This window comes from Dromaius novaehollandiae, chromosome 10, assembly GCF_036370855.1.
Source record: "Dromaius novaehollandiae isolate bDroNov1 chromosome 10, bDroNov1.hap1, whole genome shotgun sequence".
NCBI lineage: Eukaryota > Metazoa > Chordata > Aves > Casuariiformes > Dromaiidae > Dromaius > Dromaius novaehollandiae.
The window spans coordinates 1574265-1815598 of NC_088107.1; the positions used below are offsets into that span (position 1 = coordinate 1574265).

The following is a 241334-nucleotide window of genomic DNA, read 5'->3' on the forward strand; positions in this document are numbered from 1 at the left end:
AGCAAACCAGAGCTGAGAATTCCCCATGCAATAATGCATTCAGACAGCCCAAGCTCGGGTAAATATTTACCTTGCTTTATTTTTCAGCTGCATTGCTTGAAGTGGCTGAGGAATTATACTTTCCAGCTCTGCTCCAATTTCAAGGCCACAGCCAAACGCCCTTCCTGCCCATGCTAATTGCAATATCTGTACGATTTTAACAATAATTCGCTAGTGTAACGACGTGCTCAGATGACCCTAGCCTAATTGGCTCGGGGGGGTCTGGCCCCGTCACCCCCAAGCCGTGGTGGCTGTGCGTGCTGCTGAGCTGTTGCGGTGCAGGGGACGAGGGCTTGTGTTTGTCACTCCCGAGGGGCAGCGGCAGGCCGTTTCTGCAGCGGTTGCACCAAAGCGTGCTTCACTGCACCTTTATCTCCCTTTTGCAGGGAGGCCACGACGTCGCAGACTCGGGCTCCTGAAGGAATCTGCCCAGAACTTGCCAATCGCCTGGGTAACGCTTCTGCGGCACACGGGAATGCTGCGTGCTAAAGCCGACCTGCCAGGCTCTAATCCAGAGCCAGAGCCACACAGCTACCTTCCCTTAAATCCAAAGACAAAAATACACTTCCTAGTAAAGAGGTTTTCTTCCTAAACCCTCTGTGCTCCTCAGATGCGGTTACTGAACTAAAGTCAGCAGCAGATGCAACAAGACACTGCCTTTAACACCCTCATCTCTCATTACGTGGCTGTCCAGGAATAACCTGCGGATTTCCACATTGTTGGTGATTTAAAAAAGACAAAAAAGCCAAGAAATCAAATACCAAAGAATCCCCCTGCCATCTGCTACATGGTACGTCAGACACTGGCTGGAGGGGTTAAGGCTGGCATAACTCACCAGGAGACGATATCCGACTGCGGAGCCAGCTCGGAGGCAGGAGCACGTTCCTCCTCCGGGGCTCCAGGGCGGCAGGGCTCCATCTCCATCTCCTCAGCCCCCGAATGTTTGTCCGGCAAGGATACCTCTCCAACAAGCCACTCCACAGCCGCGATGTAAGCACGGGCGAGCTCAGGGTTTCCTGCTCTTCTGCTAACGCTTCGGACTAGATCACCTCGAGGATACGATAATGCAAAAGCAGAGAAGCAAAGCCACAGTCATCACCGGCAGGTGCTTCCCCAAAACTCACCAGTATCTCAGCAGGCCAGAAACACTCACCCTGACAAAACCACTCATCCCCTGGCTTCCTCCCTTCTTCCTGGTTTATGGAGAGGGGAATTGCTACCTTGCAAGAGCAGGACTCAAATCCACAATCGCCCAGGAGCAATCCCTTGCTACGGAGTCAAAGGGCGGCTGTTTGGTGAAGCATCTGGATAGTAGATAAGCCATTAATTCATGGTTCCTCAGCAAGTGTCCTTATTTTCTTTTTAGCCACCTGGGTCGTTGCAGGAAAGCAGTGGTCTCTGCCCGAGAACTAGGCAGGAAGGCTGACAAGAGCTTGCAAAGCCCCCAGTGCATGCACACTTGCATGCAGGTGCTCCTCGGGACCCCTCCGACTAAGAAAAGCTTCCCAGAGACTCAGTGCTTTAACCTTCGTGGTGCTGAGGGCCCTCCACCTGCAATCCAGTATCCTGCTTTTTGCACTTGCAGCCTTTCACACACACACGGAGGCTGGGGTGGGTGGATGCCGCCGTATCCCAAGGGCTCTCGTGCCCACACCTTGCACAGGCAGACTCTGAACGTTGCCATGCCAGGTTTCTTGCCAAAGTGATTGCTGCCGATGTTTAAATCATCCCTTATCTCCTCACCTTTTCGCATTATTGCTTTTAGTCTTTACCTCTGCACTAAGATCCCTCCACCTCAAAGCTCCTACTCTGAACTTATTTGAACAAGACCCAGTGGGTAACAAGTAGGTAACAGTCATTTTAATATCTGATAAATGTTACCTGGCACAATACCTGCACAAAGCTTAACAACCCATTAGTGCACAACATCTGCACCTAATTAGGCATAGTCTAATCAGCACTGCTACTGTCATAACCAGAAGCCACCACCAGGAGCTTGAGCCAGGCTCGATGAAAGGTGCAACTGCGCTAGGGAGAAAGCACGGAAGGTTTCATCAGCATCGTCTCCATCAGCAGGACATGGAGAGAAACGCAGACTGGGATGCTTGTCTGGGGACCCCATCGCCTCGCTTCCCAGCTGGGCACCTGGGAGAAGTTTTCCCCTTTCTGTCTTTCCTTCCCCCCTCTCCCCAAGGTAATTTTGAGCGTGATAAAGCCTTGTGCGTACAAGCCTGCCTCAATATTTCTTTTGCTGACATGTGAATCCCACCAAGGTCTCAAGTCAAATCAGAGCACGAGCCCCCAGGCTAGTTATTTGGAGCCACTTTCCTCCTCTCCTTTATCTTTCTGCTCTCACTCTGTCATCCTTGAAGGTTTTTAACCACTAATCGAGGAAAAGGCAAGACAACTATCCAGTGCCCAAGTCATTTCCTCGCAGCTGTGTGCTGTCAGACCCCCCGAGCACAGTATCCCCCACCACGCACATCAAGACGTGCTTTACTTTGGGCACCTTTGGATGCTGCAGGCTTCTACAAAAGCGGGTTTTTATCTCCCCGGAGCAGCCAGGTAGCAGTGCCAAATGCAAACCTGAAGCCTGTGATATTTGTGCGTTTCCAGCAGCACGGAAGGGAGGCACAATCCCTCTCTCCCGCATCAGCGTCCTGGGGAATCCGCGTGTTCGGAGAGGACCGCCAGCAAGTTCAGCACAGCACGGGAGGTCTTCACTTGCTCAGGTTTGCGTGCTCATGCCAGGAGGGCAGAACGGCCCGTACCGCCACCCTTTCCCGGGCATCCCCCACCGCTGTCATTAACAGGGCCGGCGTTTTCCAAGCCATCCCCCACCGCTGTCATTAACGGGGCCGGCGTTTTCCAAGCCCTCCTCCGCGGGCGGCAGCGCTCGGAGCGCGGTAGCTCCCGGGACACCTCGGCGGGGCGGAGGGGTGGTCGCGCAGAGCCACGCAGCCGGGGAGCAGCAGCTGCCGGCACGGTCCGCGCTCGCTTTCGTCGGTCTGAGAGCACCATCTGCCGCCCCGCGGCTGCACGGTCCGGAGACGGCTGCGTGCGGGGCAGGGTCCAGCCGGCCCCGGGCTCCCCTAGGCGAGGGCCCGCGGCACCGGGGCGATGGAGGCAGCGACGCCGGCACCGGTGCTGCTGCGAGCCACCACGTCCACCCCACGGCCGCGCTGCTGCAAAGATCGCCGATGCAGGGCGGATCGACAGCTCGGAGGCCGTTTGTTCCTCCCAGGACGTCTCCAACCCAGGCAGGGGTGCTCCCAGGACACAACCCATGCCCATGAAGCTATTTCCCCATCAGCGGGCCTGGCGGATGGAGCGCAGGCGAGGGGCTCCCGCAGTGCTAGCAGGGTGCCCAAGCCCCACCGCACTCCTCCTCACCAGGCAGACGATGCACAAGGGGCTGCCGGGCTCAGATCAGCGCAAGCGAAAGAAATCCCAGCCCTAGGAGCTAACAAACAGCTCAGAAGCATCTCCAAAGGGAGCAGAAGAGCTAGTTCACCCTGAAACACAGCCGGATACAAGATTTACTAGGTAAACCTGAAGTTACTTACTGCAGACGTTCTCTGTAAAGGTTAAAGCTCTTGGAGCCAACAAGGGTTTCGGGACTTTGCCACGACCCGCTACTCCACACGCTCCTTTCATTTATTTCCCGGCTTTTCTCTGCAGAACACCTTCTACCCGTTCAACAGCAAAGAACCAAAAGCCCAGAGCTAATATTTATGCCTCAGATCTCCTTGATGATGCAATCTAGCAACAAATCACTGCTTAAATAATCCAGCCATTTAATCATCCAGAAGTGTGTAGAAATAAGAGGATTAGGCTTCTATCCTAGAGAATTGTATTTTATGGACTCTAGGTTTTTCCTAATAAAACAACGAGACCAGCTCGTGGTATTTTAGAAATAAATCCAAGTGTCTAAAGCTCCAGAATAATCAAACTATTGGAGCGGGGAGAAGGAGCTTCTTCACCGCGCTCCAAAACTCAGAGCCCTTCTTCAGTAATTAAAGAGGTCTCAGGCGAACTGCAGATTAAGTGATTTAACTGCTGCCCTTGCACACGAGCCTTGGGGAGGTGACGAGAGCCCTTCGCGGGGACCAATGCCACCAGGAACCAGCCTGCGGCCGTGGCTGGGGAGCTGGTTCACAGCAGCCCAGCTGTGACAGCCCTAGACCTGCTTCGTCTGCGGCAGGGCGGTGGTTCTGGCCAGTGCAAAGGAGGACAAACTTTTTCCTACAGAAAACTTTTTTCCAAGAGCGCCCTTTTACTCATCTTTTTATAGGCACTTCTTCCACAAAGCCGAATATAATCGGAGACAATATAATTTTAGCACGTGGGTGGATTATTTTTAACAGCATCTGAACTCGACATAAATCACGAGATGCTAGAGACGGACGCTATTTCTGGGAAGCGGGGAGCAGCTCGCTGGAGGAGACGGCTGCTGGCGTGCCGGCCGGCCTCGGAGCCGACCCTCGCAGCAGCCCGGGCTCTGTGCTCCCATCGCTACCCACGCTGCCAGCAAAAGGGAGATCCCACCAGGCTGTTTGCATGTAAACATCTGCCTGGTTTATAGGACGGGATAAAGCCCTGTCCTTCAGCCAAGCCCTTGCAGACACTAGCCATTTTTCAAAGGATCTGCCCTCCGCAGTGAGATAAATGCTTTGCCCAAACAATAAGGTCAAAGTGGGTTTTCATCACGTGCCCTTGGGTTGGGAGGGCAGCACGCCCCAAGGACTGTTCCCAGCGTTGTCCCCACTGCGGTGCAACACCACCCTGCTTTATTAACACGGATGTTGCCATTCACAAGTGGTTCATCTATTTCTGTGATTTCAAGAGGGCTGTTCATGCCCACCAGGATTATCGCCTGTAATTATGCCTCATTTGAGCAATCTAAAGCTCCTGCAAACTCTAGTACTAAAGTTCTTGACCTCATGCTCAGCCCCAAAATACCACTTGTGGACCTCTACCAGCAGCCTGAGCCTTTGCAAGGCTTGCACAGATCTCGCTGCAGAGAGACGAAAGCCACACAGCGAGTGGCCACCCAGGCCAACACGGACCCCCCAGCACAGGGTGGCAGCGGAGGCTGCACACACTGCAGGAATCCGAGTTGGACTTGAGATCACAAAAGGGAGTGGAAAACAAAGCAGTTCCCTGAGGGAACTGTGAGGAAGCACATTACATGTGGAAATCTCTAAGTCGTCACTGCATCCCAAACATCCAGCAGCGGCTGTTCTCCGACCCTGGCCTCCATTTTGGGGGATGAAGTGTTCAAAGCTGAATGAATACCTGCACCCCTGTTTTACACATGCAGAAGCCACCATGAACCACGGACAGCACATCAGCACCAAGCACCCCGCACTCCCTGCTGCCAGCACCGTGCACAGTCCTTCCCACGACATTTAGCAGACACCGACACGTAAGTGTTTTGCAATGACTTCCAAGCAGAAGCTGACTCCCACCTCAGACAACCCGCGTTAGCTCCTGAACAGTCAGTTTTGCTGGCCATACCTTTGATCCCATTTCTGCAAACAGCTTCCACCAAGCAGCACGGGAAGATCTGAAGACTGACAGTCTCTGGTGGGGAGCCCAGGCTGAGCACAGCTGTGGCCGTGCAGGTCAGGGCTGGAGCATGTCAGTACACAGGCAGGAAGCTCGCCCAGGAGCTGCCACTTCCAAAAGCAGAGAGGCTCCATGAGCTTTTTCGCCCCCTCCTCCCTGGCAGGCTGCCTAGCGCGTGCTGGCCGAGTTCAGCCAGAACACTCCTCGCCGGAGCAGAGGGCAGGCACCTTTTCTGCAAAGCGCTTGGAAGGAGGAGCAGGCAAGCTAGTAAGGTAGGCAGTAAAACCCTGCTAACTTCCCTGGGAAGAGTTCAGCTAAACCTATGGACTTCTAATACTTACATGCTTCACAGTGATTTGGTGACACAGAAGCAAAGGGGCAGAACTTGACCCAGAAGAGGACTGCCGTCTCGCACCATACCTTGACCCGTTTTGAGAGCCTGCATCATTCAGAACAGCCTCAGATCAAGAACAGCTCACAGTGAGCCGGAGGAGAGAAGCGTACGACTTCAGCATTCAGGCTGCATATTATTTTGTACTTTTCTTTGCTCAGCACAGGCAGCAACAAAACAGTGCCAAAAAAAATCCACACAACACAAACAACAGAACCCAGGGCCTTCACCTTTCACTGACGGGAAACTGCTGTTTCAGAACTGGTGGGAAGAACAGGCAGTATAACTGCAGACTTCAGCCTATTGTGGTAGCAATTTATTACCTCAAAAGGTGAATAAGGTAACACAGTTTGCTGAATTTGCAACATCATTTATCAGTGATGCTAAGGAACTTCACTATGAGCAAACTGAGATTTTTCTCTTGACGCTAGGCTGGGTCTCGGGAAGCACAGCGCATCCACCGCATGTTGGTTCTGTTCTGGTGGTAGAGACAGAGCGAACTCGAAGTGCTGAAGTTCTGCTGGCTTCTAGCTGCATGAGCCAGAAACCACAGACATGAGACTTGAAACAAAAGCAAAGATCTTTCAGCAGTAGGCTACAAGCCCTTGCAAAATAGAGTGAAGCGTCTCACTGGAATATGGCATCATCCTGCTGTTCAGTGAAAGGACTGGCAGAGATGAGGAGAAAGATCTGCAAAGAACTTGAGATTGCTCTAGGAGAAAGATGCTGGAGAGAACAGTTAGCAGATTTTCCTGTTTAAATTCAAAAATCTAATCACATAAATTATCATACATTTGCATTACGCTGGTCACTTGGCTTCCATGTATAATTGAGCTCTCCTCACAACAGGCTGAAATATCCTACTATGAGGCTGTCAGGGCAGCTGTCTCTTGCAACCACAGAAAAAGAGTCACCAGAGCCCTCCATCCTCCAAACAAACATGCTGCAGCTTCCAGTTACAGTAAGACTTAAAGATGTCCTTAGGTTCAGAGTCCCTGGCTGGGCAGTAAAAAGCTCAGGGCTAAAACCCCAAAGCTTGTGTGCTAGAAACTTGAACTTCAAGTTATCCCGTAAAGCTACTTCCTTACCTGTTTTTTGGAAAAGGTTAACTGCAATCAGTGCATAACCCAAGGCAAACAAAGGCAGGCATGTGTGCCCGGAGGGGGGAAGCAGTTTCCAAGGAGGAAATTTTTTCCAAAAAGCCTGCTCCCTGAACAAAGGGCACTTTTCCATCCTCATTGACAGCAGACTGGTAGAAGCCAGCTCTGGCCAACACCAAGCAGAAGGCCTCATTCAGCTGTTTCACAGGGGAGCATTGGTACAGGCAACCCTCCTACTGTGTGCTGCTGTTTGTTTTAATGCTTCCCACTGAATGTCAATGGAGACTAAAGAATGACAAGTACACAAAGATACCCACAATAAATGCCAGCCCTTGTTAGCTGAGCAAATTGTGTGCTTAGCAGAGTCTTAGAGGAATCTTTGCAGAGTAAACACTGCCAGGACTGTGTGCTAGAGTAAATATGTGAAGAAGACGCTGAGACACGAACGCCTTCAGTGGAATGCAATTGAGTGGCACTGAATGCAATTCCACTGACAAAAAAAGTGTTGTTAAAACTGGGCCAGGGAAACAGCTTGAGGCACACACTGAAGTCCTACTGTTATTGCTAGTGCAAGAATCCCTGCATCTTCTCCCTCCCTCAAAAATTCTCTTCTGTAGAGACTGGAGTCCCCATTTAAGTTCTGTTTCTTTCCAACCGTGAACCTGCGGCAGCTCACAGAGTTACACCTCTCCCTCATCACTAGGTTTGATCTTTAAAGTTATCTGCTACTTCCTCTCTTCCTATCACAGGTCATAACAGTATTTGGGTAATTAAAGGCTAAATAGTTAAGATAGGAGGGACATACAGTACAGCTGTTAGCTGCACAAAGGTGATACTAGTCAAGACTTCAAGCCAGGCAGTACAACACAGCCTTCACTATTACCCTTAAATCCTGCTCGGAGGCCTAGTACATCAGAGACAGACTTCAGCCTAGCTGCAGGGCAGTTTAGGCATACAAAGAACAAATCACAGGTCTGATATGACTTGCTACCCTGCTGCTACATTCCTCATAGCATTAAGGACACAGATATCCTCCTTAGCGAGGTCTTTTATTTGTTTTTGATTAACCTTTACATGGGGGCAAGGTGGCTGCAGCAGCTATTTTCTTTTATTTGTTTTTGATTAACCTTTACATGGGGGCAAGGTGGCTGCAGTAGCTATTTTCTCTGTGCTTAGCAGAATCCTCATTCTAAACAAGAAATCTTTTACTGAGCAAAGCTATTGCAAAATATTATTTCTCAGTCCTTGCAGAGTACTGTATCTTGACATATAAACACTTTGGCCACACATCCTTTGCAAAAAGTGATATAAAACCAGCATTTTGAGAGCTCTTAATTCAGAAAGTCTCATGCACATTGCTTTTTAAGCAACCCAAAGGAAGCTACATTCTACAGCTAAACATTCTCCTTTAAAAAGTTTTGATCAGTTTCTGATGTCTCCCTCTCCGATCTCCTCTGTGATACTTCCATTACAACTTCTGCTGATGACAGGATGACCAAAACCAAGTTAAGGAGATAATGTCTTAGACAGCTTGCTCATCATTAATAGTAGATTTTAATTATTTTAGTGCATTTGAAGGAGTTCACTTAAGTATCAGATACAGGAGCAGGGGCCTATTTCACTTCCTTTCATCGTTATTTCTACTGGCCGCCCTTCCTATCCTCCCCCAGACTAGCAGCAAACAGCGCAGGAAGACTGGGGGTAGCGGGGAACCCACAGCACAGGTTAGCAGTATCCTGAGGCTGAAGGGAGAAAGGGAACCGGCCTCACAAAGCAGAGCCCACCTCTGAAACCCCCCTTCCAAGATGCAGGCGAGGGAAGAACGCAGGATTTACAACACCAGCAGCTGCTGGTTGCTATTTCCTACCACCTAGTGGCATCAGCTCAACTTGCAGTCGCAGTAATGCTGCTTCCCCAGCTCTGGTACCGAGAAAACATGCAGGTTGCCTGTTCAGCTCAAGTTCACAGAAACTTCATTTACACAAACACGTTTGCCCCCCTTTTGGCCTTACCCTCAAGATCTACCCTTTTTATCAACTGAAAATCCTAGCAGCTCACAGAGAAATGCCAGAACGCACCTTTCTTCAGTCAGAAAGACGAGCAGGAAAACAGCAACCCAGCAGCGACTTCTGCCAGCAACATGCCAAAGTTTGCCATTCATGACTTATCTGCTATATTCCAATACACTGCATTTAATTAGTAGTGTATTAAACATAAGCAAAATTGTACTTCAACCAGCATCTTGCACATACATCTAACAAATGCACGCTAGCCACATGCAGCTATTTCTGCTTGTAACTTTTGGAACCAGGTTAGAATACATATCATCCACAGGTCTAGCCTGGTTCAAGTGAATGATAGACTTGGAGTTCGTCAGTATTAACTCCATGTAAGCCAGGCAGTGCCAGCCTCATGAAAAAGCTTCTCCGCAACACTGTATACAGGCACAGATTTGCACATCCTACTAGGATCTGCTTTTCTACAGTTCAAAATTAAAGAGGATACACAGCCAACTCTACCCCTCTCAATTTTGGGAGCTTACGACAGAAATAGTAGCACCACATCTTTTTCTTCCTGTAGTCACAAAGTTTAAATGCACTGCTTTAAAATTACTGCAAAGCATTTGAGACAGGCATCTACCATATGGGAAGAATAATTATGAACCTTTGGAAGGTGTTTCAGGTCTTAGGAAGCTGCTATGCTGGTTTAACTCTGAGGTTTGCCCCTACTCTGCAAGATGACACGGCAGAGATAACAGTCTGCTCTTTGTGAGGCCTGCAAGCAGTTCCTCAACGCGGACTTGTATGTTCCCTACCATTTAATTCTCCAGGGACTGAGGACAGAATCAGAGGAGAAAGCACCAGCAGGTCTAGATGCGGCAGGTTTCATTTCCAAGACCAAGCCTCTGAAAGCATTAAGCAGCACTGCCTGCTCCAGACACTGGGTAGTAGAATAAAGCTCTATCATGTGCTTCCTCAGAGAGATTATGATCATGCCTGGCCTCAGCCACCTGACTGTTAATATTACCATAGAGAGCAGCATTAGCTCTAACCACTGCTGCTGCTATACAGCTCTTCCACGCAGGAATCTTACGCCCACAGAGTAGGAGATATGTTTCCTTAGAATATGAGCCTTTTCATGGACCACTTGGAAAGAAATGAGCTTACACTAACTACAAACAGGTACTCATATTGATCACTGTTTTCCTTAAAAAGATCCCCTGGCTTAAAAAAAAAAAAAGTGCTTTTCTAACTACTTATAATAACAAAAGCTGTTTTTCTTATGCTGGAAAACTCAATGCTTCATATCTTTTAATGAGGCAGACAGACACTCAAAATGGAACTGACTGCCCTCAAAAGCAATTTGCAGCCTTGAAGATAAGCTTGCCAAAACATTATATCTGGGGATCCAAGCAGGTTCCTTCGCTGAAATTTCAGAAGTATCCCAAAAGCTGCATTTCAGAATCACAGATCTGTTCAAAGCTCTGCTATATAGCACAAAATGCTGAGATGCTTAAGTGTAGGCTAAGCTACAGAAGCTAAGTAACAAGTACATGCTTGGTAAGAGCCATTGAATAAAAGTATTTATTTTAACATGTTTGCAGAGCGACACTCATATAAAGTTCTCACCATATTTGTGAGCACATTACCCTCTTACCCCATATCTACAGATGTAAAACATTTATAACATTTATTTGCCCTACAAAATGAAGTAGGTATGATGTCAAGTCGCCATTGTTTATCATGTCTGTATTCTTGCTTTGTTACTATGAATGTATGAAAATTGAAATTGTTTTCACAAGCTGATTTGCATGTTAAATAACACTGTCAGTTCAACAGTCACGACAAGGTAATTCTTCCAAAAAGTAATTCATATTACTGAGCAGTTGCTAGTTGTAATAAAATTTGAAATGGCATAGAAACACTCCTAAAGTGCATTACTGCAACTAAATAAATAGCAGCATTTATGTCTTTTCAAAACAGAAGACCTGAAAAGGAAGGGATTGTGACCAGAAGTATTTTGCACTTTAAAAAGAAAAAGCTGAAAAATATGCAAGGCAGAGGCCTTGTGTTATTAGCCTATAAAGATACAGCTTAACAAGGGGTTCATACGTACAAGACAGAAGGTGCTCTTCAGAAGTCCAAAGCACACAGTGGCAGAACCTCCCCCAAGTCTATTGAAACTACACACGCACATGCTTCTTTGGGTTTGCAAGAAGTATCTCCCATTTAACCGCTGCCTAGTATAGGTCATTATAAAAATACAAGCCTGTAGTGATAAAGCAGTTATTTTATCAAGTTATTACTGGCAGCAGATTACATCCCTTTGATAAAAATCAACAGGATTCCAATGCAGTAATACATGAAGTTCATGGTTTTCTTCGCCTAAAAGAAAAAAAGCCACAAACAGCTATCAGTTTTTACACAGCAGCAGTTGTCCATAACACCGGTCAATAGCCTTTTTATCTATTCTGATGTATGCAAAGTTTCACATACTTCCTATGCTAGAAAAATGCTACAGTTAACACAAGCAAACTAGAGGTTATTCATCAAGAAATAGTTGGGTTTTGCTGTTATGTTTTTAAACAGCTGTGAACTAAAAACAAAGTTTTATTTCAGTTATTTAAGAAGCTTAAATAAATAGAAGTTCCACTTCAATACACAAAGTAAAGGATTTAGTACTGTATTACAAGGCTGTAGCAAAGCTGCAAGTAGCAGCAGCAGCCAAGAGCAGGTCCCAGATTCTAGTGAGAGATGTAATGAAGTATATGCTAAGTTGATGACAAGCACACATTTGTGACTTTGCGTGAAACGGGGATTACCCATTTCAGATACTCCTTGAAATACCTTTCCACTACAGCTCTAATTTTTATGTAGTAGAGATACAGACTACACAAAAGATCAAGGACAACAGCTGTGGTACAAAAATATAGTAGAAACTAAGAGTTTCACTATTTGGATTCCAAATGCAATCAATTTGGTTGATTTTGGCTTCATAGAAGTCTCTTTACCTCTCCAGCCCTTCCTCCTGCCTGTAAACACGTCTTGTAAAACTGCAAATTTTCTTCCCTGAGTTGAATAGGTCACTTCCAGAGCACTGCCAGCACCTATCTGCAAGAGGCCAAATCTGGATATTGAATTCTGTTCTCCAACACTTAAGTTAGGAAAGCTATCTTATCTGAAGCATTTTTTTTTTTTTGTCAGCAAAGTGTCCTGTCAGATACAGGGCTCAAATGTTAGGCACTGCTTTACAAACTGCAGGGCAGTTTGGATTTTTTTCTGGGAACTGGGACTTCTGATTTGGTATGCTTAAATCTATAGATGCAACCAACACTCATCCTATCAAGATAGAGAATGACCAGACAGACCTGAGAGTTCAGATTGTTAGTCCACATATTTAAACAAAAGGAGTTTTTTTTTCCCTCAAACATGACTAGAGCCAATGCTTCATTAACAGAGGCCTTTGGCAATCACACAGCTGATAACAGCTAGAATATTAGCTACATTCAAGTTTACCATTAGGCACTATCCACAGTTGCCTCAGTTTCCACCCCAATACTGAAAGAAATAAGGTATTCACAACCTTATTTAGTGTATCTAAAGGTATTAAAAAAAAAAAAAGAATATTTTCTACTGTGTCAGCATCTGATAAAGGCTAGGGGAGGGGAAAGGGGAGAGGAAAGGGGAGAAGAGCAATACAGTTCAGCAGTTTAGCATTTTTACCTACTATTTTTACCATCCCTAACTATTCCACTTTTAATCTGCCAGGTGCGCCATGGTTCCAGCCCAACTTTTTTACAGTCCAGTCCAGTCCGCATTGCTGACAAAGGATAAGATCAAGCTTGACATTCTGTTCACTACACTGCAGGCCAGAATTTAAGTAGAACTATTAACATGTCTTCTGGGCAAAAGTCTCCTACAAACCTATCACCAGCTCATTTCCAACACTAATACTGTAAGATGGACAGGCTTGTTTAAAGGGATGTTCACCCCAACCCTAAAGCTGTAAAGGCATTGTAGTCAAGTGGGAGAAAAAAAAAAGTCATCTCATTTCAGATGTCATCAGGCTTCATACTAATCCTGAATCTTAAGAGAGTAGAACAAGAACCCAATAGCCCAGTTACAGATGAGAGATGCACTTACTTGGGCTGAGCATGATGCTGATATCCAGGTCCAAGAGTAGATCCTGCCCTCATTTCCACTGCCACAGAACACTGAGAAAACACAGAGTCAGTCTCTATCACCCCAAACCCTCAGCTATCAGCATTACTCCAAATTCTCATCCAAATCAAGCATGAGGTGCCCCCCTCCCTCCTTTGTAGCTTACTCTGGTTTCTACATCAGTCCATTCAGAGTCTGCAGCATCTTCTGGTGGGTTAGGATTGGAAGGTGATGATCTTCGCTTTCGACTGAAAAAGGAGGAGGGAGAAAAACATTACGGGAATGCCATGTATTTTGACAGATTCTCAAATACAGGCAAATACATTTTATATTGTCTAAAGAAATACTTTAGAGAGCTTTGTTCCTAGCAGCAGACCAGCCTTACCAGCAGCTCCAGTATCTAGAAGAAGCTTTCCCCAAGTTACTTCTATACGATTTCAGTTCAGGTACAAAACCTTTCTGTTCAATCATTTGGATCAAAATCAGCTATGCATATACTATTGGAAAGATAGGAGTCAATGTCAGAACCTAGAATTAAGAACACAACTCACCCAGTTGGAGATTCTTGCTTTAGAGTCTCTATCTCTGTGAACTGGACAGCCTGTCCACCACCTCTGGTTTTGAAAACATCACCCTGGAAGCCAAAATCAGTTACCAAGTTTTTGTTTGTTTGTTTTTTTTAACCACATTTACCACTTTTTTTTAAACCACATTTGTTAGGTCAGTATGATAGCTACCAGTGCAAGTTTTCACATGAAAACTTAAGTGCTTACAGCTGTTATTTCCTTGCAGATTGGTAGCCAGCAAGCATATGTGCATGAATACATTTTCCCCCAGCCTCCTTGATTATCCACAGGGAAATAAAGACAGATCATCTACCCTGATAATCATGCAAAATACCCAGGGAGCAGTCACTACCTTGACAAAAATTTCCTGCATGACAGCAATGAACAAGTATATTACAGATACAAACAATGCCATTGGCTCAAACTTCCATTCCACAGTATGAACAGGTATGCTGTCATCTATCTAAGGCTCCACTTTTGGAAACATAGCTGAGACCTCTAAGGTTAGCTTAGAGTGAGGGTCATTTGCTTTTCTGAAGTTTGAAGAAAATACTGGAAGGCCCGTAACTACATGAAAGGTGAACTCAAGTTCCAGAAACCAAGAGCTCCTTACTGTGAATTACAAAGAGCTCCCAATTTGCCTTAAATAATTACAGTCAGTATTTTGAGACACAAACATCGCAAGTTTTCAAAGTCTAGGCTACTGCAACAATTTGCTTGTCAGTTTATTACCGGGAATTGTGTTCTGGAGCATTTGAGCATCCATCACTGCAGCAAGCCTATTCATGCTGCTAATGGAAGTCAAATAATATCACTCCAATACAACCAACTCCATAAAATTAGCTGCAATCACAAGCCTAAGACATTTCCACTGCAAATGGGTTATTGCATTTTACTGGGCAGTGGGGAGGGGGCCACTTAATTGCTTTCAAGGAAAACAAGCTTGGAGTAGTTTATATAAAGTAATGACAAAGTTCAAGAAAAGCATTTTCAGACTCCAAAGCTACCTCAAATCCAACTCTCAAAACTTTCAAGTCAAACCTCTTGGCGCACTGAGTCACATGTACCTTTTTGCAAGCTAGTAAGACTGTAGCACAAATACATTGTCAGAAATAGGAGTTGACAAGTTTATCACACATCTATCACGAGGGTGTTTTCTTTACCTTAATTAGTTTTGTTTCAATCTCCCCATCAGAGGCTAGCTCCTGGTGCGTCAGCATATACTTGTCACACTTAGCTAGTGCTTTTTCACTTGCAGCCGCTACTGTGATGGCATGAGGGACATGTGGCTGCATGACTGTTTCAGTGGGCAGATTAGAAGGTGGCTTATGATCTACCCATCTCTCCCCAGCTGAGCGCGACCGTCTGTGTCTGAGACGAACTGGAGGTGCATTCTGATCAGAGCAGAAGAGAATCAGAAGAAATCAGCACACAGTAGATTTCTCAGAGGATGTCATTAGCAGAAGTGAGCTTTTCAGGTCTGGTTAAAGCTTATCTGTATGAAGATCAAAGCCTTATTCCTAGAGTACTTTCAGAATCCATCCTGAAAGGCACCATTATTGTGTAGCTTGCATAAGATTATTAATGGATTTTTTTTCTGTGCCAATTTCTATTGTTTGTCAATTTTAGATAAGTGTTATTTAATCAGTTGCATTCCATACACAGTAAAGTTTTCTCAAGGAGGACACAAGTATCTTTTGTAGCGCTCCTCCCAAATTTCCAGATCAAAACTGATTGCTATAGACATATTAACCCACCTGAAAAGAGAAAATTTTAAAATATATTTTCATGGGTGCATTCCTGGATCAAATAAGCAATTTTTGTGGTAGCAAAGGAAGACGACTAAATATGGATTGCTAGTATCTCTAAAGGATGCAAGGCCTCATAGTACTTTTCATTAAATAGAGCAGAGCTAGAGGAAGTGTCTCTACTGCTTCTGAATTCAGCTGTTGAAAAACCATAGGAGTGACTGAAGTTCATGTATTTTTACTGTGTTCATGAACATTACTGTCAAATGCTTAGAAAAAAATAGAAGACTCGGATAACCAGCAATAACTTGCTTAAACTGTACCCCTTCAAGATATTTGAAAAGTACTGAAATACTGTTAGGCCAAGGATCAGCTCTACTCCCCTCTTTGGGAGTTGTGGCCTTTTTGCTCATAAACACACAAAACTAGTAAGACCATTGAAAGGTCCTTGAAGCATTATTGGGCTTTACAAAGATTATCTGCAGGCTCTTCCTGTTCCATTTACACACTGATTTTACATACCTCTCTGAATCATAGTGAATTTACATAACCCAAATTTGTAAGTCCAAATCCCATCCACTGTACTTTTAGGTGATGAGCATCAATTACAGTTTTTCGCAATAGACATACCTCTCAAATCTAAAGCAGCTCTTAAAAAGAGACATGCTGCTTTCAGCAAGAGTTTTTCATTAAAGAAAGAGTTCCTCAAGACTTTTTTTTCCTTTTAGTGAGCAAGTACTGGTTTCTGTTGATGCTTTTTGGAAATAGTTTTGCCAAGCTGCCTTAGAAGTTATGCCCTAAGGGCACCCTACTACTGGTTACATTTTACTGTAAAAGAGACCACATCCCTTACTCTGCTAAGAGTGGTTCATGTGTTAGTTAATTAGAATAGCATTAGCTTAAAAGCACATCCCTTACTTCAAAGGGCTCGCAAGTAATAGGAATTTTGGAAACATTACTGAAAATGAATCATACCATGAGAAACTTTCCTCCTCTTGAGATGCTCTCTCAAGAAGGCTGATTTAGTTTCTTTTGTACAATTCTTTTAGATTTTCCTGAGTCACTGCAACAGAGCTATAATGTGACACAGACAAGCATCGCTGACACAAACATTTGCACACATCAATTTAAAGGAGGAAGGGGGGGGAGGGAAAGTGTCCCAACTGTAAGTAAAGCCCCCAGCTTTAACACACACATGAAAATTTGGGAACAATACTCTAAGAGCAAACTCAACATTCATACAAGTGAGATGCTTGTCCAAGCACTATTTCCAATAGACGTTTGCACAAATGGCTCATAAGACCACCTTTCAAGCTGCCCAAACAGACTACGGTAAATTGCGGACCAAGACACAGATCTGAGGAGACAGACACAAACAGAAAAACAAGGACATTCATAGCCAGAAAAAAGGTCTAGCTAGTTCAGAATTCCTTACAAGAGCTATCTACATGCTAGCAAGAGATAGGCATACTTCTTTTAAGGAATTTTCAAATGTCAAATTAGGGAGTCAAATAGAATGAATAACGAGACTCAGCTTGGAAATAGCACTGTCCTATGAGAAATACATTATGGAAAGAGTTCCAATCTGTTTTAGGTGTGCTCTATATGAAAGAGCAGTTAAGATGAGCTTCTGAGCCAGACTAAGCAACACTACATTTAGTTTTTGACAGGAGCAGCACTAACCCTGCAGCATTGGTCCTCTTCTATTTCTAGCTCATCTCTATGTCTGGGAACCTCAACGACTCCAGTCCAGTACATCCCTCGCCTTCTGTCTGAGGCATTATAGTTTCTACTTTGTTCTGGTTCTTGTTGTCTGCTCCTTGCATTAGAAGTGCCACTGGTATGCTTGTTCGAAGGGATTTTCTGCTCCCATTCCGTAATACAGGATGCCACAGAAATGCTGCTACAAGAATTAGAACGTCTGTGCACCTGTGGGTTGCTCACGAGCCGCTGGCTGTTAGGGACCTGAGTAATGCAATTACTAGAAGGCTAGAGAGAATAGGAAAGAAGTTAGTGAACATACGGAACTGTCAACTTAAGCCAATAAAATGGTATCACACTGCACATGGTCTGTATTCAATTCAGCTGTTCAGCTTATGGTTTTGGACAGCTAATGTGTTTCAGTGACAGCATTAAGAATCAGGTATTCTTCCAATACTAGGAGCACTGGAAGGTAGCAGCACAAATAAACACTGATAAATACAACTGGAGAAGAAGAATTCAAATATTAGTCATGCAAATTCTGTGCTTGAGAACTTTTTCTAGCCACTAAGACAACGGGCCTGCATTTCAGTTCATTCTTATAAAAATGCTTGTCCCCATGTCAACCGTTTCATAGGCAACTTACAGGTACTGGTGAAGGAGACACTGATCTCTGAACAGGCTTCTCTCTGTCTCTCTCCCGTGAAGGCCTCTCAGGTTTTTCATTCTTTGGTTCAGTAACAATGGCCTTCAGCTGCTTCAGTTTTTCATCTTTGACCCATAGTTTGTTCTGCATTTCCAGCTGCTTTGCTGCTACACGACGTTCCTGGAAAGATAAGCGAGAAAAAGTGTGAAGTATGTTACACAATACAATTACTTGCTTGTGCCTTTGTAAGTCTAAAGGGAATCACATATTCCAGATAGAATTAAGTCTTTTTCCTGTTAAGATATAAGCTATTGGAAATAATGGCAAATCAAGTAAAAAAATGGACTTGCCAAATTCCAGAACAGTACCATATTTAATGCAACAATTTGCCTTTTGAATTAAGACAAATGGGAGTGTCTAACTATAGTTTTATCAATGGTCCTGAAGCATGAACTTGCGGTATTAATCCCTCAGATTTCCTTTCCTTATTGCATGTCAAACACACCTCTGAGCAAGAATGCATGCAATGAGGAGAAAGGAGAAAGTAGGTTCCTGATGACAACTGACAGGACACAAGAATCACTCCTGGCGTTAGAAATCCAGAAACCCAAGAAACAAGTTCTAGATATTGGAATGAAATGAGGAATTGCTTGAGTGTTGTTCTAGCTGCATCAAAAGACCTTGAGAAATATATCCGAACATATCATATCTGTAAAATTTTTAAGTTGAAAATTTTTAGTTTAAGTCCATATTTAAAGCTAAACATCTTCAGTCTTAATGCTACTTAAAAAATAAAGAAAAAACCCACAACCAAAACCACAACCCACCACACATATTGCTTAGCATTGCTCCCTTATGCATTTCTAACAGATATGGCAGTGTACTTACACACTCCTTTTCCCATTTCATGGTCGTTTCCACCACCATGCCTTGCAATCGTGCCTCCAGCCTACGCTTGTCAGAAGCTTGACGTTGCAATTTCTGGCTCTTGCTTTCTAGTTCTTGCTGGAGATTACGTTTGTCTTCTTCATAAATTGTAGCAGTTTTCTCTAAAATCTCAATCTGGAGGAAGAGAGGAAGGACTTGGCTATGCTTCTTACAAGCACAACCATCTAAGCCCAAGACTGCTAGTCACATTTGATTAAGTTAACAAGTACAAGAATACATTAGCAGTTGTGTATATATAAGCATACCCAGAAAAATACTAATTCCAAAAAGTTCTGGATATTTTACAACTTTCTTGTAAGTTGCACATCTCAATGTATTGAGAAAATCCTCACCTAATAGGAAAGCCAAAAAGCTAAAAACATTCAGTCGAAGTTCCCCAGAAAATACTTCTAATCTCATTTCTAATATCCTTCTTGGGCAACTTCTGATGTCAAGAAGTTTGCCAAATAGTAGGTAGAAAATTCCTTTTATGCTGAGGAACTGTGTAGCTTTAGCCAACGAGAAAACCGAAACAACAACAACAAAAAACCAAAACACCCAACCTTGTATTCCAGAGTTTTAGTTTTCTTCTCCAGGCGTTCTAGCTCCATTTTCTGTCCTGCTATTATTTTCTCTTTTTCAGACAGTTTTCCTTGAATATAGTTTTCCTTGGATACAATGCTGGAATCAAATTCTTGCAGCATAGTTTTAAATGCAAGCACTGCAAGAGAATCAATGTATTTTATCTTCTCACACTAACCCCAAAATATCAAATAGTTCTTCCACTCCCACGAGCTTACCACTACCAGCTACCCCAAACAAAGGCTTTCCAAACCATCAATTGAGACAAGGTATTTATGTTGTGTTGGTACAGAAGACATCCCTGAAGAGTATTAAGTGTATTAAGTGAGATAAAAGTCTAGTTCAACACTGATGTTCAAATTCTTACCATTCTTGCCAAATTCCTCTGACAACATTTGTCGTAGTTTATGGCGTTTTTCCAGGACTTCAATAAGCTTTGGAAGTGTCTGATCATCATTAACATCCAATAGTTCACACGAAGGCAGTGGAGGAAAGCTCTGCAAAAGCATTTCTGAAACAGATTGCTCTTCTGTTTCTGTAACATTTAAAGCGAAAAAAGTCTGTCAAGCCACAGAATGGAAAAATTTCGTTTGACAATGAATAGCTACAGATCACTCATTCCATAATATTATTAAGTAGACAGAATAGTTACTGAGAACTAGAAGTTTTCAGAAGAGATGACAGCATTGAGGAAAGATTGAATGTGACATTCTTGATTTGTTACTTTAGAATACCTCCAGGCAACTCCTGCTTTCTACAGTAGGCCCTGGGCATACAAAAACATCAAAGTATCATCCTCAGTATAACTATTTCCTTTCAGGAATGGCAGTAATGGTAATGACTTGAATTCATGGTCCCAATTACAAAGAATTACTCTGACGCTTGGAGTATAAGCCCACTTCCTGTAAAAGTAGTGCTGCTGTATAAAAAGAGCAACTCAAATACACATAACGCAGAACAAGCTCACGACTAACAGGTAAATGAAGTTTCTTTTGCACTTTTAAGGTCTAGATAATTTGTTTTTTAAAGAACATTCATCCCCAGCAAACAGAAAAGTCTGCGTTGTAATCACCCAGCATTTTAGTATTTACCTCCATTTATTGGGCCACCCCGAATCTCCAGTTTCCGTGAAAGTTCCTCTCTAAAGGCCTGATTCCTAAAGCGCCGCCCTGGTGTTAAGCCACAGAGTGGTTTATCAACAGGTCTTGCAACTTCGACTTCTTGAGTCATTTCTGCAAATCGCATCACTTGCTACAAAAGAACAAAAGCAAGCTTAGCAATGAAGCTAAACAGAACAAGTCAAAACTGAATTTGAAAATAATATTTTAGATCAATAAAAGCATTAGAGGAGACATTACCAAGCTATAATATCAAGTAGCTCCCAGCTATGTAGCTCGTAGAGCATCCAAAACCATTCCTAGTAACATCACCCCAACCTCCACCCACAAGGAACCACGAAACTGACTCTGCGAACACCTGCACTGAAGTTCTTGCAGGTACTTTCACAGTGGGAATTAAGCACTTAAACACTGCTGTGGGTTTGTAAATAGGATGACCTTTCCTATTTTATGTGCAAGTATAGTAGCAATTTTTAAAAGAAAAAAAAAAAAAAAAAAAAAAAAAAAAGAGACTTACAGGGCACATCTACCCAGTGGTAATATATTTGATTACATGAGGAGTCCAAGCAACAAAGACTACTATTCCTATATCCTGCTAAACAAGTACAGTAATTTGATGATAAACATGAAAGAAGAGAAAGAAGATCTGTAAGAAAGTTACCACGCTTTCCTCGTAGTCCTCAGCTTTAGGATTAACGCACACAATCATACGCACTTTTCCTTCACCATCAAAATAGTTCTTGAACAGATGAGTCAGCTTGGAATCTCTGTATGGAACCATCTTAGAACAAACACAAAGAGCTAGTAAGCTTTCATTAAAGCTTATCTTCATCAAAAGACTTTTAGATGATCTGTTGCGTACCTTATTCGTTCCGTACATCTGGTTTTCCCGTAGAACTTCAATACACGTTCTTAATGTCATTAGTGACTGATTAATATTACCTAAAAATAAAAAAGAGCTCCTTAAGCAGCCATGTAGATAGCGTTCCCAAATTACGTAGTGGTTTACTTAAGAATAAACTACCTGGACTCTTAAGTAAGATTTGTTACAGATAACTGCTCCAATTAGTCTGCAGTATTCACGAATTTAGTGCTACAAAGAAACTTCTGATTTCCAAACTTGAGGATTTAAGACCATCAGATCAGATAACTGAGCATCAAAACAGAGCACTTCAATTTTTCCTTCCCTCCCCACCTTTTTTTTTTTGCTAGGAGGCGGACCAATGTATTAGTATATACAATTAATGGGCTGTCTAAATCGGGTACATACCTGCTTCACGCAACCTGTTCCCTTCAGCTTTTGTTCTATTAGTTCTTTCACTTCCAGCTAGATCAACCAAGGACAGCTGACTTAAAGTGATCTGTTCTTTCTCCTATTAAAGGAAACAAAATTATGTTAGGCTAATGATTAGCACTGTGTTCCCTACGTTCTAAGGGTGGGAGGTAAAGGGGGGAACCCTCACAATTCAGAGGCAGCATGCAAACTTAAAAGACCCCATGTTGCAACTTCAGACAAAGTCTGAGGGAGTTTTTGTAATCCTTAATGCAAGAAAATGCCCACCACTACGTTTTTAGTACCTTAAGTTTTTCAAATCCTTCCTGTTTTGGGCCACATGATAGATGTAACAAGTGCACTCATTCAAAGCCTCTCAGTTTTATATTCTTAACAGTTTTAGCTTAAGAGAAACAGAGGCAGAGAACAAAGGAACAAGCAGTTTTACTCCCCATTTTAATGCTCTACTTTTATTATAGAGAAGAGATTAAGTCTATCAGAGATCTCAGAAATTTGAAAAGTTTGATTTGCTTCAAAATGAAATTGCTAACTAGCAGATGCATATGTTCAAGACAAGGTTTAGGTAGGTTCACTACTGCAAGGTTCACTACTTTTTCTAACCTACATGTACACACACACACACACACACACACACACACACACACACACACACAGAGTTCTTTAATAGTCTGCTCATGAATTCACCTGTAACACATTATCTCCATCTGCATCCAGGGGTGCCTGAGCCAACTTTATTATAAAAACACTATGAGAGCGACTAGATTCTCGATTCAGCTGAGTATTTGCAATACGCCTTTTCTTTTGACCTGTAAAAAGGAAAAAAAAAAAAAAAAAAAAAAAAAAAAGTACTGTGTTTTATTTAAGACTTGCCACTTCGCAAAGTGAATCCTCTTTTTACCATGAGAGTGAGAAAGATTACATGTTTGTACTGAATTTAAGTTATATTTTAACATTATTTACCTCTCCAAAATACTTCAAAAGCTTCTTCTGTAGATTTCACCTCTACTTCAGTGCATCCTGTGACATACATATTGTGATTCTGGTCCTCACGCAGTATTTTGGATTGTGGAGGTCTTAAGGGCGGGGAGAAAAAACAAGAAACCTAAAACTGAAGGGAGTTTTATATACAACCATACATTTTATGTCATGCAAATTTTCATTTGTTTAAATACAAAATTCAGACTGAACATGTCAATTATCCATACAGCAGATGGAAGAGGAAGTACAAATACATGGACACACACTCAGCCAGGATTAGTTACACTTCAGCTACTGTTTTAATTTAGAAGCTACGTTTAATTGCGATTCTTACTGGAAATCACAGGTTTGGATGGCAGCTATTGTTTTTTCTACATGCATATGCTCATACTGAAGCAAGATGGCTTCAAAAGCCTTCTATATTCGCTAGTAAAGCAAGAAAAGGTAGGGAGTCAGTAAGTTCATTTTATGCTTCTACTACAAAGAAATTTCACTTTTCAATATCGTGAATAATATGCTTATGCACATACATAAAGTCACCATTTCGCACAGGAGTGTTGCAATTGTTCCACCTACCAAAAAAACAGGGTTAAAGATATTAAATCATTCAGCTTTAACACACTGCAGTTTCCGTAAATGGAAAAACTTTAAGATCCTTCCTAGGCTGATTTGTGGGCGTGATAAGCAAGATACTAAACCAAATACTTTAATCCTTCCTTAAAAAGCATTCAGACGTTCAAACTCATTTCAAAGCACTACCTTAGAGCTAACTCTTGATGTTTTAGTGCAATTGCTTGTTTTGCTCTAGTTAATCTTTACAGATTAATTTTAGCTTACATGTATGCCAATAGATATGTATAGGGTTTTTTTTAATGGGTTTACAATCAAAAACAAGTATATTCAAAGTTTAACTTTCAGACTGTTTTTTTCCAAAGGTCCCATTATTCACCAGTTTTGGATACCGCCCACATGTCTTTCCACACAATAGCCAAAATTTCACTTAAGACACTATCCATCTCTGTTTCTACAGAAACGATCAGCATCAAGAGAAATAATATGCAAACTTGCATTAACTGTAAGTAACAGCCAAAAGTGGCTTTTGCCCCGTACACTCTGTTTCCAGGAGGAAATAGCAGCTATGGAATGGCTTACTCTAATAGCCATCATCTGCTAGGAATACTACTTGCAGAATAGCACAGACAGGCTTAGAATCTCAGTGGGATACAACAGGCTGCCTAACAAATTCGATATTTACTTATTGATCTGACATTATACTAAGGAAGAGAGCACTAAGTCTTAGAAGCAGCAACAAAAAGACCATCAGTACTTGGCACACTTAAATGCTATTGTCTGGACTCCTTGACCACCACCTTTCTCACATTACAGAGTTAAGCCAGACTTGCCAAGACTGCAGCCAAAGACATTATAGTTCCCATAAAAGCATAACTGAATCTGGCAATAAGGGTATTCATAAAACTTACTTTGGTTTTATGGGATCAAAGGGAGCTTCCTCCAAGAGGTCATATATGTAGTTGTTATAGATCTCAATATAGGAGACAAAGACACTATAGACATTATCTTCATCAACTTCTTCCACTTTGCAGTGATCTTGCACATTGATCATATCAGCAAATTCTGGATCTATTTGTCGCCTGCTAAAAACACAGAACAAGCAGTTGTAATGGAGTATCCACAGTCAGCTAACATCTTATAGACAGCAACTGTAGAATTAAAAAACTCTGAACACACTCTGAAAAGTTTAAAAATACACATTTTTAACCGTCACTGCTGTACTCTGTTGCAGTAAGAAATACCTTGCAGAATTCCTGGATTGTCTGCATTTCTATCGTCTTCCATTCAGCAATCTCACTTGTTTGGCAGAACACCCTCACATTTAACCTCACAGTATCACTGCTAAGTGAAATCATTGCATTTTACTCAAGGGAAAGTACATGTACAAAGATAGAATTGTTGCCCGATTCTAAATCTTCTAATCTAAATACTTAACTATGTAATTCCTCAAACCACAAGAAAGTTTTAAATAAAAGTTTTTATTATACTTTTTTCTCCTAAGTTAAAACCAGAATTTCAGAATAATACTTACATTAATTAATTCATTCTGCATGTTACAAGTTACTTACTTGCCAGATGGCGTTTTTGGAACAGGCATGACATCTCTTTTCTGTCGCTCTAATAGAGCATCTACTTCACACTGAACATCCACACCGTTCTTCTCATCAAGCTTAAAAACCTGAGCAGTGAATATACATTTAGACAATATAATGACAAACACGAGAGAACATAAGGTGTTGGCCAGCAAAACACAAGTTATGGGATCAAGCTGTCTGGCAACAAGTGAATACTGTACCCCTCACTAACACTCAATCTGCTGGCTAATTCCAAGTAGATTCAGAAGACAGATATTTCCAAGATAAATATTTCACAAGAGCTTCCAAGCTAGCATTCTACTAAAGAAAAGGCTTTCAGCATTATTTCCAATATTTTTAGACACCAGAAAATCCAGAGATGTTTGACAACAAAAAAAGTTTCAAATCATCTCCTACATCAGTAGACGTGGTATCAGATCAAGCCACAGGAAGCCAATGCTCAGAAAGCTTTTTTTCATTGTTTTTAAAAGAGAATTAAAGAATGAGAAACAATTACAAGGACAGCCAGACCAGACTGCTTATTTTTATGAAACGTCCCTCCTAGCTACTACATCTGCCTCCTTTGCCCTGCGCTTCCAATCCTACGTTTTTGTTGTTGTTTTTCCCCAGTGCTTAAGTGGTATGACTGGACACAAGTTAAACATTTCAAACAACAATTTTTCTAGTGTTTTAGGCTGCTATGGGCAACAGCGTAAAGAATTTAGTGCAAAACTACACACAAATCGCTTGGCCTGGAATGGTCCTATGCTGTTGAAGATCATATCCAAGCACCGAGGAAGAAGTCCTCCATCACCAGGAGATCCTGTCATGGTGTGTGTTTTTCCACTGCCTGTTACACCATATGTAAAAAGCAGGCCTAGGAGAGACAGAAAGATTATAAAATGGCACTGTCTTAAAAAAAATAAATAAATAAAGCTCAGTTATAATCTCGCTCACCATCTTTCCTGGGTCAAATGTATTTGGAAAAACCAATGACTCCTTTTGAACCGTTAACAGTAAATTATTCCAGCCCCTCATAAAGCCATTATTAGTCAGTCAATACCAGTATTTGCATTGATACACACTTCAACTACAACTAGTAAGGCTTATTACCCTGTTTTCAAAGGGTGAATTTAGAAGGCAAAGTGGAATGAAACCAACAAATTTCTCCAAAGTCCAAGTTGTAGAGGGCTGGTTTATATTGACTGTTACTGAGGAGTCTGACATTAGCCAGATACTTCAAGGACCAACACAGCAATATCAAACTGTACCCAAGACATCAAGTCCTAGAAAGACAAATTAATTTATTTCAGGAAGTCAGTCTTTAGGTGGAGAAGTCATCCCTTTCTGCAGAAAAAGTGTTTCTCCAGTTAATAATATACAAAAAGATCAGACTTTGACACAAGTAATATGCATGCCACAACACTGATGAATAAGTTTAGAAGTAAGGAAAGGCAGGAAGAGCTTCCAAGAATCCTGTATAGGGGAGAAGAACCAAATATATTTTCATTGAAAAGAAAAAAAAAAAAAAAGAAGTATTTATGATTTTTTCTTAGACAAGCTAGAAAACCTTAACACAAGTGAAGTCATAGCAGTAAAAAAAATTGCAGAACAGGCAATACAAAAAGTGGTAGAAAACAAGTCCTTGCTTACCATTTTTCCCACGAATGAGATCTTCCACAAGAGGTTTAGCCACCACATCAAAAAGCTCCTTCTGAACAACTAGGGTGCCAAATACTTCTTTAAATGAATACTGCGTCTGAAGAAAAGAAAATATACTGCCCTAATTTTCCAGAAGTCTGTTGTTTCAAAATGCTTCATACCTTAGAACTGTTTTTCACCAGCTTACCAGGAAGACTAGGATTCTACTTTATTATACCAGTGTTTGACTACATACAGTTGCTTCAATGCGAGTATACTGAGAATGAGCTCAGATCTGCATAATGAAGAACAGCAATTCTCATTTTCATAGAGCTCAAGTCCATAAATAACCAGAATGATCACAAAGCCTGGCCTCCTAGCAACCAGAGAATCTCACTGTTTGCAGCTTCAAGCCCAAAACTTCTGCTCAAACTCAGCTATCTATTCCAGTACTCAACAATGAAAGACCCACAATGGCCAAAGTCAAGTTGTTTCATCGTTTAACCAATCTTAAGTTTGTGTCTTTTTCTAAAATAGCCTCAATTTCCAGTCCTAGAATTTCAATATACTATTTTTTTGATGAATCTGGTCACTCTTCATTAAGACACTTGCTCATGTAAATATCTGCACTGTAAGTTTTCCAACAGAGGTTTGGTTACCAAACTTTTGATTAACCTTTGGCTCTTTTATCTAAGCCTTTAAAGGTTGTTTTATGTACTCTTCCTTTAAGAATTTCCTATATTGAAATCAGAAACAAGTACTCTACATTTCAACTGGTATTCACTATTTTTCTTTTTAGAAACAAACAACATCTTCTTTTGAGTTACACTGCTGCATTGGGAACTTGCTGCCAACTGTCTTACTACCAAATTATGTTCAGTGCCACAGTCCTCCAGCTCCCTCCCTTTCTAGGCAACACACCTGCTGGACTAAACACGCGTATTGGTCAAGACACAAGCTGCTTGCTGCGAGTGACCTGCTTTTCTTTGTTTCATGACATTTCATCACTTCCAATACATAAGCAACAGGTTTTTCTCCCCCAGATTATATAAAGAAGGAAACTTTGCCTTTTACCCAATGTGAAGTTTGAAATAAAGCAACTCTTAATTTATTTAAAATTGGTTTTGCTTAGAGTTGGCTTTTTTGAATTAGTCCTACATAGCAAAATCTTTAAGTCTAAGAATTAGCCAGGTCTAGATTTAGGTTTTTTTCCTCCTTTTACCCCTTTCCTGGCCCCCACAAATAAGCCTTTTAATACACAGAGGTAAAGGACTTAAACCCGCCAGCCCAGCCCAGGTGAGGCGGGAAGGCCGCCACCCCCGCTGTGGACCCTACCTCGCGGTACTCGCCGTTGCGGAACACGCGGTAGCCGTCGGGCGGGTGGATCTGCACCGTGGTCTCGTTGATCACCTCGATGCAGCACTCCTGGTCGGGGCGGCTGAGCGGCCGCACCCTGCAGTACACCTGCAGGGAGACAGGCCCCGTTATGGCGGCGGCCGGCCCCCCCGCTGCGGCCCAGGCCCCCCCGCCGCGGCCCCGCACTCACCCCCACGGGATCCTTCAGGCTGGGGTTGGACGGCTTCTTCGGCACCGGCCTCCGCGGCGTCTTGGCCCTACTGGGAGAAGGAGCGAGGCGTCAGGGCGGGGACCCCGGGCCGGGCCCCGGGGATCCCCCCGCGCCCCCGCGGGGGCCACTTACGCCGCCTTCATGGCGCGGACGGTGGCCGGGCGGCGGACGGTGGCCGGGCGGGGCCGCGCGCCGGGGGTCCCGTGCGAAGCAAGCGCTGGCGGCGAGACCGCCCGGGCTTTGAACTTCCCTCCGGCCGGCGGCCCGCGCGCCTGCTGTTATTCAAATCTGGCCAATCAGCGCGCGCGGCCGCGGGAGCGTCACCGCGCAGCGCGTTGTTACGTAGGGGGCGGCGACGCCGCCGGCGGGCGAGCGGGCGGGGCGGGGTTGCATCCCCCTCCCCTTCCCCGGCCGGGGCGCGGCCCCGAGCGCGTTGCCAGGGCGACGCCCGCGGGCGCGGCCCGGAGCGCGGGCGCCCCCCGCTGGGCCCGGCGGGACGTGGCGCCGCAGCCGCCGCGGCGAGGCGCGGCCCGGCCCGGCCCCGGGGACCGAGCGGGGGGGCCTCGGCGACCGGGGGGGCGGCCCCACCGCAGAGCCCGGAGCCCCGCGGGCCACACCGCGGCCTGCGCGACCCCCCCCCACCCCGGGCTGGGCCGCGGGCCCGGAGCCAGGCCCCGCGGAGCGGCCCGCGGCCTGCAGCCCCCCGGGAGGCCTCCGCTCCTCCTGCCGCCCCGGTGCCATTTCCCACCAGGCAACTGCCCGTTGAGCGAGGAGCGGAAACAACATGTCGCCGCAGGTGGGAGCCGGGCCGCGGCCGGCGGGGTGGGAGCTCCCCTGGCCCGCTGCCCGGCTGCTCCTTATCTCCTATTTGTCTCTTTATCTGCTTGGTTCAAACAGAGATTCGGGCTCGTGGAGACAGGCGTAGTCCGGCGAGCGTCGGCGTGCCAGCGCCTCCGCACGGTGCCCGCGGCCGAGCAGCTACCTGCCCAGCGGTAACTGGGTTAATTCCCAGCCCTGTAGGGAATGGTTAATGACCTAAAACGTGGAGCTGAGACACACGTAGAGAGACCAGCTGCACGAGCGTGTTGAAAAATCTGCATCCTGCAAAGGAAGTGCGCTTTTAAATCAAATGGACAAACTGGGGTCAAGGCAGTGGCGAGGGTAAAATAATTTGTTTTCTAACCGTGGCTAGCAGCTGAGAAAGCCTCCAGGGGGTTGAACTCAATCTCACTTAAACCCCAGACTCTTGCCAATTGTCAACTTCAATGCCAATTAACTAAATCAAGTTAGCCAGTCCCATTTAAAACACAACAAAGGAGAAAACAAAGAAACCCTACCAAGCTGTCAGTTTTTACTGTGACAGACCACCGTCAGAGTGACCTATTTAGTGCTCTGGGCAACCTTCACTTCTTAAGGAGTGTTTTAAAATATATTGAAACAGACACATTTCTTTGTGCCCCTGCTCATAACACCCAGCAGCAGTATAAGCAAAATTAAACCTACATAGAAGTAGAACCAGATCCCTACGTGCCTTTCTGCCATCACACTGTACCTCACAAGCCAAGATGGGTCTTGCACAGTGCCTTAAAAGCAGATAAGATGGGGTTGTCACCCTCAAAAGCAAACCAAATTGCAAATCCCTGGGAACTAATAAAGGCTCCTGAAGCTGCATTCCTCACTCATAGCAAAAACTTAGCTCACGCTGCTGCTGACTGCTGTTGCAGCGTCTCGCGGTACTGCTGCTTGTAGATCCCAGACTGTTTAGGACTTTGTAAGTTAAAACCGGTATATTTGCATCTGTCTGGGAAATGATACGCACAGCACGGATGAGAGCACAACTTAATATGCTCACAGGGAGAAAGGTTGCTTAACAAACAAGCTAACAGTTCGTGCACCCACTGCCATTTCCAATAGATTGAAGATACAGCCCCACTGCAATGTCGAATGCCAAGGTGATAAAGACTTGCAGGACGGTTAGAAGGTCTGTAACTGAGTATGTGTTTGTTTTCAGCTGGGCACAAGCTCCTATCTCTCTGTAGATGGAAAAAAGGCCAAAATAGCTCTGTACTAGTTACCTGATCTAATGGCAGGAGCCAGGATTCTAATCAGCTGTACAGATCATAAACCTCAGCAAGTAAAGGGAGCAGCATAACCTCAGTCACTAGGGAGGAAATGACTTCCATGCTGTCCCCACCACACACGGTCATCTCAGTCTCCTGTGAGCTGACTCTCAGGCAGCAAGCCCTCATCCATGCCTCCACCCTCACCAACGCTACAGGCTTCTTCACATGGAGAGGTATTCCAGATGATGTTCATAATTCCCTATGCAAACGCCCTTACATCCCAGCTGCAAATTATTTTAATCTGTTTTGTACATTGTACTGTTTTGGAAAAAGACGTGCATCTTTTGGATTAAGAGTTATTCAGAAATATTCAGATTCATGATTTACCTTAATCCAGAGGAACTTTTGTGTCATGATAGGACCTAAGAATCAGCCAACAACCCTACCGAACAGGAAAATCACAATCTCCGGTAACTTTTGCCTAAGATGTAAAAGTTATATCAGTGGCCTATGAGTATGATGCAGCCTATTTAGAATACTGTGGAATTACAGTGGTTGGTATAGAAGACTGTAGTTCAAGATAAATTGAGGCTAAATTCAAGAGATCATGTGGTGTTACATAGCAAACAGGCTCCAGGTCTAGAACGGGCAGTAGTGAGACCCAAACATGGATTCCAGCCAAAATTCAGTGCAAAGCTTTACCCTGGGAGAGTCGTACCTTGTCCTTTGCACACCTACCAAGTTTGACCCTTCTCACATTCCTGCAGTACCTGCCTAGTTCACCAGTGCAGTAAAATCCCACGGGCTGAAGCACAGAATAATGATGTGCTCCTAGATTTCATCATAAAGTTAATAGTTTTGTTTGTAACTTGCTTTGGTTTGGAATGAGGTGACCAGATTATAGTCTCCATGAGGGCCCTGTTAAACTGGGCCTTCCTGGGTTACAGAGGAAAGGGCACAGACACAATGAAACAACATGTTCAAACAAATAAATACCTTGTATTATTTACATGTAACAATTTGACACTGAGGTTTTATTTCTTTATCTGTGCATAAAAATTAGTACATAAAATAGCTTCTGGAAGGCATAGCTCCAACTGAACAAGAAATCTGGCTTACTTATGCTGCTTCAGGATCAAACAACATTCACTCATTTAGTGCGTAAAGTATCTAGTAGACAAAGACTCCATGCATAGTGTTGCAGGATCTGTAAGGATTGTAACAGTGTATAAAATAGTGCTATATTTTTAGTGTAGTTTTTCTATGAACAATGACATATTTAATACATGTTGCATATGAAGAAGACGAGGACTTCCCATATTCAAAAGTTAAACTACCAAGAAAAAGTTAAAATAAATTAATGTAAATTTTAGAGAATCTTAAATCACTTCTTTCACACAAAGCCAGATTCCTTTCCAGTTACATGTGTACAGAAGGTAAATAATTTGCAATTATTAGCAATTATCTTTGAAGTGGTTATTTTCACAGGCAGTATTTTTATGCACCATCCAAATCAGGTTAGCATATATCAGTGTCATAGTTATATTAGTTTTCCCTTTTAATGAAATAAAACTGTTGAATAAACAATTATGTTCCAGTGCTTATAAATATTAATATAAATCTTGGTCAGCTTTCAAAAGAAAGCTTGTTTTCAAAAGACTTGTTTGTCCCATAATATATTTAAAGAGCTGTTGTATTATCACTCAAAAGTGCATCTATTTTACCTTAATAGAGGTAATTATACAGAAAACAACTTACACACCCGTATGATTATCAAGAAGCTTGATAACATTCCGCAGCAGGAATTTTTGCATTACATGTTCATGTACCTACTACATGTTATTAGATAAGTCCAATGTGACAATCTCGTCACAGGCACCCTCAAAGCTGAGGCTGCACAAAAAAATTCAGTAAAATTTGAAACATAGGCAAGTTCTAGTCTCTCTCAACCACATATCTTTCAGGCACTTCGGTTTAATGTAAGGCTGTGGAAGACAGATATTTGAGTTTTTAATCTCCTAGATGATGCTGCTGGTGAAGGTAAAACAGTAGTTAGGGAGCCCCTAGGAGAGCTCTTTCTTGTAGTCTTTTGCGAAGGAGCCACATCCGCTGGCCTGGACAGCATTGCACTATTACACCCTGGCTAATGATCCAGCTCGCCGATGTCAAGTGATGCAAGGAATGGATCTGAAATTGCTCCGCACCACAGAAGTCTGCCCTTGCCTTAACAAGCTTGGGCTCATGCCCTCAATGAAAGCAAAATCTGTTGGAGGAAACCTGGAAAAGCATTGCCAGAGCCGACTGCAGAGCGGCCTCCTCAGAGCCCAGCCCTCGGGACTCTCCAGCCCTGTCTGCACTGAAGTCAGTAACGCAATTCACATTGATTTCTGTACAGCTGAGGTTTTGCTTCCAGTCTAAATTGATAACAAGGACATTCATGTCATCAGATGATCAGCATTATCTGCTTTCACTTGTCTCCCCAATTCTTCCCTAAGGCAGAACCGATGAACGCCTATTGCTTTGGAAAGTATTACTGTTTCCCTCCCTTTTACAGAAAGAATTAAGATTGTTATAAACATTTTTTGTGGTGAACTATCAGATTGATTCAAAGCATTTCATAATCTGTTTCCAGCTTTAAAGCTATATAAAGAACAGTGCAATATAAAATGTTTCACTCTTGAGAATTTTTAAATGAACATTTTCTCAAAGAGCGTGTGTGAATAAATCCATCTTCATTCATACCATACACACACTGTTTAGTTTCTCTCCCATGGAGCCGTGTAAATAGTATATAGAACTGAAGCCTAATGCCCGTGCAATTTTTCTCTCTGCGAAGGCTCAGGCAGGCAGCTGAGAGACATGGAGCAGAGCCTAATGATGGCCAGGGAAACGGCCATGCAGATGCCCATTGAACCGAGAGTGTGAAGGGCCGAGGGAAGCATCGCAGTGGCCAGGAGCCAGTCGTGGCGCTCGGTCATATCCATCCTGATGGCTTCCATCTGGAAGTGCGTGCCAATGATCCCGCATACGTGGAAAACCTGGTGGCTGTGCCCTGCAACAAAATCAAAAGCATTCAGCCTGAAACACCTTGGGTTTCATTAAATTTTCATTTATTCTTGTGCCACTAGACTACAGAGACCTTCCTTTCCAAAATGCACTGAACTCCAGCTAGCTACAACTGCAGGAGAGATACACAGCTCTCTGCTGCAATCTTGGCACATGCGACATGTGAGGTGGCACTGAACTTATGCACGGCTTTGATGAGGGACCAAGGAAAACCCTTGGTGCTGTCAGGAGGAGGACTCTAATCCAGTCTCTCCGTGGTGACTGCTCTTGCAGTGCCCTGATGTGGCACTCTGAAGTGTCACTGTGCTAACGGTGATGTCTTTTGCATGAGAAATGCGTGCTTTTTGGTTGCAAACCCCGCTATGAAACTTTTTTGGTACAGCAGGTCTCAGGAGCTGTTTCCACTTCACTTAGGCAGGACTGCTGTATCTTGTATATAAAACTGCACCTAGAATTTCCGACAGGGACTATATTATAACCGTTGAGAGTCACTCGGGTATTAGCGTTCTTCCTTCCTGAAAATAACGTGAAAACCGCAAACTCGCCCTTTTGGCACTTACCGATGTAGTCAAAGTGTCCTGGTGCAAGTCTCTCTGGCAGATGGCTAGCGAAGACGAAGCACGTGAGGAAGGCAAGCACCGTGTGTTTGTAGTGGACCACGATCACGGCCTCCGTGCAGCTCTCCGCCGCGCACACGTAGAACTGCAGAAGTAAAGAAACGGCCATGTGAGGGGACCATGCAACGGAAAGAGAGGGGACGACTAAAGACACCCTGCAGCCCCTGTGCCCCAAGGGTGGCCTCAGGGCCGATGGGGCATCCCCATCCCGGCCCTCCGCGGCCTGCGCTCCAGGGCGAGGATGGGGCTTGGCAGGCCCTGCTCCCGGCCGGTGTGTCGGGGCTTTCCCACTGCCGGTTTCTAAAGGAGGCAGCACCAATTTGCACTCTCCTGGGCCTCCATCACCTCTGACTGCTCCTCGGCTAGGAGCAGCGCACGTGGTAGGCTGCCAGCGGCTGTCGGGAGCTGGAGCTCTGCTTGCAGGACCTACGACTCACCAAGAGCAAGAGCCGTTGCCTCTGTTTTAATCGAATCCCAGGCCCCCACCTCCCGTCCTTAGATCTCACCGCAGGAAAATTCCCACCCAGCTCATGTTTAGGAACTAAGCACAGCTTTCAAAGACAGCAAATTTCCAGCACGGGCAAAGTTTGAACGCCCTGCTTTGAAGTGAGAACAATCTGTGTATCAATAGGTACAGGAAAAAATAACCAAATCTCTTTTCCTGCTGGAGTCAGTTTTCTATAAAAAAAAAAAGTTGATATATTTTCCAAAGTATTTTTCAGACTGAGATTAAGCAGCTGATATTTCCAACCCTGCAGCAAGCAAATGTCTTGCTGCTGTGAATATTGACTCTTCTAGGCATACCCTGTAGAAGAGAGGGATGCTATCGAATAGGTATGGGTACACAAAGGCCAGCGTGCGGAAAGCTTTGCTGAGCTGGGGCCGGTCCACCTCCAGAAACCTGAATCAAGAAAGAGAAAGTATTTCACATTACAGAGGCATGGCTGATGAGGCTAATGCAAGTGTTGGACTCTGTTTTTCATTAATTTTCTGGGGACTGTGCCTTGCAACGTATAGACTGGGCATACCCTTTCCCACGGAGGTCCGTGATCTTCAGCCAGTACAGTGCAGTTTTGTGTGCTGACAATATTAAAGCTGCAATCACTGTCAGTTCAGGTCCTTTACTGGCTGAATACTGAGATGAGGAGGAAGATGAGAGGGGCCCCCCTCTCTTTATTACATGCAGAAGAGCCTCACGCTGAGTCTGGGCAGAGCCTCTTCTCCACCAGCCGTGCAGGCTCGGGGATAGAGCTGCAACGAGGAGTCACCCAGGACTCAGCCAAAGCAAATTCAGCTACGAGCTGTGCTGAAAATGCCCTAATTTAATCTGACAGCGTGCTGCTCTGCTCTCCCTCTACCCCTTCTCCTCCTTCCTCTGCCTCACCTGCGCTGCCGGCTCTGCGGGCGGCCGGGTCTGACAGCTCCCTCCGGCCTTCGTCCCTGGCTCAGGGTGGACGTGCCGGGGCATCGAGGGCCCGCTAGCTATTTCCATGATTAGCAAGTCACACCTAATTTATGGCTCAGTCCATGATGCCCTTATCCTTATAAAAAAATCACAGGCCAGAAGGAAATCAGCCAAGTTCTTTCTCCAACAGGTACGCTTTCTAGACATGGTTTAGTATGCGCCAGGCTCTCGCAGAAACTGGAAGCAGCTCTGAAAATGTGGAGTCTTTTTTACTCCATCTTGGCATGGCTGATTTTGCTTCTTTCACCATTGCTCAATAACGATTACACATCAGCAGCTGGGAGCAGAGCTTGTTTTCAAACAGCTGCTGCCCCTGCAGTTGTTTTTGACTGAGTTTTTACTCCTATAGTTTTGAATTCAAGCTTTCTGAGCACAGCAATCCCAAGGAGAATACATCTGCATTAGTTTAGAAGGCTTTGTAGGTAATACAGCATGCAGACTGCAATTGTCAATGTTTGTTAATTAAACTGTATTGCAGCTTGTGTCCAAAATGCATAAAATGTCTCCACATACTTCTTTTTTACATCCTGCCAAGACTTTGCAATTGTCATTGTAGAGAATGCATGGAGACATATACTAAAATCAAAAAATAGATTAATTTAACAAGTCACCTTTTTATGACATCACCACTATAACAACAGCAAGCCTGTTGGTCATAATGATACCATATATGAGGAGGAAAGTGTATGTTTGGATGGGGAATAATCTGCATTCCCCCCTGGGAAATTACACTGTTGAGTTGTCCTACACCGTAGGACATACTTCGTAGCTCAGATCACAGAGTAACTGAAGCCCCAGATCCCCCCAAAACACAGAATAAAAACCGGAGGAATAGCAGCTGGGCCATAAGCTGTGTGCAGAGTCCGCAGGGTGCTCTGGACACACCAGGAACACGACTCGAATGAAATCTTGACGCCGAAAACCAGACAGAGCCGCAGAGCTGCACTGTATCATCCGCTGGGGCAGCCGCGAGTGAGCCCGGCAGCGTAGCCGACCACGACCCACCACGGCAGGACCCACTCGGACGACCGAGCTGCCGCAGAGGAGCCAGATGCCTCCTCCCATGCTCCGGCAAGGAGCACAACGTCCGTCTGGGCGGTCAGTCCAGCTGGGAGGACCCCCACACCCAGACTCACCACGCTGCACTCCAGAGGCAGGATGAACCAGAAAGCGAACAGAAAACCTCTCCCTCTGACGTTTCCCCTTCTGGATAATGCAGAAAAGGACCGAGCTTAATGGCTTTTTAGCCCAGTGAAGGAACAGGGAGGTTAACTTAACTCAAACAGAGTTACAACAGATCTGCTTGCAAAGCAGAAGGGCTGTATTGAGGAGATAACCCCAAATACACGTTGGAAACGCAACAAAGAGGAGTTGTGCTCGAGAGCTACATGAGGAGCTTCACCTCATTCCTGCTCAGTTTGGCCCTTTCCATCATGGCCTGCAGCTTTTTCAGGAGACCTTGGTGTGAAAGGTCACAGTGATGGTGAAGGTGCCTCCGACTGCATTTTCTTCTGTCTTTCTACAGTATTCTCACAGTATAAATTTGATATTTCTACTGCATGTTCCTACTGTGGAGTCACCTGCGAGGTGCTGCCCTCCACTTCTGCATGCAGATCTCTCAGTCATTGCTGTGAGGTGCTGCGCTAACCCTCGCCCTGCATCTTCCCACTCTTTTGGCCACGTACAAATCTAACCTGCACACTTCTGTTCCCAAAACTCTGCCACAACTGCAGCCTATGGCCAGGCACGCAGCAGCCCCTGGGACAGTGCCCTATTCACAGGGGACGGCGTGAGATATAATAGAGCTCAAGCGTACTTTGTCCTCCCTGTGAAAAGCTCATACAGGTTTTTCTACTTTCACGTAGAAGTCCGCAGGGAGATGCCAAATTCTCAAGCTTGAAAGAATGTCTTTGTTCAACTGCTCATCCCACGGGTGGGGAGCGCGGTCAGACCTTCTCTGCAACGGTGCTGCGGGGCTACCTAGCACCGCAGAAGAGATAAATGTGCTTATTTACATCTATCTGCATATGTTTCCCTGCCTGGCAATTCGATGTTCCTAGGGCAAAGGACGTAAAAGACAAAAAGCAAAATAAAAATTCTTCTGATGGTCTCATTAACCAGCTCTACAGGATTGGAAAATTTTCCTGAGAGGTTGAAAAAATTTGGTGCAATAGCCTTGGCAAACGCCTTCGCTCGTTCTTCAGGTGCCCCGCTGGAAGCCCCTGCCTTCATCAAGTCGCCGTTATCTTCAACCACGTTAGTTTGCAACCCCCTCGACCGCTGCCTGGCACATGCAAAGCGGCTGGGGTGGAGCAGGCTGCCTTCGCCGTTGCATTCAGCCACAAGAAGTGACCAAGAAGTGATCTCGGGGGGGTTCCCGAGCCTCCCCTCGCCTAGCGCTGACGGTCTGAGCGTGAACCGGTTTGAAACGGCCGGGTGTAGGGCTTGCCTCTGCCCTCGCAAGCCCCTGCGTCCCTGGTGAACACGCCGTCCGTCTGTCCGTCCCTCTCCCGGCTCCCCACGCCAGCCCCGTGCAGGGCACGGCGGAGAGGAGCCGCCGGGGCCGTGCTGCTGGGCTCCTGCTCGTTCCTGTCCGAGCCGGAGACGAGGCAGCGTGCCGGGACGGGTCCCCGCCACCGGCCCTTGCACGACCTGCTTGCAGACCTGCCCCTTCCAGCCCGCGGGACGTCTCGCCGGCGCGGCGGTGCCGGGCAGGCAGACGCAACGGGGGAGCGATGCCGGCGTGCACCCGGGGCACCGCACCGCGCGAGCCACTTACGGCAACCGGGCGAGCGCCGGGGCAGCGGCAGCGCTCCTCCTCCGCAGCCTGCGGGAAGAGAGAGAAAGGAGAGAGACAGGCGAAAGGCAGGGCGCGAAGGAGGAGGGGGTCTCGGGGGTCTCAGGCTCCGCTCGCACCGGGGTGTCGAGGGGCAGCGTTGCTGCCGGGGCCGACCGAACCACCCGGCTCGGAGCCGGAGCAGAGCAGGGCCCGGTACTGGGTGCTTCTGCTGACCCAGGAACCTTCCGCTGACTTCTATAAGGTGACATTTGGTGGGTTTACTACTTGCACAATTCACAACAAGAACTACCAAGACAACAGCATTGGTTATTCTATCACATAGTGATAGCTGCGCATTTTTCACGTAACCGTACTTACAGTTTTGTAGCAGAGATGCTGACATTTAAATTTGCAGATCAAGAATTTAGAAAATTCCCAACTAATCTTGAACTGATCGCAAGCCGCTGAAATGTCTTAAGTGTTATCTTCAAGCAGTGAGTACTAGGGTTAACACAGGGTCAGTGAGCTTCGCTTGCTAAGCCCATCTAGCGAGACAGCAGAGAGACGCAGAAGACAAAAATAAGAGGAAAAAAGAGAAAAAAAGAAGGGAAAAGAAATGAGGAGTATAAGGAAAAGATACCAAATCCTTGCTGGCATCATTCGCAAAGACGATCTAGGAGTGATCCTTGATTCTGCAATAGCATACAGTAACACTAAAGATAGGTCCAAATCTTCTACCCCAGGGGCTCTACTCCAGTGAGAAATCCTCAGTCCGAAAGACAAGTAAATCCCTTCATTTTCAACAGATACTAGACTAAGGCAACATTTCAGGATCCATCAAAACTATCAAGAGCTTCGTCCCCTCCCTCTCGGTAAAACCCTGATGCTCCGCTGCATCTCGCCCCGAGCAGCAGCTCTCCTGCAGCAAAACCGGCCGGGTTTCTTTATTTTGGGGGGCTGCTGCTGAGCCCATTTCTCGCCGCCGAGGCAGCAGCAGTCGAGAGGCGGCTGGGTGCTGGCGATGCCCCACGGCAGAGTCGGGCTGGGGCCGCGGAAGCGAAGAGGCCCCAGCACGGCACTGCGACGGCGAGCCACGGCAGCCAGCGCGACGGCAGCACGGTGCCGGGTAAACACTGCCAAAGAAGGGGGACGAATAACGCCAGAGCAGTCACCCCCCTTCAGAAAATAGAAATCCTGTTTTTGAAAAGCAAACTGCATGATATCGCAATGGCAGATACACATACGGCCTTGAAGAAAGTATCTACCGTGAACTAAATTAAAATAAATACTGCTAGAGTTCTGGCGGAGAATGTACAGCTAGGAATCAGCTAAGTACTTCAGACAGTTTAAAAGGAGTTACTCAAAACAAATTGTCTAATTCCATTCGGGAACACAATACCATACGCGTAATGCTCTTTATGCTTTTAAAATAATGCAATCAGCTGTGAGAATATTAGGGTTCCTCCTCTGCAAATCTGCAACATGCACGCACGCAGAGCTTAGGCTGGTAAGTACCTTTGGCAATTAAAATTGGGCACGTGCTCAAATGTTTGTGGCATAGGAGCCCGCAACCTTTTCAGGGTATTAGAAACACTACAGACAAAACAAGGCGCTTTAGGTGGTCGTCTTCCTCCTAGACGTATGATATAAAATTACCTTTTGAATTTTCAAGAATTAAAATGTCTCCAACTGCTTTGCAGTTTTGTTTGCCAGTCTATCCTAGCATCAGCTTGCAAAACATTTCTCAAATTAAAACATCCTCTTCCTCCCCTTCCTGACCATAAGGCACAAACTGCTGCAATACAGTCTGCAATTACAAAACTTTATTAATAACAGTAATTAATGTTTATGCTTTGGCAATCACAGCAGCTGAAGCAAAAGGTGACTATACCTGGAGTAGCAGGAGAGGCTGGTGCTAACGACAGTGTTGAACACAGCGATGGGAACATAGTAATAGTGGAAAGTGCCGTTGACCCATTCTTTTGGGAAGATATACGCTGAATACGCCAGGGCAGAACCTGGAAGTGGAGAAAGATCACGATGAGTCGCAAACACTGTTTGTATCCTCAGCAACCCCATGGATGCATCTGTGGACTTCCCGGTCTCAGACATTTTATTTTGTCTTGCTCAATCTACTGCGAAGAGCCCAGCCCAGAGCCTCTCCCCCAGGAGCAAAACACCGACCGGAGGACCCAGCCCAAGATTATTATGGTAATAACAATATTGAGCGGTGTCAGAGATGCTTCACACCCATCCGTGCCCTGTGATTACCGAAGCATTTCATTTGATTCAGACTCAGATTATTTCATTCTATTCATAATCCGAGCTGCTAAGTGCTAGAATTAACCGTGTCGCCGCAGTCGCCGTCGGCAGGAGACGACGCGTCCCGCTGAGCAAACCGCTCTGCAAGCCCCATAAACACGCGGCGAGGCCGTAACCCGCAGCAGGAGGGAGCTGAGCTGCGAGTGAGTCACCGGGGCCCCTGCAACCTCCGCAGACACGCAAGCGAAGAGCAGCGGAGGCGGAAAAGCGTCGGGGCTGGCGACATGCTGCACTCCCTGCCCGAAACCGGGCTGCGGCGGCGGGCTGGAGCCAAAACGGGACGTTTGCGCCCACGGTTTTGGCTTTGGAGCCGTCTCCCTGCACCCGGGTGACCTCAGCCCGGTTGCCCGTGTTTCCCAGCGCTCCGGTTCCTGCCCAGGAAAACCACGGCTGACGCGCCGGGGCTCTGCCGGGCTCCGTTAACGCTCGCGCAGCTCTGCCAGCGGCACGGGCTGTCCGAGCACAGCGCGTTCGTTATCACAGCTGCTGTTACACGAAACACGCCGCAATCCCCAAGCATTTCAGCCATCAGCTGCAGCTGAGGAAAGGAACGAGATAAAATTAAGCAATATTTTCAAGCAGCCCTGAACGAACGAGGAATGACAGGGCCCAGACGTGCATCCCGAGACCCCGACTCCTGTTAGCTTTAGGTCCATGGTGCCAAAGCTTTCCCAGGGGGTGACACACCGCAGCCGCTTGCACCCCGCCGACGTCCGTGCAGGCGTTTTCCCGCGACGCCGTCCGCACGCCCTTACCCAAGCTGTACACGCTGAGCGCGGCGTAGTCGAAGAAGTAGCAGAGGTGCCGGGCCCGGCTGGACATGGTGCTGAAGGTGTGGGCGCAGCTGGAGGCGAAGGGGTAGAGGCAGCAGGAGAGCAGGTAGGCGAGGAAGGGCCAGGCGCGGGTGCCCCGGCCGTCCCGCGGCGGCAGCGAGCCCAGCAGGTGCCACAAGAAGTACCTGCAAGGCAGCGGCACGCTCGCCAAACCTCCGCCGGGCTCCGTGCCGCCGGCAGCCCCGCGGGGAGCCACCGATCCTTTTACTTTATTTCTCAGTGGCTGCAAACAACGAGGGCTGGATTTCAGCCTCGTTAATCCTGGTAATTGTCTGAAGAGTTAACGCTTCAGCTCGTGCTGTGCGAATTCGCACTTATCTTTTGCTTGTGCCTCTTTGCTTTGGTGCTCCCGGAGTGATGCACCAGACACCAAACCCTTCTCCCCAGCCCATCGCCCCTCCTGCCCGTGCAAAGACCCTCGGCGAAAACCCAGCCACCTCCCCGGCAGCTCTGCAGCCGCTTAAATCACCGCTTTGGACCCAAAAGGCAGAACAGGTTACGCACCAGGTAGGCACAAAATGCGTCCAGATATTGAGGGTTTCGTTGGTCATCTGGAAGACGCTGAGCAGACAGTCCGTCGCAGAGCTCCGCGGGTGGCGGTACCCGAAGAGGATGCCCTGCTCCTGGTACTCCTGCGGAGACAGGAGGGGAAAGCGCTGCGCTGCCCAGCACCGCGTGCAGCGTGCCGGGCGCCGAGTCCTGCAAAAGCACCAGCTGCGAAGCTTCCCGGAGCAGGATGAGCAATTCGGAGCGCCCCAAGGAAAGGAGAAGGACACGTTTCAGGGTGCAGGAACCTGCTGCGAAGGAAGCAGCAGGTCCATCCGTGGGAGATGGTCCCAAGGGAGGGGAAAGCACTGCTAAATGCGGCAGGGTATTTCCCTGAGCCTGGCGGGGCTGAGAGCTGGCAGCACGTCCCGGATGCTGCTGCGGTGGAAACCCGGCTCTCCCCTGCCAGGACAGCCCGTCCCCGGGGAATTAGGGGCCTCTCGAGCGACGGGTGCCCTCACTGAGTCACTCCGGACGCAGCTTGCAGAAGTGCCAGGGGACCTGTCAGCCCAAACCCCCCCCCAGTACTTTAGGGCATCCTTAAAAAGAAGCTTTTTCCAAAAAAAGACTTTACTCTTTTTTGGGGGCCTCCAATGGGACATCGCCTGCGGTTTGCAGCACCGCCCCAAGCCTCCCCTTCCGCTGCCCCTCTGCGGTGTGCGAGCAGCGCCCGGGAGGGGCAGTTCGGCTCCCCAGGCGCAAAGGCACCGGTGACCCCCCAGGCACGCTGCTCCCATCGCCAGCACCCGAAACCCATTGAGTTTCCAGCAAAAAGAAATATATATAGATCTTTCTCCAAGGAAGAGGTGAGCACAAGAACTTGCCTTGCAAACTTTCCCCCATGACACGTCTGGGGCATTTGGTTAGCTAAATGAGAAACCTTTCTTGGTTACATTAAAAGACTCCTTTTAACCCTGCTTTTGACCCAAAGCAAACCACAAGGAAGTCCGAGGTATTTTCACTTCTCTTTTTAAACCTTAGCAAACTATAGGAAAAGCTGGACCGTCAAAATATTTTATCGTATTTCTCAGAATCTCTCTTCCTAACAGGAAGCCTTAGAGCTGTGTTACAGCATCTTCTCCGCGCGCCGGGCAGCTCCGCACTCACCTGGGGCACCTGGCTGCTGCTGAGCAGCCGGGGCAGCTTGAGGCTCAGCATCGCGCGGCGCTGCGGGATCTGGCTCGGGCTCCGGCTCCGGCTCCGCGGGGCGGTTTGCAGCTCCGCCGCCCGGCACTGCCGCTCACGCACCACCCGGCTGCATTTCCACCATGCAGCCCCCGGCTCTCGGCCCCCCGACGCCGGGCTCCGGGGCGCCGCGTTGCCTCTCTATCTGCAAAACGAAGGCGAAAGAAGTGAGTCTGCACCAGCACCGCGCGGGAGCCGGGCCCGGAGCGGAGCGGCCGCGAGGAAGCTCCCAGCACTGCTCGAGCGAAGCCGGCAGCCGAGCCCCCGCGCTGCCCCGTCCGCGCAGGGCGGCCCAGGAGGGAGCCGCGCGACGGGGAGGAGGCCTGAGCTGCTTCGTGCAAGATCAGCTATAAATAAATGATCGCACAGTTATTTCTCGTATAAATAAACTCACTAAAACAAGCATCCCACCATCCGCACGCCAGCGGAGCTAGACACAAAAACTTGCTGCTTGCTTTCTGGTTTTTCCAGGTCGCAGTCGCCGCTGCTGCAGAGACCTGGCACCGCTCCCGCGGGCTGTGGCTTCGGTGGACCGGGGCGCAGGGCACCCCGACGGGCACGTTTGCACCCCCCGGGCTGCTGAGAGGCGTTTGCAAACCTCTCAGCAGCGGGAAAGAGCCCTGCAGACCGCCTTGGAGCAGTCTCGAGCTGAGCTCAGTCCTGAGACCGGGCTCGAGCACGCCGCTGCTCCTGCACAGAGAGCTGCCAGCAGCGTCCCGGGTGACGCCCGCGCCGTCCTTCCCTCTCGCCCCGAACCCACCCGCTCCCGTGCGCGGGGGTCCCGCGGGCCGGCGCCCCTCGCCCCGCTCGTGCCTCCTACCTTGCAGCGCGGCCGCGCAGCTCCGGCGCATGGGCACCGGCTCCCGGCGAGGAGGAAGCGGCCGCGGGGCGGTTAACCTGGGGGAGAAAACCAGCGAGGCAGGAAAGCGATAACCCGGCGTAGAGCAGGATTGGAAATGCCTCTGGTTAAAGATTACACTTAAACCAGGATCTTTTTTGTGGCTGTTGCGCTGCAAATGCTGCCACGGTTGCGAGGAGCTGCAGCCAGCCGGGGTCCCTGGTGACTCCCCTGTTTTCCGCGGTGGAGAGAGGGGTTCGGTCCCGCGACGGACCCGCGCGAGCCTGCGGGAGGTCACGGAGCTGGGTCTCGCCTTGTCTGCTCGGCTCCCCGGGAGACGGGACGGCCCGGCCCGGAGCGGAGCCGGTCGCTATCAGCAGGGCATGCCTGCTGCAGGCACGCATGGGCGCGACGACAGCCCAGAATAAAAATACTTTCGCTTATCTCGGCGCACGCAGAGCGGTCACGCCGGCTCTTGGCTGAGGCTGGCGGGTGGTGCAGGAGTGCCGGCCCCCAAAAACAGGGTTAGTGCAAGGGCAAACCAGACGCCTGCTCCCGCGATGTCCTGCCCCACGTCCCCAGCCCGCGCCGCCGTTGCAGCCACATGGGACACGCGCTGCACGGGACCGGGCACCACGGAGAGCGTCTACCTGCAAACCCGCAGCTTCCCCGAGCGGCAGCAGGCATGCGGACACGGGCAAAGGGGCTGCAGAGCAACAGCACGCTGGTGCATTGCAGGAACGACCTGAAAAGCAAGGGCGGCAGCGGAGCTCCCCGCTCCACCAGGGCCACTTGAGCCGGGGGCACGGCCCAGCGCGACCCGTGCTGCTCCCACCGCCCCGCTTTTCCCCGCTGCTGCACCATGCACGTTGCCCCGACCGCGGTGGCCGCTGCGGTCGCCTCTCCTGCAGCCGTGTACCTCCGTGCGAAGGTGCAGCCGGGGCAACAGGTCCCACAGGGACACAGCTTCCCCCGCACCCTCTCCAGAGGCACATCTTCAGCACCAGCTGCACCGGCAGCGCGGCCGGAGCCGGAGTGCGGCGGTGCACAGCAGCGTATTCCGATGGAAGAAAAATATCTTAACTGTTAATTATTAACTTTTACGAGTTGCTCATGCTGGTAGAGGAGAGAGACTTGTTAACCTTCAAAACCGGCGGCCAGGCTCCTTGGAGGACTCGCCCGTGGCGGTGGCACCGCGGGACGTGCCGCATCGCTCCTGGCAGGACGGCGAGCAGGGTTATCGCAGCAGCTATCGTTTGCTCAAGCTCTGGTACAAGCGGGCAATTTCATGCATGTGCATGTTAAAGCTTTCCAAAATCGGCGCAGCTCAGGCACGTGCCGGAGCCCTTTGCGCTTTGAGCCGTCCTGCTCCGGAGGCGGCTGCGTTCCAGCCCTGCTTGCAGAGCACCCGGGAGCGCAGGCTGCCGTGAACGGCAAGGCTCTCGCAGACGCTAGTACGGCACGAGCATATGGAAAAACCCACCTTGCAGACGGTATCAAGGTGCTGTCCTCGCTGCACGCAGCTCCTTCTCGAGCTCAGCCTTTCTTGGCACGCGTGGAGAAGCTCGGAGCTCCCCGCGCGCTCCTTCGACACGCGTGCACGAGCCCGGGCTGCCCCGGGAGCACGGCGAGCAGCCGGGCAGCAGCGTGCTCGCAGCACTGCGCCCAGGAGCGGGCGGCAGGCTCGGCTCCCGCCGGCAGCGTTACTCATCCGTGTGCAAACAGGGAGCACGTGGGGCCGGCGGCCGGGCGCTGGCGGGGCGTGCACGGGCCCATGAGCCGCCCCGGAGGCTCGGCAGCAGCCCGGGGCCGGGGCGCAGCGGGGAGGGCAGGGAGCTCCGCCGCGGCCCTGCTGCAGCCCCGGGCCAGGGCGAGGACGCGCCGAGGCTGGGAGCAGGGGTCGTGTTTGAGTGCAACAGGAAAAACCGAACACGACAAAACCGGACACAACCGCGGCCAAAGCGCATGGGATTGCGCTCTGCGTGGGGCTCAGCGCGGCTTTGAGGAAGCAGAACGAGGGCAGGAAAAAATATTAACTCAGAGGCTGCCCCGTGCACCTCCAGCTCCCGGCTGAGCACCGGAAAAACCGCGGACTCGCTCGGCTGTCTCCAAGGAGACTGCAAAGTTAGAGCGTCACGTCCAGCGAGGGAGGTGCCGCGCGCTGGGGACGGTCCTGGCATCGCTGCTCCGGAGCGGTCCAGCCCCGATCCGGCCCAAACCGAAAGAAAATCACTCCCTTTTTAGCAATCGCAGCAGCTCCCGGCAGTCTCAGAGGAGGAACCCGGAGGAGAGAAAACTGTTGGAAACTGGGAAAACGAGCAGAGCGACCGCGTGCACGCAGCCCGCCCCGAGCAGCGGGACCCGCCGCGCTGCAGCCCCCGAACCCCAGCACGTCCCCCCTTCTCCCCTTCGGCAAAGCCCCTATTGCAGCTCCGGCAGCTATGAGCAGTGTGTTTCACAATATTTGAATATAGCATCAGATTAAGAACCTTAAATCGTTGGAGAGCGATACAAGGTCATTACTCTCGTATTACTAAGTACTTAGAGAACCCCGCTGCATCTAGGCACAATGCATTATTCACAGATCACGGGGAGAAGAAATAATGGTCATTTTAAATCAGGGATCATGAATATGCAACAGTAGCCCGGACCTTAATCACAAAGGAAAATATCTTGACATGAATTTGTAAGCGTAAGCATGTTAACCCTCCGTTGCCAGCTCTGCAGCACGGCTCTCCTGGGGATGACGAGCTCCCAGGGCTTGCGTTGCCGCTTTTTCACCCTTAAACCTCGGGTGGAGGGATAAGGAGCCTGCAACACCGCTGGGATTTCCCTTTTTGGTGCATTTCCATCACGGGGATGTGCGCGGCGGTTGTCCGGAGCTGCAGTTTTGAACTGCCCCGGCAGCACCGTGCTGGCTGCGAGAGCAGCGTGCAGCCCCACGCCGCAGCTCGCCGGATCCAGCGTCGCCGCGACCTGCTCGCTGCAAACCCGCGGCCCCGCCGGCAACGTGAACCCGGGGCCGATAAGCACCGATACTGAGTCACGGGGGAAAAATGCAGCCGCGCAGCCGGGGCGGGTCGGCAGGCGCCAGCACGGCCCGTCCTCACCCCGCGGCGGCTGCCGGGCCCTGCCGTGACGGCCGCCCCGCCGGTCTCGCTCCTCCGGTCGGGGAGGCTTCGCGGGGGACGCGGTGGGACCCCAGGGCATCCGGGCGCCGGCCGGGACCCCTCGGCAGCTCCCCCGGAGACGCCGCTGCTCTGCAGGCAGCAGGGACGAGCTGCGTAACTCGGGGCTGATCCCTGCGCCTTTTAAGTAGCTCTGAAGCAAAAGGGCAGAAATCACCCAGGGACCAAAAATAAAATCATGCATGGACCAAAAAACATCCCCCCCAGCCAAGGGGCAGCCGCGCAGCGCTGCACGGGGAAGCGCCGGCTGCCGAGCTCGGCCCCGCAGCAGAGAGGAGCCCGGCAGCGCCGGCACTTCCCAACCCGCGGAAGCGGCTGCTCCCGGCCGCGGTGAGTCAGGGGGACGCGGAGGCAGCCGCCGGCCAGCGGAAAGCCTTGCTCACCCTCGGGAGTGGGCTGACGCGAGGCTCCGCGTATAAACACCCGGTTTGTTTGGATTAACAAAATAAAGCCACCCACAAACAGCAAAGGGAACGGGGTTTCGTCCCAACGCTGCCAAGACGCGGGGCCGGACTGCAGGTATTCCGGCGTCCGTGATGCATTTAAGGCTCACGCCGCGTTTCCCCCCTTGCTGGTGAACTGGCCCCGTGCCTGGCCCCGTGCCAGGGCCATGCGCACATCTGTGCCCAGCTGTGGTCCAGGGGCCGGCTTTGCTCCGGGCTGCCCTGGTAAACAGTCACCAACTTCACAGGCTGGGAATTTGTCCAGGGCGCAGATCCCAGCCCCCCGGGGGCTCAGATCCCCTCCCCGGGGTGCAGACCCTGCAGCTCCCATCCACAGGGTGCAGATCCCACAGATCCCAGCCCTGGGGTGCAGATCTGGCAGATCCCATGCCCAGGGCACACATCCCACAGAGCCCATCCCTAGGGGGCAAATCCCACAGATCCATCCCTGGGACACAGAGCCCATCCCTACCAGGCAGTTCCCACAGATCCTGGCCCCAGGGTGAAGATCCCACAGGTCTGTCCCCGGGGCACGGATCTCAACCCCCCCAGGCGTACAGCAAACAGCAGGAAAATGCTGGTTTTCCGCCCACTGCTGACATTTTGCACAGGTTTTAAACCATTTCCCGTGCTTCCGTCTCCATCCAGCTCTTTCCACCTCCGAGCGGTTCCCGGATGATTTCCCGGCAGCCCCCCTGCCCCTCGCCCGCTCGGCTGGGGGGAGCCGCGACGGCAGGAGCCGCCCCGCCAGCGATCACCCTCCGGCAGTGGGTTTTCCCGCAGGCTCTGCCGGGTCGCACGTCTCCTCCCGCGGTGGCCGAGACGCAGATTTATTCCACTTACCCTCCTGCCTGCCCGGGTTTATGAGCCGCTGCCGCCCAAACGAGCCGGAAACCTGCTGCTGCGCCGTAATGAACCACCGAAAAACTTGCAGGTGACTCCGGTGATTTTTCCACAGCCGGTGACACAAACCCACCAAACCGTTCAGGCCGGTGCCCCGTTCATCAGCGCCGGCAGCGGTGCTTTGCCGTGCACCAACGGGAGCGACGCGATCGCTATCTTAGCGCTCACGCCGCACCGGGGCCTCGACGCCGCTCCCGGCTGCAGGACCTCATTCCTACCAAGCCCACATGTTTTGCCGGCAGCCGACTGGTCGCGGTGCTTCGTGTTTGGGGTGATGGGCTGCAAACCGGCGGGAGCCCCCGGCACCGCGGGGCTGAAGGCAGCGGCCGGTGAGCCGCGGGGCAGCTGCAAAGCAGCAGCGAGCACGAAGCAGCTGCGCGCTGCAGCCAGCGCTGCTCCCTGGGGCCGAGCCGCCGGCAAGCGGCCTTTCCTGCAGCTGTGCATGCGGCAGCTCTGGGAACGGCCGCGCCGAGCCCCTGGGGGCTGCATCGCGAAGCCATGGGGTCCGGGGGGTGCGACTTCCCCGGCAGCCTGCCGCAAGCCGAAGCGCGACAGCAAGCCCCGGCTGGCTCCAGCAGCAGGCCATGCTCCGGCTGCCACGGACATTCAAAGCCGCCCAGCTTCCCGCCTCGGCCGCGCTCTTCCCGAGGTCGGTGAAAAGCCGGAGAGGATGAAAAATGGAAAATCAGCACTGGAGCCTCGGCTGGGTGCTGCTCCCCTGGTCCCTCTTTGACGGAGTCACACAGGTGAGCCCGGTGCCGGGGTTTGGGGCAGCGACCCCCCCGGGACACCCCTGCGGATACGCAGCCCCAGCTCCCAGATGTGCATGCCTGCACCATGCAGATGTGCACAGCCGCTCCCGGATGTGCACGTAAACAAATCCCCGCAGATGTGCGCAGCCAGCCCCAGATGTGCACGTAAACAAATTCCGGCAGACGTGCACGTCCACCAACTGTCACCCGACGTGCGGACACCCCCCCCCCCCGTGCGGACGCAGCCATCCACCGCTCAATGTGCGCAAACAGCCCCCGCAAGTGCACACGTCCACTCCCAGATGTGCGCGTAAACAAACCCCTGCACACGTGCACAGCCACATCCAGATGTGCCCAGGCAAGCAGCCCCTGGAGGTGCCTCACCTCCCAGATGTGCAGAGCCGCACCCCTGCAGATGTGCGCCTGGCCGGGGGCCTGTCCTACCTGCCGCCACGCTGTGCTCGCATGCCAGCTCCGGGCACAGCAACGGCTCCCGCGGCTTCTCCTTTTGGAGCTTGCTCCTTCCCTCCGTCCCGCGGCTCATCCAGCCGGCGCTTGCCAGCGCAGCAGTCTGCTTTGATCCCTTTCTATATCTTGCTTTACTTCTGCCAGGACAGCAAGAGCACACAGGGATCCCCGGACAGGGAGCGTCTTTGCCGAGCTGTGGACAAACAGCTGTCGTCAAAAAATGACTCAGACGGGAGATGCCGGGGCTCAGCCTAACGCCAAATTTAGACTGGTCTACAAACTCCTGTCGGCTCGAGCTAAAGCCAGGCCGGGGTGCTTAAACGCCAGCACCCACAGCGAGCCCCAGGCCACGGCAATCGCAGGCTGCGGCAGCCGCGGAGCAGGTCACGGCTCCCGTGGGAGGGAGGCACTTCCCCGCGCCGGCAGCTCCCGCGGCCCTGCTTCGACTTTTGCACGTGTGAGTATTTGCCATGTGGAGACAGAGACTGAAAACGCAGCGAAATTTGGGGACAGAGCCTTGGGAGTGGGCATAGCGCCGCACAGCCCCTGCAATGGGTTTCTGGCTCCAGCCTGCCTTAATTAATATTTTTAATCACAAAATGAATGGGCGACAAGTTCTGCTTACGGGGCACGTCAGACCGAGGAATGCACCAGTGCAGGTACTGCTGTTGGATTTATGGAGGAGCTACAGGTGAGGGGACGCAGCCGCGATCACGAGCCGCTGCTGGCCGTGCGGCTTCTCCCCGCTTCCCGGGAGGAGGCTGCAGGCAGGGGGGGAATCGGCTCTGGAAAAGCCGTGGGACGGACGCGGGTGGCGGCGAGAAGCCGTCCCCAGGGCCGCTGCAGGAGTGGTGCCGGGGAAGACGCTGCCCGCAAGCCACGTCCACCCGCAGCAGATGCAAACGGGGCCCCGTGTGCCACTGTCCCGCGGGCACGACCCCGGCACCGCAGGGGAACGCACAGGCATTGCTGCAGGGACATGCACGACCCCGACGCTGCAAGGGAACGCATGCACAGTGCTGCAGGGGAATGCACAAGCCTGGCACTGGGGAGCTAGGCACCGCTTTCGCCTCCCGCTCCCTCTCCCCGCTCCTTCGGCAGCGCTTCGGCTGCTCTCTCGCCTGCCCACGCGTGCGATGCTCCCGCGAGGTGCCGAGGCCCAGCTGGCTCCCCATTTGCACTACATAAATAAGGTTTAATGCACTAAAGAGACCAATACAGAGCATTAATATTTAATTCGCTCTAAGCAGCTCATCTCTCGGTTAAGCACGCGGCAGCCGAGCCCGAGGTCCCCGAGCAGCGGAAAGCGGCAGTTTACCACCAGCTGCTGCTGCCGACCTTTGAGTGCTCAAACAAGGCCCAGGGAAAACGAAAAGATACTATGGAATAGCAGGGCGTTCGATAAGATCCAGCCAAGCCCCGCTAGTGCTTGGATAATGCAGGAATTTTGGAAGAAAGCCTCCTAAGGATCGAGTTAACGGGGGAGGCTGAGCCCCCCACTGCGGGAGGGGGCTTCGCAGCAGCAAAGCCTTTGAGATGCTCCCTGCGGGCGAAGGGCTGCGAAGGCCCCGCGGTGCCGCTGGCTGACGCGGCACGTTGCAGGGCACCGGGCAGACGTGGGTTCGAGCCCCGGCGCCGGAGGCAGCGGGGAGGCCGGGGAGCCCCGTGGTGCAGCTCAGGCACCGGGGGGGCTGCAGGGGCTTGGAAACCCTCCGCCCGCCCGGCTGCGGAGATGCTTGAAGGGATGCAACAGCCCCCGCTCCTGCAGTGCCTGCAAACTGGAGAGGGCTGGGGAGAATGGGAAACGCTGTGTTAATTCAGAGGAAAGAAAAGCACTTGCTTTCCTGCACCCTCCCCCTTGCACTAGCCCCCGGCTTGCGCCGTGGGAGCAGGGGGTCACAGCAGCCCCATCGTGCTGCAGTACCATGTGGCTTCTGCTTTGCAGGTCTCTCCAAACACGTCTGCATTTTGGGACACGTTTTTCTACCGGAGTGAGCAGCCAGCCCTCCCGAAAAGCCCCGCTGGGACCCGCAGCAGCCCCGATCTCACAGCCGCCCCACGGCACAGCGCGTGCTCCGCAGCCGCCCCACGGGGCTCCCGCTCCCCCGTGGGAGCTGCGGCTCCCCAGAGCTCCCCGCAAGGGCCACTTTTCTCCCGCTCCCGGATCTGGCCCTCCCAGTGCTGCGGACAGGCCCTCAACGCGTTTCCAGTTTCCTATTTGCAAAGATCTCCAGAGGTACGTCACCTTCCCATGCAGCCCGGCGTGTGCCGCGATACGCTGAGCATGCAACAGTGCTGTTAATTAAAATCCAAATTCCCAGCGACGTGGAGGGAGCCGCTGACTCCCGATGTCACTGCCCGGGGGCCAGGGGATGCGGGACGGCCGCGCAAGCACGGTGCTGCTGCCCGGGCACTGCTGGGGACAGTGAGGCCACCGCGCACCCGGGCACCGGTGCCCGAGGAAGCCCCGCGCGCACAACGAGCCCGTTTCCGAGCATCCTCAAAGCCTCTTTTCACACCCCAAATGCTTTTGCCGAGATTTACTTACAAACAGGCATCTGCTTTTGCGTTGGCAGCTCCGGCGGCCGCGGGACTTGGGTCGTGGGAGGAAGCGCCGTGGCCGTGCGCCAGCTCCCAGCCCCGGTGGGGCCCGAGCGCCCGGCGCGGGGCAGAGTCGGCCCGTTTGCACAGCGGTCCACGCGGTCCGCGGCCGGGGAACCTGCCCGCCTCCACTTTGTGCTTCCCGGGGGGATGCAGAAAGGAGGCAGCCAGTCACACCTCGACAGGGTGACAGAAAGCCACTAAAGCATGATGAATCCACGCAGAAGGGAGGGCCTTAGGGCAGTGCCAGCGTTTAAGCGCAGCAAGGCAGTCAGGCCAAGCTTACAGACAGGGAGAAGCCTCTAGGATGGCGTTTGCGCCGGCGGAGCAGGACCGGGAGCAGAGCGGCGGAGGGCACCGGAGGGAGCAACGTCTCCTCTCACCGCAGCCCTCCGGAGGCTGGACGAGGGCTATTCAGCAGGTTGCTTGGAGATACAAATTCAACAAGATGAGCTATTAAAATATTTACTGTCCTAAAGATTCAAGATTGTGAGCGCCAGGATGCTTTTCGCATTTGCACTTCACCATAGCAAAACTCAACCTTGTTTAAATACACTAAAATGCTGAGCACTTGGCATTTAAATAGCGCCTTCCATTTTTGGAAGAAGATTAGTAAATTATAGAAGCAGCTCTTTAGCATTCAGGAAGCGTAGGGCGTACATGGGAGTTATCAATCATCCTAGGCAGATGGTAAATGTATCTCCTTTCACCACAAACTGAGCAGCAAACATTCAAATTCATCACCAAGACAACATATTTAAATCCACTTCTATTTTCAATTCATACATTTTTAACAAACTGCTAAGTAATGAAAATCAATATTTTCATCCAAAGAGAAAGCCCTGGAAGCTCTGCCCAGCGGTGGGATGTCTCCTGCACACCTCAGCCGCACCAAGGGACTCGAGGCACCGCGCAGTGACATGCTCTGTGCGGGTCACGTCTACAGCTGAGGAGGCACCACCTTTCCACGGACCAGGAAAGGATCTCCAATTTAACTGCACTTACCTGCCAAGGTGGGAAGCATCACTCCAGCCCCGGAATGGGCACACCGAGGTGGCCTCCCCCCATTTTTGTTGAATTTGGATAGAGAGCAGGACCTGCGCGTTCTCAGCTGAAAACAGGAGTGAAGCGACTAACGCCCTTCCTGCAGAGATCCCTACGGTCTCAACCGACCATCTCCTGTGGCAGGATATTTGTCTAGTGACTAGCTAAGATCATTACAAAAACTGTATAGACCCAAAATTAGATAGATTTTGCAGAAATGACTCACATTGGCAACACACTGCATGAACTCTACTGGAGAAGACAGAGAATATACATCCATGAAAAGGCAGACATAAGATACCCCAAATCACCAAACTCATAACACTTATAGAAATACCATTTTTTCATCTTATTTTGCAGCAACAACCTTCTAGAATTCTCTAAAAGGAGGTATCTCAAAAACCATTAAGAGTCGTCCCAGCCAGCTTGTACTTATCTGCAGCCACATGTAGGCGAGATGCTATCAACCAGTGTAATGAAAACACCCCACACCGGTCTTAAGATAAAAAAAATTTATTTTACAATTTTATAAAGCAGCTTTACATTAAGCACAAATGTTGATCCATTTACTTTGTATATAAACATAGTAGAACCTTTCCCTCTGCAAAAAGTCATGTCTTGCTGTATATAAAACTAACGTGCACATTGTGCTTAAACTGCAAAGTCTGTACAGCTTTACAAAGGACTACCCTTCACAAGGGCATCCTGTAAACAATTTATTGCATATTTAACACATGGTGTATATCCCACATGTAAAAATGTAGAAAAAATAAAGTACAATTACACGGTGAATGAAAATAGCAGCTTTGAGTGAATGTCTTGCACAATGGCCAAGGAAAACAGCACTGCCACACTTCTACAGTTGTGCTTGTGTGTCACTGGTTTGCATATACCCATGCGCGCTACGGTTCCAATGAATGCTATATGTACAGTAAAAGCCTCATGGAAAGATTACACGGATCTTAGTCGCTAAGATCTTTGTCGATTTGAAGACTGAAAAGCAAAGGAATAAAAGATGAGTGAATTCAATGAAGTTATGGGCACCAATGTCCAAAATCCTCTTCCACGGCACAATTCTATTAAAAAAAACACAACAGGAGAAAACCCCCACACTAATTCATTTCCACAGCCTCTGATGGTGGGTTGGTTTAATTTATGCATGTGCAAAGGTCAACAAAAATGCAATCAGGATATTAAGGATAAGATGGTCCGACATGATGTTCTCCGCTGGCGTTGCCAACCTCTGCTTCTGAACCAAGCTACCCACCAGCTACTGGGCTGATCCTAATGAAAGGCTGGAAGAGCACCGTCACCTTTAAGCTGTCCTTAAAACAAGAGGAAACTGTGGCCTCATTAAGGCACTGATACTGTCTCTAGAGCAATACCGAAATGTTTGCTGAATCAAAAGTGGGCAAAAGATGGAGGAAACATGCAGGAGAAAGATGTTTGTTTGCAATAAGGACCAGTTATTTGTGAAGGAAGCATGTGTGTGCGCGTGTGTGTGTGTGCGTACGTGTGTGTGTGTGCGTGAAAAAATTCATCTCTGCTAACTTTGGTATTGAAATTTCTCCTGTGGCATTCACTTTTCATATGAATTGATACGATCATACCATGTGTTTGCAAAGATCAAGTAATTACAAAGCTGTTTCATATATCTGTGAGAAATAAAAAAAAATGCAGTTAAAAAAAAGAAAATCAAGATGTGCACTGTCCATGTGCCCAGCTTTTCTGTGGTTTGAACGGACTCTGTCCTCAGTATGAACATCTTAAGCTTAAGCCACACCTAGAACATACAACATGTACTAGGATCAGTGGGAAAAAAAAGAAAAAAAGAAAAAAAGCTCATACATGTCCTTCTCACGTTGGTAAACGTTTGCAGCTGTAGAGTCCAGGACTCGGAGAACAAACCTCGGCATGCATGAACAGAGCTGATCACCCAGTATTCCCTGCGCTACCAGATTAAGCAAGATTGGTCTAGCGACACAATTGATTGGTTTTATTTTTCTGGATCAACCAGGAACCTACACGTTGAAAAGGCAGACTAATGCTTGGTGGAAAGGACTTGGAGACATGAGGAAGAAACCCGGCGACTCCCTTCACGTCACACCCGCCCCGTGCAAGCGTCCGGGGCCGGAGGTGTTCGGTTATTGCACAGATACCCTCGCTCGCCCGCCAGAACCGCGGAGGCAAAACACGCCGAGGAGACCGGTGTCCTGGGGATAACAACCCTTAAGCGATGCGTTGGACTTCAGTCAGAGGCAAAACTTAATATTATGATATAAGTGGAGCTAGGAAGCCCTATGGGGTCATTTTAATTTTTAAAATGCTTGATATTCGTAAAGCGGGTTAAAAATGAAAACCGCCATAGGAAAACATTAATTAACTCAAATGACATTTTCTGCGCGCGACTCAGCCTCAGCTCCGTGTCACCTTCGGGATTTAATACGAGTCCCTCAGAGAACGACGTCGCCAATGCTTGCAGACACTCCTCCGATGGGGTGGAAAATACAGTACGGAACAGGGGCCCCACACCGGGGGACCGCAGCTACGGGGCGGGCGGTGACACTAGCAAACCTCACCCGTGACCGGGAATTTGGCTGCCCGGACGGGACGGGACGGGACGGGACAGGCGGCCCGTTTGCAGGCTCTGTGCAGCCGGCGAGCCTCGCGGCGTTGTGCTTACCTAACGTGACCGAGAAGCCTCCACGCTGACTATGTGGTTTCCGCTTACACAGCTTTAAAGAAAACATACAGTTTAAGTATCTCAATATATAGAATTAAAAAAATTGCGTATTTTTCACCTCGAGAAAAGAATCCATATAAAAAGAAACACCTTTAAAAAGATACACTGTCCACTATCCAGGCTACAAGTAAATACACATTTACTGCATTACACCACATGATTTGTTACGCTGTTCCCAACATATACACACGTAACTCCATTTTAAAAGAGGCCACATACTAACTTTTCAGGCAAGTGCCGGACTTGAAAGACCTATATGGCTTCTGAAAATATTTTCCTGCAAAAAGGAAAAATAAAAATTTCCCCAGACTCGGGAGCACAAATGGGTTTTGCTTCGTGCGGCTGATTTTGCCGTGGAACACACTAGGGGCAGGGGGAAAGGGGAAGATACCAGCTTGTGTTCGGTCCTTGGACGGGACCCTGCTCCAAATCCCACCCAGCAGACCCAAATATTTTCGCTCTGGAATGCAATTGTTTCAGGAGATCAGTTTTAAGGATCACTTCATTGAAACAGTCCATAAAAATTTAGTATGCAACCTTTTAAAATGTACCTTTGCTTAGCTCTAAGGAGCCCGATCCTTCCCGCAGACAGCAGAAACAAGGGTTTTGGTTGTAAGCTCTAGTTGTGCTTTGCCCTGCCGCCTCTTAGGTAGCTCTTCCACCTCTTGACGAACTCTTTGAAAACGGGGGACTCGTCTATGGTGCTGAGCAGCTGGAGCTGGTTTATGTGGGTGGTGTGATAGTCCCAGCGGGCCAGGTTGGGAGCGGTGCCGAGCATGAAGTGCCGCAGGTCGTAGATGGTTCCTGAGCCGGTGTCGTAGAGGGGGAGCATGGCCTTCAGCGACTCCATGCCCCGCTCGTAGAGGAGCCTTGCCTCCTTCCCCAGCTTCTCCCCCGCCGTCTCCTTCAGGTCGTAGAGCCCGATTAAAGAGTACATGAAGCCATTGAGAACGAAGGAGCTGGGAGAGGTGGGGTACTCCTCGTACCAGTCGTGCCTGCTCATGAACACCGCCTTGACCCCGTGCTGCTCCGACGGGAGCTTGTAAGGTGCCGTTGCCCGTAAAGCTGAGTTGAGGAACACGTGGTCCTTGGTCAGCAGGTAAGCCCTGACGAGCGTGGAGATGGCCTGCCCTTGTGCCATGGCAGAATACCAGCCCGGGTCCAGGGATTTAAAGCCTTCCCCCAGCTTCCGCGTCACCATGATGGGCCAGCCCCCCTTCTCGTCCTGGTTCCTCACCAGCCAACTGCTCGCAGCAAAAAAGGCTGCCATGTGAGCGGTGGCCGAGATAGTGACGTTGTCGATGAAGCCCTTCCCCTTCGCCACCAGCCTCACCACTTTCTTGGGCATTATTTTTGTCTGCTTTACAGCTTTTGTGTTGGAGAGACCAACACCCTTTCGCAGGTCAGTCACCAGGTCTCTCGTGACCGTACTCCAACTAGTCCTAGGCCCAATGCCATAGTAGACGTCTCTGTCCTTAAAAGCTATCAGCTGAGTGTTGGAGACATAGTGTACTGTGAAGAGCTGGTTTTTCTCTGTCGTCTCGAGAACCACAGAAATGCTCCCATTTGTTATGAATTTGAGATCAAAAGAAATAATAAAATCTCTACTGTTCCCAAGCTGCAGAGATACCCCTTCAGTATTTTCTGGAAAACAAACAAACAAAAACACCTTGTTAAGTGGTAAAGCACTCGGTTTTTTTTTTTAAATGTTCAAGATATGGAGTGTAACTTCCAGAGGTAACCGTGTCACCACACAAAATCCAATTACTTCTAGGTTAGCCAGTCAAAAATTCAAACATTCTCTTTTTTCCATATGCTATTATATATTATCTAACCATAAAACCAAATCAGCGAGTGAAAGTCAACTCTTGGGGCACCAGAAGAATCCTTTTCCGTCTTACACGGACATGTTGCCGCGCTTGCCTCGGGAGAGGAAACACCAGGCGTCTGATGAAGCACTTAGCAGAAACTTCTGCTAACACACAACAGAGCGCAACAGGCACCAGAGGAATTTGAGGGAAAGGAAAGCTGGCATGAGACAAAGGGACCAAGATGCAAAAGAGGGCAAATGGCTCATCACCATGAGCTTTGGACGTCTTTGGAAGCACTAAGCTAATCACAGCAAGAGGAACCAGACAGGCTGAGAGCACCGAGTGTGTCCAGCCCAGAGAAGACTAACGGCGGATCTCGCTGCTGTCCTCAGCTGTCCCCTCGGATGAGCGGGCAGAGCCAGGATCTCCTTGCAGGTGCACAGGGATGGGACGGGGCACAGCACATGAGCTGCAAGAATGAAAACCCCAGTCAGACACTGGGGGGGAAAAATTCGCAGTAAGGGTATCTCCAGCCTTGGAGATGCTCAAAACTCAGCTGAGCAAGGCCCCGAGCAGCCAGCGCCGAAGCTGGGCCTGCCCTGGGGGGAGGTGGCACTCACCCTCCAGAAGTCCCCTCCAGCCAAAGGATTCTACAGTTCAACGCCAGCTACCCCCCTTCAATACACTGTTTAGCTATAAAACTACCAAATGTCAAATAAAAATATCACATATCATTATTTTTGGTGATAAATAGGGCTAGCTTGGGTAGGCTATAATCTTGGGAAACACGGTCAGGAGAACATCTTCACATTTCACCTGAGCTTTCCATAGAAGGACAAGTGGGTGCAGAGAACAAACTCGGTGCTTTGACCACACTTATCACAGAATTGCTAGGCAACTCGAGCTGGAATTTCACCGAGCCCCCAGGCTGCTCCTTGTCTGGTGTTATTCTACCAGCTTCATTGCCCAACGAGCGGCAGCGCGCTATCGTAACGGTGCAAAGGCACAACGCGGGGTATTTTGCAGACCTAACTGGAGGCCTGCCCGGACCCACGTTACCGCTGGTGATGCGCGCGAGGGGAACCTGCGTGGTTTTCTTGTTCTGTAGTCCACAATAGAAAACCACCGTCACCCTTTTGTTCCAAACTGAAAATTTCACTTGACCGAAAACAACAACACAGTGCCACTTTAGCAGTCGCACTTCTAAATAAAGCTGCACTTGACGCAAAAGAGCTAGGAGTGCTAAGAAACAAGTATTTAGAAAACCCCTGGGACTAATATTTAAATCTAGTACTTTTTATTTCCCAGCCTGACAGTTCTGGAAAAACAGCTCACTGATTAGTTTAATGGCGGGGGCAAAGGGGGAAGAACACATAAAGACTAACATGTTGAAGTATTTATTAACTTCTCTGTGGGCAAAACTCAGTCTGTTTAATTAAAAATAAATAAATAAATAAAGCTCCTAGGCAATACCACATAATGAAATCCAGTGTTCTCTCTCAGGCTAGACTTTAAAATGTAAAATCAACTCCTCCCCAAAAAGCCCTATACTAGAAGATCAAAGGGCTAATTAGTTTGTAAGGCTGTGTGCAAATCCTGTAGCTTTGAAGGCACAGAGGGATGATAAACATTTAAAGATAGTCATTTTAAATTAACGGCTTTTCATAGCATAAAATTCTCCTGTGCAATTGTTTCCTTGCTGCTATTTCTTGATGTGTGAAAAATCCCATAAATATTTCTATGTGCAACAAATGAGTTATGGTCAGCTTTCCCCAAAAAGCAGAGGCTTTTCCCCAACTCCCATACTAATCTATTACATTCTGCATCAAGACCATTTCCACATTTTGCATTGTAAAAGTCTATTCTACTGCACCTATTATTTTGACTGAATATCACATCTTCGAATCTTTTAAAGGAAAAGCTTTGACTCCTTTGAGTTTTGGAGATGACTATCTGCTTCTGGAGAAGCAGCAGTGCTCTGCTGCACAACACTCACTTCTGTGAAAAGTCTAATTACGAAACCATGCTCAAAACTCCTGTCAAATAAGTTTTACACTTTCTTGTAAATAAATGCTTATATGATAACAAAGTGAATTATATTAGAGAAAAAGCTCTAAGAACCAGAAGAAAACTAAAGGCTGCCTGTTGCTTGCCCTGCCTTGAGCACCTATAAATCCATTACTTAAGGCCATCTAAGATGAGTGGATGCATGCTGCGGCCTTCAAGCTCCGAAGATTACTCTGCCATCAATAAAGGATGAGGAGAGAATACATAACAGGTCTTTTAGCCTTTCCTCTCCCTGTATTTATCTACTGCAAAGACACAAGCGTGTTCAACAATTTTTTCCCTAGATACCCAGGCCTAAGGTGCCAACTGAAAATTACTTCATTGTCTTTTTAAGTAATGGACTCATTAATTCTAATGGGTATTGATTGAGCAAAAATACATTATGTCCTTATTAATGAGCCTGTCCTAGCACAAAGGAAACTCTTGCATGAAATAATGAATTTCTCAAAATAAACCTCTGGTAAGTATGAAACAGAATATGGTAAATTCTGGAGACAGCAAGAAAGCGAAGCTAACATCTCCACAAGTGAAGGGATACGAGAGGTAGCTCTCGATCTGCAGTAGTACATTTGCAGTTGCTCCGTCTTTAAGCTGCTCCATGTTTAAGGCAACTTGGGTTAACCAAAACTGAGACCAACATGGTTTGAAAAAATAGCTTCCTCCCAATAAAGAGAGATTGGGGGTCCAACCTGACAGCCGTACATTTGCTCAAGGCTGAAAATGGCGCTTATATATCAGTTGTCGACACAGGCTTATACCACATCAGCGGTATTTCCCAGATTTCAGAACTGGTTAATTTTTTCTTGCTTCTGTTTTGAGATAGACTCTAAAAGGCTCAGGAAATGCTACTGTAGCTTCTCTGTTGAACTGCACTGTCCTCCACACATCTCTACATACATCTGCCTTTTCCATTCACATCTCTACATACATCTGCCTTTTCCATTCACATAGTAATGTTTTAAAAACACAGCAAGTGAGAGGAAACAGAAGAAAAGAAAAACTTCGGAAGGACAGCAACGAGGTGACATTCTCAGGTGAGATTTCAAGGATGAGAAGTCACGCAGGATAAACAAACACACATTAATCCCAGAAAGTTAAAGCTCCCCTGGTACCATGTGTACAAATTAACAAAAATGGCTTAGCAGCTATGTATTTACAATAACCCACCTGGAGCAACAAACTGTTTAACACTAGTGAACTTGGATTTATCATACACTGTTGCAACAGAACAGCCTTTTGGTACAGTCCAGTCCACGGACCTGCTGGTTTTGTCCTTGTCTTCAGCTGTTTCATACACCTCTATGTGAGGTGGTTTCTCTGTCAAGTTTTTACTGTAGTGACTTAACCCATACTGTGCAATCTGGATGGGGTAGAAATAGCCTTGAGGTCCCCACTGTGTGGATAACGGTACACCTACAAGAGAGGGAGGAGGAAAAAAAAAGAGCATTTTATCAGAACACTTTAAAAAATAAACATATATATATAGCATTTGCAGCCCTGCACTCTCCTCCTCCTCCATACCCCAATCTCTGCTTTACCTCTGACAAACTGCATTTATGTAGGCTTCACCATTAGTCAAACTCAAAGAAACTCCTGTTCAAAGTGAGAATTGCTCCCATTTACTCTAAGATCTCTGACTAGCCAAAACTGAGCAGATGTGAACGGCAGAGAAGTCCTTATCATGGTCTTCCATCCATACCCGTTCAATTGTTTGCTGAAGCATCATACTTATTTTCAAATACATTTTAAATGCCTTGATAGATTTTTCCCCCTTACCCTGGAGACCACTAAATCTCCAAGTGATGTTACAGCTAACGCAATCCCCTTAACGCCACATAAATCTTTGCAAATTAAGTGTATATGTTATTACTAGATTTTGGCTAGAGTTATTTGATGCTAAAGCAGCAATCTACCCAGCATCCGCAAATCTGCTCCGATTGCCCTGGCTCCCTAAGAGCAGGACAAGCGCACGCTGACACGATGCCCGCGCGGACGAGCCAGGCGCTGCCCCAACGCGGCACAACGCGCACCGACTCCTCCACCCACAGCTCACGGGTCCGCGGAGCTGCTGCTCGAGGCTGTGCGTCCCTGGGATTAACCCTCTGCAGATGAATCCCGGTCCCAGAAGCTACTAGCCCCCAAGGGAAGCACACCTTCCTACTCTGCTTTTAGGCTTAGGGGTATTTGAAGACTGCACGCACCAAAAGCAGCCTCTGGAGCTCCATTCTTGCACAGGATTCAAACTAGAAAGGTCACAGTGTTCTCTGTAGCCTGATGCATTTCACATGCAAAACCCGTAGTATGAGCTCAGATAATGTCACATAGCCACACTCAACATAAAGCTTCCAACTCTCACTCTGGTAAATAGGAAAGATGCACCCAAAGAAAATCTTCCCAAGTTCCAGCAGGCTCCTGCCCTCCTCTCAAGATCTCCCAGCAGGTACAACCTCAGTTTGTAATTAAAAACCTAGCAAAACACATATTGCATCAATGGCTGCGTGCGAAAGGAATACAAACAATACGGAAGAGAATTCTTCCTACGTATACCTCAGAAAATGAGCAAACACACAACACTTAAGATATGGATAAAAATAGGATTCTCTCCATGTCCTAGATTTTATTTGGAACAAATTCCCAACCTCTAAGTGTGAATCCAAAGTGAAAATATATCATCATGACCCTCTTGCAGGAAACCAAGGATATTTTGTACTGTAAACCTTTGCCTAAGGAAAGAAAAATGAACATGAAAATAAACAAGTTGGCGTTTGCACCATTTCCCTGGCAATATCAAGCTCAGAAACCAATTTTGCCTGAAACCTGGTGTAATGAAAAGATTAAACTAAATGTGAAAAGATAAGTTTTCATACATATTTCTGTGCTTCATGTTACTAATAAATATTACTGATGGAGATGTGATAGTTTTCTGAAGAGAAAACCATCATGTGAAATATTTAAGTATCATGTATTATCTGGGCTCCTGGAAGCCAGCTCTCTCATTAATGCTATGCATATGCAGTTAAACACTGGGACTGAAAAATGCAAAAAAGAAATTTGCTTTAAGAGCTTTACTCGAAACGTATACAAGATGACAAGATTAAGTTCTCCAGGTCGTAAGACATAACACAACACATTAACCTTGCAGAAAGAGAGGTGAAAATATAACATGAGGTTTTTCATCATGTTACAAAATGAGAATCTCTAGGACTGCAATGATGCAAGGTAGGAGTCAAACTTTCTGAGACAACCATCTCACTTCTCAGCCCCGTTTACGAGATGGCCAATAATTCTATTGCCTGTGCAATACCCAGGCTCTGGCATCACATTTTGCAATGACAGCTCCTAAATCAATTGTTGCAAAAGAGCCAGTTTACAGATAAGTAACGAAGTTATCAAGTGTTCAACTCACTTGTTTCTTGAGGCTTAAGTACACAGCAGTTAAATGCAGTACATACCAGGCAGCAGCTTACACATTTTGCAAGCCAAGAGACTGCAGAAAGTATTCTGATTCTGAATCATTTCATAATGAACGTGGGGCTTTTGCTCAAGAATGTCACAAGTATTGCAAAGAGTCCAGTTGCAAGGGACACTCCACATATCTTCCACATTTAATACAAAAACTGGTAGTGCTTCAAGACCTAGGTCCAAACCCCTCTCCCCCCCTGCAAAAAAAAAAAAAAAAACAAAAACAAAAAAAAAACAAAAAAACCCTAACTGATAACAACAGAACAGGCACCCATAGCTATTTCAGATATTCTCAAATCATATTTGATCAGCAATGACTCTGGCAATAACAAACAAACCACGTGCTCAGCTCCTCGCAGGAAACCAGTGGATCCAGCCCTGAGCAAGACAACACTCGCATTTGGTGGTCTGTGGTCAGGAAGAGGTATTTGCGCCTTTGGGAGAGCCACGAGTTTAAGGACTCCGGTTCCCTTCTCTGACAGACCTCACGTCACCAAGACAGACATCTTACAAGGAAGTTAATTCTGAAGCATTAATAAAAAGTGCTGGAAAACATACTGTGGTGGAGCTTTTGAAAAACAAGGGTAGGTAAGCCTCAGAGCTTGAAGTAAGCAGTCAGACATTTTAACACCCTAATTTAATCATCACAGCATATCACATCCACCACGATTACTAGTGAATGATCAGCTTCCTTTCTTCAAGGTGCATTTGAAATTCAAATGAAGAATCTTGAATGAGGAGCACTCATTTGGGCGAGGCCCACGTTAAAAAAAAACAAAAATGTGATGAGTAACGATAAAAAAAAGAAAAGGATTGACATACCTATGCATTTGTTTATGTGAATCCTTTACAGACAAACTAACTGCCTATTTTTTCAGCTCTCTGAAGCGACCATGTCGTGGAAGGAGTTCATACCAACATTGCAGAGCATCACCAATCACTGAGATGCATAAAGATCGATGTATTTTATTCCTTAAATGAAAGTTACTCTTTAATTTATAAGAGTCAGTGTCACATTCTATAATAGTTTTATAAAGGCATTAATTTTTTATTACGAAACCCAACAAGAATTTTCTGCTATTAAATCTCTGCTAAGAAGTGGAAAGACCTCATGTACTAATTACTGATTGCACCGTTTAGCAAAAGTGCAAATTAGAAAGGTTTTAACCATATTTTAATTTTATTCAGGGACTGATGAGAAGATGCTTTAATGGCTTAAGTGCTTTTGGACCCTTAGACAATTCTCTGAAGTCTCCTCGCGTTGTACCGAGTGGCACAACGTTGCACAGAACAACGCGAGGAAACAGCCTTCCCCTGTCTGCAGCGGCACAACGGCCCCGTTATTCTGCTTTGCCCACAACTTGCAGCGGGCCCAGCTGCCTTGGACGAAAGCTAAGCCCACGCTGTGGTATTCAGCAAAATATTCATCGCTTGCTCTAGAATAGGCCAAAGCGGAAGGCTGTGATAACTTGTGCACCTCCTGCAAAGCAAGGAAACGGTATGTTGTTCAGCGCGCTGGGGGCACCGGGGACAAAAACCCAAATATTAGATAGTGGCTGACCAAAGCGGCTATTTCGCAGCTGACAGCAGCACCTTTCGGCTCCCTGAACGCCAGCCCTAGGATTATAATCTGTGCCCACAGGGAAGCAAGAGCCTTTTTAGAAACCAGAGCCAGATCTTTTTTTAAGGAAGCATTTTGGCTCCCTTGCACACGTATGACAAAACATGACGCTGCAGAGCCGGAGGGGCCTCCCAGCACTGCAGCAGCCAGCGGGCAGGACAGCAAAGCACGCTACAAACCTGAGACTTGCTTCTGACTCCTCCGACTACCATGGCAAGATTAAAGTCATTTTGCATCTCAAGCAATGACAGCAAATCTTAAGCAGCATTTCAAGTATGAAAAAACATTTTGCACAAACCTTCGACACCGCTTATGCATTTCACTCTGTCTCGAACTTCGACGTTGTAGCCTTCGAAGGACATGAACACCCCGTCCGGGTGGTAAGGTGCTCGCTGTGTGTATACTTTGGAGTAGCTATGAGAGAATTCAAACCTGTCATAACCATCGTACTGAGCAATTTTCCCATAAACCTCAAAGTATTTCTCTACCCAGCTGAACGGCAGGAAGATCTCGTTGCCTTCCCTCCTCCCTTTAATCGTGTGTTCGTCATTGATCAGACAGTCAATCTCCTCGTATTTGAGTCCCAGGACTCTGTTGCCGTTGAAGCCCCCCACGACCGGCGGAGCTTTCTGCTGCTCCTGCGGCGAGGCCTCCTCGCTCTGCTGCCTCGCCGCGTCGTTGGCGTAGGGGTTGCTCTCGGAGGCGGCGGCCCGCTTCTCCAGGCCCTCGCCTCGGCCGAAGCCGCCGGGGCCCCGCGGGAAGTGCCCCGCTTTCTCGGTGGAGCATTTGTTCCACAGCAGCACCGTGACCAGCGTGAAGAGGGCGCAGATGATGATCAGCGTCTTGTAGTTGACCCGAGCTGCCAGGCAACGCATATTCACACCATACCTACAAAACAAAGAGGGAAGGCGTCTTTACGTCGGGCAGCTTTAAAGCAAGAACGGTCAGTTCGGTTCATTAAAAACACCGGTAGGCTCTGTCTCGATTTAAGGTATCGCAGGGGCACGCTATGGGTATGTTGTGGGAAGGGGTTGGGTTGGGTGGAGGCACCTCGAAGAGAATGCGCTTTTTTTGCCAACCCTCCCTCTCCGTTTTCTTCCCTCTCCAGCACTTGGCAGGATCAAACGTACCAATTAATGATTCATCTCCGAAGCACAAGGCTGCGACAACGCAGCCACGCGTCAAGACCGTGTCGGCAAACGGAAAGGACGGATCAGAAATAGCGGCGATCACAGGGCAACGTTCACCTAAATAAAAAGTTCTAAGCTGAAAAACTGCGCAGCAGCTACCAGGGAATCGGCAAACGAGCCCTCGCCGTCTTCGCCGGGCAGGCACGAGAGCAAGAGCCGGGAAGAAACCCACGGCCACGCGTCCGGCACAGCGGGAGAGCGCTCTTCCGCCTCGGGTTTAGAAATATTAATAATTCACACAGCCAAAATTACTTAGATACCCATATAAAAAGGGGTATGTGTACTTTAAAGCCCAGCTGCAAGCTCTAAGCTTCTTTGGATACGAAATCAGCACTCCAGCCCGGATCAATCTGTGACGTTCCAACGCCTCAAATGCATTTTTGAAAAATAACATTTACAAGCAGGAGCGAGCAGGATGGTAACCGAGGAACGCAGAGTGCTTTTAACTGCAGCTCCGTCCAAGCCCGACCTCGCGCCGGGCCGAATGCCAGCGAAGTCTCGTTAAAGCCTCCGTAAAAAAAACTAAGGACAGACTGGAAAAATATGAGCCTCTCCCAAGGGACGAGACTCCTCCTGAAGTGCTCCGGGGCTCAGATTTCTCGCTTCACAAGAAGGCAGAAACTATGCAAACCTTCTCCCAGGACCTTTTTTTGGGGGAGGGCAAGATAAAACACGTTTTGCAAGAAATGTACTCAAATAGCAGTGTTAACGCCACAGAGAGCACTAGGGCTGAGCAACACACGACTAAACCACCGACGTGCAGGCGATGAAAGCGCATTCACCCAAAAGACCCTACTTTTGCTTATGAATGAAGCCCTTCAAATGTGCCATACGCGTTTTTCAAATATGCGGGAATATTTAAGATATTCTTCACAAAATCCTTAGTAAAAGCAAGCTTAATTTTGTCTCCCCACTAAGCTCAAGCCCCGTCAGAGCCGCCGAGCAGCACGCTGAAGCCGTGGGTTCGCTTCCCCCGCGCGAGCTTGGGCAGCCCGGGAAGCCGCGCCGCGGGGAGCACGCGCTGCTGGGCGGGTTTCTTCTCCGCGCCCGTGTTCAATCTCCAGCTATCCATGGCTTCAGTGCAGCGCATCCACCTCGTCCTCGAAACCACTGCTCAGCTGACAGCAAAGTGAAGAATTAAGAAATATTTTACCGTTTTGTATTTTTTTAACTGCATTATTTTATCTCTTTGTACTCTCTAACTGCACTAGCTGCCAGGGAAAGCCAAACCCTAAGCTCTCACTTTGCTCCTTGCTCCAAGGGCCATCTCGCTACCGAGCGCTGCTCCTTGCCCGCAGCCTCCCGCGCGAGGCTGAAGACGCTCGCGAACGCTGCTGCAAGCGCTGCGGATGCTCCCAGCGTCCTCGGGCTGACGACAGAGCTCGACACAGACGCCAAAACCCACTGGGCGCAGACAGCAAGCTGGACCCGCTCAGCAAGGCGGAGAGAAGCCCAGCGCTGAGCTCGTGCAACTGCAGAGAAGAAACCTTGCAACCGGCTTAACAGCTCGTGTGCTGGAGGCACGGGAGCTCGCAGCCCACGGCCCGGCCGGCAGCCAGCTCCACGTCCACGTCCATCTCACCTGACCTACACTGGCTTTGACCAGGAGCTCCAGAAACGCCGTCGTTCCCGCGAGCCACGCCGCACAGCAATGAAAAGGAGTTTCGCTCCAAGTTTTCCCCTGCCCTCTCTTTTAAATGGAAATAACGAACGATCCCTCACTAGTTTTACGCTCCACACTGTAAGCACCATCTGGTCATTTAAAACCGGACTTTAAAAGTTAAGCGTGCTATTTTCTAAAAGCCCAGTTTACTACAAGCTTTTAGAGAACATAAATTTATATATAATTGTATTTTTATGGAAATGCTAGCATAAGAATAAATCCAATTTTCTGCATCAGCAGATAATTTTTAGTGATGATGCTTTCGGGATGACCTCAACAGATATGCTCTGCTCTCCTTATACAAAGGGATAATTGACTTTTAAATGGAGAATAACATTTCTGACACACTTCACCCCTACCTATGAAACTCACTTAAAATTAATTAAACCATCTGGATTATCGGGGGATGAGGAGAGAAAAGGAGGAAGGACATCGGCATGCTTTCACGGATCTATCACCCTGTGCCCGTTCCTCCGTGTTTTTAAAACAGATGTGTGCGTTACTAGGCAGCTGTGCAAAGGTCCGGGGTGCTCCACAATTGCACACAGCTTTCGTTTTATTTTGGTTTTCTGCTGCGTGGGGACGACGCTGCGCACGGCAGGACTCACCTGCTACGAGCTACAAGTGAACTGAAAGGGACTCCGGCAAGCGGAGTATTTTCCGAGAAGCATCACATTAAATCTCTCCAGTCACCAAAAAATCTGGAAATAGAAGCTTATCGCATGTTAAATGAATAGATGGATTTTTATTCAACTGCAGAAAAAAGAATTCAGACCTTCACCAGTAGAAAGAGGTAATTTAAACCTGTAAAGGCACTATGGTAAATTGGTTTATTCCCCTGCTACTGCTATAAAAAGGATTTCATCATACAATACTTAAAAGATTTAAGGAGTGCAAGATCGGAAAGTATTTTTAAGGTATGAAGTAACAGATCCACGATATCCACATTTCTTTTTTTCCCTTTCTTTTGCTGGAAGATAGAGAGAGTGTTTATAAGCCTGTGCACTGAGAGATCTCCAACCTAAATAAAAGTCGATCCTCATCCCTGAAGTAATACTGGAATCACAGCTTTTAAAGGGTAAAGACTTCTCAGAAGTCAGGAATTAAAGGGATTTTTGCCAATGTTAAATTACTATTTTGGGCTACAGAAATCACTAACAGAGCAATGCCCTGTTTTTGTTTGCAGCTGTGACCAGTCCCCCCTCACTGGCCTTTCACTAATTTGTTAAGCTGTTTAAATCTTATAATTCAGTAGCTCCCAAACCAGAGGTCACCAGCCCGAGAGCGCGAAAGCGAGTGCGGCTGCCCGCAGAAGACTGAGCCCCCAGGGACAGGTCACTTCTGCTGTGATATCACTTTATCATATTCCCATTAAAATGCAATAAAATAACACTTCTTACAAGTGAACAGCTAGTATCAAACGTATCCGGAAGAGGGATGCAATTAGAGAAACTTATTTTGCCAATTCCAGTGAGGTGTCGGTTTCTAAAACACTGGTTTTAATAAAAAGAGCAACTGGGTCAAGTAAAATATTCTTGCTACTGCTACGGGCATTAATTACGCCTGGAAACAAGGACGAGTCTTGGTACACCCTGCTATGAATTATGAATCAACCGTCACAACTGTGGGTCTGAGAACGCCAGAATTCGCGCCGGTGCTCACTTCTGAGATAAAACTAAATTATTTGCTGTGATACTTATTACACCCAAAAAAATCCCCCCAAACAAGACCTAAGTCCTTTATAAGACAGGCTTTTCGAGCTGCAAAAAGTTGTTGAATACATTAAAAGTAAAAATTTTTAAGTCCAGGCTATTGTCAGGTTTTTGTGCACTCTTGGGGGAAAAAAAGTACAGAAGCTACTAAAAGCTTTTACTGATTCCAGCAAGAGCCCATGTGAAACAGCCCTCCAAGACCAACCTCTTCTCCTCTTGGCTTTCTCTAACAAGCCGGGGAGGTGAACGGGCACTAAGAGGAGCCCTAAGCAAAGCAACTTGCTTGGTGGAAGCATCTGAGCATCCTCTGAAGCCCGTCTCAGCTCTTGGGGGGGTCACGCGAGCTGCAGGTTACCGCGTCTGGCTTGTCCTCCCTGGGCTGGCACGCTGAGAACTTCTGCTGTCACACCATAGTCCCGGATAACCCTTCGCAGAACAACGGCTTGGCCAGAAACGAATTAAACGTCTGGGTTACAGCTGAAAAGAGTCATCGTGAGAAGGCGACTGCTGTGCTCTGGCTGTCCCAGATGGGTGGAACAGGAGTATCATCAACATATATCATATATCACCACCACAGAGAAAACAGAAATAGCCAAACTACCAGGAAGCATGGATACTCCTTTTTAGGACATCTTCTTGACGGGGTGTCCATACAGCCCAAGGGAAAGCTCAGAACTACAAGCATTATGGACACCAGCCTCCAGATAAAGAGATCACCCAAAACTGGTTTGTGGAGCGCGTCTCCAAAGGACGTCCACTGCACAACTCACGCGGACAGTCGTGCGTCCAGCCGCTATTGGCAGAGGTGTGCCCATGGGGTCATCCGTCAACCAGACGAGACTTCTCATGGAGCCGAGATCAATAAGCTTGAAACAGAGCGTGGAAGGCTACGGGGCCGAGCTCCAAGGTACCCAACCGCCTCGTCCAGCAAACCCAGCTGCCCAAGAGGGAGTTTCTTGGTACGCGGCACCGGCACACAAGACACCCAGCAGGGATTTCGGGCATGGAGCAGCCTGGTCCGTTCTGTCCTCTAATAGCCCCAAATGAAGAAATGTTTGTGCAGGTCTCTAACTCTGTGAATACGAGCTCTGGTCAGCAGCATCTCTGAAAGAAGAGAAATCCAAGCCTGCCGTATCACAACGGTTTCCTTGTTAATCGTTCTAGTCTTATGCAAGCTCCCCTCTCCCTCTGCCCCCCCAAAAGAAAAAGATGCCCGTTTCACTTGCTTTTCATTAAACCTTGCTGGCTAACAATAACTTTTAGTACTCCCCCTTTGCTCACAGGGGCTACGAACCAAGCATTTCCTTTTGACCAAAACCAGCACCAACCTGACCAGTCCAGCTCTCCGGCTTATCGCTTCAGGTCATCCTCAACACTAGAACCAACTGGGCAACCGCCATCCTAGCTGGCACTTCTTGGCTCCTCCAAGAACCATTAAACTACAACTGTTCCAGTAAACTGAAATAGTTTAAGATATCGCTCTCAGTGGGAGTTATATAGGCGTCTTGATCTGTAAATGTTAAACTACAGCAAATGCTATATCACATCCTCCTCTGTTAGAGATAAATTTTCCATTGCAGCAAATTATGAGCTTGATGCCACTTCTCTACATATGAAGTGTCCAGTGACTGCCTGTAATACTATTTATATACACACACTACCTACTACCTATCAAAGATCTTAAGCCAAACCCAACTTTTTTCTTAAACTGACCATATAAGCCTTCTCTTGAATTCATTTGACCACTGACATTTCACAGACTTATCCTTCCTTGAGAATTTTATTTTTTAAAAACTCTAAATTAGCACCATTAAGTTATCCTTTATATAAAATGCAGTATTTGATAGTGCTGCTGTAACAGCTATTGTATTTTACTGTCAAAAAGAATAACAGGACTCTTTCCTTCTGCAAACTCTGAGGCTATAGCACAAATTTTTAAGCACAAGAATTAAGACGTCTTCTCAGCCTTCATTACGCTATATATAAAATACCAAACATTCGGTAAATACGACAATGCAGTCGTTTCATACCAGTCTGAACAGCCCTGGGGGGGCAGGGGGAGAAATCAAACAGAAGAATAAAAATCTAGAAATAGAGGAAGAAAATCTGGCACACACCACAGTTTAATTCTAACAGAATCTACAGTTTTATTAAAGGGATCATTTTGTTTAATCCCTCTTAAGAAATTTCAGTATCCAGTAAATTCAGCACACACAAATCCTGAAAAATGCTGACCAAAATCCTTAGTCTGTATTTCTGGCATACCCTCAACACAGAACCTAGTTATTACCTCATAAATTCAATGTGCCTTGATATATGCTACCAAGGGCAATTTTGGAGTTTGGTTCCTCCCGCGAGCTACTGTACTCGCTAGTTTGAAGCGTTAATATAATTCTGACAGCTTCCCCGTACAAGCTATTTCCAGTCATATTTGCCATTAAAGATGCAAGGTTACAAACCTATTTCTTTCTTTACTGAACTTGAAAAATTCATGACAAAGAGGTAGATGAAGAAGAGAGTAGAAAGGTTTCGCTAATGGATCCATAATAGCGTCAAACTCTTCTTCCAAGGTTGCAGCTATGACAGAGTCTGAACGGATGGTCTGATAAGAAATTCGCTATTAAACCCTACAGAAAGGCGTGTCAAAGGAGCTGTGATATCTTTTTTCTTTTTTGGAAAATAAACATCGCTTCCATTTCTAGGTAAATTCTTTCTTAGATTTTTATTAGGGAAGGCTTTTCTGAAAGATGAGCCATTCCTAATTTAAGGCCTGTTTTAGCAGGTCTTTCCTTGTGCTTTGCCCCCCGTCCCGAAGCGTCGCTGCTGCCGGCTCCCGCTTGCACCTTCCTGCAGCGCAGGCAGGAGCGGCTTGGCTCCGCCGGGCTCCTGTGCACCCGCGCCGCAGGCTCCCCGGCAGGTTTAAGGCAAATCATTCCGTTTTATACCACAGTCTCAAAACAGAGACAAAATAATGAATGCATAACTGTCTGTTAGCTAGTTTGCCTTTTCACTGCCCTTATGCATTAGCAAAATACAATTTATTTTCCTATGGAAAGTTCATGCAAAACAGCAACGAAAATACTGGGCATGCTTTGTCTCACCACTGAAGGAGAAAAGCGCAGAAGGCAGATGGAGAAGAGGAAAGGCGCTCGGGCACAAGTGTGCAGCACTGGAGCGAGGAAGACTTAACACTCAGATCGTCATCGTTAAGTTTCAAAGCCAGAACTCAGGATGAACAGGGGAAGTTTCCACCTCAGCTATAATTGTTGGTTTAGGCCATTTGTAGCTTCAGCAGGCAACCCTGCCATCATTTTGCACGCAGTTGTATTTTTGAAAGATCCTCCTCGGAACAAGAAGCCCTAGATGTTTTTTTAGGCTCTGGAACATGCGATTCCCCGGCCGCAGCAGGCAGGACCGCGCACCCGCCATCTGCACAGCGCTTGGAGGGGGATGAAAGGTAGGATGCACTCCAAAAGCATGTCTGCTTTCCAACTCTTCAACTATGTGACTTGGTGAATTAATTTTAAACCAAGCAGCATGGAAGTAGGTAGCTTTCAGCAGTCCTCCGACTAGACCACCCCGTTCTGCTTCAGAAACGGAGATCCAGTGCTCCCCGGAGCAGTCGGATCACAGCGCTGCTGCTCGTCTCCCAGCACCAGCGTTTCGTTTCCAGCACTCGATTGTCTTTGCAGCACCTTGGTATGATGCATTTCAAGCGTAACTCGTTTTTGGTGGAGAAATACAGCTAAGGTGGAGCAGAGGCTGCCGGACACATGCACCCACGTGCACCCAGCGCCGTCGCAGCCCCTGCGCAAGCACCGCATGGTCCCGGGAGCAGGGCAGCCTGCTCCAGCCACCGAAGCCACCAGCACCCTCCTCGGCTCCCCAGGGCCTCTCAGGGACCCTTCCAACAAAAACACCTACTCACTTAGTGTTTTCTAACATGAATGACGAGACTAAATGGTATTTTGTTATGTGTAACAAAGCGTTAGGAAGCAGGAAAGCATTTCCTGCTCGAGATGTGTGTGCAGCCTAGTATAATTCCTTGGTGAGGATATATATTAAAGTCTCAGCATAGCTCACCGGCATGCAGGGGTAAAAACTGGAAGACTGCATTAGACCAGCAGCACATGGTGACTCTGGCCACGATATTTTGCAGAAGGCTGATGCATTTTACCCATCATGGAGGCAAAAAATGGTTTTGAACTTTCTCGCTAGCTCCGAAGGTCTGGGGGGATCTCTCACCCGTGCGTGTCCCTGGTGCCACCGGCCCAGCTGGCCCCAGGAGGCATCAGGTGCAGAGCAGCACCTGGGCTACCCCGGCACCAGCAGAAGCCACCAGCACTGCATGTCTTGAGCTGCTCCAAAATAATAGATGTCTTTCTGGACAAATAACTAAGAAACGCACACACACACACAAAAACCACACGCACAAAGTACATTTCCCATGAACAAGCCAGTTGGCAAAGTGTTGAAGTATTCACGTTTAAATTGTGTGTGTTTAAACCATCAAAAATAAGTTGCCCACTGAGATTTTAGAGGTCTTGGAAGAGCCTAGTGCACCAGCACCATGTTTGCTCCGTAGGAAGACGGACGGTGTTTTAACTTAAGACCAGGGATTTCTGCCGAATAGCGATAAGCCACCTATTTACTTTGAAGCCTCTATGCCAAGCTAAGCTATTTAGTACAGAGGGAAAAATAGAACAGTGACTGCCAGTCTGAGATGCATTAAACTCCGTATTTAAGGGAAAGAAACGCTGCACAATCTAACAGCAAAATAGAGCGACAGGACTAGAACTTCAAAATATATCCTGTTCAAAAAGTTATACCGAGTTACACACAGGCAAACCTCACGCAGAAAATGTTCCCTACCTCCTATTCATTTCACATAGCAAAACACTAGTTAGTTTAGTTATTCATATTACACAACAGGGAAAACACCCCAAAGAACTCTGAAATTATTTTTTAAATAGCGTGGAAAATTACAAATTTTTTGATAATTGTAGTAAGAATGTCATCAAAACTTCTGATGCCTTGCCAATGCTTACTTATGCCTTAAAATGAGATATTTATGAGTTAAAGCTTCCTGACAGTTCTGCATTTCCCAGACATGTTTCACCTGCATCCTCAATCTGCCCATGTGGCTCCTCGAACACATTTCCTATAATCTGCCTCGTTATGCATTTGCTTCCCCCAAATGCATACAAACTACCACTGCTATTTTGCAAGACACTGGGCTTAGAGGTGTTACATATTGAGGAAAATGCGAAAAACACCCTGGTAATAAATACAGTTTACTAGAATGTTAACCTGTGAAAACTGCCTTGACTAGACAATCCTAATTTTACTGATAATTAATTTGTATAGAGCCTGAATTCAGTTAGTATTTTAATATATAGTGCATTGTCAAGATCACTTTAAAGTCACTAGTTTTCCTTTTGTGCTGGGAAATTATAATATTGTACGAGTAGAGATTAATATATCTGTGATAAGAGAATCTAGATTACCAGTCTCAACCACGGCTCTTTAAGACAGATTTACTATTTAGTTCTGGCAGCTTCCCGTGTTCCCTCTGTGCATTTTAGACAAGAAAGATCTAAAATATACAGTGAAGAAACAGGAATATATTAAGTGAAGGAACAGAGTCCAGTAGTTTATCCTACAGCTTTCCAAGGCAATTAGAGCCTAATACAGTTTTTTTTGTATCAACACATCTAGTGTCATCAGAAAAGTCTGTCACGATACAATTTAATTCAAAAAAGTTGAAGTACGTTTCTATGGAAACCTCTGTAATCATTTCCTATTAGAAACTGAGATTTGCATCTGATTTCAGTGTCAGACAGTCAGTATATCATCCACGCAACGACACAGTTTGCAAGAATTTCCAAACAGGTTGAGCTGCTGCACATTTCTCTGCACACAGGACAGTTAATACAAGCGAGAGCGAACTATTTCCCCAGATCAGAGCAGGATTTTATGACACACAGGCCGTTGACTCTCACACGATCAGGACTGTATTATGAACTAAAACTACCAAGAAGTCAACCTTGTCTCTAGGCAGTGCAATAAAGCCATTTTTTTCAAGTTTTGATTTTGCATCAGTGCCGATTCTTCACAAATAAAAGAAAACTATAATTTCAGGTTCCCCCTATATGTTGTTTGTGAGCAAACAGGTAACTGGTCCATGCAGCAAACCCCAAAGCATCAGTTTTTTAGGTGCAAAGCAGCACAAATATTGCTTCTAAGGAAACTGCATCTGGATGTAAGAAAAGAAAGTTCACGATGAGCACCATTAATGGTTGGATTGGGTTGTCCACATTGCTGGTGGAATCGTCCTCGCTGGAAATGGCCAAGACTTGGCTCAACAAGGCCCTGGAGGACTAAGGCCCTGCTTTCAACAGCAAGTTGGACCAAGTGATCTTCAGCGGTCTCTTCCAACCTGGACTTTTCTGTGAGTCTATAATAAGATGCACAACTGCAAGAAGGCACACTGACAAAGTTAATAGAAGACGCAAGATCTTTTTACCTTGGTCCTCCAAAGCAAGCATTGGTCTTCTTTCTCAACTCCTGCACACACTATATTTTAATAGGCATTCATCAGGCTGTATTAATTTGAAAAAAAAGAATCTAGCGTAGCTCAAAGCATTATTGTAATCTAAACAAGACAGAAATTAATTTTTAAAGATGCTAGGCAGACACTCCCTTGCATTGCACTGCAAATGATGAGTGAGCAGTGCTTCCCTGCACAATTACTCACTCTGCGTGCGTTCATGCTAACCGGGCAGTCCCACCCACTAAGAGGGCCTTCAGTCACCCAAAAGAGACTATCAAAGTGGCTTTGCTCCTCTACTAAATGTAGCACAGCATTTTCTCACAAAACTTTGAAGAAGATTAAGTTACTTGCATATCACACTTTTATGCCGTATCAGGAAAAACAGTTAGCAGGAACTGCTGCTGTAATTATGAGTCCATTTATTGTACAGTCTAATAAATCTACTTGCTTTCCAGATGGATTAAGCTATTAAACCCCTCACTAATGGTACAAACAATAACTCCAAAATCTAGCAGCTGCTTACGAATGCATTACAATGCCTCTTCCCAAGCTATCAAGTATTATATTGTTACTACACAGATTAACGAAGCAAAAGATGAAACAGTTTCATCAGTCTCCCTCACATTTAGGCTTTGCAGCTAATGCCGTAAATACCCTAACAAGTCTCAAGACAGTGGCATTAACGGCCGTAACAAGACTCTCAGGAGGAGCCTTGCAAGCACTGTTTCAGGAATTGGGTCCTTTCCTCGGACAGGAAAATAAAGCACATGGATATGGCTAGTTTTAAAGCATCTTCGCAGTAGGTATGTTATGTCATGAAAAAAGTGAAGCCCCTGATCTATATCTTTTTCCTTATAGTGCTGTTTGGTGAGAGGGGACGAGGGGACCTCAGGAGAATCCTCTGGATGACCATGTTAATCATTCCAAGCAAGCAGAAAAACCATCTAAATGAAACTGCCAAAGACGGGAGAGGGAGGCAGCTGCCGCGTACGTACACGGACAGCACCTCCGCCACCGCGCAGCGCGGCCCGCTGCGAAGGCGAGCAACGGGATCACTTCGTTCCTATGCATCATTAGCAGCTTCTCCTAACGAGCCATCTGAGTCACAGCCCCAAAAAGGCAGAGACTTCATTTCAAGAATACAACATATTTCCGCAGTCGTCCCCCGGCTCGCCAGTCCCTGGCAGGGATGCACTGGGACGAGAGTGCCCGGGGCAGCGGGCACCGCCGCGGAGGACAGAGCACCAAGCAAGCCCCAAGTCGGGAAGATCGCTGGTACCAGCGGCCTTACAAAAAAATTAATGACTAGTTTTGAATACACAAGCCTTGCCCACGTGCACACGTCTAAGGCAGTCAGGGGGCTGGAGCACAACATAGGGGGGAATCAGAGACAACCAAGTTTGCGTCTGGAGAAGAGAAGGCTGAAGGGAGAATCCAACTTAAGTCTTTGTGCTCCTAAAATTATTATAGACTAGAGAGAAAACGGAGACGGATTCTCCTCGGAGGCACACGGCAAAATAACAAGTGGCAACGATCACAAGTTGCTGCAAAGCAAACCTCAACTGGATATAAAGAAAGAAGAAGCGCCAGGATGAGAGCAGACGGGCTGCCCAGGGAGACGATGGACTTACCACCCTCGGAGGCTTCCTGAGCTCAGCCGGATGAGGCCCCGGGCAACCCCTTCGGACTTTGATGTCGGCTCTGCTCCGCGCTGGAAATAGCTGGAGACCCGCCGAGGTCCCCTCCGACGCCCGCTGCTCCATCTCTGCGATATCTCCCCCCACCAAAGGCCTCCCAAACAATTTCAATTCTCAGCTGCAATTAGCTTGAGTAATCCGAAAGGTTCACAAGAGTAATTTGACCGACTATTTACATTAATAAGCCGCATGTTTTAGTGTGATTGCAAAGTCTGCAGTGCTCGTTTGATTAACACACTCAATTTTTGTCCTTAAAAACAACGGTCTCCTTGGTATCAACGTTACAGCTTCTCCAGTCCTGCCATCGTTCTGCTCCTGCAGTCTCCGAGCAGGTCACCTTTAATCATGTATGCTGGCAACCATTACACTGTCCTGTCAGCTCCGATTTGTTACTGCCTTCCTAAAAGAGAGAAGCATTTTATAGCAAAGATAGAGACCAGTGAAATTCGGAATGAGTATAAATCCCAATCTCTGCTCTGCTCTTGCAGCAGTTCCCCTCGTATCTACGTTATGGAAGTGCTGGTGACCGCTCTAACTGAACCGTGGTCGGGTTTCCACCGCAACTATTTGCCTTTTCCAAAATATGAGCATTGGAGTTGAGTGATTTTTGCCAAAAATTGTTTTTTTAAACTGCTGATTGGAATTAGTGTCATACAGAATGCATAACAGCTACAAACACAGCTGCAACCCTCACGAGGCAACATATCCCCAGCCACCCCCACACGAGCTCTCTATTACACAGAATAAGTGTGAAAGGGTGTTAACATATACAACTATACATGTTTTTGGCAACACGATCTCTAACAGACTGATATGCTGATTTACATCTAAAGACAACTTTGCTGATGGAAAGCACGCGGTACTCGCTTGCCAATTAAATCATCATATCCCTTATCTTAAAGGTGGGAAGGTATTTTACGGTTAAGCCAAAGTCAAGGAATACCCAAACACAAAGAAGAGGAAGGGTAACACTTAAAAAATTATAACAGTATAGTGCACACTTTCTAGCTAATAGATGGATAATGTCCAGCCGTGTATTGCACTGAGTGCACGGATGTCGCAATGCATATGCAACGGGGGACAGAGCAGCTGGGGACACCCAGCCAAAGCCTCTGCCACCCAGTCGCACGTCGCTCTGATGGAACAGAAAGCTCATTACTTCGATCTGCACTTTCTGCTGAAGGCTAAAAGTCTTTTAACCTCATTTCCCAACAGCAAGTATATAAGGCCAAATTCCTTCAATGCAGAGCTGATCCAGTACACCAGCAGCAATTTAAATTTTGACCACCCCACTGGAGAAAGCATAAGCCACATAACTCATGGTCTATTTAGCCATAAGAAGTCAGAATATATCTATTTTTGAAATCCTTTTCTGAATAATCAGTTCTGCAGCTCAACATTATGCACATACATCTTTATGTCAGTAAGAAAAAAGAGTCTTCCCCTCCTGCTCCCCTGTCCATGGCATGACAAGCCGCTGTCAAGCCAACACACCTAGAGAAGAGCTTGGGGAGGAGGGAAGGGGAGGGATGGACAACGGTTAGAAAAGTAAGGATTGCTCAACATTAGCAGAATCAAGACTAGTATTTTTATAGCCCCCTGTCTTGTGGTCATCTGAAAATCATCAGGTCCCCTGAAAAATCATCCATCTGAAGATCATCTGAAATGTAACATTTTAAACTATCTGTAGCTAAGGTTAACCACTGAAAAGTTTCTTGAAAGTGCATTATGAAGAGGCAAAAAAAAGACTTACCACTGCTAAATTTGAAATTAATGCTCTTTATGAGAGAAGATGCTTTTCAAGCCACAAATACAGGATTTTTCAATATAATTATAGACCAGATTCAGGAAGCATATTAAAAAATTGGTATTTAAGGTGTGCAAACCACAAGAGCACCGGACAAAGTTTCCAGCCATAGACAACAAGGTTGCATTTCTCAGCATACCTACGGTTTATAGCAAGGCAACTTTAAAATCATACCATAACCCCTTTGCTCTAACAAAGCAAAAAGTCTCGTCTCCTTTTAGTCACGTCTAGTGCTATCATCTGTTCCAGGACAAGCTTTGCACTTCACCCACGGCTGCCACAGATTTGGCTGCTGGAGGCCATCTGGATCTCCTCTTCGCCTACCCCGTCCCTATTGAAAACATACCGCGCGTCAACTAAAGTACAAAGCCTGAAGCTTTGTTCTCCTCATTTCTGAAGAAAGAGGGCAACATCAGAATAAAAACCCTTATCTGACAGATCCAATGAGCTGTGGGGGAGAGGATCGTGTTTGCTGCTTTCCTGAGTGGGTACGTCTTCCCTGAAAATTAGTCTAAAGTGAGCACACGATTTAGGATCAAAATGATGTTTTTCACTATCACTTTACATTTTACTGGCTTGCCAGAGGCATTTAAAAATTGTCTCATGACTTGTACATTAGCAAGGACAGTCTGTGACAAATAGAGTTTCTTTCACCAAATGACACGGCAAAGCCGCCCACGTGCGAAACCGCGCTGGCAGGCAGTTGAGCTTGCTCCCTCCTCCTTTGCTTTCCTAATGAATTGGGAGAAGACAGCTGTAAGTATCCAGCAGCCAAAGAAGCACGAGTTGCCTTCATCCTGAAAAAATGTATTTATGTGCTTTGCTCTAAGCATATGGTTGGACTTTTACTTGAACAGAAAATCTTTCACGTCTACGGCAATTTGCACTGACCTGCATTACTTTTTACCATCAGAAAGCCCCAAGTTTGCTTGTGCTTTCACTCGCTCCCTCTCGGGTTCCCTCTAAGAACTTCCACTAAAATATCCCGCTGATTTAGACCACGATCGTTTCCTTCTGCCATTCGGCAGCCCGATATGCAACCTGCTCTTCCATGGGAAATCCGGACCTGTGCTTTCGTTACCGGCAGCGTGTCCCCAGCCGCAACGGGGCCGCGGTCCGGACGGGACGGGACGGGCGCTTCTGCTGCCAGCGTGGCCCGACGTCTAGGCAGCTTCGACACCATCATGCGCCAAATCAGGGCTTGGGACGCCTGGCAAGCACGGGGCACGCTACTCGCACGCAGCCTTCACGTGAGACCAGGAGAACCCTTTCAGCTCGCACAGTCAGCATCCGAAAAGGAGCGGGCACAAGACCGTGCACGCGAAGCTTGCAACAGAAGTCACACGCGGTTCATGCAAAACAGGTCAACTTTGAAGACTCGCTCCAACGCCTTACCACAAAACCTGCCGACTGTCATTAATCTCTAGCAACCTTGATGTGATTTCTTTAGTTAATCATGCTTATAGCAAGTGAAGGACACAAACACTGAACCGCAGCACCGCGAGAACCCATTTCAGAGCAGCAAACAAACCTGTGGCTTCCTCTTTCCCTACTGCAACATGCTCTGCCGAAAGCTCAAACGCCTGCGATGTGCAAAATCCCAGAGCTTCGTTCCGCTGATTTTACAGTTTACCATTATTGGCATAAACTATTTACCATCATATTCTTACATATTTTGAAGTTAGAGTTTCATCAGCATTTTCTTTCACAAGGCAAAAGCAGAGTTAAGGAAGTAACACCGCTACGGGGGAAGCAGGGGGAACCCACCACCCAAACCAGACCGTCCTGCGTCACAGGAGCTGCCTGAACATGCCTCGGTTTTGTGCCTTAGCTGGTTCTGCACCGCCGGTGCTGCATGGAGGAGTTCCTGGCAGTAGTCACCCAACAGCAGAATTAAAGGCTCCAGTGAAGTTTTGCTGCTCCACCGACAAAATAATCCTGAAGAGAATGAACTGCGCAGCAATAAGCAACGCCAATTAAAGTTTGTTAACGTGATTTTTCCAAGAAGCTTTTTAAGCTGTAATTACAGTTACTTCCACCGGTATTTTCTCATAGCTCTCACGTAGAAAAAAACAATTGAAAATATTTTTTCTCACGGTACATGTAAAATATTAGTACCTCAGTAATGTAAAACATTAGCAATGGCTGAACCTCAACATTGATAAATATGAGCTAAGCACTAACATGAAGTTTTCCATATGTGCTATTTTGAACAACAAATACAAAGGGTAGAAAAATCCGCCTGGGCAGCAAGCGCCAGCGTTGCTCTCCCGGCCCGCGGCACGCTGCCCCAAGGGTGAGGAAGGAAAGCCGGGATTAGTCACAGGCCAGTCGCATGGACCAACGTGGACCGACACCAGGAGCAGGGGACTGCTGCTGAAACGAAGCAGGCACGCGTGTGTCCCCATCTCTGAAGCATCGCTTCCCAAGGACTGGTATAGAAGAAAAAAAACCAAAAACCAAAAAACAAAGCCCAAACACGTACACACCATTTAGCAGCGTCCACGCCGTAGATAACGGGGCCGAGGCAGAAGGGCAAGCGCTCAGTGATGGGGTCTCCCATCCCGCAGTTCTCTGTATCTGGAACGAGGCACCACGTTTCTCTCCCCTAATCCTTCAAATCAAGCCCTGTCTGGCACTTCATTTTCCAAATAACAATCTGTCCCAGCAGAGTTTATGTTTAGACTCTGGCATTAACCCTGGCAAATGTGTTTGGAAACCTTCTGTTTCTGAATTTTCTCATATTTAGCAAGCCAGAGACGACTAGGAGGCAGCAGAGCTGGATAGCAAAGAGGTGAAGGTGATGCACCAAGCCCGCCCTTACCGAACACTCACCCAAAGGCAGGTCTAGCTTTCACAAAACGCATGACAGCAACTAATTCTGATGTTTTAGAATATAACCCGTGAATGCATATATGCATGCAATAAGGCATAAGATAGATGTATCCTTGTGTTTTACTTTTTTCTAATCCTTTGTATTTCAACTCTTCAGAAGAGCTGATTATAAAAAGGCAGAATACAACTAGAGGCTACACAAAAGCATGCTGATAGCAGACTGTTTTGGATACGAGTTATTTCCTATAGCTATGACAGTGAATGTTTTATATGGGAGGTGATTACTATTAAACACCCAACAGACCAAAAAAAAAAAAAATTAATAGTCGAAGGAAAGGTCAGCAGGGCTGCTGAGAAGAGAGACAGCATTTTCAGGGAAGGCAGCTCTCCCCAGCAAGAGCCATAGGTCAGCACAGAGAGGAGAACCGGTGTCTGGGGGGAGAGGCGACGATCTGCCCACTGTGTCCAGCGCTTCTGCTCTGCCAGACTCCTTCCCGTCCTCCACCTCCAGCAGAACGGCAACGCATACCTGCAGTAATTTTAGACTGGAACTTTGACTGTGGGCTGTAACACAAGATTCACAGGATTTATAACTTTCAGATTATATTTTATTTGCTATAATTTTTTACTTGATCAGTCAAGTTTTTCATTTTTTTTTTTTTTAAGCAGAGTTCCAGACTTCAGGCTGCTTGTTCAGGGGGACCAGAGCTGCACTGCAGGGTCCCAGACCCAACGCAGCAGCAGGATGTGGCTCAGTTACACCATGTGCCTGTCTGTACTCCACTAGCTCTATCTGGAAACAACACTGAAGTTTAGAGTTGTTAATTGGAGCAAACTATAATAGTCTTCACTCTCAAATGCAGCAGAAAACATCAGACAATAACATTCTACTGTAGCTTCAAATTTCTCATTTTTTGTGACTTTTGCATACCTATCTCAGCTACAAAAATAAATATCGCATTTTATGAGCATTAATCCTGACACTAAATGTATCAGGCTACCTCAGCTATTCTAATATTTATGGGCGCCAGTGTTTTATCCATGATTCCACATATCCTTTTTACCAAACACTAACAAGCTGAATAAGTCACTGCATCCCACCGCAAATAGATTTAGACTTTGTGTGTTGTTTAACCAGGAGCAGCAACGCCACGTTGCACCAACGCAGACTGACACGCAGCAAATCCGCGGGCAGGCCGAGGCGGGGGAGCGCTGAGCTGCGCAGGACTGGGGGGCTGCTGCCCCGGGAGCCGGGTCCCGCGAGAGCCGGGTCCCACGAAAGCACACGCGTGCCCAGCGAGCCACGGCCATGCCAGCGGGTACCGGCCCGTCACCGCCGAGAGCATCGCGGCGCAGGGATGTGCAATAGGGTCCGCGGGGCCTCTTGCTATTGCATGTTTTCCGCTAGCAACGATTGCCCTCTCCGCCATCCAGTAAAACCGCCAAGCTAAGCATTGCAGGAACAGTGCAAAACAGGACAGTTAACCAACAAAAAAAATTTCTGTTTTCTGAAAAACAGAAAAAAAAAAATCATTAAACACGAGTTACTCTGTTTAAACAGGTCTACCCAGCCTCGGAGTTGCAAAATGGCAATAGTCCTATTAAACAGGAGGGTATTTTAGAAGCAGCTAGAGGTTATACTGCATTGCAAATTAAACTTCCTCAGCCTATCATGACAAAAAAACTCATACTGAGGTGGGTACCTGCATGGAAATGGCTTACAAGACACCCGAAGCATCCCGAAGCATCCTGCTGCTCTGCGCGGCCTTGCCGAAGGTGTAGGCAGGGCACGGGCCGGTTTTGGGTACCGCTTCGAGAGAGATGCAGGTCAGTCCGGAGGCTCCGGAGGAGAGCGGCAGGGAGCACGGGATGGAGGGGCACAGCGGAGGTGGCTTGTCCCGAGGAGAGGCGGCGTTACGCAGGCATGTCCGTGCCTCCCCTACTGAAATGCCCTTTTTCACGGCATTCACTAGCGGAAAAGGGGCAATAATTGCACTGCAGTAAGAAAGAATATTATTTCTCTGTGCTTTATAACATTTAGCAACAGTTAATGGAGGCTGGGTTGAGGCACATGCGATAGAGCCATTTGCGTAGAGGCTTCAAGTGGAAGCTGGGAAAGTTGCTTTTTGCACTCAGGTGAAACACAGCCTGCACGCATGCTTGCAACTGCATCTTTTCCATTTGTATGCTAGAATTTAGGTTAATTTGCACCTTAACCTCCTCAAAAAGTCCTAAATAATTGATTTTAACTCTCAAACTAGTGGAAAAGCACGCAGAAAGAGGGCAGCTCTGCAGAGGGTAAGAGCACGTGGGGGACCCGACGCAGCTGCACGGCCAGAGGAGAAAGCCTAGCTGCGCCCTGGCTCTCTAGGACCGGCAGCACAGCAAGGAGTCATCCCGCAGCCTGCGTTATCCCCCAGGAAATTACAGCAGGAGACAGGCCCCATTTAGCAAACAGGGATACTCCCCTCCAGAAAGGAACCGGTTCAAACGTCAAGCCCAGTAAGAGTCCCAACGAGAAAGGCAGAAGGGCAGATTATGGAGACAATTCCTAAAGGTAAGTGTCATTGCGTTCTTAAAGCAAGTCCTTCTTGGCACCTTATAATCACCCTTTGGCACTGCAGTCACCTCCAGATCGCGAGGCTTCCCAGGAACGAGCGCTAGTTATGCAGGATCTCGAAGTGCCGCTGCTGCAGAGTTTACCTTAAATCGAGCGTATCTGCAAAGCAGCTATCTCCTCTAAATCAAGTTTCCCTTCTAGCTCAACCTCAACACAGAGTCAATTCAATGCTGAAAGAGATAAGGGGCCCAGCCTTTCCAGGAAAAAAAAAAAAGAAAAAGAAAAAAAAATTTGACTTCATCCAGATATCCTGGAACAAGAACAATCTCCTTTAAGCGAGCAAGCATCTCAAAGCATTTAGGAAGAAAAAGTGCCCAACAGCTTACACTTTCTAGCAGCCTGTTTGTGGCCATCAAGCCTCCTCTGACTTGTCCTACTAGCTTAGGGATGCCCCATGCCCATCTCTCACGTTTGTGGGAGCACATTAGGAGAACTCGGTACACACAGCATTCCCCAGCCCCTCCGGTTTCGCTCCCTCCTGCTGCCTTCTCCCAGGCTGGAAGCAGACACCTCCCCTTCCGCAGGCACAAGGCCGTCGGGATTTCGCTGAAATCCGAACCCACCACTTCTCCTTCCTGCTCCAGGCAAGCAGTGCCGATCCGCACCGGCGCAGGGACGGTCCTCCGGAGGAAATTCCCAGGGCAGGAAGCCGCGTGCCCTCCCACACGCTGGATTTCGATCCCGCGGAGGGAGCCGGACAGACAGCTGCACGAGTTACTTCTCACAGGCTAGAAAAAAGATGAAATCATTCCAAACTTCTTGGATGCACAACAGATTCACTGCGTGATTTCCGTTTAGATAGAAAAGGCTTTTGATTAAATTACTGCGTTTATAGCTAATAGCCCTTCCACCTCAATAATTAGGGACCGAAGACGACTGCAGTTTCCTATATTTAGGAGAGGAGGGAATTTATGCAGAGGCAATATTCTGCTCCAAATGAGGATTTGCAGGCAACCTTAATGCAGAAGGAATTGCTAAACATCTTTGGTGCCAAAACAGATTTTAGCTGTTTTTCCTGCCGTAATGTAGCAAATTACAATCTCACAACAGGATACTGAGTATTTCTTTAATAGCAGTGACACCCTGCTTTCTCCAACGTCTGAACACTGAACAACGCACAGAACAGAGCTGTAACCCCGACACAGTGCCCTTGGCAAAACCATCTTTCTGCTTTTCTGCCTGGTATCAATCTCGTGCAAAACAGCCACTGTAACCATAACATCTAGAAATATCGTTAAACAAAAGACAGGGACAACAGGTACTTCATGCATTTCAAGGGAAATAACTGTCAGCAGAATAACCTCTGTCCTAGCGTGCGAAGACTGATTCTAGTCTGCGGCTCCACGACGGTCTCCGCTCCTCCACGGGCTCTTGGCTTGAGTGGATTAGCTCCAGCCCCGGCGCTGCGGCCCCTCCAGCAACGCTCCCAATTGGATTTTTTGCATGAGTGCTGGATTCGGCTTTCTGCGCTGCAGCTCGGTCGCAATCGTGCGGTTTAATAACTCCAGTGCCGCTATAACAAACCAAGCGTTCGGCAGCTCTCCAGCCTGCGAGGGAGGGCTCGGGCGCCCGGGGATGCTGGGGCAGGACTGCAGCAGCAATATCAGCTTTAAACTATTTTGGCATACAAGCAGCTGGTGCCAATAAATTCTCTTAACTAACTCTCCTGCCTAAATGCTTCTGAATATCCCAGATTAAGTGGGCTCGGGAACTGGCCGTCAGGCATGCTTGCACGTGATGCCTGTGGATTGCACTTGGACTCATCCAAACCCCTGCACCCATCACACTGTCATTATCTGGCACGCACGTCACCGCAGAGTTGTTTACCCGGCCTTGAAGCTCCTGTGCTTTCTAAAATACCACATATTTTAAAAAGGGGAGTAGTGTGGAAGAAAACGACCAGCTCCTTCAGCTGAGGAAACCATATCCAGCAGAGCATGATCACCCAGAGCAGTGCTCTGCCCTTTCCCTAGGCAAGCAGACGGCTTGTTCAAAGAACAGCGGCATTAGAGAACAAACCCTCCAGAAAATCAGTACACATTTTTAAATCTTTAACTCTTCAGCTCCACTTACTGTAGACTTTTTACTGACTTACAACTTGCCATGCAAGTTAATCAAAACATTGTGGGGTTTTGGTGGAGACGTGGTTGATGGAACAGACCAGTTTCACCGCTGCAGACTGCAAACAGGCAGAACCTCAGCTCAGCAGTTTTGCTTCACGGCTCTTCTTTCCATCAGTTCCCCACCCCCAATATTTTTCTTCTACTCCCTTCTTGCATCCTACCCTGCAGGAAGAAACCGATGGGAGTTATGCTGCCGATTCCAGGAAGAACACGATTTCATATCTGGAGTGCAGATATCTGCCACAGGTCTGTGCAGCACTTGCAGACGGAAGCGTGTGAGCAATCCCCTTCCCCGCGACGCCTGCGGCAGCCGCCAGCCCGGAGCTGTTGGAGCCGGGACCATCCCGGCTCCCCTGCCATCAGGGCACAAGAGGTAAATCCGATCCGGAGACTCACACCGAATACTGCAGCAGCTGCCATTAAATCAGCAAAGAGGCACTCAACAGCCTCAGGAGACAGGACATGTTCATGTAAGATACTCAATGTAAATCCTCAAAGGTTTACCTACTACTTTCATACAAAAATCCATTTACGAAAAAAACAGCTATTAACATGAAACAAGCAGAATAAAGGCATTTTTACATAATCAGTTGTTTTCCTGCAAAAAGAGGCCACACAATTCTGTCCGTCTTCCCCATCACTTAAGGTAAAAAGGAAAAAAGATTTGAGATAGATACATGTTCTTTGATCACTGCACGGAGATTGAATCTAATGGACTGTAAACTAGCAACCTTTCCTGTGTCAATAAATTATGTATGAATATGTATTCATACATCAAACACATATAAAGCTTTGGGACAGTGAGTCAGAACTGCTAGAAAAATATTCTCTTCTTTTCCAAAATAGGTTAAAGCATTACCATTTTATGCATTCATTTCTGTTGCTAAAGAAATTCAGTTCTGTGGTTTACCTGTTTTTCCAAAGCAAATTCTACTTTGCAGAAGTAGGAGTTGATGTTTCTATTTTAAGTAAACTGCTGTGAAACATCAATGGGCCCAATTCTTCCTCTCCCTCGCAAAGGTAGGCAGTATCTCTACCACGTGCCTAATAGCAAGGAAGACTTCTTTTCAAAGTAAAAAGTACAAACAGGAAGGATGCAATCCAGGATGCTATTTTGAGAAGAAGCAAAACAAAGTTAAAAGCTTTAATGAGAAAGTTATAAAGCTTATAATTTAAGTAAGCAGTTTAACTCAGAAATCTTTCATTAAAAAAAAAGCCTCTCCCAAACTATCATCATATGCAAAATTCCCATTTGCAGGGAACAAAGAAGTTTTCACAGCCATATGGAATATGAATCTTGTTCTACGGACAGGCACGTGCTCAACTCCAGAGCAGCCCGCTCCACCTTCCGAGCGCGACCGGCAGCAACCTACGTGGTTGTGACTAAACGGACACTTTCTTTTTCCAAAAACACAAGTTTTCCAGTGGCAAAACATGATGTCTAAGACACTGGAGAAGAAACTAGAACCCACTCTGAGAATCTTCTTCATATCCTCTCAGCAGCTCTCGCCCATTCACTTCTATAGCAAAAACACAGGTTATAAATATTTGAACTGAACAGAAAATAGCCAAGAAAGAAGGCTACCAAACAATTTGCTTACACAACAAACTGTTTGTTTGTTTAAATCTCTCCTCTCCACATAGACCTTTCTAAATCATGAAACCTGTAACTCCTTGAGGGATGAAGCAGGAGAGAAGAGACTCATTAAATCCTACATTCTGATCTGAAATATTTTGATTTAGATTTTTTTTAGAAGACCTGTCACTGTTAAAGCAAGAATGATCATATTTTGCAGCAGTAACTCCTAGAGTGCTCATCTAAATACAAACTGCCCTATTTTTACCAATTTCTACATTAGTATAAATACCTCCTTTCGCTGTGCAGATTTCAGAAAATATTACAGTGGTCCCAGTTTTAAACTAGCAGCAGAAACCCTGCATGCCTTAAATCCACATTTTGCTTATATAACATGTTATGTCAACTTGCGCGGCTTCACAGTGAATAACTAGCACTATTAGTTATATCCCAGAGCACCAAAAAATACTCAGGATTTCAGGAGATATTCCGGAGACCAGAAGCATCCCTCTGACTGTTGCATAAGTCGTTAGCTAAACTCCAGGTGTTTTAAGGTTCAAATTGCTGTGTTGCACTGGAGGAAGAGCCTCTACCACAGCGAAAATACCTACCAAAAACACAACAGAATAAAATTGCTTACTTCAGCTAAATACATTCAGAATGAAGCTTTCTACATTAAACAAGCTTCAAGAAATCTTCACTTGATGAAGATTCACCCAACATTTAACAGGTTCACTTTTAGAAACAGGAAAACATACAGTGAAGACCTGGTAAGAGTTGTAGCTCAAGCACTTCCACTGGTCTAGCATCACATCTAAACAGCTAAAAATGTATTTTTAAACAAACATATTTAGCAATGGACACTCCATTCAGCTAAAAAAAAATAATAATAAAGAAGTGGGATGTTAATCGACTTCTGGCTGCTTTATGAAAGCCTTCTTTGTTGAGTTCCAAGATTAGGACAACCCCATAGGGGCGTTTAGAAACGGCAGGAGCTGGCTTTCCAGCCCCGCAGAGAAAGGATCGCTTCAAAAACACTACTTGGGAAATGACAAGATTTACTAACATGAAAGTCAGTGTACATAACACGTTTATCCCGCTTCCCCACTAGCCAAAACACAAGATGATCAGTATGAGAAACGTGAGAGGCTTCCAAGAACAAGGCCAACAGCCGCAAAGGGAAACCGCGTCCGTCCAGACCCCAACACACAACCCTTGCTTTGTAGACAAGTTATGTCTATCCTACAGTAAGATCATCAATCTCATGAAAATATATTAAGAAAAATGTGTTGAGACTGACAACGATACTACACTTAACCGTTAATCTTGACCATATAACATCGCCACAGGCTAAAGAGCTATTAAGACTGTTAAATCACTCCACAGACAGAAACCCTCCAGCCACTGTAAAAGCAGTTTATTAGCAAAACACTTTAAAGCATTTCTGAAAATTTACAACAGTTTATTTAGTATGTATTTAATATTCGTTGTGATTTTATTGTCAAATTAATTATATTTAAAAAAATAAAAGTTTGTGCTATTCATGATAGATCTGCCATGGACAAAAGCAGCACTTCAAGCATAACTGTATTAGAAGTAGGGTTTTTGTTTTGTTGTTTCTACAAATGAGCAACTGGCAGGGGAACTGCCAAAAAAATCTGCAAATATGCAAAGACTCAGTTATGCAATTAAATGCTAACAATAGTTTGGCTGATTATACTCTTTATGCTGACCACATTCAGCAATAGCAGTAAAAGACTGCTCACACAGAGAGGATAAAAGGATTCATCCCAGCTCTGTGCTAGCATCTTTACTAAAAATTTAAATAAAAATAAGAATTTTCAAAGCAAACATTTTAGGCTAATACATAAGCATTTGCTATTCTTCCAGCTGTTTAAAGAGCAAATGCAAATAGAGTGTTTTTGGCTTCTTTCCTAGTGTCATTGATAATATTCAGAAAAGATGGTGCCTGGAAGGTACCACGGGCACTAAAGACCAGAATTACTGCTTGCTTCTGTCTTCTGCATTACTGGCACCACTGGCTGCTGGGCACGGAGCAAAGCAGGGGGGTCCTGACATTTCAGCGGAGAAGACATCAGTGCCTTTTCCCCACCGGGTTGCACAGCTCGAGGCAGACGGGACCGAGCGGGCTGCTGTGCCATCAGCGTGCCCTGTAAAAACACATCTGTCCACGACGTGCCGCAGCATCCATCCGGTGCCAGGCTCCCAGAGCCGCGTGCAGAGCTCTTCCTACGCACCTACCCTTCTCCACGGGGGCTTCCACACAACGTTCAGGGTATCCACGTTAATGCAAGGTGGCTCAGCTGTCACACTGCTCTAAGCCCTCCCCAGGAGGGGAGGCACATCTGTCGGGCTGACTTACTCCAAAACCGCAGACGCGGACTCGCAGCCCACCCACGTGCCGGCAGGACGGCGGGGCCAGAAAACGTGCCTTGGGGTCGGCTGGAGCACGGTAGAGTTTGTGACGATCCTTCTCGAGTGTCAGAGTCCATCCTGGGGCAGCTTGCAAAAACCGTACTTATATTAAATACACTTCTACTATTAAAAATATTTTTTTATTGACTATGCCACTTTTGTGGGCCAGCTTATTGTAAACTTGACACTCGCAAAACTCAAAGCCTGGTAAATACGTGGATTGATACAAGATTCATCAACGACAGCCATCGAGATGTGCAAGCAGACTACTTTCATTAACATAAGTCTGCATATAAAAACCAAGTAACAGAACTGCAGCCCAACGAGTTTGATCTGAAAGCATTTTTGTTTTGGCTGAAGTTAGCACTGTGCTACAGGAAATGTGCTTATAAGGCTTTGCACTGTCAGATGGATGCAAAGACAAGTATTTGCTTGTGAGCGAGATACACAAAATGCAATTAGCCAAGCTGCCAAAGAGAAAGCTAATACCATATGCACCTTACAAAGAAATTGTCATGGTGTATCTTCCTGTTTGACTGGTTTCTAGTTTCAGTAACTTGCAGAAAAAAGGGGAAACCCAATTACAGAAGAACAGCAACATCTTTGTCAGAAAACAGCAAGCAATTAAATCTCTTCTACACATGGAAACATGTATTAAAGCTAATTATTGAATATCAGTCAATGTAATTACAACTCAGACCCAACATGGTCCATGTAATTAATTAGCACCAGTGGAAACCCTATAATGCAACTAAAACACTGGATCGAGAGTATTTCCTTGCAGCACCAGGAAGTCAGACTGCTCCTCTTGTCTAATTTAAGGAGCACTTGGCCAAAGAGAAGACAGATGGATTTTTTTTTTTGCCTCCCGACATCAACATTTGGAGTGATATTAAGCTCCTTATTCAGACACCTTAACGAAGGTGCCGACAGTCCGATTACAGTCTGTGTAGGCCCAGTGAAGACAAAGTGATTCAGCTCACTCCAGAATTCCCTATAATCAGCTGCTAACGGCTGCAACAAAAAAACATCTGATCTGGGTACATCAGATTCTCAGCTTTCATAAGCTTGTTAACGCACAGAACTGGGGAAAATATATATATTTTCCTTTTGCAATTCTTATTAGCTTAGCTTTCTTTTGTTCCCTTAGACAAAACCCTTGCCACAGAGAAACTGTTTACAGAACTCCAGTTGGAAGATAACCCCAGAGAGGGCACGGCAATATTTTCCAGCCTTCACTCGACTATCATGCTAGTCCCACTCGGATTTGTACTGCTTGGCATTTTCCAGAGACATTCTGCCAAAGCAGGAACAATAGAAAGATAATTTGTAGCTGCAGCAAGTGCAGTTGCTCCACCCTTCCTGATACAAAGAGCATTAACTCTCAGGGAAAAGGAGTAAATAGTGACAGAGCCTAAACTTACCTGCTGCAACTTACCTACCACTGGTGTGTGTGTGTGTGTGTGTGTATATATATATATTTATATTTATAATACATATATAATATATATGATATAATATATATTTTTATATATAAAAATATATACAGAGTGAGCTAGCACAAGAGCGCATGCGCGTGAGAGAAATACCATTTTGCTGCAAATTTCACAAGAATTAGTAATTAGTGTTATTTAAACATTAAGTGCTTCTACCCTTCTTCCATACATACTGCTCTAAAAGTTTCATCTTCTGTGAAGACCGCAGATGAAAGACCGGGTTTTGCCTGCTCTGGCAGACGTCTTCCCCGCAGGCAGACCAGGGCTAGGCTTAGGCTGGGCACAGCACCAGCCCGTGCCCGAGAGGGCGAGTAGCGGCCAGCACGCATCCTGCATCGTTCAGGGACTGTCAGATGTGCATCGCCCTGCGAGCCAAGCGTGCGGGAAAACAGCCCAACAGAGATGTCGCAGGAGAAATGCTGAATTTATGAGATAACAAGTTCTTGTGAGGCAAGTTATCCAGGGAGCAAACGGCCATCACTTTCTTTTTGGTGCTTCCCAATTTCACGATTCGTAAACATTGATTGTTTCCAGGCTCTAACAGCTATAGAGCATTTCTACTTTTTGCCCGTTTTTGTTTCGGTTTCAGATACCTGTCTGGGTTCTCAGTGTTTCCAAGTTTGCAATCTAACATCATCACTTACCCACCACTAATATGCTCTGGCCTAATAAATCAGTGGCTTAACACATATTTAGTTACTTATTTCAAGTAGGCACAAATTAACCAAACCACCTTTCTGCCATCTGCTTAGAGAAACTAATTCCCACTTAGGGTAATAAAATATGGTGATGTGACATTTCCTCAGCAGCTACAGAAATGCCTGCTTGGACACAGCCCCTGAAACACCGCCAGCCTCAGCCCCGCAGGGAGACGGTTGAACGCAGGACACCGAAATACAGTGAAGTTGTGGAAATTTCCAAAAACAAGCAGCTCCTTCAGAAGCACCCTCCCGCAGAAGCAGTTCTGGACATGCCCATCCCACCTCTGCCATGACCATAAAATAAGAAGGGGGAAGCGGAGGCTTAGCCATATATTTCAAGCACAGAAGTAGGTCACTCCACAAACCCTTAATGGACTTACTGTCACGATCTCCTCCCACTCGGCCAAGACATATCCGATTCCACGGGAGAGTTTGGAGCTGTGCGGTGGCCATGTAGAAGAATCAGCAGCACAGTCACAGAAACGATACTCTTACTTGATTCAAATTTCCTTAAAGATCTTCTTTTTTCGGATTCAAATCTTAAGGATCTTTTTTTTTCGTATGTTGATAGTTACAAATTAGCTGAAGTCTTAATTAACACAAAGCAGAAATACAAACGAAAGCCTCTTCCGTGGTCTACAGGCCATCCAGCTGCATTTTACTGAGGGGCTGATGGAGGGGATTTCAAACAACTTTGGTAGGTGTGTTATCGACACACAGACTCAGATATTTAAAATATATGACGGATCAAACAACTTGCAAAGACTTCAACCTAATTATCGCAGCTGAACTGTTACCACTGAAGCATAGGCAGAATAAGTGATCATCGCAGATTTATTACAGAAAAAGCTTATTTAATAACTTGCTCTGAAAACATTAATTGAGGCCATCAAAAAGGATGAAAAGGCTTCACTGAAAGGCATCTGCCTGAAAAAGTCATCTAGACTGTCCCTGCTGCTTTGAACAGACCATAGTTACCTGGAGACGTTTCGGGAAGGAAAGACTAACCCAGAAAATCAGAGACACGACCTGGCATCCACAGGCATATTTACCATGAAGGTGTAAACAGCATGTTGTTGCTCCCTGTAGTAACTTAAGACCTTTAGTGATAAATGAAACTAGTGAACACTCTGGCAAAACATCCCATTCTTTCACAAATATTTCAAGAGTTTCTTTAAAAAAAGTTGTACCCTCACACACACTCCTTATCGTCAAGAACATAATTTTCTCCCAACATTTCAGTCCACCACCTGTTCAATATTCAAGCATAAAAAAGTTAATAGACCTATAATACTAATCTATTTTCTTCTAGATGATAGAGGGCTCTTTTTCATTTAGAAGTTCAATGCATTCACTCTTAATTCACTTTCAACCCCACTGAGAGCCCATAAATTACTACTTTATGTAGCAGTGCATCCGAAGGCTCCAGCCAGGGTCAAAGCACTGCACGGGAACAGAGACACTGGCTCCAGAAAGCTTCTCCGTCCTAGTCTATCAAAATCCCCTTTTAGCAGATGCTAAAATGCTCCGTGTTTGTTTAAAACAAACACACAAACAAAGCCATCACACGACTGTTCAGTCTATGTCAATAGCTTATCTTTTGCCACTCCCCGGCAGACAAATTAGCAGTCCACCCAGGTCCTTACCATATTAACAGATTCAGTATCATTTAAAACATATTAAATACAGCAATACAGCAGACTTGAAAAACTGAATAATTCACGAAGGTGAAAAGGGTCTGCACAAAGCTAAGATATTTTCCATTCCTTCATCTACCACCCTCCCCAGTATTTTTTTTTAAACCAATACTGAACTTGGGGACAATTAATACCTGATACAGTTCTAGCAAAAGCAAAGCAATTTTTCACGTCTCCTTCAACCCCCTGTTCCATACCATCCATCACTTACAGAGAAACACGATCGAGACACGAGTCTATGAATAACTGCTTTTTCTCCAGGATTAAATCCAGACTGCTTCTAAACACACACAGTCTCTAGACTACATTAGCACATTAAAGCTTTGTAGATGCCAGCGGTTCTGCTGCTTCATTTCTTCCATCCCTTGCAGTTCAGATCTGGGACCGCTTTCACCAAAACAAAACAAAAACAACCTCCCCCCCACACACACACATCCCTATACCAAACCTCCCGATGCTCACACAAGCAGACTGCTGGGCACGTTTAAGAGGACACGTACTTAAAAACCAGGCAGCAAAACTTTATTCCCCTACTACATAGGATATTCTCTCCAATTCGATTGCCCAGATGTTAATAAAAGGGATGCTTTACGATGGGTTAAGTTTGCAAAGGGCTGGGAAGCACGGTGAGTTTGACACGTCCAGCCGCTCGGGAGCGGACTCGGAGAGCACGGCGCGTGGCAGAACGGGGCACGTTTCAAGCGGCCGGTAAAACCCTCCCCAGGGACTCAGGCGTTTGTTTTCCGCTTCAGCTGCACGCGGCATGCAAAGGCACAGTGCAGAAACACAAAATGGATGCTTTTCCAAACAAGTTTCTCTCTCCAGCTAAATATTCATTTGCTACTTTTGCCTGGAAAGATTGTAACTGCTAAAACGGATGCTCTTTTCTGCTCACTTAAAAATAACAAGAGAGAATTTAAAGCATCCTGTGCCTTGGACGATCCTGCAGCACGAAGCGACTGGAAATGACAGCTCCCGTACACCAGAGCAGGCCATAAACGTGAACTTCGGAGATTAACCTGGACAGACCCACGGGAGCACTTACCCCAGCCAAGTGCACTCGATAGCAGCACGCTGAAAAACACCACTCGCCCCGCTTTGGTTACGCACAGCAGAACAGCAGGTATTAATTATTGGACAGAAGTCTAAAGTTTCCTTTAATCATTTTGAAATGCTTTGAAATCATTTTTCTGGTGTAGCAGCTCCAAAACAGCTTTTATCTTCCCACTGTCACACCAGGGGCACACTGGAAATCCCAGGCAAGATTCGCTAGCCTCCAATTTGGGCTTCTCTCCTTTTGAATTAGGTTTCCTGAAGTTATGTACAGCAAGATATACCACGAACTCTTTCAAGTACAAAAATCACTAAATTACGAATCAAGACTAACTTCTATGTCTTGAAAATTGGAAAGTCATAGAAAGCCAAGCTGTAGTTTGTTGAAGTATGTATTTCATGCAGTCTCCCCAAACCCCTGCAGAGTTACAACAGGTTAAATATCCATCTGCTCCGCGCCACGGGAATCGCGCTTGCAGCACGGACAGTGGCACACGACGCACAAAAGAAGGTCATTAAGGTGTTTCTTACACAAAAACAAACCGCCAGGCTAGCAGCACGCAGCCCCGCACGCCATCGGACGGGCACTAATTCACGGGCGGTATTTAACGGCGCTCGCACCGGAGTGATGGAGGGAAACCATGGCAACGCAGGAGCAGCTCGCCCAGGCACCTTCCAGCGCGCGCGGCTCCCGCGTCCCGCGAGCGAGCACTCCCACCCCGCTCTCCCCGACGTCCTCGGGGTCACAGCCTCGCTTACCGTCCACGCCAGGGAAATGAAACCCCTGCAGATGAGCTTTCCCGCACGACAGACCTTCAGCTACGTGGCGAAACCTCGCAGCTCCTCTCGGGTGCCGGGAACGGGCTGGGCTGGTCCTCGCGACGGCAGCCCGCACGCGCTGCTCCGGGCGCCGGAGCCGGCCAGCACCACCACACCTCCTGCAAACGCCGAGCCTCACGCAGCTGCGAGTTATTAAGCTGAGCGAACATTAACCATTTAGGCGTTGACAGCACGCGAGACGTTCAAGGCATTGCAGCCCCCAGAAGCTCTGGCCGGAGTTAAGCAAATGCACGCGCTGGGTGAGGGGGCAGCGGGAAGGATCTGCTCCGTTCTTACCTTAAGCAAAAGGAGGTCTCCGAACTCTAACGCATCGCAGATTTGTCAACTTCAAAAATATATTGGCTGGTGATTTAAAGTGATTTCCTTTCCTGATCTCCTAAAGGGGAGAGGTGGAAAAAAAAAAAAAAAAGAATTGAAGTACTTAAGGACCTGCTACAGCAACTGGAGTTGAATTTCCCCCCTCCATCTGTAAAATCCTCTTATTCAGCCCTGTCTGCTGCTAAGACAGCGCTGCTGACGAATTTCAAGGCTCAGCTCTTGACATGCAGCATCACCGAAGGATCAAGAGCATAAATGTCACTTCCTCCAGGCAGCATGTTGCCGCGGAGCAGCCCAGTCTGCTCCCCCCGCCCCAAGCCTGCCCCACGGCGGGGCAAACCCCACCACCCGCCTCACGTGGGGCTTCGTGAAACGTCTGCAAAGATCTCCCGTTGAAACCCCAGATTCGAAGGATCCCCGTTTTAGTTAAGCCATTACGCAGTCTCACTTGAGAAACTGCACAAGTGGAAGGATGTAAATGGGAAAGCTAATAACACGCAAGTCCAGGACGAGCCGCGAAACAAATTACGGCTGCCTGGGTCTGAGCAGAGCGGCAGTGCTGCAATCACTAAAGGAGTTTCGGAAAAGATTTAACTAACCAAACTCCGCTGCAACGCTTTATTTATGGTATCCGTGCTGATCCCAAACTATTTGCTAAGGTTTCTCCCATCCCCTTTATTACTTTTGCATATTTCTTAATCAAACCCAACAGGCAAAAAGCCTATAGAGACTAGAAGATTTTCTGACAGTTTTTCATAATGCAGTGGCCTAAAGCTCCTTAAAAGAGAAATTAGATGTCATGAACATAAGATCCTAAACACATGCTACACGCGGGTTAAACAAAAATCAGGACACCAGCATTGACTTCAAACACCATATAATTAACTCCAAAAATGGCGTTTTAATGGTCTCTGCCCTTCCTCAACTTGGCAATAGCTTGTATAATTACATTCTTATTAGCTCTCTGCCTCTTTCCCCTGCATTCCCAATTAAAATTAAACAAAAACTCTTCTGTTGGAGTTTGCCTCCAAGTGGTCTTGTTTTAAAGGGATTATTACCCTTCACTAAAAGCAAACTGGAGTCCATAAAAGGAGGCTTATTCAGGCATTCGAAGGCTTTCTTTAGGTATCTACTACACACCTGGATTTTTTTTTAATCTATTTGAATTTTCTTACTGAATTAGTTCAATAAAGTAAATTTAGTTTTATCACCCATTAAAATTTATGCCAATGCAACCTGAGCCTGCATGGTATTCCTTCATATAATCCTCTCACTGGAGGCTCAATTTAATAAACAAAGGCAGCTCTAATAATTCAAATCTTACTTTCAAAGATGTGATGTGCCTGTCAGAAGCTTTCTGCAACAGAGTCAGTACATTTCTTCAGTCTCTCTCCAAGGCTTTGCATACATTTAAGCCTCTGTCTTGCCTTTTGAATGCTGATAACTACTGTGTTTCTTTTCTCTCCTTTAAAGGATTAAACACAACCACGCAGACATTTTTATTAGTGCATCACGCACCATTAAATTGTCAGCTTTTCTTCCATGATTCTCTTAAAAAAAATACATGGCCATGAAAACATCTTTACAACAAAATACTCATTTTCTTAGCTCTTATTTATAAAGTGAAGCAAACAAAGCTGAAATCCAACCAACCAAGTACTTCACATTTTTCCTTACAGCCAGGTTAGAGAAGACCAGCCACACAGAACATGCATTTTTACATACTATATAGCACATTCACATGACATCTGTCAGAAAGCCCTTCACTTTGTTTCCCCAAGAGAATTAGTTTTATTATTTAATAGTTCACCCTATTGCCTTCAAGCAGCAAGGCGAGAACTCCAAGGCTTTGCATTCCTGACATGCAGAAACAACTCCCAAGAAGAAAAATTAAGTTTCTAGCAAGAGAAAGCAGAGATATTTTTGTCCGACATGGTCCTCTGCACAGTAAGGATATCTTTAAACAAAAGTTCTATTTTTTCCACACTGAGGAGATGCAAGTCTTAGGACTCCCTCGAGTTACCTTCAAAGGGAGTGCTGCTTCTTCATTACCTTCTCCATCCTAGCCTACTGTTTCATCCCACGATGGATCATGATTCCCTTAATGTTGCACGTGTGCTAAACTTGATCGCATCACCAGAAGTCAGTGTGAATGGAAACACTGGCAACTGATTGCTGTTCGTTACAGACAAAATTTAGCAATTAGCAATAAAATAATAGTGCAATCTGCTTGAATCAACTTAATGACTGAACGACTTTAGGATGCAAGCTAATAAGCTTTGCTAAATGACCGTTTTTAGCTTTAGAAGCTGCCTTGCAAGTCTTCAACCATGTCTACTCGACAGAAAAATCCCCACAAAACACAACGCCTTCTGCCTTTTCTGTCAATGTTTTAATCCGCAAACAAAATCTGCTCCCAGCACTTATGCACCATTTCACAGGCCACAGCTTCCTTCACAAATTCAAACCTACCATAAAGGGAGCCAGACACCTCCCCGGAAAGGGCCACACCTTGGCATCATTTTCAATGCTAGAGTTGATTTTTTTTTTAATTAAATTTCCTTAGATAGAAACTTCCTTACAACAGGCAGAACAGCACCTCAAAAGATACCCTAGAGTGTCCCTTTTGGGGGTGGTAGCACTGTGGCCACAATTTGAGGAAAAAAAGGAAAAGCATTGCAAAACTTTGAATGCATGAGATCCATGAACAAATGCAGACTTAAATTTGTGCTTTCCGTGTAGTTTTCCTACACACACAGCCGAAGCATCTCCACAGCTATCCAAAGACAAGAATTCATCCTTAAACTACTGGTAAGATTCCAGCAACTGTCAGAGTCTTGTTTAATGTAGGCTTAGGGGATCGGTGCCGGGCAGAGACACTTCTCTTCTAGACTGTCCCCATATGGGCAGAATTGTGTTCATCCATTACAACAGGTCAGCAGGGACCAAGCAGAAAGCAGCCCCGCAACAGCTTGGATGTGGTTCGGAGAGTAAATCTGGCCAAGCTGCGTCTCCCTCTGCTCCCGGCGCGCAGGAAGAGCAGCTGCGGAGCCTGCAAGTAACCCCGGGAGATGCCGGCCGGCTGCGCGCGGGGCAGGTGCCCGGCCCGGCGCTCCCGCAGGGAAGCGCGGCGGGTCTGCCGAAAGGCAACGCGTGCAGACAGCTTGCACCGGGAGCTAGGGGAAGGCACCGCTCCAAGAGCGGAGAAATCCCCCCGGGTACCTTCAGAAGAGGGACGGAGGTCTTTGCGCAGTGAAACATTCAGCCAATTCCACAAGGACTGCAGGAGCCGGAGGATGAAACAAGAGGAGAAGAGCAGAGAGCTCGCAAGCGACCGGCCCTCCGCACAGCACTTAACGCGCTGCTTCTGTCCGCGTGCCCTGGGGAGAGCAGCTCGTTTCAGCTCAGAAGTGCCCAAAGCCACCGCGCCTGCTTCCTCGGGAGCCACCTTCGCAGAAGATCGGTTGGAACATGCAATTGCCTTTTTATCAGCAGCCTTTACCAATACATACATAAAAGGAAAGATTTGTAACCACCAGTAAAGACAACTTTTTGCTATCTGCTCTGTGCTGTTTGGTTCATTTTAAGCCTTGCTCCCCTCTGCTTCGTTTCTCCCGTGCCGAGACATCAGACTATGCAGGCCGGGCCCACAGTCCAGCCACTAATCAACACGCACTTATGGTATCCTAAGTGTTATTAGAAGAACTGACTTTGTAACTCAGAAGTAACTAAAATTAGCATCCAAACACAAGGGCTTTGAAGGTCCTTGCTCAGCTCATCCCGCTCATTCGGCTCTTTCTGCGCTCCCGACAGCCGGGGTGGGAAGAGGCGGGTGCCGAGCGCTGCCGTCCCTGCATCCCTCCCAGCCCCGTGCCGACGGAGCCGTGGGATGCAGCGCGTCAGAAAGCAAAGTCCTCCCGGTCTGCAGGATCCCTGGTGGAAACTGCTCTCGGCACAACTGCAGGCTCGGCTGCAGGACTAAATTTTGGCACCCATTTGTTAAATTTCTGAAACTGTGGTTATTCCAATCGGATCCTCCAGGGCCCGGGTTAGTAAGCCATCAATGCAGTGGGTGATAAAAGGCCTTGCCTTGCAACCTGCAATTTCAGCACATCCAAAGCAGTGTTATCAGCTAACGTGTTAATAACCTCCCGTGTCCGAATACCGTGTTTTTACAAGAGCTACATGCTAGTTCCAGAACTGGAAAACAAATCGCCAAACATGCAAGTTTTACAAAATTGCAAGTTTTACACAGTCAATTACAAACTCCTGACTGGAGTTAAAATCCCGCTTCTAAATGCAGGCTAACGCTTTGCAAAACACTGGGAGAATGTAATACCCTAAAACAGCGTTAAGACAGCGTTATTTCATAGTAAGGGCTCACCTTAGGAGGCACAGCCTCAACGACAGCTCGGCAAGGCTGGACAGCAGCTTAACTCCAGCTTCTTGTACCAAGTTTTAAGATGCTCCCTGAAGGGAGATGCCCATAAAAGAACAACGCTTTTCCACCTTCCATAACAGAGGTTTAGACCGCAGGCAAAGCTAACCGAGAGGAGGAAGCCGTGCAGGAGGCAAACGCCCGGCCTCACCGGCCCCAGCAGCAGCAGGAGGACCTGGTCCTGGGGGTGCCAGCGCTTCTCCCTCTTCGACCCTGGCAGACGGGGGCCACTCGAAGGACATCTGCTCACGCCTAAACTCACAGGCCCTACACATCTGACGCTACATCAAAACACACCTCAGAGAGAGAGCCAAAAACATAACATTTTAACTCATTTTGGTTGTATTGCCTTTAGGAATGCACAAACAATACTGTTTTCTTTTCAATGCCCGGTTAGGAGGATTTTACCCCATTTCTATTAAAATATGAAATCATGTTGTTTTATATAACTTCAGTGATCAGTAAAACAGCACTTTGCCGGTAGCTGATGAAGCCCGAGACGAACAGCAGCAGGAAGCTCTCCCGCTCCCCGCGGGCCGGCCGCCGAGCTGCACGCACACGCACGGCACGCCGTCGCTTCTCCAAGCTGCCCTTTAACGCAATTTCCAATCCGAGTCAAGAAAAGGGCAAGTTCAAGTGGCACATTTCAAATCAGCCACATGAAATGGCCATAAAATCCAAGATTTGAACTTCTGCTCTCATACCGTGCCTCTTACCAGCACTACTCCTCCTCTAAGTGTTTCAAAGCACCGGAAAAGCGGCAACCTGATAGCGGAAAACGTGCTCTAAGAGGCCACCCAAGCACACAGGACTCGGGGGTTTAGGATTACTGATGCGGCTGCGAGGGGGGAAGAGGCGCAGGAGCGGGGGGAAGGCGGCTCCGGCTGCGCACACACCACACGGAGTTTCACACTGACATTCGTCATTTATTAACAGCACTTTTCAACTGAAATACGGTGGTTAGAGTGATAGCACCCAATTAACTGCTCAGTATGAGGACTGCATTAATATTCATGAAACATTCAAAGCAGATGTGAAAGTCTTAATTGTCCAAACTCATACACAACAAAGCTACCCTGATGCTGTAGCATGCAGAAAAATTAATATTCGTTGCAGTAATGGATACAGGTTCCATTCGGACTTTTCCCTATTTTAAATGCTGGTGTTTAAGCCTGTCCCCATTCTGCTCACGCTGACTGGGGAATTTTCAGTTCCATAAAAAAGGGAGGAAACAGCCTGACTCAAACCCACCTGGCTAAACCACATAACCAAGTTGGCTGTGGCAGAAAATCCCCGAATTGGAACCATCTAGACAGCAAAACAGCTACTCGCTTCTGAACGCTGGCACTTCGGTGCTTCATCCCAACGCGCCTGGTTTTCCTGCCTGCGATGGAGGAAGGGGGAAAGAGCACCCACCTAAGACTTAGCTTCTTGTCCTGCACGGGGAGGACTCACTCGGGTTGCAAGAAATGGGGTCAGACTATGTTATTCCAGAGACCTTTCTCCAGTTTGCAGGCTAAACCAAAGGATCTGCCGCCCCTGGCCAGAGAGGTTCAGCAGGAGCTGCCTCGGCTCCGCGAGCAGGGAAGACACCAGGGAACAGCAGCAGCACTGTGAGTGCAGGGGCTGCAGCTGTGCGGGCACCGCGGCACCCCGCTATCGCATCCTCCTCCGATGCCCAGGCCTCCTTGCCGCGGCCCGAGGAATCACCGCCTGCCTCGTGCCCGGGCTGTGCCCAGACTTCGGCACAGACCGTTATTCCTCATTTCCACGAATTTTAAGCTTTCGGCTCTCGATGCAAAGCAATGCAATGAGCCTGCTCAGAGCAAGTCCAAGAGAAACGCCTGCAAACAGCGGGAGGCTGAACTGCGCTCGGACACAGAGGGAGCTCTTGGGGTAAGTGCAAAGTAAGCCAGGACTTGCATTACACACCGTCCGGTACAGGCTGTAATCAATAGACCAAACTTACTCGGTGGAAAGAGAGAAACTAACCCCAGCAGAGGGCACCACCATACCAAGAGAGAACAAAGAACGGCCGCGCTGCAAGACGCGAGCCTTGGCCCGGGTTCAATACGGCCTTGATGGGTGTGAAGCACACGAGGGGGAAATGCTAAATACATGCTAATATAACAAATATGCTGCACTGCAAACTGGCAGCTTGCTGAAAAGTAATATCTTTATGTAGCAACCAGAAAGTGATGTTTTAATGATGGGAACTGCTTTTGTATGAATTACCGCTCTGTGTGCTACCACAGCAGGAATTTTGCTAATATAGTACTTGACTTACAATCCTGAAACAGTCAGTCCGTAGAAGTTTCCCATCTAAACTTTGGGTTCTCAAATGTCAGGGCAGCTCGGCAGCTAAAAGCCGAGAGCAATCTCGGGGAAGGGGAACCGGCCATCGCGCCCGGCTGCAGCCCGGCACGCTGCTGGGTGCACCGAGGCAACTTCCCCCCCTCCACCCTCCTGCAGAGGCTCCGCAGCTGGAAGCCTGCCTGCCCCGGGAAAGCCACCGCGGCTCGGGGAGGTATATCCTCGCACATGCCATAAAATATTGGACAATTGATGGTTAAAGCAGTATCATTTAACCCAGCACCAGGTAAAATCGCGGGTAGTCTATATTGTGCAGGTCTAATTTCAGGCTCTCTCCCAACCCCAGCAAAGTGCCTCTGTGGATAATTCCCATTTTGAACGGTCTCCACAGTCCTACGCACTAGATGCGGTTTTGCTTGCTTTTAAAGCAAAGACTGTGGAATAAAGAACCCACTCCTGTCCGAGGAGTCAGTCCCTCCACTCCAGGAAAGTGCTCACGGGGGAAATGTGCACTCCCGTCAGTCAAAGCAGCTGGAAAAACAAGGGGAAAGCAATGTCAGAAGTCACGTCAAGCCAAGTGTCGTGTTAGGTATTTTTTATAGGGCAACATTTCACAATGAAAGCCTAAGATCTTATTAGAGAAGCAGACAATTTTCACAGAAGCAAAATTCAAAATTCACTGTCAAGCAGGCAGGGAACCTGTTAGCAATTTGGTGACTCCTAAAAAGCCGTGTATTAGAAACCCTATCTCAGCAAGATCGCCTCTTCCATTTACTCAGCCAGAAATTGAACGTAAGCACTGAAACCACGGGGAGCAAATTCAGTTGTAGAAACTTGGGGAAAAAAAGCTTTACTGATCAATGGTCCGTTTGCAGCAAGAACCATTTTAGCACAAAATATTAAGGGTGGTCATTTCAGAGTAGTTGTCATAGTAAGAAGTCAGCTGACAGTTGCAGCAAGCATCTCCAGGCAAATGCAGTGAGCTGTGTACTTTGGATTGTGTGTGGTATAAAATATTTGGGCTAAGAACTTTGCGCTATACAGCCTATGCCAGGGAAAATGCAAATATTTACATATGCTATAAAAAAAGGGGGAGAGAGACTATTAATAGCCATATTCTTGATATTTGCGCAAGTTCAAAAATTTAACATGTTAGGATCATACACTAGTGGAATTTAAGGCAAAAATCACAGTGCATGGTTGACAGAGAGTCCACAAAATCGAAATCCCAGAGTCCTGGTCCAACAACACAGGAAAATGCACCTTGGTGGCAGATGCTGAGACAGCAACGCCCTTTGCTCTGGGGCTCTCTGTGCACCGAACAGACCGACCTCTGAGGGCCTGATCCTGTGCCCTTTTTATAAGCACATATGGCAGGGGACAAAGCGATTTGGTAGCGTCCAAGAAATGCAGCATCACTTTTAAGTCTTCTGAAAATGAAAAACAGCCATCAAATTTTGGTGGTTCTGCAAATGACCTGTGAGCTAACCCTGACATACTTCTAGTTTCTCCCCACTTCTCTTAAGCACTGCTTTTCAGGTTTCATTTTCCCAAACCACCAATACACAAAATGTAAAAAATGAGAATTTAGAGATTTGAGAGTTATATCTTTAAAAAGGCGAGAACTCGATAAATCTGACTCTTGCGATAAAGCCAATTTTTGCAAAAAGCTAAAAATGTGTCACAATTATGAAGTATTATACAGCTTTCAGTGTTTTGGCAGCGTATTTGCATATCTATCACAGTATAAATTTTACAGTTTATAAATACCAAGAAAATTTAACAGTTGCTAAATGCAGAGGTCAAGAATTGGCTTTCTAAGAAAATTCAGTACCGTACAAAACCCTCTGTCCATAGCCCAGCATTCAGCACTGGTGCTTACCGTGACTCGCAGCTCCGGTGCCCCAGCAGTCAGTCTGTATGCAGAAAACAAGATCTCGTATGAGGCTAAGTTAATTAAGGAAACTGTGTCTAAAGGTAACCGGAATAGGAACATATGAGAATGCCATCATAAACCGTGCAAAAATGACCGCACTCAAGTCACTTGGCTTAGAAGTTTGGGAACAAATGCTCCTTCAATATAAGAATGACTTCCCTAAGATATAGGGCCCCAAATATTTACGTACTTACAGATTCAAAGATCAAATATGAATTTAAGGACTAGATGTGTATTTTGACCAACTTCGTCCACATTGTACCAAGAGGGATGCATCAGCTTCTGTCCAGAGCAGTAATAAATTATGTATTCAATATGAAAAACAAACACCCCCCCCCAAAAAAAAACCCGAAAGCCACTCTTGAGAAATCTAGCAGAAATAAGACTCATGAATATGAAAAAAGCAGTTGGCAGCCATTAAATGCAAAGTGTGTGCTTTCTAGCAGCCATCCATTCTCACCTCTCAGCAAGGTGTTGATTCTCTTTCTACCACTAATTCTTCAAACTTTAAAATACCACATGGCAAACATTTGCTTGTGCATGCACAAGGTTTATTTTCATATAAGGCCAATTTCCCTCCCGGGGATAATCAGGTAGCCTCTGCTCCTTTCAGTGACTACAGAGGGTTAAACCCTAGGGCAGGAGTGTACTTTCCTTTCTTCTTTCCAGTGTGACACTATTTTATGCACTATGCAAAGGAGTTCAAGTATTGCATTAAATTTTCCTTAATTCTTTGCTTTTCCTGATAAAGTAATGATGTAGTTCTTTAAAAGTCTAATTCTGGACAGACTGAATATGAACATTCCCTGACAGTGCTGTTCATGCTTAAAAATACAGCATTAAAACAGCTAAAACATTTGATGTTTGGAAACAAAGTTACCCATCTGCCAAGGGTTTTGGAAGCATTACATACCAGGAAAGATTTTCTGTTCTAAAACCATTTAATGTTCAAGAAAAAAAAAAAAATCTCCAGACACGCAAAGCTTTAAAATAATCCTTTCCACTCACTCTAGATCATCCTCGCAAAAATGTTTGTTTACTCTGAAGGACCAGTTTTCTACTGCAAACAGCCATCCACCGCGTAAGATTGAGCATTTACATCTACCTCCATAAAATAATGGCATTTATAAATTAATCATAACAGCTAAAAATAGCTGACCTACTTTATTTGGCCACCTAGGACTCGGCGCGTGCAAGCATCCAAGTCGCAAATTATCATCGTGCCAACAGAAGCGTTAAGGTGCTTCACACGGAGCCGAAATTTCGCGGCGAGCGGTTGCACAAGCCGCGTCGTGTACCTGGTAAGAGATGTCGGCTGCCTTTAGGATGCCACCGCGGCGGCGTGCCGAGTCCGAAAACACGAAGGTCCCATTACTGCGAGCGGCCGACCCAAGCGCTCAGGTTTTGGGCCAACAGAAGTGCCACGGTGCCGCTGACCCCGGCGCCAGCTACGAGTGTTTGCACAGCACAGGGACGGAAAGCACCAAACGGGAGCTCTGCAGAAAGTGCCTCGCCGGAAACTAAAAGCTTGGCACAATTTTAAGCTGAGGGAAGCACCGAAAACAGTAATAAATAAAAAAAAAAGATAAAAGCACATGTCTCTGGGCTGCAACGTGCTTCTGGAGGGTGGGACGGGCTGCACGAGGCAGCCAGCAGCGCAGGGGAGCCCCGACTGATCGCTCCGAGCCCTCCTGCCCACAGGGCTTTGCTGGGCCAATGCATTGAAAAGCATTTTTGCAAGGTCACGGACACGTACCAATGTCACAATCCCACAGCAGGGCACCGGGATGACCCTTCCTCGCGGTTAGGCCAGGTCGCAGGGCTGGCTGAATTCCTGTTTCTAAGCCTAAAACCCTGCTGGCTTTCAGCTACCACTGCCATATGGCTGAGCAGAGCAAAGCTCTTCCTCCCGCCTACAAAAAGTGAGTAGCTTTTTGTGATAATTTAACTTCATGGGAAATTCGGATTTTTTCTGGGAGAATGCTTGCTGCATCAAAAATAGAGCTGAGAGCTGCTAACACGTAGAGCAACGGGGCTCTCGTTGTAGAGGATGAACATATAGATCTGTGACACCCAGGTTCTGGGGCTGGCGTACAATCGAGGTTTTACCCAAATTAACCTTCTTTATGGCAGCTTCAGTAAAAATTCATCATGTGGGCAAGGAAAAAAACCACCCAAACCCAGTCGCAGAACTAATTTAACTAGAGCTGCACAACTGTATTATTAATTGGATTAAAAAAACAAGACAAAACACAAACCCCAAGTTATACTCAGCATCTTCCCTATTCTTCCACCAACATCTCCATCATCTTCATCGCCTGCAGAATGACCACAGTGCTGCTTGCGCGTGCCTCCTTTGCGGCTTGAAGGATGTGACCTATTTTGAGACGCTCTGAGAAACAGGGCCTCAAAAACGCACTGGGAAAATTGCTTCTCCCTGACCGCAGCGAAAGATGTTTGGATTTCAGTTGTTGACACTTATCATTAGGAAGAGCGACATCTGAAAGCCCGACAAAGATAGCAAAGCTTCTTAGGATTTTAAAGAAAGCCTACATTAAACAGCAGGGATGGCAAGAGCTGATTAGTCCCTACAGCTTGAGTTACTCGGTACACTTAACTTTTTTTTTTTTAATAAGAATTTAGCAAAATAAGCTGAAACAGTGGAAAAAGTGGCCTTCTGTATCCAGATGCCTGTTTACCAAGAGAGTTTGGACTCTGACTTCAAGAAACACCAGTATGACAGGTTCCCAAAAATCAAAATCAACATTTAAAAAAATATATTACAAAGAAATTTCTTCTGCTTAACAAAAAAACAAAACAAAAACAGAAATGCAGATCAAACTAGCCTAGACAAAAAAAAAGCATTTCCAAAAGCCCTTTCATTTCAAACCACAAGCTAGAGTTGTTTTCAGAAATAATAAATTGTTTTGACAGAGGCTTCCATTAGAGATGTACCATACCTACTATCTTTAAAGTCTTGAAACACATGATAATTAGAAAACATTCGGTTCAGTTCATCAGCTACACATTGCCCATTTGTTTATTACAATCTGCTGTAAATGCTAACCCTGTTTTGACTACTTTCTTACAAAGTCAGCTCAGTAAACAATTAAAAAAATCCTTATATCTATTTAAGTGCTGCTCAGAACAAATAATTAGAAAAAAATTAAGCCAACAATCATCCATTATTCCCATTCATTCAAAACAGCACCTAGCCAGCTAATATGATATCAAGCGATACAAGGCAATACAACAACAGCTTTTCAGGGAGAATACAGATGCCAAGAAATTAAAATTAAATATTAAATGAAGATCTTTTGATTGGATGCTGGAGTCACCATCGAGTTCATCTAAACAGCTCCAGTCCATCTAAAATAGAGGAAAGTACCACAAGCATTCGAAAACGCAGATTCCAGCCACCGCAGCGAGGAAGCCTACCAGCCTGAAAAATTTGGTTCCTTCATGGAAATCTATCACCGAAAGAACAAGAACGGCAGTCATAAGGCATGACTTAAAGATGGTTTTCTTGCCTTCATCACCTCCGCAGCCTTGCTATTACAGTGTGATGTCTGCAGCTGAGTTAATGTGCTATTAACAAACGTGATTTCACATGTCGCGTAGAGAGATTATCTCACATTTGCCTGTTTAGACTGAGCGATGGAAACTTTTTTTTATTTCTTCAGGTGGTTCTTTCGCAGGAACTAATTCAATACACCTTGCGGTACTGCGCCACTGCAATTGTCGAGAGGACTTGCACATGAAGTCCAAATATTCATTAAACACAACAACAGGCAAAATAAGCTAATTCTGTGCCTATTTAGATTTCCTTTTCTGTATCTAAAACCCTTCAGATTCGTCAATGAAATAATGGGAAATAACGCAGTGGAATACCTACCTAACGCCCCTTGCTATTGCACTAATCAGTCCTGCACTGGCGCTCCCACCCCCTACAAGCACCTTGCTTTGAAATCATCTGCTGCTCTCTCCGCAAGAAAGGCGGCATCACGCTCTCAGCAACGTGCTTTTTGCTTGTCACCTTGAATTGAGACCCACCTTTATCACTGTAAGCAGGACAGAGCAAAGGATAAGTAATTAACCAGTCTCTCGGCAACAGAAACAACAGGATATATTTGGGACTGCTTTGAAGATCTCCATCTAAACCAGATGAGGTCAGAGAAGGAAAATCGCCAAAATACGTCTTCAGGAAAACCACACCCAGCAAAAGACTGAGAAATCATTCCACTTTGAGCACAGAAACTAGAGTTTGAAAGGAAGAGACCCCCCCTTCCACGCACCAGACAGGCCTGTTGAAGGTGAAGTTACCCTCCAGCATCCCCACGAGGACCAAGAAGCGCAAATGAAAATGCAAATTTTCACCTCCAAAGGAGCCTCCTTTGCCCCACTGGAGCTCAGAGTTTCCGAGAAGGCCATTCTTTTGTTTCAAGACTTCCCAGAATTTTCTAGCATACCTTAATCTAATTAAAAAGAAACAAGCCAAAGCCCCATTTCCCGTACGAGAACAGCTTGGGGACATTCCCAGCGAAGCAGCGTTTCCACCGGCAGACTTCTCACTGCAGCATGGAAGGTAAAGTGAACAACCCACAAGCACCCGGGAAGGGACATGAGAAAGCTCCAATTCCCTGTAATATATTGCATTTTTGAAGGCAAGAAGCAGGTCAGAAAACACTGAGTTTGAATAATGCCACTTGAGAAGCTAAAGCAGGCATTGACCTTCCCGGTTCACACCACACAGGAGAAGACCAGGTGCTCTACTAAGGAGTCAAGCTCATTTTTTCCTCAAGGATCCAGGCTCACCTTAGCTCTCTCCTTACTCTGCCCTTTCCTGCATCTATACTCTTCTTCCAAAATAACGACATGGGAGAAGCACAGCCACCACCCCCAGGCCTGCCGTCCAATGTGGCAACAGCAACGCGTCCGGCTTTCGGTGGCAGTGGCAGCAGCAGCAGGACTCACTATTGCATCAACACCAAAGAGGCAAACTGGTTAAGATGAAATGTGGGGAAAAGAGGTTTGCAGTGGAGCAGAGGGGGGTTGGCACTGCTTGTTTCAAGGCATCAGTTCCCCACGCGCACAGCTTCCCCCGGGTCAGCCTCATCCTCCGCGACGGGCACGCTGCACAATAGCTCTTAATTCAGATCTTTTGACTCAGCCCAACACCTTATTTTGTAAAACCAAGGAAAGTTACACTTGAACCAGAAATTAAACACACAGACGGACAAACCAGCTTGATTTATAGCATAGACTTTTCTTAAAGCTTCCAGAGAAAAATCCCTCACCCAGAAACATAATTATGTTTTTCATACCACTGCAAAGGTAGAAAAGGCACTCCAGCACCAGAGCAGGGCTCTCCTTAGGATACAGCTTGATACTTTAGTGAACTACTCTGGTAATAGTTTACATCTAAATCAAATCTCTGCACAGCTTTTTTAACGTAACGTTACTCTGCCTTAACCAACAACTTCAGAACTATTAAAAAGGAACCTGGTGAGCCCTCACGTTCGCTCTAAAGGTATACTGCAGCTGCAGACTAATTGAAAGAAATCATGCACGCAAAGCCACCTTTGTGCATCCTTGGTATTTTTAATATTAAAAACTGCTTGCTTTTTTTTAACACTTTTTCTTTAACCAAAGTAATCTCTGCACGTATCTCAGACTGAATTCAGACTACCTAAATACCTTCTAAAGTCTGAGGATCTTAGGTAGTACTTTACATGAGTTGTAAACAAATGTTGCTAGGGAAAATCCACTTCAACAGTAACAATCAAATAGAAACTTTTTGTTCTAAACCTCATCAAGGGCAGCAGGAGATACATTTTAAAATTCAAGCTAAAAGTTACTTATTTGGAGTGGCTAATCTTGCTGTTTGGCATTGATAGTTATTTTTTCAACATTTACAAGTTCCTGCGTTTAGGTTTTTACTACATTGACGTGGCAGATATATCCATCATGAAAGATTAAAGACTGAGTTTTGCAAAGTCTCTGTCTATAAGTGGGGAGGAGCACGGATGTTCCTTGAACACCTTAATTTTGACAGAACAGCCTGACTTTAGACAACAGTAAATTCCAAATCCTGAAAATATGGCCAAACCAAATAAGTTTGTGATCAACAAGCTACGTATAATCAAGAGACTGTAAATCAGATTTTATAAAACGACACCGGCCCGTTGGTTCCCATATCAGGGGACACCAGCCCATCTTTAACACTAATCATGCAAGCAGCATAAGTGAGGAGAAAAGAAAAGGTGGCATACTTGAGATAAGACACTAATTAAAAGCTCATTTCCTTTGAAACTGGAAGTGAGCTTTCTTTTGAAGGATCTCATTACCATGTATTTCATCTGTCACCTCCAATATTTCAAATCTAATATTAAAACCTAAAACATAGCATAGAAGCTATGCATAGTTTCCAGGCAAACTTTGTTAAATATCAGCAAGCCAGTTACAATGCAAGAATTTCTACCCTGCCTCAAGCTTGCACATTGTCTCCCTGAGATTAAAACCAGCTGCAGAGAGCTCACCCAACACCCAGGAGTTATCAGCAGGCAGAGCACAAAGTTAGAAGGTCAAGAAGGCAAGAAAGGATTAAAACAAACACAGCCACGTCGTCATGTAAAGAGGACATTTTATACCCTAACGCCATTAGGGCACAGCGAAGGCAGGATGCCAAAAGAAAGTGAAAAGCAGAAGCAAAAGCCGAAGTGGGCTAGGAAGGGAAGATCCAGAGAAGACCAGGCTCCTGGGACGTGGCGGGGGAAGAAGATCTCACGGTTAGCTCAGAGAGCAGAAGGAAACAGAGTGAGAAGAGATACCGACATGGGCAAGAGGCCGGATGAAGCCAAAGCTATGCAACACTTTACATAATGATAACTACGAAATACAGAGAGGAAAGTCAAGAAAACAGTCAGCTGAGAAAGGTGGTGATATGAAAGCCAGATGAAATGTTAAGTGAAATTCAAGCATGCTATAGAAAAGCTAACGCTATACTAGGCTTATTGCATAAGGAGAACATTTATTCCCCAAGTTTTATCTAGGTGCATAAGAATTTTAGTGTTGGGGGGGGGGGGGGAAAATCACTAAATGATAATACAGTAAAAAGAACAGCATCTTCCGACATTTTAGGTCTGCAGTACAAGACTAAAGTGATGAGTCAACTTGCTTTGAAAAACAGTAGAAATTATATCTTAAAAGTTCTGAACACTACTCAGACATGAAAGCTATTTCATTAAAAGCATACCCAAGTAGCAAAGTAACCAGTTTGAGAAGTACCGTAAATAGTTGCCTTTTAATCTTACAGCTCAATTAAACATTCAGAGAAAGAGAGCTACTTTAAAGTTAACCTCAGTGAAATCCAGCCTCTCAGTCTGCTTTTCTTAGCAAAGGATCAGAGATCCTGAACAAAAAACACTAAAGCCATTAGCTGAAAAGACCACAAAACAGCAACAGAGGCTTTGAGGAAAATATTTTTGATTATCACCTGTCCACATTACAACGGCACCACCTTAGGTGCCCACGGCCGCTCCTGCTGAATACTACACGTCTGCTGTATTTAAGAGCAGTAAGTCTAACCTGGTCACACAAGACCTCTTGTTCACGGCAGCATGTGGACTAGCCAGCAACGAGACCACCTCAGACTTCTCCTGCTGGAGCAGCGCTACAGATTCAGCATTATAACAGGAGTGCTATTGCCCAAGAATCACCTGGACAACGAAGGAGCTAAAGACACTTGTCTTACAGAAAACTACTGTCAAACGCTGCCAGATCCAGCTTTCTCTCCTTCTGGGCCACCAGCCAGATACTAATCATTTCAGGTGTCTACTAATTTTTAGCTGTGCAACACACTCCGATACAACAGGGGCAGCTGTGCGCAGGTGATGTTTTAGGATACTTTTGAGTATTTAAAAAAAAAAAAAAATTGCTGCCACCCTGAATGTAACATTATGATCAGCTGAAAAGTCAAAGAACTTCCCAGGGTACCGCTTGAAGGGACACATGCCAATATTTCCTTTATTAAAGCCAGTCTTCCTATAACATCGGAGCACAATGCCAAAAGCCGTTCCGTAAGCTAGGATGGCAAAGCCAAGCGAAGATGGCTTTGACAACAATCTGCTGGCACCGTAAACCAGTTCGGTGAGTTTGGGATTAGCCATTCTCCCTTTGAACTTCGTTATCAAAACAGGAAATGTTTGTCACAGATGCAGCTACAGCACCATGACATCTGTGTTACCCAGACTCATGCAACATACCTGAAAAGCGAAGACAAAGTAATTGTGCAAGTTTCACCTCATCTTGATGGGAAAAGAGTCACTTAGAAAGTTACGAGGAGCATCCGGACAATGGAGATGCCTTCCGGAATTATTTGCAAACTGATTTTGACCTTGTTTCTATGTATTGATCACTAGCTGTACCGGAAGGCTTAGCAGCTCACTGAAGTGAAAACAATGACTTTAAATAAACAGCGAGTGCAATATTTCACCCAGATTTCACAACCATGCCAAAGAACATATTAGTAGGGCAAGATGCTTCTACAGAGCAGCTGAAATATTAAGGCATGTTATAACTGGCCAAGTCTAGAAGCACATGACATCCTTAAAACCCTTTCTTGCTTGGCCAGCTCTAACTGGAAGAACTATTAACTACTGGCAATTCCTGCATCTAATGCAACAAGCCAAATTGCTCAAGTTCCTACTAGCTTAAAAACATAAATAAAATAAACTTTTGGGGTCTAAGGTGCTGTACTCTCCTGAAGCCAACAAGCATTGTGCAGAAAAGCTGGAGGATCACACCTTTGCATGTATGCTAATCCTCTCCTAGCGCCCAGGAAGCTATGAGGTACACGCTTTTGCAACATTAAAATCTTGCTTAAAGGCAAAATATATTAGCTAAATCTCTGCATCACAATAATACTGTCACGCATCTTTTTTATGATTCTCAAAATGGGCAGAAGAACAGCCCAAGGACACTCCAACCTATCTGCAATTACAGCATAAGCACATCCTATTTGTGTTTTCATGGCTTTGAAACTGCCTTACAATAAAGTGCAGGAAATCTCTTTCATTAGGAGAGATCTTCCACAAACTAGTGTGAAAGGTCTGTAATGGCCAATTTGCACGGTGCACTTTGAAAGAACACACAGGACAGAAGGTCCCGGAAAGTCCTGCTTTCGTTATGCATGCACTCACCTGCACAGCACATCCTAGCTCTTCCACTAGCAAAATTATGGATTTTGTGATTTTAGTTTTCCCTCTCCCAGAGGGTGTTTTGATGAGGCTCTCTCCTCTTCACACTGTTCAAGAGGGAATTAATTCCAGAAGGCAAAATGAAAAACACATGCAGACCACACCTGCTTGAATTAAATTCAGCTGAGGAGGATGCCTGTTCTGGTATTAACGTATCTACAACACAAAAAACACTTAGCAGTAGGCTTCCTAACAAAGCTAATTTCAATTTGTTAGGTCTACTATAGCACTTGCTTGATGAAAGCAGTGATCTTTCATGTAAACAGGTTTACAGATGGTTGCTACTTTCTGGATTCCGTGAATTTTGGGAAGCCTGTTGTGTTCCTCACTTCAGAGGCAATTTTAGGGCATGGCTTGAGAGAGTTGAATGTACCTTAAGCTCACAGCGGAAAAAAACAGCATGAGGAAGTATTCTGAGGTGAGTTTAGCTATAGAGACACTTGATGAAGCATCTCAGCATTACTGCAAGTGCCTTAACGTCGTTTTCGTCACGTCCCAAGATCTCAGGCAGCAACGCGAAACACAGCAAGCAAAACACCTGAAAACACTTGCACTGACTACTCCGGTGTAACGAGAACTGGGCTGCACAAAGCGGTTAAACGCGGCTCCCGGTTGTTGTTCAGGCTGATCCAGGCGTCGCAGGCAGGTGATCCCACGTGTCACCCGTCGGCCCCTCAGTTAAATCTGGGATCCCGGCAGAAGAACCTGCCTCACCTCACGCAACGCGCGTGGCCCTACGGAAACGGGGAAACCGGGTGCTTGTGTAAAGTACACTCTGCTTTACCCTGAATCTGAGGATTTTCCAAACAACACCGAAAACCCAGGATCTCACCACAAAAAAACCGCCCCAGACGGCTGCGCGTATGTGGCCCCGGCGGCTCCAGGCAGCTGGGGAGACGGGGACGGGTGTGACCAGGGCGTTTTCTCCCCAAAAAGGGGCTAGGGGGGCGGGGGAGGCCCGGGCTGCCCCCGAGGGGCTCCAGGGCTCCCCCGCGGCCGGGGGGACCGGGAGGCTCCCGAGGGGCCGGGCCGGGCCCTGCCCGCGCGGGGCCGCGGCGGAACCTCAGCGCGGGGGGAGCGGGAGGCGCCCGGAGCGCGGCGCCACGCCCCTCGGCCAATGGGAAAGCGGGGGCGGGGCGCCAGGAGTGGAGGCGGCCAATAGGAGCGCGGAGGGCGGGGCGCGCGACGCCACGGCGGCCAATGGGGGCGCGCGGCGCGCCGTGACAGCCGCGCCGGCGGCGGCGGAGGGGGGGGGAGGGGGCGCGGGACCAGCGCGGCCTCGCCCGGGGACGCCCCCGCGCCGGGGCGGCTCCCCCCGCCCCGACCCCGCGGCAGCGCCTCGGTGCGCCCCGCCGCCGCGCCACACCCTCGGCCTCTCCCGCCGCCGCCCTCCCTCGTCCGCGCCGCGGGCGGAGTGCGGCGCTGCGCCGAGGGCACCGCTGCGTCCCCGGCGGGTGTCGGCGCGGCGGGGCCCCCCCGCCCGGCGGGGCCTACCTGCGCGGTGCCGCCGGCGCGGGTGGCGGGAGGGCGCGGCAGCGCCGGGCTCGGTCGGCGGCCGCGGCGGAACCCCAGCGCCGGGGAGGCGGGGGCGCACGGAGGGGGGAGCCCCGCGCCCCGCCCCCACTTCCCGCGAGAACCGCGGGAAGGGGCGGAGCCTCGCGCCGGCCAATGGGGGCGCGGGGCGGGGGCGGAGCGCGGAGGCGGTGCCTCCGGGCGCGGGGCGGTGCCCATTGGCTGCGTCGAGCCCCGCCCCCCAGGGCCCCGCCCCCTCCGCCCGCGCCCACGTGGCGGAGACCCGGGACCGGCCCCGGCCGCGGCGTCCCGGTGTCCCGGTGCAGCGACCCCGGCAGGGGCAGAGCCGCTCCTCATGGCTCCCCCCGGGCCCCGGTGAGGACCCCCCCGGTCGCCGTCGCAGCTGGGGCGCTTTCCTCCGGGCTGGCTCGCCGGTTGCCTTTTGGGGTGGTACTCGGTGAAAAGTGGAAAAAAAGCAAAAAAAAACCCCAAAAAACAAAAAAGCAAAAAAAACCCCCAAAAAGCAAAAAGCAGAAAAAGCAAAAAAGGTAAAAGCAGCAAAAAAACCCAACCCCCCCAAAAGTGAAAAGCAAAAACAGCAAAAAAAGCATAAGAAGAAAAAACCCCCAAAAAGCAAAAAAAGCAAAAATAAAGTGCCTCCGGGAGGCCAGGTTCCCGCATGCCACACGTGCCTCCCAGCCCGCTGGTGCATCACCACCGCGGAGGCCCGGGCACCCGCAGGGGGGTCTCTTGACGTGGAGCTGATGGTGACGTCGCGCTGTTGCGAAAATCAGGGGAAAACCGACAACCGCGAGAAGCAGGGAGAGGCGAGCGCTGGGCTCGGCATGGGCCGCCATGGACAGGGGTGCTTTCCCGGCCAGCGTGTCCCCACCCTTCGAAAGGTCCCGTCCGCTCCCCGCTCCCCCCCGTGGGGACAGGACGTGCACAGGACCGATAACCCAAAACGCAGCCTGGCGCTGCACGCCGGCCCTGGGCTCGGACTCTTGCCTTTCTAAACCAGCCTCTGGCAATTTTTGGCCCTATCGTCTGTGCAAATGTCAGGGGCGGCTCTGCTCTGCTTGAGCACGTGTGCTTTAAATTAGACTTCTGCTTTAAGTTATACTTCTGCTTTAAATCGTACTTCTGCTTTAAATTCGACTTTTGCAGAACAGTTAAGCGCGTGATTCCTCACCTCGCCCCGCGCTCGCTCTCCGTGTGCCGTATCTGCCCGGGGCCGGGTTCAGCCGCGCAGCAACACGACCGGCTGCCGCGTGTCCTGCCCGCCCTCTCTGCGCGACCGGGGTTCAAACATCCTAGTCTGCAAACTTCTTAACAATACTAAGGAAAATAAGCTTATATTTAGCAAAGCTTTGGGTTTCGTGCTGAGGAACTGACACTTTTCTTCCGTGTTTTGTCTTGACGTGGTTGGTGTTTCCTACCGCCGCAGGCTGGGCTCCTCTTGCAGCACGAACCTTCTCGTTGAGACCTTGGTACGGGGCATGTTTACAGCTGCAGGACCGTCTCCGTTTCCCAAACAAGCTTAATCTTTTACAAAGTTTATTGCACTTTATCTAGTTCTCTCTTGAAATGAAAGTAATTACTTACAGCGTAATCTACATTTTCCCTGTTTCTCTTCAGCCCGAGTCTCCTCCTCGCCTCTTTGCTGCAGCTCCAGCACACGTATGAGCTTGTGCACCCCTGTCCTGCTCGGAGATGCCGTTTCGGGGCTCGGAGATGCTCCGGCCACCGCGTGCAGCTCAAATCCCCCTGCCCGCGCCGGGGCAGGTGCCGCGTTTCCCTCGAGCAGCTTTTAGCCTTCGTCAGCAGCTTTTGCAAAGCGTTTTGCTGAGCGCGAGCAAAGCCCAGAGGCTGGATCCTGCCTAGAGCCGGTGCGTTGACCTCTCACTGATTTTAAATTAACCGGGTAAGAAGCCGCTGGGCGAGCATCTTCATTAAAGCGTTGTGCACTCGCACCGCCCCCTTGCCTAAGTTATTCGTTAGTCCTATTCGTCACACGCCCTGAAAACAAAATCACGGGGTAAAATACAAGGAGATCGTGAGATCATGGAAGGTTATTGCTGCTCTCCGTTTTCCCTTCTTTGTGCACAGAGCTGCTCATAACCCGAGCCGGTGCAGCCAGGCGCTTGGGGAAATTTCACCCGCAAGCTCGCCCCAGCTCGCCCCGGCGCTCCTACGCGCTCCGCCGGGTGCAACGGGCCGCGCGGGATGCGGCTTTATGCAGCGTTCGCGGCCTTCGTGTAAGAGGCTTCTGAAGTGCTACCTAGGAAGGCATCGTTATACAAAAATGTCAGTGCCTTTTGTTAAAATGCAACAGTAAAAATAAGGCGTCAGGGTGGGATTTAAGGCCCCGCTGGAAACATCCGTGCAGATGCCCAGCCTCGGGGGAAGCGCCGAGCGCTGGGAGCTCCGACGCCGCTCCGGCGTCCGCACGCCCCGGGCAGGGAAATACGGAGTATAAAAACACCGTAGCGGTGTCTGGCAGCTTTGGAAAGGCCGCGGGAGCGAAGGCGATCCCACGGCGCTGCGCAGCCACAACTCCTCTCCCTTCCAGGAGCAGCCGGGGCCGGAGCCGGCGCTGCCCATCGCGGCAGGGCTTCGGCCAGGGCGATGCAGAAGGGAAACGTGCTGCTCTCGGCCTTAGTTTCTTTCCAAAACTCTCCTTAATTGCTTAACTGCCACACTAGGAGCCTGTCCAGAAGCACGCAGGTGCTCTCCCAGTGCGCTGGGAAGAAATACTGGGATGCTCCTGCTCCAGCACAGCATGAAGGGTTTCGGCAGAGGTCCCATATACTGCAGCGCGTCCAAATAGAGCTTAAAAGCTGTGTAAAAATTCACATTGCAGTTATTATCCTGCTCCAGATTAGCCGCCGCGCGTTATCTGTGAAAGCCTTTCCTGCAAACAGCACAATACCAAGCTCTGCTCTTCTCCTCTCCGGCTCCTCCCGCGCTGGCTCCGAGCTGATGATTCATGTATTAATATGTGGTTATTAGGCGACTCCTCTACCTCGGCTGCTGCTATCTATCTCTGGCAATGCGAGAAGGAAATGAATTCTTAAAACCTCAGGAACAAATGGTACATGCACGGAGATCAATCCTGCCGCCGCCGCCGTCACCGGGAAAATTTCCACCGCCTTCCACAGGGGCAGAATTAGGCCCATATATCAGAGATTAGCTTGATTTATCACCCCGCGAAAATCCATAGAGCCGAAGGGGGAAAGTTGGATCTGTTAAAAATAACTCGTGGCAATTAAGCAGCTAGCAGCGATGTTTCCCGCTCGTAGGGAAAAGCAAACACTGGCGCTGGCGGTCGCCGGCCCCAAAATCGGGGCCTTTGCTGGCGCCTCGGCCCCATTTCCCTCCCCGCGCAGCGTTTCCAAGACAGCTTCCCAATCGCTGACTGGAAGCCACCAAACTAATGAGATGTCACCCAAGCAAAATATTAGGAGTCACATAATAATTATATCAGTGAAATCAACAACAGTTTAACGGCAAAGGTTAATTACATTTATATAAAAATCTGAGAGACAAAACGATGCTCAAACAGTTGGGCAGACTAATTGAAAGCTAATGTTGCTCCTAAATTGAATTTCAAATGAATTTTACATCCATAGTTCATTTTGCTAATTCCATCCCCTGTATCCTGTAATTTGTCGGCAGTGATTGATTACTTAAGTGAATAATATCTATGTACCAGGACCACTTAGTAAGGAATATGCCAAGTGTGATCGCACTGCTAATAAATACGATTTCTCTAAAGTTTCTCCCCGTTTGTGGCTTTGACGGGAGCAGGGTCACGGCGTCGGGGCGCTTCCAGCCGCAGGAAGCTCCTGCCTGGCTCCTCCCGAAAAACAGGCAGGAAAAGCACAGCTGCCTGCTGCAGCATCCCGGCAGCCACCTGCGAGCTCGTGGCCTTCCTCACCCCCCAAATCCTCCTTTTCCTTCGTCACCAGCCAAAAATTCCCCCCAGCATTGCCCCGACGCGCACACCGGGGCAGTGGCTCGGGCTGGAAAGCAGCGCGGCCACGACAAGCTGGTTCGCGGCATCTCGGAAGCATCCGCTGCTGCCAGAGCGATGCAATTACGTCTTAATAAAATTTTAATACAGGGAATTATGCACTTTGCAACCAGCCAACAATTAGCTGTTGCTACGCTACAGTCAGAATGCAATCACCGTAACGCAGGCAGCCACGGCAGGCATTAATCAGGGGGTGGGTCATTAGCTAATGTAACCCCCTGCTTCCCAAACCCCTGGTTCGGAGCTGCCTGTTGCTCCAACGTGACAAACCCCGGGGGACGGAGCAGCGGCGAGGCCGTGGCAGCTGCTCCCTGGGGAACCGGACCGGCCCGGGGCCCCCGGCGTGGGGCAGCACCGCGGTGGGGCAGAGCTATGGATGTGCAAAGCCCGGCAGCGATCCCGCTCCGCGGCTCGCACGGCTTCAGCCGCAGGAAGAGATGTAGCTAAACTCTGCATTTCCGCCGGGCCTTTTACCCCGGCATGGTTTGCACGGTGCACGGCGATGCACAGCTGTTCATGGTGATGCACGGTGATGCACGGTGATGCACAGCCCCACTGAAGCGCGGTCCCGTGGGGAGATGTCGGATGTGCCCCCCCACCCTCCAGGCTGCTCTGCGAGCAGCATCCAGCCCGTTTGGGCTGCAACGTGGGGCTCTTCCCCGCTGTCTCTGCACCTCAGAGAGACCCGTGCAACCCCCAGACCTGCCGTTTTCCAACGCGAGCTGGTGCACGTGGGGCTTTTCTGCCTTTTCTGGCCTGGGCAGAGGTCCCAGATCCCGGCACAGGGGCTGGAGGGGGCGGCGGGGGGAACCGGCTGCTCCTCGCCGGCTCCGTGCCGAGCTCCTGCTGGGGCTGCTCCCGCTGGGCCTGCGGCGGGTTTGCTAACCCTAAATTTGGTTTATTCCCGAGACACGGGGCTTTGGGTGCAGCCCGCGTTTGGGCAGCCCGCGTGGGCTCCTTCCCACCCAAATTCACCCAAACCACCCGCAGCCCCGTCCCGCTCCCTGGGGCTTCGGGCACCTCGGACCGCTGCTGCCACCCGTCCGGGGGCTCGTTCTGCATTTGGCTTCCCAAGATCCAGGGCTGCCTTCTCCGCTTCAGGCACTTTGGTGCCTGATTTTCAAAGAAAGCTAAATTTTCTCTTTTGAGAAGCTTAAAGCTTTGGAGCGTTTGAATTATGCACTCCAGTACCCGGCAATTCCGCGGGGTTACTAAATGAAAATGATTATCAGCACATGCATAATGACTCATTCTGCTTATAATTGCTCCGCTGCGTAAGGAGAACAGGGAGATGTAATTAACTCTTCTTTAGGATTGAGATGGGGACGTTTTCCTCCGCCACGTGACTCCGTCACATACAGCCACGCGTTTTCCTGGCGTCTTCGGAGCGGCGTGTGCCAGAGCGCAGATAAACGCCCGTGAACGGCGGGTCCCCAGCTTGCCCGCAGCCCCCCGGCACTGGGGGAGCGGAGCGGCGGCGGCCCGGGCTGGGGGTCCCGGCCCAGGGCCCCCAGGGCAGCGGCAGCCCCGGCACCGCGGCGCGTCGGCGAGGCTGCAGTGCCCTCCTGTGGGCACAGCTCCTGCGGCTGCCCCCGGCGCCGGGACCCCCCCGGCCCCCCCGAGGGGCCCGGGACACCCGTACCCCCCGCCCCGAAGTGCTGCAGGACGCCCAGCCCTTCCACCCCACGGGGGTCCAGGACACCCATCCCCTCTGCCCCCACCTGCTCCAGGACACCCATCCCTTCCACCCCAAATCCATGCGAGGGTGCTCCAGGACCCCCACCTCCTCCACCCCAAAGTGCTCCAGGACACCCATCCCTTCCACCCCAAAGTGCTCCAGGACACCCACCCCTTCCACCCCAAATCCATGCGAGGGTGCTCCAGGACCCCCACCTCCTCCACCCCAAAGTGCTCCAGGACACCCACCCCTTCCACCCCAAATCCATGCGAGGGTGCTCCAGGACCCCTCCACCCCAAAGTGCTCCAGGACACCCACCTCCTCCACCCCAAAGTGCTCCAGGACACCTGCCCCCTCCACCCCACGGGGGTCCAGGACACCCACCCCCTGCACCCCAACGTGCAAGGCCACCCAAGCCCTGAGCCCTCCCGATGTGGCTCCGAGGACGGTCCCCACGCCGCCGCGCGCAGGACGGGCACTGCTCCGGGCCGGACGCAGCCTCCCGGGACGCTCGTCCCCACCTTTCCCACGCAGCCCGACGGCCTTGACGTCGTTCTTGCCCAGGGCCGCCGTCACGTACAGGTGCATCTCCAAAAACCGCCCTGGGCGTTCGGGGCAGTCAGGCCGGGGGCCGGGGGGGCACCGGGCCACCCCACGGCTCCTTCCCCCGCCGACCTCCCGGCTCCCCCTCGGCCTGCTCCCTCTCCAGCTTGGCCAGGAGGCTGACGAGCCACTCGAAGTGCTGCTGGTCCCGGCTTATCCGGATGAAGTCCACCTGCGAGGACGCGGCCGTGGCTTGGGCATCGCGGGCGGCACCCGCAGGCCCCCGGCCCCCCCCTACCTTCCTGAGCGCCACGGCCTCGTCCTTCGGGCCCTGGCACCGCGAGTGGCCCCGGCGGGGACAGCTCTGCTTCCCCACGCGGTACCCGGAGGGACGGCACAGCCCGCGGCTGGCCTGGCATCCCCAGCCTCCCCCGCCGCCCGCACCCGGCAGATGCTCAACCCCCCCAAACCTGTCCAGAGACCCCCCAGGCAGCCTTCGCTCGTCAGCAACGTTCCCGCGCCCAACGTCCCACCAGAGCTTTCCCTGCAGGAGAAGCCCTCAGGGCTAAGCGTGCCACCAATACGATGACATAGGATGACTTTTGGGTTCAGAGGAGCGTGGAGGACCCGTAAAGCAGCCCCCTTGCTCTGCTGCCCTTCTCCACGGCTAGGTCAAGCCAGGCTCTCCGCAGCTCAGGGGGCTCCAAGACGCTCAAGCCCGTGCGGTGACCATGGCTGGGACCCCAGGGCACCGGCGAGAGGCCACATCTGCCGTGGCACGTGCCAGGGCTCGTGGCGGGGCACCGGGGAGCTCCCGGGGCGGCACCGACCTGTACATGATGCTCTGCAAAGTCGAGGCGAAGGGGGTGATGCCGATGCCGGCGCCGATGAGCTCCGCGTGCTCCGAGGAGAAGATGCGCCGCGTCGGGGTCCCGTAAGGGCCATCGAGGTAGCACTGGAGAGGCGAGAGCCGGAGGGGCCGGACGGGAGGCGAGGAGAAAGCCAGGCACGTTAAAGCAGGTACTGGGATGTCTCTGATAAAAGACACCTGTGCATGTCGAAACAGGCCATTTTTTTTCAGCAAAAAGGCATGAAGCTTCTCCTCACCCCCAAAGGAGCAGGTCCCATCTGCAAGGTATCTCGCAGGCTTGTGGGGACCAGAGTCCGGGGGCTCTTGCGGGAATTTGGGGTCGCGCGCAGCTGCTGAGGATTTTTACAGCCCCCGGTGGAGCTGCGGCTGGGAAGCGCCGGGGACATCCCGAGTGATGACGGTCCCTCACCTTGACGTCGCAGAGCCGGCGGCTGCTCGGCGCGGAGCAGACCTGGCGGGCGGAGGGCACGGCGTTACTCTTCCTCCCCAAAACCCTCCCTTCCCCGTGCTTCGCCTGTTAACGCTGTCTCAACTTATTTCCTGGGCTTGCTTTGGGGTTTTTTTGCTTTTTCCCCCAGCTTTGCAGATGGGCAGCCCCGCGCCTGGCCTGGGCGGGCACAGCCCGCTCCCCCCCCCGTCTCTCCGGAGAGCCCGGGCGCCCTCGAGCCGCTGGCCGTGGCCCTGCGCGTCCTGGCGCAAGCACGATTTACCCTCGCTTGGGCACAGGGGGAAGCTGCCTCTCACAAAAAGGGCTCCTTAGGGAGCTTGGGCTGATTTCCAAAGGAATTCACGTTTTCCCCTCATTTCTCCAGCCTGGCCATCCAGTGCTGCTGCATTCGGAAGCAGCCAGCCTCCCACAGACCGACTCCGACGGCCCAGAGGGAACGCAGCGACCGGCCAGGACGCATCTTCCCGGTCCTCCCGGCACCTGGCCAGGGCAGATGGCAAAAAGCACGAGCCCGGCAAGGGGACAAGGGGACGAGCACGGGGGCACGCGGTGCTGTGCGGCGCCGGGCGCCGTCGGGGAGTCGGGGCGCTCTGCAAGCCGGGCTGCCGCACGAGCAGCGCTCCTCCCGCGGGATCCGGACCCGGAGCCTGCAAATGCCGGGCAGCGCTCGGGAAGATCGCTTACATCTCCGGGCGGTGCATCCCCGCTGTTGGTGCCATCGGGGTCCCCGGCGGCTCGGTACGCCGTCAGCTCCACTCCGCCATCCGCGCCGGCGGCTACGGACCCCTTGGAGCTGGGCGTGCTGGAAACGCCGCCCTGAAACCAGCCCCGGGGCAGCGCTCGCCGTGCTGCACGCGGCATCGCCGGCTCCGCGGGGGCTACGGCCGCGCCACGTCGCCAGCGTCGCAACCTCAAACCGGGCGTTTGCAGGAGACGGGGCCCACGCGCACCCACCCGCGCCCCGCGCCGGCACCTCGGCTTTCCGGAGAGCGGTTCGGCCCGGCGGCCGAGCGGCTCGAGCTGCTGGAAATACCGGTGCAGGCGGCTGGTCCACCGCCCCAGCGCCCGGACGCGCAGCCAGAGGGAGCCTGCGGAAGGGAGCCGGCGCGCCTGAGCGGGGCCGCGGCCCGCGGGGGTCTGCGGCCGGGGGCCCGGGACGTGCGGCACCCCACGGCACCCGGCCCGGCTGCTCGGGCGCGCTGCTGATGCTGAGCGGGTGCCGCTCGCAGGCGGCGATGGCCGGGACGTTCAGGTAGACGCAGTCCCCGGGCTTGTAGCGGAAAGACGGCGGCCTCTTAATCACCGGGTGAGTCACCTGCATGAAAAGGAGAGCAGGAGGGCTGTGAGCACCGCGGCGTGCGTCGAGCGTGCCGGACCCGCTTTATCCCCGTCCTTCTCCGCCGGGGCCGTCCTGGGGCCCAGCAACGCCCGGCTTTGCCCATCCCGTTTGAAACGTGCAGGTAACGGCAGTGGGTTTTTGCACGGCCACTGCAGACACCCTGATGGGCAGCCCGGCCCAGGGGCAAATGCATAAGAATTATTTGCCAAATATACGCTTTATTCCCGTGGCAGATTGTGCAAAGCGTTCCTGCTATGGGGGGCTTCGCCAGCAGACGAGCCGAGACACAGCTCAGCAAGTCCCTGGTTTGCAAAGCAGCAAACCGGGCTGAGGGACATCAGCTGCACTTTTCGCATTGCTCCGTGCTGCTCCGGGCCCCGGCACGGGAAGGAGCTTCGGCACACGGGGAGCAGAGTCGGCTCGGAGACGGCCCTGCACATCAGAGCTGAGGGAAACTCCGTTCTTCTATTCACCGCCAAACTCAACCATCAAATAAATACACAAATCTTAACTAGAGACGGCCTCTAAACTTCTGCTCATCTCAAGAAGGTGAAAGTCAAAACAATTTTCATTTCATTTCTGGTTGTCCTATTAGTCTGTCTTTTTGCTTGAAAAATAGGCAAATTTCTGAGTGAAACATTTTGGAAAAAATGGTTTCATTTGGGAAAGAAAAAATTACTCCTTTCAGCTTTTGCTGTAAACATTCAGCAGTGCAGGACGAATTCCTGAACACTCTCAGGCAGTGCAAAACTGCGTCTTTTTCATGTAGATTCTTCACCTGAAGACTTTTTCCCATCTGCTGGAAATAGAAGAGGGAGCAATTCGGGTGAGGGCACAAGGCGCCCGGCCCTCTTCGCCCCATCTCTGCCCGCGCGACCAGCAGCGCTTTGTCGTCCAGCTCGCCGTGCAAACACGAGAGAAACACCCCGAGTTTGTCTTTTGTGTCTCTTTTCCTCCCTTTTCCCCTGTGTCAAGTCATCGCAGCACCAAGCGCGTTTCCCAGCGCTGCAGAGCGCGTTGCGCCTGCTCCGGGGCACCCGCGAGCGGCAGCACCTCTGTCCCTGCTCTCCGGACGGGAGCGGGAGGCCGGGGAGGCACCGCGGGAGCCGGCCGCGGGAACGGGATGCGGGAACGGGATGCGGGAACGGGCTGCAGGCCGCACTTTGGAGGGCAGCAGGTCGACCTCCACGATGCGCAGCTCCAGCACGAAGAGGCAGCCGGGCACCGCAAACCACTTCCAGAAGTTGGGGCCGTGGAGGAGCAGCAGGGCCCAGACGGGGACGTAGCAGAGGTGGGTCCAGTAGAAGAGCCGCGGGGAGGGAGGCGGCGGGTCGGGAGCAGGACGGGGCCCTGCACGGGACCACGGGTGCAAGCGCATCCCCGCCTGCGCAGGGCAACTGATGCACGGGGGAATTAAACTGCAAGACGCTGCTCCTGCCCCGGGGAGCTGCACCGGCGGGAGGGCAGGGGGTGCAGGGGATGCCGGGGGCCAGCACGGTACCTCGAAGTGGCCGCTCCTGCGGACACAGGCGTTGGAGAAGGCGAGCGTGGTGGCGAGCAGCAGCTGCAGGACCAGCCCCGAGAGCACCACCGTGCCGCCGGGACCGGGGCCGGGACCGTGCTGCGCCGGCAGCAGGTACTCCCAGGGCCCGTGGTGCCCCCTCGGCCCGCACCAGCCCCGCTGCGGGAAGGCACCGTCGGAAGGGCCTGGCCCACACGCCAAGCCCGCCCAATTGCCAGATCCCTGCCAAATTCACTGAATTCTGCACTTATTTTTTTGCACTAGGAAGCACCCCACGGCATCCTTTGTGCATTTTCCAGAAGCAGCATTTTCCCGGTTTGCCGGGGAAGGGGATGCGCCGGGCGCAGCCGGGACAGGCTGGTGCAGCGGGCGGCTTTGCTGGCGGTTTGGGGACGCCTCGGCCCCGTCCCGCAGCTGGTGGGAGTCGAAGCCGGCCCCGCGGCGGCCGGGGAAGGACGATGCCGGGAGGACACGCACACCCATTCCCCAGGCATGCCCGAGCCGCGGGAAGGGGTGCAGGTCCTGCACCCGCGCTGCGCAGGGAAGAGCTGCAGCCCATCTCTGCCCGGCTGGAAAAGCCACTAGAGGGGGACAACAGACAGCGCACAGACTGCGCGGTGCCGCACGCGGAGTCCCCCGGCCTGCGTGGCCCTCCTTGCTGCCTGGGGGCCATCCTGGGGGCCCTGCAGCCCCCCCGGAGGTCTCTGCATCCCCCCTGGGGTCCCCACATCCTCCCCGGGGGCCCTACATCCCCCCTGGGGGCATGTGCAACCCTACTGGGGTCCCCGCATCCCCCTCTGGGGTCCCTGCATCCCCCCCCCCCAGAGGCATGTGCAACCCTACTAGGGTGCCCGCATCCCACCTGGGGTCCCCGCATCCCTCCTAGGGGCATGTGCAACCCCCCTTGGGGGCATCCACATCCCCCGTGGGGGCATCTATGTCCCCCCCCGGGACTCTGCATCCCCCCATGGGCCACGTGCACCCCTCCCGGGGCCGCCGCGGGCCGTGCACCCTGCACGCGCTGGGTCGCAGAGCCGTCCTGCCGCGACCGGACCGGCGATGCACCAGGCCCCCGTGGCAGCTCGCAGCCCCCTCTGCACCCCCAGCACCCCCTGACCCCCCCCCCCCGCCCCACCTGCGGGCCGGGGGGACGGCAGAGGGACACGGCTCAGCCGCGAGAGCCCGGGGGGCTTTTGCAGCACCCGCGCCGCGAGGAAAGGAATAAGGGGTGCTGTTATCCCCGAAAGCGCACAGCCTCCTCCTGCTATTTATTTATGCGCAGAGGAGGAAGCAGCCTGCAAATGCAAAGCCCCCCGGCTGCAGCTACGGCCTCGGCCGTGCTCGGGTGCAGGGTTTCACCCCAGCCCCCCCCGGTGCCCCCCGCACTCACGGCCACGAAGGCGCAGCTGAAGTTGAGGCACTGCCCGCAGCCGCGGGCCAGCGGCACCCAGACCCCCCCCCCCCCCCCCCCGGGCGCTACCTGATGCTCAGGTTCTCCACCAGCTCCGGGAAACGCCGCAGCTGCTCCCGGAGCTCCTGGAAGGTGACGGAGCCGCTGCGGTCCGTGTCGGCGGCCTCGAAGGGAGCCAGGGTGAGGGCATCGAGCCGCTCACCGGCAGCGACAGGCCGCTCTCGGCCAGGCAGCACCGCGCACAGCTCGTCCACGTCAACGGAGCCGCTGCCTGCAGCGTCGTGGTGGTGGTCAGGGCACCGCCGCGTCCCCCGGCCCCGCGCCCGCAAAGCAGCCCTGGGGCCTGACTTCGTTCCTAGGGCAGCATTTTGCACCTGAGCAGGAAAAAAGACCACGCGAGGGCAGGAAGAGCCTCTTTTTTTACTATTTTCAGCTCTCCCAGCCAACAGGGAAAGAACATCCCATGCTCTGACAGCTGATAAATGACACCACAAATATCGGCTGGATTAACAGCCAAAAGGAAGGGGGAAATCTTCGGCACCGAGCCTCTCTGCGAGCCTCAAGGCAGGTCTGCAGCCGGCTCTCGCCCGCGGGGCGATGCCGCGGCGTGGTGCGTCCCCGAACGCGGACGCGGGGGGAGGTTGCAGCTCAGTGAATTCCAGCCCCAGATTAATTCACGTTCACCTACTAGCACTCTTCGTTTTCATCTCCATGGCCAAGGATAAAAACGCATCATGGGGAACCCCAACACACGCCACTTTAATTGCTGCTGCTCAGAAGGACTTTACATACCTTCACCACAGGCCAAAGAGCAAAGTTTTGCCTGAAAGATGGTTTTTAATGGAGTTCCAGGTCCCGTAGTGAGGACAGGCCTGCCCCTTCCCTTGCTCTGCTTAATTTAAGAGGGGGCCAAGACTAGCGTGGATGCTCGGAGGAGAGCGATGCTGCCTTGCAAACCGCAACCGCGGCACGGAAACGGGCACCGATCTGTCCCGCGCACTTACCGTCCACGTCGTAAAGCTGGAAGAGGAACCGCAGCTTGTCCGTCTCGCTGCCGCGCGCGAGCGTGCCCAGGGCCTTCAGCAGCTCCTCCAGGCTGAGGGTCCCGCTCCCGTCCGCGTCGATCAGCGCGAAGAGCCGCTCGGCGAAGAACGGCTGCGGAAAGCAGGGCGGAGGCGCTCGGAGGAGCCGAGGGTCAGGAGCCGGGCTGCCAGCAGCGGGTGCCACTCCCCTCCTTCACCTCGAGAGCGGCCTTGAACTGCTCCAGGCCGATCTCGCCGCGGTCCCCCGCGATGCTGCCGAACCGCCCCGCCACCCGCGCCAGCCCGCGGGCATCGAGGAGGAGGCAGCGGTGCCGGAGCCGCCGCACCGCTCCGAGCCCCGGCTGGGCCGCTCGGGAAGCGCCACCGCAGAGCCCTGGAGGTGACGATGCTGGTGGCACCGGATTTCTCCCACCCTCCTGAGCCTCGCTCGCAAGGCAAGGCGAACGACGGGGCTGCCGGCACGTACCCGCGGCAGCGATGGGAGCCTCCATCGCTTTTATAGACCGGGGCTATCTAGCACTAGCACGGGGGATTACAAGAGCTCATACACTTGCAGAGAGAAGGCTTGGCTAGGCGTGCAACGGCTGTAGGCGTGCAACGGCAGAAGGTCTACAACAGCCGTAGCTGTGCAATGGCCGTAGGTGTGCAACGGCCGTAGGCATGTAACAGCGGTAGGCGTGCAACGGCGGTAGGTCTACAACAGCCATAGGTGTGCAACGGCGGTAGGCGTGCAATGGTGTTTGCAAGCCCGCCGGGCGCAGATGTCCCCGAGCAGGACCTGTGCAGTGAACCACACACCCTGCGCTGCCCAGGGGTGGCCAAAGGGCCCAGGACCCCCCCCCCCCCCCGTAAAGCCGGGGCTGCTCCAGGACCACGGGGCCCGTGCGGGCAGCTGCGAGCTCCTGCGGACAGAGCTGACGTTCCAGCCCCAAAGCCACCACCTCTCTGGGGCCGTGGAGGAATAAAGGTTTCCTGCTCCTGGCCCCGACAGCCCTGCACAGTCCCCCCACTTCCACCTCTCCCCCCCCCAGGCTGGCTCCAGCCTTCGCGACCTCGTCCAGGAGGCTAGTGCGGTTCCTTTTGATCCTCTGCTGTTGCGGGGTGTGAGAAACGTCACGCAGCTGCATACGTTTCACGGCATGCACTCAGGGAGGCTGATTTTTTTGTTACATGCACATCCTAATTCTAGATTTCTTTACTTTTCGCAGGCTGCCCCGTCCTCCTCCCTCGTTTCTAGCTGGGCCCCCAGCATCGCCCCAGCCCCGCTGCCCTCTCGAGCCGGCCCCGGGCTCCCGGCCTCCCCGTCCGGTCCTGCCTCCCCGCAGCCCGCTCCTCCTCGCCCTCCTCCTCCTCCTCCTCCAAGCTTCCTCGCCCCTTCGAGTCCTCCAGGCTTCTGCCGGATCTGTTTGCGGCTTGCCAACAGAGCCCAAAATTGCCACAGACCTTCATCCTCTTAGGAAACCAGGAGAAAATTAACACACAACTGCTGGATTCAGCACGCTGTTTTACAGCTGTGACTCGTCCCGCACCGTCTTACCCCAAATCCCCTCCATTAACCTTTCTCAGATGGCTCCTCTGCAGCCTTAGAAGGTCTCAGCAGAGGGACACAGCGTCCCCGAGACAACGCGCAGGGACAGATCGAGTTTGGGCGACGCACCTATAAACCAGGCACAAACTTTCAGCATGGCTTTATCTATCTGCTCGTATAAAGGCAGGTCGTTTCCGAGCTCCGCGCTGCTTCGCGCTGGCTTTAATTTATGGTTTCTCATATCTTACCATCACATCCAGTTTTGTCATCAGATCTGCAGCCGCAGCCCAGCTCTCCTGTTGCCGCATGGTATTTAAAGTGCGGCTGATCACAGCTGCTGTATGTTATTCTTTTAATTTCCTTTGTTTCCCACCGCCTGCCCCGTTGAGCAGAGTAACCTCGGGAAGCGTGCACCCCGCCAAATCCGACACAGAGCTCGCACTCGCTCGGTGCTCCAGCCCTTATTTACTAGCCCTCGGGAACACATGGGGAAGTGTCTTCTTCATACTGCAACCTTTATTCATTTTTGAACAAGTCCTACTTGCGAGGCAATAAACTGTGACTAAATTGGGGAGAAGGTTGCCATGGGAATGCCAGAAGCAGGAACCGGGTAGTAAAGCATTCGCGCTTTACTACTCAAACTGATGCAGTAGGTACTTGGGGCAGGGATGCGCCTGTGCAGTAGCAAGCGGAGGGGGCAGAGCTCGGTTTCGCGCGCTGAGCGGCAGTTTCCCTGCGCTGCTGGGGCCGAGGCAGCCGGGCTCGGCTGGGAGGCTCCCGTGGTCCATCTACCTGCTTAGGTATTTGGCTGAAAACTCACAGCGCTGGGCAAGGGACGCGGTGAGGGCTGTACCAAACTCTGCCCATCTAGCTCATGCTGCCTGCAAACGGGCTCCGCTAACAGCTCTCTGACCGAGACACGACCCGCGGGTCCAGGGCGTCAAAGGCTTGTAGCCGCACAGGTCCAATCAGCCAAAACAGCCAGAGTCTCATCTAAAACTACCTCAGCACTTCAATAACGCGGTGATGTACACCCCACGCATCGTATTTCCAGGAACACGAAGAAACGCAGACAAGCTAGCGGAGCCTGATGAAACGTACAGGTAAATCCTCCAGAATGACCAAAGCGTGCATCGGCAGGAGGGGACCATTCGCCCCTCTCCATCGGTCTTCAAGACTTTCGCAAACTCTTATCGGCATCGCTCCCTGCTCCTTGGTCTGACCAGTTTAGCAACATTGGCTTCAATAGAGACAATTTCATTTTTACATCCATCAGGGATTAGCACCTACCCCAACAGGTCAAAATATATCCTGGTTTGCTCGTAAGTTAGATTTGACTGCACCGTGCTGCCACCGGTTTCGGTGAACTGCTTTTCTGAAGCTTTTCTGCTTCGTCCTTAACAGCTGGCAGTAAATGCTGAGGCTGCTCCAGACAAGTATTTTCAGCCTGTTGCAAACAGACCTGGAACTTCAAAATTCTCTGCTGTTTTACACAAAATGACAAACTAGCCTTCAAGATAAACCATCCCCGAACGCGTTTCTGACTCCAGTGCTTCCACGAACCCACCACTGAAACCTCCGTCACCCCGACAGCCGATGCAGCTCGACACAAAGCATCAGGAAACGCGAAAACCCAGCATCTCTTCGGGTTGTGGTGGAATCGTTCTTCATGCAAGAACTTATTTCCCTAGCCACAAGCAAACTTTAATTTGAAATGATACTGGAGCAGTATTACCGTGTGATTTTAAAACAGTGCCCATAAAAGCAGATTTAACTGTTTTAATAAATAAGAGCTCAGAAATAGGTGCTGTTGACACCACGTATAACTGAGCTTCAGTGCAAAGTAATATAGTTTCAAAGGGGTTGTTCTTCAAATTTCCCAGTACAGTAGTATTTCTTCTAAACTGTGTGTATTTTACATTAACTTGCAGCACTCCCTATTGGGATTCCAACAGGAACCATACACAAATTCTGAACTGAGCTAAAAATATGAATTTGCAGTCCAGATAAATCCATTTTAAAACTATGGTGATCCAAGGTCATGAAACCATTTAGTAGGGAAAGGGGAGAGTAAAATATAAATCATCTTCAAGCACGTTCTGGATCTCCCTGACACAAGCCCCCCTTTATTCTCGGAGTATTTCTACTGCACAAACATACTGTAGATATCTAAAATAGGAAAGAAGTGACCTTAAGTTTGCTAACATGACTTGTGAAACGTGGTCAGGCTGCTACAAAAAGAACATAATATATTATATTCAGGCATCGGACATTGCATGAAGTGGGATAACTGTGTTTTTTACTCCCTTCCAGGCTGACAGAGGTACCAGCGCAAGCCCATTATTTCAGTTCTTGTGTTAAATTCCTCATACAAATTTATGAAAAAGTCTGACAAGTCAATCTCTCAAGAAAAGCACTTCTGTTTTCTCTGCTTGCAGAGATTCCCCTCTCGAGCTTTCAAAATATGACCACAAACCCTGGAATTTCCACGCCACCCTGGAATGTATAAAGGTAAGTCAAGCCGTACAAGCTGGCTTGCAAACAAACGGGCCAATTCTGCGAAAACTCACAGAGGGGAGAGCAATGCAAGCTATTCCATTTAAATCGCTGCCCATCAAGACTGCTTTCTAGAGTCAAATTCCACATTTGTAAATCTTTACAGGACGGCACCTCAAAACGCCTTCAGTTTTGCTGCTGGCTTCTTACCCCATAACCCCAAGGAAGTGCTGCAGCTTCCTTTTGCAGAAGTCCCCTCTCTATATACGGGTATATGAACTCCTCACTCGCTCCCTAGATGTGCGGGGCCGGGATGCAGACTGGCAGGCAGTTGCTGCCAGACGAGCGGCTGAGCATCCCACCGCAGGAGGTAGGACATCAGGTTGAGGAGGGGAGCTGACTTCAGCTTGACCCGAGCTGCACCACGTCAGGAAAGGCTCCTGCAGGCTGAGGATATTTAGTCCAAATGAGGACTGAATACAAGATTCAGGATTTGGCCAGCTTTTACTCCAATTTGCATGTACTAAATCATTTTGCTATTGATGCATTTCACCTGAAACGCTACCAAAAAAAAAAAAAAAAAAAAAAAAAACACACACAGGTATGAACAAACCTAAATTACTTCTTCAGAAGTGCGAGTATACAGGACTGGTTGCACCCAAGAGATTTTCAGTTTCTAGTGTAGTTACTGTAGCTCTGACTCCAGAGATAAAGCTTTGATATCTATTAAACTGCCTGTTGCTCCAAGATCAAATGTGGGTACACTCACATCTAAACATCTTTGGATCAGCAAGACACCCAAATTCGAAAAGCAGATACCTCACTAAGACACCAGCACCAAAGAGAGCGGATTAAGTGTGCCTAAAAGAGGCTGTAATTAACACAAAAGTACATCACTATAACATTGCCAAGCAATAATAAAGGCAACTTCTGAGCACGCTTCTTCCACCCGAGCAGCAGAGAAGCAAGACGCAACCTTGAAACGTGCTCCAGCCCTCCTGAGTCGCTGCTTCCAAGGCAACACCCCGACCGAGAGAGCAGCAGCTTGAAAACTGCCATGTTTATAGATGTAGGAGTGTAAAGCTCGTGTTTGATGAAGATTGCAAAGACAGCATCCCGCTTGCGGGAGGAGGGACAAGAGCTGAAGTCACCTCTGACTACCGTAGGAAGAAACTCCACCGTACCTTGCTCGCCCTGCAGCCTTAGGACAGTCCAGTCATGAGCTGCGACTAAGCCATTTTCACTACCTGTCTCATTTATTAGCAACTTCAGTTTTGACACACTTTGATGTCTACAGCCCTCTCCCTCCAGACCAGAACTGTCCTGGCTTGGTGGGCTAAGCCCGGCAGCGTGCGTTAGCAGCGGTACTGCCATTCCCTGCGATCTCTTTCTAAAGCTAGAGACATTTGATATTTTTCCGGATAGCTTCAGCACCCGGAGTCATGTCATGAAGCCTGAACCTCGGCGTTTCACTGAAAGCAGCTGGATTCCCCGTCTTCATAATATGAACTTTGAGGCTCAGAACCAGAAGCCGACTAAAAAGGGCCTAGCACTTATTATTTTTCAAGACTCTCATGATTTCTAAGCTAATTCAATTTTTACAGGATTTGGCTTGTGACTTCAGACTGTTTGATGTTGCTAATTCTGAGCAAATTATTTTGTCACATTTTTGATGACTTCTTGCTTCTAGTGTTCTCAAATAGCTGGTGACTGGGGTAGTCTACTTGGAGAAGTTTCAGGCATTTTACACCCGTGAAAATATCATCTGTTCTGAAAATATCCTGACGTATTAAAGGTGTTTTCAAGTTTACTATAATGAGCACAGATTTGATTATAGTTAAATAAAGCTTAATTTGGCAGCAGCTATCAAAAGGAGAGTGGAGATAATATAATTTATCGGTGTATTTACTCAGTGATGAGTTTCAAGTAAAGTCAGTCAAAAAAGTAAAAACAGAAAAGTGTCTTCCTACACATAAAATAGAAGAGACCTACTACCATCTCACGAAACTGATACAAGAAAGATGTACATATATAGGAGAAATAAAATGTTTTTAAATTTAAGATGGAGATTCGGTGAATTATTATCCTTTAAATAAGCTACCAGAGAATATTTTTTAAAAAATTTCTATGACTAAAAATTTCTGAAGAATTCTGAAGAATAATATTTAAATAAATTGTGCAACAGTATACTTTGTCTCTCATGCCAGAAATAAGCACATAGCATCATGACTTAAAGACTGTGCACATTTCCTCTTCTGAAAATTAAGTTAAACATACTTTTCCACTTTATAATTTCACAAATTGTAAACTGCAATGCATACTTTAAATACTCAAACTAAGCACAGATAATATAAGTAGCCAACATACAGCAATTTAAAGAATGTTCCTCGAAATATTTAATTTCCTTTAAGGAAATTAAAATTAATTTCATATTTACCGACTATCAGAATATTTACATTAAGGCAAGAATTAATGCATATATGTATATATTAACAAGTTATGCTATTTGGATCTACAGGTATATTTATTATAAATCTACTCAAGTTTTACACAAACATTCCTACAAAGTACAAATGTTAAAGATGTTTAAATTATATGAAATATGGCCTAAAAAATGACTAAACTCTTCCTCTGAAGAACAGTGTACTTTAACATTCTTAATTCTTAAACTCACCTTAAATCAAATGTTTGATACAGCTTTCATTCTTCAGCATTCTTGTTTATTCTAAGTTCCAGTGCAAAATATTGTTAATACAGTCTTCAATTAGGTGCAAATTCAATTCTAAGTGATTTTACCATAAATTAGAGAGATCTAGCCTTTTAAAGGTTTAAGTTAATACTGCCCTGATAAAGCCTTCTTTTTTTTTCTTTTTTTTTTTTGGTCCAATAAGAAAAGGATTTCAGCAGAACCACTAAGGAACACCTGGTTGTGACATTTTAATAATTACCCAGGTATTTCATAACTACTTTGAAAGTGCCTTATGGGTACTCCTCTAAATACTTTGAAAAACAAAAGAGACCATTTGTTTCCCCAAATGCACATGATCGAGTCATTCACTCAAAACATCAGGCAGTGTCAGCTGAGCACTAGTGCAATATTCAAAATACCAGCAAGCCCCGTATTTGAATGAGGATATACAAAACTCTATACACAAAGTGTTCTCCTGAGAAATAGTCCACATACAGCAGTGGACACAATAAGGAGAGCACAATTCATTCACGCTTATAGGAGGGTGGGTTTTTGTTTTGTTTTGGGGGGTTTTTTTGCACATAAGAGGGATGTGTTCATTTATAGCTCGCAATTTTTAACTTACAATAAGACACACTTCCAAGGGCTCTGCTAAAAACCCCTCTCCGGCATGATCCATAAAGCTTGTTAAAGCACCGAACGTGCTTTGTTGAATCAAGGCACCTTGAAAGATCAGGCTCCAGAAAAGCAGTCGAAGCGGTTTGAAACTGGAAAACTCATCTCAGCCTCCTTCACACGGGGAGGAAGGATCAAGCCGGGGTAAGAAATCAGAATGCAATTCCATTAGGATTCTGCTGCCTCCACAGAGTTATTGCTGGATAATGCATTTGATATGACAAGGCCACTCATGTACTGAGCGAATTAGACATTAATCTTCTATCTTGTTTTGTACAAAACATGATATGAAATATAAACATGATTTCTTTCAGGAAGTGTGCTTTTGTTGAAATAAATCTTCCTTTGCTACCTTAAAGATATATCTCTATCTTAAAATAAGTAAAATCAAAAATATTTATTCAAAAACGAATCCATTGAAAATGTCCTAATATTTCAAGCTCCCTTAGAAAACATAGCACACCATGCACTCATCCGCTGTGCATTTTTCGGCAACATTTGCTAATGTTGTGGAAGTTGTGTTTTGTATCCAAACTACACAAATTCAGAAACGAATCTTCCCTCTTTGTTGCAGACAGACTCACTAGCAATCTATTCTAGGCAACGGTCACGTCTCCAAGCGTGTTATGTCCAACAGTCTATGACAAACTTGGGCCAGAAGAAAGTTGCATGCCAACATATTACCTTTCATTTTGAAAAAAAACCCCTTTCTTTACCAAAACGTATTAGCCTATCTTGACACAAGTTTCTGAAAATAACACATCTGTTCTCAAAGCAGCGTTTGACTCTCCAAAATCCTGCACTTAAAATTGCCTAAGGAGTCTTAATTTTTGTCCATAGTACCTACTTACTATTCAGTAAAAAATTCATAACTCACAAGAAGCAGAAAGATCTGCTTATTGCGACCCTTCAAGTTCTGTCGGCTTAGTGATAACTACTCAGACCGGTACCTACAATTGGTGAAAATGTTTGGAAAACCAAAAAAGTTTAACTTAGAACTGATTATTTGCACAAAAAAGTACAGTACAGTACTCACTACTGTACTGTAAAGTACAGTACAGTACAGTGTTCACTACTCCTTACATTCTTGCCTCAGAGTGATCCATTGAAGGAACATAAGTATTAGCCACAAACAAGCAACCTCAACAATAACAAACAAAAATTCAAAGCTGTCAATGACTTACAAATAAATTGCATACTGAAAATGATTCACTTGCTTATAAGTAAAAATTCATGAAACAATACCACACAATCAAAAAATGCATTTGATGTAGAATTCTAAGGGGAGGAGCACAGAAATTCATTGCAATTATTCCTGAAAGAGAAGACAAAACAGACTTCTGATTCCTTGTGCAATCTATTTCAGAGCTTTCCTGCTACAGTTCAAGTTTTGACCCCATTGACTTCAGTTTTCCTCTTCTTTACTAAAATTGTCTACATTTATGAAACCCTGTCATACACCAGTCAGGATCCAAACTCCAGTGCTTTCTGTGATGCTTTTTGCTATCTCCATGTCACATTTGTGTGTGTTTGTACCATTTTCTTAGGTGTACATTAAAGACTATCAATGGCTTAAAAGAGCCTGTTGCTTTTTATTTTCTTCGAGCAGAGGAAGAAGAGTTTTGAAAAAACATTTTAATTGAATATGACAAATTTATGAAAAAATGACTACTAGAAAGTTTGAAATATATTTTAAAATTAAATATAAAAAGCAATTATGTTCTGTACATAGTATTAAAATACCAGGAATGTGCATGTTGTACTTATCTGAATGGGAGCCTAGTATTATTGTGGCACAAATCCACGAGTGCAGATATCCTTAGTGATATTTAGGTTTAGAAAAGAAAAGATTAAAAAAAATCCAGTTCTCTACACTAAATGGTACACATACAGTAATGTAGGATATTCTTGCAGGAGAGAGAGCTCTGTAACTAGACCAAGCATATTTCATTCAAATGCAAACAGATTTTTTTTCATAGAAAAAACCTGTCAGAGTCATTTTCAAATCACAGATATGAGCATGATAATTTAAAAATGATAGTTTTTAACTACTGGGTAACAGAGAAAATTGAAAATTAATCTTTAAAGCCTCAAGAAAAGGCAATGACAATATTGCAGATATTCATATTTAACTTTTTTTTTTAAAGTGTCTTTAACATTCTTAAAAGTATGGTTTAAAAGTTTCGTATCTTCTAATGATTTCCTTCCTGCTTTTTTGTTGTGTTCCAATTTCCACAGAAAACATGTTTTAGAGCCTTAGTCACAGCAATCGCTTTTCAATAATATCTTCTGTGATATTTTTCCCAGGGTAGGTATCAATATATGTATTTAATTCAGGACTAAAATCATAAAGCAGGTTAATCAAAGTTCTTAATTTTCTGGTTTCAGCTGAATTCTCTCCTAGACAGTATATTGGAGACAGAGATGGAAAGGGAGGAGCAAGGGAAGCTTTAGAAAAAAATTATACAGTTGCTCTAACAAATTCTCTGCTGCTTCTGGTGCTTGAGCTGTTGCTATCTAGATTTCAGCCAATTCAACATGCCCACTGAAATGTGGATTTTGTTTAACATTGGTAGGTGCATTCTCTATTGCTTTTTGGAATGCTTCAGTTATTCTCAAGACTTCTTTGCCTAGAGGTTCAGGTTCCACCTTCTTAAATTCATGCATCTTTTTTTCATCATTTCACTAGTAGGTTTTGGATTTTCAAACTTAATAGCGGTATTTACCATTTCTTTCTTAATAGTCTTTAAAGTTTTCACTAAGCTCATTTATAAACTCATCAAAAGACTCATTTTTCTTTTCTGTAGCAACAGTTTGAAATATTAAGGCTAGCTTTTTCAGTGGCATTTTCAACTGCGTAGATTCATAAGCACATAACACACCAGAAACATCTGTCTCAGCCTGGAGCCTCAAAGATGATGGTGTTGTAGAGGGAATAGATTTTCATGCAATTGCAAAGTTTTAAAGTTTTTTTGCTTTTTAGCATGCTTTCTGTATACTTTTAACCAAAGAGAATCGAGTGCATCATTAAAAAAATTCTGCCCTTCTGTGGATATAATGGCTGTATGCTTTGGTGGCAGGCCCAGGGTGCAAACACCTTGCGTTACATGCTGCAGAATGTCCCCAGGGCTCTTCAGGGTTTCCTCTTCTTTATTTATTCCTGTCCTGGACAAAGTTGTTTGAGATGCTGCAAAAGAAAGATTATTAAATAGTTTCAAGTTTTGCATTCATTTTGGTCAATATCACAAACACTACAAACTTTAGTGCAAACACACTTTTGCTAGATTACTTTTAATATTCATACTTACAGAAAATCCATTAGTTTTGCCATACTAAATGATAAGCCTCCTTTCTTGAATGGATAAATAATGCAGTGAATTCTGCAGGCCACTCTGCCTCTGCAGTGAAATGGAGTTCTGCCACACCACTCTTTAAAGTTGCAGTTTTTATGCCTTTGGTTCACAGATTGTGAAATATGAGCCTGGAAAGTCTTCCTTAAGAGCTAATTGGTTTGAAATAGGTCCTACTGTATAGCATCCAGATGAGTTGTATTGCTTTGTAGTGAATGTCCACAGAATTACTGCTGTGAAATGGAAAAGTTCTTACCATGGACTGCAACACAGTCTGTTCCTGCAGCTAAAATCTCGGTAAATAAGAACGGATGCACCGTCATGTGTCATACACAAAGTTAACTTTAATCACGGAAGGACTTTCAGTTCATTAAAGTGATAACAGGATGTGATAACACCCATCAACATATTATCCCACTGAATTTTTTTAAAGCCCAAAGGAAGACAAACCACTGGAAAAAAATGGTGGGTGGGTGGGTGGCAGTGTGTGTGGGGGTCTTTAATCAAAACATTATGCCTAGGGAAGCCTGGAAACTCGAGGTTACCATTTTTAGGAAGAAAGCAATCAAGTCATGCCAAGAAAAAAAACATTAGTGAATATATTCTTTACAATGCTCGCAACCCAAATTTGCTTCTCCTTTATGTGTACTGTGTGTGGGGGGGAGAATATAGGCTTTTACAAGTTCAAAAATGTCTAAATCCAACTTGTAAACGAACAGTAGCACAGCACACACAGTAGCACCAAAACAGTGAGTAATTAATCAGAAAAGCTTTTAGCTTTAAGCCAACGTAAAAAATAAATGAGACACAGGATATGAAGGACACCAAATGTTAATTGCATCCATCTGGGACAGGGAAGATCCTTCTGGTTAGAGAATCTCTGACATTCTGTGGTCACACATATAAATAAATATACGTTTCAAAGTCCCCTCATTAAATTTACCTTTGTGTGTTTAGTATTCTTGAAATTATACCGCAGTGCTAAAAGAAAGATTTTTTAGAAACAACGCAACACGTAAGCAACAGTGTGATCTCAATTTGATACATAGGCTTGAATTTGCTCTTTTCTTACTTTACAGTCTTCTCCTTTGAAAAAAAAGTTGTCATGTCTTAACAGTTCTGGTAAAGAAAAGCTCCAAAGCTAAACTGTGAAAGAACAAAAGAGATTGTTTCTTTTTTATAGATATATTTCTTTCATGTTTTGTAGATAGGTCCACTGGAACTTCTACAGGAATTTTTCTTTTCTGAAGTTACAATTTACTTCAGAATATGGGATCCTCTAAAAACAAATGGAAAATGAAGGAATGATTTTCCCAATGTCGCATCTTAATAAAGATATTATATCAAAGCATCCTGTCTACTGACTCAAGACAGTCCAACACTTCCAGTGGAATCCTGCAAAGCCTGACTATTGACTTCCAGATAACACGACCCACCTGCTTTTCCAGCGCCAAACTGCCCTCATAAACCCCAGGAACATATCTGAAAGTGTTTAAAAGTCTGCAAAAGTTTATTTGGGGGGACTGACTTCCATCTTAAATAATCTGTTCATCCTTACAATTTCAGAGTGAATTTAGAAATAAAGGTGGTTGCCACTTGCCTATCTGAAACTATGTGAGTTCAGAAAAATCATACTAATCCCTCCTTAGCAATACAAAAGGGCAGTTTGGGGGAAAAAAATACGTAAAATGAAACACAGAAATAAGATCTTATCTTCTACGTCTAGATAAAGGAGCTGTGCAGGTTTCCACCTCAGCTATTAGGCAACTTCCACATCAGAATACCACTAGTGAAATATCAGTGTGCATTTTTATAACTGCTTTTATGATGTGATCAATTACAACATCTTTATTATCTAGATTATTTAAAAATTGCACTTCAGTAAGGCTCAAAAATTAAAAAGACACACCAAAGGGGAAAAGGTCAAAGACAACATTAAACCTTGAAGCTTAATATTAAAGATTGCGTTACAGTAACTGCTCAACCTAAAAAACTTCAAGTTATTTCCTAATTCTCTAGTTTTCTGAGATATAGACAATGCAAAACAGTAAGAATTTCAGTTAAGCCTTCACAATTCATCAGGAACCAAAAGCTAGAAATGGAGTCACAAACAAAATTAACTATTATAAAATCAAATTTCAATTTTATACAAACACGTATTTGCTAAAATGTGTGTGTGATTTTTTTCTAAAAGAACACAGATAAGCTTCTGGCTTTCTCCTGTCTTTCATGAGGCTTCATACTACCTCCACATGTATGTAATAAATGAGATTCTATAACTTCTTCAGCTAAAACCTTATTTACAGAACAGCATCCACACAAGAAATTACATCTGGAACTAAGGCTGAGACCACAAAAGAAAATAAATCTGACTTTTGATGTCAAAGATGTTTACTCACATGGTCCATTCTCTAAGAAGTGAGGTCTTACAGAGACGTTGACGCAGTGCTTTCAACAGCATAGAATTTTCTAACTAATTTCATTGTTTAGAGGAACAGTCTTAATGACAAAAAATTAATCTGACAAGAGGGGGAAAAATTACAGCTATTTCCCTACTCAAGCAATGAGAGAATTTGAAAATCCAAGGAATCTCAAAGGGTTTACAATAGAGAAAGTATACCATTTAATTCATTTTTGACTGTGGAATTAGGAACGAAGCAAAACATCCCAACTGTAATCCAGAAGACGGAAAGCCTCTCTGGTGACTACACCGATGTGTCATCTCTGGAGGACAGATGTAAATTGGAAAGAGAAGACAACAACCCAGGCTGTCAAGAAAAATATTGATTTCTACTCAGCTGTCTTCTTTAAAGTTTCCTCCAAACCTCCCCAGAATAGCAATTCATACCGGAGCAGAAGACCCATCAGAGGTGACTTGACATGGTATCTTCTTGCCCATAAGCTTCCCAGAAAGGCCTTCTGCCCATAGAAGTGGCAGTCATCACACTACAAAACATGCTGACAGACCAAATGTTGTCAGCTGGGAACTAAAAGCCACAGCTATCATATGTACTGATTTCTTAAATGTCTAAAGAAAAAAGGTATTCCCTCTCTGCTGTATCAATAGGCAAGATCTGTAAATACTGCAACCACGTAAACTGCCACCAGAATGGAAATAATATAAACTTTGGTGGCATCTGCAAGTGCCTTCTGCTCTCTTCCTGCTGCGTTTTCAGGGCTGAAACAGCCCTAAGCTTCTATAATGCTGGGAACAGTATACGCAAACCAGGAAAGGTTTCAGATAATAGATGCCCCTTAGCAGGTTTATCTTGCATTCCCTTGAGGTACAAACACTGTTTTAACAGTTCTACTCAGAAGTTTGTGCAGTTAATTTTAAAATGTTATTACCTTGCAGGAGGCAAAGCCCATTAGTATTTTATATCTGTAAATTTTTCTATAGTGATTAAATATTTAAAACACATATTCCACAGAAAGGTACAGAAGAAAACCATGTGAAAAAGCCAGAGATTTGTGCTAGCTCATTCAGCCTCAGAGCAAGAATGTAATTTTTTTTTGTCTTATCTAACTAATCAGCAAACAAGCAAAGAGAAGAAGGTGGTTTGTGCAGCATCACTAATGTGAGCAATGGATTCGTGCAGGCACACGAACGACTAACCACCAGACGCAATCCTCTGCACTACACAGAAATATCAAACCTCTTCTGCATCCGCCCCTTCCAAAGGTTAAAAAGTGATACGATATGGAAGAGCAGGAGTGCAGCTTGGGATAAATGTAGGAGCTTCTTCAGGTTGGTGGGGAAGGTGGGAGATCGTTTCCCTCTCCTTGACCGCGCTCGGTATCAGGTGATGCACGGAGCCCCTCTCCCGCCCCGCGGTCCTGCGCATCGCCGTCGAGACGCAATGCTGAAGTCAAACTAACACGAATGATATCACTCTCGACAAACTGTTGATTGCTATGAGAAGAGTCTTCATGTAAGTTGTTATTTTGATCAACAAAAGACTGTAACGCTACTACTAAGCAAATGCTTGGGTTTGGGAACACAGCAAAATACCTTCGCTGGAAGAAGTGAGAAGCTTTAAAATAACATTTTAAAACATCTGACAGCGTTGTTTTAAATCGCTCCTAACACACATTTCTGCCAATGTTAAGTCCATGCCAATCACAAGCATTTACAATGGTGACTAAAAAAAAATATTCCAGCATGAATTGAAAAGCTTTTGCTTTTGTCTGAGGACTCCTCATGCTACCTCTGTGATTCTCATTTACGACCAGTGATTCTGTCAAATATCTGTGGCTCAAGGAAAAGAGAATAAATTGAAGAAACACGTAGACCGTGCAATGAAGAAAATGAAATTAAAAAGACGTATTAGTAACGGGAGACAGCCTGCGGGGAGAGGCCGGGCCAGGCACCGATGCCTTTGCGTGCCACCTCTCCCCTGGCAGAAAAACCCGAGCGCTCACGCCGGATTGCTGCTTCCGAGTGCCGTGGACAGGCCGTTTTCGGACAGGCTGTTTCCCTAAATGTGCAAGACGCAGAGAGAGCACGCCTGATGCCAGGTGGGCTGCAGTGGCCCGGGGGACCCTGCCACCCGTGCATGCACCCGACCCCTTCCCCAGCCGGGGGACCAGGCTGGCAAAGCAGAGCGTGCACAGAGGGGGCAACGCCAGCAGCTCCCACGCTTCCCACCCCCTTCGCACCACCGCCCTCCCAGGGCTGCGATGGCCAAGGGCAACGGCGCAGCGCTCGGTAAACCCCAGATGTGCTCAGCGCACGGCAGCGAGAGCCAGTAACTCAGGCCTTGCCTCTTTAGCAGCAGCTCACGCATGCATTTTCCATGCATGAAACTCAGTGATAACATGCATGAGCACAACGCAGTGCAAACACAAAATCGTATCTACAAAACTCAATCCTGCCTGAAAATGCATATTTGGGTTGAGTCCTGTGGCCTGGCATGGAGGGGCACATTAAACGTGTCCCATCAGGCCTAAAAAGTACAGCACATATGTGTTTTAGCCGTACATTGAAAAAATTAACGAAGTACATTTAAATCTTGGTGCTCTTGTGATTCTCTAATATCACACGTGTAACATAGTAAAACTGAAGCATTTTTAGGATGCAGAATCCAAATTTGAAACTACTGCAATCAGAATTTAGTGCAATTAAGGTCGAGAAATGTATCTAGCTGAAGTCAGATGCAAGACTAGTAATACCTGCTTCAGCTGTAACGCTGTGGCCTACTGTTATTGATTAAGTCTGTGTCCTTCAGAGATGCTTCAGGAAAACCACATACGGATTTTCCTAACCCTGAGGTACCATTTACTGGTATCACACTTTTGCAGAGAATTTGGCCAAGGGATCAAAAAAACCCTACTACCTATATGTAAATAGCGCATGTTAATAAAATGCAGTTAGCTCCTATAGTTTTGTCAGAATACGGTCAAAGTTAAAAGGCGACCAGTCTCAATTCCAGCGTTCCCTGTAGCCTACGTCATTTTGGAAGACGAAGGAAAACGTAGTCAGAAGAGCAACCTGGACATGACATGGTTTAAACTCATCAGCTGTGCTACCGCTGCGTGAATCCACAACAGACTAATCTACAGGTGACTTCAAAGGCAGGTTTCATCGCCTCACCCGAGCTCGACACTGCCGCGCTGAACTCGCATGCAGCTCGGCCCCCACGTCCTCTCTTCCTTCTGCCTCCCTCTTCTCCGGTTCCCGCAAAGGCCAGCACCTCGCCGTACACGTGCCGCGTGCTGGGAGCGCGGCGGGCCGGGGAGGGGACACCGGCATCAGCTCCGGGCTGCAGCCTCGACCGCTGGATGAATCCACCCCAGAAGTCCTGGCTCTCCGCAGAAACCGGAGTAGGGGTACAGGATTAACGAGGGAGTTGGGAAGGAGGGAGAAGTCCACACGCACCCCTACATCTGACCCCTAATCCGAAGCATTAATAGTACTAGGTTACTCGCAATCTATAGTGAATCACAATCTATACTGCGATTTACTTCCAAGTATGTTAAAAGAACCAAAAAATATTGCCCATCGTTAGCTACTGCTTTTAAAATGATTGTTCTGGTTAACATACCTCTCAGGAAAGAAGGTGATGAATTAGAGGTGGCTGCAACCTATTTTAAATTGAGAATGATTTAGTGCAGCAGTAATTCAGCTATTAGTCAATATTCACAGCAGTTTAAGATCCTGAAAGAATTTGATACAAAAAAGTGGCAGTAACAAGAGTCTAGGGTTCCTTGTTTCTACCATAGCTAATAATATTCTCATAACAGATCTCTCTTGGCAAGTGATGGCTACTGAATGGTTAAATAGAATAATGTATCTGGAATAGGAGGAATTATTTTCTTATTTAAATGTATATTGGAGAAACGCACTTCACACAGAGTGCCTTGGAACATATTTCTTTACAGGGTATGGACACGACATTAGCACCTTTCCAAGATGAATTGCATTTAGTATTTTATATTAAAAAAGTCGCCACTCTTTTTGTGACCTCTGTAAAGACACCACAGCAGTCTGTTAAAATTTAATGGCATTTTTTCATCAGCTGTGGCATTACATGACGTGCAGGAATAGAAAAGGATTGCTGCAGAAATACCAGCAAGTTTTGTGCACCCTTCAAAACGAGGGGAAGAAAAGACGCCATCATGAAAACGAGTCGCTTTTCACAACTTCCATTAAAATTTCACTATTGCAGTGGGACAGAAGGCATCAAAAAGATGTTTAAAATAAGCTTTCTGCTTGATGGATAGTCTCAGAAAGTCTGATCATGAGGAATTAGTGCATCCCAGGAACGGACGTTCTCCGGGCAGCGATGATTGCAGCGGGGTGTTCAGTTTGGCAGAGAACGCAGGGCTGATGTTGCCTGAGGAAAAATGGACTACGAGCATTTATATTTAAAGAACAGTGGGAATAGAATCGAGGAGACATTAGCAGGAACTGACAGAAAAAAGCAATCTGTGGAGCCTGAAAAAGATGCGATCTACACGGAAACCCGGCAGTGCAGGCACAGAGACTGAATGCTCTTCCTCGCGCGGCAGAGCTCTTCCAGGCTGTGAGAGAAATCCTCTAGAGGGAGTCAGGAAATTGTTTAAAAGATTTTTTCCCTTTCAATCTGATAACACCAAAAGACGGAGGCACCACAAGCCATTCCACAAAGAAAAATCGTAATTAAAGAAATCCCTTCATTAAGTGAGGGATATTTAGAGGACAGCAGAGACAAAAAGACGCATAGACCAAACACACACTGGTACGGCAAACTGCCGACCAAGGGGGAATCTGCCTCGCCAGAGGACTTCAAAGATGACATTTTTACCTGTCAAGAGATTTTTGGAAATACAGCCCCCGCGAGCCAGAAGGGCTGTAGGGATGCACTGCCGGGGGGGCACAGCCGAAGTGCGAGGGTGCGGGAGGCCTGCCAAGGTCAGCGCTGTCAGTCGGCAGAGACCTAAGCTACGCCGTTTTAGTGCCGCCTGCATCAGCATTTCCCAGTTCCTGGTTCAGCCACCAGATATATAACTACAGTAAATATTTAATTAGAAAGAAGTATGGCCAACATAGCATCACCACTTGTTTATGGATGCATTTTAAATTGTTTTAAATTGAAAAGTGAATTTAGCCCCCTTAAAAATCACAGCCATTGTAAATCACTTGGAAAAAATGCAGTCCCACTTTTTTTTTTTCCCCTGAAAAAGTTATGAACAATTTCATTATAACCAGAATTTATTATCCACATTTTGACAGGACACTTTTAACCTATTGCAAAATTTATGTCTGTGATTTCACTAACACTTCTTTAGCTATTTAACGTTATGTATGTGAGATGTCCCACGAAAATCAGTGGAAACGGATGTGTGTTAAAATGGGATTTCTGTTCCAGGAGACATACTAGATATTCCTTTCTTTCTCTCTTTCTTTCTTTGTTTCTCTCTAATCTGAATCAGGATGAAAAGTCAGTATTGCAAAACCAGCAAAATAAAAATCAGATAGGAAAATGAAATTTTAATTTTAGATTCTTAAAAATGAATTTTCTAAAATGTTTCTTTCACTTTGATGTCTGTATTTCAAAACCGAGCAGAAAACGGACTGACCGAACTACCAGCCCGTGGCACCCAAGGCCCTGCTGCTGCTGCGGTGGTCTTATGTCAGAACCGGAGGCAACAGATTGAAATGGCTCTTACGGGCAGCACTTTTGACAGCAGTTGTCAAATACCCCCTGCGAATACCCAGGCAATAACTCCTGCAAACCAGCATTGCGACCACAGGGAAGAAAACTCTTAAAAGTAGCTGTGCCCAACGGGCAGCTCCCTACGTGGCGGACAGGGCTGTTCCAAATGCGGCACCTGGCTGGAAATACTGAAACAAGAACCACTTCAAAACATTGAAAATAACCGTAACATCAGAAGTCTGAAAGTCAAACAAGACCTTTCATGCTATGGAACATAAACATGAAATAGGAAAAGCAAAACAAAACATGGTTTCAATTTTTGAAGATACTGTTTCCAAACTTTACTGAAAAATCAACACATTCATTTTAAAAACCAGATGCTTTGATGGGAAACTTCTACACAAGTATTTTGACCCCCTCTAGTATAGTTCCTAAAAGAAGTCAGTGAGAACTTGGATCCCGAGAGGTTCCTGCCACCAGAAAACAGCTGGAGTGAATAAGGTATCCACTCCAGAGAAAAGATTTTGAAATTTTTACTGCTTTCCCCCAACAGTAAAACTTCTTCTCATTGAGAGAAGAGAGCTGGCAGTTAGGCTCTGCCCTACCTATCTTTCAGTTCAGTTAAAACACAGCTAATTTTAAAAAATGCAGGGACATCCCCTTAAACCAGGTATCATCCAGGAGATGAACCGGGCTCGACCCCGCTGCCAGGTGCCTCCCCGCACAGGGAATGCTCCTGGGAGCGCTCCAAGGGCCCGGCGGCAGCACCCACGCAGGTTTTACAGAGCTGAAAAACAAATACAGAAGGCTGACTTCGATGTGTAATGCCACGCCAGGGGCTACTGCCGGTACCTACGTTACTTTTCACATGCTGATAGCTGCAAGCTTAGGGACCAGCCTATTGCAATAGGTGTCCCATCCTCTTCCTTCCCACCGGGCACCCAGAGAACCCACTAATAGACATAGCTGTTCCCTCTCTGTAGGTGATGCATCTGCTCATGAAGCCCTCCATGAAATACCCACCTCCAAAAATGCACCTTTCTTGTATTGCACTGTTTCTGGGGGAGGAATCTGATTCAGAGGCAGCTCCCCAAGAACAATCCATACATCTCTCTCCATCGCTTTTTCACTTTCACCTGGGGAATGCTCAGCTACTGAAAGCGATGAGCAAGACAGAAGAATGGCCAGGTTCTTCTCCAAGACAGCTCCGTGCAGACATCCCTACTGCCAATGCAGCACAGGCCGCGGGGAGCAGAGCTGGACTCTTGCTTGGTCTGCCTGCAAGCAACTGCTGGACCCGCAGTGCTCAGAGGCTCTGCGCTCACCCAGCGATGCCCCTTCCCCGGCAGCACTGCGCTCACACGTGCCATCATCACCCATCGAGACAGCCCCAGCGAGACTCATTCTGCACGTTACGCTGTCTTGACTTTCTACTCTATTGACTATGGTACAGCTGAAGTGATCTCTGGATTGTCTGCCAAGCACTTCTTCCCTAAAATCTATTCCCCTCCCCTTCTCCCAACCAGAAAAACCCACCCCTCTCTACACCAGCATTTTCCTAAAGTGTTTTGTCATTACTCTGCAGTCTCCTCTTAACTGGGGAGTTTTACGGTGCCTCTTACAGAACACCTCCTACCTTGGCAATACTGTACAATTAGTAAGCAGGGCTTTGTCTACGTACAGATTTTGTACCAATTCAACTAACTACGCTTGTTTGGAAACAAATACAGTTAATTCAATAAAAGTTGCTGCTGTGAGGGTAATTATACTGGTATAAACATATTCATGAAATCACTTAACTATAACGCTTATAAACAAAGTTAAATGTGCACAAAATTGTGCTTAAAAGAGCCCTATATATGACAGACATATGGCTGACATTCTTAAAGTCTTGGAAAAGAGTATGTTCAAATGAACCCATCACAGATCTCAAATATAAACTAAGAATCCGAGATAAGAGGAACCCAGGCACAGCATTAGTTCCAGCAAACACGTTCGGGCCTCAACCCCTAACAATTTGCCTATACTTGAAATTTCCTGCAGGTCAGCTTGCTATTTTGTGTTAGGAAGTATCCTGCATAGATAAATAAAACAATTTGTTGGGAAGCAGATGGTATTTAGAAGCTCTTAGGAAACAAGTTTAGTGGGACGCAGAGGGAGTTTACCCAGCGGTCACCCCCAACAGTTGCTGCACCTCTGCCAAATTCTCCACTGTATGTTTGACATAATAATTGGAATTACTTTTCTCTTCCCCCCCTTGCTATTTGATTATGTTGGTGACAAGGCTGCTGATGTCTCTAAATTCCTGGCCAATCTGCACCAAAGGAACAAAGGTACAAAACACGCTCTCAGAGAGCTTGCTTTGACCAAAACAGAGATAAAAAGTGCAGGAACGGAGGGAAGGCTCCACAAAGCGCGACAGGAGAGAGGACGGAAATGGTCAGGACCCGGCAGGCACACCTGGCAGGGCTGACAGAGGCACAAGACTTTCCTGAATAACATGTTTGCTCTACACTCACGAAGCCGGCTATGGTCCACATGCATCCCGGGGCCCTTTTTCCTCTCAGAAAGAGGACTTGGGTGTTCCTCGAGTTAGGAACCCTGCCAGTCCCCTAACGGTGGTCGGATAGGCCGTGCATAACACTGGATAAGATACCTCCTCTTGCAAATGAGCTTTAAGACTTACTGTGGAAAGCAAAAAGCCAGGAATATGGGTCTCATCAGCGACCCTCGTGCAATTCAGGAACTCCACTGAAAGCAAAGCAACAAACCCTCAAACTACCCTCAAGTTCCTTTGCATTACTCTGGCAAAAATAACCCAGTCGGGGGACAAGCACCTCTGGTCAGCAGTGCTGGCTCCATTATAAACAGCCCAACTGATTTATCTGCCCATACCAAACTGGCTAGCTGGGAACTTGCAGCTGGAGGGGAGGCAGTGGTAAATATATGTAAATGTTGTGGAGCCACAAAGCACAGATTTCTGCAAAAGACATTCTTGAGAACCTGAATTGCTTTTACCATTGCCGTATCTACAGCACTTCCACGTCCTACAGACAGTTTTGTTCCAAAACTGGCATTTGTCGCATGAATTTTAGGCACAGTGACTGTCAGACCACAGACAACACACCACCACCACAGTGAACCATGAGATGGCTCACCAGAATGATGACACCAGGCTCCGTGGCTATACTGTTACCTACAAATAGCTTAATCATAAGGTATCTCACCTGTACCGTACAGACACTCTGCTCTCTCAACAATGGCTGAAAGTTAATCCAAACACTGCAATAAATTTCCAGTGTGGATGCACCCTAGGAACTTCTGAATGGAGTTTCAGATGCACGGTACTTTCAGGAATAAGGCTCTTAAACATCCCGAAGTCTTTGGACAGCACAAAGCCTACAGGAACAGAGAACAGACAGGCACAGCTAAAGTGACAGTCGGTCTGCTCAGACAGAGAAAACATTCCAAATCCATTCTGGGGAAAAATTAGATTTTTTTTAAGGTTGTGAATCCTCCTTTTGTTTTTAGGGTATATAAAGAAAGTGTAACAGGTTACATTTTGTTTAAAAAGAACAATTCTGTCTTGCCTGCTGAGATCTTACATCAGACACGGAGGCTCTCTCTCCCATGGGGTACATGCAGCGAGAATCAGAAAGAGATGGTAGCAAAACTTGACCTGCGAAGGAAATTGCTTTACTACAGGGGTTTTAAAATTACCTGGTATCTATGCATGTTTATTAACAGAAATACTTTGGGGGAAGCAGTGTTGGAGACGTCAAACCCTTGCCCCTTCAAGCAATGGCTTGCAAAGCTCACAGCCCCCATTCCTGGGTTATCCACAGTAAAAATGGAAGTCATATTTCTGGAAAAATAATGAGGGTTTCTTTTAAATCTTGTTTTTCAGGCATCATAGAAAAGATTAAAATAAAAAACAACATTACTAATGACTTCTTCCCATTCTGTTATAGGTCACAACCAGGAACAGCAGCTTTTTGAGAAATATCCATAGAAATGATAGATCACAAAGGAATGAGAGAATTGGAGAGAAAAAATGAAACAAGGATAGACTCTATTAACATGAAGGAAAAATAAGACTTTAAAAGGAATTAAAAATGTATTTTAGAAATTTCTACTTACCTGTTTTCCCACCCACAAGTGTCCCCCCCGCCTCATTTTTTAAAAAGCTTTATGGTCTGCATCTTGACCAACTTCAGTGCTATTAAATAGTCAAAGAATCAGCTTTGGACCCATGTGTATATTTAAAACTTCTGAAAGAAAATTAGGCAAATAGCAGCTTTTTATTCAGAAGCCTAGCTCAATTTTAATAGTAGAACAGTGCCACTTACTTCCAGTCCCACCTGTTTTCCCAGAATCTCCACCCCATTAAACTTGCTCGGCAAGATACTGCGCGACAACACGTTTCCCCAATGAAAGACAAGTTAAAAATCACTTCATCATCAGAACATTCATTGGCAGGATGTTCCTGAGAGTATTTCACAGCCTACCGAGGAGTCTAGGAGCTGATTAATGCTTCCATGAGTATTACATGCACCTGATCTATGCTTGTATCCCTTTCTGGGGACATGAGGACACAAGTCACATCTGGAGATATCTTAATGCTCATCACTCAGATAGCTCATTCTCTCTGTTCCTTCTTTTCACGCTTATTTGAGTGCTATGGCTAGTTACTCTCGTCATTCTTAAATCCTTTTGCATCTAGGGTCTGCCACTGATGAGTATCAGTGGAATGCTAAACTTTGTAGAAGGTGATTGTAAATCACATTACATGTACATTTTCTAATAATAACATCCTGAAATAGTCAAACTAATTATTTCTGCTCAGAAATAATGCACCTTCAAATCACACAGCACTGGTAAAAAGAAATTTCAGTACAAAAACCTTAGGAACATATTTTTGTAAAATAAAATTAATGTTATAATTTAAAAACAGCTGGAATGTTTTTTTTTTTCCATCTGAATTTCACAGCATATGAATCCCTCCTGGTCCCAACTTCTGCACACAAATAATTTTAGCTTATTGTTAATCACTTCAACTTCTTAAAATCATGAATAGCTAGCAACACTTATCCTGTGCTCTCTGCACATATCCCCTAGGGAAAAGACAAAATAAAGTCTGCTTTGGGTTATATGTTTACTAAATGCAAGAAAGATTAACAAAACCAGTTTCTGGAAATCTACAGATGGAGAATTCCAAAGCCAGAAACATAAGATAAGACCCTGGAAACAGCAGTGGATATGACCAGAAAAATTGTAATCCTAAGGAAGCACTGCTGTAACGCCTTTTTTCTTGGGCAACAAGCTGAATCACTTTGTGACTGTCTGGTGAATGTCATTTGTGTTATTAGTCATCTACACAAGGAGAAGACTATTTTGTTGTTGTTTTTGGAATATCTGACTATGCATATCAGGCAATGGTTTCATTTCAGCGCTAAGTTACAGGCACACTGGCAGCCAGGTCGCAGATGCTTACCTTGAAGCAAGAGTAAATAGGGAGGATAAAAAGCACGGTGGAAGTAGCTGCTGTTTGAAGGGGAGGCTGCTGTCCAGAAACACATTTTCATTCTCCTACCCTGAAAAAAAAGGCTAATATATATATATTCACTGCTAATGATGAACAAGTAAAAAGCAGGTATGGTTATCATTACATCGAAAAATGCCTCGTAAGACAAGCTAGTGCTAGATTAACCCAGAAGCAGTCCTATCTATTAACTTCACCAGATAAGCAACTGGCTTCTGCTCCCCCACTCGCCATTACAGGGTATTCCCCACAATTCCAGCTATGAAATAAACACACTATCGGGCCTCAATAACCAACAGGTAGTTGATCCTGCCTCCCTTCTTGGAAGGCTTTCCCGGTGTTTATCTCACAACGGCAGCACGTGTTTGCCTAATCTCGAGGTCTGATTATAGTGAATTGTAGTTTGGGGAGAGCGGGCAGGGAGAAGGGCGACAGTAAGGCTGCACCACCACCACCACCCCCTTTTACAGCCTCTTTGGAGCACAGTGGCACAATTTCATGGGTCTGAATTCCTGCAGTTATATCCTGGCTGTTTTACTCTCTCTGCCTAGGAAGTAGGGGAGTCTCTTCTTACTGGTATATGAGGCTCTGAATGCGGATGGCCTGGTTAATTCACTGCTTGTTTCGGAAGACTCCCCGAAACATTACTTTGCTCACTAACCTTCACTTACTCACGACTCTACCGCATCTGAAGATGAGAGGGTCAAGCTTTGGCCATGGCAATCCCAAGGATACGGATCCTTCTCCTGCTGCTCCGCTTCCCCCTCAGGAAGGCTCGTTCCAGTTCTCCTTTTTAATGATTTGGAAGTCCACAGACAGCTTCTGGTCTGCTGCTGAAGTGATGGTATCCGTCAGCATGCCAGCTTGGACCTACTTTTCCTCATCCTCCTGTTGTCTTTCACTCTCCACGCAGGATGGAAACCCCTAAAAGATGCTGGCATGAGCTAGCAACAGAGGACTATTGACTTTTGTATTGCCCCACTGAAAGGAACCAAGCTGGACGGTAAACTACAACTCGTGGAGAATTGATTTGTCAAGAGGAGGCTTACACTGATAAACACGGGCGCCTTGCAGGGATCTGAGAGCGCAGACGATCAAAGAATCCCCGGACAGCAACTGTGAAGCTACCTAAGGGCAGGAACGATTCACTTAACCACTCTGAGCTGAGGCGGACTTGCCTGCATCGAGACCCCAATGAAACATGAGGAATCCAACTTGCCTGGACACAGAGGGATTGCCGAAGACATTAAAGGGGACTGCAACGCTAAGGATATCGTGAGTCTTTCTTCCCTAATTCCAGCACTTTATCCCTCAGTTAAAAACAACAGTGTGCCTAAAGCCTTTCTATATCTGCGTATTTGATCATATCGCTTCAGTTCCTCCTAAAATCTACGCTGTAAATCTGAGGGTTCCCACCTTCGGTTGCAGGGGGGTTCCGCTGAAACAGGATTAGACCACAAGAACAGGCAGTCGGGCTGTGAGTTCAGGCAAGCAGAACTGACGGACGGATTGCACCCTAAAAATGTGTGTGCACCTAATCAAGACTTAAGGGGACTGCCTAAACTTTTTTTTTTTTTAAACTTCCAATGATTAATGCACAGAAGACTCAGTAAAAGGGCCTACTGGCAAAAATCTAACCCCCCCCCCCCCAATGAAATATTCTCTGTAGCTACACTTCTGCCTCTGCTCACTCACTCCGTGTCTGTAGTTTAGATGTTTCTGGATAGTAAGACATTGCTCCATGACTATAAAGTGAACTTGCGATGGAAGGAGCCCTCTGCAGAAAAATTGCTATTCAAATAGTATCTCCTTTAGCTTAAATTCGTTCCCCAGTCCTAGCTTTCAATCCCCACACGTGCTTCCTTCTCATCAGAGATGCTGAGCAAAGTACTGAGTATTTACAGAAGGAAGGTGGAAAGTTAGAACAATTTGAAGATTAAATCAAGGGGAAGATGTTTTGCTGGTGACTGAAAACCCAAATTAATTGGTGACCTGCTGTCTTCATTTTAGAGGGGAAAAAGCCACCTTCAGTATTTTCCCCTAGCTAGTAATATAACAAAATCCCTCTTTTTTTTTTACTTCACAGAATAAAAACCAAAGGTTATTTACATTCACGACAATAAATAATACTTTCCTTGTACTAGGACTTTTCCTGCTACCGGTACTTACCTTCAGTAACCTGTATGCAGAGATGGGTCTTTTGATATATGTGACCATATATATTTGAGTGTTTTGAAAGTTCACAAACATACTAATTAATAAAAAATAATCTCAGTATTTGACTTATTTGTATAAACACTTCTTATAAACTTGTGTGTGAAACAGACGGGGCACAGGAAAACAAGCACAGGTTATCTGCACACACAAAAGCAGAATTTGCCTGGACAGTCGCTGCAGATGAGCACATGCAGAATCACAAACGGGTTGAGGTTGAAAGACCTCTGGAGATCGGCTAGTCCAGCCTCCCTGCTCAAGCAGGGTCACCTAGAGCACGTCGCACAGGATCGCATCCAGGTGGGTTTTGAATATCTCCAAGGAAGGAGACTCCACCACCTCTCTGAGCAACTGTCCCAGCGCTCTGTCACCCTCAGAGGAAAGAAGTTTTTCCCCATGTTCAGACACAGCTTCCTGCGTTTCAGTTTGTGCCCGTTGCCTCTCGTCCTGTAACTGGGCACCACTGGGCAGAGTCTGGCCCCATCCTCTTTACACCCTCCCTTCGGATACCTGTACACGTTGATAAGATCCCCCCTAAGTCTGCGCAGGGTGGAGGCTTGTGCTTTGAGCTCCATTCAGAGATGCTTGGTACAGTTGTTACCCAAGAAGTCTGACCCTGCAATGAATGACGCTACAAAAGAAAGCTAAATTATCAAAACTTATAAGTTCAATAGTGTGTTTTGCACCTCTGATGAAGTAGGCAATCTGCTGCTAGATAAGCAAAGAATTTGTGATCCTGTCTGTACAATGCTCAACTCCAGCACACAAGAGGGCGAGCTGTGACTATTCTGTGGAGCCAATTTGATTAAATCAGTTATTTTTGTAATAGCATTTCTGTTTTTCTTTTTTTAAAAAAAGTGCTTCCATTTACCCAGACCTAAGTTTAGCTTAAACAGAAATAGGAATACATGATCTGTATGAGGAAAAACCAAGTCATACCTGTGTGTGCGTGTGCATAAAATAAAGATACATAATAAACATAATTATGTTATTTATATGAATCATATATACACACACACAAAGATATAGGGCCTAACCAGCCGGTATCATTTTGAAGTGAAGTTTCTTCATGCTCAGCAAAAGAAAAATCCTTTTGAAATATTCAATATTTAATAGCTACCACTCAGTCCTGGGTTTTTCATTTTAAATATGACAAAAGCAAATAATATTTTTTTATTTTCCAATATCCAGAACAGTAGTACTACACTCAATATGGATAGTGATTAATAAGAAGTTTTTCCTCTCTTTTTCTGTTCAGATCTTTTCTGTCTACGCTGTCATTTTTTTCAGTTTGAAAACCCTTGTGAGATTTGCTGTGTCCAACCTTGGCACAGTTTGCTCCTCACCCATCACAGCATCCTTGGATGTTGTGGGCATGAAGGATGGATTTCAGCATCTTGACCCATAGGCTTCAAAGTACCATTCTGACATATTTGTTTCTTCATGTTGTCTCTAAGGTTCAAGACTCAGCAATGAAACCTAGATTCCTGCTATTATAAGTGAGACCCAAGTTGGAATAGACCAGAAAAGTGAGTACAATCGCAATTATTCTTATTAGCAAGAATTAAAGGAACGAGTCCAGTGAAGAACAAAGAAGATTATTCTCGTAATGGATTTCATGGAGGATGTAGGAGCTTCACTTGACATTCACAAAAGTGAAAGCTGAAAAGGGATAATATTCCTCCCTTTACATACCCAAGGGATAAGTATCAGAGAAGCAATGCTATTTAACCTAACAGACAATGTTAGTGAAAGGATATATCCAAACCAGCATGAAAAGATTAGATGGCTTCTATCCACCAGAGGTTTTTGAACAGCCTCAGGATCTTTTCCAGTTCTGTGTTTCTAGTTCAAGCCAGAGCTGCAAGCTCCTTGCACTGATCACACTTCCCTCTAAGAAAAGTTTTGCACTGACATATTGGGCTACCCAGAGTGAGACCCTTGTTCAGGAGAAAAACTGCAGCTACTTTCTATTACTGCTCCTTCAACCACACATATACTGGACTGAAAGAATGAGCTAGATGGCAACGCTGTGGAATAGGATCTACTGGCTGTTGAGAAATTACAAGATGAGCATGAGTCAACAGTACCACATGGGGGTGAAAGACAAATATAACCCCAGGTCTCAGCTGGTGTACACTCAGCTTTGGAGTGCTATCCCTTAAGAAAGAGCTGGATCAAAAGCAGACTACCTACAGAAAACCAGTAAGAATGATTGGACATTGACAAAAACAACTTCCAAGGAAAAACTGAAGAAACAGAGGTGGTTTGCCTGACAAAGAGACCGCAAAATCTTCAAGTACTTTAAACAAAATGTTAAAAAAAAGTAAAAATAAAAAAATAAATAGCTTATTTCTGTTCATGACCCATACAAGAAGAAATGGACTTTACATTGCAGCAAGCAAGCAAGCCTCAGGTTAAACATTATGAACAGCAAGGTAGTGGAACGAATTATTGGGGAGCAGGAACTCCAATAGCAGATACCTCTAAGAACAGCCCATACATCTGCTCGGAAGAACGAAGTGCAGCTAACTCTGCCTTGCAGGGAAGTATGGACCAAATGACCTTCCATACTTATGATTCGGTGGCCGATTACCACATGTTCTACCATAAGGCTGAGCCTCTGACTCATGCCAAATCCTGGGATAGGATAAACATAAATGACAACAGTAAAACTGACAGAGAGGCCCAAAGAAACAGGAAAACAGCACTGATGGTCCCAAAGGCATGACAGCAAATAACTGAGGACTTTCATAGTTATTACAGAAAAGCAGAAGGGGATGTTCATGGGGAACTCCTCCTTGTTTGAAAATAATGGTTTGAAATGCAACAGGCAGACAACGGAGCCTGGCACACTATACCAAGCAAAAGTGGTGGCTGACTAACGTGAGGCGATAGGAAGTTAGGCTGTGTGGTATCTGAGGTAAGGAGAAATACTTCCTATTCAAAGCATGAGACCAGAGCACCAAAAAAGGGATGAAATATCAAACCACTATCTTGCACAATGTCCTCTGCAGCATCGCTCTGTATGGATGTGACACATGACATTTGTCAAGCCTACAGAAAAGTATATTCAAATGAGTGATTAACCAGATGGTGAGAGTTTTACATGTGTGGCTGGCTAAAGGTCTCATTTTTGAGATCTCATGTAGAAAGAAAGTGAAAGTTTAGACAACCCTACTTACGATTAGAGAGAAGCTTATTTCTAAGATGATGCCCAATTTGAGTTTACATGATAAGCAAATAAGGCTGCTTTATCTGCTGTGACTGAGATACCACTGATCAAGGAGGACCGGCAGAAGAAGATGAGGAACTCTGATTTAACTGTGTGATGCATAAGTTCATGCCTAATTTCCATAGACAATGCAAGAAAGACAACGTGAGATTTTAAGTTTGGGCGGAAAACAGAACTAGGTAGCAACTGAACTACTGGGCTGACCACTAGGTTTGTGCTTATGCAAAATGAGGAACAGAGGAAGCAAGAACAAGACTCTGTTTTTTTGATTATCTACAGAAAAACAAAAGAGGGACAAAGATGACATGGCAAAGCAGCATGCAGGAACGTGAGAAAAGAACTGGGAGCAGTCGCAGATGCCATGGGAAAGCACAAGTCACAAAGAGCATGACTGCTAGTGGCAAAAGCAAGATGATTGAACCAATTTCTTTTTCTAACCAGTGGAGACTCTTGGTTCTCTTATTGGAGAATAAATATATATTTATTTTGGCTTTGCACCCCACTGTATATTATAGACTGAGAAAGGTAAGTAGATTTAAGCAAAACAAATACCATAACAATTTCCAAGATAATGAAAGTTCTGGTTTTGACTTGAACATCACTACAGTTGAGCCATGAATTACAATTTTCTTATCTCAAATGATTTATCAGGAAAATCATCTGTCTCAGAACAGGATGGATAACTGAGCCATATACCAAATTTAGCAGCATGTTACTTGTTAACCCCCTATGTTCACTTGTCTTCCAGTAGACTGTCTTCACCTGCAATTTTAAAAAAGGCTGAGGCACCACATGAACCTCAAGAAATAAAATAAGGTGCATACCAATAAACTTGAAGACACATTGCATCTTTCTAGAGGGCAGGAAACAAGCCAGTCATATCATCATTTATAAATTCCTAGACAATTAAAGCAAAATCTTTTGTTCAGATCACAGAACTCAGCTGTGTCAATGGAATTGCTCTGATTGAACTAATTCAATTTCAATTACTCAGACCTGTTCTTGAACAGTTTTGTACGCTATTCAAGAGACTGAAGACTTCCTTTGTAAATGGAAGTGCCTGTGTGTGTGTGTGTGGGGGGGGGGGGGAAACGACAACAAACTAACTGGCTGTTACACAGGAAGCAACAAACATGTATCTTTTTGTAAAGGCCTCCATTTAGCAGAGTGGTATATGAAGCACTTCCTGCATTAGAATCCTCCTTCCACGAGAAGGTAAGTAGTGGCCCTCAGTGCGCAGTCAACTAAATTAAAACTGATTTTCATCAAAGTCCTGTTTCATCCCCGAAGCTACTTTTGTGTTAGTGGACACAAAATGTGTGTGAACTATAGCTTTATAGGACACAGAGTGCACGGGCTGTTTGCAGAACTCCCACTTTTGCTACCCAGGAATTCCACAACCACCCAGGAAGGAAAACAACAGGATGTGGACTCAAAAGGATTAGGATTCTCAAGTATTTCCAGAACTGTTATCTTTTAACTAACTGGCAGGCCAGATCTCATGTCTGATGTCTACCAGTAGCTGCTGTATAAACTAACAGATTGTTCTTTATCCTCACTGTAGAAGTTGAAATGTAAGTGGCATATAAGACAAAACCAAAATGCTCACAAAGCCAATAGTAATAATACCATTAACAGTAGTAGAAGACAGGTTGCCACATCCAGTACACGTTCATCCTCCTGTTTAGCACCAGTTCATTATTCCAATACATCACTTCCACCTTAAAGGCATTAATGGTGCAGATACACAAGAACCTTGCTTTATAAGGTTCTAAAAAATCCCTTCTACTTTATCTTTACAAGTAACTTGTTTTTGATAATAACTTCTAGGTTACAGAATTTACTTCTTTCCCACTTCATTCTGTCTTTGAATAAAGAAAGTATCTGCACATTCCAGCACAAGTCAAAACTTCAATTTGTTAAATTAGTTTCTCATTTTCATCCCGTACGTCTTAGAAGTAGCCACATTTATTTTTATAACTGGGCATAAAAATGATAGAAGAGACACCGTACACTCAAAGATTAGACTGCATATTTAAAAAGCACCAAGTATTTTGGGATGGGTAGCAGGGCTAACTTAACAGTCAGTTAGGATTAAGTTCTAATCTATCTTTGTTTCCCACAGGATGTACATATCACTTACTCCACCTGAACTTACCCATGTACAAAATGGATGCAAATCTTACTCCTAGTTTGCACATCTCATGAATATTTTTCATGGTTAACACCTTTATTGGCTGGATCTGTCTCTGGCTCAACAAGTTCTTGGAGCATTAGAAATATTACAAACCCCTTTCTCAGAGAGCTGGCTAAAACAGAAGTTTCTTATCCTCTGGTCACCTGTGACTGACCTTAAAGTTTAACAGTGGAATAATTTATTTATGTAACTGGGCGTAAAAAGTGGTGGATGAACAACATACAAAGCCTTTGCATTACGCAAAAAAAAAAAAAAAAAAAAAAAAAAAAGTAAGAAAAGCAGAGAAACTAAGTGACTTAAAACATATTATTTGTTAACCTGCTTTGGACACTGAAGAGTTAATTGTTGAGGAAAAGAAAACCTCAGATGAGCTGACTGCTTCTTACAGTAGCTGAAATTGTACTTTTTTTAAAACTAGTTTTGTTTATAGGTTTTAAAAAAAGATTACTTTAAAAAATAAGCAGTTTCCTCCCTGGTCTCCATATTGGAAAAAAAGGCCAGAAGATGGCATGGGAAAAGGATTAAGCTATCATTTTCAGGCTCGGATTTTTTATTGTAAAGAAAAAAAAAAAAAGACACCCTGCCCTCCCCTCCCACCAACTTGGGGCAAAATACATTTTGCAGAGAATCTGATTTTTGAACATGCCATTAAAAATGCATTAAAATATCACCCTCCTTCTCATATTCCATTCAGGCCTTTGCCTGTGTTACCAGGGCCAAGTCAACACACCTTCCATCTCCATGGAGGCTATTCTCCGTTTGAGCAGAGCACACACATAGCAGAACCAACACCAAAGCTAGTAGCCAGGTTGTTTCAACTAATCGTCACTCATCATTTTGTTAGGACAAACCGATAAACATCTGTGACAAATAAAATATTCAAGATATCTTCCACAAAAAGGTCACTTTATTAGGGCTGAGCCCCAGTGCATACATATATATGTCAGACATGTGAAAGCTACAGATGAGCTAAATGACTTACCACCATTCTGTCTGCAGCTGGGAAGTGTTCGGAGGAGCACAGGGAGTCTTCTTGCTCTATAGCACAGCTCAGTTCTAGAGTTTTACTGTAGGATCGATATTCTGCTTGAATTTAAGTCTGTAAGAATTGTACTACAGCAATCAACGGGGGAAACAAGTCGGGAATGTTTACAGACTATTTTCACGAAACAAGTAACAATCTTGTGATAACCTGGTATACAGGAACTCTTGACTCCTATTTACCTCTCTCCTGAATCAGGCTGCCAAAGCCTTTACTCAAGAATGCCAAACAAAATAAAGGAGGTAAATTCTTAAGAAACGGGAGGTGGAGATGACAAAATAAAGTGACAGACAAGTGAAAGGCTGAGAAGAGCAAGACCGTGCAATTCCTTGAAGAGTATGAGGAAGACAATGAAATCGGGAAGGTTTCCGTGTATGTGTGCGCATGTGCGTATGTGCGCGTGAATAACTATTTCTATTGCACAGATGAAATTTTATGATGTTAATGCAGATGCAGGGGCTAGACAGTCAAATAGATCTGCTCTGCCTATAAAATTCAGAGTTCCTTAATTCTAGAGCCATCTTTAATGCTACCCTGTTGTACAACTTTTGGCAATTCACCTTAAGCAGAAGTTGCACTTATCTTTAGTGTGCTGGAAACATGAGTGTTGAGGATGCATGATATGTTAATGAGAGAAAATATAAAAATATTTTTATATTTGCTTTCAAAAGTGCCCCCCCATATTTTTTCTCATTTGAACTAAAAATGTGTATTAAAGCAGCCTGGGTCTAGCAGACTATTTCCTCCCTCCCCTCCTTTTTTTCCAAGATCTCTTTACCCCCAAATTCTATTTTGGAACAGATCTGAAATCTTTCACTCAACACAATCGGAAAAAAAATATTAATACTTCAAAAGTTTGACCTACATTTTAAGGAAGTGACAAATAGAAAGTATCATCATAAAAAAAGGTGAAAACTCCTATTCATTACAATACAGAAATAAATGTACTACTGAAATAAAACATCATGTATTCAAAGTGCCATAATGGTGTTTATATTTAAGGTTCTTTATTTCTTGCCTTAATTTATTTGCCAAATTTGACTAATTATCAAAAAAATTCAGTCCACCTGAATCTCAGCCCTTTTGTTTTTATTTATAGAAAACACAAAGCAAAACAAATCTTGCCATCTCCAATTCTAAAATTTCAGTGCAGCCCAACACTCCAGGAAATCCTGCAAAGCTTTGATGTCAGTTTCGAACTTAGCAGAAATAGCTCCACTCGCTCAGACAGGTTTGAAGCTGGCAAGTGGAACAAGATATTACACTTCTGCTGCTCCCATCTTTATCACTCACACTACAACCAATAGAGCATTGGACATGACAGATTTTTTTAAGTACTGGCAGAAGTTACTACAGCAGCTGCACTGGTAATTACGCTGGTAACTGTGTCCTATGAATCACATTCCTCTTGAAGTCCCCTGCCCAAGAACTGTCCTCACTTTCATCTTCACTACTTAAACTGTCAGACTTGAAAGCACTCACATCTACCACGGCAAGTTTAGTACAATACACCCTTTCTACAGTAGGTGCTTCTTATTTTGAGTATAAGCAAGATATACACTCTGATTCAGTGAAAGTACCTCAAAGGAACAAAACCTAACCATTGCGTAAGATATAAAACCTGTAAGTACATTTCCGCCCCCCCTCCCCAGATAGAGTAGAACCAGTCAAATATTGCTTAGAGTTTTTTTTGAAGTCCTAGTTAAACCATAAGACTATTTTAGCTTCAGCTACATTCACAGGCCTGGAAGATCAACAGCAGTGAGAATAGCCAAATACTCAGTTACAAGATATGCAATATGTATACAGAAATCCGGAACTGTTGCTCTTCACTAACCACATAAATGTTTTTCATTGGTTAAACTCTGTAGGGGAATCTTTATGATAATGATATAAAGTATCACAGCCATAGAAAAAGCACTTATCTGTGATGACATCAGCCTATCTTCATAATAATGAAATGATTAATGCTTCAGAAAAGAAATACAAAGAAATTTGCCAATTTACATGAAGAATGATTTGGTTACCTAGAGAACATCAAAGGATAAATCTAATGAAGATTCTTACATATTCTTTTCACAAAAAGGGACAATATACAATGCATCTGTTTAAAAAAAAAAATCCAAATCCTGTCCTAAATCCAAATCTTGTCCACCACAAGCACAACAAACAGTTTTGGCAGGAAACAGAAAACATATTTGACAACAGAAAACTAGGAAAAAGATGGTGTAGTGCAAAACACTGCAGAAAACTTTTTAAAAAAGAAAAAAGGTGTACAAGTTGTGGAAGGTTTACAAATAGATATTGACCGGTTTATTCTTACAGACCAGCGAAAGCATGTGCAACTTCATTTCTTCCCTTCTTTTGTTAAAGATTATGAACTTTTAGGCTTCACTGGCCTGCCTGATATTGTGCAGATGAAAAGAGAGAGAGCATCCTACACTAAACTCTGGAAAAAAGGGCAGTTTTGACATTTACTGGAAATAGTATAATTGCATGCTAAAGACAATTAATGGGAGGAGCACTGTTAGACTGAGAAACCAGTACCTGAGATGACACCGTTGCTTTATTTCCTCCTGGTACACATCTTCAATGTAGAACTGATGAAGTACACATTCTTCTCCTAAATCACGGAATACTACCAATAGGCACTATGGATGTGACATGAAATAAACCAGTGATGGCAAACCCCTAGCACCACAGCCAAACACAGCCCTGATAGCCTTGAGCTGGCAGTGGTGACAATACTTCCACAAAAAAGCTTAGGCACCCGAGGTAGAAAGGTGTGCTGTTGCTGGAACAGGGAAAAAACAAACAAACAAAAAATCCCCCCCCCAAAATAGTACTGCTAGCTCATATAGCCCAGAGAATAACCTACGTGTACAGAAATGTAGGAAATTGTAATGAGAAACGTAGGAAGACTAGGCAATGTTATCGTAACGCTACGTTCACTTAAAAATATTTTTCATTAACATGCTGCCTTCTGTATAGAATCCTGAAAAATGTTTTTTACCCATATTTACTTAAATTTCACTGAATAGAGTGTTTTTACATAGTATCCCCACATTATGGAGAGGGAAAAATGAGATGCAGAGAAAATGTTTTTTCCAAGAAAGCCTGAAGCATAACAAAAGGAAACTTGAAACAATCAGTCATGCTATTCCTCAGTAGTGGACTTAGGTCTTAAAATAAATTAATAAATAAAAATCAGAATCTTGTCTCATTTTTTTTCACTGGATGGATCCCTCTTTCACTGTACTTTTTTTGCCAGTATTTCCCTCTGGAATGCCAGGGAGATGACAATCAAAATAGTGCAGAGTATCTTATTTCCTCCTTATATATGATCTTGCAAGTTTAAGAGTATTTCTGCAGAACAGACTACAGTATATTAGTTCATTCCATATACAAATTAATTCCTTCTTCACCTAGTTTGTTAAAGTAGTTCCCTCCCATTCTATATATTGCTTTAAATAACCTTTCTGCATTCCTTATCTGAGCTTCCCAGTTGTATATTATTCTCTTATCTGAAACATAACAAGAAAATAGAACATTATGACACAACTATGCCGTATTTGCAAGCAATTAATACAGAAACCAATGGGAATCATTCATATGTCAGAGCAATTATATACCAGTCCCAGAAGTCAGCACTAGAAATCATATTGTTTTGAACTTGTCTAACTCCCTCGAAGGACTGATTACATCAAAAACTCTGAGCAAATAACAGCAGACAAGAACATCTCTGGATCTAAATCTGACCCTCCTGCTTGTACCTTGCTAACCAGTATTGACCTGGGATAGACTTAAACAAGTGAACTAGAGACAAAAGGCACAGTACAAACATTTGAGCCTCTTAAAGTGGTGCTAAGCTCCAGTGCTTATTTGCCCAAAGACTTCAGCTTTTTATTTTCCTTTTTTTCTTCATTCTGTCTCTAGCACTGCCATATTGATTTTAAGGGTCTCAGAGTGTAAATTTGTGTTGTCAGAAAACTTAGTTATAGTTTCCCTACACGCATTTTTGTTCCGTTTCCCCAGCATTCCTCGATACCTGTGATCAATATCATTGTAAATTCCCCTTAATGACCAATTATCCAGCTACACTGGGGGGTAAGGGCAAGGAAGAACAGCAATTTAAGAGCAGAGTCTTCTCTTTCCAGCTACCGTATCTACATACACAAGAAATGACTGAAGAAGATGCTACACAAAAAAATGAAGGAACGCATTGTTTAGATGCAGTAGGGACAAATAATACTCCTTTGTAGATCAGCTGATATAAGCCACAAAAGCCAGTCAGGAGCTCATTTCAGCAAATGTTCAACTACCCAGTAACTTTCTGACATGAGAAATTCTACTGGCTTCTACAGTATGAACCATATACTTAGGGTCCAGCTGACCTTCATATAAAACTTGATGTAAGACTGCAGTATTTCATGTTTAAAAAACAACATCCACCACCAGAAAGCATGCACAGAACTATGTAGCAAAATACTAATTCTGGATGAAGTGACCTGAAATCACCTAATTGATCAAACCAGCAGCAACACTAAATAGCTCTTAATGCTAGATCAGAACATATCTAAAAGATAATCATATAGAAGCACTTGAAAACCTAATTCAGTTCCGGCAATAACTGAAGAGCTTCAATATCTTTTAGAATGAGTATTTTTAATATTTTAAATTTTGGCCCAGGATGCTGAAGTATGATGGCCAGCTTCTACATGCAAACCTGCATTTAGAATTCAACATCTACATAGTTATTTACAGATTATTTTGAATAATGAGGAAATTGGACAACTATGGGAACTATGTACAAAAACAAACATTAACTGTAGTGAATCTTACACTCACAGCATTAACTTCTTTATACTCAAGGTTTGAAAAGCCGGAACATACCAATAGGAATGGAGAATATTTTCATCTTCCAATGGGAGACTAACCAGGGAAAACTAAAAAGTAGTTTCCCACCACTATAAGCAGAACTTTTGCTGCCCAGCTGTTAAGACTCTGACAAGACAGAATTCCATATATTTTGCTAGTACAGAGTGTTTCCCATTAACGATGTCTATAACAGATAGAGCTGACAGCTTTATTCATGAAAATGCATAATAAAAAAATACCTCAACTAAGGCTTAATTTTGCTTCATCAAGATGCAACAGTTTCTTCTCCTATTAAAGGAAAAAAACTGAATCCTTAATTTAAATGGCATAATCATATCAATCTTTTAAACTGATTTACTTTTTCTTTTATCCTACATCTAATAACTAACTCACTGACCAGAGATTTAAAAAATTATTTTAAGAAAGCTGTACCCACAAAAATGTTATTTAAAATGTATTTACCACTGTGATGGGCTGCTTAGATATTTAGCCTTTGGAACATTTCCTTTCATTTCAGTTCTCCCAACAGTTTTCAAGACTTCTAAAATTCCTGTAATAAGAGTAGCGTGTGCATGCATGGGGCAGAGAGGAAGTCAACACCTTCAAACTTTTTTTTGTTTGAATAAATTTCACTCAGTATTTTGGAGGAGAACAATTTACAACTTTATACAACTTTATATATTCAAATACAATTTGAACTTACAACTTGCTCTCGAAGAGGAAAACATTTCTGCATTCTCAGAAACTTTTTTTTTTTAAATGATGCTGGTTTAGTTAATTCTTACAGATACTTGGTGTCCATGATAAAAGCTTTTTTCCAAAGGTCATCGCCTGTGCCATTAAAACCTCCAGACCAAACCTTCCTTTGTGAAGCCTCAGCCCAAGGGCCACTTGTGTTCACGCCTGAAAAGAAGAATTTGAAATAGAGCAAAAGTAAAATTCATGTTAATCCAGAAGTCCTAAACACTTTACGTTTTAAACCAATTGCCCTAACTTTAGTTCTGGTGAAGCCAGTGCTGCAGAACAATAAGCAAAATGACTTGTCCAAGGGCAGAACATGCCACAGACAAAGCAGAAATCCAAGGGCTCTAACAGCTAAGTTATAAGAGGTCCTAAATCAGCACAAAAATATTAGCCTGTTGCAAAATACCTGTGATACCAACTACAGGTTACATTTGTTTTTACCTTAAGCTGGATCCAGCTTGACCTTTCTCCCAACTCACACACACTCCTGCAGAATTTGCGCTTAGTTTTCCACTGCATTACAGTTTATCCACAAACGATGCAGGTGAAACAGAACAAGACAAGGAAACCCCCACCCAACACTGCAAAATACTTCGGCGAGTCAGACTGTTTCCCAGCAATTCTCATTTTTTTTACTAGCGCTGGACACCAAGCGCCTCGAACAACTCCTACGGATTTTTGCGGCCCTCGGTCTTCGTCGGCCACCTGAGGCGGAGGCCAACGAGCCCATGGAAACCGGCGACCCCGCACGCGGGGATGAACGGGAACCGCACTAAACGCACGAAGCGCGTTTTACCTGCCACCTGCCAAGCGCGGGGCGAGCGGTCCCCCAGGCCCGACGAGCCCAGCGGCCGAGGGGCTTCGCCGTCACGGGGACACCGGCGGCTCCGGGCCTCGACGCGGGCGGCGAGTCCTGCCAGGGCGCGTTTGGCACCTCATCTCGGAAAGCTGCCTGGAAAAAGGAGACGGGAGAACAACCTCGCGTTGGCATCGCAGGCCCTTCCCCGCCGCCGAACCGGGCCACGGGACGGGACAGGAGCGGCGGCCAGGCCGGGGCGAGGCTGGGGGCAGCCACAGGCGCCTCCGCGGGGAGGGAACCGCCGCGCCCGGGGCCTCTCCGCGCGGGTGAGGGCTCGGTTCCCCTCCGCGGCCCGGGCCTCCCCTCACGGCCGCCCCTGCGGCTCGCGCGGCCGAAAATAAAGCGACGAGGGCGGGTGCGAAGCGGCCCCGAGGGCCCCGGCCGCCCCCCGCGCCGCGCGCCCGGCCCCGCCGCCCCTCAGGACCGGCGGCGGCCGCCCCTCCCCCGCCCGCGCCCGCGCCCGCCGCTCCTCGCGCCCGCGCCGCGCCGCTCCGCACCTTTCCCTCCCGCCTGGCTTCGCGCCCCTGCCCGGCCGGCTCTAGCGCCGCTCCCCGCCCCGCGCCTCGGCGCCTCCCCCAGGATCCGGAAGGCGGGGGAGCGCGGGGGGGAAGGGGGGGGGCGACGGGAGAGCGCGCCCCATCCCCAGCGCGGAGCCGCCGCCGCTCCTTCCCCAGCAGCCACCAGCACGGAATGATCCTCCGCTCCCAGCCGGGCTGTCCCCCTGGCCGGCTTCGCCGCTCCCCCATTGGCTCCCGCCGCCGCTCGGCCCGCCCCCTCGGCTGCGGCCGGCGGCGGTTGGCGGGCGCCGGCGTCAGTCAGGCGGGAGCGCCCGCCCCCGCAGCGATCAGGTTAGTGTTCGCCGCGGTGCTGGGGCTCGGGATTCCGAGCGGAGCTGGTTGCGCCCTCAAAGTCGCTCCCCGCGCTGGCTTTGGGGGGGTCTCCATCGGTGTCGGTGCACGAGCGGGGCCGGCGACAGCGAGCCACTCCTGCCAGCCGCGGACATGGACATGAAGAAAAGGATCCACTTAGAGCTGCGGAACAGGACGCCCTCAGATGTAAGCAATGCAAAAAAAAAAAAAAAAAAAATCCATCCCACATTTTTGGGGGGGGGGGGGAGGGGGGTGCAGCGAGACCCCGGCGGGGTCCGGGGTGCGGGGGCACGGCGGTGGGGAAGGTGCCAGCCGGCGCGGGGGCCGCTGCTGCCCTTGAGGTGCCTACCTGTGTGTGTGTGTGTGTCTGTGCACCCAATTTGGGGTGCCCGAAGGCGCACGCGTTGTGGTCGAGGGGGAAACTATACGCTGCTCCTGACTCGGCTGGTGTGCAATGCATTAAAGGGGCTTGCAGTGCATTAAATAAAAATAAGTTGGTGCTCCTCTCTGGCGTGTTTAGTTTGCAAATATTTGTACTGGGTGCTGGGCAGGGAGAGACAGACAGAGACTGTGAGTGAGTTGCAAATGGTTTAGTTTAAAGTGCGTCTTCATTTCTTTGCAGTGATCAGGCAAGAGAGACTGGGGAGCCATATTTGTAACTTTGTAGTCCTCATGAACGCGCCCTTTCTCTCTCTCTCCCTCTCTCCAGATGCTGAGAAGATTAAAAAAAAAGAATTTTAAACAAATGCTTAGCGTTTTTAGAGATCTGATATCGCTGCCGGTAGTGTAAGCGCCGAATAAAAAATATTGCAAAAAATAAATGCACTCTCCACCCCCCCTCCATGCACACACACACACACATCCACACACACGCAACACACCGCACACACAAAAAGGCTGGATGCGTGCGTGTGTGCGTGTTTTTTGTTTTTCGGGGTTTTTTTTTCCATCCCCCCCCTCCCCTTCTCCCTCGGGGCTGGACTTAAGGTTGTTGTGCAGCGTCTGCCTGAATAAACGAGACCAAGAAACTTTGTCAGGACGAAAATAGTCCGCGGCGGCGGGGGGTGCCCAGATGCATGCGGGCACCGGGGCGGGGGGGGGGGTGCGCTGCCGCGGTGGCACCGGAGCGGCGGCGGCGGGGCTCGAACTCGCGGCGCCCCGACGGCGGCGGCCGCTCCCGCCTCGCCCGCGGGCTGCGGCCGTGAGGCGGCTTCCCCGCGCGGGGCTGGCGGCGGCCCGGTGCCCGCCGCGGCCGTTACATAATGGCTGGGGCGCTCCCGCGGCGCCGTGCGCGCGGGGAAGGAAGGGGAGGCGGCTCCGCGCCCCCCCCCCCCCCCCCGGGCCGCGGCCCCGGCCCCGCCGCGGCGGATGGCAACGTACCTCTCCGGGAAGCCGGGCGCGCTCGGGGGAGGGCGCAGGGGGGCGGCCGGCCGCGGCCCCGCAGTTTTTCCGCTCGCCAGTAAAATGTCTGGCGGACAAAGACGGGCAGATTTATGTAACCGTGCTCTTTAAACTTTAAAAAGTCCTGGGCGACGACGACGAGGAGGTGGAGGAGGAGGAGGAGGGAGGAGGGCTCTCGGCGCAAAGGCACCCGCCGCGGCCCTGCGCGCCCGCGGGGGCTCATTGTCCGCGCGGGGGGCGAACGGGGCGGACAAAGCGCCGAGCCGCCTCCGTCCCGCCGCCGCCGGCCTGCCGCCCCCCTCCTCCTCCTCCTCCTCCTCCCCCGCGCGAAATCGTTCCCCGCGCCGTAGCCTCGCGTTGGCAGCGCCACCGTCCACCCCAAGTAGGACGCGGCGCCATGTTTCTCCCCCCCCCCCCCCCCCCCCCCCCGCCCGCCTTCCCTCGCCGGGAGCGGCCGGGCGGGCGGCGGCCGTTACCGAGCACCGCCGCGGCGGGAGCCCCCGCGGCGGGACGGGCCCGGCCGCCCCCCGCCGCTACGTGCCGGCCGGCGGGAGAAGGCGGCGGGGGGCCGAGAGGAGCGGCCGTGTTTCGGTGCCGAGCTGCGCCATGAGGCGCTGGCGGCGAGGGCGTTTTCCTGCGGGGGGAGCGGCGCCGCGCGGCCGTTGGGGCCGTTGGGGCGCGGAGGGGGCGCGCGCGCCGCCGCCGACATGACTGCCCGCGTCCCCGTCTGCCATTTTGTCGCCGCTGTCGCCGAGCGCGGGGAGGGAGGAGGCTCCTCGCGGCCGCCGCAAGAGCCAGGAGGGTAAAAAAAAGAAAGGAAAAAAAGGCTTCCCCCCCCCATCCTCCCTTTTTATTATTATTGTTATTATTTTTAATCGCGCTCCCGCAGGCTGCCGTTGCTGGGGTGTGGGGAAGGGGGGGGGGCGCTCGCTGCGGGGCCTCCGCGGGCCGAGGCACCGGGCCGGAGCAGCGCCGAGGCCCGGCCCAACCCGGCCCGGCCGCCGGCGCGGGGCCCGCGGGGCGCGGAGAGGGGCCGGCGGCGGAGCGGGGTGTCTGGGGGCGGCCGGAGGCTCCTGCTGCAGCTTCCGCAGGGAGGGAGCGCGTTACTGACGAGCTGGGAATACGCCTTCTTCCTGGGCAGGGCCCTCCGGGAAGGTAGGTCTCGCTTTTCCTTTCCTTTTTTTTTTTAAACCTTTTTTTTTTTTTTTTTTTTAGCTTTTTACCGATTAATCTACCAATCCTACTGCTGGATCCTTGTCGGCACTTATTTACGCGCCCCATTTTAAACACAGACCCCAGGTGTAAAGACCTGGTCCGAAGCCTGTCAGTATAAGCAGATTTTCTTTTTCCCTGTTTAGCTTTTGTTCAGTTTTTGCTCTGTTTTGACTCACTGCAGGGCAGAGGCGAGAGCACATTGATTCGGGTGGTGTTTCGCTATTCCTTTGTAATTCACAGCGATTTCGCATTAAGAAATCTAGGCCAAAGCAGTTGGTCATGAAATAATGCTTATCAGACCTGTCATTTTTTACCTGTTAGTCTTTAATTCTGTCCTTGAGTTACATGTATGAGTCCTCTCAGGTAGCAAATGTAATCGTACTCGTTTTACAGCTAAATACTCCTGGTTTCATACAAAGGGGGGAATGTCAGTTGGGAATGCTGTTCAATTCAGAATTGGTTTTGTAAAACTATCAATTACAGAAGCATACATACGCTGTTCTGTCATGGAGAATTAAGTGTACAGTTTGGACACTATCTGTCTAAAATACATATTAAAATAAAGTCTGTTTAAATCCAGCTAGTGCTTTTGGTAAAATGTCTGAAACTAAGTTTTAGAAATGATTCTGATGCTAGTGTTTAATTTATTCATGGATTTTAAAAAGTATTTCAACATGAACAGAATAGGTCTATAAATTGTCATTATTAGTCTGTACTTTGATAGATATGCAGTATTTGTCATATGTCCTGTGGAGATTGTTATTTCCATGTTTCAAAGTTAGTATAAATACATTCTGGGGAAAAAAATCCTCTGCTTGCACAAATAGAAGTAAATTAATTTGTCTTAGGCACATATCAGGCAGAAGCTCCAAGTTTTGCAGAGCATCTTACATTTATTGTATACTGTTATCAGTTTGCAGTATCAAAACTTTTTGTAAATCAAAGTTAGATAAGAGAATGTTGATAAGGTGTTTTACTTCTTTCTGAACTTACATTAATATTTTATAATTTGAGATACCTAATACAATACTTGTGTAGAATACTGCTTAATGCTATGTAACATAACTGGCTACTTTGAGGTGTTAAGTCATATAATCCTGTAGGGTCAATATACGTATCAGTTAACAAAACTGTATAATAAAGACATCTGAAAGTGGATAGTATAGGAGCTATTTCTTTCTCAGCCTCTTTCTTTTTAGTTCTCCCTTTGTTTTTATGTGAATTCAGTGTTGGTGAGAAGTGTGGGGTTTTGGTGCCTGAAATTTGTTTTGCTGTGCATTGGACAGTCAGAGTTGAACCTGTGCATATGCTTCCTGCCTTGCCCAGATATTTCAACTCTTCTTCTTATCCCATTACCTTTAATGATCCCTTAAGGTAGTGAATTTACCATAGCCTTCATCACTTTGCTTATCTTATTATAATGTTAGTTTTCTGTTAAAAATAACTGCCTGCTAGGAATTGGTGAGGTACAATCATTTTACATAAGTTTCCTCCAGACCCATCAGATAGTAGTAATAAAACTGCTCATCTCCACAGAGAATATCCTCACCTGGGCAGATCTGTGGGCTTTTTCTTTTTTATTTGTATAGTGGAAAGCACAACTCATTAGTAAAGTACAAAGAATATAAAACAAATTCACTACTAATGCTCTTCTCAGCTGTGCGACATATAGGTAGGTTTTTGAAATTGTGCACAAAACCTCATCTTCTGTGGTTTAGAGCTGCCATGCCAGTTCATTTAGCCTGAGGGTTTAATGCTGCTTCTAAAAGAAGTTTTATCAGCTCTAAATTGTGACAGTGATAACATACTGACAGTAACATTGGGTATTTCTTACACTTCTTTAACTCTCTGCTACATTTTAAAACTCATTTGACAGTCTGATGTCTCTGGTTTTCTGTAGGTTTTAACACTAATGGGAAATACAGTGCAAGCTTCTATACATAGTGTTGTTTTAGGTGAAAAACATAAATAAAAGGACTCTTTTCCCCAAGCTGGTTCCTTATTGTGATGTGTGCAATAATAGTGGAGAGTTTTCACTGATACACATCTTTTTAGAGGCTTGCGTTTAAAAAAATATTTTGGTATTGTAACGGGGTACAGGCATACATTTTCACCTTTCCCAGGCTGAACAACCTCAAAATAGAAGGGGAATGTACTCTGGGCTTGAAACAAACAGAGCAAGCAGCATTGTGTGGTAGTGTCTAGGGTGGCATGAGATCAGCACATCCAGACTCTATTCAGCATGCTCAGATTAAGTGATTCAAGCCTGCAAAAATTCATGATAATCACTTATGTAGCTGATGGAAGTGCACAACTGTAGCAAAGAAATAGCTGATTTTTTTGCAAAATTCCCAAGCTTGCGTATTAGCAGTCTTTATATTTCTGAATTTCCAGTTGCAAACCTTTACAGTGAGTATCCTGTCACAACATGCATGTTTATCTTGGAACAACTGCTGCACACAAAAAGCAGGCCTGGAGAAAGTATGTGATGTCTGAGCTGTCCTCACTGAAAATCAGCCTAGTTTCTCTCTGAGTACTGGGCTGATCAACGCAGTATTTGGCAAAGCCTCCTCCTTTTTTCTTAAGCTGGATCAAGTCCTAAGCATATGAAAGGAACTGTGCACACAGAATTGAAAAGCACCAATACATGGAGCTGAAACTGGTTGCCTGATTTTTCCATTTCTCTGTGATGTTGCTAGAAAGTAGCAACAGTAGATATACCTATATGGGAAACCTTCAGCTCCTGGAAATTCTCTTTTGACAAGTGATAGCTAACATGCAGTCAGTTACACAACCTTTTGGGTGATTCAGGTGTGTGTCTAAAACAAGAAAATATTGTTCTGAAAAATGATACTGGCTTGATAAAAATGTATTAAGAAGAGATAGCTAGAGTTTAGATGACACCATTGTGTTGTCATCCATCAGGAAATGCATCTCCCGAAGAAACAAGAGATCTTGTCCTGCCCACCAAGTGAAGCAAGTTATTGAAACACAGGAAAAAAGTACTTGTTCATACCAAACTTCTGGGGCCTTGGCTTGACCTAACTGTTATAATCTGTCCTTGCAGAAGGATTTGTGCATTATATATCAATGGAAAAACATACCTTTCTGTTTTTCTGCTCTAAATGTACACCAAAAATCCGTGAGTATTTTAAGATAACATTAATCACATGCAGAAATTTAGGACTTATACTTTATCTTTCACTGCATTTGAAAAGACCATATTATCTACATCCGTGATGGATCTTTAAATGTGAATTGAATTGGAGGCAAAAATACCAGTGGTTGTTTTCTTAAATATTTGCAGTCCAGAAGGTTGAAGTTGACTGGTTCTTTCTATTTCACTCTTTCTGTGGATTACTCTTTCACACATCCCCCAGCGTCCCTCTGTAAAGGTATAGGTAAGTTGCAGAAGCCTGAAAGGTGAGAATTGGACCTGTGAAGTATGAGTGGATGCTATGTCTTGAATGCTTTTGAATTAATTGCGAATAAGGCTTTGGTTATGGGTATTGCCCAGAAGAGAGCAGTTCTGGTTTGCCAGCTCCGCAGGAGTGAGATGCCTCTGCAATTCCACAGCAGTGTCCTGGGAGGAAGCAGAGTAGCAGAGGGTGGCGGTGAAGGTGATCCTCTTCCTGCTGCTCGCTGCACTAGGCTTTCCGTTCACAAAGCGTGTGATGGCTTTCAGCAGTCTTGATTGACAGACAGCTCAGCTAGATGAACCTAACTCTGTGTCTGTAACTAGGGACAGGTCTCAAATGGGAATAGACAGCATTTATGTTTTTGTTGTGCTTTAGTATGATGGAGACTTCTCAGCTGTTTCTGTGACACTAGTGAACTTGTTCTGCATTTATTTTTTTCCTGTCTTCTTTCTTGCTCTGCTGTCCTTCAGACAAAATAGCTAGTAAATAGTAAATAAAAAAGTAAATAAATAGTAAATTAGTTTGTACGTTTGACCAAGTTGCTAATATCAGTCTTGAAGCTCTTCCATATGTAAGTATGACCTTTGAAATCTTAAAAAAACCAAAAAACCCCAACACCTTAGTGTTTTGCCTTGATGCCACTCTGTAAGAGTTGGGCTCTCTGTTGGTGCACTGATTTGTCCATTGACTTGGCCTTTCCCTTCCAAAGCATAAGAAAGCTTGGAGAAGCTTGTCTTTTCCAAGTATGATTTGTCAATGCATTCTATAGCAGCTGATATCTTCAGAGACTGTTTTCAATATTAAATATGCAGCTCGTGAAATTAGCATTAATTTAAATGCAATGTTTCATATATATATGTGTATGTGTATATGTGTGTGTGTGTATATGTATATATTTATATCTTTACAGCAGTCCTTTGTTGCTGAGGGCAATTCAGAGGATATGCAACTGTGCGAACTAAACAGTTCAGCCAAATACTTAACATTTCTAATTGAAGAAATTTCAAATTCAAGGTGGAATGCAAATATATATTTTAGTTCTGTTGTATTTAATAATAGCTGGCAATGAATGAAAAACACTCTGAATGTGGTATCAGACAGACACTATTTCTCAAATAGAGAAACTGAGGCAGAGGTAAAGTGACTCATGCATACTATCTGTAGAAAAAGAAGAAAGCAACATTAGTGTGAATTTTAAAAGTGCTTAATGCAAAGATCAAACAATTTAATCACTGAAGTATTTGAAACATTTCAGGTGAAATATTTTGAGTTTTTACAGTGTTATGCTCTTAACACTAGAAACCAAAACAAAAACTAGCAATACACTTTTGAATGAAATAGCTTTCTGTGTCTCTAATGTGTGTTCTTGATTTATTAATTAGTATGTTGCCTATGCATATAGCTATACTGACATTTCTAAATGTGCGAAAGTATATTTATGTGACTCATAGAGTTTCTTGGTTTGGGTGTTTTTGAGAAAGGCATCCTAACAGTAGATTTTTTTCTGGAAGCTTCTTGCACTGGAGATGCTTCGCAATTAGATACGAGCTAAAGGGGTAGACAGACTTGTCAAAACTCTTTGCCCCTCCAGGGTTTATCTATTTCACTTGGAACTGTAGGTTTCTCATAGGTGCATAGTAAAGGGAAGTAAATTTTTTGGAGCCATATATATATATTGCTTTCAAAGTTTGTAGCAATGCTATGCAAAATGTTAGAGGGTAGAAAAAGTAAATTTATTGACGTAGAGCCAGATTTTTCTAGGCTATGAAAGCAGCATTTGGCTGTCTGTGAACACAGGGTAGCTTCAATAATAATAAACCGTTTTCCCTTCTCTCTTCCCCTGCTTCTTTCCTTTTGCCAGGGTAGAGGTGATGCAGGGTCCCCGATACACGCAGCATAGTTAAAAGAAGAAGTTAACTGTGTTCATCTTTGTGTGAGTTAACATAAACAGCCCAGCTTTCAGGTTGTGGATTCCTAGCATGGTGTTATCTTCAGCTTGGTAGCAGTTTAAAAGGTGGCTTTAACTGCTGTTTTACAGCACCGCATTGAACTGGGACACAGTGATTTGCCTGAATTGCTCGAGTCAAGACTATGACAGATGTCCACAGAGATGCCGTGTTGTCATTGAATCATTCTTGATCCCTTGGCAAATGTTTTCATGCTATTCCGTGGCTGCACCTTCTTCCCAAGTGAATACTATTGTTAGCCTCTTTCCCTGGCCATCTTTCATGAGTACAATACCCTGTTGATGGGAGGATGCTGCTTCTGGTTTTAGGAGCTGGCTCCCAGGCCCTCGCTTCCCCCTGGGCACTCTGCAAGCAGAACAGAGTGCTGCAGTGGTTAAAGTCTGAACACTGTATATAACTAACATCTAGAAAATATTCTGATTTTCTTCATCGAGTGATTGTTAGATCAACTGAATTAAATAAACAGTTTGCTAGAATATAGTTTACAAAGGCAGAGTAAACCTGTATGAGAACCATGGCATTAGCTGTTTGAAGACAGTGGTATCTGTGCAGATCCATGTATATTTGTGCTTTTAGTGAAAAATACCAGAAGCGTGAAAACTGCTACCAGCGTGATAACTGGAGGTTCAATGTTGAGCTTTTAAAATCCGCCACTAAAATTTTGAGGTAAATATTGGTGGGACTTCCCAAGGAAGAGATGTGTAAGAGGAATTTGAATATGAACGTTTGATGGGGTTGCATCATTTGGAGAAACCGTAGATGAGTTTCTAAGCCTACTAGTACTTTCATATGACCTTGTTGCAGATTTGGAGTTCCAGCTCAGTTGAATGGATGTAAAATAACTAGAAATTGAACCTGTTGCCATTGAACCAGACTACACCAGAAAGTATAATGTTCAGCAATTGTTAATTGCCTGGTATCAAAAGGGCCAGTTCCAGAGTGCTGTTGAAAGGGACATCTTTGTTAGGATTTGGGGAGTGTTCATGGGGGAAATTCTGTAAACTTAAAACTGAACTGCTTTGAAATCATGACAGGCCCCTGGCCTTCAGCTGTGGTGAGACTCTGCATTTGCACTTGGTATCCATCATGGTGGTAATGGAGTGCTACTCAAAATTACAAGGTGTATTCATTAATTCCATCCAGTCTCTTTCCAGCTGTCAGTCACTGCCTCTGCTAATACAGTTCTCAAGTGCTCTGGCTGTTAGATATCTTGTCCTTATCTCAAGGGAGATGGTTTGTGCTATGCAGCGGTTTCTTGAGCAGTATTTCTCCCTGCCCCAGGATTTGTAGAGTTCTCTGCGCAAATGACCAGAGCCTGTGCAAGGTAAATAATAGCTGGTTAACTAATAGTTTAAGACATTTACTGTAGGTGATGGGGGAAAAAAAACAAAAAAAGCAGATTTTTATCTCAGACACTTGTAATAACACTTGAAGCAACATACCAAAATCCAAAATCAAATGTTGGTTTGATAAGAAAACAAATCATTGCTGCTGTCACATGGAGTAGGTGCATGTGAGCTTTATTCTGGCTTTCTTTTCACATGCGTATGTTGTGGGGACAGGAGGATACCATCAGTATAGGAATTTTCCCTCATCTGTTAAATTTAAGGTAGAAAAACAAATGTTGTGGTTAGCTGCTCATCCCAGAGCGTCCCCATGGAGCGATGGGGAGCTGCCCAGGAGGCGCAGCTGAGGATTGCCCCTGGAAGGGGAACCCCGGGCGGCACAGCGCCAGCACCCTCTGCCCTGCCACCTGCTTCCTCCCCCTTCCTCTGCGTGTGGGCACTGCGCCAGAGCTAGGAGGGGGCACCGCCAGGACTGCGTGCTCTGGCAAGCCTGGAAGGCACAACAGCTCTTAAGGTGTGTCTCCGTTGACATACAACAGCCCAGTAGCTGCTCTAATTTGGGCTAGAGATTATTTTGCATTCCTCTGTCTCTTGCCGTTTTCTACCATGAGCTGAACTTTGCCTAGCCTGGCTCTGCTGTGCCTCTGAATCACACGGTGCCCTAACATGGCTGAAGGGCTGTTTTAAATGCAGGTGGGAAGTGATACCTGGTGCTATCTCTATTCAAAAAAATCAGCTCTTCAGGCATCCATTGGTTACATTTTGGTGACCATCTTAGAGCAGAAATTGCATCATGTCTTTGAGCCTTCAAAGGAGCTTCAGTTTTAGCATAAGATATTAAATAGGCTGTCTGTTCATTTTTGCCTAAGCATTTTTGGCCTGTTCCAGATAATATTGGAAATGAAATTTCATGAAATGTTACCTCCCTCCAGGAAAAGTAACTTTGGGGGAGGGTTGTTTAAGTTGAACATGGCCAACATGATATAACCTACATCCGTACCATTACTTTTCTGCACCATGTTTGAGCTAAGCATGAATGACGGGCTCTTTGCAAGATTGGGGTGATATCTTGAGTTTTGTCAAACCCACTTCCATCCCCAGCAAATTAGAATGTCATGACTGTGGAGGGTGGGCTTCCCTTAAACTTCATGGCACAAATTGGATAAAAACAAAAACCTACATAGATCCATTTTGGCCCAAGGATCCTCAGATCTACAGGAGTATAAATCTGGAATGCAGTACTAGAACTAGAAGGAACACAGTCATTTGGCAGTCTGGTTACAATAGGCAAGTAAAGCTCGTTCTTTCACTGTTTCCTGCAGAGTGATACAGGACTTTGTAAGGACTATGCAGACTTTTCAGGAGACCCCCCACACACACACACACAAAACCCAAAACCAAAAGTGCCATGAAGCATCTAGGAGAGAAAAAAGCTACCTCTGCTTTCAAAAATAAGGCTGGACTTGGCTTCAGCTTGTCACAGCAGACTTCCCTTGCTCTCCCCTCCCTTCTTTTCACAGCTCTGCTTTCCTCCAAATGAAGCTTCCATCTGGTTAAGAGGTATGAAAGACTTTAATATTCTCATTGTTCCCATGGACCATTTGGTTGGAAGCAGTGGAAGATAGTTAACACCCTCCTTATCTGTTCTTTGTGGAAAAAATGCTACGTTTGGATGTTCCTATCCTAGGGGTACCATACACAACGTACGACTCAGAAGCATCTGATCCATTTTACTGAAAATGAGACGTTACAGCCTTTGCTGTTCCTGCTTGTAAAGCCAGCAGAATGGTATTTGAACTTGTAAACTTGCCATTTACCTTTTAAAAATTGTATTCACAACTGTGTCCTTTTGTCATGTTATTAAAAGACTTCAGTCACGGACTAAAACTCAGGAGCTTAGTTCCTAATTCATGGATCTTTCTGCCCATGGGTTGTAGGCTCTCTGAAGTGGAGACCTTGCCTTTTTAAATGTTACTATACAAGTGTGGATTAAAGGTTAAGGTGATAAATGTTTTGGATAGTAGTGTGTCTATGTGTAATTATGTTCTGTTGAGTGTGTATTTGTTGATACAGAGTATGGTCACTTCCAGAGACACAGACTGCACTGGAAAAGTGAGCTGGGGAAGTTTCTGCCAGATGTACAGTGAATGAGTTGTAGATGTTCCTTGTGATTGTTCCCATGAAATTCGGTGGCAGCTTGCACATGGTAGCCTGTGCTTATCCTAGGAGTAAGCTGGGAGTCTCACAGTACGCACTGTGGCTATATTAAGGATACCATATACACAGTTGGGAATACAGCTTAATACAGTAACCATACTAGGAAACAAATAAGAAGCCTTGATTATCAAGCGAGGAGTAATGCAAAGTGTGATGTCATGAAAGGCCTGGAGAGGTATAGGGCATGCTGTAATCCGCACTTAACAGCGCACGGGGAATTAACAGCAATGTGATGTCGTGTTCTGAAAGCATCTGAGAACATCAGAAATAGAAACTAGAATGACCACAGGAGAACAGGTCCAAGGCACACTGTCTGAAGAGTTTGGCAAAGAAGCAGCAGTCCAGTTGCTTACATATGAGTGCTGAAAACTAGGGGCTGATACTAGCAAACCATAAAGCAGCCCCCAAGCAGCAGTGTACAAGCAGCCAGGAAGCACCTGCTAGAGCAGATGGCAGCGTACCGAATGGACGACTGGGGCAGCAGAGCCCCGCGAGCCGCCCCTGGGGTGGGGAGCGAGCGCTGAAAGCGAGGCAGAACAGCAGACCTTGACAGTAAGCACCTGACAGCCGGAGCTGTGCCGTGATATCCCTGCTCAAGTACACAATGGTGCCTTGTCAGGAATGCTCTTGAAGACATGGTGTATGTGCTGCAAGATCCAACCTAACCAGCTCTCTGTTAGGCTTTCTGCTAGGCATTCAAATGCAGGTTCCTTCGCAGCTATTCAGGCAAGTATCATTTATACACTCTTTTGTCCTTTGAGTATCATTGTATTGCTGTGTTATCTCTGATGTTTAGTAGCCTGTAGCATGTTGATCTTCTGCTGTTTCTTACTCTGCGGTAGGTTTTTGGGAAGGAGGTGGAAGGGCTGGGAAGGGACAGGTCACGTGGCTACTTGTCGGGTACTTATTTCCATTAGTGCTTTGACTTGCTTACGCGCTGTGTAGTAGGCAACAGTATGACTGTATACAACTTCTGCAAGTTGGCTCTTCCTGTCTTTGGTATAACTAAGCATGACTTGTTTCAGAAAACTTGTTCCCTTAGTCTATCCATCCGAACAAGTTCAGACTGTCTTCCTTAGTCTGACTGTTCATCCATATGTCTATAACATTACGCAGATTGAAATGTGATGCAGCTAAATTGATTCAGACCAGTTGAAACCCACTCATCTTGCTCAAGAATATAACAGGCTCAGAAAGGGCACTAGCGCTGGCTACTTGTATCAGGCAAATGTTTGTGCCGTGTTTTGGTGAGAGAATTTGAAGAAAGAGACGTGTGAAAATGGTAGTCTTACTGTGCATTTTCAGTGCGTTAATGGAAAGTCCAGTAGATGTTTGGAGAGTGATTCAGGGTCTGGAATTTTTATGAAATTATTAAGACGTCAGGAAAACAAATGGATAGATTTACTCCCTCTATCATGCTTTTGTGTTAGTGAGCTGTTTTAGATGAAATGCAGCTTTACTAAGGTCACCTTTTCAGTACTTATATACACTTACCTAATTGTTTAACTGTCTAGCGTGCCCTGCTGTAGTATGCCTGGATAAGGCCCATCGTCCTCAGAGGGGGACTACGTTTTGAGCAGCCAGCACGTTGGGTCCTTTGGCCTGTTGCCCGTGGCGGAGCCGTGTCCAGCTGACAACGCGCAGTGTGCCTGGGGCCTGCAGAAGCAGTGCCCTCTCCTGGGTGGGACGGCAGCGTCTCAGCAGCTCAGCCCTGAAGAGAAGAAGGAGATAGCAAGTGAAGGTGGAGTGGAAGGGGAAGAGAGCGGGATGTGCGAGGCTGCTGGCTGAGAGGACGTGGGCAAACCGCCGTGGATAGTTTTAATGCTCAGAAAGTGTATAAGCTGGTGGTAGTTGTTACTGTTCGTACTGCAAAACAGAACTGGCTGCAATGCCACCTTGAGTGTGCACCTTGAAAGGAAGTTGGGAGAAGCCCCAAGTGCCCAGTTCCTGCAGCTGTGTTACCTTCAGGCTTTTGCACATGTGTATTATTTTCTATAGTATTCTTAAATCTCTTTGGATCTAAAGCCACTTTCATTTTAGCTTGACTGCCTAGGCAGTGAACTTGCATTGCTGTGTTTGCAGTTCCAGAGCGTTAGGAGTCTGGTCTGCCGCCGTTTCCTAAATGAACTCTTAGATGTGACCAGGCTTTCCACCCCTTGTAAACCTGCCCAGTTTTATTATGCGATAACTTCTGTGTGGCAGTTGTTTTGACTGTACCTTTGCCCAGCGCCTTGGTGCTGGGCAAAGGAAACAAGAAAGTGTTGCAGTTCTGTATCAAATGAAGTTTTTGGAAAGGCAGAGAGGAAACAGCAGTCTTCCCCTAAGTGGAGCAGACTGGAAGTAGAAGCTAGCTGGCTCTTCTGCTGCCATACAGAAGGGTTCTTCTTCTGCATCCATAGCAGTTTCCAACTCCCCCTCAAATCTCTTATCTGCCCCTGAGGAAGCTTTGTCTAATTCCCTGTTTGCCTTTTCCCTTCCTCCCGTCCTTGCCATGCAGTGAGGACAGATACCATTTTCTTTGGTCTGCTGCGCAGTTTCAAGCCAAGTCTGACTGTAAGCTCTGTCCTGTACTGGTTGCTGAGCCCATGAGCATTGCCTCCCTCAACTCCGGCCTTGCTTCATCTTCCTATGTGTGTTTTTGCAAACTTCCTTTTCTGGCTTTTGCAAAGAGGATAAGACAAAAAAAGACCTTGCGTTTTGCACAATTATCAGCCTTCCAGTAACAGGATCAAATCTGCTTCCACAGAAAATCCTTTCTCTTGCAGCTGCGGAGTTCACTAGCCTCTCCAGCCGGATCCCAGCGCAGGGCGGCCGGTGGATGGGGAAGTTGTGTGCCCTGCACAATAGCTCTCTCCTTTGCCCACATTGTTCAGAAAGAAACGTATCTCTAGGTGCATCCTGAAACTGCCGAGCGCCGTCTCCGATGAGCAGGCTGGCTGGCCGGAGGAGATAATGCGGCAGGCAAAGGCCTCTGTGTGCTGTGGAGCAAGGACACACACAGATAGGGATAAAATGTAGCTGCTCTAAGGTTTGGTTGGGGGTGGAGCTTCTTTTATTTTACTTTTTCTTCCTTTTTTTTTTTTTTTTTTTTTTTTTGGCGGGATCTGTACGTGTGAAGCAAGAGATGTCCGAGAAAACTGCGTTTGTCCCTGAGTTGATCTGAGTACCCTGATACTTAAATATCATTACACTAAAAAGATGCATGGATGTGCTTTTAGATTTGTTGGTGGGGGGGGTGTTGGTTTGTGTTGTTTTTTCATTGAAATAAACGTATGGAGGATCTTGAGCATTTGACTTAATCTTTGGTTTCTCCTAACCGGTTTAAAATTCTGGAAGACTTCTGTATAGTCATTCCCTATCATATTTTTTCTAGGAAAACTGTAGAGACTTGGAAAACGTATTTCCTGTCTAACTCTGATCCTCCTACTCTCAATGAATCATTTGTACTCTCATGTTGCTTTGGGCTGACTTCCCTATTGACTTCAGTGCTTAGGATTTAATTAGAAATCTAGGGATGTTATTTGGAGCTGTAAAACTACATAGGATTCTTCTCTGTGCTGCTGCACAGAGAGGGTTACAGTAATAAAAAATAATAAGGAAATTAAATATTTGCATATTAACTGTCCTTTGTGTGAACTGAAGAGTTGCTTCACATTTCTGTGTACATGATTCTCGCAAACTTTCCTTTGTCCAACACACTTTGCATAAAGCAACCTCCTCACGCCTGTAAACAACCTCCAGACCTCGGGAGTTGAGCTTTGGTTGTCTGGTTGCCTGTTCCAGGAGGGAGGCTATAATGCAGTCAGAAGGATGTGTTTTTCAGGGTATTTGTGTGCAGGGGAGAAGTGAAAATGTCTGGAGAGTGTCCGAAAGGGTGGGGCCTTGCTGTGGTGGCACAGACCACGACGCACAGATCAAGAGCTTCTCGGGAGCCCAGAAAAACTCATCGGATGTTTGCTACGAAGGGGCTTGAATTTGTAAGACCGACTTGACTCTAGGGTGAATATGAGCTGTTTTATGCAGGGTGGAGCGTGTTTAGCGGCTCTTTTGCATTAATACTCTTGTTTTGTGTCAGTTGAAGATAGCACCTGCAAGGAGAGTGGTGCTCAGTAAAGCAGATTGTAACTTGCTGTACACACCCCGTGTCAGCTGCCCTGCGCTCTCTGTTAGGCACCTTCTGTGCTGCACAGACATCTGGGGAAATTATCGCTGCCTCCCCCTTCGAATCTCCCTACTGCAGCAGGGCAGGGGAGATAAGTCAGGAGATACACTTAAGAGTAGCAGCAGCAGCAGCCTATATTCACTAAACCTCCCTTTCCAGAATCATCTGCAACATACTTTGTAACTCCCCAAGAAAGTAGTTGCCTCTGTGGAGAAGATCTTACCCTAAGGTACACGAAGCTACCGTAATGAGAAGGAGTGAGGATGAAATCCAGCAACACCTGATTTAGGATTGCCAGTGTCTGTCTTTGGGTTTCAGAACTGTCTGGGGAGGCAGTGATCTGAAATAACACAGTTCTCCAGCTTGAAAAGCTTGAGTAATTTTTGGGTGCACAAAGAAGCTGTTTTAACAACTGATGATACATTGTAATAGCAGACAAGTTGCAAAAAGTGTCAAAGTTGTAGGTTAGTTTAAAAAATGTATATTGTTTTCATATTGTTTAGAGAGCATGTTGTTTTCATTTACCAAAGGTAGTGCTACTTATGACAAATAAGCCAGGATTAATGTTTCTGAAGTCTAGGCTGTGCTTTTGAAGCGTAGCTGAGACCCTTCAAGAGATGTTAACCTAGCAAGCTAGCAAAATTAGGGATCGGATACTGAAAATAACCCTTAGCATGCTTGCCAGTTTAATGGAGTACTTTTTATTCAGGTCTGTTGCTTGACTTGTGTTGTAGTTTGCTTGCGAGTGAACTCTTTATTCTCCATGCAGAACTTCTTATACACATTTTGCATTGCTCTTTTTCCAGGTTAAAGAACTCGTTCTTGACAACTGTAGGTCATGTGAAGGCAAAATTGAAGGCCTTACAGATGAGTTTGAAGAGCTGGAATTCTTAAGTACAATCAACGTAGGCCTAGCCTCAGTTGCAAACTTACCAAAGTTAAACAAACTTAAGAAGGTAAATAAAATGCCATATGCTATATCTTTCCCTCTTTGCAATGTACTGAATATAAAATAGTTGTTTGCAGAAAAACTTAATTTAACCAACCAAACGGCTTTGTGATACATGGTTTGTGCCCAAAAACTCAAGATGTTTATCTGCCTTTTAGCTCGAACTAAGTGACAACAGAATCTCAGGAGGACTGGAAGTGTTGGCAGAAAAGTGTCCAAACCTCACGCATCTAAATCTAAGTGGCAACAAAATAAAAGATCTCGGTACAATAGAACCTCTGGTAAGTTACTGTGATACAGAATGAAATCAAAACCTGTCCTTTCCTGATGAGGAGGGGTAATGCACTGGCTTAGTGGAGCCTGAATGTTTGGGGCTTTGAAATTCCAAACCAACTTTCAGCTGAGTGTCTTCAGTTCTGGTGTTTCTCTCTCCAGCTGCTGGCCTTTGCTGCCAGACTGTAGTGTGCCTGTGGCTCTAGAGTGACACCCCCAATAGGATACGGGTAGTCGGACGGCATCCGCAGGGAGCAGGGGGTAGCCGGGGCGGGTGCTGCGGCTCAGCTGGGAGCACGAGCTGCTGCCTCCCTCTAGCGGCCAGCCCCCCGCAAAAGAGGGGCCAGCCGCATCCCCAGGAGTCTGCACTGGCGTGGGGCAGAGATCATGCGGCGAGTAGGCGGCGGCAGCAAGATCTGGAACTTCTGTCCTCACGTTGCCTATTCTGGGTTAGGGCAGGTCAACCAGAGTTGCAGCGATGGCTACTTGTGAACCGGAACAGTGCAAACTGGGGGTTACTCCTGTTTCTTCTGAGCTTTCTGTAGATACTACAGTACCTCTACTATGGTACCAGTTTGACACACTTACTACTCATTAAGTGCGAGTTCTCTGCTTCCCTCCTCTTTCCATAGTTGAACCTTTAAGTCCTGACAGAGGCCAGCTGAGGGAAGTAGGTCTGTGCTTATCCACACAGGTTGTGTCCTCTAGGACTGTCTGTTTGGATCAAAGCTGTGCACTTGACAGTGTCACATTGCAGTTTTGGGTCCTCCTTGAAATATGAAGGCTAATGTCACTCAGTCAGTGCATTTTAGAAGCACAGCAACTTTGCACCAATGTAATTCATGAGAATAGAGTAACCAGGAGTCAGCTCAGATGGCTGACGTGTGTTGCAGGTTTGCCCCCCTTAGCCAGACTCTCTACTTGAACTGAATGTATTTTCCCTAAAGCATTCAGTCTAAAATTACCAGCCACCACTTCTGCTCAGTGGTGTGGGATGTGCTGGTGTTAGTAGAAACCAGCTGCAGTGCCATGTGCCAGCATGCTTTGCCTGCTCACTTTCACTGTGGTTAAATGTTGGGTTCAAGTTTATCGGGTTGCAGTTCCAAAAAGCATCCACATGCCCATTCCTTTAGTGCTTCTTAGAACTGTTCTTTAGTTTTTGGATTGTGTGCCCTTTAATCTCCAGAAATGAAGAGTTTCAGCTTGTTTTTACTTCCAAAATACTTGCTCTTAAAACGTCTCAAGGAGCAGTTCTCAGATGAGTTCATCTTGGACTGCCTTTCCTTTAACAGAAGGGGACAGCAGAGTAGTTAAACTCCTGTAGCAAACACATGAGAAAGAGGATTCTAACTGCTTCATTGCTCTATATCTTCAGCTTCAGAAGGGAGATATTTCATAAGACTTGATACAAATCCTCAACTGCTATGCTTGTGTTTTTCTTGTTTTTTAAAGTGCCATTGGCTGCTGGCAGTGCAGACCTCTTCCTCAAAAAAAACCATCAAAACCCATCCTTTTCTGTTCAATTTCTAACTTTTTTTTCATTCTTCTGAAAGTTAAGTAGGCTGCAATCATTAAAACTTTTTAAATGTCTCTTAGTAAAATTCTTGTATCCAAAGAACAGGCTGTTTCTTTTTACATTGAAAGTAGTAGTTTAAAGGTATCTGACTGCTGACTCCAATATCTTGCTTCGCCCTTTTGGGATAACTCACTGGACTGGTATTTATTCTTGGCTTGGCCCCTCACAATGTGTGATTTTGCACCATTACCTCTCTCCAAATTTCAGTCTTCTGCTTGTGAGATACTGAACTTTAGAAAGAGCATTTTCCATTCACAGGTATCAAAGCAACAATGGCCAAGCTTTGCAGAACTCTGTTCCACACCAATTTAGTAGGCAGAGAATGAAATGACCCTTTTGTCATGGGAAGCTGTTGAGCACGTTAACTCTGACTGCTGTTGTGTTCTCTGTTCTTTAGAGATTTATTGTAACACTGAACTTCAGAGACTTTTCTTTCCTTGCAGAAAAAGTTAGAAAACCTGAAGAGTTTAGATCTTTTCAATTGCGAGGTAACCAACTTGAACGATTATAGAGAAAACGTATTCAAGCTCCTCCCGCAGCTCACATACCTCGATGGCTACGATCGGGATGACAAAGAAGCACCAGACTCTGATGCAGAGGGCTACGTGGAAGGCTTAGACGATGAGGAGGAAGATGAAGATGGTATGTAAATTGTGATACTTGGTACACATTAGTTAAAAGAGTGATATGCTGCCTAGTGCTTTTTGTTTCCAGCTCTGACCTTTTGCCCAGAGAAGGGGTCTCTCAGTAGCTCCTTCCCTGCCTGATGTAAAGGAGAAGTACTTGAGTGTCCTCTGAAGGAATGAGGGGAAAGGACATGGGCAGGGCTTGAAAAAGCTTTCTCAGTCTTATCTGTAGTAAAAGACGGGGAGTGCAGGAGTAGTAGAAGAAATGGGCCAGGAGGAGGAGTAAGACAAGCAATAAGACACTAAAAGAGTTCAGGCAACGGTGAACATCAGGGGAGGAAGACATAAGGAAGAAGTGGATAAGAAAAGATGACATGTACATACTCCAGTTTTCCAGGAACCGTACAGTTAGGGGGGAGTATGTGCAGTTGTGTAGACCCTGATAGATGAGGGTAGAAGGGGGAAACAGACTGGGCATAGAAAAAAGTGCCAGAGTCAAGGAATCAAAGGAGTGGAGACATTGCTTATTAATAGGAGAGTATGTCTGATAAGGGCAAAGTGAACTAGTTGGGTTAGGGCAGAAGAGGGGACAGTGTGTGTACTGAAGATTGCCTGGAGCAAGCTCTGTGAAAGGCACTAATGAAGTAGCAGACAACTTTCTAATGTTAGGAAAATTAACTGTGGGTCCCACTGGGCTGTAGGTGCCATTCTGCCTCCCCGGCAGACTGCAGTCAGAGGCATCAGTTCACCAGCTGGATGAGTATCAGGCTGAGCTGGGGAATTTGCTAGACTCTTCAAACCCAGCTGCACAGCAAAAGCAGAATAGCTGGACTTGCACTTTTCTCTCGAGTGCTGAATGTGAGATCTGGTGAAAGGGGCGAGTGCTGCAGCACTGCCTGGCACAGTGGTGCATTCAGCCAGGTTCAGCAGGGACAGGTTCTTTTCAGCAGAGCACAAGCCTGGGCCTGTGTTCAAATGCATGAAAAAGCTTCAAAACACCCTTCCTACAGTACGAAAAACACTCCTGGTTTGCTGCTTTGGCTAGGTGTATTTAAACTCTTTCCTCTTGAAAAGAGATTGAAAACTCCTAGGTTAGATTGCGTGCGGCCCTTTTGTGTTGCTCTGGCAGCACAAAGGCAAGGGGTGGCTGTTAGGGAGCATTCCTAGTATATGGTTGCCCTTTACAGTTCTGCTCTGTCCCTGGTGGGAGCAGATGGACAAAGCAGGAGAGCTGCAGTGTCTTATACGCTTTAAAATGCCTATTAGTAGTGGGAGCGGGAGCAGCTTCAACTAAAGCAGCCCTGAGGCTGCTGTCACTTACTGTCAAGGCCCCCTCAGTCCTGGAGCAGGTCAGTTCATGGGTACAGCTGCCACACTACCCTGTCACTAGGCTAAAGAGGCACAAGACCTTGTCTAGTCCTATGTTTTGCAGCTGGAGAGTTGCATGAAACTGTTTTGCCTTTAAGCAATGTTTTCTGTTTGCTCCTTATGTCACTAAGAGGGCACATCTCAGGCGGTAATGCTGAAAAAATAAACTCTAAATATCTGAGTTAATCATGTTTGCCTGTATAGAAGAGGAATACGATGAAGATGCTCAGGTAGTAGAAGACGAAGAAGATGAGGAGGAAGAGGAGGAAGGAGAAGAGGAAGATGTGAGCGGAGAAGAGGAGGTAAGGATTCATTGTAGTTAATAATGAGCATGGAGTGAACATTCTCTAATTTGGAGTAGCTGAGCAAGAAATGGACCAAATATTGAACCTTTTTGTACTTGAAGCTTTTTCTTTTTCTCCCTGAGAAGCATTAAAATTACAATGGGGGTGGCACTGAGTGTCTCTGTGAGCCAGCTGCCATCTAGTGACCACTGACATTAAATCACTCTGTTTATTGGGTTGATGTTAAAAATACTATCAGGAATGTTTGTGGAGTTTTAGCATGTGGAGCCTTTGAAGAGCTGGAGTTACAGTCTCCACACAAGCAAAGGAGAGAGTGGGAGAAACTGCAGCCCAGCAAGCACAGAGTACCAACGCGGAACCTTTACACCATGGTGCTGATTTGAGTAAGAGTTGGTCAGAGTAACAATGGGATAAACAGGATGAGCACAAAGAGCAGAAAGTGAAGTTGTGTTCGTGAGGGCCTGTGGGTAACTTGCTCATGTTCTCCTAGCACACGTAGAAAAACACAGTTTAGCACCTCTTTGTAAGAAGAGACTGAGAAGGCCCTGCTCCAACAAGGTCACGCTGATGTTGTAGAAGTTGCTGCTTGATGTGGTACGCTAATTACTGACCCTTGCTTTCAAAACAAGGTTCCTCCTTGGACTTGTACTTTGTGATACTTAAGGATGCTTAAATTCTTAGCGTGGTCTGGGTCCTGTGTGTAGGGTATGCTGAGCCTGTCGCAATGTGCTGAGACTTTGATGTTGGCAGAACCACAGGGAATGGGACCAAAAATTGACTGTGGGAGATCATATAATCCATCCTCTGGCCAAAGAATGGCAAATACTTAGCTCCCACTCTTTCTGACCGGTTGGACAGCCTGTTCTCAAAAATAACTGCAGCTTCTCAGGATCTGGAGATGTGTTCATCTTTTAACTCTCCTTACCCCTAGACATTGTGCCTTCTACTGTCCAATCATCAGCTGTAACTAAACTCAAACTTCGTAACAAATTTGCAGCAACATAGTGGTGTGAATTATAAAATCATTTACTTGCTGAAGGCTTTAAGCTAGAAGTGGCTGCTGTGATTGCTTTTGATTTCCTGCAGTGAAACTTGGGCCAGAGTCCAGTTATACTGTAGCTAAGAACTTCAGCAACTGCACTTACATAAGTGCGTGGGAAGCGCCTGCCTTTTTTGTTTGGTTTTTGTTTAAGATGCTTCAAGGACTCTTTCCCTGTTGTAAAATGCTGTTGGATGTTGTCAAATTGTGAAAGGTGCTGCACAAAAAGCAACTTTTTAAAATCCTTTCTTTTCTATCTAGGAGGATGAAGAAGGCTATAACGACGGTGAGGTAGATGATGACGAAGATGAAGAAGAACTTGGTATGGCAGTAATCCAGTTTTTGCTAGAGATTAAAAAAAAATGTGTAGTAAAGGCAGGCTTGCATTTGTATTCCTGCTTCTTTGATAGCAAGCCAGCTGCCAAGTAGAAGCCTGTTGAACTTGTTTGGCTTCCGAGTAGCATGTGGAAGCACTCATATAATTCAAGTTGTGTTTTATTTTGCAGATGAAGAAAGGGGACAGAAGAGAAAACGAGAACCTGAAGACGAAGGGGATGAAGATGACTAAACTGAATAACCTATTTTGAAAATTTCCTATTGTGATTTGACTGTTTTTACCCTGTATCCCCCTCCCCACACCCCCAACTTTTTTTTTTTTTCTCCTGATTGTAATGTTGCTGTGGGAACGAGAGGGAGAAGCAGACTGGGTGGGCAAGGGAATAAAATACTATTTTTACTGCCACTCCTCCTCCTATTCATTTTAAATTTTTTCTTTTTTTGTCCCTTTCTTAGTCCCTGTAACTGCAATAGTAAGTATAAACCAAGTGGTAATTTGTTTCTTATTATTGGAGTGGATAGTTTGACATCTTAAAAAATAAAAAGTTTAAGATCAGTGGATGATACCCAAAATATGCATAATCTGTTCTCAGACAGCTAAATATCTGTTTGTTGGGATTTTCCACCGCTGCCAGTCACTAAACACATTGTAAGCATTTTTTTAGGGATGCTGCAGATCTAGGCAAAGCATCCCTCCACAGCAACAGGTGTGAGAATGGCATATTGATAAAGTGATTTCTTTGTTGCCTGTCCGTGAATGACTGCCATTTTCAGCCAATGCTTTCCCTGCTTCTGTAGGTACCTTTTATTTTGCTGTTTGTAAATAGTGACCAAATGTTTTTCTTTTTTTTTTTTCGGGGTGTTCCTTTGGATCTGGTTTGTGGGGTGAACTTGCAATCCCCCTCTCCCTGTGTGTTGTGTTTTTTCCTTTGTTTGTTTTTGGGTTTTTTTTCTTTCTTTTTTTTTGGCTAGGGTATAGCCAATACACTGAAAATGGCAGGCATTTAAATATATATATAAATATATATAAAAAGTGTTCCTAATTCCTGAGTTACTAGTGAAATGAATTTGACAATTGTAATAAAAAAATGTTTCAACCCTTTTAAATAAGGTGTGTACTATTTTGGTCTGTAATATATAACACCTAGTCAATTTTAAGTGATGAGAAACTACTTCCACTTGTGCTATATACTTTGAAAATTTTTACAAACCTAAATACAGGAGGCAGTTCAGCATGTAGGGTAGGAGGTTTCTTTTCATACACTCAAGCACGAGATACTAATACAAAATTGTATTTTCTTACCTAGTGGAAGTCAGTAAAATGACTGAAAATACCTAGTGAATGTACAGTTTTACTTTCATATCCCTCTTTAAAATAGCTTTAGAAGTGACTTGTATTTCCTAGTCAATATTTCATCTGTATAAATACATTTGCAACAGTTTTTTTTCCCAGAAGAGCCAAACTTTGAGTTTTATGTCTGTTTGTCATTGATGAATTTCAATAAATCTTTTTATACAATTTTTCTGTGGCTTATTTGAGTAAAATGGGCCACTGGGAATGAATTGCATACCTTTTTTAAAAGGCATTTAATAACCTATTCTGGTAAATTCCCTGATATTTTTAGTAGCTTGATGATATGTTTTGCTCTATAAAACTACTCTTAGCCATGGTTGGGTGAAACCAAGGGAGAGGTTTTGGTTTTAATGCAAATAACGGTATGCTATTTTTATTTCAAAGGGTTTTTTTTTTCCTGTGTTGTCATGAATATTATAGTTTAGCATGTTCATGTCTACTGTGTGTTTGATCTGACCCCTATTTATCCAGGCCCAGAAGAAAGAATTCCTGGTTTCCTCCATCTGATTGAGAAAAAAATGGTTCTGGGTATTAGGTTAATACAGCTAGGACCTCTGCTGTGATACTTCACGTGTGGCTAACTGAGACGAAGCCTTCTTCCTCTTACGTATCGACAGTCCAAAGCTGAGATTCTCCTGAGCTTTCCTGGTGTGAGCGAGCTCTGCCTTACGGGTGAACAGCAGAGCAGGTAGCATGTACCACATGCTTAAATAGCTTTTATGGGCCATACGAGAGAAGGAGAAGCTGTGGAAGAGTCACCGGATCTCTTAAAAAAAATTATTAAAAAAAAAAAAAAAAAAAAAGCCCTTTTCCCTAGTAGGAGACTGCACTATTGTCAAGCATTTGTGTAGGATGGGTTTTTAGAGTAAAAGTACAGCCAGCAAGCTTGCTCCCTCCCTAGCCAGGGCCTGCTGCCGTGAAACCAAAACCATGGACTGGCAGGGCAGGGCCGGGCCAGACCCCTGCGAGGCCAACAGCAGCCGCAAGCCCTCATTGACACGGGCAGAGCCGGGAGCTCAGAGCTGTAACCCCAGCAGAGCCTTAGTGCTGCGCTGAACCTCTCTACCTAGGACTTCAGTTTGGCTTTGCACTGGGAAACTTAGTGTTTAACTGTTTTCCAAAAACAGCTTTTGGCTGGAGCTGTTAAAAGGGCTCCTCAGCAGCGGGACCTGACCTTTTCTGCAAACAGCCACTCCATTGCCCAGAGACTTGGCAAACGAACGCACCTCGATGAACGTCCCCTTTGCCACGCAGAAAGGGCCACGATGCCAGGCTCACAGCGATGCAGAGGCAACATCTGTTCTAGCCTTGTCACCCGTGGGCTCTGGCAAGTTGCTTCTGGCTTGCAAAGCCGTTTTTCTTGTCTCTTGGAAACACTCTGAAACCCTGAAGTTTGTCACCCCTTGTAAGCAGGGCCTGTCCCAGGTGTCACCTAAGTGACTTTCTTTTTGTAATGCTAATTGTTTCAAAGCTTACTTTGGAATTAACCGTTTCTCTCAGAAAACTGCAGCAGTAAGACCCTTACCACCCATACCCAGTATTTACCAGTTCCCTGTGAAGTCCTGTTCCCTGTTCAGCTCTGCTAAAGCACTGACCTTCCCGAGGGGCTGTTAGCCGCCAGCCTTCCCTCGCCCTGCGCACTGAACAGCGAGGCTGTGACCCAGCGAGTGTGCTGGGAGCAGGTGGGACTGGGTCACTCGGGCTGCTGCAATGCAACCAGTTTTGCCCAGCATGGACGATGTCATGGGTATTTCTTAGAGTACAGTCTCGCCCCGCTGAGAGCCAGCGGGCTGGGTTTCCCAGGGGTGGGTGTTTATACAGGAATGCTGGCTAAAGGTATCTAACAGCTTAACGTGCAGCCTCTTTTGGAAAAAAGAAGGAACTATTTCATAACAGACAAGCAAAGCTCAAGCTTCTCCCGAGCTATGGTCAGAAATGCACAATGGGAGAGCTCGTCGCCTTCAAATGCGAAGTTTTGGGGTCACTTAGCTCTTTCCACTGTAAGTTTGCCTTTTAACCACACCTTAACTGAAGGGCCCTAATCCTGCCCAGACAGGGACTGGGGAGCTGGAGCCTGCTCTTCTTCCACACTGCCTCAACTATTCTTTTTGCACATTCATACTTAAATACAAGTAGACTAAGCTTTACCTGGTACAGGCGCGATCGCAGCGGGAATACCTCTCCTTCAGGGAGATGCGGTGCCCTCCCTTGGCTTCCTCTTTCAGAGAAGCCCTAGAGTTTGTTTCTGGGGTGTTGTATTTTGTCTCGCTAGCTGAAACTGTCCCCAAACTGCCTAGAAAGTACTGCTGGGGCTGTGAAAATGATAGGGCTATTTCATACTCGTTTACATTTCCTAAATACCCACTTCTGCATTCGTGGGCAAACCCGCGTACCCGCAGCAGACGCCGCGCACTGGGAGAACACCTCTGCTCTTGGAAATGCAGCACGGGCCCTTCCCGTCGTGCCCATAAATTGCTGCTGGGAGAGCAAGTGTGACCCGAAATGCCTCGGGGGACTCAAGCTATCCAAGATCATGTCCCAGTCACCACCGTGAGTGGTCTGATTTTAGCTTTAAAAAAAAAAATAAAAATAAAAAAGCTTTATTTATACAATATCTAACTAATCTTTACAGCAGTATAAAACAGAGCTCTCGAGCGAGCCTTTGGCAGGCCACGACACGCTGATCCGCTCTCTCCCGTGCTCATCCTCCAGCCGCTTGCCTTCACTGCCTCACCGGTGGCAGTGACATACCCGTTACTGCCGCGAAGGAGGTGGGTCCCTTGCTGCCAGCCGCTGGCCTGCTCCTGCACAGGGCATTGCTCCCGCACAGGGCATTGCTCCCGCATTGAACAGCCACCGTCCAGCCGAGCAGAGCCGCCTCTGCAGAGGCCATACCAGCCCTTCCACGGCTTTTCCTAAAGCAAGTGTTGCAAATAGCTCTGCAGTTTAAAAGCCGGTGCCTGCACTAACGGGAATGGAAAATAACCTGGAAAAACAATCTACCCTCTCGCTCAAACACCTTGAATTTAAATTCTCTCTCTTTAAAAAGAAATAAGAGACCCTCCACGAAGCCCCACTGGCGTTGCCCGCGCAGCCCAGGAGCCGCCGCGCTAACGAGACAGGGCTTCTCGGCACCCAAGTGCCCGGCCGCGCGGCTCAGCCTCGCCGGAGCAGCGCCGGGAGCAGCTTCCCAGCCTTGTTTGCATCCCTGCTAACAAACAAGCCGTCACGACCGCGCTGCTCTGCCTTGTGCCGTGCATGTAAATGAACGCGGGCGAGCTGGGGACGATGTGATCTCCATCGGAAGCGTTAGCGCCGAGCCGCGTGTACGGGGACAGCGATCTCCGTGCAGCCTTGATAACGTGCTGGCCTGTTGTCTGCATCGCTGGCACCCTCGAGGAAGGCTTCTCCTTAGCCGAGTTGATGGTGCTTTCTTGTACCCGAGCTATTCACGGACTTTAAAGCAGGGGCACAAGACTTTGGTGAAGGTCAGGAAGGCTTTCCAAGCCCAAGTAACTGTCAACGTTATCCAATTACAGGAAAAGGGAGCGACTGCAGACTGCGTGAAGCAAAGGCTCTGCCTGGACTCTGCTGCAAGTCCCCACTGCTATTTTAAATGATGCTTCCTCAAAACCGTGGCCCTTGTGATAGGAATAGCTATTCCTTCATCCTCCTGCCCCAGAGAGGGTCACTGACTTGCTTGGCCACATCTGCTGTTCTGGATCACTTTGAACTGAGATTTGGGTACCTACAAAGAAGCAAATCCACCGGTTCATAGCTGGATGCGACAACCAGCCCAAGAGTCGCTTACAGCTGTCTCTAGAGACATCGTATGTCCCAGGAAGACTGAATCATGCTGAAACCTGGAACCCTGCAACGGCTGCAGACCTGGGACTGGTGAGAAATCCAGGCCTGGGAACAAGGTGGCTCAGGATGCTCAGAACTAAGGGGGGAAGCGCGCTGCAGGGTCACTTACAAACGGGGACCGGCCTCGTTAACAGGCCAGCTGCACGGAGCCCGTCCTGACGGGCAGATCCCTGTCTCAGCTTTCCGGAGGTCACAGCTGCTTTAGCTATCGATTTCACCGTGCCGCTATACCCGCATCAGCGGCAAGCTTGCAGGCTGGATGGAAACCTGGGCTGGCAGGAGCTGTTCCAGCATCCGAGGAGGACTCCTGAGCCTGCGCTTGGCAGGCAGCGAGGGGAGCACCGCTGCGGCCGTGGGGCTGCTCTCCGGAGCCTGCCAGCTGGGAGAAGGCGGTAATTTGGCAGGCGAGGCTGCATTGCTCTTTGGATACTACCTCCTCATTGCAGGCTTACCCTCACCTATCCTTAACGCTACCCCAGCAACTTCTCATTCGTTGCTCTTGGGAGCAGACAAGCCTCAGAAAAACCCAACACCAGCGCCGGCTGCGCTGGTTCGGGAGGCCCCGGGGGATGCTGCAGTGCGGCGAGACATTTCGGAGCAGAGCAAGCAGCAGAACCAGCTCAGACAGGCGCGGTGGAGCTGCACGAAGCGGCAAAGCCGCTCGGCTTGCCCGGCATCGGGGCAGCGGCGGAGGGAAGGCGCCAGGGCAGCCTCGCGCTGTGCCGGTGCCGAGGCCCACGCGCAGCTCCTCCGGGCTCTGCAGGGGCGGACGGACCACGGGAGGGACGACAAGTCACGGCTCTGCCACCAGCTGCTCTTCAGGGCTCGCCTCCAGCCCTCTCACCCCTCCGGACCACCACCGAGCCCCTTGCTCCAACAAGGGCAAGCGGGCAGCTTGGAGACTGGAAGAAGGCATCGCGCTGGCTACAGCTTCCCGGAGGAGGACACCGGGCAGCTTGGAGAGCAGAGCCAGCAATGATGCTTTCACACTGACCAAAAAACCACCAAAGTGCCCCCAGTCTTAAGTATGTATTGCAACACGTCGGGCGAAGAAATAAGGTGACATAAGACACGGGTGCAAAACCCATCCTTAGGGCTGCACCCACCGGGGACGGTCTGCCGGGGCGGCGAGGAGCAACCCCGGCTGCAAGGCCAAGAGCCCACCCGTGACACGGCCCACAGGGCTCTCCTCCTCCCCGACGCGGCTGCCCAGGGCCGGATGATTCCCCCGAGGCTGCGGGTGAAGCAATCGCGCTGCATAACCCCACATTGCCGGTGCCACGGCCCTCGCGTCCCCGAGACGAGCCTCTGCAGCAGCAACGCCTGCACGAGCCGTTGCGCGAGACGCCCGAGGAGGACAACGTCCAGCTGCCGCTTCCTTCCACGCGTTGGGCAACGGTACGATGGCAGCGGGGTTAATGGCATAAAGCATTTTAAAACAGGAGAAAGTTCTCGCCATCCTTCGACAGCCCAGGACGCGGGTTACCATCAGAAAACCTCGAGCATGATAGCGCACGTAGCTCAGGAGCTGTAGTTATCAGTCCCCTTTTAACTGGAAAACTTGAAGACTGTTTTTCCATCTGAGCATCTCCTATTAACTCTTACCAGTGCTCCTCCAAACGTGTTTTGACTACTGTGTTATTTAGCTCAGCAGTTTTCACTTTCCCCATGGAAGTGTTTGGTCTAGATAACGTCCCCGTGTCACTTTTCCACTATCAGTTGTTTGTTCATGCCGTTGGTTTTGTTCCTTCTACACAGAGCCAATAAAACCGGTAAAGACTTTTGGCAAGGCATTACTGCTTTCTGTGGGGAGCTTTTGTTTTTCCATTGCCCACGGACACTTTCCGCTTGCAAAGTGTTTGCACGGAGAAGGTGGCACGAGCAGAGGACGTGCCAGGCGGGCACGATAATCCAAGCAGCCTCCTGCCCTCACTTCAACTATTTTTGTAAACCAGCTTCGCGAGAACTACCGACTTCACTGTGATTTTTTCAGCTATGTTCAGCAGGTCGATGCTATCAGGTAAGAGAGAAAGCGCTGGGGTGTTTTCACACTGAGCTGCTCCAGCCCCGTGGCTTTATGGATGCTGCTGAACATCTGGCGTGGCCACGTCTGGCACAACCACATCTGGCTGAGCTCAAGCACCAAAGTCCCTTTTCAGCTTTTGAAAGCTCCCTCCCAGGAAAGGCTGGAGAAGGTGTATGCTGGCATGGCACTTTGGGTCAAAAGGCAACTGTGCCTCATTTTTAAAAGAAATGGTATTTTGCTATGAAAGAGTCAAGATGCCAGAGGCGCACTGCCACGTGCATGCTTGGAGCTCCTGAATCGAGCAGGTCCAAGCTCTGCTACTGCAAAACAGCCCAATATAAGAGGTGTCAGACAGCGGCGAGACTGCCCTAATCCTCAGTAAACTGACCCGATTGGAAATCCCTAATTAACTGAGAAATATGGTGTCTTTCTGTCTGAATTTGCTTATTTTTAGATTTCAGAGAGCAGCTCTTGTTACATCTTCGCCTATAAATTAAGAGGTTCTTAATCAACAGAAACCTTTTCAAGCAGGCACTCGCAACATGTTGGGAAACAGGGGATTACGCTTCCCGTCTCCAGGATTATTGCTAACAGGAGGCCAGGACATCACCTCTCCGCTAGCCTCAAACACGGAGGCAAACATCCAGCAGCAGAAAGTGGGTCAGGTCGATGTGGACGAGTGCAGAGCGACAGCGTTAATATAGAATGGAAAAACAAAATAGAAAACCTGCACGGCACCTATGAGAAATCATCCTATGAGTAGAGCTGAACAAAATCTTTGAGGTTTTTTGATTAAAACCTGTTGTCGCTGGAGGCGTCAGCTGTGGCCAAGGGGCTATTGCTGCCGGCATCAGCGCGGGAAGGGCAAGACCTCAGCCTGGAGCTGCAGCGGGGCCGCTCGGAAAGCACTGCAGATTAATTAAACCTTGCAAGCGGTCGAGGCTGGACAGAGCTGCCCTGGGATTGCTGGTGCTGCAGCGGGGTGCCCAGGGATCACGGAAACCTCGAAACCCAGCCTGGCCAGCCAAAGACACCAGGAATTTGGGAATAAAACGGGATTTAGCTGCAGCCCCCAAGCGAGCCGTTCTGCTTGAGACAGCGCCCAGATGGTGCGAGAGGAGACGTCAGGAAAAACTCGAGCTGCCACCGAAAGAAGGGAGGTGGGAAGCAAAGGCATTAGCGAGGCCCGGGAACAAGAGCAGCGACGCCCTCGCGAAGGGTTTGCCCTAGAAACGCGCTCATCTTGCTGCAACCCGGCCACTGCAGCAGCCCCGCGGCAGGCAGCTCTGCAGGAGGGCGGCAGCGGGTCCAGCCCGCTGCCCGGGCACGTAGCCCCTGCCACGCTGATGGTTGCGGATATACTAATCATCTTGTTAATCATCACCACCCACAGCTGCAACTGGGCTCCCTTCACAGGAGAAAACTTCGCTCTTCTCTTACAGGAGATAATTTAACCAAATCAAGCCCAGCACACCATGTTTGAAGAAGGCCGTAACACATAAGTTGGTGCAAATGGGACTGCGAGGTGCCTGCTCTGAACTCAGCTGTACAGCAGAGATCTGGGAGCAGAGATCTGGGAGCAAGCAGAGCTTGCAGAAGTAGTAAAGCACCTGAGACATGCTCAACTGGTGGTTTCTCCTTCCAAAAAATCCAGCTTCATGGTATAACATAAGCAGAGAAACACAACCAAACACCCAGGGCAGCTCAGGGAAAGGCACCGGCATTGCTCCATCCCGCTCTCGCACTCCCTGGGCACCACCCCAGCACACACCCGAACCAGCAGAAATCCCCCCTTTCCCATAGCAGCCCCAGGCCCCTTTTTCTGAGCACTATTTTCAGCAAAAGCCACTGTCCCAGGAGCTCGGTTCTGCTAACGCTGCCAGGGCGGCACTGGAAAACCCAGGAACAGCAACAGGAGAAACAACATGAACAACTGTAAAGCCAAGCAGCTCCAGCCCTGCTACCCAACTACATCACATTGCTCAGCAGCAGCAAACAAAACAAAACCACAGCACCTCTTTCCAACCCAGCGCTTCCACCAGTAAGACAGCGCTGGTGCAAACACAGACTAAAGCAAAGAGGATATATTTTACCTGCAAAGCCACCTCTGAACTCAGGGCTGGTTCTGGTGTCCTCAGTCACCCCAGCAAAGAGCCTCCTGCAACACAGCCAGGAACAACCTCCCTCCTCACCCCCCAGTGCAGCCCCAGCTTTTGCTGCCGGCTGGTGCAAAGGGCTGAGCCCAGCGCAGCTGCCCCCAGCCCCTCGTTTGCAGGAGCCCCAGTTGCTAATTGCAGAAAACACCCCTCAGCTGCCAGCACGGGGGGGCGAGCACCCGGGGCTGGAGCAAACCCCCCCCCCGCACGGGGCCGCGGATGCTGCAGCCCTCGGCCCCGCAGCCGGACCCTGCCAACGCGGTCGGGAGCTCGTGGTGGCACCAGCCGGGGCTTTCTGTTGGTTCCCATCGGAAAAAAGAACGGGGCCACGCGCCAGGGCTGGTATCCTGAAAACATTTTATTTCATCACTATTCCGTGGTAGCATAAATAAGAGCCGGCGACAGCACATCAAACGCAAAGACGGGAGCGCGGCCGGCGCTGGGCCCAGGGCAGATCGGCGGGGAGGAGAAGCCGTTGCACCGACAGCGCGCGGCAGTCTAACAGCCTGATTCATGTGAAAATATACACGCAGATATATATAGGCAAATAGCAGTATTTGGTGTCTTTCCCCGTGTGACAGGCCTAACTCGCAGCAACGCGATCGTACGCACCTAGGGTCTTTTCATGTGTTTATTCATGAGAGGACGACACACGCGTGTGCACGGGCGCATGCACACACACGTGCCCCTCCGGAGCAGCCCCCTTCCACGGGTCTCAGCCCAAAACCAGACCCCAGGATGCTCTGGCGGTGCCGGGCCGCGGACGCCCGGCGCGATGCGGCGGTGAGGGGCCCCAGGAGCTCCCGAGCGGGCGGGAGGGCTAACGCGCAACCCGGGTTGATCCGCGATGCCGTCTGCTTTCCCGGCGAGAGCGCTCGCAAATCTAAGCCCTTTCTGGAAACGCGCTAGTCGAGCGAATCCGCTTCCAGTTTCGTACGCAGGGGCATCTGCCGTCACAGTTTGCATAGGAAAAAAGTTAATAGCGATAAACCATCTTCACCGGCTCGAGGACACGCTGCGTTTTCCCTCGCTGGGCCGGTGCCGTTCGAGGAGGCGATGCTCTTCTACTTACTCCAAGAAAAACGCGGGGCGCGAAGGCGGCCCCGGCTTCCCTTCATGCAGCAGCTCCCAGGTAGAGTGCAGAGGCCTTTTAGTGCTAGACAAGACTAGGAGGACAGATTTCCAGTTAGCGTGTGGCTCTTGGCAGGTCACTTGACTTCTGGCTCATATTCTGTGTAAGTGGATACAATAAAATTAAAGAGCGAGTATAAACAAAGAAAGTTTATTTATAAAACGTCCCGGGAAGTTAATTATTCTTCGGGCTGTTACGTAAGTTCTTTAACTCCAGCTGTAGCTGCCGGATCCGTATGTCCTTCTGCGCGAGCTCGTCCTTCAGCCGCCGGATCTCGTCCTGCTGCCGGAAGAACATGCGCAGCAGCTGCGGGGAGAGGAGACGGAGCTGCCGGGGCTGCCGGGCCCTTGGTGCTCAAGGGAAAGGGTTTTCAGCAGAATTTTTAGGAGCCTGACGCTGCTATTTTGGGGCGTCCTGCACCTCAGCTGCAGCAGGACGCCTCGTGCTGCAGGGAAATGCGTTGCGCGGGGTTTTCAGGTTGGGAATAAGAGCAGAGACCCTTTGGCAGCAGCTCCGGGGGCTGCAGTGACCCAGTGGCAGCAGCTCCGGGGGCTGCAGAGACCCGGCACCAGCAGCAGCAGCAGCTCCAGGGGCTGCAGGGATCCAGCACCAGCAGCAGCAGCAGCTCTGGAGGCTGCAGGGACCCAGCACCGGCAGCAGCAGCTCTGGAGGCTGCAGGGACCCAGCACCGGCAGCAGCAGCTCTGGAGGCTGCAGGGACCCAGCACCGGCAGCAGCAGCTCCAGGGGCTGCAGGGATCCAGCACTAGCAGCAGCAGCAGCTCTGGAGGCTGCAAGGACCCAGCACCAGCAGCAGCAGCTCTGGAGGCTGCAGGGATCCAGCACCAGCAGCAGCAGCAGCTCTGGAGGCTGCAGGGACCCAGCACCGGCAGCAGCAGCTCTGGAGGCTGCAGGGACCCAGCACCGGCAGCAGCAGCTCTGGAGGCTGCAGGGACCCAGCACCGGCAGCAGCAGCTCTGGAGGCTGCAGGGACCCAGCACCGGCAGCAGCAGCTCTGGAGGCTGCAGGGACCCAGCACCGGCAGCAGCAGCTCCAGGGGCTGCAGGGATCCAGCACTAGCAGCAGCAGCAGCTCTGGAGGCTGCAAGGACCCAGCACCAGCAGCAGCAGCTCTGGAGGCTGCAGGGATCCAGCACCAGCAGCAGCAGCAGCTCTGGAGGCTGCAGGGACCCAGCACCGGCAGCAGCAGCTCCGGGGGCTGCAGGGACCCAGCACCGGTGCCGGCGGCAGCTCCGGGGGCCGCAGACCTCAGCAGGTCCGTGCTGATCCGGCGGTGATGCTGGGCATCCCCCCCCCCGCTCACCTCGTTCTCCGTCCGGGGCGGCACGTTCTCCAGCAGGTCTATGCCGTTAACCACGACGCTCTTCTTCTCGCGCGCCGGCGCCTTGAAGACAATTTTGGACGTCTTCTTGTAGCCCTCCTTCAGCGACATCAGGATGGGATCTGGGGCAGGAGGAGGAGGAGGAGGGCAGCGGGTCGGTGCCCGGCTGCGGAAACGCAGTGCCGCCCGGCCCCGGGGGCTGCACGGCCGCCGACGCTGCACCCCGCGATCGGCATCGCAGCACCGTGCTCAGCACCGTGCTCAGCATCGTACCCCGGCCGCAGCCCCGCGCTCAGCACCGCGCTACCTCTGTTCATCCCGCTCAGCCACTCGTCCGGCGTCAGCGCCGGCTCCGTGCCCGGCGTCATGGGGTAAATGTCCTCCTGGTACGTCTCCGACTAAAAGCCCAGGAAAGAAAAGCGAGTGTCCCCGTTAATTTGCTCACGGTTTCGGCCGGGCACTGCGGTCAAAACACACGAGCGGAAAACCGGCGATGCACCCGGCGGGCGGGCGACCGCGCGCGCCCCTCGCCCCGTCCCCGCGGCCGGCACTCACCCGCCGCGGCACGATCATGGAGATGGGCTCGATGAGCCCCTTGAGGGTGACGAGCTTGTAGAAGCGGAAGACCTCGCAGGCCGACACGTCCAGCCCGTGCTTCGGCATCACCCCTGCGGCGGTGGCGGCGGTGGGGCGGCGTGAGCGGGGCCGCGGGTGCCCAGCGCCGCGCGCAGACCCGGAGCCCGCCCAGCCCATCGCCCCGCCGGCACCCGGGACCGAGCACAGCACCGGGGCCAGACTGGTGCATTTGCAGGAATGGAGCAAAAGTCAGGAAAATTTGCAGGAACGGTGGTTATTCGGGGCAGTTTTGCAGCATGCAGGGCATTGCATTGCGTGTGCCGCAGCAGTGCGTGGGCACCCCAAACCCCAGCAGCGCAAACGCTGCAAATCGAGCTTAAATCCCCAGCGAACGCCCCTCGCGCCCGCCCGGCCGCATCCTCACCCAGGCCTTTCTGCGGGGCCGGGGAGCGAAACTCCATCAGGTAGCTCAGGTAGGGCTTTTCGGAGCCGATCTCGTAGTAGCGGATGTTGCCGTCCCCCTGCGGCGCGGAGGGGGGGAAGGGTTAGGGGCTGCGCTGGGCGAAGCCCGGAGCCCGCGACGGAGCCGCCCCTGCTGCGAGCCGGATCCGACCCTGCCCGCCTGCCTAAATGCAGTGATAATTAACGAAACCCTGCAATAATTAACAAAACCCTGCAATAATTAACAAAACCACGTTTTCCCACACGTTATTTGCTGGGAGAGCGGTCCCTCCGTCTGCCTGCTGCACATGCACGCTCGGGAGATGCTTTATTCCGACGTGAGCCAAAAATTTAGCCGTGGGGTGAGCGGCCCCGCGTGCAGCGTGCCGCTCGGCCCGGGCAGCCGAGCCAACCCACCTTGCCGGCCAGGTACAGCATGTGCGTGTCGGCGTCGTAGAAGGGGAAGAGGAGGCCCGAGAGCCCGTCGATCTCCTCCTCTATGAGGGGCATGGCCAGATCTTCCTGCACGACAGCAGAAGCGTTTTACAGACCGCGAAGCGCGAGGCGGGGATGCTGCAGGGCTGGGATGAGCCCCGGGTGCCCCGGCAGCATTGCACCCCCCCAGCAGCATTGCACCCCCCCCAGCAGCATTGCCCAGCCCCAGGGGCATTGCACCGCGGCAGGAGCCCAGCCCGGGGCCCCAAAGTGGGGCTTTTGGGGCGGGGGGCTTGGGGGTGTTTTTCTTTTCCCCGCTCGGCCGTGCACCCGCCACCGCGGCCCCGCGAGCCCCCCGCGGCCCCCGGCCCACCTGGTCCCAGAGGGCGATCTGCCGCGTGTTCCAGCGCGAGACGCCCGTGGTCAGCAGCCGCTTGGTGCTCCCCAGGAAGACCACGCGGTTCACGCGGTGGTTCTTGCAGCTGGCCTCCTGCAAGACAGCCCGCGCCCGTCACCCGGCCCTCTCTCCTAATTGCTGCTTTTTCCCCATGTCTTTATAATTAATACATTCAAAGCCTCCAGCTCCTCCGCCTAGGGCTGAATCCTCCCAGTTGCTCAGCTCGGTGGAAGCAGACGGTGCTTCCTTGCAGCAGAGCCGTGCACGGATCTGCCCTACGCGAAACGCTGCCCTCAAGCAGCGGCATCGCGGGCCGATGCGCTGACACGTTTCAGCAGGGTTTTGCCCCGGGATCCCGCTCCCGAGGCCAGCCCCGGGGGGAAGCAGGGTGCAGAGCAGGGCCGGGCGGGCGCCTCACCTGCAGCACCCGGCCCGAGCGCGGCTCCACCACGCGCAGCCGCTTGTCCTTGCAGGTGGTGGCCAGGAGGCTGCCGTCGGCGTTGAAGGACATGCAGAGGATGACGTCCGTGTGGCAGTCGATCATCTTCACCGGCTCCCCGATGTCCAGGTTCCAGATGAGCACCTGCGGCCGGCGGCCCGGTGAGGATGCGTCCCGCGGGAAACGCGGCCCCGGGGGGAGCAGAGCCCTGCCAAACCCGGGAAAAGCCCCGGGAAGCGCCGGCGGCTCACCTTGTAGTCGTAGCCGGCGCTGAAGAGGATGTTGTTGGTGGTGGGGTGCCACTCGACGAGGCCCACGCGCCGGCTGTGCCCGTACAGCTCCAGCACCGCCTCCGTCATGTTGCGCTTCAGGCCGCCCTCGGGGATCTCCCAGATCCGCACCTGCGGGGCGACGCGCCGGTCGGTCGGCCGCCCGCCGCATCCGCATCCGCATCCCGCCCCGGCACCGCCCCGGCGCCCCGTCCTGCTGCCGGGCCGGCGGCAGCACCAGCGGGATGCTGGGGCGGGAGGAGGCCTTTAAGCATCCCCCTCCCCTGCAACTAAGCAGCCCCAGCTCATTCTTCCTGAACCGGCTCTAAACGCGGTGACGCCTGCGGCGGGTCGCCGGGAGGGAGCTGGAGCATCCTGTGCATTTGGGGGTGAACATGGGGGGGGGGTCAGCGCTGCCCAAACGACCCCGCAGCGAGTCGGTACCAGACTGGGTGGCCACAAGCCCCTGCTTCTGAGCAGCCCGGGCTCCGCTTTCCGACCCGCTCCCTCGTGCCGAGGCTTTTTCCGAGGTCCCCTTTGGGAGGGACACGTCTCCAGAAAATACAGAGGCAGCGGCAACCGCCGCTCCCGGGAGGCGTTCCCGGCTGGGACCTCCGGGACCGCCGCTACTCACGGAGGTGTCCTCGGAGCAGGAGGCGATGATGTTGTCGATGAAGGGGTTCCACTTGATGTCGAGCACGTTGCCCTGGTGGCCGCACACTTTGGGGTAGTTGGGCTCAATCCGACCGGTCTGCAATTAAGGACGAGAAAAGGGGAATGAAGCAGGGTGGGCGACCGCGGCGGCCCTTCCGCGGTGCTTTGCAGCGGCCCCGGGTGGGCAAGGCGCCAGATCCGCTGCGAGAAACGGTTCCCAGCTTGGAAGTGACTCTGATCAAGGCACACATGCACGTATATATATACACGTGTATATATATATATACACGCACACAGATGGCTCTCCTGCCCGGGCCGGCTCGCTGCTCCGCGCATCCTCCCCGTACAGCCCTGCGCGGCCATGAGCTCGCCCCGGCGCCCGCAGACTAGGTCGGTGCACGACACAGCTGCTAAATATTTATAAATAAAATTTTCCCGGCACCGGCAGCGCCGACCTTCGGAGCACCGAGCTCCCGGCTCCGGCACACAGAGGGGACGAGGCGCCTCGGCACCGGCACCGCGCTCGGGAACGCAGCTGCGGCACCCCGGCCCCGGCCCCTCGGTGCAGGGAAGCAAAGCGAGCAGCTTAGCAGAGAAGGAAAACACCAGGCCCATATGCACACACAAAACCCCTCCCGACTTATTGCTTATTAAGTAAAAACTTAGCTCTGAGCAGCAGCTCAAGGTGTCCCCGCTGCTGGCGGGGCAGCTGGGCCTCCGGGTCGTTTCCCCACGCAGCCCCATTTTCCCCTATTTTCCTATTTTATTTGCTCAGCAAAAAGCCAGTTCCCACTCAGATAAACCCCTTCCAAGCCGTCCTCCGCACACGGCACGTATATAAAAGGAGAGCGCGGCTGGCCTTAACGCGCGCGGGAATTAGTTATGTGGGTCACCGCGGTTATCCAGGAAAAAAGCTGGGTGTCTGCTCTCGTTACCGCCGGTACGTGAGCAAACCGGCACATCCAGCCCCGCCGCGGCCTGGGTAACGGGGCCGTCGGCAGCCGCCCCCCCCTGCCCCCCGGGACGTCGCTTATAGACCTGCGTGAACTCCCTGCCGGCGCCAGGCGCGGGATTACGGCGGGCCCGTGGCGAGCGCTTAATGCGGGGCTGCTTCCTACCCGACGAGCCGCGCTCTAATTAGGGCGCGCGGGGCCAATTCCCTGCCCATATGGCACCCGGCTCGCTTCCACCGCGGCGACGGGTAGCTGCCGGGGCGACTTCAACCCCCGTCGGGGCCCATCGCAGTGGCGTCGGGCCGGGTTCGATGGATGGGCGGGATGGAGCCGCCGCCTCTCTGGGGACCCGGGACCTTCAATCGCCTCCGGGTTCCCTATTATAAAGCAGTTTAGGCTTCAAAGCCAAGCTGATATTTTGGATGTTTTTGCCATGGTTCTGCCAAGCTGCCGGGGTTTTTGGGTGGTGCCGTGGCCGGGACGGTCCCTCGGACCCCTCCACCTGCAGCAGCCACGCGCCCCCCCTCCTGCCCCCCCGGATGCCTGTCCATACCCGAATCACAGCTCAGCCGTGCGAGGGCTCCGGCAAAGCGACGGCCCCGGGACCCAGCCGAGGTCTTGATCCCAGACCCAAATCCTGGAGCATGGAAAAGCGAGGCTGGAGGAGGAGCACGACCAGCTGTGCATGAGCTGCAGTAGCTCAAGGGACATCGTTAGCAAAGACAAGCCCTTAATGAAAGAAGCGGGAGAAGAGGAACCGAAGCTGGGAACCTCTCCCGTCCCAACACGGAGACTGGCACGACGCTCCCCTTGGAAAAACGGCTCTGATGGAAGAGCTGGTTTGCAACTAAGTTTTCCAGAGGAAGGAATTCTGCAAAACGTTGCTTTGGCTGCAAGAACAGCCGAGTGCCCGAGAGCAGCATTTATTTTTCTGCACCTTTCTGGCAGTTTCGGCAGCTCCAGGGCCGGCCGCCCCGCACGGCACCCAACCCTGCCCCGCGCCAGCCTATTCCCTCCACCAAGTCACTGCAAAAACCGCACCACAAAAAACTATAAAAAACCCCCAAAACTCAGATTTTTCATGTTCTTCAGCTTTTCCCAGGGAAACAAGCTCCCCTGCGGACGCCGCGCGGGACCGTGCCGCCCTCCTCCCGCCCGCTGAGCAATAACGGGGTGCAGAGCGTGGCTTTACGGCTTATTACACCAAGCAGGGCAGCAGACACCGCCCGCCCGAACGGCACGGATCATCCAGCCTCCTCCCCGCGTCCACATCTGCATTAGCAGGACGCTGTTAACACCGTCCGGAGCAGGAACTTGTGCAGCAGCTGCGCCGAGGGGGGTAAAGGCATTTTCTGCTGCATTTAAAGGTCTCTCCTGCTGGGGAAGGAAGACGAAGGAAACGGAGCAGGTTTCGCAGAGCCAGGGCAGATTCCCGGCTCCTCCCTGAGCAAAGGTTATTCCAGGGGAGCCGGTTCTGCCCGGGAAGCAGTGGGAACCGCAGCGAGACGGGGACACAAACCCCGCACACCTCGGCAGCCGCGTGCGGAGGAAGGGGCCCCTCTGCGCCGGCCGGGGGGTCGGTCCGTGATCCCGCCTTGGCCTCCGCTTCGTGCCACCAGCCCTTGACCCGCTACGTGCCTCGGTTTCCCCAGGAGAGACGCTATCGCCCATCTCAAGGGCTTCTCCCGGCAAACGCCAGCTCTCGGGGCACTCCGATACGCGAGCAGCCCTGCCTTTATCAGGCCACTTCCCATATAAATATATATATATATAAAATATAAATATAAAATACTGCATCGACTTTTATAGGACTTAGTTATTCCTTTAGTCAGAACAGGCAAGTTATAAGGTATATATAAAGCCATATACCCAGCCCGGGGTGCGCATCCAACGCGCCCGTCGGCACGGACCGAGACCCGAAGCCCGGCTCCGGCGGCGTTTATCCGCCCCACAAAAGCGGCAGCCAGGATCGAGCTTGGTAATTAAAGACACAAAAGCCCATATAACGTCCCCGTTAAATTGGATTGCAGACATGAAAAATAAATCCACGTTTGCCGGCAACAAAAAGCCCCTTTTCCCGGCGCGGGCGTGCTCCGTCCCCGCTGCGCCGGCAGAGGGGGCAGCCCCGGCACCGCTGCAGACGCGGCTGCGAACGCGGCAGCGTCCCTCGGGGTGACATTCGCCTTCCCCTGCCGAGGGCCGATGGTGGGAACGCCCGAGGGAGCCGGGGGACATCGGACACGGGGGGGGGGGGGCACCCTGCGTCGAGCGGCCGGGCGCGGGGAATTGCCCCAGCGCGCAGAGCCCCGGGAAGGGAGGGCGCTGACCGTGTGATGAGCTTGCCCGTTCTCTGCAGCCGGGCCGAGCGGGGGTGGACGGGGTGCTCGGGCATCCTATGGAGACACCTCAACCATGCAATGAGCTTGCCCGTTCTCTGCAGCTGGGCCGAGCCAGAGTGCACGGGGCGCTCAGGCAGCCTATGGAGGTGCATTAACCATGCAATGAGCTTGCCCGTTCTCTGCAGCCAGGCCGAGCCCGGGTGGATGGGGAGCTCAGGCAGCCTATGGAGGTGCATTAACCATGCAATGAGCTTGCCCGTTCTCTGCAGCCGGGCCGAGCCCGGGTGGATGGGGAGCTCAGGCAGCCTGTGGAGGTGCATTAACCGTGCAATGCACCCGCCTGCAAGCCCCAGCTGAGCACGGCTACGAAAAGCAGCCCCAGCAGCAGCACAATCTGGGATTTCAGCTTCCTGCACGTAAATAACGATGCCCCCCCCGTGCTCTCTGCTTCCTCGTGTCACGCAGCCAGGTAACATCCTCCGGCAGCGTAAAATAATCACCGGTGCCCCTGGAGAAACAAACCCTGCCCCGGCAGTGCAAGCCGCGCCGGGCACACGGGCTGCTCCCGCCTGGTAAAGCCCCGGCGAGCAGGGAGCCGGCGGGAGCACCGTGCACCCCGTGCCGTCTCCGTGCACCTCGTGCCGTCTCCGTGCGCTCCGGGCCATCTCCGTGCACGGCGCTGCAGCCCCTGCGCGGGCTCGTTTCTTCAAAATTTCCCTCTCCCCTGCCAAAAAGGGGAAAACACACCGGGATCCGAGCAGAGCCCAAAGGCAGCATCCCGAGGGCATCGCATGCGCCCCGGGACGTGCGCCGCCGGCACTGCCGCCGACGGGGGGAGGCGAAAAGCAGGGGGCTGTTTGCAGAACAGCAAAGCGACCCGTGCACACGCCAGAAAAGATTTACCCAACGTTAACGACCAGCAATCGGATAAAAGCAATATTTGACGTGATGGCTAGAGCAAGCCTGCAGCGGCCGCCTAAAGCCACCCGGCCTGAGCCGGGCTTGATCTTGCTGGCGGCAGCGTTTGGGCAGGAAGGAGCCGGCATCTCGGCTCCGGCAGCGGAGCATATGGCCCGCAGCGTGCAAACGCGTTGCGGCTCGACGCATCGAGCGGGGGGTTTCTGAAGCAGGTTTCCGACGGGAACAGAGGGCAGAGATCGGAAAAAAAGGAGAGATGGCAGCAAATCAAATCCTGCATGGATCCGCAGTATCTAGGTTACCTTAATTATGTTCAGCTAAATATGGATGCCAATTAATTAGATGGCTGCTGATTTCCAAAGAAAATTAGTTTACTCTTAATGAGCTAATCAGTTCCTATTTAAAAAAAAAAAAAGGAATTATTAAATCGTACGAAGGCGCGTGTAGCCACTCGACGGGGGCTGCCAAGGTCTGCTCTGACCGGCGTTTATTGGGCGATAACGTCCCCGCGCTCGCTCTGCCGGGGGATTTCCACGCCGATGATCCCGGTGGAGCAGCGGCAGCAGCTCCGGAGCCGGGACCCCGACAACCGGTGCCCGGACCGCCGGCGGCTGCAATGGGGAAAGGGGCAGCGGTGGAGATTGGGGCGGGCTGAACGCTTAGCTAACGCTCCTGGTTTTTAGAATATTAATAAGAGTCAAGCTGTGCACTGCAATTAAAACGCTGATTACAGCCTCTTCCATCTGTAGCTGATTCTGCTCCAGAAATTACAGGAAAATTCAGAGGAGACGGGAAAGTGGGATGGGAAGAACCCCGAAAGCAGGGCGGCGAGCGCAGCCCCGGGCGCTCGGGCTCGGGAAGCAAAGCAGAGGTGATATTTATTTAATGCACCAGGCTGCTGCCGCTCGGCGTCTCGTCGGCGGGAGACGCGGCTCTGCCTCCGCCGCGGGCGCTGGGCCGTGAGCGACGGCTCCTGACAGGCACCGCGCTCGGCACGCGTTCCCACGGGGCCGTTTCTGAAGCATCAGCTGCATTTCCAGGAGTTTAAAATTGCACGAAGGAGGGATGCACAGAGGTACTGGGGAGCTCACGCCAAGAGCCGAAACCGGGACGTCGTGAACGGCCTTGCTGGAAACCACGTGCGTGCTCCAAACGGGGCGGATAGCAGGGAAATGGGTCCGCGCTTCCCCTGCACAGCGGCTTTGCAGCTATAAACCCCAATCTGGACCCTCCGCAAGGCAAACACTTCCCAGGCATCGGCTGCTGCGAGGGCGGCCGCCCCGGTACGCCCCATCGCCAGCCCGCCGAGCCCGGCTCTCCGCCCCGGCGCCGAGGCAGGGCGCTGATGCCGATCACAGCACGCTGGTGCGTTTTTCATCCTCCCCCTCTCCCCCCGTTTCAGCCTAAATAAGGCCGTTTCGCGGGAACGTCCCCTCCGGCGCGTCCGGCAGCGCGGGCAGCCCGTGACCCGCTGCCGCGGGTGAGGCACAGCCGGGTGCCCGGGCGGGATCCGGCCTCCGAATGGGCCATAACCAGGATTTTGCAACAGAGAAATCGGTCTGCAGCTCTGCTCTTGCTCCCAGGCTGTTTGTGACGCTGAGCACGAGGGTTGGGGACGCACGGGCAAGACGAGCCCGGTGCACGCCGCCTCCAAGATGCCTAATGCTGCTGCAAAGAAAAACTTAGTGCATGGCTCATTTTTCCCTAAAGAAAAGCACCGTCTGTCGAGCCGGCTGCAAACCCCCTCCCCGCGCGAACGCCTCGCAGGGCCGAGCACGTACCTGCTCCAGCGGGATGACGAGGAAGGAGCCGCCGCCGGCGCTCTCGGTGACGATGGCGAGGAAGCGGGCGTTGACGGCGCAGAAGTGGTTGTCGTGCACGTTCTTGGTGATGGGCACGCCGTCGAAGCAGTGCTCCCGGTTCGCCACTTTGCCGTAGACGTTGCGGAACTTGGAGCTGCGGTACTGCGGGCGCCACGACATCTGCGGGGGAGCGAGCCGCGTCAGTGCCGCCGGCACCGCCCGAAACCGCCCCACCTTTAACACCATACGCGACCTGCAATGCTCCAGCCTCGAGCTTTCCCGCTGCTTTTAATCCCCCTTCCCTCTCGGCCGGCTTAACCCGTGCTCCCGTACAGCTCTGCCCAGGCGGGGCAGTACAGGAGCAGTATGGCTTTGCAAACACCCTCGAGAAGATGAGACTCACAAAAGGCATTAAAAGGCTCCATACTGCTGCAAAATTCAAGCCGATACCCTTTGCAAAAGGGGCTGCCTACACACAGCACTACTACTTTATGCACATATGACAAGTGCATTAAGGCTTTTAATGCAATGACTTGGAAACGGATGAATCCGAATAACCTGAACTACATAAAAGCATGCGTGAGGGCAGGACGAGAGCACTCAGACAGGCAGCGCGTATCAAACCGTTCTTGCACGTGACACTGCTGCCCGAGCCCGCTCTGCACGGCCGTGGCCTCGTGCCACGCAGCGTTGGTACCGCAGCGACCGATGCCGCACGGTGCCGCCGGCCTGGGCAGCAGCAGAGCATCGTGCCGCTCGCTGCGGGTGTGATGCTGCAAACCTCGGCGCGCTCTCCCACCCACGCAGGCGCCGCGGCCAGCGTTTCAGCGCTATCGCATTCTCCTTTTCAAAGCTATTTGCTCTTCCCGACGCCCCCGTGTCGCTCCTCTAGCCGTGCGCTCCCGCGCCGGGAACAGCCCCGCGTCCTGCACGGAGCCCGGGTGCTCCGTGGCCGGGTGGGCAGGAGACAGCCCCGCGCGGCCGGTCCCCGGCCTCGTCCCCGACCCCTGCAGCAGCCGCGGGGCGCCGAGCCCAGCCGCGACCCTGGCAGAGCAGCAGCGCTCAAAAGCGGCACCTCCTGCGCAGACCCAGGCCTCTGCATCCCACTTTCTCCAGGCTCAAAGGGAAACGTCGCGTTTGCTTCCTCCAGCCCGAGCCGAAACCCTTTGTTTAACGCACGTTTTGGCGGCGGTGCAAAGCAGCATCCTTTCAAACGGGGACAAGAAAAGCCTGGGCTTTTTGCAAATTCTTTTCCCTTCCTCCCTCCCTCACTAACCATTTGCTGGGCTCTGGCCCCAAGTTTCCCAAAGATTTGGTTGTATTTGGAGCCCGCTGTTTCCGCTGCAGGTGATTCGCCCCGACAGCCACCCTCCTCTCGGCTCTAGACAAAGGAGAAAAGAAAAACACGCGGTGAAGCCCCTTCCCAACGGTGCTGCGCTAAAATCCCGGGCACCGGGCACCCGGCCGGCACGCGGTCCGCAACACCCAGCAATGCTGGGAGCTGCTTTCCAGAGTGTTTGCAATCCTGCAACGCACGGTTTTCACAAGATTTGCTCTTTGAGCAATTCTCTGTATTTTGCTGACACTAATGGGCATTTTATCACCTCGCTCTCAACGGCCCAGAGATATTAAGAAAATACTATTGATTTACTGGAGTCATTTTCATCCATCTCCGCGGATCAGACGAACGTGCCACCACTCCCAGGACTCACTCGCTTTCCACTTTATTCATGGACTCTGGTTTTGCCCTTCCTTACAAAACTCCTCCTCCGCCTTTGGTGGAGCAGGCCGTAAATGAAAAGCGGGAACGCTATAAAACACTTCGAAGCAAGGTAATAAAATAAATCGCATCCCCAATCCGGACGCTCAGCATCGATATCGAACCTCGCGAAACCTGCAGCAGCGGAGCACCTCCGATAACATCGGAGGGCAGCTGCTGCGTGCCGTGCCGGGTAGCTGCTGCGTGCCGTGTTCCCACCGTTTTGGCCGCGGTGCCGCTGCCAGGAGCGTGCCCGGACACTGGGCCAGGGCACGAGCTCCGGCCGGGCGGAGGGAAGCAGCATTTCGCCTGATTTTTTGCTTTGCAGGAAGGATTTTGTGGAGGACGGGCAGGCAGAAGCAATCCAGAGCGCGCTACGGTGCATTTGTCCTTGCACTGCGCTCATGCCACTGCCCAAAGCCAGAGGCAAGTGCCGGGGATGCCGGGGACACTGGGGACGGTGGGGACGGTGCTGCGAGCCGAGGCCTCGCGTGGGCTTGCAAAACGCCAGCAGAAGCAGCCCTTCGCCAAAGCCGCCGTGCAAGATGTAGGGCAGGCGGCGGGCGGCTTTCCCTCGCCGCCAGCCCCGGATTAGGGCGATGACGCCGAAGGGAGCCGTCGGGGGCCGCGTCCCGGCTCAGGGAGGCTGGTGGCATCCCGGTGCCGGTGGGGGCACAGCAGCCCGTCCCTGCCGCCGTCCCGCTTCGCTTCCCGCAGGATGCGGCCGGAGAGGCAAATCCCAGCGGCCCCAGTGCCCCGGGAACCATGAAGCAGGAGCAAACCCAGCCCCCGTCCGGGCTCTTCCCGGCATCCTGGCAGCTCCGGCCTCTCCCGCGGCAGCAGCAGGGCGCAGCGCTCGCCTCAATGGGTTTATTTTTAAATGCATCTTTTCAAGCATCGGGAGCCTTGGCAACAGCCGCCGGGACAGCGAGCTTGCAAAGAGAAGCGCCCGCGGCGCCGGAAAACGCGGCCAGGCCGGGAAGCGGGCTGTAATCCCTCCCTGAGCTACGTCTCCTATAAATAGCCCCTCCGAACCCGCCCCGGCCAGGGCGGCTCGCGGCCCCCGCCTGCCACCGCGCCGCAGGTCCCGCGCTCCTGCAGCCCCCGCCACAGCCAAAACCCGTCCCCGGCACGCCTGTCACCCCGGGGCTCTCCCAGCACGGGGGACTCCTGCCCGACAGCCCCCCTGCCTCCCCCTGCATTGCACACGTATCCCATGCGCCAGCATCACCTACGCTGCATTTTCCCCCAAAAACGTTCGTCACCGATTTCTGCGCCGGCTGCCCCAGAGAACGGCTGCATTTCGCGGAGAAGCCCCGGCCTGCGGAATTAGTCATCCGATGCTTGTTGTTCCCTGCACCGAGAGCAGAGCCGAGCAAACGCTGATTTTAATCTCCTCGGCACGCTAATGCTCTGCTGCTTCTCAATTCAACCTTGAAAACGGCTTTTGTTCACGTTAACGGCTTCACGCTAACGAGCCTGGTGCGGTTGACGTTTGGGCACGTCCCGTTCCTCATTTTAACACCAATCCCGCGGCGCGGAGAGCGACGAGGCTTTTGGGGAGGGAAGATGTCACTTAGCCCCTGCCGCCCCACGGCAAGTTCGGGATGTCCGGATTCCCCACTGCCCCCAAGGCACGGCTCGGCCGAGGCCCTCGCTTGCGTTCGCAGCCCTGATCCGGGTTTAACACCCGCTAAGAGGGAGCGCGGCTGGGGCTCCGGCAGCCCCGCGGTCCGGCAGGGACCAGGCACGGGAACGGGCTGCCGGCGAGGCCGCGGAGGCACCGGCCTCGGAGAGAGGCCAACGCCACCGGCACGCGGAGCTGGGCGACCCGCCCTGGGACCCGGCGTGAGCGGGGGCCGGACACGGGGATCTCCGGGGCCCTGCCAGCCTCACCCGAAAATGGAAGAACCGGGGAAAGGAGGCGCCGGGGGGGGAGCGCGGGGATGCAGCGGGCGCGCGGGAGCATCGTCCCCGGCCGAGGGCGAGAGCTGCGGCCGAGCAGGGGCACCGGGGGAGGCAGGAGCCGGCTTGCACCTACCTTCCGCCCCCCGATCTGCTCTACCGCGTCCCCCGGCTCCCCGCTCCGGCAGAGCCTCCTCCGCGGCGGGCGGGCGGGCAGCATCCCGGCCGCCGGCTCCTCCCTCGGCTCCGCCGCCTCCAGGCTCCCGCTGGGAAGCGGCCGGGCTGGAGGGGTGCTGCCGCGGGGGGTGCCGCCCCACTCTCCGCCGGAGCGGCTGCGCTGAGCTGCCCCGTTCTCAGCACCCGGGGCCGGGGGGCAGCGGCGGCAGCCAGCCGGGATGCCCTGCAGTCCCGTTGCCAAGGTTACGCCACGAAAGCAGACGTGACGGCCGCGGGATTCGCCCCGCCGCCGGGCTGCAAGGAAGGGGGTGACGAGGGGGCCGGCGGGGCCAACGCGGGGCACCCACGGAGGCATCCCGAGCCGGCCGCAGAGCGATGCTCTTGGGGGATTTACGAGGATGCTGCACAGCAGCAGCAGCTCCCGTTCCCACGGCTCCCGGGCGAGGACGGGGCGCATTTCCCCTTGACCCGGGCATCCCGCACCCCCGGGGCTGTTTCCCCAGGGAAAGGGAGCTCCGCATTCATCCGGCTCGCGAGGAGCGTTAGCCTCGTGCTGCAGCTATTAATTGCATTAACATGCTCTGCACAAGCACGCGAGACACACCAACGTTTCCGAAAAGATTTTGCCAGCTTAAGCCCTGTCCAGCCCGGACAGAAGCGCCTGGGATTTCCCCGGGTTTGACTTCCCGGGAATTTCCCCTTCCCAGAGCGCACTGGCCCATCGGCACCGACGGCGGGGCTTTGCCCCCTCTGCACCTTCTCGGGATAACGTTTCCTTTGGGGGAAAATGCTGCAGGCTTGTGCTCAACTTCAGAGGTTTTCAGGAAGCTTAAGAGGGGGAAAAGTCTCTTTCCACATCCCCAGACGAGCAGTAACCGGACCAGGCACCGCGCCACGGACACGAGCTCGCGGCAGCGCTGGCATCACGACACCGCCCGGGCGGCCGAGCCGGGAGACCCGACCGCAGCAGCTGCTTCCAGCCAGGATCCGATGTTTTTAAGAATAAAAAGTGGGGTACCTGGTAAGCGGTCCCCAGCCCCGGCGCGGCATTGGGAGTGAGCCCACGGCCGGGGCTCGGGGCTGCGCTCCGGGACGGCTTGCAGCATCGCGCGGCTTGTTTCGGGAGTTTGTCCCAGCTGGGGACAAAACTTTTTCCAAAAGAGAATGGGAAAAAAAACCATCAGGAAGAAAAACAAGCGCTTTCTTCCGAGGGTTTCGAGCCTCCGAAGGCGGCTTCCTGGCCGGCGCGCTCGGAGCACCGAGGGGAGCAGGGGAAGGTCACGGGCGCAGAGGCAGCGCGCAGATGGCTCCCGCGAGCCGGAAACGCGCCGGGATGGGACGGGATGAGATGAGATGAGCCGCCAGCACCCAGCAGCCGCCTGGGAAGGGGCACGCGAAGCGCCCGGCCTTTCTGCCCACTTTCCCGTGGTCCAGCACAGATCCGCTGGCCGCCCTCCTTATTCGCATCCATTTCTCTTTACTCCGCCTGCCAGAGCCTTAAAGTTTGCCTTTTCCCTGTTGCCTTCTGTTTGGATTTTAGCACATAATGCCATAAAAGCAGGTTTCTTTGCGCTTCACCCCACTGCCGTTCCCCTCACCAGGGCATTGCAGTGCACCGGCGCGGAGCTGCAAACCCCTCGGGGACGGCGCGGAGCACGGCCGGGGCCACACGCGCGTGCTCACAGCAGCGACGTTTTGGTGCTTTTAGCATCCCGGTTGCGTGCTTAAAAGCACTCGGCTTTTCTGCAAATGCCAAGGTGGAGCCGCGCGTGCCTCATGCAAGGCAGCAGCGCTGCAGAAACCTGCACCGGCCCCTTCGGCAAGGGGGGGGCTGAAGGAGCGGTTTGGGGGGGGGGTTACAGCAGCTGCTGCCCGCGAGCTGGGAACTGCAAGTGAGAGGGCGGCGGGCGGCTTGAGCCCGCGAGACAGCTGCTGCGAGGCGAGCGATGGGGCGGGACACAGCTGCAAGACACCCCTCCTAATTAAACACCGCTTTCCTGCCAGCGTCGCTGAGCGCCCGGTTATCTGCGGGAAATCAGGGCCCTGCTGGTGCCGAACCCCCCGAGCGGCGCCCGCGGCCCGTTTCCGTGCCCCTCCGCAAAACGCTGCCGTCTGTGCAATACCCCAGGCAAAGAGCAGGCCTTGACGTCTTATTCCCGATCGAGTGCAGGCGAGGCACTTCCCAAGAGATGCTCCGAGCGGGAGAGCGCTTTGCCGGGCACGGGAATGCACGGGGCTGGCAGCAGCGAGAGCGCCGGGCATCGACGTGCTTTCGGATGCAATCGCTGCACGCCGACTCTGAGCATCGTGTTATACCCGGGAACTCACAGGCGCTTTGGGCCCCAAACCCTGGGGTTCGGGAATCCCTGCGCAACCGGGCCACAGCCGCATTTCAAGCCAGCAAACGGAGACGGCGAAGCGGCAGCAGACGGCCCGTCTCCAACCCGCTGCCCCGGTCGGCTCCGCGTGGCAACGCCGCTGCTTATCACGCTGCTCTGCAGACGGAGAGCCAAGTCTGCAGCTCGGGCTGAACAAACCCTCATTTACTGACAGCGATATCGAGCCTGAGCATCGGCGCCCGCGGGCAGGGCCGCGGCGGCAGGGCTCCGTGCTCCTCGCCGCGGCGCCTGGCACGGCCCGCTGCAGGGCTGCGAGCTGCCGCCGCGCTCACAGAGCCGCTATTCTTCCCCGGGGAGTTTGCAGCCGCTGTTGTGCGTGCAGGGGAACCAGGGCACCTCGCGGCGGCACGAGCCCCCATCCGCGCCCGGCCGTGACCCCCATCCAGGAACCTGCCCTTTGGGTCCTTCCCGTTACCGAAAAGCGGCGGCAGCGGCGGCTCCGGGGCGGAGGCGATGCCACTGCGGGATTCTCCCGCGCTGCGCCGGGGCGGGAGGCGTGCGTTGCCCCGCGATGCCCCTGCGAGACGCGGCCCGGCCGGGCTTTGCAGCGAGCAATGGGTTGCAAAGAGCCGCTGTGGCCGCTCGGCCTCCTGCCACGGGATTTTCCAACGTGCCTCATCCAAACCCGCATCCCTGCCATCGGCCGGGCTCGGGTCTCAAGGGTTTGGCCCGATTTCCCGTTAAATCTCGCGGCCGTCGGGGGCTGGCGGAGGAGCCGCCCGACATCCCGGCCGCTCCTCTTGCAGCACGCCGGCTTTCCCGGGCTCCCGACCCCGGTGGCCTTTTCCCGGGAGCCGAGCGCTCGGCCGGGTCTCTCCCGGCCCCTGAAAGATCCCATTCAGGGAGCCGCGGGGCACCGGAGCAGCTGCCTCCGTCACGCAGGTCCTGCCTGCTGCCAGATCCCGGCAGCCCCGCACTGACTCGGGAGATCGGAATCCAGGGCTCCGCGGCTGGAGCTTCCTGCTGGCCGCGTCATGAATCGAACAATTCATCATTTGATAAAATTGCCATGAAAAGGAGGAAGGGGGGAGGGGGGAAAAGTGACCCGCCGCTGCATTTTGCACAGTACGAATTACAGCACCCGGCCAGCCGACCGGCTGCGGAGAGACAATATTGAAGCAACAGATTAACGCTGCACTGAATCAGAACTAAAACCCTCCAAAACCCACAGGCCGGAGAAGTTGCCTTGATGGGAGCAGCGCTTTCGGGAAGGGGAGCTCCCAGTTTTGGACTCGGAGCCGCCCGCTGTGCTCGCTCCCACCCCGGCAGTCCCGCCCGAGCTAAGGGGGGGCGAACGTCGCTGTTTAAGAAAGGAGGACTTGTTTTGTCCTTTATTAGCGATTCATTTCCGACAGCCTTGTTTTCCTCTGGATCCAGCTGCTAACCACAGCGAGCCCGCTGCCTCTCCCGGCTGCTGCACCGGCACCATTACACGGTGTCGGCACGTCACGGGCTGCGGAACGGCCCCTCCGAAAGACTCCCCAGCGCAGGGCATCCGCCCCAGACCGGCGACGCAAATCGATGTGCAGCAATTAATAATTAACAAAGTCTGCCCAAACAGCAACGAGCCCCAGGGCTTGGGAGCTCTGATGGACGAGGGAGCAGCTCAGGAGCTTCGGCTCTGGTTTTGGGTGCCGCCCCGGCACCATCCCTCGTCCCCAGGCCCCCGGCCCGGCGCAGAGCCCCGTTGCACGAGGACGCCCCGCTACCAAACGCGGTCCCACCTCGCTGCTCTGCTCCCCCCGCGATTTCCCACCTCAATTCTTGCATCAACCAGTTTTCATCGGCTGCGATTCTCAACCCAGACCGCGGCTGAGCACGTGGGCCGGCGGCTCCCAAGGCCATCGGCAACACCCCGTGCCACGCAACCGCCTCCAGCTGCTTCGCCTGCACCTAACCCCTTCAACACGAGTTTCGGTAATATGATCTGGAGCTGGTTTTCAACCATCACAGCACGTGCAGCACTTCACCAAATCCCTTTCTTAGAGAAACATATAGAGAAGACGCCATCAAATGCAGCAGTATCTTCAGAAACGAAGTCAAGCTGTGCTGTCCAAAGCCCATTTTCTGTAAAGCCGTTTTGCATGACAACATGGCCCGGCACCTTCAAGCTTTGCACTACTGAACCAGCATCAGCTTTTCCGTGGATCAGCGTTTGCCCCAGGCGCTTTAAATCTGCCCTTGCTGAGGAGGCAAAGGACAAGGCGACCGGCCGTAAGAGTCAGCCCCAGGCGCCCGCGCTGCAACCGGACCCTCGCAGTCGAGGGCATCCGCGGTAATTACCCTTTGCCCGCGTTAGACTGCATCATTTATTTACCAGCCTCGAGCACGGCAGACCACTGATGCAATTTCCTCCCTGCGTTTCTGTTCTGGCTTCGTCGAGCCGCTGACTTAAGAGGATGAGCCGTTATCTAGACGGTGTAACTCCATGACTAATGCCAATTAATAGATAAAAAAGCCGGAGGAGACGGTTCAGCCTAGCGCAGCTGGAGGACTTCCCCGCAGCGAGGCCGGTGCCTCTCCGGCAGCCTCGGCTCGCTTCACCACCAGCTGCTTGTTTTTACAGCAGTTTTGCTCCTTAATCAAAATGGGAGTCGTATTGCAGCCGATCGCTGTTGCTGGCTTTATCGAGCAAACGCCCGAGATCACTGCCAGGGTGACGGGCCTGTCACCTCTGCCCTCTTAAATCCACGCGTGTCCACGGCAGATGAGCCCCGGTGGCCCAGCAGGTCCTGTCCAGCACCGTGCACGTCTCCGGGAGCGAGGCACGGCGCAGCAGGAGCCGGAGCACGGGCACCGCTCGCGGGGCGACGAGCTGCTCCGGCTCGAATGCAGCGCTGCAACGGTTTCTGCAGCCCAGCAGGAAAAAAAAGATTCATTTCCAACGGCTTTTGCAAGGCGGATGAGATGGTACATCTTAAACACCTTAACGTGCTCTGGGATGAGCAAGGAATGGAGGCACCAAGTCATCCAGATGGAAGTCCTCCTCTCCACGGAGCAGCCGTGGACCAGCTGGGCTACGTTGGGCTGAACTGCCCCTTGGTCCAGCCCCTCCCCAGCTGCAGGACATGGCCCGCGTTGACCCTTACTGCAGAGCCTGGAGAAAACCTCCCCAGGGCAGAGCTCGCAGGTTGCTGGGGCTGCTCTTGGTGGGGGCCACGAGCTGCTTCCCCCAGTGTTTCCTGTTTGGAGATGGGGAAGGACCACGCAGGGAGGAGACGGTCGGCTTCCAGCCCCGGGAGAGGTTTCACAGCGTTCGAGTAGCTCCCTCAACGTGAGTCGTGGGCTCTTCCTGCATTTCAATCAGTTCTTCTCCATCCTATTTATAACCTGACTAAACTCTCCTCTCCCGGGTACAGAACTCCCCCAAAAGAAGGAGGTGCGGGGACGTGCTGCCTTTGCTTGGCTTTCCCCCCCCCCGCGGCACGCAGGGGTGGCTCGGGGGCTGACGAAACCAGCTCGTGGTGCGTACTGACAGCACCTATCTGCCCCCGCACTGCCTCCCCGTGCAGGAGCTTTCCCTGCTGATGTGACCTGCCCGCGCTTGGGGCTCGCCTTAAAATACCTTTTTTGGGTGGTAGGCAACTGGACACAATTTTTCCAGTCTGTCTTCATCTAAAGATGAAGGTGACCCAGGAAGACTTGCAAGGTTTGCAAACCCTGCCCCTCGCTGCGGAGCTTAGCACCACCTTGAAAGCAGCCCTGCACCTGCCCTGGGACGGGCTGTGACCGATGCCGATGTCCCCCAGGGCTTGGTCCTCGCAGGTGCGGCGATGCACTTGTGAATGAGGGCTTCGGTGCCCACCCTGTGCACACCCTGTAGATCCTTTCAGTTTATTGCCAGTTCCCTAACGTTTGCATATAATACATGGGGTTTTTTCCCGACAATAAACAGGGGAGTCCTTCACCTTACTACAAAGCATGTTTTCCTTGCAACCTCAAGGCCTTTTCTCAATTTAGCACTGAATAAATCTGCACTCAAAACCCAAAATCTGTTAACAAGCACTACAAATTAATCAGCCTGGGTTAAACCTGACACTCTGATTTAGTAAGTTTGCAGGTTTTTAACCCAATTGACCTTCTGGGTCAGGCCTTTAACCCCTCTCAGCCCCCAGGAGAGCTGGAAACACTTTTTTCAATGCACAAATACTGGTGCACTTGTCCAGCTAGCAGGGGCCTTGCAACAGCACAAGAAGCACCAGAAATAAATAACAATAAATGCAAAAGCTGGTGGCTGCGCAGGAAAGAGACCTAAGCAGGCAAAACACAAGCTATCAGCTAAGGGCCACCCTGGGGGAAGTGCTTCATCCCCAGCATCCTCCTCACCAGCAGATCCGGCCCCAGGGCTGGGCTGGGCTGCCCGTTCCTCAAGCCAGAGCTGCGACATCTCCGGCGCTCGGGCCGTGCAAGGCTCACGTCCCCCCGTGCCACCTCCGAACCAGGAGGTCGGCGATGTCCAGCGCGAGGCGGCGAGCAGAGCGCAGCGGTGCACCGCGAGCCCCGGGATTTCCCTCCCCAAGCACGCCCTGAGCTCGGTGCAGAGCCACGCCGGCCTCGTTCCCCTTCGCGACGCGCGCGGGCAGCGGGGTGCTTGGGTGCTGCACGTGCATTAACTCGGCGCCGGGCTCCACGAACCTGCACCGTGCGGCCAGGGGCGAGGGCTTGGTTTGGCCTCCGACATCAGGCCGCATACCCGAAAGTCAAGTGCCTTCGCCGCCGGCTGCTCCGCGAGCCGTTTGCTGCGCCCTCGCTGCAGGCAGGGCTGGGCTTGCCTGAGCTGGGCTCTTGCCGGAGCTGGGCTTTGCCCCGCGCTCACCGGGAAAGCCAGTCTGTCACCCGTCCCCGTGCAGAGGGGACCGCAGCTGCCGGGCCGCATGCTACCACCCACCCCAGCCCCGGGGTTGCGGGCCGCAGCCCCACGGGGGGGTCGCTAGCGGGGGCATCGCTGCTTTGCCCCGGTGCACAACCCCTGGGGCACCCGCTCGCCTGCGCATCGGGGGCACGGGGCGGGCAGCTGAGCCGGGCCCAAGCCGTCCGGCCGGGGCAGCTCCCATCCCCGTGTCCTGGTGCCCCCCAGCACCCCGGTGCAGCCCCGTCCCCCAGACGCAGCTCGGGCCCTGGACAGCGGCCCCCTCCCCGGGGGCACCGCCGGCGACCGACCCCCCCCCGGGCTGCGGGGGGGGGGGGGGGGGGGCAGCGCTGCCGACCAGCCCGCGCCGCTGCGCCAAAGGGTTAAAAATGCAGCAGAGCCGGGAGCTGGCGGCGGAGCGGCCCGGGGGGGCGCCCGGGGGGGCGGCGGGGACCCCGCGGCCGCAGCCCGGCGGGTCCTTACCTTGGTGACAGTCATGCAGAACCGCGGGGAGCCGGGAAGCAGCAGCGGGGAAGGGAGGAGGGGGGAAAAAAAAAGAAAAAACAACAACAACAACCACCACCACCACCCCACGCAGCCGGGCTGGGGCGGGGGGAGCCGGGCCGCGCCCGCGGGGGGAGCGCGGAGCCGCGGCCGCAACGGCGGAGCCGCCCGGGCCGCAGGCAGCAGGGCCCGGCGGGGAGCGGGAGGAGGGCGCCGGGAAGAGGGCGGGCGCGGAGGGAAGGGAAGGGAAGGGAAGGGAAGGGAAGCGCCCGGCCGGAGCGCGGGGGATAATTGCCATGCAGCTCCGCCGAGACGAGGCCGGGTTTCTTTTAACTCTTTGCAAGCCGAGCTCGCCGTCCCCGGAGCCCGGCGGCACCTGCCACCACCCCCCCCCGCGCTGAGCCCGGGCAACTACGTGCATGTAACGGCGGGGCCTCGCTGCAGGTGCCGGGGCCGGGGCCGCCTCTGCGCTGCGCGGGTTTGGCTCAGGCTCCTTGTGCAAACGGAGCAAAACAGCAACCGGTGTCCGCGCCCAGGTCCCCCCCCCCCCGCTTACCGCGACCCCCCAAATCCCGGTGCCGGCGATCCCGGGCCTCCAGCCGGCTCCGGGCCGGGAGGGCGATTGCTTCCTTCCAGCCAAGGCAATAAAAATAAACGCTCCTTTCCCAGCACCAGACCGGCTGTGCCCGAATAAACCTTCCCCCCGCGGCGCTGCCCCCACCGAGGCGCCCACGCCGGAGGAAAGAAGTCGCTTTTCCATTTTTTTCCCCCTCTCCGATGTGAACGTCGGGACTGCTACAAGTTCCCCGCGCCGGTGAGCAGAGCGGCTGCACGCGCAGCGCTTCCAGTAGCCGCAGGTTTTGCGCCAGCCCGGCGAAAAATTTTCAGAATTTTTAGCTTAGCCGCTATTTTTAAAAATGCCATGAAACATCTGATTTTATCTAATAAGTGATTATTTTTTTTCCTGCTATTGTAGCTTGTGACAAGGGACTTTTTAGCCTAGGAGAATCCGGGGAGCGGAGAAGCGACGGCGGAGCTGCGCGGCCACGCACGACACGGCCACCGCGCTCCCGCGCCGCGACTCGGGCAGCATCGGGCCCGGGGCAAACACACCCGACTCTGCGTGGCACGGTCGAGCCGGGCGGAAAAGCCCCAGCGGGGAGGCTGCGGCACGGCCCCCCCCCGGCACCGAGCCCCTCTGCTGGCACGGGCTCCGCACCGGCTGCGAAACAGAGGCTTTTTGTCCCTATTTGAAGCTCCCCATCGTCGAGCTGAGAGGCAAAACTTGGGAGTAGCGTTTTAAGCCGTTGTCTCGTGGGTACATACAGGGGAAGACAGCACGATACAGACTCACCACAGAATTATCCGGCCGTTAGACTTTACACACAATTATTTTATTGCTGCTGCAGTAAAAATACTTGAAGCCAAAAAAAAAAAAATGCGCTTCCCATTCCCCGTGAAGAAAAGCACTCTGCTAATAAACAAGGATTTCCTTTAATAAGGCGATTATGCAGCCAAGAGTCTGATGAAAGATTACCGAGTTTTATTCTCGTGCCGAGCCTTTCCACGAAACACCGGGGACCCGGTAACGAGCGCGCGCCGGGGCGGCTGTGGAAGATGGCTGTCCTCGGACGCTGCTCTCGAGCAGCTCTGCTTTCCGAGATGCGACGCGTTCTGCCAGCTGGATTTGGGCGGGTGGGGAAGGTTAATGCATTTAATACAGAGCTGATCACGTTACCGGCAGAACAAGCCGCCTCTGACTCCCGAAGCTCCCGGGAACGACCTCTGCTCAGCAGATAGCCCGTTTTTCCCCGCGAGCCGGTGAACGGAGCAGAGGGCTGGCTGCGGACGGAGGATGTGCTGGAAACTAGAAAGCGCTTGTAAAGCGACCCGGGCAGATCGCGCAGGGCCCTAAGGCGCCAAGCGAGGAGCAAACGGCCTCTTGCACCATTCTGGGGGAACCGCGATGCCCTGCACGGACCAGACGGTGGAAAGCTCCGGAGGCACCTGCGGCTGCAGGTCCTGGGGCGGGAATGGGGCGAGCGCTTCGGATCAGCGTGGACGAGCCAGGCGGCAGGACCCCCGTGCCCGGGCGCCCCGAGTGCCGCGTCCGGCCTCGCCGGCTGCCGCGCAGCCCCCGGCAGCGGTGGTGAACTGCCGAGCGCGGGGAGGCTCCCGGCTTTGTCCCGCAGCAGCTTCAGGAAAATGGCACCGACCCTTTGCCCCACTGGTCCAGCTCCAGATCAGAGCCCAAACCCAATCTGCAAGGCTTTTGGTGGGCTGGAAAGGATCTTATTGTGTTTAGGATCAAAATTAAGCCAGTGATAGATTGCAGGGGCTTTGTTACTGGGTTTTGCTGTGAAGATTTGCTGGGGCTTTATTCAAGGCCCGGACTGAGACTGCGGCTCTCGGGGGCTGGGAGGGAGGCAGAGCTTGCACCGGCCGCGGGGAGCTGCAATCACAGCGCTGCACTCGCCGCAGGGTCGGGCTCTCCGGAGCGCCGCCGGCATGGGGCTGCCTGGGGCTCCCTCTCACGGCTGTCTCCGGGCCCTGCTCCTCTCCGGCGGAGCTTTTCCCTCCCGGCGCCCTCGTGGCACCAAGCGCCATCCTGCTCCTAAAACCGATTAACGGTAAAACGGGCTGCGCGACACGTCAATCCGCAGCCACGCGGTCACCCCGCTCGGCGGCAGCTCGAGGGAAACGCTGCCAAACCGGAATCGCCGGAGGGCCCAAGTTACGGGACAGCGCGGGAAAACCAGTTCTGGTCTCCAAGATGAGACTTGTCACTAAGCCGAGGCCAGAACTGAGCTCAGTGTTTGCGCTGGCTGAAATTACACTGGAATAAATATCGTGTGGATGCTACCGACGGTCTGTGCATGGCCAGTTTTTCTGGATTATGCCCTGACTTACTGCAGCTGTGACTTCTACTGAAGTTAATGTTTGTATTTCATGCTGGATCATTTATAGAGAATCCAGAGAGGGGCTTTTATCTGCTTCGATGGAGGTTCATCCGGAATAACAGCACTGGGCAGGCCTCGGTGCTGGATCGCGCTGGCAGCCCCAGCCCTGCCGCCTGCAAGCAAGATGTTTCCGTTTAAACGCGCTGTTAGCAAGAGCAAACGCCTCCCTCGCGCCGGCGCTCGGCCCCTCCGCCGCGGTCATCTGCTCCGCGTTAGCGTGCACGGCGGCCCGTTCGCTCGGGAGCGAGGAGGGGACGTGGAGCCGCGTCGACAGCATCGCAAACGGCAGCCGAGGCCCCGGCGCGGCAGGAGCTGCCGCCGGCCCCAGCCCTCCTCGCCGCTCACCGTTCGCACGGCGTCTGCTCGTAGCCGGCTCCGCCGCGGCCGCTAACTCAGCAGCACGCGGCGACGGGAGACGCTCCGCGGCAGGCGGCAGAGGGAGGAACAGCGTGGCTGCAGGGCCCCGCGGCCGGAGCATCCGACGGGAATGCATCCCTGCGCATCCCCGGAGCTGCCCGGCCGGGCCGCGGCGAAGCGAGCCCTAGGCGCCTGCCGCGACCCCTCCAGCAGCGCGCGCGGGCTTCGGCTCGCCGGGTGCTACAGGCAGCTATAGCACCGTGCACGTGGCCTTGCGGCACGCCGAGGCTCGGCAGCGCGGCGGGGAGGACGGTCACCGAGGGCAGCCGAAGAGCTCAAGCCCCCAGGCCACGGGAAAGCGATTAAACACGTGCTGGAGCTCCCACCTGCTGCGGGAGTAAGGATGTGCCTGGAGTTAAGCCCACACCTAAGTGCTGTTCTTGGCAAATTTTGCAGAATTCGCTGGTCCTTCATCTTTCTCACTCTATGGGGATGAGCAGCTGCACGTGGAGGAAGCAGGAGAGGATGCAAAGGGAGGGATTTTGCCAGCCCCTGCAGCCAAAACTGCCGTTATTCAGATATTTAAGCAGCGTTTGCAGCCTCAGTAGCACTTTGAGCTCAGCTTCATGCAGTGCAAATCACCGAGCAAAGAAAAAACGACTTCTTGGTGGCAACGTTTGACCAGCATATTAGGAAGACAGATTTCTCCAAAAATGCCGAGCCGGTCTCCGCTTTTCGGTCGGTTTGGTCGCCCCCCGGCAGGGCGCTGCCCCGAGCCGCGGCTGGCGGCACCTCGCCTCGCTTCCCCGGCGCTTCCGCACGGCCCCAGCTGCCTTCATTTGTGGATCTGGGCTAAGTAGGGTGGAAAACGCCCGGAGGTTGCTGCATTTTTTCCATGGGCTGTCGGGGGCGGGGGGAGGCCAGGCGCTCTGCACCAGCCCCGGTGTCTGTGGCTGGGCACGGCAGCCTGCAAAACTGCTCTGAAAAAGCAATGTTTTGGAAGCGCTTTTGGTGTGCTGGGCGCGCTGTGGCCTCGGCGGCTGCTGTCCCAGCAGGGAGACGCGCCTGTCCCAGCTGTATTCCCCGCCACCTCCTTGCGGGAAGGCGGCCGGGCGGTTGAGGAAGGGTTTCCGTAGCTCGTCCCGTTGTTCGGCAAACGCGCTTGGCAGTGGCGTCCAACACGTGTTTTAACGGGGAAGCCAATGCGCCTGGCCTGGTCCCCGCTGCCCGTGCAGATGGGCACCCCGGGTCCCCGCGGGGTTCAGCGCCGTGAGAAAGGGCTTCGTTCCCCCGTTGGTCCCCAAATCGCTCCCGCTCGCCCCGCGGGCGCCCTGCCGAGGATCCTCGCGCTGGTCCCATCGCTCCCAACGGGATCCGCTCCGCAGCCGGGGGAGACGGTGCGGGCCTGGCCGAGGGGCTGCCGGAGCAGCGGGATGAGCCGGAGCGGCCGTGGGGAGAGGCCCCGCAGGGCTCAGTGGCAGCAAAGCACCTCCCGCTCCCCCCGAGTCCCCCCCACCCCGAGCCAGGAGCCGCGCAGGGCGCAGGTGCCATCCGGCGGGGGGCCCGCAGCCCATCAGCACGGCCTCGGGCCTTTCGGGGGGAGCAGAGCTGCCCCCCTGCAGCGCATGCCCGGCTGGGGGCCAAGCCCGGTGCACACAGCAGCACTGGGGGGCCAAGCCCGGTGCACAGCAGCATTGGGGGGCCAAGCCCGGTGCACACAGCAGCATTGGGGGGCCAAGCCCGGTGCACAGCAGCACGGGGGGGCCGAGCCCGGTGCACAGCAGCATTTGGGGACCGAGCCCGGTGCACGGCAGCATTTGGGGACCGAGCCCGCTGCACCACGGCATTTGGGGGCTGAGCCTGGTGCACAGCAGCATTTTGGGGGCCGAGCCTGGGGCACGGCAGCATTTGGGGGGGGACACGCCCGGGGCACAGTGTAGCATTTGGGGGCCGAGCCTGGTGCATTGCAGCATTTGGGGGCCAAGCCCAGTGCATACCACAGCATTTTGGGGGACCAAGCCCGGTTCACACGGCAGCATTTGGGGGCCGAGCCCGGTTCACACGGGAGCATTTGTGGGGGCTGAGCCCAGTGCACGGCAGCATTCACGGGGGCCAAGCCTGGTGCACGGCGGCATTTGGGGGGCTGAGCCTGATGCACAGGGCACCATTTGGGGGCTGAGCCCGGGCCACGGCAGCATTCGGGGGCCGAGCCTGATGCACGGTGGCATTTGGGGGGGCCGAGCCCGATGCACACGGCAGCATTTTGGGGGGCCGAGCCTGATGCACGGTGGCATTTGGGGGGGGCCGAGCCCGATGCACACGGCAGCATTTTGGGGGGCCGAGCCTGATGCACGGTGGCATTTGGGGGGGCCGAGCCCGATGCACACGGCAGCATTTTGGGGGGCCGAGCCCGGTGCACCACGGCATTTGGGGGCCGAGCCTGGTGCACAGCAGCATTTTGGGGGCCGAGCCTGATGCACAGGGCACCATTGGGGGGCTGAGCCCCGTGCACGGCAGCATTTGGGGGCTGAGCTCGGTGCACGGCAGCATTTGGGGGCCGAGCTCGGTGCATGGCAGCATTTGGGGGCCGAGCCTGGTGCACAGCAGCATTTGGGGGCCGAGCCCGGTGCACGGCAGCATTTGGGGGCTGAGCTCGGTGCACGGCAGCATTTGGGGGCCGCACCCGGTGCACAGCAGCATTTGGGGGCCGAGCCTGGTGCACAGCAGCATTTGGGGGCCGAGCCCGGTGCACAGCAGCATTTGGGGGCCGAGCCCGGTGCACGGCGGCATTTGGGGACCGAGCCCGCTGCACCACGGCATTTGGGGGCTGAGCCTGGTGCACAGCAGCATTTTGGGGGCCGAGCCTGGGGCACGGCAGCATTTGGGGGGGGACACGCCCGGGGCACAGTGCAGCATTTGGGGGCCGAGCCTGGTGCATTGCAGCATTTGGGGGCCAAGCCCAGTGCATACCACAGCATTTTGGGGGACCAAGCCCGGTGCACGGCAGCATTTGGGGGCCGAGCCCAGTTCACACGGAAGCATTTGTGGGGGCTGAGCCCGGTGCACGGCGGCATTCACGGGGGCCAAGCCTGGTGCACGGCGGCATTTGGGGGGGCCGAGCCTGATGCACACGGCAGCATTTTGGGGGGCCGAGCCTGATGCATGGTGGCATTTGGGAGGGCCGAGCCCGATGCACACGGCAGCATTTTGGGGGGCCAAGCCCGGTGCACCACGGCATTTGGGGGCCGAGCCTGGTGCACAGCAGCATTTTGGGGGCCAAGCCTGATGCACAGGGCAACATTGGGGGGCTGAGCCCCGTGCACGGCAGCATTTGGGGGCTGAGCTCGGTGCACGGCAGCATTTGGGGGCCGAGCCCGGTGCATGGCGGCATGTGGGGGGGCCGAGCCTGATGCACCCAGCAGCATCTGGGGGGGCCCCGCCCGGTGCACGGCAGCATTTGGGGGCCGAGCCCGGTGCACGGCGGCATTTGGGGGGCCGCGCCTGACGCACCCAGCAGCATCTGGGGGGGCCCCGCCCGGTGCACGCCGAGGCCTGCGGGGGCCGCGCTTGCCCTCTAGCGCCCGAACGGCTCCGCGCCGCGCTGCCGCCCGCTCCCCGCCGGGGCGGCCCCGGGGCTCGGGGCTCGGGAGCGGGGCAGCCCCCGCCGCCGCCTCCCCGCAGCTCTGCAACGGGCCGAAATTTGCCGCTGGTTTATTAACGCGAGTATTTGTCACCTGCACGCTGCTATTGAAGGGGGTCAACTCCCTCCTTCCGTGCCGCTTGCAGGCTGCACTGGGCGCATTTGGCTTTGGCTGCTGCGTGACCTGTTCCCCGGAGCGGAGGGAGGTCTGAAAGGTCAGAAGAAGGAAACCTACCTGGGGGAGAGCAAAGACAGGAGCGAACACCCAAAAAACATATTTTCCTGACTTCCAGGACAGAAAGGTGGAGGGGAGGGGATAATTCTTTTGCTTTCAACAGCCGCCTGCATTTGGGGGGTGAAAGTCCGGTCTGGGGTACGGAGCTAGGAATGATGAAAGCTTCCCACGTGAGACGTGGTCCCTGCAGCCCTGGGAGCAATCTGCAGCCAGGCGATGCCCGAGGCGCGCGGCCCTGCTGCGGCTGGTGGGGGCTCCCGCCGGCACAGGGGACGGGACGGGACGGGACACGGGACGGGGGCTCCGGGCCCGTGGGCTGCAGCACTCTTTGCACCAAAAAAACCCCATTTCTGAGCACCGGTGCCAGCAGATGCGTGCATTTTCTAAATGACATATTGAAACACCAGGTTTTGCACCCGGGGCCTGTGGGTGGCTGGGGCGGCGAGGGCAGACCACCCTGCGTGCACGAGCGTGGCAAGCAATAAATGCCCTCTCCCGGCTGTTTTGTACCCCCCCCCCTTTTTTTTTCCAGTTAATCTCCCTCCCCGCTTACTTTCCTCACCTTTTTGGTGACGTTACCCTGCTTTGCACGTTGCTCTGGGTATAACCGGGGGGATTTAATAGCATTATTGTGTGTGTGAGTGTGTCGCATTGCCACACTCGCAGGAATGCATCCAGCGAGCGCTCGCCTCCGCTAAACGGGCTCGTGACCGCGGTCCGCGAGCGTGCGCCGAGCCTCGAAGGGAGGCTGCGAGGAGCCTGGCTCGTGCGGGGCTTTGCAGCGCGAGGGGCTGCGGGGGCCTCCTCTGCTCGCGGCCCCCCGGGTGCACGGGGGCCCGGCACCGCGTGCTGCAGGGCAGGACTCCGGCCTGGCGCTGGCCACAGACCCGGGCGGTGCAGCAGCAGCAGCAGCAGCGTGATGATTTAGTTCCCCTAAAAGGTTTTCAGGTGTGACCAGGTAGCGTAACACAACTGCAATGCCAATGACAGGAACGGCTTTGCTTCCATGGATGTATTAACAATACATCATACTTAACAGTAATGGAGACTTGGATACGTAAAATAGGATTTTTTTTTTTTTGCCTTGATAGAGTATGGGGAAAAAATGTCAATGCAGTAATTTTACACTCGAGAGGTCTTTTGGTGATGGTTATAACTGGATTTCTGGACTGGAGAATCCGGAATAACGCTGGGTCTGGGGCTCTTGGGCATCAGCAGGATTTTTGCTGCTGAAGCGGCTCAGGGCTGGGGGGCTGGTGGCCGCGATGAGGCACGTTTCCTCGGCTCCCGTCTCTGACCGTGAGCCCGTCAGCGTGCTGGTTCGTCACACAGCTGGGCCAGGGCAAACGGCACATCGGCGGCGGGAGGACGAGGAACCACAGCCGGCTGGGCTGAGGCTCCGCTTCCACCGACGTGCCTTGATCTCCTGCGGTCCCCACGCAGTATTTGCAACGCTCCCGACAAAATTCCAGTGATGCTGGGAAAAAGCACCGTAGAGGGTTGCACAAGTCCTGCCTCTTTTTTCAGAGCACCCGGAGTGCAACATCCCGAGGTCTCAGGGCATCGTTTTGATGCACAGCGTTGGATGCACGGCGCGCTGGCAGCAAGGGAAAGCAGAAGCTGCTTTGTGGGAGCAAAAGTTATCATTCCTTACTACATCCTTAACTAAAAAGGAAGCAAACGGGACACTTTGGAAGCAGCGCTTGCTTTCAGGCAGAGCTTTACAGCAGAGCTGCTCGTCTTGTGGAGCCCCGCGGGTCCCGTCGCCCTGCGCCAGCCCGTCATGCCAAAGAGACTGGTTTTAAATGCAACCAGAGCAGGAATGATGACTCACCCAGGTTTACCAGATTTTTTCAAGCTTTTTAAGTCTGTAACCACCAAAAGACATTCAGAGCTTTAAAAATGCAGCTTTTTGCTAAGAAGAAGCTGAAATCGGAGGCGAGGAAGTCTGGGACAGGGTATAAACGGTGCATGTGGCTTCATACCAAGAACGCGTCTGGAAACGGACGGGGCACTGGTTCTTCTTGTCCCAAATCCCCTGGAAAAGGAGATTTGCTGAAGATGCTGTTAAATTATGTAACACTCTCTTTTGATCTGCACACCACGGCCGTTTCAGAACGGAAAAGGTGCCGTTAGCAGGTACCGCGTCCTTGACTCCGTTGCAAATGCGGCACGCAGATAGCAGGCAAAAATCTACTTGTCCACTAAAGGACAGATCTGCAAAGCCGCGACACTGAGCCATCCCGGCTCGCCTTCCCCATCCCGTTCTTGGCAAATGCCACGAAAAGAGCCAAAATCCAAGCGAAGGGAGAGAAAGCCCTTAGCAAAGCTGCTATGTGACTTTAAGCAAGCGGTGGACTTAAACTCCCAGCGCGTCCCCAGCCAAAAGCCGCGGCAAGGAGCTCTGGCTCGGATCGGCGTTAGCGCGGCTTGGGCAATCCTGCCGCTGGGATGCATCTGGGCACTTTTATGGATTGCTGGAAGGAAGAGAAAGCACCTGCTTGTCGAGGTAATACGTTCCCTGGCTGAAAATATTTTTCATGTGTATCTGCAGAACCGGAGAGTCACCCGTTCAGACGTTCAAGCTGTCTTTTTGCAAAAGCCGGCCTGACGGCTGCGGTGTTAAACACTCTCACATTTTCCTTTTTCCCATTTTTCTTGCTTCGTTTAACGGGATGGCTCCTGCTGGCATTTCCTGGCGTGCAGACAGTGCCGGGCGGCCGGGACGTCGCGGCTGCCGCGCGGAAGGAGCCAAAGTGGGCGGCGGGGATGCCGAAAGGTAGGGTCAGCGTTTTCTGCAAAGAATTGACTTTTTTAATGACTTCAGCTTTTTTCCAAGAAAAGAAAGGGGGGGGGGGGGAGAGAATGTGCTGGCATTCAGATTTATAGCCAAAGCTCAGATCTCATTAATACAGCACCTTCTTTTGGCTACTCTCTGCTTGAAAATCCAACTGCCAAATTCTCCTTTGGCACAAGCAGAAAGTTTTGCGCTAATTCTAGGCTCAGGTCTACGACCAGCGCAGACAAAGAGAGACGGCGTTGGTGGAAAAAGAGGTTTTTCTCCGAGTGCAGCGCGTCGTCAGCGTTGCTCGTGCAACTCTCTGTGCGAAGCAGACGTGGACGCGGCGCGTGGTTCCACGCGTCGGCTTGTCCTGGGCGCCTTCGCAGGAGCCAGGCCCCGGGAAGCTTGCATTTATTCTTTTAAATCTAATAGCTGCTAAGCAGCTGCATTCCCAGGCAATACGGGGCGCAGCTGGCACGTGGGTGAGGCCGTATTTTGGTCTGACTGTTCCCAGAAAAGTCCATTTGCTTCAAAGCGGCCCAAGGGCCAATAAATGCAGCTTTACAACTTGCATATCCGCGCTCGAAACTACCGCAGAGAAGCGTTTGATGTTCAGACAGACCGAAAGGGGTGCAAAGCTGCTTGCAAGGGGATTCGCAAGTGTAAAGTGAATCCAGCGGGAGAGGGGAGTCATGTTTTATTCGTCTGCGGGAGGACAAATTGAATAATGTTCCTAGCAGGAAGGGACTGGAGCGTGGCCTGCAAGCCAGAGCTCTCTCCAGATGGCTGGGATATGTTAAATCTATCTCCAGATTTTAAAAATGGCTTTTTTTTTTTTTTTAAATAGGGGGTTGTCCAGGAAATGCCAGCCCCAGGTGCCCCTGGAGTCGGGTGGATGGGGAGACGCGGATCCGAGCTTGCCGGCGTGGTTGCGTCTCCGGCTTGCAGCGGCGTCTGAGCTGTTTTGTGAAAGTCTGAAGGCTCCTTGCAGTAACCGAGTTGCATCTCGGAGCGAGTAGCGTGCTGCTTCGGTGCACTGGACCGTCCTGGAGAAGGGACCACCGCACCCCCGTCGCCCCTCCGAAGGCACGGAGGAACAGCTCCGCCGGGAGCGGGGCCGGCTCGGCAGGGCGCCGGCGTGCGGCTCCTTTGGGATTGTCCCAAACGGAGCGGGGATGAGTCGCAGTGACTCATACCTCCATACCGCTTTCGGCTTTGATCTTAATCCTGACCATATTTTGGGTCAAACTGCATTTCCCCTCTCCGGAGCTCGTGAATCCGGTGATGACTTGCCCTCCTCCAAGCTGGCACCGAAACCGTCACGTTGCTTTCCTTTAAGACAGAAAAAATGCGTTTTGGCCTCGATGTAAAGAATTCACATCAGGTTTTTTTAACTTACCATCTAGCCCCGTCCAGCAAACTGCCAAGCTCTGCGGCCGGGGCTGCATGACGCTCCCGGACGCATCCAGCACCCTCTGCCAGCCGGGCACCCCCGCTTTACTGCACGGAGCAGAAAGCGGGCCCAAAACGCTTTTCTTTTCTTTTTTCTTCCCTCTTTGCAAACAAATTTGTGCCCAGACTTACTTTAACTGTCACATATTTTCCCCTCCAATACGTTTGACAGCGTATTAATCACGCTTTCTTCTGATCTGTGATTTTTACGGACTGCCAACTGCACAGAGCCAGTTTGGCACCTTCTCCAGCAAATCGAGGTTTCGATGGCTTTACCATTCGTATTTAGTGCTTAAGCGTGTGTGTCGCTTTGGTAGAGAAACCAGAATTCTTGCTTGTATTCCACAGCAGTCGCCTCCGAGCAGAGAGTAATTGCCGTAGACGGGCAGGGTGGCAAAAATGCGCAGCTGTGACTAGCGTTTCATGGAGCAAGGGATAAAATAATATTAGTAATAAGTTGTTCAGAATAGTTATGTAACGGGCTTTTTCCTGCAATGGAAAATTTCCCGGGGGAAAGATGGTGTTTTTATTGGTGAGGTATTTAATTTCTTTTCCGTAAATTAAAAGTGCACGAGCGGGTGATGGAGTCCGATGGTTCCTACCGTCAGGACTCAGCGGCAGCAGATCGGCTCCGCGGCTCCGGGGCCGGGAAGAGGAGCGCGGTTTTCCCGGCACGCGGCTCCAGCGCTTCCGCACCCGGCGGCTCTGCCTGGGGCTGCGAAGCGTTTTGGAGAGCTGGGCGAAGCTCGGGGAGGGAGACGGGCTGCGAGGCGCAGGGAGGGGGTCAGGGGGTACAGTCCCACCCAACTGAGCGCAAAACCACGAGATTTGGCATCTTTTCCCGGTTTGAGTGCGGATTATCCGCTGGTCAGGCAAGGGCAAGCCGTCCGCTCCGGCCGTTTCCGCGGGCCTGGTGGGAAGATGCTGTGCCAGCCACGCTCAGGTGCTGGGCGGGTGATGCTGTTTCTGGAAAAAAACGCCGTTAAGTGCCTTTTCTCCTCGCAGGGTGCGTGGAAAGCGGCGAGGCGGCGGCGGGCCGGGAGCAGGAATTCGCCCCGCGGTTACCCAGAGCTCGCGCTCCCCAGGGACTGCTCTTAATACCGTTACTCATTATCGAGGCGGCGTGGATGTTTGTTCGGCCAGAGGAAGAAATAAGCAGCGAGAGACTAAATAGACAAAAAAAAATTTGCTGGCTTAAGTAAACGAAAGAAAATTCCTCAGTAGCAAACACTTGTGCTGAGGTTAACGCTCTGCAAACGCGGCATGGGGGAAGCCGCTCGCATCCCGAGGCAGCGCTGGATCCTTCGGGAGAGAGGCCCGAGTGCTGCCTCCCGTTGCCCAAAACGCCTGAAATGCCCCCGAAACGCGTGCAAGCCCCCGCCGTGGGCGGCCGGCGGGACCGGGACCCGCAGCAGCGAGCGATTTGCCGGGCGGCTCCCAAACCCGCGGTGTCGACGCGGGTGTAAACCCCCGGCACGGGCTGCGGAGCATCTGGCCGGAGCACGGAGCCGGTGGCGGAGAAGGAGAGGAGCGAAGCGGTTTGGCCGGGGCTAATAAATAAAGCTTCGGCTAATTGAGTGCTGGGAGCTAAGGGCCAGAGCGCTTCCAAACACAGAGCCGATTCCAAATCTCTGTTTTCCGGAGGTTACATTACTTTCCCCTTTTAAAAAACCAAACCGGTCTCTGCTGCGCCACTTCACCAGAGGCATTTCTCTCGGTTTAGTGCATATTTTCTCCCCTGAAATTGCTTCTGGCGTTGGGCGCTGCTGGAGGCGGCCGCGGCTGGGAGAGGCAGCCCACCAAATCCGTGCCCGGAGCGAGAAAGCCGGCGCTGGACACCGGTCTCGGAGCATCACTCGGGTTTTCCCAGCTCTCGAAGCCGGTGGCACCTCCCTGCTCCTTGGTGCCTCGTCCCCAGTGTCACCCGCTGCCGTCCCCCCTGGATCCCGGCATCGCTGCGGCTGCAGCCGAGGGGGGTCCCGAGCCCCCCCCCCCCCCCGCTTGGGTACCCTCAGGGCCCGTCGGTCTCCAGCCTCTTTCCCTGCAACGTCCCCGCTGCGGCTGCGTTTGGTTTTAATGCTCCTAATCCTGCTCTGTGTTTAAAGATGCAACATTTCCTGGCTCGGCATAAAACTGATAATCTCTGGAAAAGGGATAGCTGTGGGTTTACATCAGCTGTTGTTTGGGACAACCAACTCTCCAGAGCTATTAGTTCAGCGGGGCCGCGCGGCGGCCAGGCGTGACGGGACCGGCGGGCTGCGGAGCGGGGACGTCGCGGGGACCAAGCCGCCCCGTGCACCCGCGCACGTCTCGCGGCAGCGGCGACGATGCTCCCGGCGCGGGCGAGCACGGGGCGAGCACGGACCCGCCGGCCGGGGCGGCTCGCGGTGAAACACCCCCCGAGACGCCCTCGGCCCTTCCTCCGTTTATATTCCTGAATTGGGGATTTTGTTTTCATTCCTGGCCTCTGTTTACATTCCTTGTATCCTAGGTTAATCCTTCCAAAACTCGAGCAGTCACAGCATCCAGCGCATTACACCCGCGGAAAGGTCAGGCACGAGGATGCATCCGCGGGCGGGAGGGGCTGGAGGGGGGGAAACGAGCACACGTGGGAAAAAGCGCGGCGAGCTGGGACGGCTTCAGCATCTCTCCAGCCAGAGGGAAAGTCAGGTCAGGCCGGCGGTGAGCTGGTAGCGTGAGCTCGTGTCCGGGGCCGTCTTCAGCTCCGGAGACATCGGGGCGAGAGCTGGAGCCGGGATGCGGGTTGGTGTTTGAGCTACGAGCAGAAACCGTGTTTGGATCCTGCGAGCGCCGGCCGCGGGTCCGTGCGGCCACGGGAATAATCCCGGCTGAAGCTGTGAAACCTGAAAATATCCACCGGCTGCCCCCGTGCAACACGGCAGGGAAAATAATGCAAACTCCATCAAAAGCCCTCCCAGCCCTACGCTGCCCTCGTCCCTCCAGCTCTTCCAGCCCCGAAATAAGGCAAGCCGTCCCTGCGCCGGCTCTTGGAGAGCCAGGCGAAGCTCATAGCACATCTTTTCCTAGGGCCCTTCCAGACATCTGAGCTCCGCGTGGGGATCGCTTGTTGTTTCCAGCCTTGCCGGTCTCTCTTGGAGATGTTTACGCTGCGTCGTCCCCGCGGCCGCGGCGCTGCCGGCCAGCCCGCTCCCCCCGCGCGCCGCTGCTCCAGGCCTCTCCCGGGGCTCCTGCCGCCTGCGCGGGCACTTTGCAAGCAGCAGCCGGGCTGTAAAAAAGTGGCTGTTTCGTGAAAAAGCTGCGGGGTTTAGCTGCCTCGCTCGGGCAGGGCGCGAGCCCAGGGCTGCTCCGGCGGGAGCGCGGCTGGCCCAGGATTCGGCCCCGCTGCCGGCAGGGCTCTTGGAAAGCACTTCCCGGCCCCCCCCCCCCCCCCAAACAGCACATGCAGCAGCAGGGTCCAAAAATGCAGTGGGAAGGCGATTTTTAACGTGAGCCCAGCTTGTCCTTTTTATGGGATTAGTATCATATGATGAATGCATGAAAACCGGCTCGTGTAGGGTTTTTAGGCGTTAAAGAGCCCGGCTTCCTAATTTTCTGCAAGGACACCCCGAGACGTTCCCGGAGCATTCCTCAAACGGCTTTTCGGAAGGGGGTGAAACGCTATTGCTTCCTCCTTTCTGTTTCCCCATTTATCATTTCCGGCGGCAGCTGTTTACATTGTGAAAGAATGACATCAATGTCACCGCGGCGAAGCCACTCCGCTTTGGACCGCCGGCATCTCCCGCTCACGCGGAGAAGCTCGGGGCCGCCGAGATGCCCGACGGCGAGTCCGGCAGTGCTGCCAGCTCCCGGCCCTCCGCCACTCCAGTTGGGGCGGTTTTGGGTAATGCAGAGCCGGGGAGGTTTGCAAGCCGCTTGCAAATGGACAGAAGCGAAGCAGAACTTCTTCAGCTATGCTTCTCCGGTCGCGGGGATAGACGTGGCTGCTCAAGGTCAAAGTGGGCAGAGCCGTCCCTGGTCCCTCGCCTCTTCTGGGGGGAAAGCAGAGGTTTTGGCGAGGTCCTCGGGTGCTGAACCTGCCTCTCTAACCGGGGGGAAAGCAGGTCGGACAGGCTGCGGGGGTTCGGCCCCGTGGTCTCCAGCAACGTGTCTAATCGCTGCAGACCACAAACCCAGCGCTGAGCCTCGGGGTTCTTCCTCTGGGGTTTCTGCGCAGCAAACGCAACCGATGCCGATAGCTCCCTCGTGGCCAGGCCTCCGGCTGGCAGGGAAAACCGGGTCCCGGCGAAGGCCTCCCTCCTCTGCCCGTCGCCCTCCGGGCTCGGCACCTCCGAAGTCGGGAAGTGGGTTTCCCACAAGGAGACCACGCTCCCAGAGGACGCAGGTGCGGATGCAGAGGGTGGCAATCCGGTAATTTGGGGCACTTTTTACACTGGCTGGGTGCATGCGGCCGCCGCGTGGGAGCAACAGCTCGGCACGCCAAGCATCCCCGGATCCGACATGCTGAGCATCCCCGGAGCCGGCACACCTGCTTTCGGCTCCTGACGGAGACAGGAGCTGGGAGCTGGCAACTTGGGCTGAAAGCAGCCAGCTTTGCAGGCCGTTCCCTCCACGCTTTGGTCAGGCTGCGTCTTAAATTTCCTATGTACTTCTTCTCTGAGTTTTTAATATTTCCTTCTATTTCCTAAAAAAAAAAAATAACTTTCACCAAAAGAAGCAGCGTGTTTGCTCTGGCTGTTGCTGTTTCCTGAAATCCTGATTTTTTTGCCCCAGATTTAGGTATGGGAGTAACAGCTAGGAAACATCGCTGGGAGCTGACAGCGGTCAGTGCCGCTGCCCAGGGCTCTGCCGGGGGAAGGAGCCGCACGAAGGGGCCGCAGAGCATCCTCACCTCCGCGGCATCCGTCCCGGATGCGTCTGCCCAGC

The 241334-nt window shown here is 49.6% G+C and overlaps 6 protein-coding genes and 3 long non-coding RNA genes across 50 annotated transcripts; 3 read left to right on the forward strand and 6 right to left on the reverse strand.

Annotated features, from left to right (window-relative positions):
• Positions 1 to 10662: 10662 nt before the first annotated feature.
• KIF23 (kinesin family member 23) lies at positions 10663 to 28490 on the reverse strand. Of its 9 annotated transcripts, none has more exons than XM_026110729.2 (24): positions 28310 to 28490; positions 28157 to 28223; positions 27946 to 28074; positions 26623 to 26728; positions 25710 to 25846; positions 24964 to 25073; positions 24304 to 24477; positions 23353 to 23394; positions 22805 to 22917; positions 22529 to 22650; positions 21821 to 21923; positions 21413 to 21492; positions 21212 to 21331; positions 20524 to 20683; positions 19800 to 19967; positions 19414 to 19571; positions 18812 to 18985; positions 17924 to 18103; positions 17260 to 17565; positions 14992 to 15222; positions 13814 to 13896; positions 13429 to 13510; positions 13245 to 13315; positions 10663 to 11486 (listed from the first exon to the last, which is right to left on the reverse strand). In XM_026110729.2, the coding sequence occupies exons 1-24, from the start codon at positions 28318 to 28320 to the stop codon at positions 11471 to 11473; spliced, it is 2943 nt and encodes a 980-aa protein (XP_025966514.2). In that variant the 5' UTR covers positions 28321 to 28490; the 3' UTR covers positions 10663 to 11470. The 9 variants fall into 9 exon arrangements, with proteins under 9 accessions (XP_025966514.2, XP_025966515.2, XP_025966513.2 ...); XM_026110730.2 differs by having other exon boundaries at positions 24304 to 24474; positions 28157 to 28226; XM_026110728.2 differs by having other exon boundaries at positions 28157 to 28226.
• A 123-nt stretch (positions 28491 to 28613) lies between these two features.
• On the forward strand, positions 28614 to 32979 carry LOC135329413 (uncharacterized). The gene is made up of 2 exons (XR_010390896.1): positions 28614 to 28973; positions 29075 to 32979. It is a non-coding gene; the product is annotated as an uncharacterized LOC135329413 (long non-coding RNA).
• Positions 31220 to 49784, reverse strand: PAQR5 (progestin and adipoQ receptor family member 5). Of its 8 annotated transcripts, none has more exons than XM_064517839.1 (9): positions 49622 to 49784; positions 43874 to 43950; positions 42976 to 43198; positions 41827 to 42044; positions 41245 to 41447; positions 40059 to 40185; positions 34728 to 34824; positions 33867 to 34008; positions 31220 to 33292 (listed from the first exon to the last, which is right to left on the reverse strand). In XM_064517839.1, the coding sequence occupies exons 3-9, from the start codon at positions 43024 to 43026 to the stop codon at positions 33045 to 33047; spliced, it is 1086 nt and encodes a 361-aa protein (XP_064373909.1). In that variant the 5' UTR covers positions 43027 to 43198; positions 43874 to 43950; positions 49622 to 49784; the 3' UTR covers positions 31220 to 33044. The 8 variants fall into 8 exon arrangements, with proteins under 8 accessions (XP_064373909.1, XP_064373908.1, XP_064373907.1 ...); XM_064517838.1 differs by lacking the exon at positions 49622 to 49784 and adding an exon at positions 48366 to 48431; XM_064517837.1 differs by lacking the exon at positions 49622 to 49784 and adding an exon at positions 45375 to 46230.
• On the forward strand, positions 48586 to 54088 carry LOC135329414 (uncharacterized). The gene is made up of 2 exons (XR_010390897.1): positions 48586 to 49171; positions 49790 to 54088. It is a non-coding gene; the product is annotated as an uncharacterized LOC135329414 (long non-coding RNA).
• GLCE (glucuronic acid epimerase) lies at positions 53788 to 116902 on the reverse strand. 12 transcript variants are annotated; one of them, XM_064517829.1, is made up of 6 exons: positions 116750 to 116902; positions 97270 to 97369; positions 66125 to 66241; positions 65293 to 65882; positions 61079 to 61324; positions 53788 to 57677 (listed from the first exon to the last, which is right to left on the reverse strand). In XM_064517829.1, the coding sequence occupies exons 4-6, from the start codon at positions 65867 to 65869 to the stop codon at positions 56653 to 56655; spliced, it is 1848 nt and encodes a 615-aa protein (XP_064373899.1). In that variant the 5' UTR covers positions 65870 to 65882; positions 66125 to 66241; positions 97270 to 97369; positions 116750 to 116902; the 3' UTR covers positions 53788 to 56652. The 12 variants fall into 12 exon arrangements, with proteins under 12 accessions (XP_064373899.1, XP_064373900.1, XP_064373901.1 ...); XM_064517830.1 differs by lacking the exon at positions 66125 to 66241 and adding an exon at positions 85635 to 85799; XM_064517831.1 differs by lacking the exon at positions 66125 to 66241 and adding an exon at positions 105945 to 105978.
• Positions 116903 to 118777: 1875 nt separating this feature from the next.
• On the reverse strand, positions 118778 to 130149 carry NOX5 (NADPH oxidase 5). Its single transcript, XM_064517720.1, has 14 exons — positions 129846 to 130149; positions 129620 to 129769; positions 128685 to 128886; positions 127733 to 127785; positions 127185 to 127389; positions 126845 to 126992; positions 125526 to 125658; positions 125298 to 125431; positions 124305 to 124346; positions 123856 to 123979; positions 123323 to 123408; positions 123157 to 123256; positions 122800 to 123083; positions 118778 to 118786 (listed from the first exon to the last, which is right to left on the reverse strand). The coding sequence occupies exons 1-14, from the start codon at positions 130147 to 130149 to the stop codon at positions 118778 to 118780; spliced, it is 1974 nt and encodes a 657-aa protein (XP_064373790.1).
• Positions 130150 to 136537: 6388 nt separating this feature from the next.
• LOC112989528 (uncharacterized) lies at positions 136538 to 172159 on the reverse strand. Of its 11 annotated transcripts, XR_010390905.1 has the most exons (10): positions 171495 to 171915; positions 169743 to 170826; positions 169183 to 169338; positions 168346 to 168545; positions 154738 to 155000; positions 154029 to 154128; positions 152140 to 152213; positions 151762 to 151933; positions 140355 to 140629; positions 136538 to 140233 (listed from the first exon to the last, which is right to left on the reverse strand). It is a non-coding gene; the product is annotated as an uncharacterized LOC112989528 (long non-coding RNA). The 11 variants fall into 11 exon arrangements; XR_010390903.1 differs by lacking the exon at positions 140355 to 140629 and having other exon boundaries at positions 154748 to 155000; positions 171495 to 171910; XR_010390899.1 differs by lacking the exon at positions 140355 to 140629 and having other exon boundaries at positions 171495 to 171910.
• ANP32A (acidic nuclear phosphoprotein 32 family member A) lies at positions 170167 to 193832 on the forward strand. Its single transcript, XM_026110746.2, has 7 exons — positions 170167 to 170300; positions 186648 to 186797; positions 186949 to 187071; positions 189083 to 189281; positions 190838 to 190935; positions 192239 to 192299; positions 192484 to 193832. Exons 1-7 carry the CDS (start codon positions 170247 to 170249, stop codon positions 192543 to 192545), a joined length of 747 nt encoding a protein of 248 aa, XP_025966531.1. The 5' UTR covers positions 170167 to 170246; the 3' UTR covers positions 192546 to 193832.
• Positions 193833 to 202056: 8224 nt separating this feature from the next.
• CORO2B (coronin 2B) lies at positions 202057 to 225679 on the reverse strand. 6 transcript variants are annotated; one of them, XR_003260849.2, is made up of 14 exons: positions 216405 to 216521; positions 214687 to 214791; positions 213390 to 213590; positions 207379 to 207495; positions 206727 to 206876; positions 206455 to 206619; positions 206013 to 206129; positions 205622 to 205726; positions 205188 to 205284; positions 204743 to 204855; positions 204495 to 204585; positions 204170 to 204309; positions 202789 to 203154; positions 202057 to 202663 (listed from the first exon to the last, which is right to left on the reverse strand). XR_003260849.2 is itself a non-coding variant. In XM_064517843.1 (13 exons), the coding sequence occupies exons 1-13, from the start codon at positions 224995 to 224997 to the stop codon at positions 203023 to 203025; spliced, it is 1548 nt and encodes a 515-aa protein (XP_064373913.1). In that variant the 5' UTR covers positions 224998 to 225275; the 3' UTR covers positions 202057 to 203022. The 6 variants fall into 6 exon arrangements, 5 of the variants coding, with proteins under 5 accessions (XP_064373913.1, XP_025966541.1, XP_064373912.1 ...); XM_064517843.1 differs by lacking the exon at positions 216405 to 216521 and adding an exon at positions 224983 to 225275 and having other exon boundaries at positions 202057 to 203154; XM_026110756.2 differs by having other exon boundaries at positions 202057 to 203154.
• Between the last annotated feature and the right edge of the window lie 15655 nt (positions 225680 to 241334).

Excerpts from the sequence above, each read along its gene's own strand:
- ANP32A (XM_026110746.2), top strand. The coding sequence starts at position 170,247 with ATGGACATGAAGAAAAGGATCCACTTAGAGCTGCGGAACAGGACGCCC. Across the intron at positions 170,301-186,647 it reads GGAACAGGACGCCCTCAGAT|GTTAAAGAACTCGTTCTTGA; the intron begins GTAAGCAATGCA and ends CTCTTTTTCCAG. Across the intron at positions 192,300-192,483 it reads CGAAGATGAAGAAGAACTTG|ATGAAGAAAGGGGACAGAAG; the intron begins GTATGGCAGTAA and ends TTTATTTTGCAG.
- GLCE (XM_064517827.1), bottom strand. Across the intron at positions 61,325-65,292 it reads ATGCATAAGCGGTGTCGAAG|GTGTACCGTTATCCACACAG; the intron begins GTTTGTGCAAAA and ends CCTCTCTTGTAG. Across the intron at positions 57,678-61,078 it reads TAAACAGTTTGTTGCTCCAG|AAAATACTGAAGGGGTATCT; the intron begins GTGGGTTATTGT and ends TTTGTTTTCCAG.
- PAQR5 (XM_064517839.1), bottom strand. The coding sequence starts at position 43,026 with ATGCTGAGCCTCAAGCTGCCCCGGCTGCTCAGCAGCAGCCAGGTGCCC. Across the intron at positions 42,045-42,975 it reads GCAGCAGCCAGGTGCCCCAG|CTTCGCAGCTGGTGCTTTTG; the intron begins GTGAGTGCGGAG and ends TGCTCCGGGAAG. Across the intron at positions 41,448-41,826 it reads ACGCATTTTGTGCCTACCTG|GTACTTCTTGTGGCACCTGC; the intron begins GTGCGTAACCTG and ends GCTGCCTTGCAG.
- KIF23 (XM_026110728.2), bottom strand. Across the intron at positions 20,684-21,211 it reads AGGACTACGAGGAAAGCGTG|CAAGTGATGCGATTTGCAGA; the intron begins GTAACTTTCTTA and ends GTTCTTTTGTAG. Across the intron at positions 19,572-19,799 it reads AGAGGAATTTGGCAAGAATG|TGCTTGCATTTAAAACTATG; the intron begins GTAAGAATTTGA and ends ATTCTCTTGCAG.
- CORO2B (XM_026110756.2), bottom strand. The coding sequence starts at position 216,506 with ATGACTAATTCCGCAGGCCGGGGCTTCTCCGCGAAATGCAGCCGTTCT. Across the intron at positions 207,496-213,389 it reads TCGTCATCCCGCTGGAGCAG|ACCGGTCGGATTGAGCCCAA; the intron begins GTACGTGCTCGG and ends CCTTAATTGCAG. Across the intron at positions 205,285-205,621 it reads TGCTGTACCTGGCCGGCAAG|GGGGACGGCAACATCCGCTA; the intron begins GTGGGTTGGCTC and ends TCCGCGCCGCAG.
- NOX5 (XM_064517720.1), bottom strand. The coding sequence starts at position 130,149 with ATGGAGGCTCCCATCGCTGCCGCGGGTACGTGCCGGCAGCCCCGTCGT. Across the intron at positions 129,770-129,845 it reads CGCTCTCGAGGTGAAGGAGG|CGTTCTTCGCCGAGCGGCTC; the intron begins GGAGTGGCACCC and ends GCTTTCCGCAGC. Across the intron at positions 123,257-123,322 it reads AGGCCGTGGCGCTCAGGAAG|GTGGACTTCATCCGGATAAG; the intron begins GTAGGGGGGGGC and ends GCGTCCTCGCAG.